Source organism: Aphelocoma coerulescens, chromosome 3, assembly GCF_041296385.1.
Source record: "Aphelocoma coerulescens isolate FSJ_1873_10779 chromosome 3, UR_Acoe_1.0, whole genome shotgun sequence".
NCBI lineage: Eukaryota > Metazoa > Chordata > Aves > Passeriformes > Corvidae > Aphelocoma > Aphelocoma coerulescens.
In genome coordinates, this window is record NC_091016.1 from 53,580,916 (window position 1) to 53,783,991 (window position 203,076).

The 203,076-nt window shown below is 39.4% G+C and overlaps 4 protein-coding genes across 16 annotated transcripts; 3 read left to right on the forward strand and 1 right to left on the reverse strand.

The window, feature by feature from the left end:
* The first annotated feature begins 491 nt into the window (after positions 1–491).
* On the forward strand, positions 492–15,672 carry LGALS8 (galectin 8). Of its 3 annotated transcripts, XM_069010329.1 has the most exons (10): positions 492–617; positions 2,457–2,666; positions 6,462–6,550; positions 7,148–7,358; positions 8,005–8,121; positions 9,855–9,911; positions 9,985–10,011; positions 11,384–11,472; positions 13,799–13,964; positions 14,429–15,672. In XM_069010329.1, the coding sequence occupies exons 2-10, from the start codon at positions 2,553–2,555 to the stop codon at positions 14,576–14,578; spliced, it is 1,020 nt and encodes a 339-aa protein (XP_068866430.1). In that variant the 5' UTR covers positions 492–617; positions 2,457–2,552; the 3' UTR covers positions 14,579–15,672. The 3 variants fall into 3 exon arrangements, with proteins under 3 accessions (XP_068866430.1, XP_068866431.1, XP_068866432.1); XM_069010330.1 differs by lacking the exon at positions 9,985–10,011; XM_069010331.1 differs by lacking the exon at positions 9,855–9,911 and having other exon boundaries at positions 493–617.
* A 199-nt stretch (positions 15,673–15,871) lies between these two features.
* Positions 15,872–52,620, reverse strand: HEATR1 (HEAT repeat containing 1). The gene is made up of 45 exons (XM_069010328.1): positions 52,563–52,620; positions 52,170–52,348; positions 50,246–50,462; positions 49,194–49,335; positions 48,568–48,669; positions 47,526–47,666; positions 46,757–46,968; positions 45,471–45,604; positions 44,642–44,750; positions 44,181–44,291; positions 43,711–43,828; positions 42,386–42,493; positions 41,855–41,950; positions 40,747–40,835; positions 40,238–40,449; positions 39,840–39,961; positions 39,079–39,276; positions 37,635–37,818; positions 37,227–37,375; positions 36,389–36,581; positions 35,675–35,847; positions 35,172–35,339; positions 34,072–34,314; positions 33,221–33,352; positions 32,696–32,802; positions 31,497–31,640; positions 30,642–30,760; positions 30,245–30,366; positions 28,641–28,769; positions 27,141–27,371; positions 25,865–25,991; positions 25,412–25,578; positions 24,749–24,795; positions 23,945–24,068; positions 22,993–23,133; positions 22,489–22,778; positions 21,581–21,731; positions 20,913–21,071; positions 20,105–20,239; positions 19,727–19,831; positions 19,465–19,633; positions 18,595–18,749; positions 18,082–18,240; positions 17,280–17,388; positions 15,872–16,889 (listed from the first exon to the last, which is right to left on the reverse strand). The coding sequence occupies exons 2-45, from the start codon at positions 52,309–52,311 to the stop codon at positions 16,801–16,803; spliced, it is 6,474 nt and encodes a 2,157-aa protein (XP_068866429.1). The 5' UTR covers positions 52,312–52,348; positions 52,563–52,620; the 3' UTR covers positions 15,872–16,800.
* Positions 52,621–69,444: 16,824 nt separating this feature from the next.
* Positions 69,445–138,330, forward strand: ACTN2 (actinin alpha 2). The gene is made up of 21 exons (XM_069010332.1): positions 69,445–69,870; positions 92,745–92,859; positions 94,116–94,235; positions 100,193–100,279; positions 101,347–101,434; positions 103,471–103,549; positions 106,414–106,495; positions 109,824–109,909; positions 111,355–111,447; positions 112,433–112,663; positions 113,792–113,939; positions 115,455–115,605; positions 123,346–123,454; positions 124,270–124,410; positions 124,805–124,987; positions 126,131–126,265; positions 126,752–126,931; positions 127,294–127,440; positions 134,587–134,652; positions 135,537–135,695; positions 137,018–138,330. Exons 1-21 carry the CDS (start codon positions 69,736–69,738, stop codon positions 137,174–137,176), a joined length of 2,694 nt encoding a protein of 897 aa, XP_068866433.1. The 5' UTR covers positions 69,445–69,735; the 3' UTR covers positions 137,177–138,330.
* A 12,273-nt stretch (positions 138,331–150,603) lies between these two features.
* Positions 150,604–201,512, forward strand: MTR (5-methyltetrahydrofolate-homocysteine methyltransferase). 11 transcript variants are annotated; one of them, XM_069010333.1, is made up of 33 exons: positions 150,604–150,647; positions 156,340–156,551; positions 159,060–159,149; positions 159,966–160,035; positions 160,853–160,945; positions 161,038–161,144; positions 162,422–162,481; positions 165,153–165,247; positions 168,942–169,042; positions 169,380–169,441; positions 170,264–170,331; positions 171,507–171,583; positions 172,692–172,804; positions 174,166–174,306; positions 174,951–175,136; positions 175,720–175,899; positions 176,882–176,998; positions 177,097–177,237; positions 179,819–179,908; positions 180,542–180,694; positions 181,254–181,361; positions 185,038–185,138; positions 187,116–187,183; positions 188,036–188,156; positions 191,059–191,140; positions 191,905–192,003; positions 192,746–192,821; positions 193,989–194,144; positions 194,852–195,048; positions 198,061–198,261; positions 199,006–199,198; positions 199,926–200,038; positions 200,171–201,512. In XM_069010333.1, exons 1-33 carry the CDS (start codon positions 150,626–150,628, stop codon positions 200,261–200,263), a joined length of 3,786 nt encoding a protein of 1,261 aa, XP_068866434.1. In that variant the 5' UTR covers positions 150,604–150,625; the 3' UTR covers positions 200,264–201,512. The 11 variants fall into 11 exon arrangements, with proteins under 11 accessions (XP_068866434.1, XP_068866436.1, XP_068866437.1 ...); XM_069010334.1 differs by lacking the exon at positions 150,604–150,647 and adding an exon at positions 156,236–156,281 and having other exon boundaries at positions 156,384–156,551; XM_069010335.1 differs by lacking the exons at positions 187,116–187,183; positions 188,036–188,156.
* Positions 201,513–203,076: the final 1,564 nt, after the last annotated feature.

Here is a 203,076-nt window from a genome sequence, read left to right on the forward strand (position 1 = left end):
ACACAAGAACATGAGCGAGAGCTTCTTTACGTTGAGGGTGGCACAGCATTGGAACAGGCCTTCCAGGGAGGTCATGGAGTCTCCGTGTCTGGAGACATTCAAAACCCACCTGGATGCATTCCTGTGTCACCTGCTCGAGGTGACCCTGCCTTGGCAGAGGGGCTGGACTTGATGATCACCAGAGGGTTGGAAAGAACGTAACAATTTTGTGATTCTGTGTGAGTTGTGTGTTGTCACGAGATGGGGGGTTGGGCTTGCAACAAGGGACCTTCAGAGGAAGCACGACACAGAGGAAGGGAAGGGCTCGCAGGGGAGACAGCCGCATTTACTTCCCAAGGCGTAATCCCAGCCCCACGGGCACGCGGCGCGCGGGCCCTCCCGAGTGAGTCCAACCCCGCCCGCTGCAGGAGGAGGCGCCTGCGCGCGCCGGGAGCGGGCTGCGCCGGGCACGCGCCACAGCCCCCGCGCGGGCGGGGCCGCGGTGAGGTCACCGTGGGCCGGAAGCCGCCGTGAGGGACGGGCCGGGGCCGGGGCCAGGAGCGGAGGCGATGGCGGCGCCGGGCGGGTGCGTCCCGCGGCTGTGCGGGCGCTGCTGATGGCTGCGGTGCTTCCTGCAGGTAAGAGAGGGAGCGGAGAATGCAGGGACGCGCCCCCTTCCCGCCCCTGTGCGTGTCGGGGAGAGGGGCTGCTCCCGACGGGGCTCTGGGGAGCCGAGAATGCCTCGGGTCGTTGTAAAACTGAAGTGGCCGAGGTTGCTTGGTGAAAGTGATCCTGTGTCCTTCCAGTGTTTGGGAGTGTTGGGGTTATAGCGGGGGATGGGGGGACGCCGCCGGCGTTTTGTATTTTAATTGCTTGCAGATATCCAGAAGGTATCTCGGTAATTCTCTTTGCAGAAGCCTTGTTCGCATTGGTGCAAAATCTCGCTTTGATTGTAAGAACTGGCCGGAGTTACCCTCATGGAGGTAGCTCATGAAGGACACATTTTCTCTGTGTCCCAGTGGGAAGTATAATAGCTGCCTTTTGGCTTCTGCAGTTTCCTGTGTGTCTGTGGAAGGTATTTCCAGCCCCTGCAATGTGTGAGATAACAGGGCAGCCTCAGTTCTCAAAGCACACTCAGGGAACCTTAACTTGCCGTGTTGCAGATTTGGTGTAACACCTACACTGATAGTGGTTCCTCTGACAGAAGAATACAGGAGTTCCCTGTCCTGCTTTTGACAAACAGAGCCTGAGTTGCACCTTTCCTTCATTATTGTGACCTTGTCAATAAAATACTGATAGGCAAACAAGAAAACCCTTAACTCATCACTTTGTCACAGTGCCACCTGGCTTGCCAAGATCCTGTGCCAGGATCCTTTCCTAGCAGGATCTAGATTGCTGTTGCACACCCAGAAAGTTCAGATAGCAGGCTGCTGGGTTGTAGGCTTCATTTTTGTGGGGTCTGCTGTTGGACTTCACAGTGTAAAGGCAAAATTATTGTTTGCTTTGGTCTTTATTTTCTCCTTAAAAAAATGAAATCAATAAAATTTGCGTGCACAGGCAAAAGTGAATTAATGGTAATGTCCCATGAGAAGATCAAAGGGCAAAATAGTAGTAAAGTGTTGGCACCTTATTTTCTCTGAATTGTATTCCAGATACTGGTCTTAAGTGGGTGAGTTAATACCCATCTGGTCCAAATCTCCAACAAGATAAGCCAGATATTTCAAAATGGACCACTGTTGTTTAATCACTGCAGAAGATTAACCCCTGTGGAACAGGCCACAGACCTTTGGGGTTTTGGTTTAGTGTTGTTTCGGAGTTTTTTCTGGTTTTTTTCCTTCTTTCTGACATTGCCTGCTGTTGTCACACAGTAATGCTGCTAGAGCCCTCACCTTTGACTTTTTCCCTGTTTGCCTGTCATCACCACACAGCTTACATGCTACCTTGTTTCTCCAGAATATGCCAGAAATTATACTTAGTAGTTTATATTGGGCCCTGAATTTTGGTCACTTTGTTAAAGGATTTGCTAAAAAAGTTGCAGTATAGCTGAGTATACTCACAAGCTTTATTTCTTATTAATGTTGTGCATTTAATTCAAGTTTTACAAACTCCTGTAGTTACTTGTGGTGTTCAGGGATTTTATGTGTTGGAAGAAGAAATATAAAACACCCTCTGTTTCTCTTTGCCTAGTATTTCTTAACTTTATGTAAGACAAAGGTGGAAAAGGCAAGGTCAGCCGCTGAGGCTTGTCTGCCATGGGAAATCTGGGGATAGCATGCTGCTGATTACATTGTTTACCAGTGTGGCATCTTAGTGCTTTAAGCAAGCCTTTTAATTTCATATTTCAAAACTCCAGCAGATTTACTGGAAAGATGTTTGCATCATTTCTTGTGGTATTTATAGTTGTACCTTGGAGGGTTTCACTTCATGTTGTGTCGCCTTGTTTCTCTTTAATTAAAATTTTTGGGTTTTTTTTGAAGGGATCCCTCCTTTGGTGTTGCCTGATCAGTGAGTTCTTTAAATACACTGCAGCAGTGGCCACACAGAACTGACAGACTTCAGCTGGAGGAGGGAAGATGACATCCTTGGGTGCAGCACAGCAGGAAATGCAGAAACTGACCTTGGATACACCACAGAAAGAAATCTGTAAACTGCCTTTGGATACATCACAGAAGACAATCAGTAACCCGGTAACTCCTCTGTCATGTTAACAATGCCTCCCTTGGGAAATGGGACTTTGCTGTTTTATGTCAATAATACTGTTTTGCACAGTGAGGGATGCTACTGAGAGCTCTTCATCGCTCAGGTGTTTGAGGGAGAATGTCACAGGTGACACGAAGAGCTGATGGTGTTTAGAAGTTGTACTGTAAACAAATGGACAGGACTTCCAAAACAGGACAGACATTCTGTCAGCCTTGGAGGATAATCCTCTTTCATGTGCAGCTTACATAGATGTGCTGGAAAGTGAAAGTATGATAAGAAGTGTTTTCACTCCTAATTCTCTGTAAACATGGGTGGTGCCTGGCACGTCTCATGAAGTGTTTATTTTGTGGTGCCTGTAACTTCAATCTGAACAACTAAGCTTGGAATCTTTTATCATAGTTCATATCTTAATTTATAATGAATTCTGTTTTCTAGGGAAGACTTGAGCTGACATGGTTCAGCAATTGCAAAGACTTCATTTGACAGAATGTTGTTTGCCCAGCTCAGAGTCTGGAAACTTTCTCTGAAAAGTTCTAGCATTCTCATGATCTGTGACAGCAGCCTGACTTTGGCTTACCCTAGAGGGGTGACCTGAAGCTGTGTTTTTTGTTGTGTCTTAAAAAAAAGTAGTTCATTTGAACCTGCAGGAAGTAGCATTTTTATCATTCTGTGCTAGACCCCTTTAAAAATACTAAAATCTGTAAAGTATTGATGGGACTGTACAGTAACACAGATGTGCACAGGACTTCTTGTCTGTTGCAGCTTTGCACTGTCACACTCTTGGGCCCTCAGTGAATCTGATTGTTTATTCCCAGTATATGGTCACTGCTTGCAAAGTGGATAGAGTTAGGGATGATGGGGGAATAGTTTCAACCTCCTTCACAAGAACCCAGCTGGAAGAGGAAGGAAGGCTGTATGATTAACCAGAAGGTGGAAGGACTGAAGTGTGAAAGGAAAGAGAGGATGGAAGTTGGTAGATGGAGATCTTGGTGGGAGAGGAGATGTGAAAAGAAGAATTAGGAGATGTTTAGGACAAATGAGTGGTGTAAGAAAGAGACTAAGAGTCCAGCAAAATTGGGTGGCTGCTAGGGGATTGATGAGTATGATGAGTTAAAAGACTTAGCAGGAGAATGCAACTAGAGCTTAGGGATCAAGAGCCTGTTGTGGGGAAAAAGAATGAGTATTTAGGATTGTAATATGGAGGCATTGTGCTGATGACCTCAGGGCAGTCTCCAGACAAGGCAGTGAGCAACCTGCTCTATCTGACTTTGCTTTGAGCAAGGCATTGGGCTAGAGAGACCAGAACCTCAGCCCTTCTGTAGCAGGGCAGGCTATGAAAATGTCATTGTTTCAGTACATTGTTCCATTAGCAGCAAAACTTCAGAGCTTTATTACAGGTTTGAGTCTGAAATATGTTTCTTCATTACTCTACTGTTCTCAAGCATCCAGAAAATCTGCTTTCCTCTTTGTGCCCTTTACATCACCCATCTGACAAGAAATGTTGTAATGTCCCATCTGGTGGGGTAGATGTCTGATGTCCAGGATGCTGGATAAAAGCTGTTATCCCAGTCCTTTCCTCTGTAAGACTATAATCTGCCCTCTTGTTTTATGAAAGTTGGCATTTTCTTTTAGGGAGAACATAATTTTTGAGACCTCTCAAAATCAGTTGACATTGACCAGTTGGCTTTAGAGCTAAGTTTTGGAGATCTGCAAGAAAGACAGGATGATAGTAGATCATGTCATGTGACAAGCATTATTCTTAATAACGGAGGAAAAAGTAGAAGAGCATCTTGAGACATGAGGAAATTACAGGCACATTCTGTGATGACAAAGTCTCATTAAATCTATAGTATTGCACTCAGAAAATGCTCTAATATGGTCTTGTAGATTCCACATCTGAACTTCTGAAGAGCTGATGTGCCACCTTTTCTTTTAATGCATCCTTATGAATATAAAGAAGTGCTTTTGCCACAGTTCCTTTTCAGGAGTATAGAAAGAACTTTGCTTCACTAAAGTGGTTGAGTCCCAGTATCCCTGACCTGTGTGTGTTTCTTTGATTTGTCTTTGGAGACTGAACCAGTAACTTACTACTTTATTGCAATAGAGCTACTGCCCCTCAGGAGCAGAGTGTAAAAATGAGAACAATCAAGATACACTTTTTCTTTTTTATTATTATTGTTCTTATTTGAATAAAAATTATCTTCTGGGTGTGCAGCTTGTGTTTTAAGGAACCAAGCCACTACCAGTAAGCAAAGGGATTTCATTTTTCTTTCACTTTTAACACTCAATTTCACATCTTGGTCCTCTTCTACTGCACCTGCTAAAGCCATTAAAAATGATGAGAATTAAAACAAGCTGACAATTTTCTTGAGAAGCAAGTTCTATTTTTTTTTTCCTGATGTAGAAGATGACTCTGAATTAGGTTTTCTGCAGTGGGTGGGTAGCTGAGAAGGGAAGTGGAGAGCGGGCAGAAAAGGATGTTTGTCTACTGGCAGAAATGATAAACACTCTGGATTTAGACAATTTTTGCTGTCATTCCCTTTTCCTCACAGATTACCAAGAGTATGTGTCAGCAAACACATATCCTTTTCATATCTGCCTGTTTCATGCAATGATCTATATATTTTTAAAATAATCTCAACTTGTCATTTTATAGTCCAATATTCCATTCAAGATTAGTATTTCCAATGTGTTCATTATTTTTGTTGTTAAATTACTGGAACTCTTGTTTGCAATTGCTGTTTCATTTCAAAGGTATCCTAAAATCTTACAAACTACCAAAATCAACTTTGGCAAAATTTCCTGTCTGTTAACCAGAGCAAATGCAACATTTTCTACCATTTACTTCCTTTTTCAATCTGAAGCACATGTGATGAGATGCAGACTTACTGCTTTGCTTTTGGGCCGGACGCCTGGGAACTTCCACGGTTTAATGTTAAAATGCTTCCCATCCCTTTCCATTTCCTGAAATGCTGGATGACCAGAGTAGGGCTTCTGTCAGCACGTCTGTCTTTGCCAGTGAGCTGTGCTGGGGTGTTTGGGACTTTTGTCTTAACTGACATATCCCTCCCAATGGCTTAACAACTCTCACCATGCTGCCGTTTCAGTTCAGTGTAACATGCAAATGCTACCTTCTCTAGCTGTTGATAAGGAAGAAAAGATAGTGAGGCTTTGAGCCAGACTGCGTACTGTAGACAACATACAGTCCCAGACTCCTGAACGGGGCTATTTCAGTGCACTTTGCAGTTCTTAGCTGATTGGGATGAGGTATTTTGTTGTGTTTGTGTAAGTTTTACTAAGAAGACATTCTGTGACATAGTCTTCCTATTACTGTTTTCCATAATGGAGCAAGAACAAGCAAAAAGGCAGCTCCTGTAGTCTGGGGTCAGGAGGGTTGTGGAAGTTGCCTCCTGGTACCAGGAAGGGGCTGATAATAGTCAGCCCTTGGGAATTACCTCATTTGATGTGAATCCTCTTCATGCTCTCTGAATAGTGAGGCAATAACATATTACGGCTCTTCATTTGAGAGCTGGGAATGGAGGATGGAAATTTTAATTTTATCTGAAAAGCTTGGTTTTCATAGGGGAACATATGCCAGATTTTCCCTTCCTGTTGTGGTTTCTTCTATATTAAAAGCTAGTTGTGTTTCTTTTAATGTTCTAGATTATCATATAATTAAGGATTAGAATACTAATTTTTAAACTAATTTGGGTTTTTTTGCCTCCATCACAAAATGGTATTAGAATAATTTTTTCTTCCTTTTTTGTTCTTCCCTTTTCTAGGTCATTCCATATGTTGGGACAATACATGGTGGCCTTGTTCCTGGAGAGCTGATTGTGATACATGGGAGTGTTCCTGATGATGCAGACAGGTAGTGGCTATGGTGTCATGTTTTGCAGTGTCACCATGTGAGCAAGAATGTAATGGATAAAATGTTTCCAGGGGTTCTACTTAGGATGGTGCACAAAGGCTTGATCTAAAGCCTTGTGATAGCATCAGATTGAATGCAGGCTTAAAGGGTTATCTGAGACTAAAAAAATTGATAACTGAATGCATAGTGTGTAGGAATTAACTTAAACTGGGATAAGAAGGTATGGACTAGTGCTTGTACCCAGTGAGGGGGTTCTGTTCCCTGACCTTATCTGAGGTTCATTTGATATATTCTGCTGAAGGTGATGGGAGGGAAGGTGATGAACACAGTTAGTGAAGAGTTTACATGATATGAATGATGACCATTAAATACATACTTAAACATTTATATTCACTGCACTAAATCATGGGAGAACCTTTCACAGATAGGTAGGAAGAGAGGAGGACAAATGTTTGTTTGGGGATTTTTTTCTTATCCAATGACATTCATTGTATCTGCCTGTTCTGAGGCTCCACAGTAAAACACAGATGTACCGAGCTTTTAGGTGAGTTCTTGAGAGACTGAGCTGAATGTGGTCTGTCTGATTTTTATGATTAGGTTCCAGGTGGATTTACAGTGCGGCAGCAGCATAAAGCCTCGAGCTGATGTGGCATTCCATTTCAACCCCCGCTTCAAAAGGTCTGGCTGCATTGTTTGCAACACACTGGAGAGGGAGAAGTGGGGCTGGGAGGAGATCACTTATGAGATGCCCTTTGAAAAAGGAAAGTCATTTGAGATTGTCATCATGATTTTAAAGGATAAATTCCAGGTGGGTCGGTTCTTCATCTGCATCCAGTTGTCAGGCCAATAAAATAAAGGTATTTTGTATAATTGAAACAAATATGGGAGGTCTAGGTGTCTCTGTTACCTAGGTATAGTCTCACTACAGAAAAGTTTAGAGCTTTTCTTTAAAGAGGTGGTAATTAAATCAGACCTTTAATTTTGTATTGCTTCCCTCTAAATTGGATGAGTAGGCAAGTAGCTTCCTGCCATGACTAATGGCTACTCCACCCTTCCCTCTGTAGATGCAAAGGGCTAATCTTGGGATAAACCTGTTCTGTGACTAGTGTAGGACAGTCCTTTTGGAGGGGACATGTGAGGTGTATTTGTCTTGCTCTTAGACTGCAATAACAGATTCTATTACATTGGTAATACCACACTGGTAAATGACCAGGTGCTAGAAACAAAGGTGTGAAATGCAAATTTTAGTGTAGGCAAATAAATCTCCCTCACAGTGATGGAGAGAGAGACTGAATCACGGATGAGCTGAACTTAATCTGATACTTCTAGGACACTCATAGAGTTACTTCTGTACCAAACCAGTGTAAACCCAAGATGTGTTCATACGGTTTGATACCTGGCTGGTGTAGTGTATGTTTAATACAGTTTTTCTGTTTTGTTTCTTGTCTCTTTAGGTGATGGTAAACAAAAAGCACTTGGTGCTCTACAACCACAGAATTAGCCTTGAAAAAATAGATACTCTTGGAATATATGGCAAGGTGCAGATCAAAACCATAGAGTTTGTTTCTAAGGTAAGTTGTATAGAGAGCTGACTTGTTTGATTCCTTTTCTCTGTCCTGCTAAACTGCATAGTAGGATTTGTGGTGAAAAGGAAGGAACAAGAAGCAGCAAAACAGTCTAATTTTAGTAAGGAGATTTTGGTTTCCCCACATTTCAGCATGTGAGTCTCATGAGGATTTCTGTCTTCCTGTTTCAGTCTTGCAGTTAGGGGCAAGAAAGTGACTAAAGTTTACAGCTTGCAAAGTTAACAGAACAGATGGTATAAGAATTGATTGGATACTTAGTCTAGGAGTGGATTAGACTTTCCAAATATTGCAGAGGCTCCAGAATGAACTCTTGAGTATTCAGTGCTTCTAAGTGACAAGTTTAGCCATGGCTGTAGCTTGTTGCTTGGCATTGAAATGCCAAGATGAGCAACAGCTGGAGCTCCTTGTGCACATAGACCTGTTTTTCCTGCTAAACTGACTGATTTGTTGATTGAAGTCAGAAGTGTACATTTATGGGGATAAGAAGGGGTATTCTTTCTCAGACTTTGTAGCTTGACTTGTACATGGACCAAACTGCAGTGAATTTGAAGTGAAGGCTGTGCTGTGCCTCCTCTGAGCTGACAGCTCTGCTACTGATAGTAAACCAACAGGGAGTTTTTCCCTGGGCAGAAGGAGAGATCCTTTTGTTCTGCAGAATTAGACTTTTAGACCAGAAACTGGAGGTGATAAATTCCAGGGAGATACAGAATGTGAATGCCTTTTCCCTTTTCTGCCTCTCACTAAGGTAGCCTATCTACTCCTGTTGAATATTCTATGTCTGTTCTGCTCCATCTTCACTACACTGTGGGCAAAGCTTTTGACTCTTGCTGCCAAATATCAGGTCTAACTCAGGTCAGCAGACTAATAATTGTTTTGGTAGGAGGCAAAGCTGAACATAATGAAGTCTAAGCTTTAAACATAGGTCTGCTATGTTTAAAGATCACTTGCAAAGCCTGTAAACAGACTTCCATGGGTCCCATCACTTGGCCTTGAGCATGTTGCCAGAATAATATTCCTGCAAAAGCTGTCTGCATCCTGATCTTGGAGGACTGACTCCAAGAAGTGCTTGAGGGCAAGCAGGTGCTCTAGGTTGGTTTCTGACCCAGGCACAAAATGTACACTTGGTTTAATCTGTGGCTGCTGATGCTCTATCCTTTGTGGAAGAAAGGAATGGAGAAAGGTGATTCTTTCCTCTTAGTCTTTGCTTCGATACACTTTTCTGAGGAGGAGATTTGAGGTTTATATTGAAATAAACAACCTGAGGACACAGTCTGGTAGGGCTAGCTGGAACTGTCTCTGCATGGCCATGTTGCTCATCTGTCCTTCCCATAGAAAGGAACAAGGATGTAGGGGGCTGCTTAGAATCCCAAGAATCCATGTGTGGACCTGCCATACTGGTATTTCTATCCCAGCAAGGAAAACTCTATGGGTACCCTCAGATGCTGAGGGCTTGGCAGTAGTCCGAACTGTTAAATAAAGGTTCAAACTGTAATGAGGTGGTCTTCAGAAATCTCCAGAGATTTGGCTTCAGCAATTGATCTTCAGAACTTTTCTGTAGTTTGTAGGGGTTTGTAGGCTATCTTTTTCATTAACATAGCCCTAGATATCCATCTTAACAGTTCACGATTCAAAGCATGATGATCCTTACATTGTTCTAAACCAATATGTTAAAGTTAGATGATGTTAGCAATGACACCTAAATATCTCTCTCTCTGCAGTCTTTACAAGGCTCTCAGCCATCGTCTCTAGGAGTAACAAAGATAAGCACAGAAAATGTACGTATGTTTGTAAAAGGTTGAATGAATCTCCCTGTTGTCTGATAAGCTAGATAATGTTCTTCTTTTGTAGGGGGAAATGCCAAATGGTTCGCAATTGGTAAGTGTCTCCTGTAGATTTGTGGCAAATGTGGAGTAAAAAAAAATCAAAAATACCTCAGTTATTCATAAAAAGACATGCGCAGAAGACAAGAACAAAGGAATTGAGAGTCAACTGGAGAAAGATCATCAGTGAGGTTTTGTAAAGGGTAATCCTCTTCTCTGCTGGTAGTACAAATGAGAGTGTTGTTAAATCATTTAGAAAACCCAAAAGATAAACACAGCATCCACAACCATAAAGAAATTAAAGAGTGAAGCACCTGAAGTTGTAAAGGACCAAGTCACATTCAAAACTTTTTTTCAGATAAACATACTTTGTTTTCTCTGCCTTAGGGAGTACCTGCAAAGCAAAAGTATTCTGCAGTCGTATTATGCTAACGTGTGTCTTGGAACCTGTGTGCTACATCTTCCTCTTGCTAACAGATCCCTGTGTACACTTTAGGTAGCTGGATGCAAGCATTTAACCTTAGGGGTGGAACTTGCACCCAGCTAACATGCATATAGCATATAACGTGGTATAGGTGGAGTGAGTGCTCATCTTTTTGCAAAAATGTGTGCAGGTGGACTGTATCCACACTGGAGTAAGGACCGCACTCAAACTGAGAAGGGGTTGAAATCCAGGAATATATACAAATAGAATTTGTGGAGAAGGTGGAGTTGCAGCGAGTGCCATAATTTTAGATGCTTTTTCACTTGACAGCCTGCCTTCTTCAGTCTTATTTTCAAAACCAAATAACATGCAGTATTGTAACTTGCAAATGGTGGATTTCAGCAAAAACATGAAAGCGAAGTGCTTCTCTATTCCCTTCTTTTCCCTGATAAAAATAACTTCTAATACAATGAAAAAATAAGATGAATAAAATACTTTTACTATCATTATGAACTTCTGCCAGGACAGAACACTTAGTGACCCTACTTCTAGTACTTATGCAACCGTAGGACAACAACACACCTTAGCATGAGCCTTACTCTTGAAAGCAAAACTGATACTTTTAGAGATGAGAAGTCAGGTATAAGTCCAAATAATTATGGAATTTAAACTATTACAGGGAGTTTCATGCTTACTTTTTTCTTTTTTTTCTTTCCCCTTCTTCCCCTCCTTCCACCGTTAATGGTGTCAGAAGTAGTTGTAAATAATGTTTTGAACCCAAGGTGGTAGTCTAAATTAAAGCTCAATACACTGATGTATTTCTCTCAGTGTTAAGTTTTCCACTATAGTGTTAGGATCCCTCAATATGCTGGTAGGAATAACTTCAGCTGTAAGTGCAGATTTGAAATTGTATGCCAGATTTCCTCCTGCCATAGTAAAGCTCAGCTTGTATGTTGAAAAAAGTCAGTCACAGTCAAAATTTTTACTGGGGATGTACTTCCAGGTTGTTCCTTATGTTGGGAAGCTTGATACTGCACTTCGTCCAGGATGCACAATTGCCATCAAAGGAGAAGTCAGTAAAAACCCAAAGAGGTATGTGTTACTGATGGGTTTTTTCTGTTATTTAACTGAGGTACTCTTGAGAATGAGTAGGCTTTTCCATTGCCTCTATATATCCTTACTCACTTGCAACTTTGCATCTGGTATCATCTGAAACTTCAATGCAGTTTCCTCAGGAACCAGCAGGATACCGCTTTAGAGAGGACTTAAAAGAGCAGCTTCATTGTGAAGGTAAAACCTGAGTGTCTTACCTACTAAATCTGTGTCATTCACAAATTTGTGTGTTTGTTCAGGGCTTTCTATTGTGCAGGAAGTGTGAGCAAATGTACTGTACAGAGACAGCTTTTATTCTAAAGAGATCCGAGAGTAAGGGAACTGGCACAAATAGGTGATACAGAAGTGAGGTGAGTTATGGTGTGCTCAAATGCTGTGTGTTACAGTATTTCTCTGAAAATCCTCCTTGGTATAAGCATGATGGTGCCTAACTAAAAATAACTGAGTGATGAACTGAGTGATTAGAAGGATGGAGCACCTCTCCTAAGAAAAAAAGCTAAGAAAATTGGGGTTTTTCAGCCTGGGAAAAAAAGTACTTCGAGGAGACCTAATTGTGGCTTTCCAGTACATGAAGGGAGCCTGTAAGAAAAATGGAGAGAGATTATTTGCAAGAGCATGTAGTGACAGACAAAGGGGAATGGCTTCCACCTTTAAGAGAGTAGGTGTAGGTTTAGGTTAGATATGAGGAAGAAATCCACTGTGAGGGTGGTGCAACATTGGAACAGGGTGCCAGAGAAAGTGGATGCCCCATCTGTGGCCATGTTTAGGGCCAGGTTGGATAGGACCCTGAGCAACCAGGTCTGGTGAAAGGTGTCCCTGCTCACAGTGGAGGGTTGGAACAAAATGATCTTTAAGGTCCCTGCCAACCCAGGCCATTCTGTGATTCCATGAAAGCTGATAGGGGAAATATGAGCAATAATTTTGATAGGAAATTGGCAACAATGGCTTGCAAAGAAGACATTTTCCAAGCATGAAATAAAGGTCAGGGAGGAGGGGAGCACAGCACAGTCAAAATGGAGCTGAGCAAGTGTCTGTGCTTCAGCATGCCCTTTACTTGAAGGGTGGTTTTGGCTCTGCAAAAACATGCCTTAAAATGAAGCAAATGGGAAGCATACTTTTCACATTGTGCATGTGTGTGTATTGCACTCATACTTCCTCAGGGCACATTTCTTCCCTGAACAGCATTTGGAGTTCATACTGGAATCCAAGGTCTGGAATCCTTGGTTGGACTTGGATGGACTTCAGATTGAATAGGATAATAAATACTTAGAGAGTAGCATTTCTTTTCCTTCTTTTGGCTTGAAAAGTTTATTAGCACTTTTCAAGTGCTGAATGTGCTGAATGTGCTCAAATGCTTATAAGCATGAAGAGGCTTTTGGCTGTTAAAGCACTGCAGTTTGTCTGCTTTTTATGTTTGTGCTTTTAAACCTATGTATTTATATAGAGTTTATAAGTTATTTCATGTCTTTCACTCAGCTTACACAGTTGTAGATGTTTCTTTTTCTTGGTGAAAAAAAGAACTTCACAGCTTGGAAGTGTTGCTGTATTTCCTATCTGGACTGAACAATTCTCAAAAGAGGGCAACAGTCTGACAGCTGGAGCTAATTTGGGTGGGGAGGGAATATTTTTTTCTTCAAATGCAGTAAGGTTTTTGCGATCGGTTGAAGCATTCATTTGAATTTGAATGACTGTTCCCTCTGATCACCCTTCTGCAGAGCTCCTTCCCCTTGAGCAGCCCTGTTTTGTGGACATGTCTGAGATGGCAGAGTATTCCCTCAGCCTCGGCAGAGCTTTGCTGCCTACAGAATAGCATTTTGTATGCATGGTGTCCCACCAGTCTTAAATATATGAAGAGAATCCTTGAACTTTTCTTTAGAGTTCAACCAGTTTGTTGGCAGAAGGAATACGATGTCTTTAGGTAAAACAAAGCCTCCCACTCTCCATTCCCTGAGTGAAAGAGATGGGGGAGCAGGCAGCTCCATATGTTCCTGTGAGAATGCTGCTTCCTAGTGCAGTAGGGGAGCAGCTCTTGGCTCCATAGCTTCTTGCAGAGACAGGAACAGAAAGCTGTGAGTGGTGAAGTGAATCTAGCAGGGTCATATCCTACATTTGTTGCCTCCAGCAAAGGTTTCTGTGCAAAGGAGACCAGTGCATGCTGGCTGGCTGCTTGCTTGGTTCTTCAGGTGAGTCACAGCCCTGGCTCGCAAGCAGCCCCAGTATTGGCTAAGGACTTGGTAAATGGCATGGACTGCTGTGTCATGTCTGTAAACCCTTGGTGCAGTAAACTTTAAAAAATATCTTCCAGCTTTGCAATAAATCTGAGACCAAGTGACTCAAAGGACATTGCTTTACATCTGAATCCCCGAATGAAAAATAAAGTTTTTGTAAGAAACTCCTACCTTCATGACAGCTGGGGAGAAGAAGAAAAGGAGATTGCTAACTTCCCTTTCAGTCGGGGGATGTACTTTGAGGTAAAATTAACTGAACCATAGCATCAAACTGGAAAATCTGCCAAATGGATTAGCATTGGTGCTTAAATGTCCTATTACTAATACAGATTTAAATAAAACTGCTATTCCTGCATTTCATGTCTTGAAAATACTCAGGATTAAATGGGACTGTAGAGAGCAGAGATTTGTCTTTATTTAATAACAGTTTTCTGTTGAAGTAGTTGCAAAAATTCAACCTGTGCTCAGAGGAAATTTAAATTAAATTAAGTTGGACTTGATGATTCTTACAGTTCCCTTGCAATTTAAGTTATTGTATGCTTCTATGAATTTTATTGATGCTCCATTTTTGTTTTTAAATGTTGCTTTTGCATGAAACATTCTCTGTAACAGAAACAGGTCTTACCCAAGTCTAGACTAGGTCATCAGATTCTTTTTCACATCTTACCTGAGCTTAAATGTTAACTATTTCTCTTCTTGCTTTCCAGCTGATTATTTTCTGTGATGCCTATCAGTTCAAAGTTGCTGTGAATGGTGTTCACACTCTGGAGTACAAGCATCGTTTTAAACAACTTGAAAAGATCAACATAGTGGAAGTCACGGGAGATGTTCATTTGTTAGATGTGAGGAGCTGGTAGTTCTTTTCAATGAGTACTAAAAGAATTTAACCTCTTCTAATGACAGTGCCTCCTTGTCAAGTACAAACAGGTGCTGACTTGTGCTGAGCCTGCCTTTAATCGATCTAGGCTTTTGCATTTGCCTCTCTGAGTTAGGCAAGTACCAGAAATGCTAACTGCAAGATTAAATCCTTCTCTAGTTTACAGTTTCCTGGCAAGCTAAGTAAGTTTTGCTCAGATAAATATCCTGTATTATTGAACCTAGCAATATGAAAATGCTGCATCATACTGTGTGTAACAATTGCACTCTGTATGTTTAACTACTTTTTGGCATTCCTCAATACCATACATTCGATCTTGTGAAGTAGAAATGAGACTGAAATAGGATCCAAAGATACAGTTATCCACCTCAAAAGGGATGTTCATAATATATTTAAGATAGAGCTATGGATTGTAATTTTCTATGTCCTAATTTATGTTAGCACCTATAACCTTTACAGTGAGGCTGGAGTAGGCAAACAGTTGACCTGTAACTTCTGGCAAAAGGCAAGGAGTTTGATCTTATTTCTTAGCCTGCTGCTGCAATAGCACTTTCTCTGACACCTATGGTTGTGTCACCTCCTGCTTACAAGGGCCCAAGATTTCTACCTTTTAGTTTTCTAAAGTGCAACACAGGAAAGTGATTTAGCTGGTTTCAATTATGTGAACTTTTGAAAGCTTGTTTGATCTGAAGTGGCTCCTGACTGGGTTAAGAATCCTTAGGGTCTGAAGTAGATGTTTGTGGGTTTCATTTTTAAAATATGTGTGAATCCAGATACTCCAGGTAGGGTTTCAGCTGAGAGGGCACTTGACTACTCAGCAGTGGACTAGAGAATGAATCCTTTTTCAGTCTTGTATTAAAATACTATATATGTGAAATAAGCTGTTCCTATTCAGTTTTCCATGCAAATGTCAGTCTTTTTATATTCTTACTACTGTTTATCAATATACACCTGAAAGATGTCCCTCTATATCTTAAGACTGCTAAACTGAAGCAATTTCAAGAATAAGATGTACACTTTAAATAACCAGATTTAATGTATAAAAAGTACCAATAAAAACATATGTGAACTCTGCTTTTCTCCAAGTGTAGTTAAGTAGCTATGATCCCTTTTTGGTCTATTATCTTGTTTTGCTTATTGTCTTACCTGTATCTCCAAGTTGGCAAAGCAACCCTGACTGGAGAACCATTTCCATCAAGGAATTGGTGATCCACAAACCAGTTAACCTGAGCAGGCATTGGGGCTGGGCCGTGGCCATGCTGGGGTGGCCTTCAAGACTGTGCTGTGCTGTATGTACCCCTTGGCTGCAGGATAAACTCACTGGAACAGAGGAGCTGGTAGGCAGCTCCTCATGGCACTAATGCCACTTGTGTGTCCTTGCCTTTATCTAAGAGTTCAGCAGACATTCTCATGGGAATGTCCTTTTCGTTTGACAGCAGACACAGTTTTAAGAAAATCCTGTAAGAGCTTCATGTGGTAATCTTTCCACATATGGGATCTACATGGCATGATGCACCCTCAACAGAGGCTTGTTCCCAGCACCCAATGGGATGTAAGATTATCCTCTGTATAGTGTCAGTTCTACCCAGTTGCATTTTAAACCCTATTTTACAGAGTCTGCTTTTCTTAGTACTAGTGGAATGAACCAGCACCTCGTGGTGCAAAACAAGTAGTTTTTGGGCAAATTCATTATCCTAGCAAGCAATTTATTTTTGAACTTCAGCTAATCAGTAGCAGTGTTTAAAGACTGTAAAACAGATTTAGTTCCTACATGAATCATAGTTTCTTGGAACTTCTTTTTCAGTATCTTATGTGGGTATTCTTTTTACTTCCCTATAGATGACAGGAGAAACCAGATTCTCAGGATTGCAGTGCATTGGTCCAGTGAGTACCATGCTTGGAGCACGACAGCCCCTCCACTGGGACAGTAACTGTATACCCCAAGCACAGTGGAATTCAGTGAGTCTCACATGTTGTCACTCAGGATTTCTTTATAGCCTGCTCCAGTTTCCCACTGTTAAGGGCAGTTAAGGAAAAGTCATAAGAAAAGTACCCAGTCCATCCAGAAATGATAAAGCCAGATTCTTAAAATATTTTATTAAAAAGTTAAAATCTTGTCTCTGATAAAAACAGTTATGACAGTTTGCCTGTAACACCTGAATGTGTAAAGCTTACACAATTCAGACAAAATTTGAAAATAACTTAGAAGTAACTTTGGAGTGGTTCTCCCAAAATGACTTCCAGTTGTTGAATTGTCTTCTGACACTGCTGTTCAACTTCTTCACATTCATCTAGAAAAAGAAATTAAGCAGGAATGAAGTAGAGCAGTGATTACAAGGCTACCCTAGGAAGGCTTCATCACTCATCAAGGCTAGAACCATCCTCAAACACCATATATGAAATTATTATTCAGAAATACTTTGTCACTGAACTAGGTAAACTACTGTGACACTGATCTAAAATTTGCAAATGGGGAGATGTGTACAGGCTACAACACTGAAGAAAGTACTGTAATTTAACTGAACTTCATGAGTGTGTTTGATATAATCCATTTCAGTTTGCATTTTTCACAGTATAAGCTACCATATACCAATTTGTAAGATTTACAGCAGTTATAACAATGAGCCTGTCTGAATCTTTGAAGTAAGTGACCCTTCACTAATTCCAGTTTAGAACATTACCTTCCATAAGCTCAGCTAAGAAAGGAATAGATTCTGGTAGCAGGACCAGGTAGTTCTCCTTCAGTTTTTGTGCAACTTCTATCAAAGCAAGCAGGGCAGCAAACCGGACCTAAACCAAAACAATTATGTATGGAAACAAACATTACAATATAGTTCCCTGTTTTCCCCCACCCCTGCCTTCTTTCCATTCATTATAAGGTTAAAATCTTCCATTACTGAAGGGAACTAGTTTTAAGCTAATTTAAATATTAAGATCTGGGTTAACATAATGGCAAATAAAAAAACAGGTTGGAAGAAGCAGGTAATGTTGCTGCAAGTTATTTGATAGAATGGACTTTAACTTCCTGTCACAATGCCACTCCCACTGTATCAGGGCTCAGCACTATGAAAAACCAAGTACACTCCCTTAATGTCTATAACCTGTCAATAGAAGAATCTTGACAAAAGTCTATATAATAAACAGGTCTGAAAGCTGGTAACTGTCTTCCAGGTACCCCTCTAAAGTGCCCCTGTCTTCAAAGACAAATAATTATCTCTTATTCCAACAGATACTCAATCTTCAAAAAACCCAAACCACACAGTATAAAAGGCATGTGGAATACTGACAGTGATATTGCTTACAGTGAGAGCAGAAGAACATGTTGCACCCATCTCTATGACTTGGGAGTATTGTGGTACAGCACCAGTATTTTAATTTAGTATTTCAGCAGTGACTTGGTTAACTCACTTCTGATTTTGGGGCCACTGTTCCCATTTTCTAGCATGACAAAGAAAACCAGTTCAAATTCTGATAGCTCCCAACCTTAGGAGAATTGTGCCTTGTCTTCAGCAGGATCTGGTAGTTCAGAGGTTTCCAAAGAGAATCATCTGCTGTTGCCACTGAAAACTGAGCTATGCAGGGTATCAGGTGTGCTGTCACTCTTTCCTGGAACTTCTCATCTCCTCCAAGCACATTTTCTAGCTGTGGAAGTAAAACAGATCCAGACTCAGATAAACCCAGCCAAAAACACTTTTAGCTTTGGCTTTCAGGTGTTCAAGAATTAGAGTCAAAGGTCATCAGTGGGAGTGCACTGGTCTGCAAGAGCTCAACAGCATGCATGGACCTTACAGAACAAAGACATTTAGAAGAGGATAAAAAATTAATCAGTAATCCAGAGTCTTAGGCAGAACAATCAATATTGTCTGTAGCCCAAAGACAATGACCTAATCCCCTCCCTTTTTGTTAAGGGGGAGGACTGACACCTGATCCCTTTTTTGTAACTATCAAAGGGAAAAAAAAGCCAGCTATGAATTGTTTTTAGGGGTTTGTCAATACCTGATCGACCAGAGGCTGCATCAAGGTTTCTGCTCTTTCTTTACTCAGGAACTTCTGGGTGTCAAACAGGAAGAGCTTGTGCAGACAGTCCATGGTGAACTGCAACAGTAGACAGCTCTTTTCTGTGTTATTGTCAGAGTCAAAGAAAGCTTCATCTACACACCAGCCAAGGAGAAGAATAAAAAACATCAACAGAATGAAAACACAAAAGTTCCCCCCACAGGACAGAAACATTGCTAGTCTGTGAATGTAGCTAAGGGATGGACTACATAGCAATTATGTACTCATCACTCAGAACAATAGAGTGGATGTATCCACAATAGAGGGTATCTGGCTTTAAGCTACTGCCCCAGCAGGTCTGCTACTGCTGGAAATAAAAGAGAACAGCCACCAGCTACAGGAAAAGTGCTTAGCCACACCTGTGGATATGGAGAGTTTTTTCAGGTCACTACAGCTGGGATGGGCAAATAATATCCCATAGAAAACAGTAACACCTGTTTTTGCCCAGAAAGCAGAGGACTCTGAATACACCAGGTAGTGTGTAAGAGAAGTCAGTGAATGAAAAAGAAAAAAGCAAAAAGAGAAACAAGTCTCCTTCTTTCTACACAATTTCCTACTCAGGGAACTCCCTGGGAATGACACTGAAAATTTTCATGTCGTCTCAACTTTGAAAGCATAGTGCCCAAGGATAAAAAAATGTCCTTTGGTTCCATCAGAGGAAGATTTCTCATTTACCAGAGAAAGAAAAAAGAGAGAAAATAATTATGTGTGCTGTGAAATAAATCCTGTAAGACTAAAATTTCAGCAATTAAAATTAACTTCTCAGCAATCAAGACTAAGCTGCTCTGTAGCCAGTAACTGACAACTTACCAGTTTTAGAAATGTTGACCTGGTTCAGTGTCTCAGCAAATGGCTTCACTAAATGACCAGCAAAGAGGGTGAAGAGACCCTTGAGCTTGTCTGCAATGCAGTCTGCTATTCGGTGGAATGTCAGCAGCCTGTCTTTTAGGGTAGCCTCTGTTTTGGACCAATCAAAGAGCTGAAAGTGAAAGGCAGATTAGCTGTTTCCTGTGTCTGTGCACTGGAAAGCACAAACATGCTGATGCAGATGAATCACATTTAGACTTCTTACCTTGAAGAAGAGGGGCCTGAAAGAAGCCTCGGAAAGTTTCATAACCATACTGATCAGACAGTCAATAATATAAGCCTCTATCTTACCAACTTCCTCTAAATCATCCTAGAAAAATCAGAAAACATAATTCTGTGTTTGAAATGTAAGAATTTGAGCTTTCAAAGCACATTTTAATTTTGTCTGTTTCAGATTAAATACTTAACTATCATGTTTTCTACTGTAAGAACAATTCGGAACAGTGTGTTTCATACCCAGAATTTCAGAGCACACATACAATCCATAACAGCACATATACAATCTACTACTCTTTTTTTAAACAAGTGCGGGAATTAGCACGTAGAGAGGTGCAGCTGCTGCTCATCCTCCCAGTCAAGCTACCTCGGCATGCTCTGTTCGGAAGTCCAGGACTTTCATGAAAAATGCTGTCAGTTCAGGCTGATGGGAGATCAGGTGCTCCTTCTCCATACCAGCAATGTGCTCCTTCAAAATGTTCATAAGGGGACCCAGGCAGTTCTGCCAAAACAAAAGCAAAGCAATGCAAAGGCAACTGTGATATTGACAGTAACTGAGAAACGTAACTAGGGAATTGGATTTATGCACTTCATGTGTTTACTCATTAAAATACTGTTGATAAAATTAAGCTTCTTCCCTGTACTTTTGGGAGCTTAAGTTATTAGAATTCCTGAAAAACATTTTGTCTACCCTCTGTCATACTGGAGAGAATTCTGACTCACTCATGTTCCTAGCACATAAATGAAGTCCCTTATGAATGGGATGATCTCCCAAGCATTCATCATCTAAGACGCAAAGGACATGAAACTGCTGGATCTCTCCCAGATCTACCTTTCCCGAATCACCACACCAGTACAAAAAACCCCAGAGATTATAATATAGAGACTATGGTACATTTGGCTGGGATGGAGTTAATTTCCTTCACAGCAGCTCACATGGTGCTGTGTATTAGATCTGTGACCAAAACAACTCTGATTACACAGTGGTGTTTTAGCTGTTGCTGAACAGTGCTTGTAAGACTTCCTTTGTTTCTCATTCTGCTGCCACAGTGAGCAGGCTGGTGGTGGCCAAGGCACTGGGAGGGGACACAGCTGAAACAAATTTTTCACTGCTTGTTTCTTTTTTTTTCTTGTCCTTCTTTATCTCAGTGCTAAAGGATGAAAAAACCCCTTACCTTGCGGGTATGCACCACCTCACTGTAACACTTGGTAACTGCAGGCAGGAGTATTCGGGGAGCCAGCCTTGTTGCTAGGATGGTTTTTAGTGATGCTACACGTACGCTTATCTGGGAAGAAGGACCAAACTCGGCCACAATCTTTTCCAAGCGAACAACCTATGAGGAATTCCAACAAGAGTTAGGCCTACTTAGCAACTAAAGATCTTATTCTACAGTAGCTGTCAGCTGCAAATGTCAGACAGGAATTTTGCTGTTTGCACCACTTGAAGCACCTTAGATTAAGCTGTCTGTACAAAGCTTCACTCTCTTCAGAAGACACTGAAAAAATGCCCATGCCAACAGCACAGGGCCAGAATGACTCTAACAAGAGTGTTAGATATACATTTGAGGAGACTGTGGATATTACAGAATGATCTTTCGGGATACATCTCCCTTTCCAAAGAGGCAAAATACAACCTATGTGAGGGAGGAGAAGGAGATGCTCTTAGGTTCTGTATCTGAGTTACCTGCACAAGAAACTGAGTACAAGAGTTGTATGTTACAAACTTTCACATAGTTGGCACACACTCCAGTTTCAGAGAAAAAAGTAATCTCTACAGCTTCTGCTGGGATCTGGGCACATCCCCTCCCCCCTTTACACACCTTGGGGGAGTCACACAGCTCACCTGCAACAAGCACTCCAAAAGGTAAGGACTAAGGAAGTGTGGTAGTGTTTCTGCAACCTTTAACAGAGCAGTGACAGCACTCAGCAGGTAAATCTCATTCGAGACCAGCTCCTTCTTACTTTTTAAAGTCTTCAAGAGTGCTGGCATCAGCCTGTGAATAACCAAACACAAACAGAGAAAGGTGAAATAACTGACCATTTGGAGGTACATTTCCAATCAAATAAATCCATCTGTTAAGCCTGCAGGGACAATTTTCACGAGTTTTTACATGCATATTTGAGAAAACTCAGTATTCTGGGCTCACTGCCGTATTTTCAAGCTAATGAAGGATATTAGATTTAGAATCACAGAATGGTTTGGTCAGAAGAAATCTTTAAAGATCATCTAGATCAACACCTTTCACTCTATCAGGTTACTCAAAACCCTGTCTTTAGTTTAAAGATTTAAGGACAATAAGAGACTTATATTTGTAAAGAGATAAAATAGTCTTGCAAGCAACAAGTTAGATGCTTGGATTCTTCTTGAATAGGGAGAATAAAATAATGTAGCTTGAAAGGTTTTCAAATGTACTTGTTCTCATGCTTTTAAATGCAATCTGTTCTACAGAAAAAACACAGACTATGGTCTGATTTTTCTAAAGCCATAAAGGTTGCCTCTCTAGTGACAGCAGCAGATTCCATAAGGAACTCTACTGTGCATTATAAAAGTCTTGCAATTTTCCCCACTAGTTTCTCAGTTCTATGATGACAAAACACCTTCAAGCACTAGAAATACTTTAAATCTTGTCTACACAAAACACACGAGGGGGCAGACTGCCATTTGGCCTTCACCAGCATTCCTTCACTAATGCATTTTAGTATAACTAACTCCTGCTGCAGTTGGTTCTGTTTAAAAGAACCCAACAGTACCTTGGAAGCTGAGGTATGGCTTGGGCTTTCAGGGTACAGGTGACCTCAGCTATACAGAGCAAAGCACTTCCCATCACATTTTTTTCCTCCTTCTCTGAAGAAATGAGATCAATGGCAGTTTTCAGAACAGGCACAAAAGGCGCCGGATTTTCTGTGCCAAAACCTTTGCAGAGCAGCTTGAGGCTGAACAAAGCAGTCTGCCTGTTGATGGCTTGCTCCTCCTCTTCCTCCTTTCTTCTACACTTGACAATGGCAATGAGCTCAGGAACCAGCTCTAAGAGCTGCAGGATCTGAGAGGACAAGAAAACACCCACATCAGATGTAGTTAGAAACTCAGGGCCTGCAAGGGCAACTCAGGGCAGGTAGCCTACGTGTCACTGCTCAGGAGTCCTTGCCAGGCTTGGCACTGGTACTGGGCACCTTCACACTGGGTCAAGCACTTGCACATCAGTCTCTCTCTGGGTACTTCTGCTAAAGGAACTGGGTTTAACCTCTTTGTCTCACCTGGCTCTTCTGCCACTTGGTGCGCTGCTGCACCTTGTTGTTCAGAAGGTCCATGGCCTTGCGTCTCACTGATGGCAGCTGATTCATCATCAGTCCCCCAATTACAGGGATGAAGGTTTCTGTTGGTAGTAAGGCATTGACCTACAAAACAATACCATAAATCCTTTTGCATGCACTGTGACATGGCAGCCTCCTGATACGACTCTCTTCAATTTCCCTTATGGGTTTCAGGATCAGAGGAGAGAGGACAAGCCAGCAATGCTGTATCTGAGGCAAGCAAAAAATCAAAGCAGGTTCCAGCTAGTCTGTGTTCACTGGCTGCTAACCAGCCATTATCCACTAGCTCTGATATTTCTTTAGCAAGTCCTTTTGTCTGCTCTGGTGAGCTATCCCTCTTTACCCAAAATAATTCTGCCAATGCCCTCTGCATGTACATCATGAAAACTGGAATATGCTTTACCAGTGGAAAAAAAAACAAATTCCAAGCTGTAAAAAGATGTATGTTCTGACTTATGCAAAAAGACAGCCACTCAAATTCTACAAATACACTTCTAATCAGAAAAAATAGTGAGATGAAAAGTGTAAGGATTTAACTTCACGTAGAAATATGCAACAGCATTAGTTAAGTCATTTTATGAGTTAACAGTGAGAAATACTGCCAAGAGCCATTCTTCTCGACCAGACACAGTGAAATGACTGTTTACAGCCAGCAGAATACTAAACTAAAGGAAACAAGCATTGGTGATTTTTGTTCTGCTTGTTCTAAGAAGCTGTTAGCTGTAGTTAGCTGTTAGTGTAGCTGTTAGCTGAGTTTCAACATTGATGCACCAGGCTGCAGACCATCCAATGAAATACAGTACTAATGCAACAAGAAATCCTACAAAGTTTATAATCATAATAACGAGCAAAAGCAGCAATGTCTCAGTGCTAACATGGGGCTAGTGAGACATACTTTATCCAGCATATCATAGCACTTGCTAAGCAGAACCCTCCAAAATTTGGCCGTTGGCTTGTCCACGTTTCCTTCCACAGAAGATGCCACAGTGTTTATATAGTGAAGAACTTCTTCTAACAGCCTAGAGAGAAAGGAAGTAACTTTTAGTAAGCAACAGGGAGACTAAAGAAGTCCATTTTTATTACAAGAAAGCATAAAATTTCACAAGACAACAAAAATACAAGAAAATGAAACAGAAAAATTTTAAAATGAGCATTCATGGAACACAGCATTTAAAATAACTCTTACACCCTTTTTCTCTTGGAACAAACATACAAGTTAGGCCTCTGCAAAAGAAACCCTCAATTTTGTATCACTGGCTTTTACAGCACAATGGCTACAACTGTTATCTTTGATTACTGGTACTTACACCAATACAGAGGCACCTGTGAACAATGATTAGTTCTTTTTTTTCTACTAATTAAGCAATATCTTTTGCTAAAAATGTGGAATTCTTTCAGTGATTCAGACATGAATAGCATGACAGTTATGGCCAAGCACGTAAATAACCTCTTTCAAAAATACAGAAGAAGAGTGTATATTAGGTAGAGCAATCTTTCAGAAATAAAAAGCTCTACATTCTATTAAAAGAAAAAACCAAACCAAAACCAAACACAAGTAACTTGCACATAATAAATACTGCTTGTTGCAGAGGACATTAAAAAAGTATCATTAGTGTAAAAGATACTCTAATGGCACTTAAAGGTATTCCTGGGCTGCAGTAAAAGCTAAAAATAGGAATAGGGCAGATTTAAAGCATACCTCTGTTCCATCTCCTGCAGCTCTTCTGTTTCTTCATATTCCACTATCTGGTTTAAAAAGCAAGAATGAAAATATGAAACTTACCTCCCCTCATTAAACTAAAATGCCAGAATACACAAATTTGTTTGTTTTGAATCAAACGTCCACTAACGTGGTAATTATGAGTCCCTACATTTGTACTTAAGCCATCATTCTAGAAGGAAATCTGAGAACCCTGGGCAATGCAGTCACATTAGCAAATACATTTCATGCTGGTGGATGATTCAGCTGAAAAACTGGGACTACCAGCTAGAGCCAGAGCCTGAAATTTGTAAGATTTTGTGTTTTCAGTTTACAGCATGAATCCCACACTGAACTTGGAGTTACACAGGCTGTGAGTGAATACCCAAGCTCCATGAAGCCAGTGGGAATACACTGGGACCAGAATTTCACTTGGTTATTTATTAAAAAATAAATAACATTACTGAGAGGTTTCAAAACTGTGTCAATACAAAACTGCATTTCTAAACTGCTAAGACCACCACAAGGTGTCAGCAAGATACACCGGACAGTGCCACCCCTTTGAAAAATGAAGTCATACTAAAAGGTAAATTACACCTCATCTGTTTCTATATGGCACAGTCACTTACTGTGACCAGTTTAGAAGCAATCTGCCATTATTACCTTTTTCACAAAACTCTGAGAGGACAGAAGTTGTGACATGAAGGAGACGGACAAGAATTTGAAGTGCCGGAGTTGTTTGTCGGAGTGAGACTCCACATTAAAGAGCTGCCCATCCTCATTTTTCGGCTTCATCTTACACGTTCTTGGCTTTTTTGTCCCAGGATCATCTGTTGAAGAAAAATTTGCATCCAAGAGAAAATGTTACTTCACTTCTGGTCACAGAAACAAAATTACAGTTGTTCAAAGCCCCATCCAGCCTGGCCTTGAACACTGCCAGGGATGGGGCATCCACCACCTCTCTGGGACACCTGTTCCAGTGCTTCACCACTCTCACAGTTTAGTTTCTCCCTTATATCCAGTCTGAATCTACCCTCTTTTAGTTTAAAACCATTACCCCTTGTCTCTTATAATAGGAAGGTTTACATGCATTTGCTGGCTCTGTTTTGTGGTTACCTTCTTTGTTCTCTGGCAGCTCTGTCAGGTACTGGATTATTTTCATTACGCTCTGGAACTGTGAACGTACATTAAATTCGCAGCAGATGGAAATCCAAAATTCAGTGTCTGCTTCCAGAACAGCATCCTGTTAACAGTTCAGAAAAAAAAGAGAAATACTTCAAGGAATAAGAAAGAGTATTTCTAATAATTGATGCCTTTTCCTGGTCTTAAAATCAAGAATCAAACACGGTTAGAAGGGGAAAAGGGGTTTTACCTCTGTATTTATTTTAAGGATCCTTAGGTGCACCATGTCCAGGTGGAATGCACTGAAATGCACACCACAATGCACCCCCCAAAAGATCTGGTATATCATTATAGGTCTTACTAATTAGCATATCTATCAAAGATTCCCCAGTGAGAGGCTCGAGTGAGCCCCCCCTCCCTGAGGAGCCTTCCCCTGGATGGCTCTATTTTAGTTTACAAAATGTGGTCTGGAGAGGACCTTGGGGTCTGGGGCACACTAACCCCTAACTAAGAGGCTTCTAAGATGTTTAGTTTCCTAGCTTAACAAAATAAGTCTAAGAATGTGAGCTAAAAAACACTAATACAAAAAACTATAAAAAGGTATATAAAAGGGGTATAAAAGAAAAGGCAAAAATCATCATGGTATCATCATAATAATAAAAATACTCAAAAACTCCTCAGTGAGCTTGTGAAAATGCCATATTGAGCTGGACACTACCAGGATTAACACCAGTGGTAAAAGCAGCAAGCTCTTGGAGAGAACATAGCTCCAGAGGGTGTAGAGAGAGCTTAATCTACTGCAGCAAAGACTTTCTTCTCACCAATGTTCCTTTAACAATTCTTTCAGCTTTCCCCATAAATTACGCTTTCACCTGATCTCAGGGCCTGCCTACAACTAAACATTACAGGCTTTTCATCTCGGTCTGTAGAGAAAGACCAGTATCACATTTCACAAACACAAGGGAAGAAAAAACCCCAACTTCATTAATACTGAAGCACTACCTAATTAGATTATCAGCTCTTCAGATCAAGGATTGCTGTACAATATGATCTGATTTATTGTTCAGGCTCCAGGACCTAACGCTATTGAATGTGCAATACAAGTCATAGTCAACATCACCATCAGGTTCTGCTGTAGCACAAACCCAGAGCTCCCTACCTTTTCCAGCATAATCTGGGGCTTACTGAGAACCTTCTTAAAGGCAAGACCACGAACAGAAGAGGGAGATCAGGCTGTCAAGGAAAAAGCTGACCCCCTCAGCCTGCTAACCTTGTCTGTGCTTGATGTCGCCGTCACAGTTTTGGTCACATACTGCTCAAAGAGCAGCACCAGGAGAACCCAGAGGAATTTGTCTCCTCCCACCGTGGTGATCAGCTGGGACAGGATGGGCAGGCGCCGGTGCTCCGGCACGTGGGGCAGCGCATCAACAAACACACGAATGATCTTGATCACCACCTCTTCCACACTTCCCGAGGACTCTGACAAGTCACTGTCTTCAGCCTGTGCACAAACGCAGGTACAGCAGTTCAGACAGGTTACTGCAGATGGGTACAAGGTCTTTCTGGCAATCTCAGAAAACAGGAGAAAGTACTACATGCCAGATAACGGCATTGCCAAATGTATAATCTCGAGGGTAATGCAAGTGTTCTGAAGTTTTCAATCATACAGCTCCTTGTCAGTGTTAAAGGAAGATGTTTAAAATAAAAGAAAAAAAAAGAAAAAGAAAGAAAAAAAAAAGAAAAAGAAAGAAAAAAAAAAGAAAAAGGAGAAAAACTGCTACTTGGCATCAGCTGAAACAAAGAGGACATTTTCAAGAGAAAGCAAAGCCACATCCTTCAGAAAACTTTGCCTGAGTTAGGGACTTGGATTCAAGGGCCCAGGAAAAATAATAAACATGGGCTACATGGTGTCAAGTAAATAACATTAGGCTCTTCCCACATAATAATCGTATGCCACAAATAATTTGTCACAGAAACTCGTGTGGGCTGCTATGAAAGGCTTTCCATAAAAAAAACTTAAGAAATCAAGTTGTCTCTCTTTTTATATAACAGAGAACTGCAAGAGGATGAAAAATGTGTACATGTATAATTAAAAATAGTATGGGGAATCCTCAGCCCATTATTGAAGACATTTTTTTCCCCAATTCATATTTACATGACATTTGTACAACATTTTTCATGTTTAAATCTAGTAATGATCAAGAATTAAGATTTCTTAGGTGCAAGTGAAATCTGAATTAAGAAAATGTTGCTTTGAAAAACAAGGATCTATTTTTGTTTTGGTTTATAGCCATTTATCTAAAAGGTCCAGGCAAAACCAAGAAAAGCCCCACAAACACCAGCTGGAAGAATAAAAGCATCTGTCAAATATTATACCTTTCCACTTCCTTCAGACCATGTCTACTATGCCTGTGACCATGACATAGGACTAATAATCACCTGGTTACTTCCCACGGTTCCTCTACTGAATTTGTCTGCTTTTTTTATGACAAAAAACTTGAACTTGAAGTATGTTTCAGGTCCTCTCCATGTATAGTTGTGATAATTTTGGCTAAACCATTTATAAAGTGCAGGAACTCCAAAGACTGCAAAGAAGCAGCAGCCTGATGAACTCAGTCAGTCAGAGACAGAGGCATCTGAATTACACTGTGCTACACATAATTTAATGTCTATCCAAAAATAATCCTAGAGTAGGTGACAACTTATTCTACCACCAATATTCTAAATAATTTACTTAATTAATAATCTTTCATTAAGTAGACAAATTTACCTGTATAAGAGCAGGAATAACCATCTGCACTGTCTTGTTAATTACTTGGAAAGTGTAGGTATCATCCAGACGCAAGACATTTGCTCCCATGAATGTAAAAATGGGCATAATGTTGTGAAGAACTTTATCCTGGAAAAGAACAGATCAAATTAGTTCATGCTGCTGTGCATATTATACCTTAAGGCATTTCTCATTCCCACAAATGACACTAGATTCCTATTAAAAAGCCCAAAAAACCAAAAGATAATCTTGAGTATCTTTCAAAATCTCCCTAAATGAATTCTGAATGTATATTGTCCCTTAATGTTACTTACTGTGTGATTGGTAGAGTTCTAAATATGACTTAGAAACCAAGACACATACCTAAGCAAGTAATTAAAGAGTGGAAATCGAGAGTTTAGTGTGATGAGACACCTTGTATCCTTCCACTCAGTGCCATGTGAATACAACAAGTAAAGCCAGCTATGAGGAGACTTGCAGAAGCACAAATGTGATTGTGCCACAGATTCCAGTGATTTTCCCACCCACCCTTTTTGTATCTGTAAAACATCTGCAATATCCACAATCATACAGTGTAAACCAAACATGCTCAATTTAATTTTTGGCTTTTTGGGAGCCTAGACTGTAATCACAGTAACCAATTTTAAGAAGGCTGAATTAGAGGTGTCACCTAGCTCTAAAGTTGATTTCCTAGATTTTGCCAGAACTTAGAGCAATAAATTATGGGCACATTTTTCATTTAGTTTTAGTGACTGGAAGAAGTATTAGATATTAAAAGTGAGATGAGATGGATACAAAATGTTTCCTTGTATTCTGACCTCGAAAATCTTGTAAGAGCCAATATTAATGTAAAATAAACACCTAGTTCTATAGCAGGTGATGACAGTAGAATAGAGACAAAAAAACCCCATACAATTTAACCACAAAATCCTCCAAAAATTTACCAAAAACATTACCATTTTGTCTTTTGGAAAAAATGCTACCTTTCCAAATGTGTGGAGAAAATATTGAGGTCAATATAAAGATGCAAACTGAGTTTGATACCCCTGGATACATTTTGCTGGCTTAGAGTTTCAAAGCAAAAGAACCTTACTTAGAACAGTGTACAGTCAAATTTCAATCCATACAAGAAAAGGCCTGTTTCTTGGCCAATTAAAATCAGAACAACCCAGTTTTATCATCAACTACAACCACATTTTTCAGTGTTGTACAAGATAGAAACGTGTAAGAATGCATGTGCTATCAGGCCAGGTGCTTTCCCTCTTTATGTAAAAAAGCAGGAGAAAGAAGAAACAAGGCATGAGAGCTGTGGCAAGCATGAGAGCAGTGGGAAGGTGAGGCAGGGCTGGTGTCAGAAAGCTGCTTCCATTTCTACTGCGCTCCACTGCAAGCCATAAATGGCTGGTGACCAAAGCATCAAGACAGAGGTTTGTTTTCAACTAAAATGGAATAGAAAGCCCTAAAGGAGCAGGGAACCTGCCCATTTTGCCTCTGCTCCTTTCAGGAAGTTTTTCCCCACAGAACAGATCTGTATGTTCTTCACCCTACCCAATATTTGGAAACCAAAGAGAAGAGCCAAAGCATAAATTCCAGGTGTTACTTACGGGAAACATTCCAGCAACAGCACCAAGGAGCAGCAGAGCATGGTGATGTGTCTGGGGCATTTTAGAAATCCTGATGCACTGAACTATCAGCTCCACGTTGAATTTTTCTTTGTCCAGGATATCTGCAGATAAAAATATTCACTGATTAACACTTTAATGGTCAGCCATGTAGGACTAAACAGTACACTCAAGCAGTGGTTTCAATTTGCAAAGCATACCTAATGGTAGCATACCTATGCTACAAAAAATTATTAGGAAGGCAAACCTGTACACCCTTATACGGGAATCTTTCTCCTCAACAATACAGGGTAGATTGAGGAAGAAAAAAGATAGATACAATTGTTTTTGTGCTGTCCTGGTGAGAGAATTAACAAGAAATGAGTCAGGTGATTTTTACCTGCTGGGACCTTGCTACCATCTGATGACAATTTCTGACAAATGTTCAGCAGGCAGCTGAGGATCAGCTGCTTTGTATATTCCATATTTTCTTCTTCTGATGCCATGGGTTCCAGACATCTATACATTCAGGAAAAAAAACAGAGATGGAAAAATAAGTGACCAAACTGCATATTAAGATACAAATAAGAAACTGCGATTTTAATTCCACGTAAGTTCTAAATTGAAGCTTCCAAAAAGTCTTTGCCAAAAAAGTGTCTCTTTTTGTTTTCAAATGCATCAACTGGTCTAATAAAAGACATTTATCAAAGCACTGTCAAAAACATAAGTCTAACCTGAACTGTATTTGTCAGTCTACGTACAAGCAAGTCATACGGAAAGGAAGACACACACCCAATCTACATGTAAACTTTCCTAAGTGCTTGGAGATAGGGCTGGCAGGAAAAACTATACTTTCCTTAGGTTGCACTGGACTAAGACTGTTCCACAATGTGTTGGGAGGAATTTCAAAGCTTAGAGAATTATAATATCTCTGCTGAAGACACGAGTCCTGCCAATTATTCCAGTTTGAGGACAGGTGGTGTCCTTGTTGGCAATCCCAAACCCTCTGCCCAATAAAGTTTTCCCACAAGAGAAGCCATGCATTAGGTAAAAATCTTTTTGTTTCAAAGGGAAAAGAATCATAATAACTTCCCATTCCTCCCCTCTGATTTGCCTAAAAGAAGTTCAGTTGAAAGAGGCAAGCTAAGCTACAAGACATGGCAACAAAGCAGAGACACAGCAGCCCGTATCTCCGTGCTTTAGGGCGCTGGCTGCAGAAGAGAAGGCTCCAGGGCTCTGCTGTGGGCGCAGTTACCTGCTCAGGAGGTTGAAAAGTGCAGGTACCAACGCCTGTGGGCGCCGAAGCTTCTTCTTATGCTGCAGTAACTCCAGAATGAGCATCACCCTCTGCCAGCTGAAGTGGCTTGTTTCTGGTGCCAATTCTGCATCTTGAGGCTTTCTAAAAAGACAAGACAAACAATCAGGCATTTGCAAAGGAAATGCTACAGTGCTTCAGGAAACACAAACACCCCCTCAAGTGAAAAAAAGACCATTCTTCTTTCACAAAGTAATGTATGTCCTTTACTGCTGCTCCCTGGAGAGGTGGCAATGTGTGGGCTTTTGACTGAAGCAGCAACACATTTTAAACAAACAACAACAAAAAACAATCAGACCAAACTTGAAAAAACAAGTGTTTCTTGGAAACACTTCTGGAAGTGGGGAAAAAAAAAATCTGTTACCAGGTAACTGTCCAAATGATGATCTGCTTGCCATCCAGGAAACTTGCTTCTCTGGAACTGCTGGTGGTTAACACACTGACTATGCAATGGGTGTGTGTGTGAGCCTGTGTGTTTGTAAACTGTGAAAGGTACAGTTTACAGATGGATCAATCTAATAGGTGATGATTATTCAAAATGGTCAAGTGAAGGAAAAGTAGAAAAGCTATTCTAGGTCAAACCAGGAAAATTAACTCAATATCCTGTTTCAATATGGCTGAAAGAATGTTTAAAAAGAGTAAATACAGTGAACAAACCAGTTCGTTATGAGAATGGAGAGAAGAAACAGGACAAAGATCTAAAAATTATTGATTATATTACCATCTTAATGGCAACAAAATACTGTCTTTCAGTCAACTAACAGAAATATTTTGATGTACACCTGTAGGTTTCAGCCAAGTTTATGTACTTTGTCCATGCATCTATACTTAAAACTAACTTATTATTTAACAAAAATGGATCTTGGACAACTCCATCAAGCCAGATTCTATAAAATCAAATTTCACCATTAAAAATGCTAGATTTTTTTTTTTTTTAATTCTGACTGTACTTCCATCGGTTCTCAAATAGCAACATGAGTTGGTTTTCTCATTCTAGAAGTAACCTGGAGTTATTTTTACTGTGCAGAGGAAAAGAAGAAATAGTTGCTTGTGCTTTCTATACAAACTATGCAGTGTTTTAAGACAAGTGGTGTTTTCAAACTGCATGGATAATATTTGTGGGTTTCTAGTTATTTTACCTCTGTTGCTGCATTTTCTGCCTTCTAGTTTGTTGAACAGTGGCCAGACTTTTGGTTTTCTCAGGAAGTTCCAGTTCTCTGACAATCTGCTCAGCACACACTGTAATCTGAAACAGAACAGTAACAATGCAAGCACCAGTGAACAATTTGTCACATCATATATCTGTGCCCTGTCTTTTTTTTTAAAACACGTCCCTTTCCTGCACATATGGGTATATAATCCACATAGTCCTTTCATATCCCAGAAAATGAAAATCAGTGCAGCAGAAAGAAGTGACTTCTGGTGAATTCATTCACTTACTGTTGTAAATGACAGATAGGTGGCTTTTAAAGAAACACCTTCTAAAAGCAGTCATTTAACAAACTTTTCGTGCCATTAATGCTATTCTACTATTTGACAAAAAGCTTCCCATTCCTTTCCTGCTATAAATGATACAAACAATGAGTGTTACTGAATGTAGGTGACACAAAATCACACTGCAGTAGGTTTGAACGTATTTCTGTGTTCTGGAGGTTGCCACTTACCCCTTTGAATACACTGCTGATTGTCTGGGCACAAAGCGGGTTCTTACAGTCTAAGAGTAAGTCAAACAATACATTTAGCAGCTTCTGTTGCACCATCCCATCTGACACAGCTGCAAAGAATGGCTTAGTAATCTACAAAAGGGGAAAAAAAGGATGCAGAGAGGTTTACTTTGAGAAGGTAACAAAATCACGAAGTGTGGAATTAATACACTGGATTCTGTATGACACACCCCATCAATTTGCACATTAACTATGTATTTGTATATATCCAGGAATCTTAAAAGATGTAAATCACATACATGTGAAATACCCAACAGACAAACTGATTCCTGAAATTTTTCACACGACTGGTGTGTGGAACAAACTTGCTGCTGCCAGCCTTTGGGAAATACATGCCAACACCTGGCTAATACAGGCCTGAATTTGTAGCCTCCTTCAAATGAAATTATTTCTCACCTACTGTATTTTGTTGACAATTTTTCTTCAGAAGAAAAACATTAGGTAAAGCTCTTCCCTGACTGAAAAACCTAAAACCTGTATAACAGTAGTATCTGTAATGATACAGGAATTCATCTGTGTGTAAATACAGTATTTCTATTCTGTGCCTGTCAAAATGCAAAAATTAGAGCAAGCAGCAATTTCTCCTCATGGTAGCTTTAAGAGTTCAAGTTTTGCAGGCTCTTTAGATGTTTCAAAGACACTATGGAGACACTGAAAACTTGTACTAAAAGAAAGACAGGTTGAAAGCTATGGACTCCTTCACATAGAAAGAGCCCTTGTAAATCCAATCCTAAACACTGCTAGCTGCTTTAAGGATAAAAATAAATGAAAGGTCTTTCATAAAGCCATACCTGCCCAAGTGCTGTGATCTGAAATGGTGGAATTTCTTCATATATTTTCTTGGCAGCATGCAGACTTTTGATAAACAAATCCAGACTCTGCTGATTCTTGCACAGGAGCGTTGCTGAATATTCATTAAACTTTCCAAGGATTAGATGCAGGAGAATAACTTCATCTTTCAACATTGCGTCGGGTTTGTTAAAGACCTTCTCTAGCAAACGGTCTAGTGCAGGCAAGAGGTGAGAGAGAACCATCTGCAAACAGAGAAAATGTGTAACAGAAGTTTTTATCCATTCTCAATTTAAGAACTTTCCAGTAGCACAGCTTCATTTTACTGCAGCATCCCCTCTCTCATAACACACTACATACAGTATTTTAGGCAACAGCTCTTCAACTGGAAAAATACAAGACATAATGTGAGATTACCTACCCCAAGTACTTGCTCATCTGCTCCTAAGCTATTCTCCTTTGCAGAGCAGTATTGCATATTTTCAAAGTACAGAAACAAGGTAATTTTCCCACCAATTTATGACTGCTGTTTTCCACAAAACTCAGATGTGAGGCAAAACCACTTACCCACTCTATGCAGTACACAACCTTTTCAAGACACATACAACTGAACAGAGCATAAAAATTCTAATTTAATTCATTTTTTGAACTTTGAAGCCATATATTTTCCAGCACTTGGAGAATTCTGAATATGCTAGAGAAGAGTAGGTTAATATATACAAAAGAAATTCACAGTACTGCTTAATACCTTGCAATTCTTTACAGAACTCTATGTTCACTGATACCTAATCAAGGTAATACATTTCTTCTGCAACAATCTCTTCTGAAACAGATCTTTTTTAGTAATATCAAGGGAGTTTCCTTAAAAATTCCAATGCAAAATTCTGCAGCCATTACATTCCTGGAAGGAGCATGCAAATGTTTTCTGTTTCATTAAATTGTACTTTGCAGTTTTACTGCTTATTATTGGAGGTGTCAACTTAATACCTAATAATCTAATACATTATGGAGTTACTTAACAGCATTATTACTATATGAAATTTGATTTCAGCATTTCACTCAAGTGCAGAACCCATAAAACAACTCAAAAGGCAGCACTTACTTCACCATGGATTTCATGAAGAATTTTCATTAAGTTTCTTGCAATATATGATGGGAAAACAGGGTTCTGTATACAATCAAGTATGTTTTCCAAAGCTTCCAACAATTTTTTCTTCTGGGATTTCTGTTTTGGTTGTGTCTCAAGCTCCTCAAATAGAGTTTCCATAATCTAGTTCATTAACAAAGTGAAAATCAAGTTTTTTCCTGCAATAAAAGTGCCTTAAAACAACATTTATTTGATGCTTTCATAACAATGCAATCTAGATATAAGCAGAGCTCTTCATCTGGAAATAAACCACCGTTAATGCCCCTTAGGTTCTTAGCTCTCTGCATGTAATAAATCACTTGAATGTTTTTATAGTTCCTAAAAAAATTATACATCACGCTACTATAGAATATAAAGACAATTAACTTTCCTGCTTAACTTGATTTCTTTTCTGTAAGTTAGAAGCTCACAGCAGCAGACAAAACTTGTATTAATGTACACCTTAATAAGAAAAATACCTGTGCTACATATGTAGGGTCAGATATAATCTCTTCTGTCTTTTGCTCCAAATGCTGAAGGACAGGATGAAATAGAGACTCCTTTATTCCTCTCAAGGAATGGAGGCAGTTGAGAGCAGCCCTCCGAACTTCACTCACAGGACTACCCAAGTTAATTAGCAAAGATATCATCACTGCAAAAAGAATGAGGGAAGGAAGGAGGAAAAGAACAGAGTAAAATGAGTGGTGAAAATTTTACTGTAGCTGTCCCTGAAGAGGCATCAACATTACATTGGAATTAAGAAGTCTTCTCTTTTCACTGTAAACTTCTAGGGTACACAAAACCAACATGAGTCTCACAGATCCATGACTCTGAACTCATTCATGTTTAAGCTCAGAGCTCATATATTGCTACTGCCTGGCACACCCTGACCCTGCCCAGACAGTAACGTCCTGTAACAAAAACTTCTTCAGCACAGCACTGTGCTCCTTTAACACTTTCAACATTTAAAAATAAAGTGGCTTCACTTACTTCAAGCTTGGACTGATAACTGCAGCAGTGAATCAGCAAGAGAGCTGTCTCAGCCCAGTGCAGCCAAACATAAATAACTACAGCTACCTTTCATGGTATAAAATATAGTAAAATTGCACAAAATTATGAAGTACTGTGATTGAGTTCTAAGATGAGAGATAGATAGGTAGACAGACAGACAGACAGATATTGTTTTACTTTACCTGGAGATGATGGTGATACGAGTTGTTTTTTTTTCTGATTTGTTTGTGATTCAAGCAGTGCATAGCCAATATACAGAGCCTGAGTCTGTAGCATTGCACTGACTTCATAGTTCAGATGATTTGAAAGGTTGTAACTGTAAGTCCATAAAATGGAAAGGAATTTGAAGAGAACCTCTGAATCTTTTAGATGTACCTTAAATTTAACACAATGAAAAAAAAAGAGAAGCACTTGTTTTATGTATTTGGCAAACTACAACTGAAAACATCTGATAAACCACCCCACCCACTTCAAAGAAGTACACTGAAAGAGAACTTTGTCTCAGAAAAACAGAGAAACAGTGTCTTTAGGGAAGAAAAAGTCATTGAGTGAATGTTGCATGTATGTGCAAGTCCAGACGTAACTTAAATATGCATATGAAAAACCATGAGATGATGTAATAAGGAAACACAAAAGTTTTCCTTTCAGTTTCTGTATTTAAACACTAACAAATTTTACAAAGCAACCCTTTGTCTTGCTACCAGACAGAATCAAAACTTTTAGTTCAAAATTTAGGCTCTCGATCTTGTCCTGCAAATCAGCGTTATGTTTTCACCTTTGCTTCAATTGGTACATTTGTGTTTTGGGGGGGATTTTTGTAGCTTTAGTTTTCCATTATTACATTTAATTAGGGTTAAGTAACCCAGCTGAAGCTTACACTTCCAGCTCCTCACAGTACTTGAATGCCACAAGCAGTATTGCACGACCTGTTGATCATTTTTCTCAGTTTTCCTCAAAATTAATGTAACTGTGTAATAGTTGATGGCTCATAATTCAGAGTAACAAATGCAAAAATAATACCTTGAATAAGAGATTCATCAATGCTCTGTATTGAAGAGCATTGCTTCCCTCACTAGCTCCACTGACAAGCAGGTCAAACAGCCCCAAAAGGAGGTGCAGGTAGTCTTGGCTATCTTGATTCAGAGATTCAGGATTCCACCAAGATTCCTCTAAAAAATACAGGTTACAGTTAAGACACAGTGGGTCCACAGGAACACCCTCAGAAACCAGGAGAAAACAGACATCTCTAGTTAAAAGAAGACATTTGGTTGATTTCATGTTCACAAGTAAGTAATCTTTACAGATGTCAATAACAAAGGAGAAGGTTAGGGAAGTAACATTTCCTTGATTCCAACAACTTCTGAAGGAAAAAAAAATTAACTTTCCTTCTTCATTGATGTAAGGGATAGGCAAAATCTTAACACCTACCTTTTGAAAAGGACGGGGGAGGTTTTAGGCCATTAATGAAGTTTTTCAATAAGAACAGGACCATTGCTGACTCCTCCGCCTGAGCAGTCTCATCACTATTGAGCTTTTCTATATATGCACTTAACAAGTCCTTAGGCACCAAAGTTTCCTCTACTGTTTCAACAGACCAATTTAGGGGAGTTTCCTGTGAATGAAAATTGATTTTAATGTATTCTGTCACAATTTCTGCAACAGAAAACAGAAATTTAGCACTAAAATTCAGCAACATTTAATTTCCAACCTCCAAAGAGGTATCCTTATGGAATGAATTACATTTCTGATTTTACATTGAAACTTGCATCTGCAGTTTTAAAACCTATGCCAGCTCTTTCTACCATAATTACAGAGTACATGAATGAGGTAACAGAAGAGTAAAATATCAATCTCTCTAAACTATCTCTTCAAAGGGATTGGGAATTGCAGCATTTTTCGACATTCAGATTAACACTTTAATCTAGCTCTGTTCCAGAAAAATAATCCATATCTTTCAGATATATATATATTGCATATACAGAAAATCATTAATGGATTAACCTCAGATCAGAATAAATAATTACCATGTGTAAGTGTGTGTGTGTGTGTGTGTGTGTGAGGGGATATACACACAGAAATACAGCCCTGCTCACATGGGTTTCTTGCACACAGAAAAAACCTAGCACTGTTTCTCAACAAAATAAGTCAAGAAAATTCCAATGGAAACACACATAAAATTAAGAAAAAAATGTAGCAAAAAAGATACAAAAGTGCTCTTTCTGAACATTGTTCCTAGCCCTGTGATGGCTCTTCCTTGTGTCTCCATGTTACCCACAACAAGTGCCAGTACATCTACTTATGGAGCTGGACAAAAAATCAAAACCCAGCAAATTCAGGAACAACCCTTTTAATATTGCTGCAAGGACTTGCCTGAGGTTGCAATTCACAGTTTCAGCTCTCGGACCATTTTCATGGCCCTTCTCTAGAACATATCTTAGTATTTCCTTCTTTCCCCTACTGAATGAACCAGCAAACCTTGACTCGAGGACTAAACCCCCCAATATTCCTAAGGCTAACAATGACATCATATGACACCACAGGGCAATTGGCAGAAACACAACAAACCTTGTGCCAAGCCCACAGCACCAAAACAATGAATCAGTTGGTGGGATGCTAGCCTAAAGCTCTGGAGTTCTTAATTTGTTAATGTAGACTCACAGGAGTGGTAAAACATTAGAGTAATTCTTAATGGTACTATTGCCAAGTGCATGTTTTTGCTCTGAGAAGAAATGAAAGCGAGATTTTTCACTCCTTCTCAAAGCTTCTGAACCTGGCCTTCAATAAAGCAATTAAAAAATAAAATTCAAAAAGACTTCTTTGTATTGTTTTCCAATACCAAGAAAATGTCCTCTCCACACTGTTTACATCTTACCTCTGCAGGTTCACAACTTCTGAGATTTTTAATTTTTTTATCCAAGAAGCAGAAGACTCTGATAGCCGCTGGAAAATAATTTTCCTTCATTTGTGTATTGCAGCAGCACTGAACAAGCACTGAACCAATTATATGAGTAGTTACTTTCTGTCTCACACTGTCAGATTCTGTTTCAGCAACGAGTATCAGGTCATCAACCTTAGAAAAAGGAGTGGAGGACGACAAAAGTCAGTACAACAGTGGCACTTCATTATGACTTTAAACTGAACATGTAAATGAAAAATGGTGTAATAATGTTTACCTTCTATCATAGGTAACAAGTTACTGTCTGCTGTAATGGTACTCTTTGAAACCTGGCAATGCACAACCATCAGTTTCTATGAACAACCCACAGGTATACTTGCTTACTCTCTAGAAAATTTTTTTTTTGGGAAACTAAAAATTCCTTGCATTTAGATACACTAATCATTTGTCTAAAAAGGTAATCACTTCTTTTCCTTATGTTAAGGAAGAAATTGGTTTTATCTGGATGGTATTGTGGTTTACTATTTTATATATATGTATATAAATACTTACATACATATCTATATAAAAAAATTAATATATATACACACATATACATATGTTTGCCTAGCAGCTTCATGATTGCATACTAGTGTCTAGAGCAGCCATAAAAAGTTCTTCTATATCACATTTGTTCGATTACAGTCACCACCTGAAAAGTAAAACTTCTTAAGGTCAGGGTACCATGGTACACGTACCATTTGCAATAGTAAGGAAGGGTCCCCTGAAGTCAAGTTTCCAGAAAGTAGAAGAATAATTTTCTCATTGGCCACTCCAACCAACTCTGCAGACTTGGTAGATTTAACTGCCTCTTCAAGAGCTACTCCAAGGGAAAAAAGAAAAGTCAGATAATCTAGGTAAAAAAAATCACATATTAACACACTGGTGGCTCAATAATATTTAGAATCAGTCAGAAACACACTAAACAATTTCTACCTCTTTTCAAAGAGTTTTTTTATGAAATGCGTTCACAGTTAGAGCATGACAGCCTGTTAGTGACAGCCAGTCTCCTTCAATTTGCTTAGGTTCAATAAGGATGAGGTCCTAACTTGCCACAATTTTTCTCTTATCAAATTAGTTACAAGAAATGCTTTACCTTCTGGCCAGCCTTTCAGTAAAGGGTGTAAGGAGCAGAGATCAGACTCTGACAGACAAACAGCCATTTTCCAATCTGAAGATTTTGAATTTGCATTAGTGATTATCATGAAAGGTAACAACTGCATTACTGCTTCATCTAGCAGTTCTTTCTTCTCTTTTAAAATCTCCTCTTTGACTAAAATTTTTACTGCTTGCTCCAAAACCTTGTACCTAAAAGAGCACAAATCATGTTGAAAATACATTATTCAAACATGCCGGCAACACTTCTTTGATCTGTTCTCTATTCTCCATGCTGATTTTCTGTATCTAAATAAGACCAAGAACAAATAAGGAATTAATGGGAAATGGTATGCAAATAATTGAACATCTCTCCTGTAACTCAGCATAGAAATATTGTAACAAAGAGCATTTGCAGAGAAACACAGCTTTTTAAGTATTCTTTAGTTACTTTTAAAAGAATCAATTTATCCAGGAAGAATGTAGGCTGAAAAAAAATCACAAACATACCATTTTCCATCCCTTGAAAGATCAGCTTTCTGGAAAATGTTCAAAAGACTTGATACTATTACTTCTGGATTGACTTGTTTCCTGAAAGACTGAACCATAATCAAGAAAAATGAATGAAAGTACAATAATATACAAAACAATTTACCACATCATAATGGAAAATGCATCTGCTATACCAAGTGGAAGCAGAGATCAAACATCACTAACTGCATTCCTACTGATGTTCATGTAATGAAAATATTATCAGATAGAAAGAAGTAATAAGGCTGCCCAGTATGCCCTGTTGATATGCTAAAGTATGGAGAATTCACTGATTGTGGAAACGTTTGGTAAAATTGATAAACGATATGCAAACCACTTTATAATTAAGTAAGAATTGCTTTTACTTTACATTCCATCTGGATCCCAAAAATAAAAGGCACATTAACAAAAGATACTAAAGTTTAAAGGAGCACTCACATGCTTCTATTCCTATTTATTAGCGATTGAGAATGAATGAACACACAAGACCAATTCCACTACTGCTAATAATATTCTCCACTACTACTAGCAGAAGCCATAAAGGCAGACTGTTACTCTAGCTGGAAACAATCAGTACAATGCATACCAGAGTCCTATCCAGTAAACCTGAGCTGGAGCTCAGGACTTTGCCACTATCAACTGACCAAATGACTCGCACATGGAAAAACTCAACCGAGCACCTCTCACTAGAGTAATGTCTTGTGACTGCACCGCTTTCCATCCAAAAGACAGACAGCGTGGCTTGCCTTTTTATAGAAAAATGTACAGAATAAGCAGAAAGAACACCTCAAATAATAATCAAAGATTTAAGTATGCTTCAGTAGCCACTGAAAGAAAAAGAAAAGCAAAATTGATAAATTCAGTTTAATTGCCAACACTTTGGGAAGGATCAGGTAGCAGAGATTTGGGGGGTAATTGTGAGATGGCAAACAACACAAGTCTCCTAAATTTGTGCTGCTTTATCCTGTTAAAGGATAAAAGTCATATGCTAATGACACAAGGACAAGAAGGACAAGTACACAGAATACATTCCAGACACACATTCAAGACCAGGTAAAATCTTGCATGCCAAAAGACATGCACTTACCTCCAAAGAACTGAGAGCAGACATCACAACATCTCTGTTGTCATCCTTGAGCCGACCAAAAATTGCTTCTTCTATGAAAGCCTGATCAAAGCCTTCCTGAAAAAATAAAGGAAAACAGAGTCAAAGGAAAAAAAAAAAAATCATTTGTCGGTAGAACAGTTTACAGGCTTTTAATGAAGTATCTGAATTCTAGTGTAAGAGAAGTGGTAATATCATCTAAATGAAACCTCACAGGCAGACTAACTTTCAACAGCTTTTCAACTTTCTTTCAAAAGAAAGAAAACTAGAAATATTCATTAGCTTGGATTTTATCTTAGCATGCAAGCAGCTTAATAAACAAGAACTCTATTCAAACTCCAGAACATGGGAAAATGGTGACAGAAGCCTACTGAAAACACCACGGAAAGCAGTAAGGATGACAAAGGCACAGTTTCACATACCACTCATCTTCAACTGGTAAGTCTGGTAAACAGCTTTTTGAAGACATTTTACGTTAAGTCAGTTCTGTAAGTGAGAGATTCAGACACAAACCTTTGAAGTTTCAATAACATCTTTCAAATGCTGAAGAGCCAGGACCCGCACAGCGGGCTGAGGATGATTCAAACTCAGCAGAAGAGAGGTATCAGAGTCTTCCAGAAACTGAAAGACAGATTTCAGTGACCCCATTGCATGTTAAAAATACTTTAAATACATGTAAGGATAATGGGAGACATTCTTATAGCAATTTTTTGTACCAGAAGAAAACCTGCATAATCCCAACCTAGAAAGTTAAACTACGGTACAATGATGTTGTATAACTGTTTTAAATTTGTCTTCTTCACTAATGCAGACAGTTTTTGGAAGACAGCTTGAAAAGTACAGTAACCCACAGACACCATTATGTCCTAGAAAAGCATTACACTTATCTAAGGATTCTGAGAAAGCTCTAGTGACAATGTCAGTGTGACAGAGCACAGATAGAAACTGTTAAAAAGGCATCCCTGCTAGTCCAATTGCGTGCACTTATCTCAGGAACCTTAAAAGCTGGAAGAGAGTCATATGCCTTTGTTCTGCATGCTTTGTTTTTCTGTTAATCCACTTGTTACTCAGACACAGAATCTGCGCCTTTGTTAAATCAGTACAAAAATACAGGAAGCGCTTCTTTATGTAGTCTGTCATATTTTCCTAAGTGCTTTCAATCATTGCAAACAACAGCCATAATACTAACCATCTCTTATAATAAATTCCTTGGCCAGATCTGTTGCAGTAATGGTTATTCTGTGTTAGGCTGAATTTCAATTGCTCTTCAGAAATGGCACAGGAAGAACTCAGTGGTCACTCTATTCTTCCATGTTACCGACTGTAAACATTCATAAAATCAGTTCAAGAAAAAGGACCAAGCCATCTTCTCTCAAAAGTGATAAAGTTGTTTGTCAGCTTTCCCAAAACAGACACCTCTGACACTGACAACATCCTTAAGTAAGATGAGGCCTTGCTGGGCACCACTGTGCTGTCACCATTGACCACTACGGTGTATGCAGTGGCCATGTTTCTAAGGAAAAAAAATTATTGGCAGCAATTGGAGCTGGTGAAAATGTATAAATTTAAACCAGGGAAAAAAGCTCACACTCACAAGTCCTTATGATAAACAAAAACTTAAAAGATCTGAAAGCTTTTATTTTACCACAGTTTTGACCAAGCTCCTCCCCAAAATATTTAATCAAGTTGGGTTATTTTTTTTTTAATTTGTTTTTTTTTCTTTTTTGTGAGAATGGTAGGCATTTTATTTATAAGAAGGAATAGAGAGCAGAACTCTGTCAAAAATCAGCCTTCTGACAGTATAACCATATAAGAGCTGGGACCACAATCCTACCTACCTCGTACTTGCCACAGCTTAATGAAAGTGAAATAAATTGATGAAAAAGATTTTGGTCAGCCTCATCTGTGCAATCTTCCAGGTGCTTCTCCAACACAGAGTCTAAGGCTTTAGGATACCTGCCAAAAGACAAAACCATCAATATTTTCTGCAGAGGCTTATAGAAAAACATGTATTTACAAGAGAAATGCAGGGAAAACCAAGGAAACTGAATGCACATGCATTCATCTGAACCAGGTATTTTAAGTGGCTCAATTTTAAGCAATCAACCATTTTGTCTTAACACAGATGAACGATATGCAGACCACTAGGATACATAACTAGCAGAGAAGGTCATGCTACAAAGTAAAGAGCTGTACAAAGCCAGTAGGTCTGTGTCCATGTATTACAGTGATAACAAAATATGTAAGGACAGATCAGTAAAACAAAACTCTACGGACTGTGGGTCTGTCATAGAGAAATGGAACTTACTTTCTCTCAAGAAGTCTGATAAGAGGAAGGATCTTTTGATTGAGTGCAGCCATTTTGGTGGGATTGGATTCAATCTCTGTACCATGGGAGATAAACTCTTCAAGGAACTTGCTAAAATTACAAACAAAAGGAAAAGCCACCATGTTTTGCATGGTACTGTTCTCATTACTATTATAAAGCACAGTGCTTAACAGGTTGGGATTAATATACATTATTTACTGCAAGTACAGATTTGCTCCTGGCCTGAAGTTTCACTCTGTCCCACAATTACTCCCACAAATGCTAAAAGAATAGCTCTTCTGGGTTACTGAATGTTTAAATTTCAAAATCCACAAGCGGATTTAACTTATGAACTCAGAAAAACATGCTCATATAATCCTAATGCCATTGTTGGGAATTATTTATTATTAAACCAGAAGTGACTGCAGCACTGTGTAAGAAAAAGAACTGAATCAACTCACGAAGCCAACAGGCAATCTAAATCCTTTTCCAGTGGTATACTCTCAAGAATAGCTTGAAGATGCTTGATGTAAATGTCATTTTCTGTCTCCTCGGATTCTTCTTGCTCCTCTAAGGACAATCACGAAAGAGGAACAACAGTTAGAGAACAGCCCCTTCATACTGATTAAAGCAAACAGCTTGTCCAGGCATCATCCTCTGGTGAACCAAGCACACAGCTTGAAGACCACAGTGCTCCTTGATTACTAGCACCAACTCTCTGTGATCCATTAGCAATGCCAATACCAATGTCATTAAAATGCCAAAGCCTGGAATGCTGCCAATAAATTCAAGCACGCTTTGGAATGTTCCAGACCTGCTGCTAAAAGCTGTGCCAGCAACTTCCCTACAGCATTCCTTGGCGTGAATCTGGACCTTTTTAACAAAAGCTTTCCCAGTCGCGATTCAGCAACAAGGCCACAGTGCAGACTCACTAGTGCAGACACAGGCTGCAACTGCATGTCAGTCAACCTCGCTGCCCCAAACTGCTCCCAGGCACATTTAATTCACTGGGTAAACACAGCTCTCCCCTAATTAAACCACATATGGAGTACATGCAATCTACCCAAGAATGATTCCACAGTACTACAATACACCTCTAAGAGTCAGAAAAGAGAAAAAACCAAAAAAACAACTGGAAAAACAAAAAGCAAACACACAAAAGCTCAATCGGGTCTTCACATGTATTGGTGCAGTTTCAATGGAAGAAGCAATTACACAGCTGTGACATTTACCACAGGTATCTGTCCTTAAGGCTAGCCCAAGTTTTAAAAAGAACCTGTGTTAACTTACCGGTATCACTTTTCACAATGGTGTGAACAAGGTGAGGCAACAGGTAGCGGAGAAGAGGAGAGACATCATAACCTGCTGACAGGCCTTGCAAAAGCTTTACTAGTTCTGGAGTTTTGCACAGATAATTAAATGGCCTGCACAATGGAAAGGGGGAAAAAAGGAAAGTATGTATACTCATCTGGGTTACAAACACTTTCAAAATCACGCAGACTTCACGAGGATTCAATTTTCAGCATCAGGTAACAGCCCCATTGTAAGCAAACACTTTAATGATTCAAGGGGCTCCACTTCCTTAATGCCGAGGTTTATTGGCACATATAACATCCAAGAAGAAAAGAGAGTACTGCCAGTCATGTTGAACACAGCTGCTGCAATGGCACAGTGAACTTACCTAAGCTTTTTGCAAAGTTGGTAGTACAAGAAAAAATACTTGTATGAATTGCAGGAAGAGATATCCTCACACTGCAAGGAGTGTATCCAGCCTGGGCCCGGCAGTAGCAAAAGGGATGGGAAGTAATTGTGCAATGACAGATCCTCTGACTAGAAGCCGCTTCCCCTTCTGCTAACACAAAGCTTCATCTTGTCTCCTTTTACACCCACCTGGCTGGATGCTACATGCACCAAGCATGCCTCTCCTTAGGTCCTCACACCTGTGCTTTTTAACCTATGACAGTGTTCAAGTATCTGGAAGGTAATCACTCTGTATATCACTCATAAGATTTTTCCTATTGGAATACCCCTCTCTGCCAGCAAGCAAATTCCATGTAGCATGTAGGACTATGTTCAAATGCATGTTAACAGCACAACCCAACTGTTCCAGGGCAGGGCAGACAGATGGGAATGCACCTACCACATGTTCCTCCAGGAGAACACCTCACCTGAAGTGAGACCGAAGAAGTGGTGGTATAGAAGCACTTATGCTTCAGGCAGTAAACTACACAAACTCAAAGCCCTTCCACTAAGGGGCAGAACTTCTTTGCACTTTCCAGAAAACCTCCTACTTGACAGGATTCAGTTTTGCATATTGACATCATTGACCTTACTAAGAGAAGTAGCAGGAGAAGGACCAAGAGACGACCTGCTTGCACCACTGAGACTCCTTTGCTATAGTGAGCATACAAATTTTCAAAGTAAGCCAAAGGAACTTCCGAGCCCTTTGAAATGTCATTTACCAAAGCTTCTGACAGGGAAATATCCCATTAATGATGAGGATATAAAAATTTCAAATTATCAAAGTGCAGTTTGGAATTTTAGAAAGTGGGAAAATTTGATTCATGTAGACTTACTTTTTCCCAAGCTTATCTCCTTTCTGAGTTTGTAGAAGTAGGTTCAAGCAAGCCAGCCCATCCCTGATTAATGAGGGCACTTTAAATAATGTTTTGCTTATCTGGACCATCAAGGAATGCACCAAGGAAGTCTCCACTGTCACTTTTACTGTCATCTGGCAGATTATCATATATGTTGCAGCTCTGTAATCCTGTACAGAGGATTTCAAGCCCTAGAAAAGGAGATAAAGGTGAATTTTTAACACAGAATAACACGAAAGAGTACATTAACATAAAAACAATTTTTATTCTGACACCCACAGAATCACACTACGTTCTTTTCCATGCGTTAATGTTCAAGGTATTTATAAATCCAACTTCCAAGAAGAAAAAGCTGTCATTCAGGGTGCTAAGATAAAGAAGACACATTTATTAACTACTGCTCTGTTTGTTAACAAAGCCAACAGTCCTGGAGGAGAGAGGATATTAAAGCAGCCTTGTCTACCCTGACTCCATTTCCTCATGATTTAGCATGATAAATCTCACAGCAAAGACATTCTTCAAACAGTGCATCCATTTCTCACAGCTCCATTCCTCATGCAGAGTAGAAAACAGTTCTTAAAGTGCTCATCTGAGGTGTGAAGAAACATTATTTCCCATGGACCCTCACCTGCCTGAGGTTTCAAATCAGGTTGAGTGGTACAATATGTATCATACAGGATGTCTCTCTCTGATGCCTGCAGAACACTGTACACTGCATCACACAGGAAGGAAACAGAGCTTCACCTACCTTTTGGATGTAAGGGAGCAGCAGAGAGACCATAGTGTCTGTTATCTTCTCTGCAGCTCCAAGAGCTGACACAATGGTGGAAGCATAAAATACAAGGAGAACTCTCAGTTGAGCTGAATTGCCGGGACACTCTGAAAAGACCTGGATCACAGAAAAGTATCAGTTGTTCAGACGTCAGGACAAGTGGAAATGCATCTATGGCTTCCCTCCAATCACCAGAATCTTAGAAATCCAGCCTGTAAGCTCCACCAGCTCCTGCTGGCACAACTTAAGTCATCACCTCTCGCAGCAGCAACCCTCACCAGAGGTTACTGCTCCTCCTCACAGATACAGCATATGGAAATGGGTGTCAGTGTAGTTAATCAGAATAAAGCAGCCAAAATCCCTCGTGATCTTGGTGTACTGCTCAAGACTCAGAGCTGGACAGCCAAGAAGCAAACTGGTATGTTTAACACCTCCTTCTACACCTATGAATAAACTCTGTTATTGTGTGTGCTTTCCTTAGTTTGACAGCAGATGCATCCCAGTTCTCTAAATAACTGGAACTGTCATACATCTTACCCTTCTGAGACTATAGAACTAGCCCTCTATTTGACATCAGCTGAAAAAAACCAAATAAATTTTCCCACCTTCTAACATTCTCAATTTTAAGTTCTCAACTATATTTGAAGACATATATTTAAAACACCCAGGACAACCCCCCGGAGAGACATGGAAATTCAGAGCACAGTTACAAACTAATACCATGAGTTTATGAAAGAAATTAAGACAATTAAGTACTCTGAGGCAACGCAGTATGTAATACAGTATTGCCAAATTCTTTTGTCATGGCTCATTGGTACTCAGCTATTTCCTTATAAGAAGTTCTGACAGACGGTCATCTTCACAAATTATAATAAAAGAAATCTTCATATTGTTTACTGATAAATGAGTCATTTTACTCTTTGATATGTAGTTCAAAATACTAAGAAATAGCACACTACTATACAAACATGGGGAAGACAAAGTGACAAAGAACAACATTCTAGAACAAATGAACAACCTTCACAGATTTTGCCACCAGCCTGCAGATGAAATCCATGAAATCCAGGTCTTTGTAGCAGTGTGTAATGACAGTACCCCTTGCCAGTGGGACTCCAGGTTTCTTTACACAGTGAAAAAAAGTAAAATTAGAACACTCAGAGTAAAGCAAAGCACAGAAAGTAAAAATTACTATTATCTCTAGATTAATCCTACTGATCAGTTAACACCATTTAAATTGAAATAAGTACTGGATATCCACACATGGCTCTACAATGTTTTGCGTCTAAATTAAGACAGATGATGAAGAGAATTACATTTAACCTACATGCAAATAAACATATATTTTAGTAATTGATGTATCTTCCCAGCAGTAGCAAATACTTACACCTTAAAAGCATGCTTTAACTTAGACAAAACAAAGAGTAAAAAGTCAAAGCTTTTTAGTATCAACTTCATCTCTAAAGAAAGATAACAGAAACAACAAGTGGGCATCCAGGCTCCATTCCTGTAATTAGATCTTTCAGCACAGTTCCACAACTAACCACATAAGTTGGTGGACCACATTCATAAGCAGAGTAAGAGTCAAAATATTATTAAATAAAATCCCTCAAGCTCCTCCCATTTTGCATCTGTTAAGTACTTTACCCTTATTGGATCCATCCAATGCCACTTATGAGTTGGGCTTTTTATATCTAAAAGTTGAATAACTCTCACAAATAGATTAGTCTCATGATATGGCAGAACACAACCAATCAAACTGTCTTGATTGTAGAGATGAATGTGAAATCTAAGGAAAAGAACATACATATGGAGTTAAAAAGTATCTGGAAGTCAAAAAGGAAAAAAAAAACCCATCCACATTCTTCTCCAAATACCTTGTTTATTTGCTTTTAAGCAAGACCTGACATGGTTGTGATACTGACTCAGAAATATGGTCCACCTACAGTCCAGAAACTCAAGGTGGCCACCAGCTTGTACGTGCTAGAAGAAACAGTGCTAGTCCCTCTTTTCCCTCACTATCAACCATTTTAGGGCTCTGTATGACTAACAACTACCTTAATTTCTTCTGCATAGATTTCAATATTAAACCAGATGTTACAATAATCTAGTATGAATCTCAGTATAACAGATGTTTAAAAAATTGTGATTCAAACGCTGTATCAAGAAAATCACCCATTCTTTCATGGTAAGTACTACACTTTCTGGATTTGGATAGGTTAATTTCTATAAATAAATACAACATCACAAAATACTTGGCTGCTTTTTTCTTCACACCTTCTAACAAAATCTTGAAATAAGAATCGTTAGGGCTTATGGTTCACAGTTAATATTGAAAATTTGCTATTTTACAAAGCCCACTTCTAAAAGCACAATACCCTAAGTGCCTCTCTATGTCTTTTGTAAGATGCCTAGGGCTGGGCAACTTTGGTGAAAGCTAGGCAAGGAAGTAATAGCTTTTATACAGAGTACCATGACATGTTAAAATTTTCACAGAAATTCACCAAAAGACAAAAATCTAATTGGCAAAGAAGAGCACCTGGCCCCATAAATACTAAGCCCAAATGCACATCATTAACATTTTGACCTGTATTTTCAGACAGCTAAAGTAAAATTATTTGAAGTTTTTGTCATTGGAGAAAAATAAATCTTGCATTTCTAGCCTTATCTATTGACAGGTAGGATACTCAGTGGATTACCTGTGAATCAGCCATTCAAGGCACTTCTGGGCTGGCTTAAGCATAAAGTAAGGGGACAGATGAATGAGGAACAATGAAATATTCTTATTCAGCTGCTGATTTACTGCTTTAGTCTGAACACTGCGTTCAAGGCCTTTGGATGTGGAACTAAACAAACTGGACTGGAACTCTTCAAATGAAGGATCAATCCCCATCAGCTCTTCTAAGCCAGTGCATCCTGTGGGGAAAAAAATAAAAATGGGAGGGATGCTTAAAACCCAACAGTTTTCTTCTCCAGTCCTACCTTCCTACCTCCTCACTGGCATATCCAACTTTTTTGCTATACTGGTATATGTCATCCTCACCAAGCAAACCAAAACAAACAGTAAAGACACCTAAGACCAAAACTTAATATACTTGAAGTATTTCTTAACCAACAAAGAAAAACAACATTAGCAACTATCAGCAGAGTGCTCTTGTAGCACTGAAGGCCAGCAGCATCCTGGGTTGTGCTGTCCTTGAGAGCACAACCAGCAGGCTGAGGAGGGGGGAACTGCCCTTTCCATTTGTGAGCTGCAGCTGGAGCAGTGTGTGCAATTTTGAGATCATCAGTGGAAGAAAAACATTTCCATATGGATGTGAGTTCAGGAGAGGAATGCTGAGATGGTCCGGGGACTGGAAAACAACGTACAAGGAAAAGAAGGAACTGGGTTTGTTCAGCCTGGAGAGAGTCAAAAGGAAATCTTCCTGCTGTCTGCAACTACTTAGCAGGATATAGTGTGGGTTACCAAGAAGATGGAGCCAGACTCTTCTCACAGATGTGCAGTGGAAGGATGGGAGGGCAACAGTTGCAAGCTGGAACATAGGAAATTCAAAGTCAATGTATAGGTTCTACTTTTTCTAACAGTGGAGTGATCAAACACTGGATCAGAGGTCCAATATTGGATCAGGAACCATAAAAACTCCATCCTCAAACTCAGCCAAGCAGTTCTAGAGGAACTATTTAAGAAACTAAAAATATACTCTGTGTTGCATCAAATATATATCTACAGTCCTGTTACTTAAAATCAGTACATGATATCAATCTGCCTATCAATAACAAAACAGCTTTCTTATTCAAGAGTATCACATTCCTGGATAAAATTTTATACAAAAATGGAAGAGGATAAAGCATGAAGAATTTGAAGTGTGCCAACACTTCAACTTCAAATGCTACTGCCACTTCACATTATTTGTGACCATAATGTTACCCAAGAGCAGGGCATCAGCATGTTTTCATGAAACACAGAATTCAGGTCAGAAGGGACCTTGGGAGGTTTCCAGTCCCAGGCTCTGCTCAAAGCAGGGTTAAAAGGGTCCCCAGAATTGGACCAGGTTGCTCAGGGCATTGTCCTGCCAGGGTTTTTTTTTCCAGGCACAATCTCCCTGGACAATCTTGTTAACTGCTTGACTGTCCTCACACTGAAAAATCCTTTCCTTCTATCCAGTTTGAACTCCTGTTCTTTCAATGTATGCCCACTGTCTCTCCTGTCCTCCAGCCATACATTCCTGCGGACAGCCTGGTGCATCTCCTGGGAAGCTCCTCAGAGGTAGTGGCAGGCTCCAGTGAGATCCATCCAAAGCCTTCTCTTCTCCAGACTGAATGAGACCAGAGACATTCCTCCCACGAACGTTCTCTTAATGGGAAAATTCTCTAGTCCTTGAGCATCTTGGGGATCCCTGACTCTTCTCCATCACCTTATCCTTACATGCCCAGAAAAGTGCTCCTAGAGCCACTGCTCCATGGTTTTCCCACGGACTGGAGTGATGCTGACTAGCCTACAGCTTTTTGAATTATTCTTTTGGCCTTTTTAGAATACGCGCTTGCCTTTCCTATTTATCTTGCTCCAGATTTTTTTTTCAGAGATTTTTTTAAAACCAGTGGCATCTAAGCAGCCAAACTCACCGATGGCAAAAAAAGTGTCCCTGTCAATAGTCGCGGCTTCCTTGCAGTTGAAGAGCAGCGATGCCACCTCGCTGCGGTCCAGGAGGCTGGGATCGTTCTGGGGAAGCGCCAGCCGCTTCAGCTGCTCCGCCAGGGACGTCATGGCTCCGCGCTTCGGGGAAAGGAGCCTCCGGAGAAAACTGGGGACAGAAAAGCACGGCAGGCCCGCGGATGAAGCAGCCGCACGCAGAGCAGCCGCCTCTCCCGGCCCCTTCCCGGCCCCGCTGCCGCTCGGGGCGCGCACGTGCGGCCAGGCCGGGCCCAGCCGGGGAGGAAGGGGGCCAGCGCCCGGCAGTGACGCCTGTCCCTGTCCCGGTCCCTGTCCCGGTCCCTGTCCCGGTCCCCGCCACCGACCTGGCTCCCGCCGCTGCCCGCCGGGCCGCACGTGGGCTGCGCGCGCCGCTCACCCGGAAGCGGCTGCTCCGGAGGCTCGGGAAGTTCCCGCCCCGCCGGCGGGAGCCGGGCCCGGCCCCGGCTGCGGCCCCGGCCCTGCCCTCGCTCCGCCCCGGGCAGCGGGAAAGGGGCTGGAGGTGCTGGGGGAGAGCTGCAGAGCGTGAGCCAGCGGCGTGTCCGGGGGCCAGGGCACCCTGGCCGGTGTCAGAATGGTGTGGCCAGAAGGACCGGGGAAGGGATCTCCAGGTCCTGTGTCCCCTTCTGTGCCCTTAAGTACAAGGAAGACACTGAGATGCTGGAGCGAATCTAGAGAAGGGCAGCAAAGCTGGTGAAGGGTCTGGAGCACAAGTCCTGTGAGGAGCAGCTGAGAGAGCTGGAGGTGTTTAGCCTGGGGAAAAGGAGGCTCAGGGGGACCTTCTCACTCTTTACAATTGCCTGGAAGGAGATTGTAGGCAGGTGGGAGTTGGCCCTTTCTCCGGGCAGCAAGGGACAGGACAAAAGGAAATGGCCTCAAGTTGTGCTAGTTTAGATAGGATAGTAAGAAAAATTGTTTCACTGTAAGGATGGTTAGGCCTAGGGAAGTAAAGGAGTCACCATCCCTGCAGGTAGTTAGAAGACATGTACTTTTAGATATGTGTCATTTAGGGACGTGGTTTAGTGGTGGACTTGGCAGTGCTGGGTTAGTGGTTGGACACAATGATCTTAGAGGTCTTTTCCAGCCCAAATGATTCTATGATTCAGCTAAGTATGTGCCACGTCCAGGAATGGCCATGCTGGCATGTAGCTGGTCTCCATGAGGGAAGCAGCTATTGTGGCCATTGTGGATTGTTTCATCCATCCAGGCAGATGCTTCGGAGGGCAGTGTCCCTGTGGAGGCATCATGCAGGTGTGGGGCAGGGGCCAGCCTGCCTGCACTGAGGCAGCAACCAGTCCAGGCACCAGCCAGAGTGTGAAGGCAGCAGCAGTGGAGAGATGGACAAGCCTCAGTGAGGTGTCTGTGGCGAGGCTGCTGCTGGCTTTGTGCTGAGCTCAGCAAGGCAACAGCCCAGGCTGGGAGTGGGGATCCACAAAACATCTCTTCAGAGATGGAACAACTAGAGTTTTCCACCTTAGGTTTTTTCCATATCTGGAGTGAGTGATGTTAGGGAAAATGCAGGATTCCCATGAGCGAATGTATTGAAAGCTGCGGTAATGTGTGTGGGCTAGATCCCAGCTGCAGAACCACAGAATGATCTAGACTGGAAGAGTCCTCTAAAAGCCATCTGATCCAGCCCCAGAGCAGGGCCAGCTTAGAGCAATTTGCTCACAGTTTTGCCTGGTTGTGTTTGGAATATCTCCAAGAGTGGAAATTCCATGGCTTCACTGAGCCTCTCATCCGAGATTTGCTCACCCTCAGATTAAAAAGAAATTTCTAATGTTAAAACCCATGGTATCTCCCATCAGTTTGCATTCAACATTGCAGGGTTCTGCACCTGGAAGAGGGTGCACAAAACCAGAAAGGGAACATGGCTTGTGGCAAACCAGGAGAAGCCTGGCAAAAAATCAGAAATAAAATGTATTCCAACTGATGTCAGCAGATGGACAAAATGATACCAAAGATAACAATTCCAGCACCAGTTCTGTAAAACTATTTCCATATATTGTTGTTCTCAACAATAGATGCAATATATGCATAGCTTCATAACTATGACAGAAGTAACAGATTTGTTTGTAAAGCTGCTGTATTTGGCAATCATTTAACATGCAGTAGAAATACAAAATGCTGATAGAAGTTTGGTACTGCAGATAATTATTTAAATGCTTAATTTTATCCACTGGGAGTGTCCACTGATTTTGACATTTTGTTATTTCTCTGATTTATTTTGCTTGTGTTAGGTTAAACCATTGTAGGAGTGGGAGCAGAGGGAAGAAATGCAGCTGGATATCCGACTCTGTGCCTGATGATACTTACCAGTGACTTGTTAGTGTGTGTGTTAACTCTGTATCACGTTCCCTCTGACATGGTATGATCTGGATGTAATGACAGCAGTTGCTGAGCTGGTAAGAGTTGCTACCACTGCAGTTATAACAGTGTTAAAATGTTTGGAGGATATAACTGATTTAACAGGAATTGATATTATTTTTCTGATTGTTCTAACACTTGAGATACTGATCATCTAGCAAGGGAACTGGCTGGGGGTGGTGCAAACCAAAAGGCCAGTTTTATTGCACTTTTTCACATTCCCTGTGACTTCTGTGCATCCTTTTCTTCCATGAAACTTTCATGTGACCTTACTGCTAGCATAATTTAAAACCTGCAGAAGTATGCATGTTTCCATGCCTAAAAATACCAAACATTAAAATATCTAGAAAATATGCAAGGGGCAGAAAGTTGGTTCTAAAACAAGAAAATCAGTCATGTTTGTTTGTTTGCTTGCTTTTTTTTTGCAGGGTGGTTCATTATTTAAATACTCTAGCCAGAAAGATAAACTGGAAGCTGTAAATGCTGAAATGTGTTCAGGTTTTCCAGTACTCCTATCCCACTCTATTCTTTCCCATGGAGAGCTGCAAAACAAAGGTTTTATACCTTTGTGCTTTATATTCCATCCTTGTTTGGTTCCAAAGTAAAGCTGGGTCCCTTTGGAAGTTAATTGGTGGAAGAGACACCTTATGCAGAGGGAAAAATATTTGTTCTTGATTTGATTATAAAGAAATATTTTGTGGAAAAGTATAAGCTCAGAAAGTCTATTAGGAAATATGCTTAGTTGGCTTTGTAATTATCCAGTGTTGAACTTGAGCCTCGTGGAAATTTGGTCCATGTTGGAGTCCAAAGAGGTGCTTTTTGGAACTGAAATCCAAACCTGTTTCAAGGAGTCCCTTTATTTTCTCTTCACACAGATGGTCTGTGTAGGTGAAATTCTCATAGCCACACTGCAGCTGAGATCACCTCTGCTGATGGCTACTATGAAACTGCACTTGAACGAATATATTGTCTGTTAAAATTCTTAGAGTCTTAGAATATAAATTGTCACGTGCTAATTTTTAATTGGGAAAAAGGTGATCTGTTTCAAGCATTTTCTGTAGGTTATTCACTTGTAAGCATTGGTGTGTTTGAAATGGTTTGGTTGAGAAAGGCAACACACATTAAACTTTTAATGGTCTTTGTATTTGGGTGAGTTTGTGGTACTGCTGGAACAAATACAATGGATATCTTTATATAGCTAGAGGTCTAGTGTTTATGTTCCTTTTCTTCCAACTCACCTCACCAGCTGTGTGTTAAGCAGAGCTTCATCTGCCTTGGTAAGTGATGCAACACAGCAGGAAAAGATTTATAGAATGAAGTGGTGCTGAGGAGCCCTCATCATACTGTGTGCATTTCAGAGGTTTTATGCAGACCAGATCTTGTTCTGTCTGATCAAACTCCTGTGAGTTCCTGGAATGCATCTTTCTGGTTTGGTTTCATTTGTAAGCAAGAGATGGGGAGGAATTTCATTTAGAGAGGAAAAGGGAATCCCTTCTGATAGAAGAAAAAAAAAAAAAAAAAAAAAAAGGAGTGTTCAGTAGCATTTGATTGTAATACATCAGAATGAATGTGAAGGAATTGAGTACTACCTATGCAATTTACTGCTTACATACCAAGTTACAGTGTTTGTATTAAATCCTCTTAAGCATTCTCAAATTGTTATTAATTTATTTACTAGTATGATGCTTCTTTTTTCCTTCTGTAATCTAGTGAACCACCATGATAATCAGTTCTGAAGGAGACAGAAGAAAGCCACCTTACCTGTGCTTCTCCATCACTTGCTAATTATCTTGGTGTGTTCCCTGACATTTCCCCATACCATTTCTAATTGGGAATGTGACAGTGCCTGGCATCTAAAATATAATCTGATTGCAGCATGATGAAGTAATAGTAAAACCTTTCTAGGATATGCAAAGGAGATTGTCACTTTCTTAGAGTGCATGATGTTCTTTAATGTTTTAAGCAAAAGTAGGTGTTAACAGATTCGTGTGTTTAATGTGGGTATGTGGCTGCTAACTAAACTGTAAATCAATCTGTGTTTCAGAGCAGTGGCTTAAACATCTTGTTCACCCAAAGTAATCTCATTGTCAAGGAATATATATTGTGTTTTGCTGTTGGTTTTAGGAGGCATGCTGAAGTTTTATAGTTTGGGAGGCTGTGCAGTTTAATCTGCTACTCTGAGCTAATCCATGTCTTTTGTTCTTAATTCATGTACATATCTGCTCCCTATTAGAAGATTGTAATTTATAAGAATACACCTGTGGTCTCTGAATTTATAGTTACTGTAGTTATCAAGAAGATCAGTGCTTTATTGTGTTCTTTAGGCTGCATTAATCTATTTTTCTCTCTTTTCAGTTCTTTCTGTACCCTGTGATGCTGCAGCTGTCACTGTTCACCAGTGGGCATTGTGAAATGATGAGGCAGTACCTTTCTGCAGGGTACACATTGATAAGGCCTTGAGGCTCCTATTTCCTTGGCTAAGCTTTTGCTAGAAGCAAGGAGATGGGAGCTGTTTTGTTGTATAGTAATGCACCTATCTAAAATGAGGGAGGTAAGATTTGTTTTTCCTGTCTGCTCTTTCTCCCATAAGGGCTTGATCTTTTTATGCTTGCATCAGTGAAACTCAGGAGTAATTCTGATGAGGTCAATGAAGCTGTATGAGTGCATGGCTGATGTAACTGGAGGCAGGCACAATCAAGCATAATTCATAGAATCACAGAATGGTTTGAGTTGGAAGGGACCTTATAGATCATTTAGTTCCAACCTCCCCACCATGGGCAGGGACACCTTTCACTAGGCCAGGTTACTCAGAGCCCCCTCCACCCTCACCTTGAACACTGTCAAGGTTGAGACATCCACCACTTCCCTGGGGAACCTGTTCCAGTGCCTCACCACCCTCACATTAAAGAATTTCTTCCCAACATCCAATATAAACCTACCTTCTTTCAGTTTGAAGCCATTCCCTATGTTCTCTCACTACAGTTCTTGATAAAGAGTCCCTCTCCAGATTCCCTGTATCCTCCTTCAGATACTGAAAGGTTGCTGTTAGGTCTTCACACAACCTTCTCCAGGCTGAACAGCCTGTGTTCATAGGAGAGGTGCTCCCATCCTGTTATCAGCTTCGTGGTCTCCTCTGGACTTGCTCCAGCAGTTCCACGTCCTTCTTATGTTGGGAACACCAGAGCTGGAGGCTACATTCCAGGTGGGGGTCTCACAAGTGCAGAGTCGAGGGGCAGAATCCCCTTCTTTGCCCTGCTGGCCATGCTGCTTTGGATGCAGCCCAGGACATGGTTGGCTGTCTGGGCTGTGAGGACACATTGCTGGGTCGTGTTGAGTTTTTTGTACACCATCACCACTCAGTGGTTGTTGAAGTTACAGAGAATTGCACTTCTCACTGCTGGATTAGGTCTGAAGGGAGAAAAATACTTGAATTGAACAGAAGGTCTGGAAGAAGCTTCCCTGCTAGGCAGTGCATCCAGTACATCATTGACTAACTGACCACTCTGGCAGGCAGTGTCATGTTTTCCTGGATGTCCTTGAAAATCTTTTGTAGCTTCCCCCAGCCATAAATTCTCATGTTTAGTAGCATTCCAGATCTAATAATGAATAGAAACCCTCTAGATGTGGTGGTGGAAAGATGTTTTGGGGATTTCACTGTACTAAAGGCTTTCTGATATGGTAAGAGACTAAAGGCTTTTGAATCAAAATTGCTGTAAAGGAAGCTTTTAAATATATATTCTACATAAGGAGAAATAAACCCAAAATAAGCCAACTAGCTTCAGCTAGACACGCGCAGAGAGAGCATTGTCTTGAAAAAGGTAGGCAATAGTCATCTTTGTAAATCCATTTGTATCCATTTGAGGTAGGTCTAGTTTATCCTAGGAGCATCAGGGAGAGGAAGGAAGACAAATGGAGGTGGTAAACAACGGAAAAAAAAAGCTGTCCTTTCAGTGCTGAGCTGCTTGATGGATTGTGACTTTTTTGTTTGTGTAAAAAGTCAGCTAGAAAGTTGGATTATAGAGACTGCATAACAGTTGCAATGAAAAGTAGGAAAATGTCTCTCATGATTGCTGTGAATGTATAGTCCTTTGTCATGCTTTGCTATTTCTTAGGCTGGGGAATACAATATTGCATCTATAAATTAACTGTTTATTATTATGAAAAGGTACCTGTGCCAGACAATCTACTGAGAGAGTAGGTGTCATAGATCTACTGTGGGGTAGTTGTGTGTCACATTGTTTAATGCATTGGAGTGTAGCAATGTGGCCATTGGGGACTTGGATGTAATAAACAATAAGGAAAATGTTGTGTACTAGACATGTCTCATTGCTCATAGCAGGGCTGTAAACAGTAAAAGAGACAATAAACTGAAGGATGGGAAGGAGGAAGAAGTGATCAACAGGGAACATGCTTAACACGCTTTTCTTACTGCATGTAGAGTCTTGCTATCACCTCCTTCAATTGCCTGTTAATCAAGCAATTGGCAGGTGTTGGAACAGCAGCAGATCTCACTCACCTGTTCCTGACCTGCAGCTGCTCAAACCTCTATTTGCTTGTCAGCCAGCCACTTTCTGGGTCTTTTTTAAAAAAAAAGTTAGGCTGAATCACAGGTCTTTCCCTGAAGAAGAAATGGTGTCGTTCCTATCTGAATGCACTAAATACAAATTTCAGCCTTTTTCCCTGGCTGGCCACTGAAGCCCGTGCTGCTTACATTTCTTAATTTGTCCCAGTCACTGCCAGTCCATGGTCCTTTTCTATAGCTGGTGAATACATGTTTTGAACTACAATAAGCTCAAAACTTTATATGATAATCCCTGAAAACAGGTATGATCCACATTCTGTAGCAGAGAGGAGAGTATTTATCTGCCAGTTTTGCTGCTCAGTTATATTCAGTTACGTATTTTGTTTATACGCTTTCTAAAGTTTAATTATTTTGCATATTTTTTTGTGTAGGAATGAGTTATGTGTTCATGTAATGCCTAGCACAGTGGCACTGTAAACACTGCGAAAAACTGGACATTTTTTAATGTGTGTATATAGATATGTGCATACATATATGAGAGATATTAATACTGTTATATTTTAAAAGTATTAAAGAGTTCAGAAAGTGCGTTTTCATGATAGTGAGTCACACAGAGTATCTGCAGTCACATAAATCCCCCAATCTTCTCTGTACTTCAGTGCCATTTTAAAAAATGTTTGGCTTTTGTGTTTGTTTTGATTGTGAACTGGAAACTGTTCATGCTCTTATGTATTGTGGGGATTCCTGGGGGAAAAATACCCCTGTTATTAGAAGAAATAGTGTGTTAGATGAGGGTATGCATCTGGGTTTTACTAGTAAGCCTACATCTCCAGATTTGCTGATTACTAGAAGCATCATGTTTTCAGACTTAAAATAGTGGCCCTGCTGTCTCTGTGCCTTGCAGCCTTGCATAAAGTAGTCTTGACAACTGGAAATGTTCTAGATAACTGCTAACAGCTCTTACTGACAAGTGTATGTCAGTGGTTTCTCCACTGTGTTTCTTACTCTCTGACACTCTGCCTGCACTGTCCATACTGGGGACTTAAGGGAGTTCTCTGCAGAGAAGCTACTTGAGAGAGACTTAGAGACCCTGTCACATCAGAGGCAATTCCTTGGATACACAGAGACAAGGGTACTATTTCTGTGCTTGACAGAAAGGCTTGACAGGCACCTAGTATAGGGCTAGGAAGGCAGCCTGGACTTGAACATGTAGGGAAGGGGAGAGTGAAGCACTAAGAATCAGGTGCTTCTGGCATCAGTATGCTGATACCATTTCTTTTAAATAAGCCTGGTGGCAAAACACTTCCTGCTGTCATACTCTCAAGTACTGCAGGGGAGAGGTTACACTTCAGAACCTTTCTCACTTTACTTATGGTGTGATCCCTTTGGTTTGTATTACCTGCTGATTCTTAACAGTGTGGTGATGTATGTGCCTCGTTTTAATTTGCAGGGGGGCAACAAAACACTTTGAACAATTTAGGACTAATTCAATCCAAAAAATGTGTCTAGTCTGTGTCACTGTAACATGTTTAATGACTCGTGTGTGTGAACTGCAACAGACAGATCTGAGATGCAAAACATGATGTTATTTCTTGAGCAGAAGCTGTAGGGGTTATGCAACTGCTGGGTTGCATTGAAAGCCTTTAGTGCTTTTCTTAACACTGTGTGTGAATTGTCTTCCAATTCAGAACCTATTTATAATTACTAAATTTATCATTTATTTATAATTAGTTGTAGGGCAGTTATCTTAAAAAAAATCAAGATCACAATTTAATTCATAGTGGACTATGCCAGAGTTTTCCAAGCTGTTTTGTATGTGTCAGAATGCAGACTTTATTTGCATAGTCACAAACCTTTCTTCCCAGAAATTGTGCTTTGTTCTGTGTGCTGCATAAGCAGTGCTCAACAGCTTTGTGATTCCTCTTCTTTATTCGGTGAATGTCTGTTGCACTCAGTTGAAGCATGTTCCCAAATACATAATTTATGGTTTTCCGCTCTGGTCATCACGTTATTTGTACTTGTCTTCAAGTATTCAAAATTGATCCAGTATTTGATTTCCACACACTTCCTTGTACTTCACAGTATTAGTATTATTCCTGGTCTATAGAAAGAAAACTGAGGCACATGCTCCAAATTGCATATACTTCAATTTCCCCACACACTGGATAGTTTTAGGATAATGAATGCTGTTAGTGTGGAATTTGTCTTTTCCCTTAAGTACAGTTACATACTGCACTTTTCCCCACTGAGTAAGCCTGATGGTTTGAACCTTTAGGCCCAGCAGAATCCTCTATTTTCTTGGTATGTCTGTCATGCATTGCTTTAAACATTCTCTTCTGTGATTGGAAGTGCAGTGACTCTCCCGACTCCCACCACTGGTACGTTCACAGTAAAAAATCAGGCCCTACAAATTTAGGGCCTGAACAGCCTGATCTTCCATAGATCATCTCTGTGCCGAGGTTACGTATGAAAGTGGTCCAAGAGGGATTACTGATCTGTGGGGAACAAATGAAAAAGTGTCATGCTGTTCTAGAAGCACATTCATGACAAAATTAATTCCCCTAGAGAAATCTAAAATATATTTGAGTCCATTAATAGGAACTGCACAATGAGCTTTCTGCAGAATATTTTCATCAGGGAAGATGTGTTCAGATTGTATCTACTGAAAAATTAATGTGGGAGTTTGTAGAAATATATGTGGAACCTTACAGGCTATAGGGGTAATTTCACCTTTGTTGCTGACTCCACCTCCAGTAACTGTTTATATGAACTGGAAAATTACCTAGAGCAGCTTCTGGCTTAGGAAAAAACCCCACACATGTTGAATTTGGTTCAGTTGTGAAATTCTGGAAGATTACAGCTATTCCAAATTTAGCTATAGGACACAACAGAAATCTAGATTGCCCTTTAGCACAGGTCCACTGCATTTATCCTATAGACTGACTAGTTTCAAAGTGAAGAAACATTTAAATGCTTTCCTGTCCTCCTTTGCTTATGCTTAACTGAAATTAGGCAGGGAGAGAGGTGAGCCAGTTAAGAAACAAAGGACTTCTCCACATTCAGAGGGATTGAGAACAGACAAGAGCCTTCACCATGAGTGGGTTATTGCTGGTAGATCTCAAGAGCAACCAGTCTGATACTGGAAAGTGTGCAAAACTGATACTCGTTTCTCCTGACAAAAGAATATGTCTGAAGTTGGTGAGAGGGATCATAGCTGGGAGGAAACAATTGCCTTTAGAATTGGAATTGGAAAATTCAGGCCTTGCTGTTTTCACATCAGGCACGGCAGGAACATTGCTCATTTTCTCAGTGCCAGTTCTTTATGCAGCTGAGTGTCAGAGTAAAGCTTTGTTGGACAGCATGCAAAGACAACAGCTCCTGAAAAGGGAAATTTGTGCTATACATAAAGAACATGTTATCCCTGTTTGGCAGTAATTCAGGTTCTGCCTAACGCTGCTGTGTATAGGGATGAATTTACTGCTTTTATTGATCTTTGTATCTCTCCTGTGGAATGAATAATAAGTAGATAGTATTCGTTTTTACAAACTGGCAATTTGTTCAATCACGTTGCCTTCTTGAGTGTGTAACTTGAGTATCATTGATGTCAGTGATATTACACTTGTGTATCTGGAAAGAGAAATGAGGGCATTGAGACTGCAACTTGTCAAAGGTCAGTCAGTCAATCTGTACAAATGCTGAGTTTAGAACACAGCAGTGTCTGATATCCTGTGCCCATAATCTCTACCTCATACCTCAGTGATTTAAAACCTGTGCCCCTCAGATAACTGTTGTCTGGAAACTCTGACTTAGTTGACGGTGTTTGTTTCTAGATAAGTAGAGGCATATTGTCTTTGCATTCCTTATCTCTCACATGCTCTCCTCTCTCATTGTGACCCAAACTATTGCTGAATGATGTGGTGCCATTTTAGATGATAGTCTCAGGTAAATCATTAAGGGTCACAGGCTGGCCTACAAAGGGATTTTTTTAACTGATTCTATTAATGATGTACAAATTGTATCATCAGTTGCAGCTTTCACATTGCCCTAGTCACACAGTTTCTTCCTTGCTTAGTATCTCTGTGTGGTAAGGCTAAGCCAACATAAAATAGGAACACAAACGGTTCTGGGAACACACTATGTGAGAAGGTTTCTTCAAAAGGTTTGTAATAGGACATGCTATACCCCTAGTCCTGCCCCTTGCATTCTCGTCACTGAACCATTTTTAAAATCCTGGATCTGTCTCACCATTTTTTCCGCTCTTACGCCAGCCCTATTTGTAGTTTCCCCACCTGTTACTGTGTGTATTGCGTTGTAGCTGACTCTATGTTGCTCCACAACTTCAGTGTGCCAGCAGACTGACTGCAGTGTGGTATATGTTACAATATACTTTTCCCAGTTTTTCCTTTGCCCACTTCTAAATTGTGCAAAGCATCTATCAAAGCTTCTGATATTATTTAGTTCATGATCTGTCTTTGTGAGTTGCACCTACCCTGACAAGAACCATTAAACCAAAAAGACATCCTCAAGAGGCTAGCTCAACGGATAAGGGGCTTCAGGTATCATGGTTCCTTATGAATACAAATGTGTCAGTATGTGAAGTTTGAGGGCTCTTCTCATTCATGAAAGGTATGGTTTTGTGCGGTGCTGCCTGGCAGTGCCATCGCCAGAGGCTTTGCCTGGCTATGTTACATCTTTCAGCACTCACGTTGCAGTTTGTGATTGTTAGTACGTATCACAGTACTGCCGAGTGACTTTGTGGCAGAGACCAGATGTTGATTGATTCCTACTGGTACCTGCCCTGAACCCTCGCTGAGAACCAGGACCACCTGCTGTGCAGGATGCAGAGCTCTAAGCAGGGCCCTACAAACAGTAGGAACACTGCCTCCAGGGTGTAAGGGACCCTAAATGCCTGAGCAAGCCTGACATCCTAGAATAATGCTAGGGTATGTTTGGGTGCAGGCCACACAGTCTGGAGCGGCGAGCATGGAGGTGAAGGGTGTATGATAGGTAAAGCACACCGTAATTATCATTTTGGTGTCAATTCCTTGGGGCTTTTAAACAGACAAAGCCTCTGCTCCTGAGAATTCTTTTCTAGGTGGACATTAAGGACCAAAGGAAGCATTGCTGACACTGTTTCAGAGATGGCAGAGTGCGGCATGATAAGCTTGTTTCTCTCAGTGAGAGTAGTCTGATGAGCTAACACTCAGATTTTTGGGAAAATTTTATCTGACTTGACTTGCTCAAGGTCACATAAGGGCATCTTAAGCTGGCATCATCACACCACGTCTCAGCCCCGTGATTTTCCTTCCGCACAAAGGGTTGGCAAAATCCAGTGATGTCAGTGCAGTCAGCATTTTCTCCATACCCCTGAAGCCCAAGCTATGCTTTGGTAGTATTTGTTGGTCCCATAAATGTTTCTTGCTACACTTCATCCATGGCTGAATTCCAGGGACAGAGTAAGTCGTCTCTATATATAGCTGATGAAACACTTTGGGATCTTCTGACAATGACAGTTGTTACTATGAAGCCAGCAAGTGAACTTTTTCTGTTCTTTCTTAATTTTTGTTTCCAAACCTGTCACTTGAAATAATGTACTTTTAGAAAAGGATTTATCTACTGCATAGATAATATCACCATGTATAAGTAGTATGGAGATTTTTCAGAGTCAAAGTTTGTGCCTCTTGGTGCTAAATGTGGGAGGGCTAAATATGCTCAGTGCCCACAGTGCTTTTCCTTAGCTCAGACAAAATCACGGTTTTGGTTCCCGGATGTATGGCCCTGTTCTCTGCTCTCTTTCTTTTTTCCTTATGTATGTGTTAATTTCAGAAATAGGAAGTGAGTTTAAAGTTTATTCATGCTACCTTTACATAATGAATTTAGTTCCTTGGTTTTCTTCTTTTAGTGAACTTACATTATATTCTGTTTCTTACATTGAAGAAGGCAGGTTATATTTATTGTATTGCAAAAAAACCAAACTCCAAAACACCTCTAATAAATGATGAATACATTTTATAACACACCTTAACTTTCTGCTTAGCTTTGTTAGGGAAATTAATGCATAAATTTTTAACAGAATCCAACATTTTGGCCCAATCTAAATTATCATTTTCTTAAATAATTCAGATTTTTGTTGGTTAAGCTTTAAACTAGTGGATATTTGCTACAAGCAAAAGTATATTTTATGTACAGTGACAGTTACGGCGTGCTTTGAAAAGAAAAGGGCTTTTTCATCCCTCTTTTAAGATTCTGTTAACAGTTTACACAAAAAAATAGTCACCTTGAATTTATTTTTTTTTACCTTTCATTGACTTCTTTCTTGAGAAAGCATCCTACTGTTCTTTTTCACAAAGAAACAGGCTGTGACTATGACAAGATGATTACTTAAAGACTTAATGAGTGATTGAGTTCTCATAAGGTTCTTTATCTTCCTGTGGCCTTTCTGAGACAGTTTTGGCAGATACAAACTATTGTGTTCCTACACAGGAGGGTTACAGCTGAAAACTAATGGTGACCATTTCCATGTCAGTTGATTGTTTCACAGGCTATTATTTAAGTAGAGAAACCTGGCTCATTTCTTATTCTAGATCTCATTAAGTTCAAATAGAAGAATGATCTGGTGAAACATTGTTTGCAGTGTTCAGCATTTTTTAAGTTTTAATAAAAGTTGTCAGTTTATTCTACAATTTTGTGAGAGGGAAGCATAAGAAACATGTTGAAGGATTGAAAGTCTGAGAAACAGTAAAAATGCAAAGGAGAGAATTCTTGAAAGAATGATATGATGGCTTTTAACAAGTAAATGAATGTTAAATATAAACTCTGTGAAAAACTTGTAATTTCATTAAGAAGAATGATGAAGATTGATGTCCTTTAGCCAGAAAAGCCCTTTGATTCTCAAGGAACTTCATGGAAAGCATACCAGAAGGCGTTCACTTGGGTGGTATTCACTTGTGTGAACTCACAAACCACCTTCTCTTGCTAGGAAAGGTCTGGCCTTTTTGGTGCTCCTCATGCATGGGAAGTGATGCCTGGTTGCCACAGTGTTCTCCTGGGTTCAAGGCATCATTCTCCTGGATTGGCCCTTACTAGTGTATATGTAAGCATGAACTACAACTGCACACCTATTGCCAAATAAAAGACAAAAGTAATTGATAATTCAGCTCTGCCATCTCCATTTCTGATCTCCCCCTCCACCTTACTTCTTCTAATCTGTTTGGCAGTCATGAGTATTCTTTCGTCTTGTCACATTGTAAATAACCTGTGTCATTTCTGCCTTAAATATACTTGCTGGCTCTCAGGTGTCTTGCCGTGTCAACTTAAAATTCCCTATTCATATGGTTCATTGTGTTTCTTTCTCTATTTGAGGCTTTTGTCCTTTCTTTCCTGCTCAGGTTGCTAATTTCTGCTTTGGTTTTATTTTCTTTCTCCTTAGGCACACATAGTTCATGGCTGTTTGACAGCTTTATTTGGGATAGTCCTAACCTACCTCTGATGTGAGAAGATCCTTAGTGAAGCAAACTTATTCATACTGCTGTGCTGGGCACAGCTTTCCTATTCTCTTGTTGAGCTGAAAGAGGCAGCTCTCTTTCCACTTCAAGTTTGGCTCTTTCCACTATGGACCTCCATTCATATGCTTCTCATTACCATCCACACAGTTAGTTTATAAAATTAAATTAAAGTAGTAAACAAAATACCAGATACTCCTTCTAAAGCTCCATCTATAAATATCTCTGCTGCCTACTCATTCTGTCTGATTAAGAGGCAGTAAGCAGTTAGTTAGAGAACCTAAAGCAGGTCAGATTCCATCAAGATAGGCTGGATTTTTTTTTTTTTAAGTGAGGCTATTCCATTTAGCTTCCTGTTTCATGGGTAAAATCCCCAATGTTCTCCAAATGCATTCTGACAATGTTGAAGCCTCCTATTTTGACATTTTCAGAATGAAAAAGATTTTTATTCTGAAATATTTTTTGATCCAAAATGGACTAATACAGCCTAACCTGGCTAATATAGCCAAAGTGGGTCTTGAAATACTTGATTTTTTTAATCTCTCAGACTAGCTGAGAGATGCTATGGTTCTGGCTGTTGGTTCCTTGGAACAATGAAGACATTTTGGTTTTATTTGCTTTGTTATCAGGTACTGTTTACCTGTGTACCAAGTAAACATGGGAAAATGAACAGTACCTTTGCTGCAGTGGCTAGCTATGTTTTGAGAATATTCAGTTATTTTATGAGAAAAACTTAATAGCCTTCTTTCAGAATTCTGGAAAATTTGGGTAGAATGTCCTTTGACTTCTAGAAATCTAGGCCTGGGTCTGATTCCAGTCCTAATCCACAGTGTGATTGGATATTCTTTGTCAAATAAATTCTTTGCCAAAGCACCTCAGTTTTTATTTCATGACATAGGCACCCTGGCCCATGTTAGAGGGTGAGGACCAACACATAAAATATGGGTTGTAGCTAATACCTCCCTGTATGAAGCCATCAGTACCTTTAAGGTTCACCTGTAGTGCACAGTGGGGACTGGTGCAGAACCATTTTCATCCATGTAGATCCCCAGACAAGGCAGTGCCAAGGAAAGGCACAAAGCTGGTTGCAGTGGCTCACCTTTAATGAGGGAGTGCATGGAAGGTCCCAGGTTTCATCAGTGCAGGAGAGCTCTTTGCATGGGGGACAGCTCTGGGTCACAGCATTACAATTTATGTGTGTACTTCTGGGACTCCTCTGACTTCTTCCTGCATTTCCTTAAGATACTTTTCCTGTGCTTTATATAGCAAAAAAGAAGAAAAGGTTTTACTGACTTCAAAGGCTTGAATTATCATTTATGTGATTGCAGGTAGACGTGTATTGCAAACCAAAGGTGACTACCAGGCTATAAAAATAAACTACACAAATTACACCAGCATACATATAATGTATATGTACATGAGTTATGTTGTTTTGTAATTGCTATTTGATATTGTCTCAGAGGATCCTAAGAGAATGCTCACCTGTGTTTGAGCAAAAAAGTCTAAGCATAGCATTTACTTTGTTACATAGGTGGAAGTGTAGCAACCTTGAGAATATTTGCGCTGAGCAGGGGAAAAGCATGTGGTTCTGTCTGGCTGCTTAGATTTGGAATTTCATTTTTAGACTGTTTATCTCACAATATGCACATCAGTCTTTCAGAAGTTCAGCTGGCTTTTATTGCATGAGTTGTTGCAATCCTCTTCTGAATTCCAATTTGCAACCTTAGTGCTGCATTTACGAAGTTTTTTTGAACTGAGGAGTAGGTATTTTCTGTGCATGTGTGCATGTTCTTCTATATTGCTTGGAGTTATGGGATAGAAGGTGACTTGGAAGAAAGCAGAGCTTTAGTTAGCAATATGAAATGGAGGGCATATGCTGTCTAGGTGTAAATTATTCTGGTTATTCATTCCCAATGGTTTAGAGACCTACTGAGCCTTTACTGACCATAGTTTTCCCTTACACCTGGTTTTGTATCTTAGGGCTTCGGAAAGCACAGCTTTGGTTAGCATTTTCTTTTTCTAAGTGAGGTTCGAATTGTATCCAGTGTGAACACCGCTAGAGAAGATGACCTTGGCTGATGATAGGTGCAGGCATTAATGACAAGCTACATGAAGAACGTGGTAAACTTGCCAGTTCCCAGAAGAAACATTGTTGCCAAAGTAACTGAAATGATACGGCACGGGAGATACCGGACATGCTTGCCAGGATCCTTGATCTCAGCGCTACCCTTTGAGATTTTGCCCTGTGGAAAGCACCGGCAAATGGTTCCTGTCACACGTGTAAAGTTACTGGGTTCCACAGAGCTTTGTATGTGCTTCTTGGTGCCTGCTTTTGGATTTACTGAGTGTGTTTCCTGGACAAAAAGATACGTGTTGCCTTTTAATTGTGCTTCCATGCTGTGTGGTTAACTCCAGACCTATTTTCACTGGAAAACGTTTCATCTCTTGGGTGTCCTTGTCTGCGCTGGCTCGTTCAGTCCTGAAAACGCCAAGTGACTCAGGGCGGGACACGGGCTTCAGACTAACGATAAGCAATGTCGAACTGCGTTAGCAGATCGCAGGCGGGTCTTGGGGAGTGGGATTACATGTCAGTAAGAGAGAAAAAACCAAAACAAAAGGACGGGTGTGTATCAGATTGGAAGAGCAGACAGGCAGGCACGACGGTCAGTCGTTTTGGGCCGGAGCGCTGAGGGGAGCAGCCGCCGCTCCTCGCTGTCCTCGGCAGCCCTGCCCGCCCGGGTGCCCGCGGCGGGGCCGGGGCCGCCGCCCGAGCCACGTGACGGCCCGGCGGGGATAATAACCCGCGGCACAGAGCCGCCCCGGGCTCCTCCGCAGGGTCAGCCACAGGGACCGGCAGCAGCAGCAGCAGCAGCAGCGAGGGGCAGAGGCACAGGGGATACAGGGAAGGAGGGTCACCACAGGTCAGCACCTACCTGGCAGTTTCAGCCTCTGCTCTCAAAGAGATTCGTCAATATTCATTCCCTGTCACCTTGGAAAAAGAAAAAAAAAAAAAAAAAGAAAGGAAAAAGACGCTGCTACCCCTCAGCAAGTAAACTAAACTTAAATCGTAGTAGAAGCTGCAGCAGCTGAAGCTGATCCCCGGGTAGCATGAATAGCATGAATCAGATAGAAACAAACATGCAGTACACCTACAACTATGAAGAAGATGAGTACATGACCCAAGAAGAAGAATGGGACAGGGACCTGCTCCTGGACCCAGCATGGGAGAAACAGCAAAGGAAGGTCTGGAAATAATGTGTATCTGTCTGTGTGCTTCTGTGTGGAATGATGCCCTATCTTATTGCCATGCTGTGTCTGGAATTGTCGGGATTGTACAGCAAAGGGTTCTAATAAAATATATTTTACATTGTATAAACCATGTATATAATGTATAGTAGCGTTGCCATATTTTGAGGATAAAGCATTCACTTTTTTGGTTCTTAAGTGAAACCTATGTCAGATGAAAATGATTTATGAGTCGGGAGTTTATTTTTATATTGCACTGCAAATATTCTGTCAGTACTTCTAAATTTATGTATAAGTATTTCAGTAACTTTCAACTTCAGTTCCTGGGTCTTCCTTTCAGAAAGCAGACTCTGAATTTATGTACGCACCTTATTGATTTTCAAAAAGAGTAAATTGCAATTATAAACAGAGATGAACGAGATGGTTCAAAATTAGTGTGCAGAAAAGGTTACAGTATTTCTGAGAGCAGACTGAAAAATTACTTTTGAAATTGTAATCTTGCAAGTCAGCTCTTTCTAGAATTTATCTCCATTCTGACTGAATGACCTGACAAGGAAAATATTGCCTAGAAATATTTCCACGCTATATTTGGAAAACTGTATGTCATTATTATGTTCCTGTATGCCAGTTCACTGTCTGGAAAAAAAAAAAAAACAGGTCTGTAAACTCCTCTGGATACAGTTTTAGAAGAAATCCTTCTTGCCTTGTAGGTGTAAGAAAACTATTGTGCTACCAAGTACTGTCCATGTTCTTTTTCTGAACATAGGCAGAAATTATGATCTCAACAGCAGTCATGTCAATGCTTTGGTACTTTAGTAATATTTGCAATATCTAATTTCATAACATTAAATTTTAAGTAGCATACGGAAAGGAAAGATGAAATAATGCAAAGGATTTATTGCTTCCTAATTTAAAAGGTGATGTTGAAGTCACAGCTGACAGATCTGGGATTAAAAGGTTATCGGCTGGTTACAAGAATGAAAAAAAAGAGAGGGAGAGAGAGACAGTGCTCTGGACAATGAGGTTGAATATGCATTTTGCATTTGTGAGCAACTTAAGTAGAAGGTGCAAATTTAGATCTTACGACAGAGTCTGTCCCACTGTTACAGCTTCTATAAAAGCTGTACTATAAAAGTATAATTATAAACGTAAGAGCTGTTAGAATTTTTGGGGCCAGTGGGTTTGCTTTTCCATTAAAATTTGTAGAACCAATATTTTCCTCTCAGATTGATCTTATAGCCTCCCTCATTCTGTGATTTTTAGCTGGTTTTGTTCATTTTCTTACATTCATACCTATTCAGATCCTCCTGTGTGAGGATAGGGGAAGAAGTTCTGTTCTAAGTTGAAGTTCACTTTTCTTGATCTAGCAGCTGCTGCAACTCCTGACCAATAATTAAGTTGTACTCATCAACGCTGCCATTTGTTTTCATTTGGCACTCTTCAGATGGTGAACTATACTTTTATGTTTTATAACAAGAATGACAGTGTTAAAGCACTTCAGTAATTTGAAACTGCTCCTCTGTAAGAGGTTGTTACATCTAACTAGGATTCAATTGTCCAGTATTTCAGAGAAGCCTGTTTTCAAAATAACATGGACAGGTTACTAGATAGTAATGCACTCTAATGCAGTTTTCCTTCAATGCAGATAAATGTTAAAAAGTAAGGAGAATTTGGAATAGGTAGACATTCTTATGTTTACAGTAAGTCTCTTGACTTTTACAGGAAAGCAGGGAGCAATTATACTGCGTTGAAAATTTTATGTTTCCATTCCTCTGAACAAGCAGTACTTCAGCAGAAAGTCAGATTTCCACACTGACAAATTAAAGCAGTCTCTGCTTTGCTTCCAGAGAGTAGAGTGTGGTTTTGCTACTTTATGTTGCCAGTTCCCAGGGTTTAGTTTTAATATTAATGTGAAACTGTATTCAAATAAAATTTATAAGAGGAGATCCTTATTCCTCATCTTGGAAAGAAGTCTGAATTTATTATTACGTGAAAAGTAAGTACTTGCATGATAAAGGGCCTGATAAACTTTGTAGAATGTCAAGGCTTCTATCTTCTCCTAATTTGTGCTAAGACAGTTGCAGAAAGTGCTTTCTTAGTTTTGTTATTCATTAGGAGAAGATTGCAAGTACATGGGCACAGATCTTTGTTCTTACTGGTAATACAATATTCAGAAGTGATCTTGCTGGAGCCCTGGCAGTTGGCAGCATATATTTTCTATTAGACAGTCTTGGAACAAACCAAAAATAAACGCCATTGTTTCTATTGTGGGCTGCCCTCTCCAGACTTGCCATTTCAGTGATATGCCTGGTATGAAATCTGTCAACAGATGCTGGTAACACATGATGACGTCCATAGGATTACAATGGAGGTGACGCCTAATTATAACCGTGGTTCGTAGAGTATTATGGTCTGCTGTAATCCAGGCTCCTTGGTGGTTGCAGATGTCCAAAAATATATGAAGAACACTGTAGGAAAGAAAGCTGAGCTGTAGTTTAGCACTGTCTCTCTGAATGTGAACAACAGTTTAAATGAATTAATTGAGGTAACATTTAGCCTGTGTCAACTCAGCATATCAAGAAATTGCAGCAATTTGACCATCTCTGCGTTAGACACTATTGGCAAAAACTTAAACAGGATCATATGGTTGGGCATTTTAGACAGCAACCTGAAAGAAAAAATTGTATTTTGGATGGACATGCTGTCTACAGTAGAAAGTAATTAGAGAACTCTGGCCTTAGTGTCTTTTGAATATATAGATGTATACCATGAGATGGGAGACTTCTGAAGTCTGCTCCTTGACCCACTACACTTCCACTGCCCACGTGCACTAAAACAGCAGCTGAAAGATCTATGGAACTGGCCCCTTGTTCCTTCACTACTACATAGAAATAAAAAAGTATTGGAAATTAGAAAGTCTGGCCAGAGAGGGTGGGATTATTTTCTTCATTCTGCTCTGTAATCCTAGACAAGGTCAGCTCACCTCTGACCTTGGTTTTCCCACCGGTAGAAAGAGGACAGCAGTTATATTTTTAAGAACTGGTGTAAGTGGTTTGTTCTATGGTCTGTCAGACTAGAGATGAGCTGTCTTTCAGTCCCTACCCTGCTGGACTGGAGTGGAAGTGGAAGCCATACTAGCTTCTAATGGAAGACTTAAAACACAATTCCTCTTTTCTTCATAATAAATTTATTCCTTGAATTTTCAAGAAAAGTTCAACAGACTCCACAAACCTTTTAGTTTCAATATAACTAAAAGGAACACAAGGAAATGCAGTGTCCTTTAGTTTAGGAAACCTAGCACAGCAATGCTACTCGAAATGCACACACACTGTATTTTTGCAATGTTTTTGATCTGCCAACACAGCTTGGTGAGCCATGAGTTAAACAGCCCTCTTGCCTATTTGCAACTTTGCTATGAATAATTATAAGAGTGAGTGTGCTTTTTAAAAACTTTGACATGAAATGTGGTTTGTTAGATTTCCAAGGAAGGTTGTGAAACAATTGTTGTCCCTTCCACACTTCTACAAGTGTGGACAGTTGTACTGTAAGACATCAACTGAGCTGACATATTTAACATGTGCCTTCTGCAGTCATTCAGACATGTTTGACACTATTGCCTTAACACATGTAAGGAAAGAACTGGGAACATGTTCCTTGCCTTACTGATATTGTTAGAGATGAATGATCATATTCTAGCTTGCTGCATAACCCTGGTAGCACCTCTTTGTTAATGCAGAAGGGTTTTAATGTGGGTGTCAATGTAAATTATGACCTTCTGGTTGGGTTTTTTATACTGGTATAAAATAAACAAGAAGAGTTAAAGTATTATTTACCTTAATATTGCCCTCTCTCTGAATGCAAATCTTGAAGACACTGAACGTTATACATGAGTGAGGACTTTGGAAAAGATTCTTAAGGAAAGAAGCTGTGTCTTTTCAGTCTTCAGCAGTGCATATCAGATTACATTTCCAGTGTGACCTATAAGGATTTATCTGCATTACCTCCTTTGGCTGGTAATATAACTCCTGTTGTGCTTGCAAGCAAAAAAAAAAAAAAAAAAGCATTTGGAAGTCACATGTATGGCAAATTATTTGGAAGGAGCTATGATTATGAAGTATGGATTATGGACAAAATTCTTATTTTTCTTACGTTGCTGCAGCTTCATTAAGTTCAGCAGATTTGAGAGGTTCATTGCAGCCTGAAAGAGAAATTGACCTTGTGTTCAGTCTGACTTCACTGTCTATAAATAGAGTTACAGTCAGTGTCCCGGATTTACTCTGAAGTTTGCCTGGTCTTCTATGGATGGAATCTAAGTTGATTTCTTATCAGAAACCTCTTCCTGTAAGAATTCTACTAGGGAGTGAGAAGGCAGATGTAGTGGAAGGAAACAGCTTCATTCTTCATTGGAGGAGAAAGATAAGCAAGGCTGAATGAATGAAAAATAAATGTAAGGTAGAAAACTTTTGGCAGGAGAGGCTGGATGCTACCAGCAAAATTCAGTACTGCAGAACCACTTCTCATGGATTTACAGGCTCCAGACTGAAACAATTGAATACAACAGCATTTTCAATGTGTAGAGGGCATTGCAGCCTAGGTCCTCCTCTTTCACTGGGATTATCTGGAAATACAATTGGTTTGGGTTTTGGTTGGTTTGTTTGTTTGTTTGTTTGTTTGTTTGTTTTAAATCATGTAAAATTCTTTCCTTGAATAATGAGCCTTGGAGTTAGGCTCCCATGGCACACACAGAACCACCACTAGAGGGTTTTTAGTGAAGTGACACTTCTTACCCACTTGGAATACCAGCGGGATTGTTGAGAAGGCACGGATTCCCCTCTGCGAGTGAGCAACATGAGCAGGGTCTGGACATGAATGTAGGAGGTGTGAGGGAAAGAGAGTATGAACCTGAGAGAGTATGAACCTTCTCATTACTTAGTCCTAGTCCAAACCTGTTAACAGTTGTGCATTTCTCATAAAGAGGAGAGTCCTGAGTTGAGTAGCTTTAGAACTAGTTTCAGGAGGGGATTTAATATGCCAGGAGGAAAATCATCCAGAATCAAAAGCAGAATGATAATGGAAAAACCATGTGCCATGGTAGCATATGCTATTTCATATGCTGAGTCCTACACTGCAGTTCTCTCCCTCCTTTGCCTTTTATGCAGATAATTAGGATGATGTAGGTGTCTTGGGAATTCTGTTGGTTGAAATGCAGGATTTTCTGTTAGTATTAATAGTTGAAAAGTACCAAAAATTTCATCTTTTTTAGACTTTTTTTTCTAGTATTCATCAAGTATTTAGCTGCCTTGTATAGAATAGCATTGTCTTGCCAAATGGTAATGTGTTACTGTAGAGGCAGAGTGCACCTTATAAAACATAAGTTTCAGTATTCCAAGGCCAAATGTTCCTCCCCCAGGTGCATCAAGAATTTTATTTTCAAACAGTGGATGCCAAAAGCTCTAGTATTAAGGACACACAAAGAACATCTCTTGTTTTCTTTTAAATTCTATGTGTGTTAAATCTCAGTGGGAGATGGCCCCGTAGAAGGTCTGCCTGAGAACTTGGTAGTCAATGGAGAAATGTAATATTTTTTTTTTCTACAACAGCATGTCTTGATTTTTTCAGCATATACTGTAACTGTCCCAGGTATTAGACACTGATGCAACAGAAGGCCATGGAGTGGCAATTTCTCTCATCCTGTGAAGAGTTGCCCTGAGGGCAGAAGGAGTCTCTGTAGAAATATGGGATATGTTTATGGCTTGTTCTGTACTATTGGCCTCTTAGAGATTAGTGCTTGTTAAAATAGTAACATGTTAAATTCCTCTTGCTGATGTTACTTGCATGGAATGGTGCTTGAGAGGAGCATGCTGAAAGGATAGTGGAACGATCATATTTTGTCTTGGAAGCTGTCAATAAGGTGTGCAGCCCTGAATACTGTGGTACTGGTATATAAAGGAAAAATCAAAGAAAACTATTATGATATTCACTTTACTAGAAATTATTATGTAGGTACTTTGTTTGAGTGGGAAGGTTTTCTTTACCACTACTAAGTGAGAGAAATCAATACATTACTCAATATTATGTATTCTATTTAAACTCAAATCAACCTCTCAGTGTTGACCCATTCCAGGCTCTGTATACTTTTGAGTGTTATCAAATTGATAATTTCCACAGTCTCAGTTTAGCTGTTAAATGCCATTCACCCCCAAATATCTGCCAGCAACAGAACTGTATGATTATGAAAATAAATTGTAAGAACCATTTTATAATGGGAAGCAAAGGCTACCTGCTTTCTTCAGTCATAGATACACACCATGGCCTTCCCTGAAATTCGTATAGTAAAATGTCTGTCTGTAAATACACTGATCCAATTAATAAGACAATAAGGATTGGAAGAAAGTATAGATCTAAGTGGGTTTCCATAAGGTGCAACCAATGTGCTTAAGAGCTGGAGAAAAGCTGTGTGTTAAGCAATGGACTTTGTAATAATCTCTTGGGGCTGGGATGTCTGCATCTTTCCTGAATCTCTCTTTGGGTCACTGGAGAGCTGAAGAGAGGGGCATGGAAGGTGTTTGCTTGGAAGACCTCTTAGGGTTTTCAGCCCTGAAACTGCAGTAAAAAGGAATCCATGCTTATACAATTTCTCGCCCTGTGCAAGCAAAAGCAGGGCTGGGGTAAATTCTGTAAGCTAATGAATATCAGTAAGAAAATATCATGATTCCATCAACTATTTCCAAATAAAGCTAGAACAGCTTTGCAAAATGAATTTTGACTGCTTTTGGCCAATGGGGCCAGGTCAAATCTTTCATTAAAGCCCTTCTGTCCTCTCACAAGAAGAAATACATCATTATGATGGAAAAATCAGATGCCAACAAATGCCTCACATGAATTGATCACTGTTGCATAAATTCTGATCTCTTTAATGATTTTCAGTTTAGGTAGTAATTTCTGAATTGCACTGTACAGTTCTACTTATTCAAAAAGACTGAGCATTAAGATTTTCTTTAATTGCAAATGGTGATTGATATGTAGGTATTAATATTATTTTAGAAATTGTACTGCAGAACCTGCTTACAGAATAATGCACTGGATTTGTAGCTGGAATTCAGGTAGACATGATCTAGGAAGAAACATTTCAGTGAAACAGAATTAGATGGGAATTTGTGCTGCTTTGCTTTGTCCCAAGTCAAAAAATGTCCCTCCTGTGTGTTATTTTATAGCCTTACAAATAAACAAATATAAAAGTGCTTACACAGTTGGCAAAGTTGAGTTGGTTTGAATGTCTATACTGCCAAGCATAATTTCTTCTGAGCCATAATTGTTGGGATAAACAATGTGTATCTGATGTGGTATTCCTCCACTGTGAGCACTGAGAAGTTGCTGACTCTGAGTGAGTATCTCTTTTACGACCATGCATTCTTTACTGTCAGCTGGTACCAGAAGGAGAGTGTATTCACACTGAGCACTCCATTTCTTCCTAAATTAAATTTCATTCCTAGTAGTTTGGGGGGGATTTTCACATCTTCAGTGGTTTGGGAACACCATTTAATGAAATGCTGTGATAAGAGTGTGTGACATTTTTTCTTAGATCACTGTATTTGTTGGTTTGAAATGTGCCTCAGGTTGAGAGACTTGATGCATAAAGGTTTTCATAACTATGCAAGTCCTATACAATGCTCTATTTCTACATGATAAAATTGGGCATGTATTTAAAGATAGAAGGTTCCTCTTTTCACACTGTTTAACCAGCAAACACAGTGTTATGATCACCCTCTGTGCCTGTTTCTGTACAGAACCTGTAGTACCTCTTCCTGCTGGTAGTACAAGGAACACTTCAGTACAGATCAAGACAACGTGGTCTCAGTAATCCTCAAACTACTGGTGTGGAAAGCTTACAGGGCAGGTGTTACTGCTTTGCAGGAAGAGACAGAGGCAGAAGACTTTGAAATGCAATGATCTCCTTTTATGAAAGTGTCTCCTACTTGAAATGGTAGCTTGTAGAAATACACTTCATACTTTTGAAAGCCTGTCCAGAGGGAAACAGAAGGTGACAGCTGTCTGGCTGATTTTTAGTTAGTTTCTATAATTGGACCTAAAATTTCTTAGTGTGCGCAGAGGAGAGAAAATAAATCCTAAACTTGCGTCCTAAGTGCAAGAAGGGGCACTGCTGCTCCTATGTCTGGTCCTGGTTTTCCCCACTTTTGAATTATAAGGACACATTGCTTTGTCCATGTCTACAGCTCCAAAACAGTGGTTGTAATACCTATGTACTGGCTTTGCAGACGGCAGTGATAAGTATTTACTGTACTTGATATGACTAAGATTTTCCATTTGCTTCAAATGCTTCCTCCCAACTGCTCTTAACTGCCAGAATTCCTTCAACTTGAAATCTGATGTTTGTTTTTGTTTCTCTTCAAAAAACTTGTAAATTAAAGAGGATCAGCCATCCATTACTTTGATAACTTGCAGAACCTAATTTAGATCAGACAGATTCTAATCTTAACTGCCCCCCTGAAAAGCCTTGCTCACCCCCACTACCATAGCAGGAGTCTGTGGAAAGTGACTACCCCAGGCTAAAATTAGCATCCATGATTATTCCTTAAGCATCTAAGGAAACACTCATATTTTTTATAGGTGTTGAACACCCAGGCATTTCCACTGACGTCAGGAGGAACTTCTGTCTATTTTGCACCTTTGAAAATCAGCCTGCTATTTTGGCAGTCATAGAAAGGCTTAACTATCTAGCATTAAGTGATTTTTTTCTAAACTCCATTTTATATTTAATCTTGGCATCAGTGTAGCTTTTCACTGCTGCAAGAGTTAAGACATTGCACTCTTTAATGCGAAGAAAACTGGTACCCAGCTGCCTTAAATTCAAATTTTAAAAAAGCAAAAAACTCTAAACACCCAACTGTAAATCATTGTGTAGCTCTGGGGCATTATTTTCACCTAGAGGAGTTCCTTTGGGCTATGAAAACCTCTGTAGTCCAAGCTCATCTCCAGCTCTGTTCTGGAGAGCAGTTCCACCACATGTTTTCTTTGGCAGAGTAGCTGACTCTACTACTATCCGTAGTCTTCCAGTCCCCTGTATTTCCTGGGACAATGATCATCTGCTATATACCAGATCATGGAAGAAATTTGAGGCAACTGTCCCTCTTCTTAATACTTCTTAATCCTAAATAATTTCAGTAATGGAGTTTGCAGTGCAGCCCCACAGGCAGCTGTATCTGTGCATGCACATATTATGTATAATGCACTTATCATCCATCTGGCATTAATATTAAAAGACAAGCAAAACACCATACATGAGGCTGAAGTTGGTTTTCTTCCCTTTTGTCTAAGGCCTTCATTTCCATGACTGAGCACAGGTCCCAGCATGGCTCCTGTTGAGAAGAGATATGCTATAAACAAAGAACTGGTTATTTAATTGATGAAGCAGTTGGCTTATCACAGACTCTCTACTGCCTAAAACTGTTGTTTATGCCTTCAACAGTTACAGTCATGGTTGTTTATTTACCTATCTATTCTTAGTTATTCTTAGTGCTTGAGAACAGGTTACTTAGTTAAATTTCTTATTCATATATAATCAAGTCATCCAAAGATCCTGAGTAATGTTTTGTTATTTATTCTGGTTCAAAGAAAAGATAAGTAATTTAGGAACCTGAGCCTCACTAAATATTAGTTAGAAACTCTTAAATTTTTCTGAAAGTCTGCTGGCTTAAAGGATATTTTAAATGTTTTAGAAAATGTTATTCTATAGATAATACCTCATTAAAAAAATTTAAAGCTTAAACAAATTAACTAGGTATGTTTAAGTGGTATCTTTAACCACAGAAAAAACTAAATTCTTTAAAAATCACTTTCTTAAAACAAGCATGAAATAAAACTTGAATTTTTTTTTAGTCATCAGTTACAATAGTGAAGGAGTTCACATGGACAGATTATATGCTTTGTGTATTGAGAAATACTACACTGAGTAACACGGCATATATGCCACACATATATGCCACAAAAACCCTTTTGTTGCATAATTGGGAATTAGTGGATGAGGTTTTCCTTTCTCTATAAGAGTCTCAACTGAAACCTTAGTTTAGATTACAAGTGAAACTTGATTTGGTTATCTCCAAATGTACTACATAACAGAGTGCAAAGACAACATTTACTGTGTAAATTTGATTTTTGGGATCTGACTATTGACATATTTTCCCATCATTTATTGGTGTCAGGGACTTAAGGCTGTGTATTTTGGTGAGGCTAAAATTGAAAAACCTTTCAATATCTGTCAGAAGACCTGCTTTTATGATTATGGAAGTGCTTTAAAGAATGTTGCTAAATTGGATAGGAACACGGTTTTATCCCACTCTGTATTGACCAATTTATAATGGATTTACTTACTCACCTGGCAGTGTAGTATATAATTACTGGATAAAGATAGCAAGGTGAAGAAAATCAACAGAGAAAACAAGGGAAAGACATTTGGAAAGCCAGTCAACTAAATCCTGGATTAGCCTACTTTAATTAATCCTTCTATTTCCAGAGGGCATACCTTTAGTTCCTTCCATACTGTAATGTGTGAATGCTTCTTTCATCTCATCCTAAATAGTGTTTGGCCATTTAAATATATATCTCCTCAAACAAAACTGTTAGCCAACAGCATCTGTGCTAGTTCATGAGCTCTTGGGAAACTAGGAAGAACACTGTAGGGTACAGCTGATGGAAGAAGGACCCGAGACTGGAAATAATAGGAGATCCTATCTCTATTAAGAAGGTTCATTTGGCACTGACAGGGTAGTGGTAATGCATGTTCTTTGTTTAATATACTTGAGAGAAAGCCCCAGGCAGAATGAGGGGCATTGACTTTCTGTTTAAAACACACCTGCAGATTTCTCCCTTGCAGATCCACCATAGTATCCCCTTTGGGATTACCTATACTTCATTTTCAACTTCCCACTGGGAGAGGCAAATGAAACAGAGATTAGTCTTTTCTTCTGTAATAGTGAAGAAGTGGAAAAATGGAAAAGCATATAGAGGGAGAGAGAAAACAGTAAAATGGTTGGTCTCAGATATTTTATCATTGCTGAAACAGTTCCCTCCAAAACTGTTGGCATTTTTAAGGCAAGTCTTTTTCTGAAGAGGCCTTCTAGGTTGTTGATCCTCTTCTGAAGCAGAAGCACAGGAAAGGTGCTCCAGAATTAACTCATTCCAAGACACTTAGAAATGGTGAATTTCTTTTGACCCTATCACATTTTAACTTTTTGTTGTATATTTTGGTCCCATGACATATGAAATACCTTTCCCTATCCTTTTTTTCCCTTGGTTTTTCAATACTTAGATCCTCTGTCTAACTAGCACTTAGAGTGAGACCTCCCAAATGTCTCTTTGCTCAAAAGTGGTGCAGAAAGCACCAGAATGCAAATAGGTCTCTGTTCCATTAATTGAGCATGCCTTCAAAAGTATCGGGAGTTGTCTTAATTTTGTTCACCCAAGATCTGTATCTAAAAGTCTTGTAGATAGCAAGAGAGAGGGTGCATGGAAAAGAGATATTTGGGAGTGTGCATCAGTACTTTGGAGTTTCTAACAGAACCTATGCACTTCATGCTCTGCAAGCTCTTCGTTTAGGTCACTAGTGCCCAGCCTGCCTGGTTGGGGAGGGGTATTTGGACAGCACTTTATGAGATATGAATATGTACCTCTGTATAAATGCAAAGATGCAGTCTTTATTACATGGGTGACAGAGTCCATTAAAACTCTTGTAAAAATGTGTATATTTCTTTGCTGCACTCAACTTTGTGCAGTGTAGTGGCAAATCTATTTTAATGCCCTGACAACTGGGCAAGAACTAATTTATTTCTAGGCATGCACTGTAAGGTTCTGGGGCATAAAGTGATCGGGAATGCTGTGTAAGGTGTTAGTAGCCATACTACCTCAGGTTGTAATGTCAGGCTTAATTGTTTATAGAGTGTACATGCAAGCTCTGCAAAGTGCAGTGTATCGGAGCAGAGAATATTTACTTAGGATACTCTAGTTAGCTTACCCTGTTAGAGGAAAATACTGTTGTGCCATGCAAATAGCTGGCAGTCCTCAGAGGTTTGGGTTGGATGCTGTGAATTCCCTGCCATGCCGTGTAAGAGTACCCTGGTTCTGTCAGAAAGGTGCTGGTCCTTGTGGGTGATGATCTCTATTTCTGCCAATTTCAGTAGGAGGCATTTTGAAGGGCAAAATTCAGCAGTGCTGCATGTAACAAAGAACAAGTCTCCCATGATCTGTTAATTGTTGAATTATTAAATGCTAGAAACAATATGGCCAGTTTAAAGAGATGAGCATGTTCATAAAATTTTCCTTTGAGGGAAATACAAAATCAACATCTGAAAAGAGAACAAAAGCCATTGACCAAAAATAGGTTATTCAAAACTTTGCATTTGTGTTGTTTCAGTGATTCCTTTTTTTGTTGTTGTTTGTTTGTGTTTGGTTTTGTTTTTAAAACTTTACTGCCATTTAAGAACTGTGTTCTGAATATACTTGATTCACAGATAACTTTTTCACCAATATTTGTTTCTTGAGGATTATGAAATACAAGTCCTTTCACTTGCTACAGCATTTTAAATTTTCAAAATGTACATGAGACTGTGAAATACATTCCATTGTAAAGAGCCCGTCTAATTCTGCATTTAGAGGTCTCAGTCCATGGAATGTATTTATATTTCACGTCTACTGTGGGATAAAGGTTTTGGACATGTAAAGAGGTTTTATAATGTGGAAGAAATCATACAGAAACCTGTGGAAGAGCAAGAACTCAAACACTGAGTCATTACTCACAGTCTGTCTTTTCACTCTCATTGGAGAATGCAATTTAATATGGAGGCTATTATAACTTAGAAACTTGTTAGTAACTTGAGAACTTTGTTTACTTCAGAGACTATACCATTGTTTACCATTCTCTAGTGCTAATTGTCTACGTTGAGAATGTGCATTGAATAATGGTATGTAATCCAAAATCCAGAGGTATTAGTTCTGTTATGACAAGGTATTAACATACCTGTTGTTTTACATAAAAGGCAAAGAGAGCAGACTCTTGTGTAACTGTAAATGATGTCATGCATATTTTTACTGAAGTAGAAGGGAAAATGAAGAGGTAAGATCATTACAAACAAGGGGTTGCTCCCCATTACTCCATCTATCTAGTGTGAATTATCCAGGGCTGCCATAATACAGCTTTACTTGTGCATCTGGACAAAGGATTCTCATACAATATTGCCTGGATGCTGTTAGGAACCATCTTTTTCCAAGGATTCATGCACAGGATGTGCATGAACAAACTATACTGCAAAAATAGTCATTCACATACAAGAGAAAGCTGACTTGCACTGCTTTGCAAGGCAGTGACATTATTAATTAAAAGTCTCAGTATTGCAAAGCCTTCTGAGTGGAATATTCTGATAGCTCCCACACCCCAGCTCATGATGAAAGATAACCTTGTGCTGAAGATGGACTTTTAATTTATTGGTTGGGAATGTGTGGCTGACGGGAACCTTTCACTTTTAGGTCAGTGTTTTGAACCCAGGCCAGGTGAGTAAGTGACAGGGTTGCTAACACATGCAGACTGTTTGGTAATATCTATGAGGTGACTTGTATGCTCAGTTTAGCTCTCAGCAGGACAGGTGTCCCCATCACTTAAACCACCAGAAATGGCAGCTTCATTGGAGGTGCCCAAAACTGACCTTATTAGTGAGAGGTAGGGACAGTGACTTTTCATCCTAGAGGTGAAAGCTAAAAAAATTTCTGTATGTGAAAATGATTTCTCAGATTGCATCTGTGGGGTTACTCACAGTCATTGCTATTCTTAACAGTTCCATGAGCCACTTCTTTCTCCATACTGAAGGGGCTGGCACATTCACTAAGAGTTTAAGGAGGGAAGGATAACTAGCATGTAACTAGACTTACAGTGGTAGGTAACTGGTTTATACTAAAAATCTTGATTTGGTTTTTAAATGCAGAATTAACATTGGATGACCGTGAACAGATTCTGAAGATGTTGGTAGTTGTTATGTGTTGTTTTCCATCTGTTCACAGTAGGTTCTGGTTTTGATTCATTTTTTCACAGTTCTATATTTACAATACATTTATAGTTTTGTCAGCTTTCTAATCTCTCTTGCTACTGTTTCTTTATTGGGCTTTTTTTCAGGGTAGTGTTTGAGCATCTCAAAAACAATGGTTAATTTCCCCCCAAAATAGTGCTGTGGAATATGGAGGGTTTATTATTATCCTTGAACACAGAAGTGGGATGCTGAAAAGCACTCAGCTATGGCTAACATTTGCTCCCATCATTGTTAAAAGGATTATAGTCCCTTGTGAGGAATCAGGGCTCATAATTTGCTCAGCATTTAGGACAGTAAAAACATTTTTAAAATTCCTGTCTTAAGTGCCTTAAAGGTTGTTGCAAAGCTGGGGAGAAAACACAAGTGTTGGGGTCTCTTCTCAAGGATGATAATACAGACCTCAGGAAATGTGCATACCCATGGAACAGATCATGGAATCCACTTCATTTTATTTTGGTTTATTTAGCTTTCCATGAACACTCTTCTGCCTATTGACTTTGACTCTCCCTCTATCCTCTGTTTCTTCAGCTTTGTTTCATTATTATTCTGTCTTTACCATCTTCTTTCTTTTTCTCCAATATCGCTGACAAATCTCCAATATTAGATTTCTTTTTGCTAAGGGAAATTAGAGGATCATATGAAAATAGAAGAGGGAAATGGGGATCACCACTGAAAGAGCACCCTGACAGAAACAAAATTTACAGCTATCCGTTGCTTGCCAAGTGCTTGGATTCCAACCAGGGAGTTGTTTTCTGCTGAGTGACTTCTTATTTTGTAGTCTTTGAATTACTTATACACCTAAATTTTAAGGCTTCTCAGACACAATCTGGCAGGAAAAACAGTCTTCTTGCTATTCTCCCTTTTCAAGGCTGCAGTGTAGATGTCAGTTAGGATAGGAATCTTCCATGAAGATCATAGAAAGTATGATTGGGAGAATCGAGACTTCTTGCTAATCTGAATCTGGCTTTCTTCAAGTTATTTCACTGATTCGTTAAGATTAGTTTGAATTGTAGTTCTGTCATGAAACATGCTTACAGACCCATCGTTTTGTCTTACTCAAATGTGATAAGCATGCACCCTGTTCTGTCATCTAAGTGTGTAAGTAAAGGGTAGTATAGGAAATGCTTCAGGGCAGATACCTACAGAAGTCTGCTTTATAAGCCCTTCCACTTAGAGTGGGCCACTAGTCACCATTAGTAGGAATAAACTCTCTGACTTACTAAACATACGCTTTTTTCCCTATGGTTTTGTGTCTTTCTCTTTGATGAATAGCTGGTTGCTATTGCAATCAACTTGGTACATGACATAAAAGAGATTGCTTCTCTAGAGTCTGGATGGGGGACCTTTAAAATACTTTGGCTTAACCAGTGGAACTAGGACTAATGGCTAGAGTTTAGATAGACAAAATCATGAGCAGAGGACATGCGTGTATCTACATGCAGGCTTAGAACTGTAGTACAACGTAGGTTTTGCCTGCTTGTCCTTGGAAGTTTAACTTCTAATATAAGATTGGATTTACCAAAGTTGATGCTTACTTACCTAGTTTCCCACTTTCATGTAAACAAAATATGCCAAATCTTTTATTGCTTTTAAGACTGTTTTTCCCTTTTTTATTAAAATTGCGACATGTAAATTTGCCACAGACTGTTCTGGTCTGCTTAGTGATAGGAGTGTGTTAAAAAACATTCAGAATTCAGAGAACACATCAGAAGCAGGCAGGAGAGGGTTTTTTTCCCTGGCAGTTCCTTTGTCTTTCTAATTCCTTCATCTTAACAAATTAGGTAGGTTGCAGTTGCTGTAAAGATAAGAATGGGTAGAGATATCTTACTATTTTTATAATGCAAGATAAAACCCATACCCATGCTTTTACTACAGGTTTTCATAGGATCCCTACCTCTTTTATTTCTGTGTTATTTTTCTGAGCAGGTTTTTCTTATTTGCATGATGCTTGAAATTCCAAAAGTTAAAAGTAGATTTAGACCAGCATTTTCCTACAGATCCTTAGTACCTTTTAGTTTGAAATGGGATTTTTAATATTGCATGTGTTCCTGTTCTAAAATACCAATGTTTTGTTTGAAAATACATTTTGAATAGGCAGAATTCTTTTAAATTGAAAAAATACTGGAACAGACAACCCTATGGTACTGCATGTATTTTGAGAAGTCACATAGTTGTGTTGTACAGATACTTGTAAAACTTTCTTAAATGGGTGTCATCAACAGTACTGAAAAAGGAAGGGGCTTCCTTCAGGGAATAGAGCTGTTGGGGCATTATATCGATGGTACATCAAAGCCCTGAGTTGTCTGAACACTTACCTAAATTTTCACACTTAAGCCTGAGGCTTCTCTCTTGCATGTAAAGATGGGCTTATGTGCCTAAAACTTCTCTGTCTTTTTCAGCTCTCTCAGGTAATCCCATAAATATATCTGCCTGCTCCTAATAAATTTTGCAATACTTTAACTGTTTTAGCCTCTTCAAAGACCTTGTGAAACCGCTCTGCTTCCTTCCTTTCCTTCCTGTTCTTTCCTTAAGAAAAAAAGGCTGAGGTGAGGATAGTGCAGGCAGTGACCCATACTAAATTTTCCATGCAACTTGCTACCTCCTGAGTTTTTTTCCAGTTTAGATCACTGGGACAACATAAACTTTCTCTGTTGTCTGCTCTGAAAGAACGAACTAAGGTCACTCACACTGTAACAGAAGGCTTAATAATCCAAAATTTCTTGGGGTTCAGCCTTGCCAAATTATGCTTCAAGGGATATTTACATGCTCTGGGTGTTTTTTTGGTAATAGTGAGCACTGTAAAACAGACGTGCAGTCATTCAGTACTGGAGGGAGTTACATGTTTTACAGGAAACCCTACACTCACATGGGATTAGGCCACCTGCTTTGCAAGGACTGAGGTCTCCCCAGGCTCTTCCATGCAAGCAAAATGCAGAGTGCCAATAAGACATGTGCAAAGTCCTGTGTGATGAATGCATCCCTTTGGTGTCTTCTCCTGTGAGTGATAAAACTAAGGGACGAGAGGAAGTTCCCTTAGTTAGTAGAGCAGATCTGCTGACAGTGCAGAGTATGCCAGTATATAATCTCTGACACCATCTGTTAAGATATGTAGACAAATGTGCTGGAGCAGGAAGGGCTTTCCCCAGTTTTGGATTTGGGGTTCTTGTGATGGAGCTTCTACTCACTTCCATTTTGAGATGGTTCTGTGCTTATCCTTTCTGTTGTTCTCAGGAATCTGGCTTTGACATAGTGCTTGTGATTTGAGGGCTTCCTTTTAATAACCTTTTGGAATATGCTAAACCTTTCCGCTACCTTAACCTTCATGTCATCCTTCACGGTCCTTTCCCTCTGCTTCACTTGAGTTGTTGCTATGCTCTGGCACATTTGGTGTTAAAATTCCACTTTGCTTCCTGGTGTTCTGGTGTGATCCAGTTGTACAGGTGAAGCACCTTTCCTGTTGTAGTTATTCTAGTTATTTTACTAACTTGTGCCAATGCATATAGGTTTCCACTGCAAGGGAAAAGAAGAGCAAGGGAACAGTTAATAATAATTCAAGCCAACAACTAAAATGTAATATTTTATTTATTTTCAATTAATAAAAATATACTCCTGCATGTATACAAGTATAGCTGTTTTAGATGCTCTAGGAAGCATCTAGCTGAAAGATACCATGTGTAGTCATTGGTTTATATCAAGCTGGTTTAAAAATGCTGTGCAATTTTCTGCTGTGTTTCACCTTCCAGCCTCTTCTTTTGGGAACAGAATAAACAGTTAAAAGAACAAGGGCCAACACAGACTGCATCCTAAGCCCAGAGAAAACTCCTGAGTCCGCAGCCATCAGAACACACTGTGGACACAGGAGCTAGGAGATCATGTTGCAGGTTCACAACTTATATTTTAAAACATGGATAACAGTCAGATGGGAAATTCTTCAAGGGGAAACCTCAGTCTGGCCTACTGGGAATGTTCTGGCAGAGCTCCTTCTGTAACACCCTTGCCATGCACTCAGAGCCCAGTAATGTTCTGTATAATTACAGAGTGAATCACTGCATCCCATTTAGCCTAGAAGTAATGAAGACCCTCAGCTAACACAGAGAGGAAAAGCCCTTTAGAAGAAGAGCTGTAAAGCAGTTCCAAGAAACAACTCTATTAGACTGAAATAATTCAGGATAATACATATGTATGTAAACAAATGTGTTGAATGTGTGTATTTGAAGCTAATTTTAGTCAGGTGTGTTCTCCTGCTCTAGTTATTAGAATTTAAGTTGTGCTTCTGTTTTCCTTAGCAGGCACAGAATGGATTAAATTTCCAATTCAAGTAAAACCAAATTACTCCTGTGAGCAAGTAGCCTTTCTTGGGCTACTGTTAGGGGCACAGACAAGCAGACATGGCTTTTGACATAAATATTAGTTTTGAACACTTACAGATACTATAGAGATACTATAGCAGACAGAAATTGATTTGAGTTGGAAGGAGTGAAAGGCAGAGTTAACCTTGATATGAGATATATGTACTAAATAGGATACAGGTCCCCAGTGCTTCATTAGGCTGGATCCACTTCTCAATTTCAATACTGAGTGTAAGCAAATAAATCCTTCTGAACTTGTGGAGTGTATCCCCTTTTGCACCCTGCAAAAGTTATGCTACTGCTTTAGTGATGTTCATTATGGACTCACTGTCAGTGCCAAACTAGAAATTTACTTTGCATTTTCAGGAGGTGGAACAAGTTGCCTTGACTCACCAGTATTCAAGAGTGTGGTGACTGGTACTTCCTCAATTGTCTTTATCCATATTATCACATGCACATGTGAAACTTGTTATCATAGCATCTTGTTTTCTGGCTTTGAACCACTATCAAAAGTAAGTTATCATTGCACTCACATAAAAAGGACATGTGGGCTTTCTCAGAAGTGTAGGACAACTCAGATCTCAAAGACACCACTTTTCCCACAAAGCATGTCCTTCATTGTGCCTGTGTAAAAATATTTGTACAAAGTGGGCATACCCTATTCTTTTTTTGGAATTTTCTGCAGTTGATTGATAATTAATTAGGAGCATCTCCTTTTTCTGCCCCTTGGTTGCAATTCTACTTGTCAGAGGCTTGTAAAATTAAGTGGCCTGAGTAAATTACCAGGTAAGAATTTTTTTCCCCATAGGTATACACTTTGCCATCACAGATCTGTGAATTATGGAGAAGATGCTTTTGGCAGTCTTCACAAGGAGGCTAAGTGGGCATAGCACATAAACTGCATTCTCTTTCCTGGAGTTAGTGTTTCCAAAATAGACCTGTGACAGCAATAGACAATTAATGGTGCATTAAGAGAACATTCACCTGTGGCACTGCAAATTCTTTGGCTTCCTGCCCTGCATCCCCTCTTCTGGGGTCTCTCGTCTAAGCATGTTAGCAAACTTTATTTTGTAACAACAAACTTGGAAAGGAGAAATTTTTATTTATTTATCTTTTCAATTTATAGAGTTACATAGGGTAAATAAATTCTAAAGAGAAATGTCTAGCTCTGTAGACACTTTTTTGTATCCTTCCTGGTATTCAGCTTGATGCCTTCAGTCCTGTCTTGTTTCTCTGGGAAATCTGATACTCTGAAATGTTCTGTACAGCTCAGCAGAAAAAGGAATTTGCTTTGTCTAAGTCATTTAATAGCTTTTAAATCCCAATGGATTACAAATTTCCAGGGTACTATATGCTGGCTGTATCTTGATCTCCAGGACTTGAACATGCTTTGAATTGTTTCTCAATAACTATGAATAGAATTGTTAGTTAAAACCAAAGCAGTGAGAACAAGTGGTATCACAATAAGAGTAGAGGGATGAAGGCTAAATTAAATGTGGATTGAGGAAACTGTTAAAATTTGCGAGTTGTGCAGTAGCCTTCATGCAGTCACTAATGAATTGCATCACTGAAACATAGTTAACACTTCCCCAAGTATCATTTGTATAACCATGTTTAGTCCTAGGAAAAGTAAGCTAGTTTGGAAGGCACCAGGCTGTGGGGCTACATGCTGCAAAGTACTGCAGTGACATTTGCATGAGGCACAGGACAACTGTCGGAAGGGGACAGATAGCACCATGGCATGGCCTGGGGCACTGATAAAACAGAAAACTCTGAGCAACTGGAGTTTAAATAAAACATGTAACTCTCTTATTCTAGATATAGAAGATAATCGAAACTATCTAGGTAGAGATAATCTAATTAAAGTCTCCAATCACATTAGAGTGCTTCAGCAGAACTTGTTATCTCATGAATGGAGGCCCATGTGGTTGTCCAAGTTTATCCTTCAGAATGCTACAAATGTAATACAACTGGAAAGAATCTTAAATAACCTACAAATACAAAAAAGCAGATAATAAAAACACTGTCATCAAACTATATATTGTAAACAGCTTGACTCAGCAGTAGCAGCACCTTTTCCTTGTATATATCACAGGGACATTGGCTGCTTAGTGTCTGCAAAATGAATGGGATGAGAAAACGATTTGCTTGAATGTCTCAAGCAAATTCAGTGCCATAAAAACATAAATTTTCAAGAGAAACTATTTAAATTATTTGACAGCTTTGTGATCTTTGGATAAAACTTACGTCTTGTGTCTATCAGTGCAGCGACAAGTAAGTTAATTTATATATATATGTTTATATGAGCTAAGAAGTGCCAGGATCCATTTCTTCTTAAGAAAACTTCTTAAGAAACTGAGAAGTAGCCTTCTTCACAGTAGGCATCAGATTTGTATATAAAGACTTCTCAGCTGGTGAAAACTTAATTAAATGAAAAATGAGGAAAACTCATTTACTTGAGTGGTTCAAGGTGACCATTTACCATAAATATCTAAAAGAAGAGATGGAAATGGCTGAGGTTTTTTTCCAACTTCATCTCTGAGTTTAGTATGGTGTGCTTGGAACAGTTCTATAAACTGCAATAGCATCTGCAAATAAGGACATGTCCATCACTTAAGCTTAATTCATGAAAGGGTCATTTATTTACAGGTTCAGATTTCTAATATTTATTACCAAATTGCCATGCAAGGTTCATGTGCATTTACCCTTGAGTGCTTTCAGCTTTTTTTTCCTGTTTTGGAATAGTATTATTCCTTCCAAGATGCTTGTAATAATTTTTAGTGTTTGCAAATGACTTAATGTGGTGCTAAGCCTTTTTAGATACATACCACCAGAACAAGACACTGCTTGAGGCAGACAAATTAGTCTTATAAACTAGATCCTAACCTTATGGTAATCCAAACTAAATGCCATCCTAACACTCCATCATGTCATGCCCTGAGGGTGGAGGTGCCTGGAGTCTGTGCTATGAGGATAGGCATGGTCTGGTTTCATGAACTCAGAAAAGCTAGTTACCTTAAAAGGAGAAACATTTTACCTTCCTAAATGACTGCTTTTCAAGCTAAGATCCCTCGAATACATCTAAAAGAGATGCATTTGCAGATATGCTTCAGCTGCAGCCTTACATATCCCCATCTGCACACAGAAGAACTGAGGTCTCTACCTGCAATTCATCCTCTGCAGGTCAGCAGGACTCCTGCCTAGAAACACTTCCAGTATTTTCTTCTCTCTGCTCCTTTTTCTGGGTGCCTCGAATCAGGGATTTCACTGCATAGGTCTGCCATATCCATAGCACTTCTTGCTTCCTTTCAATTCCATAGGAGAAGATGATAGAACTAAAATTTAGGAAGCTGCTCTTTGTCAGTGTAGGAGCCCTGAGAAAAGGGCCCAGTAAGGTGCCCATCAATTCTTGACATAAATTGAGTCAAACCCAACAGTAGTCAAAATGTTATTCTTTAACAAAAAGTTGCTTTTTGAAGATTAGACCATTTGGGAAAATTCAGTCCATGTTTTCTTAAGGTATCAAATCTGTCTAGAATTTACAGAATTCAGTTCCAGAGAAGATTTTTGTCTTAATCTACTGGCCTTCCTTATTCTGTTTCTGAGAGATCAGAAATGAAATAGTCTAAAGAAACAGGCAAGAAGAAAGAAGGCCAAAGGGAATTTCTTATTTACAAATGGGATATATTGTTTTTTTAAACTATTTGAATTAAATGTTTTTAATTTGGAAATTTGGAAATTTGATATAGTAAAAGAAGGGGAATTCCGAATATTTGACAATTTTAAGTAGCTGAAGTCTAACTTACTAAAAATGTTCAGTAACAATGGTTTTTTTATATAACTAAACACCTGCTAAAATACCTAGTAAATACAATCTTGCTTTATATATCTTAACAGATGCTGAAAAGCAAGGACAATTTGTCAGAAGGCTGAGGGAAGTAATGAATATTTAAAACCAGACCAATTTAACTACTATGTTTTATGGTAGCCCATGTTTTGACTTCATTCATATGGAAGGTAACATATATATGACCTCTGCAATGGAATTAGTTCTGCTTTTCACCTCTGAAAGTAAAAGCAGACTTGGTTATTCTCTATGGACAGAAAAAATATTCATGGTTGCTTTTGTGATAATTTTTCCCCTGCAAACCTAAGGATATGCATTTGTGTCCAAGTTTTGCCTTTATGTGTAGAATTCTTGTCTGGAGATGCATTTGCAAGCAGAATCTAGCACAAAATTGCTTCACTTCAAGAAATTCTTTTCGTCTTCATGAGCATCTGGGATAAGAATTTTGTATTTGTCAACATGTATAGAATAAATGGGAGCTGGACATCCAAATCTCAGATGCAGTGTTTACTCAGATGGCTGAGCAGTTGTTTGGAAAACGCCCTTGATGTTGTTGATAATTTCTTTTTTTAATTGCTATTACAGACGTTTACAGCCTGGTGCAATTCCCACCTCAGGAAAGCAGGCACACAGATTGAGAACATCGAGGAGGACTTCAGAAATGGCCTCAAACTGATGCTCCTCTTGGAAGTTATCTCAGGTTAGCTAAAATAAAATTTTCTAGGTATTTACAGCACACTAACTGAAACATTCTTAAAGGAAAAAAAATTGTTAACGATTCAAAACAGTGAACACAAATTCTAAGTAGACTGAAAACTGAGAGATGAAACACACTGTAAAGCAAAAAGGAGGGGAAAAGAAGCTCTGCTTTTTCCTTGTCTCCAAAATTTTCTGGTTTGTGCTTGTGTTCCAGGATATCACAGTGTATCAGGACGTCACTGACATCACAGTGTTGTTGGATAAACCAAAAACCATCAAGGACCTTGTTTTAGCCCCTAACAATTAAAACACCTTTGCACTTCGGTTACAAATTCATTTTGTTCTGCTTTTAGCATAAACGTTTTGCTTTGCTTATAATGACCTTATTGGACCAACACTTTCAAAAATGAGTGCCTAAAGTGAACCTACATCAATATTTAGTCACAAATAAAAGGTCTCATTTTTCAAAAGAGTGGAACATCCAAAAACTTCTTTTGCTAACTGATGTAAACTCACTGTGTCACTTTTGTTATGCATTATTCAGAGGGCAGTCTCAAGGTAAGATCAGAATGCCCCTTAATGGGAAGGGAATAGTTCAAGCTATTCCTGCAAACATACAAGACAGTTTAGATTTTTGCTGGAGATTTCAGTGTGGTAAGAAATTCTTCAAATGATCATTCCTCATGAAATGGAGAATCTTTGTAGAAAAGACTGTTCTTTCTGATCATTTGAAAAGATAAGTTTGTTCAAACACATCAGCTCCATGCTCTGAAATGAGCTGCTCTGGTGTGCTGGATGAGGCTGTTAAAAGCCATTCTTCTTGGTCAGATGTACAAGGATACTATGGCTGATCAGCTGGATAGAATCCAGCCTCTCTTTACAGTCAGGCAGATAAGGATGATAAGCTCTGAGAACATTCTGCCTTCTTAATATTCAGCTATTGTAACAGACAGTAGCAATGAACCAAAAGTGGAGTAGCAGGAAGTACACATATCTTCCAGATGTTTAGGACAAACAAAAATGTTACTCTGGTTTTACTTCTATATCAGAAAGATCAAAGTCAGATGCTTCAACATTTGAATTTTCTTCACAGGATTTTGTTCAGACCCCTTTGGCATTCTTTCAGAAAAATACCAATTAAAATAATTGCTAACATTTAGGTAGCATTAGGCCATATCCACTCTTGATTTCTAATCACTTGTATGTCTGTAGCAAGGTGTATGTAACAATAAACACATTAAATTTGTTCTTCTGTAGGGGAAAGGCTACCAAAACCAGACAGAGGGAAGATGCGCTTCCATAAAATTGCTAATGTCAACAAAGCTCTGGATTACATCGCCAGCAAAGGAGTGAAACTTGTGTCAATTGGTGCAGAAGGTATGTGACAGATCTTCAGTCCCCTTTACTGAGGTCACATTACAGAGCAGTCTGATGGAGACCCTTGGCCACGTTATTTGCATTGTTCTCTCTTTATGGATGCCTCAAAAATCCCTTAATGTTGATTGCTGGACTGTATCTGTGAAAGGACAAGAGGTGGAAATTTCTGGACACCTGGAGAAGGATAGGGGTATAAATAAGCACTAAGCTTAGTCTATCTCCAAGGTTAAACTGAATTGCCTGTGTTTCAGTGGGTGTTCAGATAATGATTTTTTTTCTTACAGAACATTGTATTTTTCCTACACAATATTAAAAACAAGGAACTCCTTTAGAAACCGAGTTGGATTCTAAGGTGTGCTTCATACAGTCTGGCATCTTTAGGAGATATTATTCAGACAAGACAAAGGCTGACATCACTATGGAATGGCTGGAACCTACTCCTATTTTATTATGAGATTTTCTGCAGCTGTGTTTCTAAAATTCAGATGTAGATTTAAGGGAGTGATCAAAAGAAACTGTGGTAGCTGGGGAGAGATTGCACATATGAAGAAAGTGGAGTGGGATGCTATTTACTAAAGTAATTGCTTTTATATTGTTCTGCTGTTCAGGTAGCTAAGTACAAACATGTGGTTGTCTAGCTACATTCTGATAGATGTTAGCTGAGCTAAAGAAGGCAGGGTCTCACTGCAAGTGAACCTATGCCTCCCTAGGAGATTCAATTAATTGTTTAAAAATGACAAAGGTATGTTTAGAACCTGTTGCTCCTTAAAGATATTTGCATAATGGTTTGCATAGCCATTACCATACCAAGAATGATGTGGCTAGCATGATATCCAACTATTTTTGATTCCATAGCCTCAAATGCTGGGCTTTCTGTGCTTCTTTTTTCCCACTCTAACGTGTCCTTAGAGCAAAATTTTGGCTGTAACCTCACTATGATGATGATAAGCACTCCTATATTCCACTGCCATTTTTAGGCCTTTTTAGATTGATTTATGAGCATCTTCTTCCTGTTTCCAGATTTCTACAGGCTTATATGTATCCTTATTCTGGCTTCCAAGCCTTGATCCCAGGGAGCTTACTGTAATTGTGGATGGAACAGGAGATTCATTATGTGGGATAAGGGTATCTGTAGAGATAATGGAGAGATCTGTCAGCATTCATTGGTTTTACTATGGTTTGGCCTAGTCCACTTGGTTCCTCAAGTATTGTTCACCAAATGTGTTCAGTTTCTAGATCTAGAACTCAAAAATCCCAAGATGTGCTCCATGGGCAAAGCATTTGTTTGAACTCACTCTTTATTTATTTGAGACTGAATTGGGTGGATCACCTGAGTCCAAATCCATAGCATGTTATGTGTCTTTAGGCACACAGCAGAGACTTTTTTGGGGAATATATCATCAGTGGGGAGAAATGGGTAATTCCCACAGGCACTTCAGATTTCAGAAGAGCTCTACTGCATTTCAGACGTGCCTGGCTCCCTCCATCAGTGGTGCAGGCTGCTGGGGCACCTGGGCCCTTTGCTCAGTTAAATGAAGTGTGATGGAAAAATATTGTGCTACCTTAAACCTCTGCAGTTAAGGTTCTCTGAGACTGACATGGCATTGAATGGACAGCAGAGGGTACTGAAGAGACAATTTAAATGTGGGAATGAAAATTAAGAATACAGATGCCTGTTGGTGAAGAAATGCTGAAGAAATTACAAACCACGGAGCAAATGAAAGGTAGTTCCTGACGTGTTGTGCAGAAGATTCTGAGGCTTCCTAACCAAAAACAGAGTGTAGCAAAAGGAGTATCTTGAGGGACAGAGTGGTCATTCTCTCTGATCCCAGTTTGCACAAGGCTGGAGTATTTAAATCAAGATACATCAGCTCGTATCTACTCCTGAAAGGAGCAAGCCAGCCCTCTCACCCCCACCTCCCTTATTTTACCCCATTTATTGCTGGTCACTACTGGCAGGGCACTCAGGTTGGGGAACACGGCTTGAGCACTTTCTGTAGCACCTGAAGGCAAAGCATCTGGGATAGCTTGATTAATTGAAAACATTTAAACTAACCCTGCTGTTCCCCGTGTCAGCAGCTGGCATGGGTTCAGATGCTCTGTGATTTAGGTGCTCAGTGATAATTCCCTTTGGGAAGGTGTCACAAAAAAAGGGCAGGAATCTCTTCCAGCTTTTCAGACACTTGCTGCAAGTTGACTGTCCATGCATCCAGTATTTATTCTTCCATGTAGCAGCAGGCCATGCCTAGTAACCCAAGAGATGAAGGTGATAGTTTTAGCTATTATTCCCTGTTTCTGGAATTCTTAATCTGTAAAATTGATGTATTAAAAGCAAAAATGAATTAATTATCATTAAAAAAAAATTAAATTATTGGATGGAAGCATGGGCGAAAAATTCACAGGTCCTGTCATAGCTTAGGTGCAGAGAGGAACCTGTCATTGTAAGCCATTACACTATGTTGAGTATGGCCTGATGCCCACATTAGATTACATCCATGTGGGCAGGAGCAGATAGATTCATGTGCCTTCCCCTCCCACTCTAAACAGGCTGAGCACAAAGCCAGCTCTGGCACAGATGTGCTTAGTGCCCTGTTAAGTTTACTGCATCCCCTCTTCTAAATTTGTTATCTAAGGCACAGGGTGGTGCTGATGCAGCAGTGCAGTATCGCATCTGACTGGGTATGGTTTCACAGTGTGGGACCTCTGGCACCAGTGTGTGTTTAAAGAGTCCCTGTGCCCCCTGGAACTGCATTCTTGCTCCCACACTTCACAGCCCTGCCCTCTCACTGGGGCTGACAACTGTTGCTGTAGCTCTGCTGGAGACTGGATCAGCAATCTGATCTGGTTTTAAAACGCACTCCACTTTTGTTTTCTTTTGTTGCATTTTTCAGTGTTGTTGACTGGGCAGTCATTATAGTAGGTTGGAGTGAATGCCAGCAAGGAGGCAGAGCACAGTCTCCTTAAGTTTGTTATCAAAGCCCACAGCCCCTTAACTCTCTGCCCCTGTGTGTGAGCACGGGGCATGTGGGCTTGCCTGCACCCATCTGTTTGGGCATTCTCTGAGTTACGTGGATGCTTGGAATACTTTTTAATTTCCAAAGCATGTAAGTTTTGTATCTAAATCTGCAGAGGATCATGTTCCATTATCTGACATACTGAATGGTGAACAGCACGTAGGCCCAAGGGGAACAACTGACATTTAAAATGGGGCCTCAAAATGGTGATTGCTGTGGGACATCAGTACAAAAATAAAATTAGTATTTTTACGGGTCCAGGGATATTCTTTAAAGTCATCATTATTGTTCTGAGCCTGACTTCTCTGGGCTGTCTGTGGAGTGGAGAGAGCTGATCGCTTTTAATTGTGACGCTGAGCAGGAGCCAAATTTATCTACTCTGATCTATCTTGTTGAAGAATCTCTCCACTGGTCATGAAATGAGACTAGAGAGTCAAGAAGCTAAAAGAAAAATACTGTGAAAGTACTCCTTATGAGCCATTCACAGTCCAGGACTTAGACATTTTCCCTTAAGTTTTAAAAACGTGCAGTAACTCCATTTGCAAGGTACTTGCATCTTGAATGAAATCAACTAGATATGGAGAACCACAAAGGACAAGTATCCTGTTAATTGGAAACACTTCTGTATTGCTTTTCTGGGAAGTGGGGAAAATGTTAAAGACCAAATGATCTGTGAATCTGCTACAAGAAGGTTAGAATTAAAAAAAAAAAAAAAAAAAAAACCAAAGCAGAATTTAAAAAATGGGACTAAAACCTTTGAGGACTTGCTTTGCTTAACTTTTTCCCTAGACAGTTTTTATTTGAAGTTTCCCCTTCATTTTCTCTTCTCTCCTTTTCTGCCCTCATCCCCAGAAAGCTGTAGCTTTGTGTATGTGAGGGGTAGGAGCTATATTCCTGCTAGAGCAAACAGGCAGTGTGAAAAAATTAATGAAGTCTTCTATTGACTTGTAGAGGAAAATTATAGGTATGAATCAGTACCTTTTTGTCACTGATACTTTTCAATATTTTAGCAACTTTGTTTTTCTTCCTTGTCCTTTATAGGAGTCTTTTTTGTTGTTGTTGTTTTATGCTAGCAGTAGATAATGAGAAACCAAAGCTGGCAAATCACTTGAAAATCCTCCTGAGGCACAACACAGAAATTTCCCTCTCTTGCTCTTTCATTCTGTATGTGTGTACATATGGATATGTAAATCAAAACAACGATGTAGTGATTATGCAAATCTATGAATTGATTGCCTGACAATCAGGAATACCTCCTGAGTATTTAAATACATTTATTTTACATTTGAAGAAATTTGTCTTTATTGTATGTACATATCAGACGTCTGATTAAAATAGTGAAGTTCTTGACCCAGGAGGAGGGAAGAAAGAGAAAAACTACATGCTCTAATTTCCATTTGGTCTTTTTTTGTCTGAAAGGGTTTCGTTTTGAGATTTGAGGTCTTTCAGGGCCAATAATGTAGGATGCATGGAAGGTAGGAAGAGTGGTGTAAGAAATCTGGAAAATTAGTGCAGGATCCAAAGGGGAAAGTGGAAAATTAGCCATTTATATATAAACTTGAATTATCACACTAACAAAATAAGTGTAGGATAGTGATGGGTTACATATTTCCTATCACATTTGTTAATTCCATAGGTTCAAATGATAGCTTATGTCATGTCCTACTGCAATTTAACGTGTCTCAAGTCTCAGAGACGGCAGCTGCTTTATTCTGTGAAAGTTGCCCCTGGATTCAGGCAATTTTATGTAGCAGAGTGACTGCATTTTCTGCTGGCACTTCTGTTGGCATTTGATGTTAAACTGAGGAAATTCCTCCTGCTGCAAGTTCTTCCTGCTGCTTGCCCAGAACACCAGTGGGCCCCCAGGCAGACACAGCTGCTCCACTTTTTGAGAAAGGCTGGAGGTGACTTTTAAGCAGGGGAGCAGCTGGTGCCTTCCCTGCTCCACTGCTCTTTTGGTGTGAGGTGACTGGAAAGTCAGTCTGCAGTTCCCATCTCTGACTGTCCCATCTCCTCCCTTCCCAATGCTGTACCCTCCTTATAGTCTCAGTATATTTTTCTGAGTCTCTTCACTTACTTTTCAGAATGATTTAACATTACCACCACACTTAAGTGATCTGGCTGTACATTTTTTGGTGTTGAGAAATTTAAGTGGTATCACTTAATTACAATGTGGGAGCAGTGGATTCTGACCTGGCTTGTGGCAGGGATTCCCATGTTCCCTATGTTACAGGTAGTCTCAAGCAGTCTTGGAACAAATTGAAACCCCAGAGGTAAAAAACCCCCAATTTATATTAAAGATACACAAATGTGTGCATGCTTCAGAGCTGTGAGGCATTACAACCTCGTGGCCGTGGCTCTGAACAGCTTGGCAGGAAGCTGTGTAGCTCAGTGTCAGGAGGTGCCGTGTCTCTTGAGCTGTTCTTCATGTCTTGTCTGTGCTGGCACTATAGGTAAATTCTGAAACATATCTAAATAGTGTAGGGGAAATTCTGAGTACCATTTTATTAAAAAACCGTGCTGTTAATGTCCTGTAGTTTCTTAAAAGTTGGGGTAAGACTATATGTTTTTTAGTTCTGTGTTTGAAAACTGTTAATACTGATACTGTTCAAACTTTCAATATTTCCCTTCCTGCTCTCTCTAAAACATCATCCTGAAAGGTAAAGATTTGAAACTGTTACAACTACCTGGAGAGAAGCCTTTTAGCATGGAAGGACTGAAGTGACCTTAACCTCAGTAACCTTCAGTCCTTCTGACAGAGTAGCACAAGCATGAGTTTGTTGAAAAATGAACCCAGGTGAACTCTGTGTGAATAAAGAATTATAGTAGAAGTATAATTAATTAACTAGTTACATTTTATTATTTATAGAAATACATGATAAAAATAAGATGAAATTGAAAAAACCTTTTAAATACTACTACAACATCTGTTTTTCACCTTAGAAATCGTGGACGGCAATGTGAAAATGACGCTGGGTATGATCTGGACTATCATCCTTCGTTTTGCTATTCAGGACATTTCAGTGGAAGGTAAGAGTAATACAATTATGTTAAATAACTAACAAATTTCTTTAAAGACATTTTTATATGAATCGTGTACAAGTGAGAGGAGTGTTTTAAAAATAATTTTTTTCACAGCAAATGATACTGTAAGTTCTCCACCTGGTGACAAAATGAATTTCTGGAGGGAAAATTATTTACTCTCCTTATCTTGACAGAGACCTTGAGCCAGCTTTCTAGGTGTAGAAATTCTGGTCATGTTTCTCAGCTACAGAGACAGAAACATGACTATATTTCTGAGCTTCTGAGCTGTACCCTTTGTGTTTGGTCCTATTTCCAACATATGTTTGTAGTCCTGTCCATTTGTCATGTTCTTCGCAAAGAAATATTATCTGATTATATCCTGGTTCTTTCTATCTATGACTTTTCCCCCTCACTGTTTCAGAATTTTTTTTCTTAACTTCCACTTGGTAACTGCCTCCGAAAAGCTTGTTGTTACAATATTTTTTTAAATCAAGTCCAGACTTTGAAATTCTAGAATTCTAGAAACTAATCTCAATTTTCAACAAAAGTAGAATCATTTCAAGCTCTGCATGTTGTCCTGCCCACATAATTTGTGGGATATTAAATGTGGACCTAATGGTTTATTTAATAATTTCTGACCTTTACTTATGCATTCAGATGCCCATAGGGTTCAGACAATAAAGTTACTTTTTGGTCACTTAAACTTCCCCATAAGCAAATGAACTGAGACTACAAGCATATTTCATGTAGGCACCAACACAATCTTCTATGTCTACTTGTATTATATTTTTATTGGGTATTTTTCTCCAACATACAGTCTGCTGTCCAACCAATATAATTCCTTCAACTTCTAACATCCCAGAACTTCTGTGCAGGCTGAGACTCGAATCTTAAATGACCTCTGTATTTTAATGAAGTCCCAGAAGTCCATTTATATGACCATCTTTTAGGATTAAATGTTGGTTTATACCATTCAGTTTCAGGTGGCCAACCACATTTAAAATGACAAGAAATTAATTACTTGGGCACTTTTTGAATTTTTACTTTTTTTTACTCCCTTGTGTCTTTTACAGAGACCTCTGCCAAAGAAGGGCTGCTGCTGTGGTGTCAAAGGAAAACTGCTCCTTACAGAAATGTAAACATTCAGAACTTCCATCTTAGGTAAACTTCCATTATTTCAAGAGGCAGTAGCACTCTCAAAAATATTATGTCAAATTTTTCCCACAGTTGTGTAGGTATACATTTGACAGGAGAATTTTACCCTTCACTGTTAACTAGACTTTTTTTTTTCAAATTCTCCTGCTCTGTCTTCAGAGTGTTATTTTGGTTAGCCTTCAGAATGCTATGACTTCCAGAGTTACTATTTAAAAGAAAAAGATCCTGCTATATATGGAATGACCATATTATATTTTTAGAGGTCCTTTGTATTATATGGGAATTCCCAAGTACTGCAGCATAGTGGCAGACAACTGCTTTCAAATGACAGCCACAGAGAAACTCTTCTGGCAAAAAGACCAGTGTGTTGAGCATGTGAATATCTCATTATGATGAATCAGTCTTTATCATTTTGCAACGTACATTACTATAAGGAGCATAAAATGCACTTAGTACATACACAACAGCAGCACTGTAAACACATTTGTTTACAGAATCAGGATCATAACCTAAGTTGGAAAATTTAGTGAAGCTCCAGCCTTGTGTTTCTGTGTTTTCATTAAGAGCTAGAATGGGAATTCCAAGCCATATACAGACTGCCTGGTTTGGGGCTTTCACTGGGCTAGTTCCTGAAGCCGTGCCACTGGCCTACCTCCTTAAACTACATGATTTGCCATTTGCACTGTTTAACCATGTGATCTTCCCTTCCCTGAGACCCTTCTAGTATTTAAAACAAGAGCTCTATATTAGTGTTTTGAATTAATTCTTAAGGTAGCACCTAAAGCACATTTAGTGACAGAGAAGATACAGTTCATATATGCATTCCAAGACAAGAAAAATTTGTTTGATTTAAAGTCTCTGTATTGCCTTTCAGAGATCTGAAATTTGGTGTTACTTTCCTAGAATATGCAAAGGTATATTTAGTAGAACTTTATATGGATCAATGGTATACTGTAAGTTACAGTGTCAGAATCTTAGTGTATATACGTACATATACTGGTCTGATACATGATATGGGGAAAACATCTTGAATGGAAGTACCTTGATTGATGTTTGGGTGGATTGGCTCTTATAGTACTACTGTGCTGGGGGCTGTTCAGATCATTTCAGTTTACACCTTTTGGGAAAAAAATAAATTGTTTGTTTGGTGCTCAGTTTGATTCGGTTTTACATCCTAGATGATTTTATATTATGCAGTGTAGGTATATTCTGCTTGATTGTGTTACATTTTTTTGGAGATGGTTCTGTTATTTGAAGGACCTACCCAGACATCTCAGTAGTAGGGATTTTGACAGTCTTAACATGTTAGGCTCACACAATTACTGCCCAGGACAAGACCTCAAACCGTCAGTTCCTGTGATTGCTTAAAGGGTTTACATATAGTATCTTTCAGAATAACTGCTTCTGGCTGAAAGGAACCTCTCATAATCTTTCCAAAAATATGTTATTTGTAGCTCCATTCATTTCCTGTTCTGGCCACAAAAGGTAGGAGGACTGAAGTCAGGATGAAGTCTAAGAGCTCAGATCAAAGCTGTCATATGTGTGAAGTGTTTTAAATAAACTGAGCTGATATATGATTTCTTACTTCTCTAAGCACATGGCTGTGCCAGTAAAATTCTCAGAAATAACAGAGGAAAAGCCAATTGCTTCATCAAATTCAAGTAATTGCAGGTTTGCTCTCCTTTGATTTTTTTCAAATATGCTGTGAGTGTAATGGGAGATGATGCACTTTCATGGATGAATTTGTACTTGAGCTCTCCTAGAACACTGCATGAATTAAGCAATTGAAATCAGGGACTGTTGCACAAAGTGACATTTCCTAGAAAGTATATGGAGTCCTTAACTGTGTATAGACTGTAGAGTAAGATATGTACTACAGTTAAAGGAGTAGAGTAACAACAGCTCAGAGAGTGTTGACAGGACATAAATGTCAGCATTTGACAGAATTCCTGCTTTATTTTAAGCCTTGAGCAAGGATCAAACTGTAAAATGCCATGACTTTATTAACTAATTTTTTTCCATTTTATTTTTTTGTTGTAAAGCTGGAAAGATGGCCTTGGATTATGTGCACTTATCCACAGACACCGACCTGATCTTATTGACTACTCCAAGCTAAATAAGGTCATCAGTCTGGGTGGTACAGCATGCTGTCCTGCAGTGATTTGGCTGGCTTCTGGTTTGCTTAGCATGTTTTCTAAAAGACAGGCTGAGGAGTGCATACTAATTCTGACTGACTTTCTAAAGTCCTTCCCAAAAAAATCTCAATGACCCGAGGGAGAGGACCTTCTGACTGTCCTGTGTCCTCTCCTTCCGATTAATGACTTGAGCAAATTGCAAATAATCTAGTCCTCAGATGCTGGCAGTTGATGAAGTCTTTGCACTGCTCAATATGGATGTTAAATCAAATACATTGGAATTATCCATTTTCTGCTGATAGTAATGTCCATCCTGTTTTTATCTGGTGTAAATGACTGTAGATTGCAGACCAGTAAACAATGACATGACAATTAATCCTAAAATTCCTTAGAACAAACCCTACCCTTGCTAATTAGGAATTCACAGTAAGTTACTAGTCTTACCTATTCATAAAGTATTCACTGATTCTCAGATTGTACTTCTACCTATGCTTCAGACAAGTGGAAACAAAACCGATAACCTAACTTCCTTAGGTAGTACCTCATGGGGATTACAAAACTATTTTATTACCATGTGCTACTTATGGCAAAATGCATGTTTTCTAAATGATACTTTGGTTTGTGAGGGAGGAATGAGGAATGAGCAGTAATGTCAGAATTTCTTGGTATTGTTACTGAAGAAAAAAAATCTAGAAAGAAGTAGAATGTTGTTGTTTCACGTTAGGTCTCAATACACACATGCTGTTTTCTCCTCTCTGGAATGAATGCTTCTTGAGATCTCATGTAAACACCAGTGCAACAGAAATCTTAATCATAGTTTTAATCTATTGTGTGCAACTTTGCACTGATGAGAGAGACTGGTAAAACATCAACTGTATTTTTCCATTCCATGCCCTTTCATTGCAAATTAGTTTACTAGTGGAATCAACTGTTCTTAGAAAGTCCTTTGTGAAGGAAAAGATAAATGAATGAATTGAAACTATTTTAAAACTTAGTCTGCATTATATATATGTTCAATTTATGCCAGGGTCCCTGAAGTGTGCAGTGATGAAAATTAAATGAACTTAGTATTGAACATGTAAGATTTTAATTTAGGCAGCTGTTAAGATAACTTCAGATCTGAACCAATGGGCAAAATATTAGCCATCAATACGAGCTTGTTCTTCAATTCTATATACAACCTTTCCTACAGATAAACAGAGTAATGGAATGACTAAGCTACCTGTCTCTGTGCACATGTGCTTATTATGCATGGCGGGAACAGGAGTGAGTTTGATTGAATTTGTGCTTTGAATAGTGGTACGTGGTACTAAAGAACATCACAGTATAACCATCCCATAGATCAGTGCTGAGAAAAGGGAACAGAACATAAGCAGGTCTCTTCAATGTTACTATTTCCCTCTTAGAGGTTTCCAAAATAACAACAGGTCAGGTTTCAAATTGAGGCTGAGCTGTTGCACGTAAAGCACATGCAGAAAAATAATCCTAAAATAGATCTTGCTTTTCTGGCCTGGCTGTGTTTGATTGACTCTTCATTTTGGTTACATTAACAGCTGTCTTGGTGTCTTGTTTCTTATCTCCTGCATGCTGTCCTTTCCTTTTCTCACTAATGTGTTTTGTGTGAACTTGTAGCTGGAAAGATGGCCTTGCTTTCAACGCCCTTATCCATAGACACAGGCCTGATCTCCTTGACTATGCCAAGTTAGAGGAGGTATTTCTTTAGCTGTAGCAGATATTTTTAGTTACTGTGGCTTGTAGTTCTGTTTAAAAGGATGGGTGATGGAAATCTCCAATTATTCAGAGGCTTCTATGATTTTAAAGCAATCCTTTACCAGTGGAGCACTATTTACTCCTGCACTTAGTAGCAAGCACACAAATAGGAGGTGCTCATCACTCATTCATAAGCAAAGTGCTTTAACCTAGTCAATAGGTCTCAGTTAGATTTACTGTCTTTTTTACTTTGCTTTTCTGCATCTTATTTTCCCAGTCTCTCTCTATAGACATGGGCATGGTTCAGAGTGGCTACGACCAGTTAGCAGTTTGTGACTATGTCAAAATAATAACAGCATTAATGGCATGAACTGCCATTTCACATAGCATGGTTTCCCTCCAAGCTGATATGGGAAGGCTGCCTTAATGGCAGCCCTAATCTGACACACTCTTTCATTGTCAGCAACAGCTGCCTGTAATGTAAGACACAAAATGTGTGCTCTCTGTCTGAACTGTTCTCACTGCTTCCTTTCTCTTTCCTTCAAAAACCAAAATCTCAAAACCAGAGGAAGTGCTTGAATTTCCATAACCCTAAAATTCAGCTTATAGAGGCATTACGGACTTTTATTTCCAAGCCCAACCTGGCAAGTTTTGCTCCCTCTGGAGAACAATTCTGTCTGTGCTTACTTCTTCTCATGCATGCACCTAACCAGAAGGGAACTCAGGAGAAGTCATATCCCTGTGACGTACTGTGTAGTGGGCAGGGCTAACTCTGTGTTGAACAGTCTTGTTTAGCCTGCTGGTCCAGTGGCATTTAGTGTCTATATTGCTGCTGTACTTCATTCATAAATAGCTCAGAATTGAGTGTACACTGCATATGTTATCTGTGTTCACCTCCAGAATGTATTTCCAGCAGAGTTCTAGTGGTAGATAATAGCTTATTAAGGTTTTCTTTTGAAAACATAGCAGCAGATGGACCAAAAGTTTATCTACCTAGACTCTGTTTTTTGAAGAACAATAGTTATGACTCCCGTTTACAGTCTGGAAAAACAGAAGCTAAATTTTAGTGTACTTCCTCTAGTCTTGCTTCAAGGAAAAACTTCTATCTTTGACTCATTATATTCTTTTTCTTTAATGCAGGATGACCCCATAGGGAATATCAACCTTGCCATGGAAATTGCTGAAAAGCATTTGGATATCCCAAAGATGCTGGATGCAGAAGGTGAGAGTTACACCTTATTGAAGTTTGTGTTGGTCATAAGCAGGACACAGTAAAATTTCTTTTTTTTTTCTAGAAGATTTTCAGTACTCCTTCCATACAAATCATAATGTAGCAACCTGCTTCATTTTCAAAAAATATTTTCATTATTTTCCCCATGCATTGGGTATTTTCACTTGCTTTTTGCTTCATTATTTATTGTTTGTTAATGTTTGCCTTTATTATAGTACTTTGGACCTTAACCTCAGCACATGGCCCCACTGTGTTAATTGAGGTAAAATGAAGAATCAGAAGTTAGTCCTTGCCTTTAATAATTAAAATTTAATAAAGGGAAATATAACTGTTAGCAGCTTAAAGCATATTCAGTTTTTTAAATGTTTAAGTGAGGGGCCAAAAATAGAAATAGAAGTACAAAACTTTCAAAATATACTAACACATGCCTCTCCTCCTCTGAAAGAGAGCTTGGTTGAGGGAAGCATTTTTTTTTTTTTTTTGTTTATTTTAGTTCTAAACTCTTTGTAGTGATACTTTCAACAAATAATTTTTGTGTCTTCAGTTGTCTTGAGAGTTTCCTGAACTTCTTCAAGATAACCACATTTTTGTACTCTGGGCAAAAAATGCTACCAAAACTATTGGAATTTTCCTACATTAGTTCAAAGCATTCTTCTCCAAGAATGGAGACTCAGCTCTGGTGGCTTGTCAGTAGAGCAGTGATAACATGAGAATTATCCAGAGCACTCAAACTGACTACACCTGCTCCTCTTGAAGTCTTCATTTGGAAAGTTAGACAGGATAATTTGGAAAATCCAGGTTGTAACCTCTTATTTGAAGAGTAGTTTCACTTTCATGCTTTAAAACTAATTGTTTTCATCTTTTGAACTGCAATTCCCCTTTCAAGCACCACTTAATTATTTTGCTCTGAAATACTGTGCAAGGAATAAACAGAGAAGTGCTGTCTCCTTGCCATTGAGCAGCTTCTACTATCATTCTGCTTTCTACATTTTTTTTCTCTTCTCTTCATCCTCAGTGTAAGAAACCTTTTATTTTCCTTGCCAGATTTTCTGCACATTCTATTCCTTATCCTACTATTCTCCTCTTAGCAGGAGAGGAGGTAATGAAATTATATTTCTTCTAATACCTTCTAAGTGTTGATGGTCACTTTTTACTTTCTTTACTTCCACTGTGCTCTCCATGGAAACTTTGCAAAGCTTTGTTCACAGCTACATAAAGTAGATGCAAAATCAGTAAATATATTGGTCCTGAACCTAGAAATCTCACTGTTAATGTTAGAAATTGTCCCCTCATTCCTGGGTCTTTTCAAGTTAGTATCTTCTCACTGCCTACATTGACAGGAATCCTTGCAGCTTGCACTATAGTCATTCATTACTCAGCCATAACTGCTGTAAAAACACCTTTTTCTGTCTTTCTCTGTTAAGTATTGGAAAGGTCCATTTTTACCCATGGATGCATACCTTGATTGCACCCACTTTATATTTTCACTCTTTCCTGCCATGGCAGGGACAAAGCTATTTTTAGCCAGCCAAGCAAACCCCTCCTGTGAATGTATGCTGTTAACTAAAAAGATGGGCTGGCACAGGGATTGCAGAACTGCTACTATCCAAGCTTTTCTTAGCACAAAATGTATTTCTGGACTGCAGGAGTTGTACAGGTTTCCAATATATGCCAGTACCCTGTCAGCCACAGGGACCCTGTGCTGATACTATGTGCAGTTCTAGTCTGTGACTGTCAGTGGCTGTGTTTAGCTCTGCAATAATTGCAGTGATTCAGATGAAGTTGCTTTGGAGTGGCAGCGAAGCTGAACCCAGTAGATCTGCCAGCCATGCCATCTGCTTGGAAGTTTCCACAAACCAGAAGGTAGCAATACCCTTCTGTACAGTCTCAGCCTTCAGATGTTTTGCCATTTTAGGAAGAGTTGCATATTTTGTGTTTGCTGATTCCTAAAGCTTAGGTGGCTTTGCACTCGTATCAGTAAACAGATGCAACCTGAATAATGGTGTATTTATTTGGAATCCTTACAGCACTGAGGTGACACCATTAGCATAATCAGATGAAAGTATCTTGTGAGAATTTCTGAGCAGTTAACCCTCTTCTCTCCACACAGATGTAGTAAACACTGCCAGACCTGATGAAAGAGCCATTATGACTTATGTTTCCTGTTACTACCATGCATTTGCTGGTGCTCAGAAGGTGAGATTGTAGATGGATCAGATCTCATCCTTCACCTTCTGTCTTGTTTCTTTCAGCAATTTTTCCTTTTCTGATCTTTTCCTCACTAGTTATTAGAACAGCATCTTAGAGCTGAGCTCATTTCCTGTTGCCTCTTTTCTCTGTGAGCTACTGTTTTGGTAGAGCCAGTAGTAGTCCATCCATTTGTTCCATAGAAACAAATCTTCCTGTCTCATCTTTCTGCATATTTACTAATAATATCCAGTAGGTTTTTGATGGCTGGTTACTGAATGGGGTAGAGGATGATATTCCCTTTAAATGAACTTGTGGGAATTCATTTGAAGCACCATTAAAAATGCAAGATGAAAATATGCAGAGTGAAAAAAAATTTCAATAGTAGAATGCCATCTTTCTTCTCTCTGCTGGATATTATTTCTGCTACAGATGTCAAAATCATCATAACATGCTCAGAAAATAAACCCTTCTCTTATGTTTTCAGGATTGTTTTTAAAATGTTAAATGCTTAATGGTAAGTACAAACAGCAACATCAAATGATGCTACTATGCAAAACAGACACAGAAACATATATAGACATCTCAGACAAGCTCTAGAATCATGTCCTAAAGAAAAGAAGGAAAATTCTAAAAAGTAAGGTGGTTTGGAGTTGGGCATACTTCAGGTACTGGTAATATAAGGAATACTGATATGTAATGCTAAGGTTGTAACTAATCCAGGTGCAACTTCCAGAGAACATCTCCCCAGATCGAAATGTAGTCTGCCTTTCCTGTGTCTTAGTCAAAACCCCCACAATCCAAGTCACCAGACATACATGTGCTAGTTCTTAAGCAGACAGTCTTGTTAAGGTTACTCCCCCTGTGGCAATACTGCAGGATCAGGCTTATTAAAAAAAATCCTCCCCTTTGTATGAGCTTATACTGGATTTTTAATGTATTTTATATTCCATCAGAACCCCTCAATCTAACATTAAATTTATTACAGCTTTGTAGAGCTTCTAGAATACAGAGCTATGGATAAGAAAACAGTAAGAAGGACATGAAGTTATTCATTTATTTATTCCTCTTATTTTCTATTTCTCAATTCCTTTTTTTCTTGTTTTATTTTAACTTCTCCCCCCTCTTGTAGATATTGTGAACACTCCCAAACCTGATGAGAGAGCTATCATGACATATGTGTCCTGCTTCTACCATGCTTTTGCTGGAGCAGAGCAGGTATTAATCAACTGTCCCTTCAGGTTGCTGTGTTTTTGATTGGTTGTTTCACATTTCCACTAGCTTTTTAAAAAAAAAAACCAAAAAACCCAACTAATTTAGTACTATGTGTTTTAATTAACATTTGCAAGTATTACTTGAGCACTAATATTTGTTTTTAACCAACTCTCAAACCTGTTTTAGTTAAATGTGTAACAAATTAACTTCTTTAATTCAAATAGAGATTCTGCTTCTAATTTTGGGTCTTTATTTGGAAATTTTAAGGACTGTTTCAGAAAAAATGTGTTTGAAGATATTGTTAAGTGGAGTTGTTGCTTGTTGCTACAACATCTTATGTGTTTACTGCATAATAGAATGTTTGACATTTGGAGACTGAGACTTACTTATGCTGAGTAGTAACTTAGGGCTAGATTTTCAAAGATGCCTAAAGACACACAAGGGCACAGAAGACATCCAACACAGTATTTGTGCCTGGTTCCCACTGAAGCCAACAGAATTATTTGTGGATGAAAGTGCTAGTATAAAAGGCATGAATAGCAGCAGCAGAGCTGTCTTCCGTGAGATTGTCACTTATAAATGTGGCATTTCCCACTCTTCTGCTTCATACATTTCTAGCCTACAAATGGACATAACCCAACTTATGTTAAAAAAAACTAAAGAACCTTTAAAGTAGTTGATATTTTCCCTTTATCCTCAGGACTGAATTTCCTTTCCTGCTGGCTAGATCGCCTATACCTTACCACAGCACAACTACACTGTTGCACTCTCTCGCTTCTGGGTATGAAGGTTTTGCTATTAGTGCAAAAGGGGAATTCCAAATACTCTTTAACACAGGAGTCTACATGGATATTTATTTGAATAGATCATCAGAGTCATATTTGTGTGAAAGTATTGCTCTGTGATATCAAACTAGTAAATTTTAAATATGGCAGAGCTACACAGTGCCTTCGCATATGAATTTGTCAGGAGGCATGAAAAGATTTTCTGTCAGTGGTTGAGCTGTACTTATTCTCAAGGGTGTATGTACATATGATATGCAGATATAGAGTGGTCTGAGACTCCTGCATCACATGTGGTGTCTTTCCAGTGTGGCTAACAAATCTAATACTTTTTGGATGTGATTTAAAAAAATAACCTAATAGGATATCTTTAAGACTTGCCTAAGTTGTCTTTAAAAAGAAAAGATTTATTAGACAACTATATAGTTAGGCTTCACTGTACAACAAAGGGACCTCTGTGCTGATCCATGCCTCATTCAGGCCTTTGGAACCTATGGCTGCAGAAGGAGGGAAAATGAGTATCTAAGCAATCTAGGAGCATAAATCAACTACTATAAAAGAATGTGATCTTTTATTTGCAGCAGCCACATTCTCTCTCTTTCTCCAAGCCTATACCTTTCTCAGAATGTTTATGAATATGTCCTGTTTATTTGCTGTGTCTTACAGGCTGAGACTGCAGCTAACCGGATCTGTAAGGTGCTTGCTGTGAATCAGGAAAATGAGAGGTTGATGGAAGAGTATGAGAGACTAGCAAGTGAGGTAAGGATGCTCTATGTGTAATGTGGTGACAATTATGTCCGTGAAATATTGAAAGATGAAAGATTCATGCACTCTCTTGAAGACAGCAAAGTGGAGACACTGTAAGGGTAAATCTCACAGTGGCAGGTTACAAAGCCCAGGTGCCCAAGATATCAAGTTTCAGGTGATTCCGTTGCCACAGACTTCCGGTGTGACCTTCAGCAAGTCAGTCAGTCTTGTTAACGTGCCCAAAAGTGTCATCTGTCTGCCCCAAGACCAAGCTTCCTGTCTCTCTAATCTTGGAAGACAGCCATCCTTCACCACATGTGGACATACCAGATCCTGTCACTCCAAGCAAGCCCATTGGCTTTTTGTACTGCAAAGCACTCCTGGAGAGGGTCTGTCAGGTTGTTCACAATTCATCTGTGAGCACAGACAGCAGATGAATGTACAGATGAAGGTACTCCTCCCATCCTTTCTTGTTTAATGGCAAATCTGCTGAGCAGGACTACAGATATAGAGTGCACAAGTGAGAGCTTTGTTATGTTTTATGCATAACCTGCAAAAACATACTGAGGTCACAGCACTACTTTCTGTATCAAATTTGCACTAATGGCCTTCCAAGTGAAGATTATTATATGACTTGAGGCTGTTTCTGTCCTGGTCCTATAACTATGACTACCTGAAAAACCAAGACCAATACTTTTGAAAGGGGTAGATGATATTGGGTAACTCAGATTTTGAGTAGAGACACCTTACATGTGTCTTAATCTTCCTGAAAACCAGGGTATTTCTAGAAATACCTAGAATATCTGTGCAAATTTGCTATAAAAGTATCGTTCAGCTTTGAATATCTTGTGTTTACTTGCCATTAAGGCATCAGTACCAACTGAAGTCAATAATATTAAAATGGAAAAAACTTAATTAAGATTTGTATGTTCAAGATAGTATTTTCTTCACTGTTTTTTTATTGCCTTGATTTGACTTGTTTATGTTGGTTTGAAAGCTTTTAGAATGGATTCGCCGGACAATTCCTTGGCTGGAAAACAGGACCCCAGAAAAAACAATGCAGGCTATGCAGAAGAAATTAGAGGATTTCCGGGACTACCGCCGCAAACACAAGCCTCCCAAAGTCCAAGAGAAATGTCAGCTGGAGATCAATTTCAACACCCTGCAGACAAAACTAAGAATCAGCAATCGGCCAGCTTTCATGCCATCAGAGGGGAAAATGGTTTCAGTAAGTAAAGGAAGCATCAATATTCTGTTTGCTTCATCAATGATCTTCCAAAAATGTCAACATGAAGGATTGAAAAGCCTTTCTAAGTCATCTTCAGAAACATCAGTTTGCTGCACTTTTTCAACACCAAACGCTTTTTACATATTCCCTTTCATTCTAGAATCTTGCTTTCTAATAAGCATGCTCCTGCCTCTTTGAAGGCTTTAACAAAAGCAAGTTATCTGGAGATGCAAGACGATACAGAGCTTCCTTTGGCAGTGTTATCAATACTCCTGTATCAGTGAGGCCAATGATTGTTTATTTAAGCAAAACTCAGTGGTTTCATTGACATTTTAGTCATCAAACTTAAACAAACAGACAATGCTCAATACATGTTTCTGCATTTTTCAATTCTGCTTTTTTTCTTATGTCTATGAAGATAAGAATAGTCAGTACCAAGAATCCTCATCTGCTGATAAGTACTGTGACTTGACTGTGGTTCAAAACATTTCCTGTTGAATATAGCAAACCTGTTTCTGTACTCTATCATTGTGTTTTGGTTTCTCAGATTTCATAAACAAAAAAAAATTGCTCCATCTGAAAAGGGCCATTGTCCACTCCCCGTATGCAGGAAATAAGGGCCCTGTTACTTCAGCTTCCCACTCATGTCTTTGAGTTTGCAAGGAAGCTCACAAAACTTTGGGTACTACAGAAGGTGAAATGAATTTGTGTTCCAGTAAAATACACACCAAATCCTCTTGATACTAATTACTTTGCTATTGTCAACTTGTGAAAGCAAAGCACTTTCATTTTGATAACAGATAGGTATATCATAAAAGAACACACACATTGTAAAATGGAGGTAAAAGCAATATATTGTGAAGACATTGGACACATAACCATGCTCAAAAACCATTTCTGTAGGGGCTAATTTTGTGACCCCACCTGAATGCAACACACTATGAGAAACAGGTGTCTGCACTAAAAGACAAGTGCCTCACAACATTTTCTCTGATTCTGTGATTTTACAAAATCTGAACATAAAAACTTCTCTTTTTGAAGCCAAATTGTGAATGAATCAAAAATCTGTAAATTTAGATAAAAAGAGGTTATAGTTTCATCCATCTCTCCCATGTATTCTCTTCACAGGATATTGCCGGCGCTTGGCAGAGACTTGAGCAAGCTGAGAAAGGCTATGAAGAGTGGCTGCTGAATGAAATACGACGACTGGAAAGACTTGAACACTTGGCTGAGAAATTTAGGCAGAAGGCTTCCACTCATGAACAGTGGGCATATGGTGAGGAGAGATGCCTTTTAACATTTTTAGTATTTTAATGTTCAAAGTTGAACTGTCAGTGCTGAGTATTTGCCAGCCATAAACTCACTTATAAGTAGTTTGGACAGTTTCAGACAACCTAAAATAATAACAGATAAAATGTCAGGTTTTGTTGACTGTAGTCACGATCCTAACTTGTTGGCATGTTGCTGATGAGATGTAACTCTAAAAATCATACTTGAGGTAGTGAGTCAATGGGAATATTCTGCATTTGAATAGAGGCCATTACTGCTGATGTAGTCCTATGTAGTTGTACACCAGCCATCCAGCCAGGAATGCAGTGATACCACTGGCTGAGTGTGAAATTATTAATGGAGGTATTCTGAGTTTATTATTATTTGGTCATCATGATGTTCTGGATAGTCCAGATAAGCTACATGACAATAGACTCCTGTCTGCTTTGCTCCAAACCCTCGATGACATGCCATTTATAGTTCTGGCTTTTAATGGTAACCTAACCTTACCTGTAGTTGTGACACCCGTAGGACCATACAGTGGCATTCAGTTTTGTTGGGGACTATTAAACATAGGTCTGCTCTATCATCCTGACGACTGTCTTGCTGTTTCTGCCATGCTTCTGGCTTTTTCCAGCTAGATTCTTTTGACATTGTGAAAGTGAATCAGAGTCCATCCTCTAACAGTTGCTGGAAGCATGCAAGGCTGTAAACGGCTGCCAAGCAGATACTAGAAGGGAAACTACAGCATTTATCAGCCCTGAGAGCCTATTTCTAAGCATAAACTACTCATGGTGACAAGTTATAGCTGTTGTGTAGGGAAAACTTCACATAGGCTGGTACACAGCAAGTGAAACAATAGTTGCTTCTGGCTCTAGGATTCACAGAGCTGTAAATGCCATGTGGTGAGTGTAGCTGCAGGGCCTGTCTGTGTGGACTCAGTTGTCCAACACAGGAGTTACTCAGCAGTAGTATTTCAGTTTCTACTTAATCTTTGCTTCTCTAGCCTTTTGTAGATAAGTTGGCATTTTCCACTTAAAATTCAGTGTTTGATACAAAAGGCAGTCACACATCTCAGGGTTTGTTTTTTGTTAAGTGCTGAAATGAATAATGAATTGAAGGCAGAACAAAAAAGAATAACAGATCATTAGTAAGAGTGAAGCTGAGCAGTGTGATTTCTGGTTTTGTAAGTCTATTCTACAAAAACTTAGCACAGTGGTTTAGAGATACAGTTTTTGCTAATATACCATTTTTATGCCAGTTTCTCCAGCAAAGTAATACTCGCTATTTTAGACCTGTATCAGCAGACTATGCAAAAATCAAGACATCACTGTGAGAGCTTTAAAAATATATGTTTCTAATTAACATGTGCTGACAATTTGCTGCTGATTTCAGTGGGGGTGGGATTTAATTCCAGACATATGATTTTCACCATGCCTCGACTAAAAAGTTGATTAAATTTGCAATTTTCCTAACAAATAAATTAGTAAAAAATGAGTAATATTTTAATTTCCTCTTTCAGGCAAAGAGCAGACCTTGCTTCAGAAGGATTATGAGTCTGCCTCTCTGACAGAAGTCCGTGCCATGTTAAGGAAACATGAAGCTTTTGAGAGCGATTTGGCTGCTCACCAGGACAGGGTGGAACAGATCGCTGCCATTGCCCAGGAGCTGAAGTATGTTCCATTTAAAGGCTTGCAGCTGCTGACATTTAACTTTGTGATAAACTCTTTCCAATGAATTTGATAGTGTCATAGGTACCAACGTAGGAATTCCAGACATAGCTTCATAAGTATATTATCTGAGCTGGTCACTGAGACCTTTCCCTCATCCCCCCCTTACCCCCAACCAAATATAGATATTCAACTGACCAAAATTATTTGAAAACAAACATTTTCAACTTGACTTCACAGTAATCTTTTAGCATTATCTCTACCCATTGTGGGTTGATGGGAATCCTGGAGGTGTTTATTTCTCAGTTCATGGTCTGCTGAGAAGTACTGGCTATGAGTTGTTTAACTTAGAAAATATTTTCATTTACACAAATTACAGATCAAGTATCTTCACAAGTATATTGGTCCTTTCAAAAGGCTTCACATCCCTATATTATCTCCATAATAGTGGGTAATGCACTGACTTTCCTGCAGATTTAATTGTCTCTAATATGCTTATTTTCACAACTTCCTGATATTATATTTGGAAGTGCCATTGTCTTCATTTTACAGAAGGGACAGTGGCACATATGCAAACTAAGTAACTTGCTCAGGGTTGCACAAGGAATGAAGCACACACAAGGCTCTCCTATAGGAGAGGTAGTGTTTTCACCCACAGTTCCATCAATTTAGCCACTGACGCTTGCTCAGCCAGCATACTATGCCCAGAGAAAACACAGCCAAAGCTGAGAACTGCTCTGCAACACATTTAGGCTACATCTGTGTTGTAGCCTACATGTACATCAGCTGCATAGGTCAGCAATGTGAAGAGTCAAGGCTCTGGACTGACCCCTTATGGCAGCAAAGTCCTGAGTGCTGTTCAAGTTAGTCTGGCTAAACTCTGTCCCTGTTGGTGGAGCTTGCTTTTGTTTGTGGGAAGGTTGTTAATTCACCTGTGTGAAGCACAGTTCTGTGAGCTCTGCCTGCACTGATAGGACTGTAGCATTACGTACCTGTCTGGGTAAAGCCATCTTGGTGTTAACACCAAGGTAAGCACATTTGATTTTATCACCTTATGCAGTTAATTGCAGAGGCTTTGTGCTGTAAATCAGTGGGGCCACTCCTGGTCTTGGCAGTTTGGCACTCACTGTATAAATCTGTAAAGCCAACAGGAGCAAATGTGCAGTAGTGGTTGAAACAGCAGCCAAGATCAAAATTCTCAGATTCCTGCCCTTGGCTTCAGCTCTCCAAGTTTCAGTTTCTCACCTTGAACAGGCAGAACAGTTACTGCTCAGAAATCAAGTCTTAGAAACATGCCCTTTTGTCACTTTGTGAAGGACCATGACTCATAAACAGCTCCATATTCATTAATGATTTAAAAATCAGAGACTTGTCTAAAAATGTAGTTCATAACTGATAGTAGCAGCACTTACAGGAATTGTGTAATTCAAATGGATTGAAAAGAAAAAGCCCATCTTCAAGATAATTTAAAGGAAGAAAAGTAAATCACAGTGGGCAGAGTAAGTACTGTGTTTTGGTTAATGTGAAAGAAATCTGAAAAAAACACAGAGAATGGAGACTGCCCTGAATATGTAAGCTTATGAAACACCTTCTAGCATGCCTTGATCTCTGTGGAGTTATTTCATAGAATGGCTCCAGTTGAAAGGGACCTTAATGACCATTTAGTTCCAAGACCCCTACCATGGACAAGGACATCTTCCACTAGATAACGTTCAAAGCCCCATGCAACCTCACCTTGAACGCCTCCAGGGATGGGGCATCCACAGCTTCTCTGGGCAACTTGTTCCAGTGCCTTAGCACCCTCACAGTAAAGAATTTCTGCCTAATATCCAGTCTAAACCTGCCCTCTTGCTGTTTAAAGCCATTCCCCCTTGTCCTCATTAAAAGTCCCTCTGCAGCTCTCTTTTAAGTCCCCTTTAGGCACTGGAAGGCTGCTATAAGGTCTCCCCAAAACCTACTATTCTACAGGCTGGGCAGCCCCAAGTCTCTCAGCCTGTCTTCTTGGGACAGGTGCTCCACCCCTCTGATCATCTTTGTGTCCCTTCTCTGGACCCACTCCAACAGGTCCATGTCTTTTGTGGAGGCCCCAGAGCTGGCTGCAGTGTTCCAGGTGGGGTCTCACCAGAGCAGAGCAGAGGGGCAGAATCCCCTCCCTGGCCCTGCTGCCCACGCTGCTTTGGATGCAGCCCAGGACACGTTTGGCTTTTTGGGCTGCAAGTGCACATTGCTCCGTCATATTTAGCTTCTTGTCAACCAACATCCCCAAGTCCTTCCCCCCAGGGCTGCTCTCAATCCATTCCCTACCCAGCCTGTATTTCTGCTTGGGATTGCCCCTGAGATATGCTTCTCTTTATACTAAAGAAAGTTTCTGTAACACCTAATCATTGCTAATTCAGCTGCAGCTTTATGAATTATGTGAAACTTTGGGAATGTAGTATACACAGCACAGCACCTGCTTACCAGTGTTTTGAACCCTCTGTCCTTTACCTCTGGTGACGCCAGTGAACACGGTATCCTGTCTATTTTGGGACTGTCTCTTCTCAGTTGTTTCAGTAATTTGCTGTGTGAAGTTAAACAAGTTATTTGTGGCCTGGGCTGCAAAGGTGCTGAAAGCTGATTGCATTTAGAGATGCTCTAATTTGACTTCTCTGCTTCTCCATACAATGGGGCTAACAGTGCCTGATTTTTCACGGTGACTTTGTAATTCAGTTAGGCTTAATGCCCATGGAGAATACTGAATGAAAGGTCATAAAGGTCAGGTTTTATCACTGGCTGCAAGCAAATGGACACCTTCTATCTAAATACTGATTTTAATTATATGTAATTCCTCGCACAATAAAACTATGGAGGAAAATGCTACTTGCTTTCTTAATCCATATTTTTAAAGAAGGATCAATGTCTGAATGCTAAGAAATGTGCACCTGATACAAAACCTGTTGAAGTCCATGTGGGTATTTCTTTCTTGATTTTTGCTTGTTTGTTTGGTTGGTGGGTTGGTTGGTTTTTTTCTCATCACTGGAGGAGGCCCTTACAGAAACCATCATCATCTGTGTCTAAATTCCAAGTCAGTACACCTCCATGTTTTGTTTTAGTCAATCTCTTGGATGCCTAATGTTGCAAATTTCAAAAGAGAACTATTGCTGTATGACCTTTAACTCTACTACTTACAGTTTCCTGTCTGATCTGGTATTTTCTGCTGCAGCAGCTCAGTCCACTTTGTGCTTAAGGTTAAAGTTGCTACAAGCTTGTTGATTGTTGCTATTTAGATAGAGGATTTATGTTGGTATGCCAACAGGTGATTCCAGCCAGGATGCTGCTATAAGATTGTTGTGTTCCCAGCCTGTATAGACTTAGATATGCCTTGGCAAAGAGGCATGACAGGGCTTGGACAGGGCTTTATACAAAGCTGAAGGGGGACAGGCATTTCTAAATTCAGATTTGCCATTTATGACATAACAAATGCTAACTTGAATGAGCTGTACTATGAAAACCCATATTAATTTATGATCTTATGTGCTCATATCAATGTTTCCAATCATCCAGGCAAAATTTTTGGAATGTAATTTCTTGTATATCCATCACTTCTAATGTACTGATTTCCAGCCAAGGAGACCATTATCTGTAACACTGATTTGAGAGTCATCTTGATTCTGGAGACCTGGGCTCAAACTGTGCTTACATGCATGGTTAACATGAACCTTGTTCCGAAGCACTGCTAAAACATGTTGCTCAGCAGGTTATTTTTGTGGCACTATCACTGTTCCTAAAGTGAGCTCATACTTAAGTGCTTCTCTGGATCAGGTCAAAATGTTAGTAAATTTTTAATTTTGGACAGATAAGATTGAATTACTTGTAAGATCAATAGCGGTAACTTAATAATTTTAAATTCCAAAGGCTGTAGGTTTCAAATGGCCAAGCAAATAGACAGACTATTCTCTTAGAAGGTCTGTAACACAGGAGAAGCTGTACTTCATGCAATGCAAAGCACAAATTTTAACAAAATGTAAATCTAGTCTCTTCAATGTTGGGGAAGATACAAAAATTAATAGGACACGGAATGTAAGCCTGTGCTCTATTTCCAAGTAGTTAATATTTGATGAGTTATTACTTCTTCTGCTTCTGCTTTGAGCAGAAAAATGTTCTTTGATACCTATAATACACTTGAAGTAAACAACAGCAGGCCCAGAAAGGTAGTGGAGCTACATTGTTTAATGCCACTTGGCATTAACTTAGGATTTTTGACCCACGGGTGCCCTTTTAAAGTTGTTTTGGTATTATTCTTCTACGTATTTGTCCATAGCATATATACCTGGAAGGAACAGGAGAGTAGAGATCTTACGGGGAATGATGGAATCTCCCTGGCAGAGCTTGTGGAGGAGGGTGGTATATCACCTTCCAGCACTTTGACCACAGCTGGTACAATCAGTCCCTCACTTTCATGGAAGGACGCCTGCCCTTACCCTAATTGACAAAAGGAGATAAGTGATCCATTGAAGCAAAAATAAAACTTGCTCACTCAGGAACAAAATCTAATAGTCTTAATATGCTATAATGAAAAAACCCCAATTTTCAGCCAAAAGCTCATGACAGCAAAATAAATCTCAGCCTGTTTAATCCAAGACTCTATGCTCCTGACTTAAAATTTCTTAGCAGATAGGTGGCTTTTGTTGCATCCCTTGAAGTCTAATGAAAGGGCTTCCAAGAAGTTCCTTAACTTTTGAGTTAAGGAACCCTTGTACAGTATGACTTGCTGGCAGCTTTCTCCTTACATACAAGAATTTACTTTCACAATTTTCGGTTGTTTTTGTTATTTTTAAAAATGGTTAGGAGAATTGGATTAGAGAATACCTAGGCAAACTTGACATCTACAAGTCCATGGGCTCGATGGGCTGCATCCATGAGTGCTAAAAGAACTGTAGGATACCATAGTGAGGCTGCTCACGATCATCTCTGAAAGGCCAAGGCAGTCAGGAGAGGTGCCTGAGGACTGGAAAAAAGCAAATGTCACCCCAGTCTTCACAAAGTGCAAGAAGGAGAACTCAGGGAACTACCAGCCAGTAGTTCCAGCATCATCTCAATACCTGGAAAAGTGATGGAGTGTCTGATTCTGGAGGCCATCTCGAGCCACAGGGAAGATGAGAAAGTGATCAGGAGTAGTCAGTAAATCACACTTGACCAACCTAATTGCCTTTTACAATGAGTCAACTACCCGTATAGATGAGGGAAGAGCAGTGGACATTGTCTACCTTGACTTCAACTAGGCTTTCAACACTGTCTCTCCCAGCATCCTCACAGGCAAAGTCAGGAAGCGTGGGCTGGATGAGTGGACAGAGAGGTGGATTCAGAACTGGCTGAACAGCAGATCCCAGAGGGTCGTACCCAGTGGCACATGGTCAAGTTGGAGGCCTGTCACTTGTGGTGTCCCCCAAGGTTCAGTGCTGGGCCCAGTGTTGCTCACCTTGTTCATCAATGACAATGATGAAGGGGTAGATGCCTCCTCAGCAGGTTCACTGACAACACAAAGCAGGGAGGAGGGGCCAATACCCCAGAGGGGCTGTGCAGCCCTTCAGAATGACCTTGACAGGTTGGAGAGATGGGCAGAGAAGAACTGGCTGAAATTCAACAAAGGCATGTGCAGGGTCCTGCACCTGGGGAGGAATAACCCCTGCACCAGCACCCCCCAGGCTGCAGGCTGAGCTGCTGGAAAGCAGCTCTGTGGAGAAGGACCTGGGAATCCTGGTGGACAACAAGCTGTCCAAGAGCCGGCCGTGCTCTCGTGGCCAAGAAGGCCTTGGATGCGTTAGGAAGAGCATTCCCAGCAGGTCAAGGGAGCTGATCCTGCCCCTCTACTCAGCCCTGTGAGGTCACATCTGGAGTGCTGTGTGCAGTCCTGGGCTCCTCAGTACAAGAGAGACATGGAACTCCTGCAGCAGGTCCAGCAGAGGGATACAGAGATGATGAGGGGACTAGAACATCTCTCTTATGAGGAAAGGCTGAAGGAGCTGGGCCTGTTCAGCCTCAAGAAGAGATGACTGAGAGGGGACCTCATCAATGTCTGTCAGGATCTAAAGAGAGGATGCCAAGAGGATGGAGCCGGGCTCCTCTCAGTGGGGCCGAGCAATAGGAGAAGAGGCAATGGGCAGAAACTGATGTACAGGAAATTCCATCTGAATATGAGGAAGAACTTCTTTACTGTGAGGGTGACTGAGCACTGGAACAGATTGTCTGGAGAGGTTGTGGAGTCTCGCTCACTGGAGATATTTAAGAACTGCTTGGCCTCAATCCTGTGCCATGTGCTCTAGGATGACCCTGCTTGAGCAGGGAGGTTGGACCAGATGACCTTTGGTCCCTTCCAACCTGACCTACTCTGTGATTCTGTGATTTTGTGATTCTGTTATGGTATTTTTTTTTCACCTGTTTTACCATTCTTCACTTTCAACACTTTCAATTGATTGCAGCACATCTGAAGCTTCTTTTAAACAGAATGCTTCTCATACTTCTCAGGTTTATCCCAAACCAGATTGCTCTGACTGGGCTTAGAAGAGGAAACATGAATACTGCCCCTGGCCTACAGAGCTTCTGGCTTCCGGCCTCTGGCTTCACAGAGGAAAGCTGCCTCTGTTCTCATTTTGTCCTCTGATTCTCTGTGTTACTGGCAGTGTGATCTGTACATTCCTCTTGCCAACTGCCTAGAGAAGAATGCTCAAACAAAGGGGAATAAATTCTATCTGCATTTACTGTCTTGTTCAAGCCTCAAAGTAAATCTTAGATTCATATTGCCACGTGTCATGTATTTACAGTCTCTGCAACGTTTAGTACTGGGCAGAGTGTTCTTGAGGAGAAGCCAAGAGCTAAATTCAATGGATGGTAATACACCAATAAAAGTGAGTTTCCAAAGTGTCAAACACAGGTATTATGGATGGCTGTCATCTGCCACTGAGATCGAAAGTTCAGTTTGAAGCAGACTCAGTGCAGAATCTCAGGACAGAGCCTTAAAAATTTATTCCAGTCTCAGGCAGAATAGTAAATTGCTTCCTGTCAGGGTAATGTCAGCCTATGAAGCAGGTGAAAAAGCAATGGTAACTGCTATCCTTTGTGAATGCACTGATTCATGCTGGTGGCATATGTGGGTCTGGAGATATCTGTTCTCTGAACCAGCCAGTTCTGGGGTGTAGATCTGTGAGGAGTTCCTGGAGAGGAAGACAAAAATTGTTCTCTGAGCCCCAGATCTGGGCAGCCCCTATTAGTATTGCCAGGCTTGTGAAAGGTTATGCTTTGAATCCAACCTGATATATCTTTCTCAGTTACATAATTTCAAAGCATATAAGGAAAGGATCATTGGATTATTCAAAACAAAATGGATATTTAAGGCCAATTAATTTAAAACCAATCTTGGCAAACTTGATAAAGACCAAGACTGAAGCATTCTGGCCATCAGGGGATCGAATTGCTTGTGTCACAGGAATAGCTAAGACAAAGATGTTTGGACACCTTAATTGTCTTTAATACCTGGATGTCAGTTCATTTTTCTCAGAGCAGAGGAGATTGATCCTGTTCCCATGCTGTGCTTCTCAAACTGCTGAATGCCCAAACACAATGTCCATACTGCAACACTTGCTTACCTTAGGAGAAATATTGCAAAAAAGAGGGGAAGAATTGTTGAGGACCAGTGGAAGTGTGGACGGTGCAACTGCTCCTGTCTTTCAAAATGTCACACAGATTTTTGTCTTTGCTCTTTCTTAGTGAACTGGACTACCATGATGCTGCAAGTGTCAATGATAGATGTCAAAAGATATGTGACCAATGGGACAGCCTGGGAACACTCACTCAGAAAAGGAGAGAGGCACTGGAGGTAAACCATGTAACAAGGATCAGCAGCTCAGCTGAGGCAGGGAGAGGGAAATGAACCATTTATTTAAGATCTGGAAATGCTGGCATTGAGCATCCACTTTGGAATCCAAGTAGCAATAAACCCTTTCCTCAGAGCTCCATTTCATTTTGATGTGGTTACTTTTGCAAACAGACTGAATTGCTCAGAGTAGACTTGACAGTACTGAGCTCCCAGGGATAGCTCTAAAGCAGCAACAAATGGCATGTGGTTTGTAGCACCTCTCTGTGGGAATCCGATGTCCAGCAAGGCTAAAAAAAGCTGTTGGTTAGTTACCTTTTCATACTAGCCTGAATTTGCAGTCTTGCATATTTTTCTGTCCAGCAGTAGGTTAATTTTTGGTTGTGAGTATTCCAAAGCACTGAGATACTTTGGAAAGCCTTGTTCCTTAGGAAGAGAGGAAGTCACACACATAAATGCCAAGGTGGGAAACATACGTGTAATTCTTCCTTTTTGTACTTACGAGAAATTACTAAATCAAAATTAGCAGATTTTAATTCACTTTCAGGTAGGTACCAATAACAAAAATACTTAAAATATCAATAGTTATACTTCAAAGGCATACACGCACCCCTTTTAATGTGTTGGATATGAGAGTACTTTTACTGCAATTAGACCAAATGCCTTGAGTGAGAATCCTTAAAGCAGGTGGTGAAATCAATCAGTGCAATCAAATGATTTTGAAAAGATGAGGCATGACTTTGTATATGGGTGGGTATGTGCATGGAGCTAGATCTTGCCCTAATAACAAAAGAATGCACTTTTCCCAACCTGTACAGAGGACGGAGAAATTGCTCGAAACAATTGATCAGCTTCACCTGGAGTTTGCCAAAAGAGCTGCTCCTTTCAACAACTGGATGGAAGGTGCTATGGAAGACCTACAGGACATGTTTATTGTTCATAGCATAGAGGAAATTCAGGTAAATGGTTATCTGGGTTTTTTTTTGGATTAAAGTCATAGGGAAAACAAGAAAGGAAGATTTTCCTTCTGGGAAAGTAGAATACATATAAGAAACCCCCCAATATCTGTCTTAATGTTTGCTTTGTGATAGGCCATGTCTATTCTGTTGCAACTAGGTTTCTTTGTTGGTATGAAAGCATATTCCAGAGATTATGGAAAAAGTGATGGTCCTGATAAAACCAATGAGGGCTGTTTCATGAATGTATCTAAATGTACTATTTCCTGTATCTATACCCAGTAGCCAGAATGTTTGAGAGCCTGAGAGAGGAGCTGTGCTTATTTACAGCAGATCTTCCAGATGTTGGATGAAATGTTAAAGTTTTCATGCTTTCCCTCTCTGTTTCTGATTTTAGAGTTTAATCTCTGCACATGATCAATTTAAAGCTACTTTGCCAGAGGCAGATGGTGAACGACAGGCTATCCTATCAATCCAGAATGAAGTTGAAAAAGTCATCCAGAGTTACAGCATGAGAATAAGTGCAACCAATCCTTACAGCACTGTTACAGTCGAAGAGATTCGTAGCAAGTGGGAAAAGGTAATGTATTGCTAAATTGCTAAATATGAAAAGGACACTGTAACACAGTATTCCAATTTAGAAATACTGAGAATATTCAGAGAACTTTACAATAAATCTCTAAATTATTCTAGATCATCAGATGGCAGAATGAATTTCTACAGTACCTTATGATCTCCCATATGTTTGCCAGGCCTGCTTCAAAATATCCTTTGCTCTCATCACGCAATATTACCTGTGTCCTCTTTGGCTTTCTGCTAGGGCAAGAGAAGCATGTGTTGAGGCTAGTGTAGAGCTGGTGCCTGGCCAGAGGTGCTGTTAAAAGAACAGAAAATGATTGCATTCTTTCTCTTAGTATAAAGAGTAATTTTCTGTGTTTCTTCTACCCAGATGCTGCTTTTCAAAAATGTATAAAATCAGCATCTTTGGGGCCATTAATATTTCTTTCCAATTAGATTAAAGTTGGCATTAGCAGCTGAAAAGTACTGGGAAGGGATTAAAGAGAGGCTCCTAAAACAATCACACCAACTTCATTTCATTAGGAACCAAGACAGGTAAAAAGCTACAGGTAAATGATTGTGTAAAATGTAGAATTAGAAAAACTTACATGGACAAGAACACACCCTCAATGGGTTATGAAAGCCAAGCAGTAATGACTCAGGTTAGAATCTCCCTGGCCAATTCAGAAGGGTAAGCCAAACAAAAGCATTTCCAATGAATTAGAGACCTTCAGATGTGCATGATGGGCAGAACATATCTCATGTTATCCTGTTGTATGGATGTGCTCAAATAAAATGTTTTGCACTGACTGTTCTTAGAACAATTACTTAGAGATTGAAAAATCACCTTTTTTTTTTCGAAAGGAAAGCAAAGTAACTGCTCTTAGAGCAGTTAAAGTGAAATAATTGTCTCAAATCCAGACAGAGGTGAGAATTTCTTCTCTCTGCATGTCAGTCTCTCTGGTCAGGCTGCCTAAGACCATGTTACAAATTTCTTATGTTAGCATGGAAGTTGTAACTAAAATAGTGATCATTCTGGCTTGTCCTTCTGATATCGACCTTCAGACCAATAATGAAAATTAGCAGCTGTAGACTTATTTGTTCCATTTGTTTTTAAACTATTCAGTTGTGCCTACTCACCTTTAGTGCTTTCCCACTGTAACAGGTGAAGCAGCTGGTGCCTCAGAGGGATCAATCCTTGCAGGAGGAATTAGCCCGCCAGCACGCCAACGAGCGCCTGCGCCGCCAGTTTGCTGCTCAGGCCAATGTCATTGGGCCATGGATCCAGACCAAGATGGAGGTGAGTGTCAGGCCCTCATGCAGAAGCTGAGGAACAAAGTGATTTATAATTTTTTTATCTCTACTTTATATACAGGACAACAGCAAAGTCAATGACAGTTCACCAGCTGTTTGATCCTAAACTATTTAGCACCTGTTAAGATTTTTCTTGAAACTGTGGGACCTTGTACAAGTGGTACCTTGATGGTGACTAGGAGATTCAGCTTTGAAAAATCAATCACTAAACAATTAGTGTTTAACTTCTGCTTTTTGTAGAAAAGATACCAGGCTCACTGGGGTTTCAATACTAATTCCAGATATAAATGTGACACGTTTCTTTTGAAATGTGTTTTCTAAAGTAAAATTTCTCATCTCCACTTTATGAAGGTTTTATTACTACTGCTTCTTAGTATAAAAATACAACATATTTATGTGAACATTGGTCCAATTAGCACATCTGAAGCTTAAATTCTGTGGGACTGGGGGTTGTCTTTGTTTCTTTTGACAGGAAATCGCCCGCAGTTCTATTGAAATGACAGGGCCTTTGGAGGACCAGATGAATCAGCTGAAGCAATATGAGCAAAATATCATTAATTATAAACACAATATTGACAAACTGGAAGGAGATCATCAGCTTATACAAGAAGCCCTGGTGTTTGACAATAAGCACACCAACTATACCATGGAGGTAGCCATTTATACTCCCTTTTGTATTTATTAGTTTATTCTGTCCTTTTGTGCTGTGTCAGTACCTTCCTGGATTTAAAGAGACTGCCACAGAAGATGGAATTTGGCAAGCTTTCTGATAGTCTCATAAGACTTGTTTAATTTTCATTTATTTTCACTTTTAGTGAAGAAGTACCCATTTAGAAACCAGCTTCGTATTTTTCTGAAGGCCACTTGTATTTTTAGTGATCCTTGGTCAGAGTTAGTGGTATGGCAAAAAGTATCACATAAATATTTAGAGCTGATTTTTTTCTTACTGTACTTTTTATACTCTAAAAAGAATACATTTGATTCTGTAATAACTCGGTATTTTCTCTCTCATAGCACATCCGTGTTGGATGGGAGCTCCTACTTACCACCATTGCTCGAACTATCAATGAGGTTGAGACTCAGATCCTCACAAGAGATGCCAAGGGTATCACCCAGGAACAAATGAATGACTTCAGAGCATCATTCAATCATTTTGATAGGGTACAGTACTCCTGCTTTTTCTCAACTGGCAATATTTATTCTTCCCAAAAGCAAGGTTCTTCTCATTCCAAACGTAAGCCTTTTAAAAAACCTGCAAATGCAGTAGCAATGGACTCTTTTTAAAAGAGAAAAAAAGATCATTTAAGGAAGAATTTACAGCCTTATAAAGTCATAGGATGGCTTGGGTTGCAAGGGACTTTAAAGGTCATCCAGTTCCACTCACCCCACCCTGGGCAGGGTTGCCATCCACTAGATCACATTGCTCAGGGCCCTAGTCTAGTAGCATTGTACACATAAATTAAAGATGAATTTTTGCTTTTTAAATGTAATGCAGAATTATAGCTCTGCTAATATGGTTTAGTATTTTTTCAAATAATAAGCAGAACTGCATAAATCTGTGTGTTTTGGAAAATAACATGGCCCTTTATTTTAAGACAGTACAGCATGTTCTAAGTACTTGCTGTTGCTCCCATCTCATTAAATTCAGCTGTAATCTGTATTACAGAGGCTTTTTTCCCCTTTGAATCACAACTTGTCTCCCTAGAAATATATTTGTAGGGAATATAGTTGGGAATTTACAGCTGTCCAGAAACATCCTTTGTTTTGCTGGCTGTATGTGGGAAATAAGAGGCTGTTATATTTTTTAGTTATCTAAATATGGATGAATAAAAAAGTAGGAAGGAAAACACTACTGTGAAGAAACTTCTTTCACTTCTGTGAGTTATGCAGTATTCATGGACAGAGTGTTATAAAGATAACTATTTATAGACACAATAGCAAAATATATGCAGATGGGGATCTGACATTTGCAGTTGGAGAACAATGAGAACATGAGTTAGTTCTGATGGCTCTGTGCTCATGCGGACCCACCTTTAAAACCAAGTTCACAGTTCAAATACTGAAAAAGTTTAACATAATGCAGCACCAGTCTGTTGGGTCAACTCCTTCAAATCATTTCAGGCTACAGCAAAATGCCACTTTCTTTTCACTGTTTGTCCAGCTCTACTCAAATTGGTTGCACTTGCACTCGATATGGATTGGATGCTGACAGTCACAGTTTACTAAATCTTCTTTAGAATACCCCTTACTGTTTAGGAGGAAGACCAGAATTGTCAAACCTCTGCTTTCTGAAGAAACACACAAGCATAGGGAAGTTTAGCTACACAGGAACTAGGAATGTGTTTTATGGAAAAATCCTAATGTGATTCTAGTACAGCATAATTCTTTTTTGTATTTTCTAAGGAAGCAGAGGATAACATCACAAAAGTGAGATATATTTCCTGGGATGGAAGGAAGTAGCACACCAAATGGCTTTCCCAATGCACTGGAGCAGATAATTGAGCAATTAAAGCTATTAAAAGCAGACAGACTACCAGGCCTGGATAAATTACATGCCTGTATTTGAGAGACCTCTCTAAGGGAAACCAGGGACTTTGCCCAAAGATTTGACAGCTCTCTAAAGATGAGGAAGCAAGGTGACTGAATCCAAGTATATGTTATACAGGATGGCCATTTCTGGCATCCCTGTACCTTTGTAGTTCATAGGTGAGTTCTCTGGCATGCTCCCTGGTGCCTCAGACTGCTTGAAGGGAGAAGCTAAATCCTACACCAACCAGCCCTACTGTTATGGATTTTAGGCTTTGCAGATGCAGTAAAACATTGAGATACCAAGGCATAAAACAGAACAGAAGGCCGTAGGAAAGGCTGTATGACCTGGAAGAAGGTGGTCGTGTCACACAGCTGCCAGCACACTGGAGATGGGCTACAACAGTAATGTTAACACAAAACTGCGTCCCAGCTCCTAGATTCTTACCTATCCCCGACTGTCTCCTTTCCTCAGGCTATAATGGTTCATGGCTTCAGGCTGTGTCCCTTCTGCCCTGGCTCCTGCTGCAGGAAGCCTGAGTGGCCAGGTCAGAAGCAGAAGGAGACAGATGCTTCATCTGTCATACAACCTCATCTGTTTCTATGGCCTCAACAACCTGGGCCTGGTCTGCAAGTTTAGCTGTAGACCTTGCCTTTCCCCAGGACAGATACAACCCAATGGCTTAAAAAAAGAGGTTTGGAAGGATTACATAAGGGAAGGACCATTTTGCAAATGCCCTCCTTAGTATACTTCCCTCAGAATCAGACATGGGAAACTGATCTAGGAGGAGTTTTGCACTGACAGAGTGTAACAAATATTTTCTGTAGCATAATGCAAGTTAAAGAAAAGAAGGTGGTAAGATCTAAACCCACTCAACCATCAAGCCAAGCTTTATGCAGGGAACAGATAGTAGAAACACTGATAAAAGAGAAGTTTATAAGGATTAAATGACACTGTTACTTAATAGATAGATGCAACTCAATTTACACAGGCTAAAAGGAGACTTTGAACAAACATGTTGGAGAAAGACAGGCTTGTTTTTCATTTTTTCTATCTTTCCTATATCCTTGCACACTCAAATATTTAGTGTTGGTGAATAAAAGAAACCCAGGGTGCTTTAGAGTTATTTCAGTGTACATAGAATAATGGAGACTTTATTCATCTTTAGATAGAGAAGGCAGTAATGGATTCTTCTACGGTTTTGATTTCCTTAAATAGAAATGAAGATAAAACTGGATTATCTGAACATAAGCATTACCATGAAAAATACTGTCTTCTTCATGTCAGATGGAATTAACAGTATATGTAAAAATTTTGTGGCACTTAGCAGCATTTCTAAATGCCTGATGTAGTTTAAAAATACACTGGAAGGATTGGACTGCTGTTCACAATGATGAATAGCCAGAAAGGATCCCAAAAATTAATACTGCCACTGACAAGGAGGCTTTAAATACACAACAGAATAATTTATGCATGGTATAGCTCTGATTTGTGTGGCATTTCTCCCATTTAAGACATTTCTTAATGTCTGACAGTGGGTGTTGAGGATGTCAGCAAAGTACTAATATGCAGAGTAGCTCCCTTCCTGATTTTAAACTATGTATTTTGGCATACATAAATCTAACAACTCTTTTTAGGGTGCTTCTAGAAACAACTTCCTTTGCTTATGAATCTGAGAAAGGAACCCCTATCTTCCTCCCCGGGAAAAATATATTAAAAAATTCTTGCAGTGCATGTGAGAATTACAAGGGCAGGAAGAGTTGTGTTTCTTTCAGTGCATCCCCCAGCAGAGATGTGCTGGCACAGAAAGCTTTACAAATCATCCTTGAAAAGGCAAGTGGCAAACATGCTCTCTTCCTTGGGTCATGGGGGTAACCTTCTTGGCTCCTGTGTTCCCAACAGGCATGTACATATGTTGGTGCCCCCGGGGGTTATTCCTGAGGGTGCTGCTGCTTACCCTTGCTTACCAGTGCTGCCCTACTTCTAGCTGGAGACTGAGACTGAAGGCACAGTCTAGTTGTAGGGATAAATATAAATCTTTAGCAATGCTGCTATATTTCTTTCCTTAATGTGACTGCATGGACAAAAAAAGAGAAAGTGGGACACAATGTCTGAATCACAGAAGCAGTTTAGAAGTGTTCAAAATGGTGCATAGCTGAATAATGGTATGCAGCCAAATTAGGATACCATACAGATAGGTTGTCAGTCACTGGTTTTGACATCTTTTTATGCAGGGATTCCTTTTTCAGATTCAGTATCTTTAGTAAATTCTAAATAAGATTGCAAAGTATGTGATAAAATATCTGCAGCTGCTCTGCCTGTACTATCTTAATGGCTGTTAACACATTCTACTATTGATTTTTCTGCAAACTACAGATTTCAAGTAGGAGCTCTGCATGCAGAAAAATAGCATCATGCCACCCTATATTTTTCTAACAGAGAAACAACAGCTCCCTATTAAAGGAATCATATGTTCAGGCTTATGCAGGTCGATTAGCATTCAGGAAAATTAAGGACATATTTAAGAATGGATTAGTTTGACTCAGAAGTTCACTTGTTTTTTAAGGTCACATATAAATCACAAGGACGAGGAAAAAGATTTCTGGGGACTAATAATGAAACATTAAGGGGATTTTAGTGTTTTGCTTTGTATTGGCAGAAAAAGATGAACAAGGCAAAGTTATTTATATGTGTTAAAAGATTAATTCCAGCTCCTAATGTTGGTCTGCAAACAACAAAAATAAATATCAAGAACCATTTCCAATTACAAAAGCCTTCACATGGGCTTGATCTATGCCTTAATTGCAAAATGCCACTGAATTCCATGAAACTCTGATATACTGCAAGGCAAAGATGCCTTTTTAGGCAGCATATGATGAAGATTTGAAAATTTCACTACAAGAATGTGAAAACCTGCTATAGCACTTGGCACTACTACTTGGACCCTCACTAGGGAGTCCCACTTAACCATATGACTGTTCTGAGCTCCAGCACAACCACTGCACTTCTCTCCTATAGAAAGTGGTTTCTTGGAAGATGTGCCAGCCTCTCACTCCTGTCTGCCCTTCACTGCTTCAGCTCCTGCTGCTGTGTGTGCCTGGTTGGGGAGCTCCTGCACACACTGCCCGCTCACCCCCCATGTAGTGGGATGGTAGCTGATGATCCCCTCCCAACACCTGCTAGAGGAGATGGAGGGGCAGGATTTGGCTCTGTGCTCCCATTTTTATATCATTTCGTTTGCAGTCACACAGAAGTATCTTTGCCTTTAGAAATAAGGTAAAATGAACTGACTTCACCCCTGGTGGGACTGCCATAGCCTGTCTCCAGGACAGTTTTTGAAAGTTTCAAACCAGCCTAGATTAACATTTTGAGAATGATAAAATAAAATAAGCCATTTTGAATGCTTCGTAACAGGAATTATCATATAAAATGGAAATATTAAAGGATAAAAACTTTACTGTGATTATGGCTTTTAACTAAATGCTGCTCCAGATTTTTAACTTTGCTTTTTTACTCTTCATTGACTTCCCACTGTTATTTTTCATCTTTCCTGTATGGGGCTGGTGGATATTGATGCACACGGAGTCAATAACAGCATGATATTTTAAAAATGCATGGTGTTATTAACTTACTAAAGCACTACTTTATCCTATTAGTATATTAAATAAGCCCAGTGCATTTGTTAAAACTCCTATAATTTTACCTACGCATAGCTATTTAAAATTTTTCAAAAATAAATTATTCATCTAGCAGGCAAATATGTAGCAGACAGAAAACCTTGGATCTTCTCCAAACTGTCTGTAAAATCTTGGAATATTACCTTAATTGTATTTATGTTAACTCACTCTACCTCTCTGATAGGACACATTTTCTATAAACAGGAAGAAAAAGACAATCCAGTCTGTTTTTAAGAAGTTAGCGTGAACTTCTTCACCTGCAAAATGGAAAAAAACCCCAATGTTCCAGTGTGATGTGGTGTTACTAGGAACCATTTAACCTGGAATTCAATGGCACTTTTTAAAAGTCAGTTTTCAAAGCAAAACCTGACTGTATTTATTGTTAAAGAAGACAGATAACTGAAAATAAGTTGTCAATTACAAATTTATTTTGTACTTATCTCTTTTGAGATATGCTTATTATGTTAAGTAATATTACCAGATCAAGAATGGCGTTAACAGTAATTGAGTGGGGAAAACATGTTTTGCCCAGGTTCAGTGATAGTTTTATTGCATCACATACACTGCATGACAACAGAAAAAGAAGGAAGCAAGTGGCAGTTCATAGAATGAAATCTGCCTTGTCAGTGAAGGTGTTAAAAAAAAAGAAAAAAAAGATGGAAGGAAGCAGAGTTTTAGCTCTGTAGTTGAAGGGAGGACTAAGAAAAAGCCTAAAGCATGAAACTGCAAAATGTGCACACTTTTAAAGTAATTCATTGCATATGTTGACATTACATTTCCATGAAATTCTGTAAGAATATGATTATTAATTTGAGAGTAGAATGTTCTTTACTAACCAACTAACCTGACCTGTGACTTTTCTTTCTTTCCTTTCCCCTTCCCAAATGCATGACCTGTGATGGGATGTTAGGATGAATCTGACAATCTACAGTCTGATGAATTTAAAGCCTGCCTCATCAGTCTAGGACAGGTTGGAAATGACCTGCAGGTAGAGGAAACTGAAATAATTCTGTTTTCAGATGTAACAATAGCCAAAAAGATTGCATGTTTAAACTCCAGTCTGTTTGTCATAATGCTTTGAGAAGATCCTGCCTCTGGGAAGACAACTCGATTAGATGGACTGTCAGCATCCCTTTGAGCTGTATTTTTCTTTGCATTTTTCAAAGATGTTTCAGATTTTTGTTTTACTTGGTTTGAGATATTTTATTTGGACACTACTAGATACCTAGGAGAGCTCCTATGCTTCTTGCACTTAGACTTTTGTCAGTTTTCCTTTCCTCAGACTCAATACAAGTTCTCTTATGCTTTCTCCTAATACAGGATGACACAATTCTCTCGAAGCCACTGCAGTCTATCACAGCACAGAGGAAACATTTATTCACCTTCTTACTTTCATGCAATTTAATGTTTATTCAGCTTTGAGTCCAGAATATTGCAGATATATTATTGCCTGGAAAATGAGCAACCTCATTTCATACAAGGTCTTCAACTGATCTAAGTCTTGCAGGTCTCATCCTTTAAGTCAGTATGCACATCTCTACTGTAGTCAGGGTCTTGACAGCCTGCAGTCAAAAGGAAAATCCCTGTACTTATATCCCATATTTCAGCAGACTGCTCTCACAATGTATCTCCCTTGGCCTTGGAATGAAATATTTGGCTGTTTTTCACAGTACTTTTAGCTGCTAGAGATTACATGCAGAACGTTTTAGAGACATTTCATATCAGGGAGGCAGCTTGAGCATCTGCTGAATTTGACTAGTTTAGTAACAAACTTTTCTCCTTGCTCTTCTCTTTGTCTTCTCTGGTTGTGTTCTCTGTATTCTTGTCCCATTCATCTCCTCTTCTCCCTTATCTCTCCCCTGACCTTTCCTGATGTTACTTTTTGTGGTCAAAATGTCTCTCTCCTGTGTGTAATATGTTAGTTACTTCTTCCTCTTTTAAAATTGATGATGATTCTGGTGACCTGATCGGGGAACATCAAATGAATACTGTTCATGCACTGAATCCAATATGCCAATGGTCCAAACTCGTCATCTCTCTGGAAATTACCTTGGATTCTTCAAACCCTCCCTTCTATATTCCTTGCGTTGTTTTGTTCAATAGAGGAAGAATGGATTGATGGACCATGATGATTTCAGAGCTTGCTTAATTTCAATGGGTTATGATTTGGTATGAGCTTTAAGAAACAATATCAACTGATTCTGCTCACAGCTAAAACACTAACCACAGCAATGCTAAAGCTTATCTAAATAGAGAGACTACTAATGTCATTTACACTAGAGATAGTACTTTGTTTTTGCTTTAATTTCAAATTATTAAAAGGGAAGTTAAAAGTAAAGCTAGACACTTGAAAACCATATTCTATGGTCCACTGCATTGCTCTTTGAATTAAGGAAATTTTAAAAGTTGAAATTAACAATTATTAAGTGAATGTTTTTTTAAATTTCTCCTTTTCTACCTGCATGATTGAAGAATTAGTTTGATAATGTTTAATTTTCATAAACTTGCTTTGGGGGTTGCATTTTCCTTGCTTCAATTATTTATTCTAAAAATTTCCTCCAAAATTCACCTTTTTAATGGAAAAGAAAGGGATTATCCTTAGTTAAGCTGTCCTGTATTTGGCATAAATTGTTTCCCTTCTTAGTTCAATGAGTCTGCAATTACACTGCTTGTTGGGCTATTGTTTCACTTCCCTGCTTGATGCCTAAATTACAATGGTTTTAGGATGAGATGGAAAAAGAAGTGTTAAATTAGAACAAGTTAAACAGGTGTTGTGGGAGGGTGGGAGGGAGAGAAGATGGAGGCAGTTAATTGAAAGGTACATATTATGTATTTAGGACAAAGGATACACTTTAGAAAAGCACAGTCCTTTTTACAGAAGTGGGGTGGACATTTCAGATGCAGATTTCATTGGCTCTGATGTTGATGTTCCTGAGTCAGGAAGATGCTTTAAAAGCTCTGTAACCAGTGGTTCCGACTGGTTCATGGGAGGCTTGGGCAGTTGGAGATTGGTATTACGGTGACCATTTTCTTTGTTTTGGATTCTGTGAAAGGGTGAAGCTGAGTTTGCCCGAATCATGTCTCTGGTTGACCCCAATGGGCAAGGAACCGTCACTTTCCAGTCCTTCATTGACTTCATGACCAGAGAAACAGCAGACACAGACACGGCTGAGCAAGTGATAGCTTCCTTCAGAATCCTTGCTTCAGATAAGGTCAGTCACCGCGCTGCTGGCTGTAAGGATTCAATCGCTCTCCTGTTTAGCCCTTCTTATTACAAGCCTCTTATTAACAGTGAAGCTTTGCAGTTTGTCAGACTTCAGAGAAAGCGTTTGCCTTTTCTTCTTGTTTGGAACCAAGACTCTTCCCTGAAATGGGTTCAGAATACGAGGCTTGGTCTGTGTATCCTCCTATCACAGAAAGCCAACATAAAGTTAGACATCTTAGACAATACTTAGATGGCTGGTCTGTTTAATGGATATATTGGACATCAGGTTATTTCCACACCACAGCCTTGATTAGTGGGGAACTCATTCTACCTTTCATGCTGTTGTCTGGATATTTCAATACAAAGTTTGGCCCTCTGGAACATAGCCTAGGTCAGATACACAAGACTACACCTGGTCATGAGCCATGTTGTGAGTGGACAGCTCACTCAACAGGGCAATGCAATGTGGTGTACCCCTATCCTAGCAGGAGCAGCAGGAGGAGGCCTCCTCTAGTTACTGGGATTGTAGAGGAAGCTCCTGAATTTGGCATGATTTCGCCCCCACTGCCAGATGCACTTGTGAGTGAGTGGTGTATGAAGATAAAAGGCAGTATAATGGCAACACAAGAGCTTCTGGAGGAGTCAGGACTATAAACTGTGCTGCCACCAAGCCACTCCTGTGCTGTGGAGAGAGATCACAGCAGTACAGGTCTATTTGCCCAAGATCGCACTATGGATTTTCTCATTCCAGCTGCTTGTATTGATTTTGTGATCTCAGTTAATGTGATCCACATTTTAAATTCCAGACATGTTCTCAGTAGCAATTCATGTGGAATATGGTCTTAGGAAAAAATGGTTTTCATTAGATTGCTATTTTAAGCAATGTCAAGTCTGTTAACAGAGGGTATCCCTCATGTCATAAATGCAAATTAAGAACAATAGTGCATCTTTCTTTACACATAAATTAGAACCTTGAAACTAACAGGAACTACCTGCATCTGTCCTGTCACTGCAGAAGGGGCAGTAGTGCACTGCAGAGATGCTGACTATCCAGAGATAAGCTGCATCTGTAGCAGTCTGCCTATGGCTGCACATTGCTTGGTAGCTAACACACACAGTTACATATCCTGAGACTGCATTTTGACCTAATCAGTTTGTTGGTGGAATTGTCCCCTTCAACTCATAATTTGTGACAGAATTTACTGAGGAAAATACTTGGTCTCAGAAAAATAGGCAGGATGTCTGGATTGATTAGTCACAGCTACAGAAAATATTTTGTGTTTTTGAAGAACACATACTGAATTTGTCAATTCTTTTCCCCCCTCCCAGCCTTATATCCTGGCAGATGAGTTGCGTCGAGAGCTGCCTCCTGAGCAGGCTCAGTACTGCATCAAGAGGATGCCTCCGTACACCGGCCCGGGGTCTGTTCCCGGGGCTCTGGATTACACCTCTTTTTCCTCAGCACTGTATGGAGAGAGTGACCTCTGATTCTGTAATTGGCCGTATTCATGGTAGACACTAAAAATACCCACCTTATTGCCCAGATTGCTTCTCAAAAGCTTTGACAAGCTGATTTAAAAACAAGTTTTACAAATAGGTACCGTCAGTGTAAAGTGCTAGTAACTGAAGTAACTGGTGTATATTAAAGTGTGCAGCACGCTAGATACCTGCCTTGTTGGTTTTAGGTTGTCTGTCCTATGCAATGCTAGAAAATCTATTAAAAAAATTGCAAGATACTAACTTTGAAAATATACATTCAGAAAATAGAATGTAAAGCCTAAAAACATTGAAACTCGTGAAATATTTCTCCATTTTTGAAATGTTTCAATGCCATATGCGCTTCTTTTACAATGTTCATAAAACTATGTTAGAAGTCATGCTTTATTCTTTCATAGAGCAATATTACTTTCCTCTCATGATTTCTGATTTTGTATGCTTCTATTGGTGGAATTTAACAAAATACTAAAACGCAGATTTTCAGGGAAGAAATGTTAACAACCACATAAACGACTTAATTACAAAAATAATCCAGAATGCTATGCTTATTGTCACAACGAGTTGTAATATAAGGGGGAAAGCTGACTAAAGTGCAGGTTTAGAGTTCTGTAAGCAGTTCGTTTCTTTAGGCCTTTAACTTTTACAGCTGAGGGAATACAACTTTTATAATCAAAAATAATAAGGAAGCTAATTTCATGTTACGAATTTTTTGTTATGAAAGCCTCATTCTTGTCTATGTTGGCCAGTCTTTGTTTCTCAGTATAAGAACGCATTATTGTATGTATTAGTGGGCAACATTCATCTCTATCCTGCATAAAGCAAACTCCCATCTGAGCAAATGTAGTATGGTTGTCTTGCAGCTTTAACTGTTCAGTGCTCAAAATTCAGTTTGTCTTGACTTCTATGGCGTCGCAGGCGGTTCTGTCTGTACCCTGCTCCTGTGCGCTAGACGTTTACTGTTTTCTTCCATCTTGAGAAATGGTAGAGAATACAAGCAGTAACTTTTTTACTTGAATCCTACCGACACTGAGGAAATGCAATGTAATCAAACAAAACTATTTACAAATGGTGAAGCGAGCTGTGCAGCCCAGTGCTATTAAAGCAATGATGTGCCTATTAAATAAAGTCTGCTTTTCAAAACCTTATGAGACTGTGTGGTTGGCAATCCAGTGGCTCCCTCTAAGAACTGGAAACATTTCTGAACATCAAAGGAGTTTTCAGGTGCTAAAAGTTCAAAGTATGTCACACATTTTAATACATTGTGTTTGCATGAACAACAGTCTCTGTATGCTGGAGGGACAGGTCTGGTTTCATGAAGAGAGATGGAGCTCAGAATGAATTGGAGAGTTTCCATTTAGGTCACCTGAGCACAGATGTCCATAATTTGTTAGACTCCAAGCTTAGATTTATTTTGGTGAGACTTAGGCACTACTGCTTTTGAGGACGTTGGCCTTAACTTTTCTGTATCTTTCTTTTTCCTCATGTGTAAAAAAGCAGATGTTAAGTATGCAGTGATGCTTTTGATGGCCTTTGTTTGGAAATTTATGGATGGCAAGCATTAAAAATCTGTGTGTGGTTTCAATCCTAAAGCAGGCACCCTGCAGGTAAAGGTGGTGGGAGCAATTTAAAAACAATCCCAGAGGAGACCGGCAATGACCAAATACCTCTCCCTTCTCCACCTTGTGTACAAAGGCCAGCAGAGGACTTGCTAGGACTAGGATCACATCTCCTACAGGGCATGTGCAGCCTTTCACTCAGCCAGAAGCTGCTACTGGGACTGCTGATAATGACATGGTGCAGTGCCATCTCCTTCTGTGATGGCAGTGCCTGTACAAGAAGTCAGGAAGCTCTGCCTTAAAGCAAAACCATTTCCAGCTAAATGACTGCTGGTCAGGCTGAATTCTATTAAAAAATAAATCTGTAGATCTCTCATTGTCACAGTTTAATGCAACTGGAAGAATAAAACATTGAACTTCTGAATGTGGCACAAAAGCAAAATGTCAGTGCTATAGGCAGGATTATGCAAAAAAAAGGGCACAAAGTTTATATCTGACACCTCTGTCAGGTGCTGTTCATGTTCTCTATCCACTAATTTTTATTTTGTGATATTATTCCTGTTTTTGATAGTATGAAAGGGACTTCTAAACTCCTCCTTTAGCTATGCTCTGTTGATCAAAGGATGTGAGAGATAATGTTATCAGCAGCAAGAGAAAAAAACTTTTGCAAAGTAATTTTTCCAATCTTATATCAGGAAATAATATATCAGGAATATTTCTAATTTCTAAAGTGGAATGAACAGAACCAGTAGCTGAGAGCTGCAGGAATTAATTATCCATTCACACTTGCCTAAAAATGTTATACCATAATTAGTACTTTAATATGTCTTTCATGTAAAATGAAGAGGTATCATAAAATGATTTCTCCCAGCATCAATATAAGTAAACTGTGTTATTTTACTCTAAAGAGGGTAATCCTCAAGGTCCTTTAAAATATTCTGTGATCACGTTCAGGGGCTATGGGTTTTACAGAGAGATTTTCTTTTCCTCTAAGGCTCTGTTTTTAGTAGGTGGCATTCATATATTTCTGCAGGATCACTTTTCACAGTGGGAACCAATGAAGCAACATTTTCTGTCCATGCAATTCTGGCAGCAAACTAGTTTTACTATAAAAAAAGTACAGTAACTGAGTCAAGGGTAATGAATGTGCCAATCACAGGGGCCAAATCAAGGTTCAGTAGCTGGAGGTACAGCATTATTGTGATGATCATGTGAATGAAAGTTGTAGAATACAATTCACAAAAGTCAGTAAGGTTTAAGTTGCTTTAATGACTGTAATACAGATGTCTTCTGTGACTTTACATGAATATAACAGTTCTTTGAAAAACTTCCTGCCAAGATAATTTTGATTTTATAGTAATCATTTTCAGACAGTGATTTTTTAAAAGGTGCTGATACAGATAGAAATCTGCTGTCAGCTCTATGCTACCTTCACACCTCCCTTCTTTGTACACAGTTTCCAGCACTGTTTTCTTTATCCACTGACCACAAAAGTCTTGGGCCAGAGCCACTCCTAGAGGCTTGTATTTTTATCAGAACATCCTGTTGTTCAGTTTCTGAATTCCTGGAGGAGATCATGTTCTTTTATTCAGGTTGTTCATGGTGTCTGTAAAGGTTATCCCAGACACAAGTGGTCTCGCTGAAGGAGGAAAATATTTCCTGTTAGCAGCTGGATTTGGATGGTAAGCAGTCTCCTTTCTTGACTGAAATAGCTTGTGGTTGAGACTAATTCTGTATGGAAGTAATTGTTTGATCATCGCTAGTAAATGAACAGGTCTTTGGAGCCTGCTTTCATCACTGTAATGGTATCAATATTTCTGGTGGCCTTCTACCAATAGTTCCAGTAATATTTCATGAGAAAATAATACCTATTCCTTATCTGTGCCACTCTTCCCCAAGTTTCATGGTTAACAACCTGTGCACTTATTTGCTTGTGCATCAGTCTACCTTCTGCTTGTGTTCAGAGGGTATTTTATTTGGGGAGCCACTTCAGCAGTGTTAAGCCTGGACTATAGACAGTTGTTAGCATGTTCTGGTGAGATTCTACTTGTTTTAGATCAAATATTTTTATATAGGAAAAATGACTGTTCTAAGCTGGATTTTATTTCACATTAGTCTCTTTTTAAAATGTGTAATTCCTTTCTAATTTTAACCCAAGGTGTGGGCTGCCACCACAAAGGACAAGTCTATCTCTGCTTTTTCCATGATCCCATTTATTTATAAATAGAACCATTCCCTGGTCTGGTTACCGTGCTGGCTGGGAATACATATCTAGAGTGCTTAGAACTGTAGATTATCCCCTGGAGCAGAAGCCTGTATTTACATTACCTTAAAGTGATTGTGTAACTGTGGAATTAGGGACCCAGCCACCCACTTTGACTGAAAGTCCCTTATTGTTCCTAACAAAAGAACATTTATGTGCAGACAACAAACCTTGAGCGAGTACTAGGGGTGCCACTCATTTCCCTCATTAATTAAGGCAGCTATATTAAACAATAAGCCAAATCTTTTCCATATATGAGCTTGACTAGGATTTCATATGCTAATCTTCAAACAAAATTCCTCTGCTGATCTGCTAGGTTTTGGGAAATTTCATTAGCATTTGTAATACTGCTTTTCAAAAATTTGTTAATCAGCATATTGCTTTAATTAGTTGGAAATCAAATATATTGGATGAATATCCTGAGACAATAAATGTCCCGAGGCTATTTTAACACTCATCCATCCCTCATCTACCTGCACCTGGCTGTTTTGTTTCAAAACCTGGCTCTTTTATTTGGGCCCAGCTCATGGAAACGTTCTTCCTTTCAGGATTCCTGTTAATGGTTTGAGTAAAAAATGACCTTGCACTATCCTTGGGAGGGGCCGTTATCCTATGTGCTCTCCTGAGCTGGAGCCTTCCAGCTTCATATGGGATACTTGTGGCAGAAGTCCAGGTATAGAACAGCTCTTTTGGCTCGGACACTGAAGGTCCTGTTTCAGGTTTTAGCTGGTCTGCTGATAAGACTGAAAGAGAAGAAATGTTTGCACAAGTTGCCAGCAAGTCTGGCCTTGATTTGAATGGAACTGTCAATAGAGGCACAGCAAATTAATATAATTAAAAAAGCAAAAAAAAAGCACCACTGAAAAGCAAAGAATGGCTGTTTCAAACATCTTGTTCAGACTTGTATCCTGGCTGCGACCATTACAAAGAGGAGGAATAATGGAAAAGCCTAAAAAGGAGACAGCATGTGGCCACATGTGCCCGAAAGAGTCTCCAAGCTGACAGTAATTTGTGGATCATGAACTTGTGGAACACTGCACACTGATGCCAAAAATTTAGTCTGTTTTTCTGCCAAAGTAATATCATCTGCTTTGAGAGCTCTTTCTGTAGGACCTACTGCATCTATAAACTCTCCATTAGCCTATTGGACATGCTGGAAAAAAAGATTTACTTTTCATTCCTTTGTCTTTTCCAAACTGTTCCCCAGAGTCTTTTTGGTTGCTCTGGTTATCTCTTTATCTTCTGGTAACCTACCAGAACTAATATGGACATGATGCCAACTTTCTGAAGGATGTTTGCAAAACGCAGGCAACCCATGAGAGAGGAAGGAAATGCTACCTCCCAGGAAAAAAAACCCAGTCACAGTTTTGACAAACTCTTCAGCAAACCTATTGAAATGAAAATCAGACACCCGGTAGTGTTTGGTGGGTGCCCAGGTGATGAACATGTATGGCAGACATGTTGGGCACCACATCCCTAAGGTCCTGTCTACTGCTGCTGTCATTAAACCAAAGGCACAGACTTTAACATCGGGTGGTGTGCTGAATAACAGCTGAAATTAACATTGGGTCGTCTTGCTGTTATTTGTGCAATGTCTAGAGACAACACTCCATAGGCAACACTCTAACTTTTACCTTCGTTATTTGCTAATGGAAGATGACAAGTCCTGATTTGCCACAGCACGCTGGCAAACACCCTTATTGTCCAGCAAACACTTTTGCCACTTGGAAATAATAACTGTCTCATTATCTGAAGCAACTTGTGGGCTTGAGGGGCTGAAACGTCAGTATTTTAATATGTAAATAAAAATGTACAAGTATCATTGCATTCTTTAGCCATTGAATTATATTTAACTTTTTTCCCATTTTTCATTTTAATATAGTTGTATATGCACTTTAAAGAAGCTGAAATCACGCTTGTGGCAAAACCACAAATTTAAACTTTATATAAAAAAAAAGACAATACATTTTTAAACATTTTTCATTCTTCTTAATAAACAATACATTTCTATCAGCTGCCTAAACTTAAGAAGACTGGCCCCAACAGCACTCCAAACTAAATGTTTTGATTATGGTTGTGCAAACACCTTTCATCCATGAAAAATGAATAACTAGCTTTTTCATTTTCTTTCAGCATGAAAAACTGAAAACATTCAATTATGATCCCACCTGACTGCCCCGACACTCTTCCCTCTTCTAGGAGCTTGAGCAGATTTTCTGTAAGACTCACTGTTTCTTCAAGCCAGACTTTAAATCCAGATGGCCTGGCTGGCCTTATTTGCAAGGGACAAGCAGAATAGCTATAGTGAAATGAACATTCTGCCTTTTGGAATAGCTCCATATGGCAACATCCTTGTCAGGGTTACTACCCCTTCTTGTAGTGGTGGCCTTCAACTGAAGTGCTGCTCTGCAGGCAGGATTGCCTTTAGCAGTGTGTTTTGGGGTGACTTTATGATGTGTATCCCATATCGCTGCCCTATGCCCAGAAATTAATTCTTGTGCCTTTCTATGCCTCTAAACTAAGCCTGAGAGGAGGAAGGAAAAACTGAGCAAAACTTTTTCAAAGCAGTTTGCAGCTTGTTCAAGGTCACACACAGATAGTGACTTTTTTTTCCAGTTGCGGCAGGGGAGCGAGGAAGCACCCGGCTTGCAGGTTTTTTTCCCAGTCAGCTTTTGGCCAGTTTTCCAGTTTCCTTTTCTCCAGAGAGAGACTGAGAGTTGAACTTTTTTTTCCCTTCCCTGGAATTTCGGATTTTCTCCCTTTTCTACTGAACTGCTTCAATATCAGAACACATTGGGAGGACTTTCCACCGGGCACAGAAGGCCTGGCCCTGGGCCAAGCCCCAGCTCCGAGGAGACCAAAGGGAGGAGGACTCTAACACTTTCCCAGGTTTTTTCTCCACAGCAAGAGATTTTATTATTTAGCATTATTTTCCTTTTCCCATGTGTTTGGTAAAAAAATAGTTTTTATCTCTTTCACTTTCCTTCGAGGAAAATTTATTTTTCCCAAACCTGGTGGGGGGGAGGGATGGTTGTGCCTTCTCTCAGAGGATATATTTCTAAACTTGACCAAACTGGAACACAGTGCCCATTCATTTGCCTTTTCTGGGGAAGCACCTCCCTTCCTGCCAGCGTTACTGTCTCCTGGAAGATCACTTTCCCTTCTAACTCAGACACCAGCCTCTGTCTGCCACTGCCCTTTTCCCGCTTTTAACAACTGTCCCTTAGAGCTTAAATGTTTCCGACTGGAGATGTTGACTCAAATCTAGTTTAATGATCTCAAGGCTCCGTTGAACTGGATTTTAAAGGGAGACACTTTATTTTGCTTGATTCAGAATGCAGTTGTTCTTCATTTGTACTAAGGCAATAAATAAAGTGTTTTCCTTTGTTTTCATTTAATATCTTTATCTTTACCTGCTACTCCTGAAGTACTTATTAGACCCTTCAACAGGCAGGAATGATAGTATGCTCTCCAGTCACCAGCTCTGTATGGAAAGATGTTTGCGTACCACATGAAAATTTAGGATATAAACCACAGATTATTCCACCAGCACCTGCTCGTATCAAAAGCCACATGCTTGCAGTGAGTTTTCCTCTACACAGTAAAGAGGGGACAGGATTAAGTGTGATTAACCTACACCTCAGCTTATACCCTCTCCATACCCTTCTGGAGGCTTTGCCAGCTCCCAATGTACCTGCCCTATCTGCATGTCCGAGTGCAAATAGGAGAGAAGGGAAGGATAATACACAGTATTTTCATGTGCCAGAATATACAGAGAGACCCAGATCTACCTTCTCTTGCAGCTCTCTAATGTTACCTCCAAGCTTAAGTCTTTGACAGCGACTCTATTACATGACAGGTTGTACATTGTATAAAGACTGCTCCTGATCCAAGCTAGAAAATACACATTGAAAATGCTAACAGGATGTAGCAATGCTAATAGAGACTTCTGAGGACTTGTCAGCAGATCTTAGATTGCTTAATACATTTTAGGTCTAACAGGTGTTAAGGCCCACAGTTAAATCCTTTAGTTTAACCAGATAAAAAAAGAGATGTCAAGAAGAAAAAAAACCTCAAAGGGAATTATTGTAGACCATAGGTAAACAAAAGAAACTTTTCACTACTATGTTGAAAACTTGCCAAAGAGTAAGACCTGACTGGTATCAGTAACTAACAGGGTAGAAATATTGGGCCTTTAGGATGACAAAGTACATTCTGGGCATTTTCTTTTTAATGAAAATGTGTATTACTGATAACTAAAGAAAGACTCTGCCCTAGAGCAGTGTTCCCTGTCAGTGCCTCTTGCTCATGCTGCTGCTACTGCTTGCAGATGCAAGAGGCTGCTTCTTCCTCACAATTTTATTTCCAAAGCTTAGGCAAGATTTAGAACCAACATCACCTCTGAGTATTTCTTCATGTTTCTTCATTTCTTCAGTCACATTCATACACAAGACTTTCAGTATTAAGGTTATTTTTTGTCTGATAATGTTATATTATACCACTTGCATTTTTCTTTCATTTAATATGTTGTTTTGAAAACAATTTTCTTTATTCATAGTTAATATCTCCAGGAAAAGAAGTTCTCTAGAAGGGTTTGTATTTCTGGAAGAGGTTCCTTAAACTTGTTTTCTAGCTCATGTCTGGGACTTAAATTCATGCTGCTGTCTCCTTGCTCCTGACTTCCTCAACTTCCTTCTCCCCTCTCTGTTTCTGCTCTTCTAGAATGAATTGAATGCATGGGAGGGAATAGCATTGCTCAGATCCCTCTCAAGACAAGGGAGATGATGCCTGCCTATAGAAAGGGTAGGGAAAATGTCACTGCCATGTCTGTGATCATAAGCAGCTTCCACAAAGTTTTGAAACCTAGCATGTTATACTTTAAAACAAGCTGAATTAACCATGCAGTTTCAAAGTCCTTTAAAGAGAAGAGAACTGCCTATAAAACACGGTTTTTTTAAGAGATTGTTGACAACATACTGGACTGTTTCTATGTGTAAGTTGTAGAAAGCCAAGTAGGGCACTGGTCTTTCAAGGTATTTTACACAGAAAAATTCCCTCTGCCCTTGCAAAAAAAACCTTAAAAGGTTTGCTGTTTAATGAAAGAAAGCGATAGAATTGAGGCTGCTCTCTCCTGGGATGGGGCCATGCCTGACAGCCGGATGCATGGCTGGAAGCTCTCCAGTGCCACTCACACCTCACATGACCTGTGCAGGTCCCTTTTCTCTGCCTCGTTGTGACGTGTTTGCACTACCAGGATGCAGATGGTTGGGCTACTTGGCTTTTTCTTCTCACTGTCCACCATTCCAAGCTGGTCTAACCTTTCTGTGATCCTCCTCATTCGACACATTTTCATAGATCTCAAGCTGTGTCGAACACAAACCGATATGCTTGCCAGGAAAAGTGTAATCCCATTTATAGCACACAGGCAGCAAAAGTGTGCCTAGGGCTTGTGCTCTGACAGTCCCCTTCAGCTGCTGGAGTCTGTATCTCCAAGCTCATCTATCCACTGGTATGGCCCTGAGAACACCATCAGTGTCTCTTCTATGATTTTAATGTGGATGCCTGAAAAGTGCATACTGAAAGTTTTAAAAATGCTGCAAAATTTCATAATGAAATAAATATAAAATATTTACAGCCACAAACCTGTAACTAGTTGAAAGCAGTTAACACAGTTTGCCAGCAGTATGAATAAGCTGTAAGACTACACCCCCTATTGAATTCCCAGTCCTCTCATGCCTGCATCTCAGTCTTTCCAGGCATTTATACACTTCTTCATCAACAAAGATTCTCTAAAGTGATGCAAAAGATTATATTCAGTTCACTCTAGAGTGTTTGATTTTACTGTCATGAAGACTTTGGGCTTTTTTTAAATTGGTGAAGTCCAAAATCTATGGTAAATAAGTATAATAAATTTGTTGGTATTTCCCTGAACTGCACATCTTTAATAGGCCACTCTGACATTTGGAGTGTGCTTAGAATTGATCTTGAAGCACTCAGCTTTCCTTTGCTTTCAGGTAGTATTTAGATCCTGGAAGAAAAATGTTAAGATCATAATTTGATTTATACAGAACAGATAATTTGTATTTGGATCACAAAAAAAGCACCCTCTAAGTTGTGGGTCTAAAAAATTATTAAAAAGAAGTAGTAATTCTTCAGCTCAGAGGAAATTCTGAAAATAAAAAACAAGTACTGCAACTTAGTCATCCAAAATAGGGCAAGAATCCAGCTGCAGCAAAACAGTACAAGTGGTAACTTCACAGAATAGAGTGCCAAGGGCTGTGCTCTGAGATCAGACTAATCTGTTTTCTCCTTCAGACTTCTGCATGGAGTTGTGAATGCTTTGCTTGGATATAATTCTCTGAAATGCAACTGTTCTATAGGAACAGGAACAATCCTACTATTTTTGTGTAAATAAGGATTACTTATGTGAATAACCCATTGGGAACTGCATCCCCAGAAATAAAGGCAGATAATATGGGAATGAGAGGTGTACTTTGTAATTAATATTATGGAGGTATTTAAAACACAACCCCAAAAGCTAAGAGTGGGCTAAAGCCCTGTGTTTGATCTTACATATGTGTAAGGTGAGTATGTTACTTAAACACATGGGTGTGCAAGTAGAGCAATAAACTGGAGACCAGATCCTCAGCACTGGAAAAGTAATCAAAATATGAGGAGTGTGTGTGAGGAGCTGGGAAAACACTGATTTGAAAATACCTTCAAATATACTTGGAATACCAGAACTCAGTCTGATTTAGAGATTTTTGATTTCTTTTGCTAAGGATATTAATTTGGATTTAGTCTTGTTGCAATTAGGAATATGCTAGCTTCACTAAACCACCACTTATAACCACCTTCAGAAACCAGGATTCTCACCATGATGATATTTGCTTGAGTGACACCATGTCTAAACCTGATGCTTATATAGGACAAATTCCCAACAGTGTCAGGTTTCTCACACACCAAGGTGGGAATGCTGCCACCTTTGTGTTCTCCCCTGCTTTACTCACTGCTCTGCAACTCTAAGCTGCTCTTGGTATTGCTCTAAATGTATTAAAGGGAACAGTATTTTGACAACCTAATTTAGCAAAATAAGAACAATGCTCCGTAAAACAAAGAAAAAGCACGTTTCAAGCTTAAGAGCATGTTCACTGCAAATCCTTGAATGTTCCCTCCAAAAACACCATGTGTTAGAGAGTCTCAAAGAAACAGCTCAGAAATCTTGGTAATTGCAGGTGTGTGTCAGCTGTGGGATAGGGATAAGCACCGGGACTCCCAGCACTGTGCAGTACTGTCAGCATTGAAACTAAACCAAGAAAAGGGACCTGAGATTCTCTAACATTGCAAAACACATTAAGGCTGAAGTTTTGTGTCGTTACATCTTTGTTGGATGAGTGGTACCTTTACCACTCATTCCTCTTCCCTTTGTCCTCTGAAGTGTATCGTGCTTCAGTTGTGCTCATTCGGTTGTTTGTACAACTCCAGTTTCTCAAGCGGATTAAACACAGTCTGAGGCTGGGGGGTTGCTGCCCTCTCTTCCTGCTGCAGCTCCTACATCAGCTCTGGAGACCATTCTGCTGCAGATGAATTGGACCAGAGATCTGTTACCACTGATAACTGACTTTTACAGAAGAACTGTGTTCGAGGGCTAGCACCTGCACCCAGGAAAGGATGGAAATAGGAGGATGGCATGGGGTGGAATTTGGGATGGACCTTTCACAGCATCACACAGTCAAACTGGCTTAATCTGGTTGTGAAACTGCAAAGGAAATGGGGTATGTGAAATGATCCTTTTCAAAAGCACCTTCAAATCTGAAGCTTTTTTTTTTGCCCCACTGACCTACTTTGCAGCAGTTACACAAACAACTGCATCAGCACACGCAAGGACGTGCTGAGCTGTGGTACAAAGATCTGTCACCTCAAAGCAAATGTGTAGACAGTGAGCTTTTTAACCTGCACTGCTGCCAGAGGAAATTTTCACAGTGTTATGTGACATGACAAAAAGGTTGGAAGCTGTCCAGAAGTCCAGCAAGGAAATACACCCCCTAAAATCTCCTCATGAACGGTTCTCAAAGTATTGCCCATCTCTGTAATAGATGCAAATTGTGTGTAATAGGGATCGAACTAAGCACTCTCTAGAGTACCTAACCTGCTTCTGTTTAGTGTATTCCACATCAGTTAGGTTTTTAAAGAGTATGGGTTTCCCGACAATCACATCTTACACTGGAATTTTGGGACACATTTTCGCAGTGGGAGTTCAGGCTGACCACTGCAATGGTTTGCTGACATGCAAGATCTGCTCTCCAACAAGGTCTCCTGGCATTCCAAACTGGAGCATGGCCTCTACAACTGAAGTTGTACTACTGCCTAGTTGATTTGTGGGCTGCCTGTACTTCTTCTGAAAATGAATTAGACATATATGTTATTTAAACATAAGGCTAATTTTTTATATATATATACTTGAATCACCATTGACCAAAGTGACAGTTGATTATAGAAGTTCCTAGATCACACTGGACTCAAAAAACTGTGTGACCTCTGTTTCTGTATCTCCAAAGAAAATTCAAGAGCGAATATTTAGCTTCCAGGACAGGCTACAGTAGCGGCTTTTAACTCATTTTGAGTCCCTTAAAGACTTTCCAGGGAAAATGGAGAAGCCATTATTAAGCAGCATCCCATACTATGGCTTTATGTTGCCACACAGAGCTGAGGTCCAGGCATCTGAAGGAGGTTAATTCCTGTTAACACAGAACCAGCGGTCCCTGCACCTTCACATGCAGCATTTGTTTTGCTTGCTCAATGTACTGCAACAGACAGGCAAAACAGGAAAGCCTGGTCAATAATCCATTTTACAGACTTCCTTCTTCTCATATATTGACCATTGAACCAGTTTAAATGACAATGCTCTTCATGCTTATTATTGGCACTTGAATTACTAACACGAAATGAGAGGAGCAGGTATTCCTTTGAGGTACTCCAGCTCTTGGCAGCACATTCTATAAACAGTGTGGTGACTGCAGGGCTGCTCTGCAGGTATTTTTCTTTTAAAAGGTGAGTACTCATATAAGCAGTTGAAAGGATGTACCACCGGAAGTGAAACTCTTGTGTCACGTTTTATTTGTTTTGTTCGACTGTCAAGCAAACTGTAACTTAATTTGATTCCTTTAGTATAATATGCTTCCAGGTTTACATGACAAGCAATAAACATCCATACATCACTGGCAAGTCCGACTTCCAGCTTCTCTAAGGCATATTTAAATGCGTCCTCTCAACACTACATTTTCCTCTAATTGCAGCTTTGAGCTTGAAAGAATTATCCGCCTACATCCGCGCCCCGCTTCTCCCCGCGAGGAGGGGCAACTCAGTTTTGTGGAGCTCTGCTTGGCTCCAAAGTCATCTCCCCGAGGCATTTAACGTTAGGGGAGTTAGCTCGAAGAAGCTGTGGCCTGGGTCTGTGTCTTTGTGTGTCCGTCTGTCCGTGTGTCCGTCTGTGAGGGACAGGCGAGTCCCGCTCCCCTCAGGCCAAGGGCAGCACGCGCTTCCTGCCCTCGCTCGGGGCGGAGCTCGCGCGTCACGGGCTGCGCGCGGGCCCCGGCCGCGGGCGGTGACGTCTCGGCAGCGATGGCGCCCACGGGGCCGCCGGGTAACGGCCGCGAGCGCCGGGGGCGCGGGGGACCGGGCCGGGGGTGGCCGGGCGGGGGCTGAGGGGCGGCGGGCGCGCCCTCCCTTCAGATTCTGGTGGTGCCCGCGGCTCGCTGCAGGCGGGGGCGTCACTTACGCACCGCGTGTAACTTTTGCAGAAGCCGCGTGTGGCGTGTCGGTGTCAGGAGTGAGTTAGGGAGTGAGTGAGGGCGCTTTTTGGCGCTGGCCCCTTGGAGCAGCTGCACCCTGCTAGGGAGGGGTCGGGAGGGACCGCCAGGGTACCTGCACCGACCCGTCCGTCGACACAGTTATGCCGGGAAAGTAAAAACTGGAGCTCGGTGGTAGGGACTGGGTGTGCTCCAGCTGCTTGGGACTCAGCCAAAAGTGCCATTTCACGGGTTAAACAGAAGTTGTTGGATGGGGAGGAGACGTAAAATTACACCTCCTATTTGGCGTTGGTGTTTTAAAATGGACTGGTCTGTCAGTGTCTGCTTTCAGTGGTGCTGCAGCCAGTAGAGATCCCAAGCACCTCCCTTTTTAATACTTGTAAAGGAGTGCTTGCGGCTGAGCCTCTGCTTCAGCTCGGGCTTGCATCCCTCGGCATGGCAAACAGGCCTGCAGTTCTGCTGGGCACCGACTCCATAGTCAGCTGCTGTGGCCTGCGGTTTCTCCAGATTCCTCTGGCAAAGATGATGACCTGACCTGCCGTGCCCCTTCTTCCGTGCCGTTTGGGGTTAAGCCATGGGCTAGCGACTGCCCTGCTGCAAAATCAAATGGGTTTGGCTGAAATGGGAAGCGTGAAGGTGTTGTAGCAGCAGCTTGAGAAGGTGGTGGCAGTGGGAGAGAAGTTCTCCATAGATGGGAACAAAAATTGCATGCCGGAGGTATTTGTGGAGCCCCAGTGAGCAGGCACGAGGCAGTAGGTGGTGGTGTGTCCATCTGGCAGTAAGGCAAAGGACCTGGATTTGGGAGAGGGTTGTGCAGAAGCTGAGCACCATGTTTCTCCCTAGCCTTTGAGGGGCAGGACATCCCATAAAGCAAGGCCATGCAGGTCTGTTTCCCTGAGAATCCTGCCTGTAATGAATATCTGTTGTGAACAGTTTAATGTCAGAAGATGGACAGTTGTAGTTATAACACAGGGAGCTTTCTAAACCTGGGATAGAGACAGTGGGCACAGCTAACAGGACACTTATTCTGAAAATTCAGTGACTTTTTGTAGTGGTTGTTTGCCTCTCAAGCTAACTTTTTTAATGCATTGGGTACATAAGTATCTTGTCTGTCTGTTATGTAAGAACTGAATGGTTCAAAAGAGAGGTGCCGACATGGAAATATTAGCATTTCGCACAGAGGTGCCCAAGGTGAAGTGGTAAGATCCAGTACTTCTCTCTTTGGATTGGCTGGGCAAGAAGTAACATAGCAATGGAGTGCTGCTGCCCGCTGTTGCAGAGGACCTGTGTAACATCTGCTGTTACAGTTCATGAAACTTACTATTGCCAGAGGGCATCCAGTTAAAGACGATTTAATTAAATGAACAGCAAATAATGCTGAAGTTATGAGCTCTCTGTGGCAGGCTAATAGCAAGAGCATCCTTTCTAGCTACAAATAATGAAAATTCTTCATGCTGTACAATAATTTTTTGAATGATGGGGGAGACTTGTGCTTGGAGCTGGTGCAGGGGAATGCTGGTTTGTTTAATTCGGGTGTGCAAATATGGAGATGTCCTGTTTCCAGTCAAGAGAGGAGCTGGTCAGCCTAGGAAACAGCAGGTACTGTAAGTGCTTCTCTCTCCACGTAGTTCTGCTTGTGTTCTGGCACATCAATGCGATGAAAATACTTCAATGCTGTCACAGCTGGGTGGCTCCTTTATAAAAGCTTTGGAAACAACTTGTAATCCTTTATTCCCTTCCAAGTACCTGGATACCAGGCTATTTTATACTAAAAATAAATTTTTAGTGGAAGTGCATAAGTAATAAAAAACAATACCTTTTGAGAATCATTGCAGGCTTCAGAAAAGTTTGGTTTAGAGAAAATTGCAACCTTTGAAGTCCTGTTTCTTGTGGAAAACATACATCCCTTCAATTCTGCACATGTGGCCTGTATGTGATTGGGTTGGGATAAGGAGATGAAGGAAGATTGTCTTGCCTTATTCCCTGGCTGTTTAGTTGCTTCCATTGAGAAAAATGGAAGGTTACAGTTGGGTGAAGCTTATAATTGTTAGTGAATGACTGTAGGGGTGAACAGCTACTGAACAAGGAGTAAAAGTTCTTGTAACTCAGATAATTTCTCTGTTGCAGACAAGTAATTCCCTTGTTCACATGATTTCAAGACAGAGTGTTTACCTTGGGGAAGTGAAGCAGGGTATTAGGATTTTTTTATTTTGCCATCCCATTGACTTTTAGTCCAGTGCTGTTATTTTTGTTAATTTGGTATGGTCTTCTAAACTAGTTCCAGCCCTACAACACTCTGTGGTAACGTGCTTTATGTTTTAAGTTTCAGCAGAGTGTAAAATCAAGGTAATTGGTCCTGGGTCCTGTTACCACTCCTGGTTTGCTACTATTCTGTTATAGCTGTAGAAGCAGTTTATTTTCCTGGACACTTCTAAATGGACAAGGTTATCCATTTCCCAGAGCTCACCAGTGACCTTTATTAAACAAAATTTTAATCAGTTCCTGGCTGAGCAGAGGTAGGAGCAGGGTTCGTAAGCAAAAACAACAAAAAAGAAAAGACTGACCTGATTTTTCCCTGCTTAGGAATTTCTCCAAACATTTTTTTCTTTTATTCTCTGACTAGCTCTTGCACCCTGTTTGTGCTGGAGAGGGGAATTACATGAGTGGAATGCTGAATTAAGATGATGTTAGTAGACCTGACTCCCAGCTTCCTCCCTGCTTTTGTTCCAAGGGCAGAGTTCAGCACTTCCTAGCATGGCTTTTTGCATCAATCTTCTTTGATTTCTGGAGTAGTTTTGGACCTGTCTGCAGACTGTTTCCAACTTGAAATTACACCATCAGTATGCCAGGACACGACTTCAAGTAGTGCGTGCTCCTATTGGAAGAAGAGTCAGGTGTTATCCATAGCAAGGACAGGTAAATTGGGTTTTGGTGGGCTTGGAGTTATTGCATCCCTATGTAAAACAGAGTCTGCATACCTCTGGCACTGATGGACACCTTCATGATTCCCACCCTATTTCCTTCAGCTTTTTGAGATGCTGCTGAGGAAGCACAGGTTTTGAAAACTTCTGAATAAGGCTCTTGCAGTGATGAGGCAGAGATCTGCTCCTGTCAGCAGAAAACTGTACACTGCTCATTGCTTCTGTTCAGTGAGGGAAGCAGTAGAGAGAAAGCAAAATGGACCACGTGAGGTTAAGGATTGCAACCAAAGGGTAAATCTTCACTTCCCAATGTGTGTGAGGAGATAGTTGGGAAACATGTAGGGTAAAGGGATAGAAGCCTATAGAAAGCAGGACTAGTTCTGTGAGGACTCTGATAGCCCATCTCAGCTCTCTGGGCTGCAGCTCTCAGGGCCAAGGAGTTGGCTTAGGAGGCTCATTAAAGCACCAGTGAGCTCCAATGCCTGTGTGTCTCACTGGGCTGTGGCTCTTGTGAAGCACATGAGTTATGCTCCATGGGAGTCTGCACTGCTGACCTACTTTCAGATACAGTTTTTCCTGTCTTGCTTCTAAAAGCCTTGAGCTCAAGGATTGATTTTATTTTCATGAATAATTTGATGGTTTAACGTGAGTAGATTTAAACTCTTATGTAAGAACCTGCTGAGCCTGCCTGTGTGGTGTTAAAACTTTCAACTTGAAGCAAGGGTGGCTTACTTTTTTGTATTTTAATCTGCCTTCAAATGCTTCATACTTGTTAGAGAGCAAATTTGCTTTGGCTTCTCTTCATGCTGAGACTACTTCTGATGTAGAGCTGTTTTTCCAGAGTGTTGGTATAAATGTAACCTTGCAATGCTTTCCTCATGGCCCCAGCTTCTCTCCAGCACGTTGCTTTTTAACAGTACCGATGTCAAAACAGAAGATGCATTGCACAAATGCAGAAGGAAAAAAAGTCAATTCAGTTAGCAGTTGCCAGTGATTTTTAAGTACTATTGTGTGTAGTAGTAAGTTAAGTTGTAATGAGACATAAGGATATTTTTGTACCTCAGAAATAATTCATTTTTTACAAGGACTTTGATGAGAGTTCATAACCAAAATGCAAAACGGGTCTTTAATTACAAGTAAGATGAAGCTGAATGAAGGAAACAGATGAAGAATAGCACATCATTCATCTACATGCTTGTGAAACATCAGTGGGGTTCTACTCTTGTAGTTTGGATTTTTGATCAAGAGGCTGTTTGATTATTTTGCTGTATGTACAATCTTATCAATGCCTATACGTATCTAAAGGGAGGGTGCGAAGAGCATGGATCCAGGCACTTCTCAGTGGTGCCAACCAACAGGAGAAGAGGCAGTGGGCAGAAACTGATGCACAGGAAGTTCCACCTGAGTATGAGGAAGAATTTCTTAACTATGGGGGTGACCGAACACTGGAACAGATTGTCCAGAGAGGTGGTGGAGTCTCCCTCACTGGAGATATTCCAGAACTGTCTAGACAAAATCCTGTGCCATGTGCTCTAGGGTGACTCTGCTTGAGCAGGGAGGTTGGACCAGATGACCTGTGGTCCCTTCCAACCTGACCCACTCTGTGATTCTGTATATGTGTTTGCATTCTGAAATGATTCCGTGTATGTTCTAAAGGGGAAAAGTAGAATTTCTTTTGCTGTGGTCTTGGGTGTTTTGTGTTTTATTTTTGTTTGTTTGGGTTTTTTGTTTGTTTTTTAATGCCTCAGATTATAGTTCTGGCTTTTTGCTTAATGTTTGGGATGGGCTTTGTTTGGGATCTTGAAGCACTACTGCTTCTTTATTCCTAATTATAGTGCTGAAATTTCTACGGTATTTTGTTTGTCATGGTTAGATTTACCCTGCCCAATATCTTATAATTAGCGTGTGATTTGCCTGATTTATTTTCTTCTGGCATTATTGTAGAGGAAAAGAGTATCTTGTTATGTTTATGCAAAAGAAAGTAAAGCCTGGCTATTATCTGTTGGCATATCTTGGTGTTTGCCGAGTTGTCATTTACTGCTGTAATCCTAAGGGAATTTAGGACTTAGTTGAAAAATTGTTTTTGTTTGCTCAGTTTATTTCTCTTTATCATTACAATATAGGCAATTAAAGTAGGTTTGGGTATTTGTTTGTTTGTTTTTTAAATGAAGTTTACTAATTTCTGTTTTGTACTTGGGAACCACTTACAGTGTGGTGTCTGGTACCAAAAGGCAGCTCTGCATTGCTGTTCAAACGTTGCTGGTGTGGAAATTATCACACTTTTCAGTTTTGGAAGCTAGTTTATGTAGAGATTTTCATGTATGCCCTTGTGAGCTTTTGTTGATTTTTTTCTGTAGTTGACTGTGTGTCGGTGACTGTCCTTAGGTAAAGGACCAATTGAGCCTGATTGTATTCAGATAGATGCAGCTGTTACCTGACATCAGGTGATTGGAATTGCAGGTGAAGTAAACCAGTTACTGCCTGATTGCAGTAGAGGATTAGTTACTTTCTTCTGTTTCTTGAATGGGAAGAGCTCAGGTTGGCCAGGTGTATAGATAGGGAACTTCAGAACTGCTTAAATATTGGGTTTGTCTTTTTCCCACAGTTCCCCAGAAAAGTGTGGAAGATGAAATTGAATCTATTCTGCAGGAGCGGATAATGGTTTTGGATGGGGGCATGGGGACCATGATCCAGCAACATGCGCTGACAGAAGAGGATTTCCGAGGGCATGAATTTAAAGATCATTCCAGGCCTTTGAAAGGCAATAATGACCTTCTCAGTATAACTCAGCCTGACATCATCTGTGACATACACAAGGTATGTGCTTCTGGTTTCTGTCTTTCGACAAGAGGGGGAGGGAGAGCTTGGCCTCAGCACTCCCCTTTTCCATACCACAGGCTCCTGGCTCTCCAGTGTCTTTTGGGGATAGGGAAGAGAATGCTAGGTAACCATGTGAAAAAGAATGAGCGGATTTGACTGTTCTGGTTGTGTGAGCACAGCATTTTTGTCTTGGTTCCTGATGTCACCCAGGCAGTGCTATTTTTAAATCACTTTTTGACTTAGTCCCTGATGTATTTCTATTAATTGTAGATTCTGTTTTATTTTATTCTTATTTCCTCTTCTTATTCTCAGCTAGCACTTGAAATGCATCTAAGTAGGACATATCTGAATTCTAGATGTGTTCCTATAATTGTGTATTAAAGGACTGTTAAATGTGGCAGCCTGAAGCAGGCCTCTGTAGTTAATGAGTGTATGAGCTTCCTTATCAGTATGTGTGCTTCTGCCGTCTTGTTTTTTCCCTAGAATATTAATGTGTGGCCCAGAGAATAAAACAGTCTAATCTGCTGATGATTAGGAATTTGAAAACAGATTTCATTGTTTTCCTGTCTTCAATTAGACTTTAAAAACAACTTCCTAAGTCTTGTATTTATTGAGCTGCAGGTATTCATAGGTCTTACGGTAATAATTAGAATGCTTGAATAGCATTGCAGCTGTTTGTTATTCACTTGAAGCCTCACATGTGTTCTGGGTTTTTCCAATTATTTATTGACAAGATGTATATTTCATTGACGAGAATCATATTTAGTTTATGTTTGTTAAACTTGGAAGGTAATCTGTAATTTTTAATTTACATTCTATCTGCCATTCTTTGATTTTAAGAATGATGAGCTGGAAGGAATCAGTCTTTGACCCATAAAAATTTCAAAAGGAAGTATTTGTAAATTGAGTTCATCTGAGCGATAGTGCTCATGAGCCTTGGAATTCATAATAGTTTGTGGTTTTAATAGGGTAAGCTGCTTGAACCGTGTAATTTGGCAAGTTTAGCAGAGCAGTAGTGATGTAACTTGAGAATGTATGCATTGACTCAAACCAAGTAACCTGCTGTTATCTCTCTAATGGCCAGTTATAGGTGCTTTAGAAAGAATGGTCTTTTGTGGTCCCCATCCCTGCAACAACTATTGGGTCAGAGGCTTTCTGAGCAATAGGTGGTGACTTCGTATTTTACAGCTACTGGTGGTTATTTCTTCTGAGAATAACAGAATAACAGAAGGAATTTACAATAATAGATAAAAATATTTCTACAAAGTAACTATAATCCCACTATCTGTATGGTGGGGTTTTTTGGTTTGGTTTGGTTTTTTTTTTTTTTTTTTTTTTTGTTAATGACCCGGTCAGTTAGATCTCACATATATCAGTAGCTTAAAAAGTAAATGTTAGCTGTACCTTGTCTGGCAAAGTCAGATTCAAAGGTAAGAGATGTGATGTATTTTCAAAGGCAAAAGTTACCTTCCTGCTTTGAGTGTGTTATTTCCTTCTGTGATAGTAGACAGTAAAGTTGGAGGACTTAAACACATTTAACATGTTAGGTAATTTTCAGAAAACTGTTACTGGTTGACATGTAAGAACTTGTGTATTTTTGTATATCTTTTTGTAGGTATTTTAATATGTTTTCAACAGGACTTGAGAGAAAGCATATTTGTTTGCAGCAAAACACGTTTTAAAACATTTATTTTTAGCTGTCATTTGGATCAAGACTTTATTTGCACTGTTGAACTCAATGAGTTCATCTGCTTGTAGGAAAATCTGAGTGGTTTATGTTCAATGGTGGCATCAGTATTTTTGATTTACTAGCACTTCAAGTGTTTTAGTTTCCTTGAATATGCAGGGATCGTGTCAGAGTTCAAAGGGATCAAAAAGATGAGCTAAGGAGAAGGGCAACTGATAGAGGTTATACAAATGCAGGCTAGAATCTGTAAAAATGTTTCAGTTTGCATTGATTTCAGTTTACTTCAGTGGGAATTGAACAACCAAAATAGAGCAGAAAGCTTAAATGTTTTGTGAATCTCGGTCATTAGTTAAACTTTAAATGACATCTGCATTTTTCTACATAATTCTCCTAAGCTTGTATTCTATCCCAGTGTGCTCTTGTGCGGTTCCCTTCAGAACATTCAAATTTTCTAATCTTTTCTTTTGTTGTTAATTTGGGCCTTTTCTGAGACTGCCCAGAGCAGTCTTTGCTTGCAGGCCATTGGACTGCATCTGACCATATCCCTGTGCAGAAATCTAGAATGTGGCAGAGAAATCTCCAGTGGCAGAGGTGACTCTATAAATGTCACTTGTTAATAGGAAGTGTGGCTGAAATTCTGAAAATTGGTTATGTGAACACTTCTATTGCTTTGGCCCTGTGCTTTCAAATAAGGCCTTTAGAGTTTGATCAGCTTTGAATTGGGAAACGATTTGTGACATTTTGTCAACTGGATGAGACAAAGTAGTTGGGTTACTTGCATTCCATACCTCAGGCTTTTTTTCTTTCATGTCTTGCAGGAGTACTTGCTGTCAGGTGCTGACATCATTGAGACCAACACTTTCAGCAGCACCCGAATTGCACAGGCTGACTACGGCCTTGAGCATTTGGTAAGAATGCTAAACTGTTTATGCATTAAAATATTTATCATGTCCTAGCAACCAAGATTGGTCCCAGGATTCATTGATGTTGTGCTTCTCGGCTGCATGCTGCCTCTTGAGCCATGTGATGAGATTGTAGCACCTTTCTGCTGCTGTGGACAGTTGTGCTTGCTGTGTCACAGACATAGTGTGCTTCTTCTTGACCAGAGGTACAGGCAATAATAATTAGTCCTAGATTTTGCTTGAGCAGTCACAGAATCTCTCAGTTCTGTGAACAGAGATGTTTTGCTTCAGTCCATCCAACTTAGCAAATGCCACAATGGAACTGCTTTTTTCCTGGATATTGCTTATGTGTTGTTTGTGGTGATGTATGTAGAAGTCCTTTCTTGTTTGCATTTATTGTGCCTATTCTTTGTTATGTATTATTTTGAGAATTTGAGGAAATATGTAAAAGTAAATAGTTGGAAATATGCTACTTGAATAAAAAGTTAACTTAAGAGTAGGTTAGTTTTGTCATCAAAGTGCTGTTCTTCAGCTTCTGTTGATTTCAGCAGGATTTATTTACTACCTTAAAGAATGAAATTTTATGATTCGCAGCTGCAGACTGGGGCATGTGCAGGATGAACCTGCCACGTACCTCTGTTGCCGAGATGTATTGTGCTGTTCCTTTTGGAGCATTGTGATAGTGCTGGTACATATTTGTGTGACTTGGGGAACCTTCGGAGTGTACAGCAAGCTACTGGATGGAAGTGTTGTGTTTCTTTGAGGATGAGTTACCCTGGACTGAGTTAAAGGTTGCTCAGTAATTTTTTGTAATTGTTCCAGGCATATAGATTAAACAGAGTCTCTGCAGAGGTGGCCAGAAAAGCAGCAGACACTGTAACTGCTCAGACAGGTAAGTAGTATTATTTTAACTTTTTACTTGTTTATGGTTTTGACAATGCTGCGATCTTTGAAATGTTGCTAACTTAGAGGATAGCTTGATGTTTTACATTATGGGGACATAAAATGGTGCTGTGCATGTTTGCAAGTTAGGCACAATAGCAGCAATTTCATATCTCTATTCATATCACACTAATTTCATCATGTTTGAAGGATCTGGTCCTTAAAGTGTTCTTCAGCATAGCTGTCCTGTGCCTGCCTGGTTTAGACTGCAGGTGATACACATCTTCAGATCTATTTTAGAGAAAATAAACTCAGCAGGGACTGTTAAAAGTTCCTTAGGTTTGTATGGCACAAGTCTTTGTACTGCAGAACTAGGATAGCTGGTTGTAGGTAAACATGGATTACCAGTTAATCCTGGTGTTTGTCTAATGGTGTAACTTTATTAAGAAACTAATGGAACAGTCTTAGTATGTGACTGTCATCTGTAAATTTTCATTTCATTTCTACAGATGCCTTCCAGGCATTATGTGAGAGGGTTTAGAGCTCCTTTACACTGCTGTAGACAATGCTGTCTTTCAAAGACTCATTTCTGCTTGTATTCTACAAATAAACTGTATTTCAAGCTAACAGTGCTGCTGTTGTTCAGATAGCACATTACTGATGTAATTCATAGTATGCAATAAAAACGTAAGATTTGAAATATGCTTTGAAAAAGTGGGGGTTTTATGGCACATGCCAGAATATTCAAACGAGGTTATTGACTGTCACTGTAAAGCTGGAGGGAAATAGTTTAGGGTTTTTTTTTCCCCTCCTCTGTCTTGGTCTAGGAATTAGGAGATATGTTGCTGGAGCCATGGGTCCAACAAACAGGACACTCTCTGTGTCACCATCTGTGGAGAGACCAGACTACAGGAACATAAGTAAGTATTTATAACCATCAAGTTATTTGACATAGGCAGTAGTTTTGAAAGACGTATCTCCAGATTAAATTAACATCATTCCTGTTTTACAGCTTTTGATGAACTGGTTGAAGCCTATACGGAACAAGCCAAAGGACTTTTGGATGGAGGAGTTGACATCTTGCTGGTGGAAACCATATTTGATACCGCCAATGCTAAGGTGAGACTTCTAGGGGAAAATACCCACCACTCTAATGTAATTATTTGGTGTACTACCTAAGGAAATTCAAGATAATATTCTTTGAGGTATCAGCTACTGCTTACTAAATACATGAAAAGACTCTTCAGTTGACAGCAAATGGGTAGAATGTGAGATGGTTTTTAATCAGCCTTTTCCAGAATGTTTCTTTTGCCTCTTAATATGTGCCATTTGTATCTTTCTGGCTGTCTGTGCCAGCTGTCATCTTATTCCCAGAAGCTCTACTGTATTGTTCAATATCTCCAAATGCTTCTGATTGTATTTTTCACTGTAAGCATGTCTGTCCAAAGGGTGCTTGTGATGCACACTGGAGAGGGAATGTCCGGTGAATCTGGTTGCAGGCGTGGGAAGGCTTGTAAGACAGTTCTATTAAAAGGTGTTTTTTGCGGGGGAGCTCTGCCATCAGTTTTAAGAAAGAAAAATTTGGAATTGAAGATTAAAAGGAAAAAAAAGTTGAAATATGCCACAATTCATGGGATTTTAACACCTTCTTCTTTATCTAATAACACCCTAATAAGTGCAGGTGGTGGAGTTGTTAGGGTCCTTAAAACTGTCTTACAATTTTATGTGGAAAAGTCTGGCTGGTTATGCACAGAGCATTTCTTTAGGTTTTTGCCACAGGCTGAATAACATGCGCAGTGACATCACATGCCCTTTGCAAATCTGATAAGTCATCGTGGAGGTTTGGCTAGGAGCCTGTAGGCTTAACATAATGCTAAGGGCATGTCCACGGGCAACTTTTTTACCGTAAAGAGGGAGGACGTTTTCAGGACCTTCAAAGGAGTCACTTGCAGTTCTTACTGTAAAAATTTGTGGTGGTTGGAACCCTTTGGACCATACATGTCTAAACAGATTCAAGGGCAGTGAATGTGTACTGGGAAGAGTACATACAACCATATCTGGGATGGAGGTTGTGCTGCAGATAGGCGGGAGAAGTACTTGCTGATGTGATTTGGGTTTCAGAGTAGTCTTGGTTTTATCTGGTTTCCCTGTGATACTTCCTTTCTACTTGGTACCAAAATGTGTTTTGGAACATTTGGAAGATGTTGGGGATAAGGGTAAAACTACTTGAGTGTAGTAAGTTCTTCCAGGCCATATGAGCTAGCAAGTTGCATAAACAGCCATGAAATTAATACATACAAAAAGGCATCAAACCCATATAAACAGAAAAAAAAAAAAAGAACAATCTGAAGAACTCTGAAAACATGATTAATGTTTTGCAACATATTCTTCTGTAGGCAGCTCTTTTTGCACTCCAGATGTTGTTTGAGGATGAGTATGCTTCCCGACCCATATTTGTGAGTATATTTCAATATTTTACATGTACTTAAGCGTCATTTGTGAACTAGCTGAGATGGCAGTTGATTCAAGTGCTTTTAAATGAAGGAAATGAGTTTATTGGAAATGTACTTTTTCCACATGATTGTGAAAGTAAAAACTCTTACAGCTTTGTGAAATCAGTGTAGCTCTGTTCAGCTGATCAAGCCATAGACTAAGGAATGACTTTATTCCAGTGTGTATTCATTCTGTGTATTTCCACAAGAAAAGGTCTAATGATGATTTTTTTTTTTTCAGGCTTGCAGTCTTGAGGGTAATAGGAACCAATGCTTCAAGGTTGAAATTAAGCAAATTCTGACATATTTTCAAGTAGAATGAGTGGCCATTTCAAGTCATAAAAATCTCTTTTACTCCATATTCTTTCTCTGATGTGTCTTTTTCTGATAGTTGCTGATCATGAATGCATTGAAAGAAATATAGAAAAAGAGTAAGCTTTTTTTGAAAGTTCTGTTGTATTCTTCCAGTTTTCTACAGTTTGCAGTCCAGGCTTTCTGATTTGCAGTTTGTATCTGTTTGTAGGCTTTTGTTGAGTGTGTTTACTCCTTCCTTGCGTCTATGTTTAAACCTAGGCACCTGGGCATATACAAAATAACCTGTCTGTAACTTTGGAATCTTATGATTGTGCTGGTTTGAAAGTTTGCTTACTTTTGGGCAGTCCACCTGATAACTTCTATTGTGTCTTGCCATTCGCCTCTTAAAAGTGATAATGAGCAGCTGTTCTTCCCTTTGCTGCATAGTCGTGGCATTTGTAGTCCTTTGTGAGAGCCTGCTTTAGTCATCTTTTTTCAGCCTGAAGAGTTCTTTTCTATTTAGCTGTCCCATTTGGTTCATTCATTGCTGTCCTGTTTTTGTTTTCCACTTCCTCAAGTCAGAGTGGAATGACAATAGAATACAGCACTCAAAGTGCAGACGTCAGGGATTGTATGATAGCCTAGTGATGTTCTCTGCCTTTTCCATTTCTTGCTTTGTAGTTTCTGATGTTTTGCTTCACTGCTAGTGAGCTTGGAAATTGCATTCATAAAAGTCTCTTTTGTTACTTAATTTAGCTTTTAGAACAGTAAAACTGGGTTTGGAGGTGTCGTTGTGTAGAACTCCTGTGTTCACAACTTTGTACTTGGTCAATTAGCACAGAGAGTTTTTGAGTTGACTTTTTGTCTTCATTGCCCTGAACAGTGGTCCTTGAGCTTGGTTCCTCGTTCTTTGCTCCCTTTTCAGTTCAGCTATGTTGAGAAGTTACAACCCTTAGCACAACTCTCTAATATTCCACTGATAATCTCCCTTGACTGAGTACTTTGAAGGTGGGAAATGGCATCAATATTAAAGCATGCTTTGGAGTAAATAGTGGATTCACTTTGCATGGAGTCTTCTAAACTCATTCCATCTTCTGGAAAAAAAAGACTTTTAGACCTGGTGTTGTGGTGTAGGAATGGTACTCTCCAAATCAGTGCCCTCACTGAGGTTCTCCAAATCGAATGCACTGCTTTCTCACTCCCCCACTTTTTCCCCCTCTCCTTCCCTTTGGCAGGAAGGAGAGGAGAATTGGAAGCACAAAAGGCAAAGATCAGGGGTTGAGATAAGAACACGTGACTGGAAACAGCAGTTAGATAAGAAAAGGAACAGTAACAGCAATAATGTTATTAACAAAGGTGTACAAAAGAGCGAGTGATTCGCATGCTGAAATGCTCACCATGGAGCTTGACCCTGCAGTCACGCCACCCTGACCAATCCCTGTGGCTCAGACGGCGTCTCCCAAACCGCTCCCTCCGGCTCAGAACTGGTGTTACCCCACCGCTCCATCCCACTGGAAGGAACCCGTTCTCCCTGGTAGAGACTCCCTTCTCCCACACCTGGCAATGATGTGGTATAACCTTTGTGTTGTAGCCATGCCCCCTCCTGGCTATTGCAAGAATTAACCTTGTCCTGGCCAGAAACAGGGCATGGGAGGAGGCTTTCCTGGCTCATCCAGATGCCTCCCAAATTCTCGACTTTGCAGTTGTTAGTTGGGGTCTACACGTTATTTATCATTTGCACATCTCTTTCTGTGTACTGCTAAAGAAGTGTGATTATACAGGTTAAGACTTATACTTCCACTACCAAGTTGCAACATTTGATGTTCCCTTGTGGCAAAAGGAGTAACTTGTTTTTAAGGTCAGACCCGCCTCTCCCACCTTTCCACCAACCACCACCACCAAACTACTTAATAACAATCCTGAGACCTGAAATAACTTAAACGGGGAGGTGAGGAGAAGGTGACTGCTGATAGCTGCCTAAATAAAACCCCACTGTTTTCAGAGGCTATCATCAGAATGATACCATGGTGCTCATGCTACCTGGCTGCTGGGTGGTTCAGCATAGTTTTCTCTCTTTTTTTCTTTTGTTTTCTTTTTTCCCCCCTGAGGAGGAGGGAGAGAGGGAAAGACAAAAACCTTTGACCAGTCTTCTTTCTTCTAGATAAATATTTAAACATTTATATGGTGAAAAGGGTTTAATTTTTCTGTTTGAGTTGTGCCTCATCACTTTGAGTGGAGCACAGGTCTCTCTACTTTGAATTATAGCAGTTCATCCATTTTAATTTTTCATTTTGTTGTGCATTTAATTTTTCTCCTTTCTCTGTGTTCAATTGATATTTAGGTTTCTGGAACCATTGTGGATAAGAGTGGGCGTACCCTCTCTGGCCAGACAGGAGAGGCATTTGTCATTAGTGTTTCCCACAGTAAGCCACTTTGGTAAGGAAATATATCATTCATTCTCTTAGTTAATTATTTGTAGATTGAGATTCTTTTCTGTTTTAACCCTTGCTTGCAGCTAAATGGAAGCTATACGAACTGTGATCATATGTAATCACATGCATTTCTAACCTGTTTTTTATTGTTCCCTCAACAGAAGTTATCTTTCCAAAGAAAGATGCGTTTTTAATTCATTGCTTTAAATGATCTGGGGCTTTGTGTTTACACTGAAATCACAATTAGGTCAAAATCTGAAACTGTAGTTTGCCATCTCCTACTGTGTTGGGCTGTGCAAAGAGCCAGTCCCTGGTACAGGCAGAATTTAGATCTCTTTCTTAGAGGCAAGCAGTGCCAGCTGAGAGTATTTCAGGGTGTCTTGAAAGAGAAAATCATAAGATACTATTGCAGTGTTCTTTTGACTGAACTCTTAGAAAAATGTGCTCTAATTGTTTTTCTTAAGGATGTGCATGGTTGTTTTGAGAGTGCCTGATGCCTCCATTTACTTTAATTCTTTTCTATTTAGGCAGAAAAGTTGAAATAAGTATGAGGTTAAGATCTGTGCAAATGGATAATGTCAATGCATTTGGTCATTGTGCAAGGTTTTGTATGTTCATTTGAATACCTTCCCCTGGTTATCTGTTCTTCTGTGTTTCTTCTGTGTTCTACCTCCTCCTTGTCTCCTCTTCCCTCTTTGCCTTTTTTTATTCTCAGGTTGGTTCTCTTCACACAAAAGCTTACACCAGAAATAGATTGGTTTTTCCTAGAATATTCTAACTGAAAGCATTTAATTCACTGTTAGTAGTGCACACCATGCACGTTATGATGAGCCATTATTTGTTTTTACAACAAAATTTCAGCTAAACTACGCAATCTGTCATCTCAGTGATGCAGAAAACTGCATTCACAGTTTTCCTGACTGCCCTTGAGGCTCCACTTTCCCAGACCAGACGGTGTTCCAGAAGTAACATATGGAGCCTCTTGGAACAGGGTGGTAGTTGACTTCTTCTCTCAGCATCGCGGCCTCATGATCCATATTTGGCATGAGTCTGTCTCAGATAATTTTGCTCTAACTCTCTTGCTTCTGAAGAAGAGAGAAGGGCACTGGAGCTGAAATCAAGAATTTATTAAAGCATATTTCATAAAAGCTGTCTAATGGGTCTCAATGTTTAGGGTCTGTTTCTCATTTGTGAAAAGGCTACTATACAGCACTGTAGCAGAAGGGTTTTAGAGGTTGGAACAGATTGCATTTAATGTTGTTTCTGTGGCCAAATTGGTGCAGAGTGGCTCTAGGGTTGTGAAAAAGCTGATTAATAGTAGTATCCTAGGAGTCATGTTAGACGTGTTCACGTGTTTCTGTTTGGGTTGTGTATGCCCTGATTAGGGTGATGTGTCATCCTTAATTCAGTTTGGTTTGGAGCCCACCCTTAAAAGTGTGTGCTTTATGTCTGGGTGATGGAGGTGGTAGCTGTGAAACTCATGAGCTGTGCTTAGTAAGTGCTGAAAGATGTGTGTCAAGCTGCTTGCCATGAAAGATGCTCAGACGTGTTATTTCAGATCCTGTGATTGTTTTTACTGTGGTAGCATTGAGAAGACATACACTGAGTTTTGGGCCATAATGTGGATTTTGTTCTGGTCCCAAGGGCATTCTGCAGTCTTACCTTTCATAGAAATTTATGTATGACTGCTGTGAAGAAATGAGCAAGGGAGGGAGATGATGTTTACGATGAGTGTGTGATGCTTATTACACTAGGGTAGCAGTGACAGAATATCAGCAATCTGGTTCAAGGCTGCTGGCTTTTAAGGCATGGTTAACAGTTTGCTTTTCTCAGATGTTTTCTTGCATGATGTTGAGTGCTGTGAGGAGATGATGCTGGCCACAGAAGTTACTTTTTTATTCTGAATGAATGTGCATGTCTGTGCTACAGTTTTGAGACAGGTAGTGCTTGGATTGTGTCATGCTCACAAGTATACTTGTCAGCAACCCCTGCAATGGGTAATAATTCAGGCAGTTCAGAGTGTGGGGTGTATGAGCTGAAAGCTCGTAAATCAAATGACTTAAGAGTAGGAAATAGATTGCATTTGTCTGCATTTTATAAGGGCAGTCTTGCTAACCATTCTTACCTTGCTTTGCTTTGAAAATCTTGAGGGATGGGCCCACACTTAGAAGTAAATTCCAGAACCTCATTGCTGAAATGAATTGTGTATTCCTTGGGCTTGCTATTTGTATCCAGGAGATCTGTATGAGGATTTAAAGATATGTAAACACCAAATCTTGAAATGAGAATAAAAAGGTTATTTTCAAATTTTTCTGGCTAGTATGAGATGTATTAGAGAAAGCACTTTGAAGGTAGAGCTTGCTGTTTAAAAAAACCAAACATATATACCCTCCCCCGCTAAAAAAAGTCAAACCAAAAAACCAACCAAAACCCCAACTGTGTCATGCCTAAGTTATTGGAAGAAGGGGTTTGTGTATTATTTGATCTTGATCTGTGACTGTGATATTCAGGATCCTGGGTTTGGATATTGCTGTAAGCCCCTCAGATTTCAACATTTTTTCATTCTGTTCAACAAGTAAATCTGACTGCGAGCATTGATTGCTGCTACTTGTGAAGTTACCAAGGCCCTGCCTACTCCTTGGAAACAGAAGAAAAGTCAAAAACCACTTTATGCTCCCAGTCCTGTGCAGGGCTTTTTTGCTCTTGACCTCTGTGAAACTAAGTGGGCATACAGGCACTTAATTAGCTTGGCTGCCTGTGTAGCTCAGTTAGTTGGGGGATGTGGTTGTTACACATTCCTGTTTCAGTGGGTTCACTTGCATCCTCTCTGAGACTGTTATTCCAGGAAAGGAGAAAGCTTTTTTACATTCTTCTCTTCCAGCACCTCTATGAACACCTTCTAAGTTTTGCAGTGCTCACAAGGTGGTTTGTAGAATGGTGCAGAAAGATCAGGAAACCTGTAAAAGATATATTTCTGCAAGAGAAATTTCTGTGTTTAATACAAATGGAGATATTTTGAGTGCAAGTCTCATTTACGTATCTGTTGTTGAATGAAAGAAAATATGGTTGTATCTTATATACTGGTAAAATTGTTTAGAAACTTATTCATGTAAAAATTCTTCTGCTGTAGTGCTGTCTTGGTTATTAAGATGTAGGAGATTCAGTTGCCCAAGCTTAGTGCTGCCATGAGGCTTCTTGGGGGAGGCACTTGCTCTCTTCCAAAGTTGACATAATTTATGTATAATTTGTAAAGAGAATGAGGAGTTAGCAGCTTGAAGCAGGTCTTGCCTTTTCAACCTTTTTTCATACTTTTTCCTATAGCACAAGACTCCTTTCCAGTCTGTCATTCTCATTCCACTTGTTCTCTCTCTTACCTAGAAAATACAGAGCCGTCGTGTTGCTGCAGTTGCTGTCAAAATGCTGCCACTTTCCTCCTGGATTTTGAAATGAAATCTTGATTTGTTGTTACCAGTTCAGTTCAGTCCAGCCCCCTTCCCTCTCGTGCTTTTCTTCCACCTGAGGGTTCTCCTTTTGCACAGTCTTGCTGTATTGATGGTGATGATTAAAGAAATTGGAGATCAGGTTGGTTTTGTTTTAGATGATTGTGGGAGTTAGCAGTTGCCAGCACTAACATTCATCTGTTTTGTGTGTAAAAGGTGTTTTTACTTCAACATAATTTTTCAAAATTTATTTTCCAGTATTGGCTTAAATTGTGCTTTAGGGGCAGTTGAAATGCGTCCCTTCATTGAAACAATTGGAAAATGTACAACAGCCTACATCATCTGTTACCCCAACGCAGGTGTGTTGGTGCACGTGTTCCTATGCTTACAGGCACATGAAATGTAGCTAACCTACATGTCCGTCTCATTAGCAATAATAGAATTGAAGTAGCTTGAGAAGATGATTGCTTTTACAATTAAAAAGAGAGTAAGAGTATTTTTAACTGCTGAAAGTAACTGTTGTTAGTTCTGTGACAATGAATCCAGAATGCTTTCTTGCATAATTAATAATCTGCTGAGTAGTGGTTGCAAGGGTGATGAGGCATGCAATTGTAGCTGCTTTAAATGTGCCTTTTATGGAATTTGTTCTTTTGGACTTTAAACAAATTCTAATACTAAAAAATCCTATGTTCTAAGGTCTTCCCAATACTTTTGGTGGTTATGATGAAACTCCAGAAGTGACTGCCAAGCATATAAAGGTATAAAATACTTATTTTGATTATGTCTCATCTGATGTACTAGTAGACAAGAACTCTTTGCTCATATCCTGTGTATATTTGTTACAATATTGGGGTAGGATTCTTTTTTTTTTTTTCCTTTGGGTAGCCATGTATGTAATTTGGATTGTTTATAGGCAATTTGCTGAATGATAGTGATTTGAAGTATCACACTAGGAACTACTTAGGAAACTGAAAACCTTAATTAGTTTTATGTACCAAGCTAAGGATTCCTGCCACTTGATCTGTGGGTGTTACTCATTGCACTCCTATGTTCTTACTGTTGTATTTGGGAATTGTTCAAAAAGCTGAGTGGTGTTTATGAACTTGGCACAATTTTACAGAGTTGTGTATACAGGAACTGCTGATGGTGGTGGTGTTCCAGTGCAGTGTGTCTTTCCACATGCCACTGGATCTGTCCAAGACAGAACTGTGTGTCTGAAGCTGCAGTGTATCAGCAAGAACACAATATTTGCTGCATCTTAATGCCCTTTTATAATACAGTATGACTAGTCTTTGATACTCATTTATGTTTTCATCTAGGGCTTCAGTATAAAATAGGCCAGTTTCAAATGTAGTCTCTTGAAATTAGGTGTTGAAATTGCTGGTTAGCCTTGGGAATCCATGTCTCAAAACAAATCCTAAAGAGAATCCTAAAGATATAGTGCTAATTGTTTTTTTTAATTTAGTGTTTTCCTTGTGATCTCCCTGAATTACCTAACACATGGAGAAAAAGAATTAAATATGTATATATTAAAAACATAGCTTTAGTAACTTTGAACAAAATATTCCTTCTTCTTGCAGAATTTTGCTTTGGATGGTTTGGTCAACATAGTTGGTGGTTGCTGTGGTACCACACCAGCACATATCAGGTACTTCATGTGCTACAGCTCTGGTGGACTGTGAACTAAACTTAAGTGCTGCTTCTCTGGAGCAATATTCCATGGCTTGTCTTAGAGTTTCCTGAAAAGATGGATCACTTGAATGCCAATAGCAGCAATATGTGAAGTGGGAACAACCTGGCTTACATAGAAGAATGAGTAGAGGCATGGTTCAAACAAGGATTAAACCTCTTTGGTTTTGTCATCTAAAATTGTTTCAGAATTACTTCTCCCTCTTTACTGGTGGATAGAATAGACTTCCCAGTCTCTGCTTTATTGTGCTGTATGTTCTTTCTCTTTTTGGCAATCTTAGCCATAAGGTGAAGCTTAACGTTTCCTTTGATGGTAGATGGAAGGAAGGGGTGGGTGGGTGGGTGTGTGTGTGTTGGGGAAATGCCTAAACATAAGTTCTGTGAATGCTGTACAGCTGGTGCTGGTCGTGGCTAGTCAGAAGGAGCATTTGAAATCTTTCCCGCTGGAAGTAGGTCAGTGAGAAAGCCTCTGTTTTTCACTTAAACTCGAAAAAGAAAGGGTTGTTGTGATTAATTTTTACCCTGATATAAACTGGGAGGAGGTGACATGTAAACATGTAGAGGACAGTGTGTGTCAGTCCTGACTGGAATGAGGAAAAAGTGGATGTGAACAGCATGAGTCATTCTGGCATCTGAGAAATGTGTCTCAGTACAGAACAATGTTTGTCCCTTGGGGTTTTTTTTTGTTTGTTTGGCGTTGGTTTGGGTTTTTGTTTGTTTGTTTGCTTTTTGTTTTGAGGGATTTTGTTTTGGTTTTGTTTGGTTTTTTTTGTGGGGTTTTTTGTTGTGTTTTGGTTTTGCAATCATCAGCAATTGCTCAGCAAGTCATGAATATGGTAAGAGTCAGTATGGTCAAGGACTGATTCTGAAATCCTTCAAGTGTCCCATTGGTACTGTACCTCATTCTGTATTTGAAAAACCTTCAGCCTGGTAGATTTCCTGCAGGTAGCTATGTTAGAATCTTCTGGGAGTATGTTTGTGCCTTTGGTCTCACAAATTGAAACTACCTAATTAGCCTCATCTCTACAGGGTTAAATTGGAAATGTAGGCATATGTCTAGTACATTCTGTTTGAGTCTTGTCTGGAGTATTCAATTTTAATTGAAAACTTTACTTTCTCATTTCTGTAACTCAGAAAAATTGCTGAAGCTGTGAAATTCTGTAAGCCTCGTGTTCCGCAGTCTCTCTCTCAAGGATACATGCTGCTGTCAGGTAAAGTGTGTAACAGTTTGAGTTTCATAACTAATGCTAGTTTCCTTTATAAATTTATTGGCTGTTTTCTCCTGATCAGAACAACACTGTGAATGTCTGGTTCTACCCGAATCCAGCAAGCTCATGGATGTGTAACCAGATCTAAGTCTTACTGTTTTGGCTAAAAAAGTAGTAGAACATTTTTGTTGCTATCTTGTATAATATAATCAAGCCAGCGTGTTTACTTTGCAAGACTCAAACATGTTGTTATGGTGAAGTGAGTATCTGTATTTTCACTTTACAACAGGGAGGGCCAAGCAGAGAGAGACCAGGTAATTTGACTACAGTTACTGGCAGAGCTGGGATGAAATCCTTGTACACCTGCTGTGAGAGGGCTGCCCTGTCTCACCTCAGATGCTGATTCAGTCATACTGGGACTGTATGCAATACAGCAATGCATCCAGCTCTAGAACATGTTTTGTTTTAATAAAGTCTAGATCTGTATGTTCCACACACAGGGCGTTCTTTTAAGCCTTTGAGCCATGTGTCTAAGTAAAACAGTACCATCTTTTTGGTATGGAATTTTAACCTCAGGTCAAATCAGTTTAGCATGGTTGGCCTGTGATGTCATGCTATAGGTTAATTTGATTCTGCTGTAGAGTTTCTTTGCCTCTGCACTGCCTGCTACCTAAGGGTCCAGCTGACCTTGTTTCTGTGAACTAGGGTATGTGGTTAAGAGCTACCCTTGTTGGTCAGTCAATTCAGTGGGCTGCTGCTTCCCTCATGGTGTCATGCATGAGGTAACATAGTTGAAAGTTGAGAGAACACAGACACAGATATCCAAAGAATCGTAGCTTCACTTTTGTGTTGGAAAAGTTGGCTGTTACTTTTTGTGAGTCAGGTAAATTATTGATGGTCACTGAGGAAAAATAGAAAGATTTGGTGTATGTGTTGGCAGTTCTTTCATTGCATTGCTCTGCTAGTTACTCATTAGACCACTGATGTGCTGAGAAATCACTATTCTTGGAGAGAGAGCTTTTATTTTGCAGCCTAGAAAAGAGGTTTTGTTTTTCTTATGCATTTTTTTCTTTTTTGTTTTAACAAATACGTTCAAAAATATCTTTTTAAGGTCTGGAGCCATTCAGGATTGGGCCGTACACCAACTTCGTTAATATTGGTGAACGCTGCAATGTTGCAGGATCACGGAAGTTTGCTAAACTCATCATGGCAGGCAACTATGAAGTATACATATTAACAATAATCTTTATAACTGATGCTCTGATTTTCCATTGCTCCATTACACTGTTATTGTTTGTTTTGCTGGCACAAAGCACTATTCTGCACCAGTTATAAGAGTAGGAAAAGGTGGAGAAATGATTTTTTTTTGGACAAGTGTTACAGGAAACTTTTCATTTTTAATTTAGTTATACAGTTGGTGATGGTTTAGAAAATGTCCTGGTCTGTGCTGCATCTAGGGGTTGATTTACAGTGAAGAGGGGAAAGAAGGCTGGTGTAATCCCCTCTTTCAAGGTATCAGGTATATCTGACTTGGGATAGACTGTGGCTCTGTGCAGCTCTCTCTCTCTCTGCCCTCCCTCACTTCCCCAGTTCTGGTCAGCGTTACGGTTACATCTGGTTGCTACCTACTTAGATTGCTAACTCCAGTATGCTACAGGAGTGTTGGTACAGAAAAAGATACTTGGAAGGTAATTGCTTTCTTCAAACTACTGCTTGAAGATGCTGGAAGACTCATTCTTTACTGGTGTAAATTGATAATGTAACATTGAAACAAATAGTAGAGTGACCTTTCTTGACAGCTGAGACTCTGCCCCATAGTATGCTCTGATGTGAAACCAAATCAGAATTAAAGCCTTAGTTTGTATTTTTGGAATTCTGACTCTTAGGCTTGTAGAAGTCGTGAAGCAGGTTAGGTATATTAAATGAAGAGAACTTTAAACACAGGTTGTTAGGGACTCTGCAGAATGACAGAAAAGAGAAAGTGAACAGACATGGGTGTTGAGATATTTATATAAGCTATAGATACTTATAGATACAGATATTTTTATATATATATATTTATATATCATATAAATATAGATATTTATATGTAGGCGGGGGAAAAGCTGTAGTTTTCCTTCTTAGCACTTGTGATTCTGCAGCTGGCAAAAATGTTGAACAGCCTTTAAAAATTAAGTATCCTGGGTTACAAAACATCAGAGCTTCTGATGCAAGGCCCTTATTTCATACCATTGCAGAGACTGTGTTTTCCTGTAATCTTGTGCAGTCACAAGTCCTCATTACCACGCAAAGCTTAAATTATTCTATTAAGCATATGACCAACTCTCTACAGTCAGTGATGCTACCAGCACATCAGGTCTCTGATCTCATGTTCTGTGAACACATTAATCATGGGTTGTTCTGTATTAGCAGTTGTTTCGTATTGTTGTACATCACAGACCATTTCCTTATTTTCTTATAGGATGTCTTGCAAATTTTTAAATTTTTGACTGCATGCTTATTTTGGAGAAGTGAGATGTTATCCTGAGAATAACTAGGATTTTTTTCTTCTCTCTGTTGTTTTGGTTTTTGACTTTCTTCTTTAGGAAGCCCTGAGTGTAGCCAAATTGCAAGTTGAGATGGGGGCCCAGATTCTTGACATAAATATGGATGATGGGATGTTGGATGGTCCCGCTGCAATGAGCAGATTTTGCAACTTGATTTCTTCGGAACCTGATATTGCAAAGGTTGTGATTGAGTCACAATAAAGAACATGTTACTGACTTGTAAATTGCATTCAGAAGATGTTGATACTGTTTCTTTTAGTAACCAGTTTATGTGCTTAGGCAGACGTAGTTGTCCCCCCAGAGGAAGTGATACTGTAGTAGGGAAGGCCTTTGGATGAAACAGAAGCTTTGACATTTTCTGTCTGTTTTCACATAAATATATGCCATTCCTTTTCACTGGCTAGCAAAGCTGAATGCAGGTTCATTTTGCAGCAGTTATGAGCCATAATGTTTATGTTGGCAGTGCATAATGGTATTGCTTTCCACAAAACTTAAAGTTGCTATGGATATTGGATGGCTTTAAAAGATAGTTCCTTAATGTGCATTCTCTAAAAATGAGTATCTAAATCAGACACACAAGAAATTACAGGGAGAGGTAGAGATCTCTCTATGATATATAATGGAGCTGCCATGGAAGCTCTTGAGTTAAATTTGCTCTGACTTTTGCATTTAAAGCAAAGTGAATCTATGACTATCATGTGGAAGCTTTTATTTGTAAATGCTGATTAGTGTTGTGTGCATTTTTATGTCCAAACAGGCAAGCAGCACATAGAACTGTAATTCATAACTTTTGCATGTTCTCCTGGCTTCTCTGTTCTTTACAGGTGCCATTATGCATCGACTCCTCAAATTTTTCAGTGATAGAAGCAGGTTTGAAATGTTGCCAAGGGAAATGCATTGTAAACAGCATCAGTCTAAAGGAAGGTGAGGAAGACTTTTTGGAGAAAGCAAGGAAAATTAAATTATATGGAGCAGCTGTGGTTGTTATGGCTTTTGATGAAGTGGGACAGGTGAGTGTCACTTTAAAGGAGAGGTGATTTTCTTCTGAAGTGCAAGGCTTTCTTACTCTTTTTCAAGACAAAGTTGTTTTGTTTAATTGACGTAGTTGATTCAGAGAAGTCGTATATAATCTTAGCAGTAGTTTTAACCCTGATTTGTAAGCATTTCTTATGCTGCTCAAATGTTTGAGGAATCCTTGTACTGATCTCAGTGGAGCTCTTAGTACAAGAGCATCTCTTACTATTCAGACATGCTGAACTCATCCTTCCTTCATAAAAGATATTTTTAGTTCAGAAACTGTTTCATGAGAGTGAAATCTTTGTGAATTAATTCAGTTATGTCGGAATCCACATATTGAACTTTGCATAGAATGATGAAACACTGGGCAGTGAGATTGCTTTTTATGAGCTGAGTGGAAAGTCCAGGTTAGGGGTGGTGATATTTTTAATACAATATTCTTATATATAATCCTTTTTTAATATTTGTGATGTTCAGATTCTCAGTCTTGAGTCACTGGAGCTGTAAATGATTTCTGGAGAGTTTATTTTTTGTGTGGTCTATAAGTTTCATGTCAGAATTCTTTTTTTTCACTAGGCAACAGAAACAGAAACCAAGATTGCAATTTGCTCCAGAGCTTATCATCTCCTTGTGGAAAAAGTGCACTTCAATCCAAATGATATAATATTTGACCCTAATATTTTAACCATAGGAACTGGAATGGAAGAACATAACCTTTATGCCATAAATTTTATCAATGCTACTAAAACCATAAAAGTGAGTTGTAAACTTATTTTAGCTTTAAACTTATTGCTGAAATTACTTAAAACCCTAAACCCCCATAAAACAGAAAAGCACTCCCCCTTTCAACAACAACAACAAAATGCTGCTGAAAAATGTTACACATTTTAGCCTAGTGAGGAGGACGACTCCTGTGAAGTCCAAACATTCCCCAATATTGCTGTATTTCCAGTAGAACAACTTCAAATAGTCCTATAAATACATTTCAATCCATTTTCTGTACTGTAAATATACTACCTTAGTTGAGGTAACGATCCCATTCACATGCAAGCTAAAAGGACCTCTTTGAAGGTTTGCAAAAAGCTGCCTTTTTTTAATAGAAGACCCATTTCTGTGGAAGGGATTTGTTCAGCAATGTGGCTTTTTATGTAGCCAAAATGTGTGTTAAGAATTACAGCAGTGAAGAACATCGCATGCCTACAGCTAAGGAAACGGCACTGTTGTGTGTCACAAGACACCTTGCTAGATGGGGAGATGCTCTGCCAGTAGCAGTCTGGGGCTGGATGCCCCACAGGCTGCTTTGTCACCACAGGGCTCCTGGGAGTGGGGCTGTACCCTTGAGTTTAACTGCTCAGCTGTAGCCTGCTCCTGAGATGTGCAAGCATGCAGACTGGCTGCTCCTGTTCCCAGAGGAGCGGGGACCGGAAGAGCCAAAAGTAGGTTTGCATGGAGGAAATATGGAATGCTGCAGTGGGAGGACTGATGTGTTCAGAATAGCACCTGTGATGATGGAAACCATGGTAGCTGCTGGATCTCTCCTTTGCTTGTATCCTTTTGTGCAGGTTGGAATTGCTTGTTACAAATTTGAGTAACTAGAAGGATCTGGAACAGGGAAAAGAGAAAGGGTGCATAGCCAATGCACTGAGCTCAGGGGCCAACTGTTTTATGAAATGAATGCTTTACTTAGATTTCCCTTCTGGAAAGCACTTTTCTAAAAATCTGTGTGCACTTCCTATAGGAAACACTGCCAGGAGCCAGGATAAGTGGAGGTCTTTCCAATCTGTCTTTCTCCTTTCGAGGAATGGATGCCATTCGAGAGGCAATGCATGGAGTGTTCCTTTACCACGCGATTAAGGTATGATGTGCTTTTGGCTTCCATATGTTTGCACTTGGCAGATGTGCAGTGCTATGTCTGACAGCCTTGTCTGGGGGATTCTGTACGGTTTTTTTCAGTATGGCATGGACATGGGAATTGTGAATGCTGGGAATCTGCCTGTGTATGATGATATCCACAAGGAATTGCTACAGCTCTGTGAGAATCTAATCTGGAACAAAGATCCTGATGCGACAGAGAAACTTTTACATTATGCTCAGGTAACTTCCAGTTTTAAGCTTTGAATTGTAGTTAAGTTAGTGCCTGGGCCTCACCATCTTCCTGCAGGTGATAGGTAAAACAGCCTTTAAACATCATGTGTCAGTATAACTGTGGGTGTGAGAATTTACTAATGATACTACAAGTTCAGTTATTAACCCAGAATAGAATGGGTCATCTGTGATAGATTAAACCTCTCCAGTTTTATGTTGTGGATGGGCCTGCACCAGAGTTCTTCATATGCTTCAGGAGACCAAGCTGCATAGGCATTCTCCAAAGGAAAAAGCAACCCCCCCCCAAAAAACAAGAAGCAAAAATCCCAAATAGACTTTCCTCAAACAAAGAAAACCCTCACAAACCAAAAAAAAAAAAAAACAAACCAAAAACCCCAACCGAAAACCAGAAAAGGCCAACCCACAACCAAGCCAATCTGGGTGCTGGAACTTAATTGACAAGTGCGCTGTGCGAGACAAAGAGTAAACCTCTCTCTCTGGTGGCAATGCTTTGCTTGGATAATATGTAAAAGGTGAAGAAGTGGCTTGTGACTTGTGGCTGTGCCATAGACTTCTGCTTCACGTAGCATGTCAAGGGTGAGGATCAGCTATTTAGGGCTTTTGAGATGTTGTAATGATGGTGGTGATAAAGGACAAAGATTACACATTGTTCGTAAGACAACTGGTGAAATCCTGTTCTGAATGAAAGATACAGCAAAAGTTTCTCTGGGTTAGGTGGCTCTTAGATTCAAGTGCACAAGAAGATTTGCATGCCTGTTTTGTAGCTCCTGGAGGTAATATTTCTGTGCAGAACTTCATTTGGTTTGTATTTTGCCCTGTGGTGGCGCATGCTTTATAGTAACAGTGGAAGCATGTTGAAAACTAGTACAGGAAGACTCTCTTTATCCCTTGTGCTTAAGCTATTTTAGATGGTGCTCTTGGTGTCCAAGCAATTTAGCTGGGAGTGATCTTGTCTGTTTAAGCCGAGTTGCACCATTGGGATATTCAAGACTGCATAAAGAGGAAGAAAAAGGGAGGAATTTAAATGGAGCATTAAAACTAGAAATGAAAGTGGATGATGAGTCCTAGGTCTGTAAGTTTGGGAAGCCATTGTTGGAATCTCTGCTTTTATTTGTGGTGGTAGTTTTATTGTGGGAGTAAAATAGTGTAGTGGCAAAAAGGGGGAACTTAATCCTTGCAGATTTAGGAAATAAGTCTTCATCTGAAGTTTGAGATTAAAAACCATTTTCCATGAAGTACATAGCTGCAGACATTCTTAAACTGAAACTGTGGCATTTAGGGCAATGGGAGTTGTCCTTCCAGAGGCAGTTTTTTTTCATCCTCAACATGCAGTATAGCCATGCTGATTGTAAAGATCTCATATAGTGTTTGACACTGTTGTTCCTGCATGTCCACCCTACAGTGTCATGGGTTATTTTTAGTCTGGAGTGGTTCCCTTGTTAAACTGTCTGGCCAGAGGTTGAGGAACACTTGGTATCATTTCAATGAATCACATAAAGTGACTCCTGAGGTAGAAAGGGACCTCTGGAGATCATCTGCTACAAGCCCTCTGCTCAGAGCAGGGGCCAGCCAAGATCGGGTTGCTTAGGGACATGTCCAGTCAGGTTTTTTAATATAGCTAAGAATTAATATGACTCTACATTGTCTCTAGGCAACATTTTATTTCTTCTTTCATTCCTTTTTACAAACTGCACATATGAGGGGAATAAGATGAGGCAACAAGAAGCTGTGAAGTTTAGCTAGTATTTGTATAAACTTGAATGAAACCTTGTTCTGTTTTCTGTTCCCGTGAGTGAGGTCTTGTGTCCATGACTTTATCTTTAAAAACTTGCTGATGAGCACTCAAAAGTATAACAACTTCATAAGGCCTGAAAGATGTCAGATTATGTCTAATAACTGAGTGAGGAAAAGAAGTTACTTTCCTGAAGTGTGATGGCTGAACTAATGGATAAGATGCTCTTCCACAAGCATTCCTGGGGGTGGGTGCTTATGAACTTTTTTGCACTGTGAAGCCCTTTTGGCCTCTGTGTTCATAGCCAAGGGAAGTACGAGTGTGAGACAGAGAGGATATGTGGTAGTTTGGGACAGTCTATGTGTGTTACAAACAGTAGTTTTGTAGGCTGACTGATGGAAAACATGTCTGTGGTATGGAATAACATAACCTATTGCAGCAGAAACTGAATTAGTGCCAAATTAATTAGAATTTTAAAATTAAATGTAGTGTGTGGGCCAGGAATCAATTTAAAATATGTTCCCAGAAGTAAAACCCTTAGGATTAGTCATGTCATCATTTTTATGAGCATAAAAATTATCAAACTGCTCTTTTTTTTTTTTTAATTATTTTGTTTACATTTTCATTGAGGCGTGTACCTATTGGGATGTAGACTCCCTGAGTGCCGGTATTACATCACAGGTGTTTGCAACATGATGTGCATGTATATAAACCTTTTGAATAGTCTAAAATTATTTTATGAACCAGTACTTGGAAATATCCTTGTTTTCCTGAAAGTGAAGTCCATAATTGTACTCCTTATGCTTGCAAGCTTCTATGGATGTATTTTCTTTTCAGAATCATGCCCAAGGAGGAAAAAAAGTTGTACAGACTGATGAGTGGCGTAAAGGCTCTGTGGAGGAAAGGCTGGAATATGCTCTCATAAAGGTGAATGTGTGCAGAAAACTGTCCTACCCATCAGTGCTCAGAGACATGATCTCAGCTTGGACTTCAAGGGACGTATTTGGCTTTAAAAGTTCTTCAGCTGACATTTTTTCACAAGCTATTAATTAATAATGAATAATAAATGCAGCTGATCTATTTAACTTCAATAACAGAGAAGACTGTAGAGGTGTGTCTTTAAACTTCAGATGTTGAAGTCTTTGACCCTTAATACTTTATTTCACTAGTGTTGGTAGAAACATACTGGTTTTGCTTTGGAACATACTCCTTTTACTTCCTACAACTTTTTTTGGTCCTTTAGTAGTACTGCACTGAGTGGCACTTGCACTGTGGAAGCAACCTTTGAGTGTTGGGGTTTTCTTATGACATAGTTAAAAAAAATTGACAAATCTGTTAATACTGGGGACATGCTGTGAATAACTTTATGTGCCTAAGAACTGTGGTGTTTTGGTTCCTAAGAATGCCTATTTTCAATACACAATTTGAGGTATTTTTAAAGACTCTCAATATCTACAGTATCTATTTGTACTTGCATTGTGGGATTTTTTCTGGGGAGAAGTCAACTAAACGGAAGTTGTATTTCTAGCAAGATAAAAGCTTCTCATTTTTTTTTCTCAGGGCATTGAGAAGTATGTCACTGCAGATACAGAAGAAGCAAGATTAAATCAGGAAAAGTATCCTAGACCCCTAAATGTAATTGAAGGGCCTTTGATGAATGGCATGAAAATTGTTGGTGATCTTTTTGGTGCTGGAAAGATGTTTCTGCCTCAGGTAATGAGAAAATAATGTCATGTATTTTCCTACTTCACAAAAACTAGTATTGTAAAATGTAGCCAAAACATTCTATACTTGGCTGTGTTTTCAGGTATAGTACAGGAATTGTAAAAATTCAGGTACTGCTGAGAAGCAGCCATTTTCTCATTTTACTTTGGACCTTGACTTTCTTTGTGCATGATTACGTTTGTTTCTGTTCTTCCTGAGTGTTTTTGCTTTATTTGAAATGCAGTTTTAAGTCTTAGCCCATGAAAAAGCGCAAGAGAGAAAAAAGGCCCAAATAAAATTTGCTGTGTTTAGCACCTTCCAAGTCTATCTGTAGCTTTCGGTTCTGTTGTGAGTGGTCCGGGAGGCTGCCCTGTGGAAGAAAGTGTCATGTGCAGAGCCTTAACCCAGTAAGGCCAGCAGCCTGCTGCCATAGAATGATCTGAAAACTGCCACCCGGGGCTGCAAATGAAGTTTCATTTATTGCCTGAATGAGAAAGCTAAAAGAAAACTGAGGTTTTTCTATACCTTGTCTTTGTTGTTTATTCTGCCCCCACCTTTATCTGTGCAGGTGATAAAGTCTGCTCGAGTTATGAAGAAGGCAGTTGGCCACCTTATTCCCTATATGGAAAAAGAAAGAGAGGAAAGGAGAGCCAAGCAAGGCAGCACAGAAGAAGAGGCAAGATACAATCCTTTGTGCTGTAATTCTTTTGTAGAATGCTATGAACAATATAGGAATTATTTGTTGCTATTTACATTTATGCTGCAGACTTGATGCAGTCATATGGAAACTGACAATCTCAGGATAATTTGAAGTAGGTTTGAAATTCATAAAGTGCAGATTTTGTGGAACACTGTTTGGTGTGTGCCCAAGCTGTTGTCACAAAGTTTCCTGAATGATGCCAATAAGCCTTTGTAGGCCCTTTATACCGATGTTACTCATTTCTTGTATTTTTACAGGCATTTAATTCTAGTGTTACTTATTCCTGGTATTTCTAACTTTATGGCAGATTTTGCCACTTGCTTCTAATTCTTCTGCCCTTGGTGAACTCTGTAATTTTCTTTCTCATGTTCAAAGCCTGTCACCATTTCCTCTTCATTTAACTCTTCCCTTCTCCATAGACCTGGTCATTCTTCCAGCTAAACAAGCCAATTTCTTCCTTCCTTTTTCTTCATAGATTGTGATTTAAGACCTCTTGTTATGATAGAATAGTATGTTCATTGCATGTGTAGCCATGACCAAAATGCAGGGGAGAAGAGAATAGGGTCTGAATATAGTTGTCCTCTCATATGTGTATTTTTCCTCCAGCTTCTGAAAACTACTTTTTATCTAATATATAAAATATATATATTTTAAGATAATCAATGACATTCATATCCTTGTGGGCCTCTTGTTTACAACATTTTCTGATTCACAGCCAACAGCTGGTGGGGTAGTTTTATCAACTACCTGTGAATATACTTGAAGTAATTGCTTCCAAATTTGGTAAATGGTCTATGTGGTAGCACCATTAGAAAATGAAGATGTATGTCCCTTGTTTCTCCAAACTGACAAGATTCTATTCAGTAGAAAAGATGGTTCAGATGAATTGGATAGAATCCCATTTTAAATGTTCTTTTCTGCAGTTTCCTACTACGTTTATAATGTGATAGGTGCTTGCAGTTTTGGTTGTTAAGTATTTTTCATCTTCTGTTGTCTTTGACTATCAAATTTAGGTTTGATGTGTTTTTACATTTTAGTCTTATGGAATCTTACCTTGTCTTCATGAGCTTTCAGAGACAATAGCTATGATCAGAATCTGTTATTTAACACACACATAAAAGAAAGAATAGCAGAATTTCTCTGAACTGTGATAATTGTTTATTTCCTTTGGCTTCCCTTCTATGGGTTTTCTAATGGTTCCTAATACTTTCCTTGAAATCTTCTTACAATGTATCTTTGTATTTGTTGTGAATCTGTTGTGTGATGGTCCAGCATAAATGTAACAAATACAGCAAAAAATTTGGAAAAATGGCCTGATAATTAAACCTGACTGATCTTAATGAAAGAAGGAGAATGCCTAGTCTCTTCTCCCATGCTCTTTCTGGATGTGAAGGTGTCTTCTCTCCTGTTTCTCAAGCAAATCTGTTTTCTGGCTGTTACAAATCACCTTTCCCTTTGTCATCTCTCTCCAGTTTGTGCTGTACTCTTTTAATTCAGATGACAGTGCTGGTATTTGGCACCCTCTGTTTTGTTCTGATGCTGTTTGAAGTCATTTAAAATCACTACCCCATCGATTCCATGAGTGGTGAATTAGGATCTTCTGTGAACCTTCTGGCACATTCTCTGGCTAAAAAGAAGTGAAGTGGAATTTGAGAGGTTCTAAAAAAGATAACAAACATTCTGAGAGAGTGAGTGAGTTGTTCTGTGTGGCTGAGGAGAGCAGGAGGGAAAAGGCAGGGCTTCTGTCATCCTGCTTTCTCTACCTTCTGCTGGGCAAGGGAGGTAGTGCCTTCCTCTTACAGAGACATGTCACTGTATAGAGAATCAATGAAAGAGATAAAACAGCGGCATCTATTTCCTAAGTACGTTGACTTGAAGGAAAATGATTTGCAAACTCTGGTAACGGATCTGTCTGATGTTACCCAGGCCACTGTACCCTCCAGGACAGTTTTAGTCACAGACTGCCAGGAAATGCAAAGCATTGATAGTTACATTTGAGGATAAATAGCTGTGGCTGTGGATCTGTATCAAGATGAAAAACAAAGAAGGCCTTTGGATGTATGCCCAGAACTTGAGGACCTCCTTGCTTAAGACAATTGAAACAAGTGTGCCTTAAATAGAGTTTGTTTAAAGTGGTATGTGCTATGGCCCATATTGTTTGCTACCCTGCACAGATTTTTCTTCTTCTTATGTGCAAATCCAAATATTTTTTTTTGGTATAAATCACTCATTAAATCATCAGTAATTATTAGGTATGAGTAGGTATGATACCTAATGTGGGGCAGCATGTTTTGTTCTTCTCCCAGTCCTTGATTAATCTCTTTTCTCTTGCATTCCAACAGTATATTTCCAGCTGCAAATTCTTCTGTTGGTGTACTGAGATGGCTGACTTACAGACCTCCATTTTGCTTCCTCTGTTTTCTGGCCTTCTGTAAAACCGAAGCACTGGGGAGATATTAGATTTTAGTAAACAGCAGCATTGGTGGGGATCCAGGGATTTTATTCAACAAATGTGTTAGAACCATGGGAAATACTAATATCACTCTTAGTAATATATAAAGGTTTTTTTAACCCATAATATTGCAACTACAGAAGCAGTGTAGGTGCATGAAGTAGAGACCTACTCTGTATGTCCAGAAATATTACATGCTTCATAGAAGGATTCAGTCATCCAGTTCTGCCATGTGTGAAGGAGATGAGATACTGTCTGGAAAAATATTTTATAGTTTTGTGTAGAATATGCTCAGGTTTCCACTTTATTTAAATTCTGTGCAATTCATATAGTTGCTTACTGGCATCTGATGCTGCACCAACTCAGACATACTACTGTTATAGCCTGGAGCTGTTCCAAATGACGGCAGTGATGATACAACTACAAAGGTATTGCCAAGTCCTGTGTCCTGGTGGAGAGCTGCTGTGGGAAGTTCCGCTGTTGTGCTGCTGGCAGCACCTTTGTCAAGCTGACTGCCGTCTAGCCTAGGACCTGCTTGTGACAGAACAGCTTCCTTTCTTCAAGGGGATCCTTCTTCAGCCTGTTTGTTCAGCTAGGGTGGTCTGAAGTTGCCTGATTACTGCACTGAAAACTCCCTTGTTATTTGTGTTGCATAAAAATGAGCCTCTTCTGCTTTTGCTAATTCCTCTAATTTTCCTTCTAAGTTTGCTAATTTCCCGTTCTTCTCAGCATTGCATCAAAAGATTGATCGTGATGCACAAACAGACATGTAATTATAAGTATTCATACCCTTTTGTTCTAAATATTTAATCTCTTCATTGGCGAGGTGTATATTTGGAGCAGAAGTACCTTAGGAGTTCAGTTATTGCACTGCAAAAAATGCTATCCAGATCTGAAATTGTTTTAACTGCTGTTTTGTTTTTTCAAACACAGATTTTTGAATAACAGCCATGCATTTTGTAAGAATAATTCAAGTTTCTATTACCTGGATCTTTTGAGATAATTTTTAATATTTACTGTATTATCTGTACTACTCTTTGCAGTTACTTGTACTATAGTAGGAGTCTGGGTCATGGATTGGTATTGCACTGTTGAAGGATGTGTTCAAACATACCAAGGCTTAACTCTTGAGTACTTGAGTACTTACTTGAGTAAATTACTCAAGAGTAATTTAACTCTTGTTATTTCTTCAACTTCTAGGATCCTTACCAGGGTACAATAGTACTGGCAACTGTGAAGGGAGATGTACACGATATCGGCAAGAACATTGTGGGAGTTGTTCTGGGCTGCAACAATTTCAGGTGAATAGACTGACATTAAGTAGCTGGGAACACAGCTGTAGAAGGGTTGGTAATTATTAGTACCTCTCTTTAGCTGCAGCTGTGGTGATAACAGAGGTGGGCATTTCTTAGGAATTATCCTCTGTTCCCCAAGCTGTGATTGGGAACACAAATCATAGCAGCTATTACTTGATGGGGAGGCAAGAGGGAGTATTACCTCCTCCTTTAATATTGTTTTTTCTGATAAATTGGCATCTGAGGTGAATCTGCAGTTTAACATCACTTGGAACATAGATGAAAATATCAATTTTTGTATTTGTTTTGTATCAGTTAAATATATTAAGTATGATGTTTTAAACATAAAATGTCTGAAGAAATCAGATATGACAATTGCAGTAGGCAATACTATGTGTGGGTTTTGTTGGGAAAAAATGAAGTCTCATAAGATTCAAATGAATCCTGTGTGTTTTTCATGTTGTTTGTTGACTATGAGGTTTTAAAAACTTGCTGAGGTGTGCTTTGTTAAATAAGAGATGAGATTGACATTCTGTTTCTGAACTGCAAAAGTTAGAACTTCGAGAAAAGCTGGGTCCTTCATGGCCTGTGTACATGCAGAAGGGTTGGCAACAGTGTTGGAATGAATGGTCATGTTTCCATCAGTGCCCTTTTCAAGGGTCTGTCACACGTTGTGCAAAGCTGAATTAGTTTTGGAGCTCTGTCTTACTGTTCATTCCTTTAGTTCAGTTTTGACTTTGGGTTGTCATTTGCTCTAAAAAGAGCCAAAATTACCCCTTTATTTTAAAACACAGTGTTGAAGTCAGTAGCAGTGCTGTGTATATGCAATATATTTCATTTAATTTCCTCTTGAAATTCTGTTGATTGGATTCAGGCTTTCTTGAGCTTTATTTAGACTTACTGAAAGGAAGCCATAATGTTCTCTGTCACCATGAGTGAGGCTGAGTGAAATCAGCAGGCTGGGGTGGTTTACTTGAAAAAATAAAAACCCTGGCAATGGCTAGGGCTAATAGGAATAATGAGGGAAGTTCAGTGTCCCATTTCATAAAATATGTGCTTTAATAAGGCAAACAAGCTTGATGTGAATCATCTTATATTCCTGATGTAAGATATGATGTCCACAAAATATTTTTGTTATCCAGATAAGTTGAGAAATGCTACTGCTGTTGGTAGCTTGGTAGACGGCTAAGCACCACACAGCCACTCACTTCCACCCAGCCAGGCTCAGTGGGGTGGGGAAAGATGAAAGGAAGAAAGAAAGCAAGAAAAATTGTGGGTGGAGAAAAGTTTTTAATAACTGAAGAAGTGGAAGAAGAGGGAAAGAAAGAAAAAAAAAAAAACCAAAAAACAAGTGATACAAAGGCAATCCCCTTGCCACCTCCCATGAGACTGGTGCCTAGCCAGTTCCTGAGCAAAATATGGCTAACCCCTCTAAGCCCCTTACTCTTCCCTTTTATTGCTGAGCTTGACTTCATGTGCCATGGAATATTTCTTTGGTTAGTATGGATCATCTGCCTGGTTGTGTCTACTCACAGTCTATTCCTTGGGGGGCTAGAGTGAGAAACAAAAAAAGGCCTTGATGCTGTGAAAGCATTGCTCATCAATACTTAAACTTTAGTTTAGCAGCATTGTTTTGGCCACAGATCTAAAACACAGCACCATACTGGCTGCCATGAAGAAAATTAACTCATCTCAGCCAGCCTTAGTACAATGCAAACATTTATTTAAGAATAGAAGCCCCTCTTACACTTGAATTTTCTTAATTATTATGCCATCTGGAACTCTTACTGAAAATTTTACCAGATCCAGAGGTATTTCCTGTATAAAAATTCCCAAAAGCAGTCTTAAGAGAAACAAACAAAAATCTCAATCTTAACTTCAATTTTTAGGTCAGTTATTTACAGCAAGAGGAATGTATTTGCCATGTAGCAGAAATTTGATTTGTATTTAAAGGATCTTATGTCATCTCCTTTCTTTCCACAGAGTTATTGATTTAGGAGTCATGACTCCATGTGATAAAATATTAAGAGCTGCTGTTGAGAACAGAGCAGGTATAGAGATTTCATTAAAACTTCTGAATTGTTTGATTTTTAAATCACACTTACATTTTTTAATTGCTGCTTATTGCATTCCTATGCTGTCTATGATTTGATCAGATTATCTTCAGAGAAGTCAGAACTTCTACTTTAACCATATTAATTTTTTTAGCATTTGACACTTCTGTGAAACTTAGCCTGAGGAACTGAAACCCTATATTAAAAGGACAACTCCAAGAGAGATGTTGTAGTATTTGTTTTACAGATGGATAAATGGAGCCTTGAAAAGTCTAAGTAACTTCTTGTTGGATCTTAAATCAGTAAAAGAACTTGGCATTTGGCCTGCCAGATCAGTGAGTGTGAAATCAGGAATGAATTGTTCTAATAAATAATGAACTTTCTGAAACAAATTATAGTTGCTTTGGAACAGTCTGCTGCATCTTGGAAAAGATGAATTGTGTGGAACATAGGTGATGAAAGCATTTGCTGTTCTAAGAGCACAACTTATAATTATTTTGTCTTATTTCCCTCCTCAGTACTGAACTTCTGAGACTTGGAGCTTGCTAATCAAAAGTACTGTTTATTTGTTGCTGAAACTAGAGCAGTAGGTGTTCAGCAACTGTGAAGACCAAGAAATATCTTAAACTGGGGATTTGGAATTACTGTCATTCTTGGAAAGCTTTCACTTTCTAATTGGGTCAAACCTCCCTTCTAGACTAGTGACTACCCTGCTTTTTATCTCATTCTTTTCTATCTGATGCATGAAGCTATCTGATGTATGAAATAAACTTTTCTGTACTAATTTCTGTGTCTTTCTAGTGGATTGGCTAAAAGTTTTGTGCATGTGTGTTTGTAAATTTGCAATAGATATAATTGGCCTGTCTGGTCTCATCACCCCATCTTTGGATGAGATGATTTTTGTCGCCAAGGAAATGGAGAGATTGGCAATAAAGATTCCTTTGCTCATTGGAGGAGCAACTACTTCTAAGTAAGATATCTCAGTTGGGAAGATGGGCAGCTTATATGCAAACAGTGTTAACTAGTGAAAAAGAAAATTTATAGCTGTTTCTTTCTCCCTTTCTCTCATTTTTCCTCTACCCCCACATACTGATATATATTCACCCTCAGATTTAGTGTTATTTCTTGTTTCAGAAGTCCTAGATTATAGAGGTAAAATGTAGTTAGTACATAACAAATAATGGACATCTTAAACATTTAATTTTTACAAGTGTATATTATATGTGGAAATATGGTGTTTTTCTAAAAGTTCATGCACATATGCGTATGAGTATAGTTCTGTTCTTCTAAGGGGTTGAATGATCTATTTTCATTCACCAAAGCATTCTAAAAGTGCAGGATTTTGAGACTAGAAATGGCCATGTTGACATCAGGGAGCTGTTATCTTTAAGGAAGTTACTGTATTTTCCTGGATCATGGTTCAATGTGGTGATGACTGTGTTGAGCCTCCAGTGCTGCTCAAGCAGGCTGGTAGCGGATAAAGCCCTGCTGCTTGCCTTGAAGTACTCATCATGTTGATTTTGATAGACTGAGCTGTTGAGATCTTGTCCTCTCAGATGTGTTCAAATGAAATAATACAGCTGCTGTGATTTCCTGAAGACCATGTTGACAGCTCACTGACAGCTAGTATTAGCATTACCACAGATGTGTTCTGGGCGTGTATAAGTCGTGGATCAAGCTTTGCTGACTGGTTTGTGTACTATATACTTGAGGAGGTGACAGCTCAGAAGACTGCAGAGGTCATTTTCTGCGTAACTAGAAGCTGTGAGCAGTGTTGCTTTCTTTATCAGAGCAACATATATTGTATTCTGTATTGGGGCTTTAACAAATCGTCTTATAATTTGACAGAGCGGAAAGTAGGATCACTACCTGTCATTATTATTCCTGCAAGTATAATACAGGGTTCACTGTATCCCTTTTCTCCTTTTCCATATGAGCCTCTTCCTATTGCTTTGGTACAGAGAACAAACATAGAGGGATTTTTCTTATTTAAAAAAAAAACAAAATGGGGAGTGGAGGGAAGGCTTTATTTTAAGTGGAAGTCTTAGGAAAGCATTTCTTCACATCTCAGTGTTTTCACCCAGGGCGTTGTGGCCTAGTAATTGATGTCAAATAACCAGCATAAAATAATTTTGCAGAATTTATTCACAGAGAGGAATGTAGCTAATAGGGAAGCAGCACTAGTTTTATCCGTGAATATGGAAATTACTGAAGACTGTATGTATAATTTTGAGTACAAAAATTATGATTTTGTTCATGTGAACTGTATATATTTATATACTTTACATATGCCCAGATACAATACAGTGTCTATAAAGTATATGTCAACAAGGTACTCTTTATGGAAGATTGGATTCTTAATGTATATTTAATATTACTTTCCCAGTCTTAAATTTAACCTCCCGTGTGTATTCTTAAAGGTTGTGTATATGTCAGAGGTTGCTAGTGAAGAACCATCTGCATTTTTTTCACCGTAATAAATTGCCATTGTTATTTGGAATAAGGAGACCCTGAGTATTTGGAAGAGTGTATAGTGAGGTTAGTTTGAAAGAGAGAGAGGCTGGATTTAGTCTCCAGAATCCACATAATAGAGTTTTTTCATAATTTACAGTAATGATGATTTTTGCATTCTTACTATGCTACTTTGGTAAATTCAGGTGCTGAGAAATAATGGTGAGATTCTCACTGTCCTAAAATTTACTTTAAAAAAATACAAAAATTAGCATATAGTGGTTGATACAGTGCCATTTTAGGACTATGCCTTCTTTTGTTTCCTTTGTCTGTTCCTATCAAAATAGGAAATACACCTTTTTGTAAAAAATAGAGCTGCCAAGATCAAAAATGTGACTCCTAGAAGCAAATTCAGGAGATGCTGGACAGTTGTTTACACAGTTGTGTTGCACAGTCATGAGTAAACCTCCATGTCCAAGTGCTTTAAATATTTGACAGAACCTGAAGAAAAAGGTGATCTTAACTTTGTTATGGAAGATTGCTTCCTAGGCTCTGATTTAAGTTCAATTTTAAAAATGTTGTTTGACCTTAGCATAGAAGAAAGCAAACTATAAGGCCTATAAGATCTTTGTTCCTACACTTGCTTGCAGAGTTTTGGTAGGACTCTGAGCAGAGCTCATTCTTACATCACTGGAAATGGTTAGCAGTGTTGCTTTCTTTGTCAGAGTAGCACATATTATAGCAGACCTATTAGAGTCCATATTTTGTGGCTTCAGCAGCTAGTCTCATAATTTGACAGACTGTGAAGAGAAGGGTCTGTCCTGATTGCACCTGTAGTTACAATGCAAAGTTTACTGCATTTTCAAGGTGCAAGTTTGCAATATTTATTGACCACTGGCAGAATTCCTTCTTCAGCTGTAGACCGGACTTGTACCTCTGATTTTGAGAAATGGAATAATCATCACTGAATTAGGTTAATACTAATCCACAGACCTAAAAATTAGCATGTGGGAGGGAAAAATGTAAGATGAGCAAAAAGGATTAAAGAAATTGTTAGTTCTTGGTAGGCTTAGTTTGGAATAGTCTTACTGAAGTTTTCTAAGACTTGAAACTAATGAGTTGCTGATTTTCATTCAGCTGGTAAGACACTGAGGGAATGTGTGTTGGCACATTATTTATGAAGTGTTCTGATACTCTTTGAAGAGAAGTGTTTATATACCTGTTATTAAAATCTGTGTTTAATGATTCATGCATAGCAGATGGATGAATGAACTTCTTCTTTTGAAGTTCTGGTCTATGCATTAAGTCAGGATTTATTTCACTGTCTGCTTTTTTTGTTGGTGGGTTGTTTGGGTTTTCTTGGTTTTGTTGGTTTTTTGTTTTAGTTGTGAAATGCTCACTCTTTTTCTTTTTCATTGAAGAACACACACAGCTGTTAAAATTGCCCCACGATATAGTGCACCTGTAGTTCATGTCCTGGACGCATCGAAGAGTGTTGTGGTTGTAAGTTCTAAATTATAGTTTCTTGTCCATGCAAAGATATATGCCCTGTTTCTCTGTTGTGCCTTTCATCCTTTCCTCTAAGGTTTAATGTTGTGGCAGAAAATTAAAGGGGCACATCAGAGACAAGTATGTAAATTACACTTGCTTCAGCTGTTTTGTGCTGCCACGTGGTTCTCATCTGGTTTGTGAGAGTTATAGTCACTGGGTACTTTCATTTAAATGCCCATTACTGTAGTGAGGGTGACTTTCACTGAGTCCTTGACTGTAGTTTTGTGAAGACTGATAGAGTTATATGTGAACTGCTATTCTGGCTAAGTTGGATATATTTTTGAAGTTAGTTAGATAGCAACATTAGTACTCAGAAACGTGTGGCTGGAGTTTTTTGGGATGGATTCTCTTTCAGAGAAATGGGTGGTCTTAGCTGGCAAATACCTGGTGGTAAAGAGTAGGCCAAGCTGTGTGTTGCTTCTGTGACTATTTAATCTCTGAAGTTTTGGAGTATTCTTCGCTCAGGTCTTTCCAGAGCCAGACTTGGCTCTGCCAATGTTACCTGTGTAGTAGGGCTGAGATATCAGTAATAATTGTAATCTAAACACGGATAGTTTGAATAGTTTGAATGTAAGTTGCAGATTATTGGTAAGGCTTAGTTTAGTGTCTCCAAGAGAGGTCAAAAGACAGGTTGCCTAGTCTGAAATTCACACTCTGTCCTTACTGTAGTGTGTTACAGTATGTACTTAGTGCTTTCTCCTTCCTGTTTTTTTCAGTGCTCCCAGCTCTTAGATGATAGTATAAAGGATGATTTCTTTGAAGAGATATTAGAGGAATATGAAGAAATTAGACAAGAACACTATGAGTCTCTCAAGGTACCAATGTAATTGATTATCTTCTTGTTTGAAATGGTTGGCAGTTGCCTTGTTATTCTTGCTGTTCAGCTCCTTATGAAGACCTTCAGGTATATTTGTTTTGATTTTAAACTTGCAGTAAAATGGATTGAAAACTTCCAGAAGTGCTTATGAAATCAAATTTTCTAGCCTGTTAGACCTTCTTCATGAATCTTAACACATGCTTGGCAAATTCTTGATTGTCTGCAGTGGCTAATCAGTGGTATGTAGGGCCTCCATGGAGCTGGCAGTCATGTCATCTTAATCAACCTGTGCTCTCCTGGAGCAGTAGCTGGATTTGCTTCCGCTGGGGCAATGAAAAGGGTGCTGGTTGCTTTTGCTGGTATTGAGCCATGCTCTACTGAGAATTTTAAACCACCATGCTTTCCCATTGTCTTAGTCTTGTTTAGGTGAGGCATCAGAGCAGTAGGAGAATATCTTTCTGTACCTATATTTTGAAGTAATAAAGGAAGTTCCAGTGTAGTTCAGAGGAACCAGAAATCTTGTAGGTCAGTTTTATTAGAATTATACAGGCAAAAATAATGATCTGCTTGTGATGTAATCTTACTTTACACTTGGGAACTGGGAGTTTTTGAGACTGAAATTATCTGTTGTCAGATTTGTCCTGAAGGGTATTTTGAGTAAAACTTTACCATGAAGTCAACAGTTTAAGTTTATGTATCTGAAAGATGGCATTCTGAAATTAACCTTTATGTCTATGTAGGAAAGAAGATACTTGTCTCTTCAGCAAGCTAGAAGAAAAGGTTTCCATAATAACTGGTTATCAGGCCATATACCAGGTCAGCTATATGTTTGTGGTTGCTGTGCCTATATTTTATTTTGTGTATTTATTGTAGATATATTTTTAATTAAATTATGCTTTAAACTTCAGAATATAGCAGTGTAACAGCTTAAGTAAATTGGTATCTGTCTCAACAGAGATTTTTTTGCATTAATTTTAACATTCTCTTTCTGCTTTTTTACAGCTCATTTAAAAAATAAATTAATATTTAATAAAAACAACTGAAAAAAAATCCCAAAACAATGTGTTACCCATAACAACATATAATCAAAGAAAACTCTAATGGTGGCTTTTGCAAAATAATGTCTGCCTGGCTCATTATATTGCACACCTTACTGTACCATATTTGGGGAACACATGCTGTGACATGGCATTTTTAGCAAATTCCTCCTTATACTTTTTCCTGCCCTTCTGCCATCAGTTTTTGTACTGGTTTGTTTTTTTTTTTTTTTCTTTTAAATTGGACTAGAATACAAACAGCATTTGAGAAGAAGTTGCATCCTGCAGTGATGCTAGCGCTGCTTTCTGTTGTTTCATTTACAAGACTCAGTAAGATGCTAATTTTCAATAGCTTATCTTAGTGTGTTACAAAGTATTGACCAGCCAAAACAAGCACAAAGCTTGTGGCTTTGCACAGATAGATCCATCTTGCTTTCTCACTTGTGTGTGAGCATTTAAACATGTGGGGTGGCTGGAAAAGTCCTTAGAAATTGCATGTAAATTTATGGAAACATTCTGCACTGTCATAGGACATAACATGTCTGTGTATAGAAAGGAATTTGTAAGTATGAAATGTATATGCCCATGAAGTTTGTGAGGTATTGGTAAGTTGTGTACGTTCTTTTGGTCTTGTGTCTTGGCCAATATTCTGGCCAATGAAATAAGTTCCAACAGCTAAAAACTATTGATTTACGAGGAAGAACAAAAGGCCTTAAATTTTCTATTTAAACTTTATATGCCTTTTATGCTTTTTTTTTTGTCGTTACATTGTAACTGGGGAGTATGGTATGACTTGGGAACACTGTGACAATGAGAATTCTAGGAATATTAGTTTGGAAGAGGTCATTTGCAGGGGTGGAGGCAGCTGAATGTCAGTTATGTTGCAAATGTTAAAGCAATTTTAAATTATTTTTGTCCTGTCGGACTGTACTTCTGTTTCCTACAGTTAAACCAAAATTCATCGGCACAAAAGTCTTTGAAGATTATGACCTGAAGCGGCTGGTAGAGTACATTGACTGGAAGCCCTTCTTTGATGTCTGGCAACTTAGGGGAAAGTATCCCAACCGGAGTTTCCCTAAGATCTTTAGTGATAAAACTGTAGGTGGGTATTGAAATAGCATTTACTTCATATAACTAACCCTAACAGGCCCAGTGTGCTGCTGTAAGATTCCAAATGTTTTGAAATACATAGGATTAGTACAAATACATGCAAAGAGCGTCACTGAAATAATTTGTTCAAAGCAATGCTTAGTGAACCAACTGTTACCGTGTGAGGCTGAAAAATAAGTGCAGAAAAATGCTCAGTCATCTTACTTAGCAATCACCTGCCAAAGCACAGGGAGGTATTTTATTGACAGAAAATGGCAGCAGAGCCATTGTGTTCCTGTTGTTGGTGAAGATGGCAGGAGAGCTCTGTCCCCTTTTGAAGCTATTCAGTAGGCTTTGAAATACATGATGAAAATGCAAGGGTGGGTGACACTGAAAGCAGTGTTCTGGGTCTGCTGCACTGCGGTAATGTAGGTGCACACACCGGGTCTCTTGCTTATTTTGTGTTCTCTGCCTCTATTAGAATGGTGCTGGCTGAAACATTTTGTGCTTTGTTTGGGGTTTTTTTCTCTAAGGTATATGTTGTTACAGCCCTATGATCACACTGCTATCTTTCTGTTTGCTGTAGCTAACAGATCATTGCAGTCATCGGACAATTATGTGGAAAATGAATCAATCTTCAAACAATTCTTAAACCTGTTTAGCCAATTATGAAAACATAGCTTTTCTAAGGCAATTTCTTTTTTCTTTTGTTTTTAATAGGTGAAGAAGCTAAGAGAGTTTATAATGATGCTCAAGATCTACTGAAAACATTAATAAATGAAAAGAAATTACAAGCCAGAGGTGTGGTTGGGTTCTGGCCAGCTCGAAGTGTTCAAGATGATATCCACTTGTATGCTGTAGAAGAGGCAGTGGGATCTTCAGAACCAATAGCAAAATTTTATGGATTGAGGCAACAGGTACAGTGACAGCACACTTCTTAAGTGACTGTTTTTCCCCCTGAATAGCAGGAATGTAATAGAAGTGCCCTATTAAAACCTCTAGAAAATGGTTGTAATCTTTCTGCAGCCGTTGTCTTGTCATTTCTTTCAGTAATAACAAGATCCTGTTAGTGATGAGCCAGGTCTTTGTATTGTAGTATTTGTAGTATTTTGCATTATAATAATTGTACAAAATGCTTTGTAGGTTTAACATCTTGAGATATTACGTGCATTTTCTATCTCAATTTTAAGATGTCCTTAAGCAATTCACTGTATAAATTAATCACATGAATCTTGTGTTGCTAAATTAGAACCCAATGAACCTTTGTTCTCTAATATCTCTGGATTCTACTGTAGATGAAAAATTCTGCTTGAATATGTTAATGCTTAAACCCAGTTAGAATTTAAAAAACCTGGAAAATAAAGCTCAATGAAGATAATTGTTTTTGATAGTCTTAATTTTTTTGTAAAATTCACTATATGAAGGGGCCATTTAGAATTAGTTGGCAGCTAATTTTGATGGAGAGAATCGTACTTACCTAGATTTGCATTTAATTTGGTAGATTGAACTTTCAATATATTCTGCCTCTCTTTTTTCCCTATCCTCTGATTTGGCTTCTCCATATTCAGAGTCGTCAAATGTGGGCAGAAAAAAAAATGTAACTACCTAAATTTCTGGAGTACAGTACTCTGTGAGAACAGTCATGTGCCAGCATTGCAGAACTGCACTAAGAAATACGTGGCTCTTAAGTATATCTGTTGCAGTTCCTGAGGTGGATCTAGTGTATCTTGACAATCCATGGCAGATGTTTATATAAGACGCTCTCAACAAGCACACAGGCACGTATGTTTCAGAGACTTATTAGTTAAGCATTTTGATACCCCATGTAAATCAACTTTACTACTTTCTTTTCCTGGCTTTTTGCCAGGATTCTCCCAAGGAAAATACCTCATTTGATGTTGTTCTTATAATGCTTTTTGTTATTGGAATACTGTTATTTTCCTTAGTCTTTTTTACCTTGTATATCCCAATTATTCAGGCTTCTCTCATAGGTTAAGGTCATGAACATCTGTGCATGCTGCTCTTCTAGACTCTGTGTATTTTAGCTGCATCTCTTGCATCCTGGTGTATATAGTAACTCGGCAGAGTCTTCAGCAGAGCAAAGTAGAAGAGAATAATTGTCTTCTCTTTCTTACATAAAATATTCCTTTCAGTACACAGAGTTCTCTCCATTACATTGACACTAATTAAGGAGGTGATGTAAATCTAAAAGTTAGAAATGCATGGAATAATTACAAAAGAACCTTAAAATTAACAGAAATTTCACCTTAAGGGATAAAGGATGTTTCTTTAGTTTTATGGTACTTTCTGTAACCTTGCAGGTTAATAGACAATTTTTCTTTGTTTTTCAGGGGTGGGAGTGTTTTATTTGCTTTTAAGATACAGTTGGGGATGGGTGAAAAGCATTGCTAAAATATTGTCATAGGATTAAAAAAATGAATCTTCAGCTAAGTGATAGCCATTAAATAACTTTCCTCTCTCTGTAAGTTGATTTACAAGAGCTGTGCCACCTCTTAAATAGCAATCATGCTTCCACAATTAATATACTGATAGGATTCAAGATTTCTTTTTGGGTGCTCAGTCAACTCTTTCCGTTACCTTTTTCCAATTTTGGAAAAGGAGCCAATGAGCAGTTTAATTCCCTATATCATGGAATCAGTTAGTTTGGAAAAGACCTCTAAGATTATTGAGTCCAACCTGAATAACCCCATGTCAACTAGACCGTGGCACTGAGTGCCATGTCCAGTCTTTCCTCAAATACCAGGGATAGTGACTGCAGCACCTCCTTGGGCTGTCTATTCCAGTATGTAATTAAACTTTCTGTGAAGAAATTCCTCCAAATATCCAATCTAAACCTCTCCTAGCACAGATTAAGACTGTGTCCTCTTGTTCTGTCAGTTTTTATCTGGGAGAAATGACCAGCCCCCACCTGGCTACAGCCTCTCTTCAGGTAGCTGTAGAGAGCAATAAGGTCTCACATCAGCCTCATTTTCCCCAGCTCCCTCAGCCACTTTTCATAGGATGAGTGCTCCAGACCCATCACCAGCTGCATTGCCCTTCTTTGGACTTGCTCCAGCACCTCAGTGTTCTTCCTCAGTTGGGGGTCCTGAAACTAAGCACAGTATTTGAAGTGCAGCCTCACCAGTACTGCGTGCAGGGGAAGAAGCACTTCCCTGGTCCTGTTGGCCACACTGTTTCTGATACAGGCCAAGGTGCCGTTGGCCTGCTTGGCCACCTGGGCACTCTGCTGGTTCGTGTTCAGCTGGGTATTGACCAGCACCTCCAGGACCTTTTTCATTTGGGCCACTTCCCTTTGCATAAACCTGCTTGAACTTTGTTTAGGATTCAACTTTTCAGTTGTGATAGATAACATTTTGTGTGTGTGTGATTAGTAAAAACTGCATCCTGGGCACTGTTTTGTCTGGTTCACTGAGCACATAGTTTGTAGCATAAGAACATCGGAGTGTTTATAAACGCAAACCATTCTACCATGGGAGTTGCTGAAGAATTCTTCAGTTTGCACATCAGCCATCAGTTTTGTTAACAAATGTGGAATCTATTAGGGGTAGAGATGAAATATTCCTCCTCTCACCCAGTGGTTGGCACAAGAGTATTCCTTACTTTGTAGCAATTTGTTTGCAGTACAAGTCATTAAAACTTAGTAACTGTAAATAGAAGCAAATTGTATGTTCAGTGCTGCATCTCTCCTCTTTGGTGTTTTGTTCTCCAAATACCCTCAGAGTAAGAGAGGTGGTTTTCTTCTAATTTAACTATAGGAAAGCTACCATGGCTCAAAGACTACTGAGGTGCTTGTCAGAAATGCCTTAAGCCCTTTACTCTTAAAAATACTGGTCTTTAGCTTAATAGTGCACTTAATACTAATGTATTTTAAAATGTTCTGATTTATTGCATTGATTTCATTACTTTAGGCTGAAAAGGACTCTGCCTGCACAGATCCATATTACTGCCTCTCTGACTTCATAGCACCACTGGATTCTGGCATTTGTGACTACTTAGGCCTGTTTGCTGTGGCCTGCTTTGGTGTAGATGATTTATGCAGTGAATTTAGGAAACAGGATGATGAATACAACATCATAATGGTGAAGGCTCTCGGTGATCGGTTAGCAGAGGTATGAGGTTTTATCGTGTGTTTCCTGGCAACTTTCAGCAAACTTAGAGCCACTTTGAGGCAATGCAAGTGGGGGTAGCTCTAGCTGTGGATTTCAAGCTATAGCAGGGTTTCAGAAATTAGTATTATTGTTATTATTTTTTTTAATTTTTATTTTTATTATTTTTATTATTTTTATTATTTTTGTTATTATTATCTGAAGATATTTACTGAAGTGGGAATTTTTTCTGAAGGACAACTGGTGCTGGCAAAATCATGTAAGCTGCAGGAGCAGTTCAGAAAAGCTGTTGCTCGCTTTGAGCTAGAGGAAAGGCCCTCTGCTAAAAGGAGCAGCAGCACATGCTCCTAGTATCTGATCCTAGCATGGAGGCAAGAATGATGTGGCCTTCCATAGCTAGACCTGGGTGAGACACCCGGATAGTCAAGACCTCATGACCTTGGTGCTGTAATGATGGGTCGCTACCATAGGTTAATGAGCTTTGTCTTTTTGGGCTACTTGTCCACATCTTTACCTCTTTAAAGCAGGACAATCAAAAAACCACTCTCTGCTAATAAGAGAAGTAACTAAGGTACTTGAATTAGCAAAATAAGTGTTGCATATGAATTTTAATTCTTTCAAGTGTCTCACCTATGTTAAGAGCTCTCTTGAAAACGGGAATGCAAGAAGGTGTTTATCATTGTTTGTTTTAATCAAAGAGCTATTGCATCAGTAAAAAAGAAAAAAATCTTTTCACTCTATTCCAAGGCATTTGCTGAGGAGCTCCATGAAAGGGTTCGAAAGGAATTCTGGGCTTACAGTAGTAATGAGCAGCTGGATCTCTCCGGCCTACGCAAAATTAAATATGAGGGAATTCGCCCTGCCCCTGGATATCCCAGCCAGCCTGACCATACAGAAAAACTCACCATGTGGAAACTTGCAAACATTGAGGAGACAACAGGTAACTCTGCTTTAAGTTTCTTAAACTGTTTTTATGTGAAGTCAAAACTCCAACAAAAGAATAAATTGGGTGGTGCAGAACTACATAAAATACTGAACTGAAGTACTTCTGGGAATTGCTATCTTCCCCTTTTTATTGACATTTTTATTTTGCCTCATTCAAGGAAGAATTTGCAAAACACTGCCAGAGCTTATGGTGGAGGAGTTGTGTCCCTAATTAGCAGATTCCATGCCAACAGGGTTTTGCTGCACAGAGAAAATGTCTGGCATCCTTATGGTTGTAAGAAGACATTCCAGATAGAAACAGAATAAAAAACTATTCAGCAGTGTATTTCCTAGTCCACAGGAACCTTAAGATGGTAATTCTTAAAAAGGGATTAATTCCATTTGTTTTCCTCTGATATTTTACATGTCAGATGTTTCACTGCTACTTCCACAATTGCAAAAACACCTTCCTGTGCTTCAAAACCTCATTTGCCAAAATGTCCAAGCTTTTTCCTTCAAACTGCACAGTTACTCTACAGTAATTGTAATGAAAGTCTGCGGTGTGTTTAAAGCTCTGTGGGTTTTCTTAATGGTTAACAAGTGAAAAAAGGGTTTGTTTTTAGTTCATCCGAAAGCATCAAGATTTTTTTGGGTTTGCTCGAAGCTGCCTAACAAAAAAAAGGTTCTGAATTTGTCCTCATTTTCAGTTCAGAGAATAAGAAAATTCTCATTCTTTTTTCCAGGAATTGGTCTAACAGAATCACTAGCAATGATTCCTGCTTCTGCAGTTTCTGGCCTCTACTTTTCCAGTCCCAATTCCAAATATTTTGCTGTTGGCAAGATATGTAAAGATCAGGTAACTTATACTATCCATTTTAATAGTGTTAGCACATTCAAAATCATCTTATGAGCAGATGTCTCAAAAATTTTGTAAACACTTAAAGCTGGAATTTCAAAATCTTCATCACATTTTGTGGTCCCTTTGCAGGTTGAAGATTATGCACTGAGAAAAAATTTGTCTGTGGCAGAGGTGGAGAAGTGGCTAGAACCCATTTTGGGATATGACTCTGAACAACTGTGATATTTGTGGGTGAACTTCTTTTTTTGATGGTCTGTTTGCCAGAAGGAACAAGAAAATTCTTCCCACTGGAAACAGCTTTCTTCCATCCACCCCAATAGCTTGTCTGATTGTCTTAAATTTTTAATCAAGGAACTTAGTATTTCAAATCAAATATGCCTGGTGCCCTTGGCTTGGGACCATGAATGTTTGTTTCTCAGTCACAGCAACATACTTTTATTTATTTTTATTTTGTGCACAAAGACACTAGCAGAGAAGCTGGGTGTAGGGTGAGATGGGGAAACTGCAAAGCTTTCCTGTTCTGTGGAAGATTTTGAAATCGGGGGCAAGAATTTCTGTCCCATGGCTGTGGATATGCATAGAACACAGTTTGACTTCTGTGATTTTAGTGTGTTCACACTAAAGTCCAGGGACAAAAATATGGTGTGATTTTTCTGCAAAGTCACAAAAAGTTTTATAGTGAGTGATCAAGAACAACTGAAGTACAACAGATCTCCTTTCTAAAAATCATCTGCTCAGTGTTTAGTCTTGTCCTTGGGAACACACGTTGTTCTCAATGGTAGGACTATCAGCATAATAGAGTCTTCTGGAGCAGTATCAGAGATCTGTATTGTGAAGTGGGATGAGTGAGCCCATGGAGTTGTCTGCTTCATGTTTCCTCTTCGTTTCAGCAAGTCACAATCTATCTATTCTGTATAAAGGATACTGGCACTTCCTACCTTACAGTTAATGTTGTGAGGCTTAATTCATACATAAACAATCATTTGTATGTTAAAATTATGAGAGCAGCATATTTGCTACTATAGACAGCCAGAAAGCTTGGAACTGACTTTTATAAACTTTTTAACCTTCTGGAAAACTGGATTTTAAAAGCTACTAGTGCTGTAACACTAGTTGTAACAGTTAATATTGTAGACATATTCTTCACATTTAACTCAGTGTGCTAATTGTTCATAGCTTTCAATAATTTCTGAAAAGTGCCTCAAGTATTATTTAAATGCTAATTTAGTAAAATATTATGACAGAAACCCCTCATTTTTTTGGTCTCTAATTGTAAACAAAATATCAATATTGTAAGGAAGATGTTCTTTTAATAGTTTATTGCAATCTATTACTAGCGGTGTAATTTTTGTAATGTCTTCATCTGACTTTATGCTAAAAGAATCATCTTGTATCAACAGTTTAATAAAGATGGTGTTATGCTATTAGAATCCTTCAAATGGCAACAATAAAATGTGTGCAATAATCTGAACAGATAATGTCAAAAGTAATTTGTGCTTGTACCATGAACCTGAAATTACAAAAGCTGCTATGGGATTTTTAAAGTAGTTGCATGTGTTCTTAACGGAATCTTTTAGAATGGCTCATCCTTAATGACTTACAAAAATAATTTCTAAATGGACCTCCCCTCCCCCAGCCTCCCTCCATGTCAGGGACTTGTGACATGTCCTTGCTGAGTAGCTGATTCTTGTAGTGGGAATGGTTTCTCAGTAGAACACTCATTTAGACTGCCAAAAATACAGTAAAATAATATAAAAGATTATTTGTTTCTGAAACATGTAGCCTGTGAAAATTGAAATCCTCTATGTTTTGTTTTTGGTAATTGCACTTTTGCTAATTAATTTAATGCTTGGAATCTCTCCTCTCCGGCACTCTTCCATATTCTTACATTTGGAAGCAGAGTGCCTTATTAGTCTGAAAATTTGATTGTGTGAGTGGGGTCAAGTTTGACTTGCTCAGTTTGGTTTGTTTATTGATTTATTTTCCTGAGATCAGTGGCAGCCAGTTCAGTGAGTACAACTGACAGCAGGAGGTTCCCACTGTCTAACAGTGGTGGTGTTACCTGGTGTACAAGCTGAGGGTTTCAAATGGTGTGCACTTGCTTTAGCCCTTCACACATGGCATCACACACTGAGAAGAATCTTCATGTTTGTCTGCAGAACTTGTCATTGGGAGAATCTGTTTGGAATAGTTATTCCTTGTTTTTATGCAAATGTTTTTATCAAGGACAATTCCTTTAAAACTTTGTTATTTTGAATTGTCAGTTGACACTTTGGATAAGACAAATTTTCATTCTTCTCTCCAGAACTAAGGTAAATTGTGAAGCAAAAGTGTCTCATAATTGTACCAGGTAAGAGTATTTTACTTGAAAGACCGACAACTTTAGAATGCATAAAATATTTTTTGCAGTGTTTTTCTAAGTACTATTAACAAAGGTTCTAGATGTAAGAGATGATGAAAAATTTAGAATGCTTTGTAAACAACTCTGGTTTAGTTCTTGTGAGTAATTTACTTTGGATACTGATTTTTTCTTGTAAGTCAGACCAGCAGCCTGGAGATTAAGTTTTGAGGCACATATATTTTATGAATGCCAGGAGGGAATACTACCCTTAAACCTGCCCTTTCATTATCAGGTCTGTTTCAGTGCTGCTTTTACTTCTGGGAAGAATCTAGTGCAGCTTATTTTGTCATGACAGTGCTATCAAGGTCAGGTCATTTCTCAAAAAAACCCCTTAAAACGCACTTTTTTTTCCCCCCTGCAAGTATTTGTGCATTTTTGTGAATCTTCTACTTTCTTGTTCCACAATGTGAAAGTTATACACCCTTTCAGTTAGTTTCTGCTTCTCAAAACACAAGTCATAGCCAGAAGATGAGGGGAGAATAGCGAGAGGCCTTTGAGGGCCGTGCTTTTTAGAACAGGATTTGTTTACTAGTAACTGTGACTGGATTTCATAAGTTTCCCTTTTTAAATCTTTTGTCTAGTTTACCAGAGCATGCCTTGAAAAAGTGGATTCAGTGTCTTCAAATGAAGAGCA

Excerpts from the sequence above, each read along its gene's own strand:
- HEATR1 (XM_069010328.1), bottom strand. The coding sequence starts at position 52,311 with ATGACGTCCCTGGCGGAGCAGCTGAAGCGGCTGGCGCTTCCCCAGAAC. Across the intron at positions 30,367-30,641 it reads TGGTAGCAAGGTCCCAGCAG|ATATCCTGGACAAAGAAAAA; the intron begins GTAAAAATCACC and ends TTTTATCTGCAG. Across the intron at positions 21,072-21,580 it reads TTTTGGAGTGCTTGTTGCAG|GTTGTTCGCTTGGAAAAGAT; the intron begins GTGAGCTGTGTG and ends AATTCCTCATAG.
- MTR (XM_069010333.1), top strand. The coding sequence starts at position 150,626 with ATGGCGCCCACGGGGCCGCCGG. Across the intron at positions 194,145-194,851 it reads CTTTAGTGATAAAACTGTAG|GTGAAGAAGCTAAGAGAGTT; the intron begins GTGGGTATTGAA and ends TGTTTTTAATAG. Across the intron at positions 200,039-200,170 it reads GCAAGATATGTAAAGATCAG|GTTGAAGATTATGCACTGAG; the intron begins GTAACTTATACT and ends GTCCCTTTGCAG.
- LGALS8 (XM_069010329.1), top strand. The coding sequence starts at position 2,553 with ATGACATCCTTGGGTGCAGCACAGCAGGAAATGCAGAAACTGACCTTG. Across the intron at positions 8,122-9,854 it reads CCATAGAGTTTGTTTCTAAG|TCTTTACAAGGCTCTCAGCC; the intron begins GTAAGTTGTATA and ends CTCTCTCTGCAG. Across the intron at positions 10,012-11,383 it reads TGCCAAATGGTTCGCAATTG|GTTGTTCCTTATGTTGGGAA; the intron begins GTAAGTGTCTCC and ends ATGTACTTCCAG.
- ACTN2 (XM_069010332.1), top strand. The coding sequence starts at position 69,736 with ATGAATAGCATGAATCAGATAGAAACAAACATGCAGTACACCTACAAC. Across the intron at positions 112,664-113,791 it reads CAGAGGGGAAAATGGTTTCA|GATATTGCCGGCGCTTGGCA; the intron begins GTAAGTAAAGGA and ends TTCTCTTCACAG. Across the intron at positions 126,932-127,293 it reads ACACCAACTATACCATGGAG|CACATCCGTGTTGGATGGGA; the intron begins GTAGCCATTTAT and ends TCTCTCTCATAG.